Raw genomic sequence first — 288,358 nt, forward strand, 5'->3', positions numbered from 1 at the left:
ACTGGACATCATGGGCTATGCAAGGGACTTTCAAGGGACTTTTACAACTTTTCTTTTAAAAATACCTTCTCACTGGGGCCGACCCAGAGGTACAGCTGTTAAGTTCACATGCACGACTTCAGCTGCCCGGGGTTCACATGTCCATTGGATCTTGGGGGTGGATCTACACACCACTCATCAAGCCATGCTGTGGTGGCACCTCACATACAAAGCAGAGGAAGATTGACACAGGTGTTAGCTCAGGGACAATTTTCCTCAAGCAAAAAAAAGAGAAAGATTGGCAACAGATGTTAGCTCAGGGCCAATCTTCCTAACAACAACAACAAAACAAGAAACCTTCTTACTATCCCCAGCTCCCACCACCACAAAATATTTAAGCAGTCATTGCTATAAAGAAACAAACACAAAACCAACCAAACAAAAATACCCTAAATAATGAAAATGTTTTTCCAGAAGAACTTAATTTGGAAATTCAATTTCTGTTAGAGCTACAACTAAGATTCTAGCCATGAAAACTGTGTTAGTCATACATTTCTTCAACTCATTGGCTCATGATTGTGAAATAAAGAGCTAAGACCTCTTGAGACCATTTTTGGGATGTCTCCTTCTAGTGCAAAGTTGACTAGAGAATGAGGAAATTATGTGACCTATGAGGTTATTTAAGAGTAAAACCTTAAGCACTCTCAATCTACAGAATTAAAAAAGAGAGTTTACAAAGTCCTTTGAAGAAAGTTTTATAATAAAGAAATTAATCTAAGTGAGTTAAAAGTAATATGTCTTTGCTGTTTCTCACAAAATTCACTCTTTCAGAAGTGTGAGCATCTTTGTCTTTGGTGGTCATATAACAGCTCTGGGTTCTGCATTCCTGGCTGAAATATTGTAGATCATCTTGATATAATTTATCAACCAAAAGCATTCTCTCCATGAACCTTAACAAGTTACCAATGAATTTCTGTGGTGAAAAGGGCTTTTTTCCTCCTTTTGTACATTTTGATTTAGAACATGCCCTTTGCTGGAGCCATGTTTCTAAGAGAACAGTGATTTGCACTAATGGTTACATGCAGCCTGTCTTCCTTGCATCATGAATTCAAATACCCAACAAAATATCCTATTACCAATAAATTTTTTTAAAAATTTTTTTGGTGAGGAATATTGGCCCTGAGCTAACTAACATCCATTGCCAATCTTCCTTTTTTTGCTTGAGGAAGATTGTCCCTGAGCTGACATCTGTGCCAAACTTCCTCTATTTTATATGTGGGATGCCACCACAGTGTTGCTTGATGAATGGTGTGTAGGTCCATGCCCAGGATCTGAAACCATGAACCCTGGGCCGCCGAAGCAAAACATGCAAAATTAACCACTACACCACTGGACCGGCTCCATCAATAAATTTATTTTTTGTATGACACGTTAGTAGTTAACCTTGCAAATCCGCTCTTTCAAAAAAAAAACCACATTTGTTGCACAATAGATTGAACCAATAGTTTCCAAACTTTGTGATTTCACAGACTAGGAAAATTACCAAAATTTTGGAGGGAACTGACATAGAATTGTTAAACATTTTCCTTTGCCAAATAAAGACACTACATGGGAAAAAACATCCCCTAGAATCTAATATCAGATCATTTCACAAAAGAATACTTTTTGTAGTTAATATGTAAGTTAATCAATATAATTTACTGATTTATGTGTCTTATTCTTCTGCTTACGTCCTACTTTTTCTGTCCATGTTCAGTATCAATCTTTTGATAGTAATTTCAGTGAAGGTCTGTGAGTAACAAACTGTTACTATGAGTGATTGAAACCATGGAATCTGGGGCAGAATGCCTATGCTGTAATCCTGATTTGGCCGCTTACTAGCTGTGTGACCTTGGGCAAGTTACTTAACCTCCCTGTATCTTAGTTTCAGCATCTCTAATATGGTAATATTAATAGTATCTATCTCAGAGGGTTGTTGTGGGGATTCCTGAATCAAAATATATAATGCACTTAGAACAGTACCTTGTAAAATTGTATTATATAGCACTTGCTGTTATTATTAATCTGTGTATGTCTGAAAACATGCCTATTTGCCCTCCTTGAACTATAGTTTAGGTAAAGCATGGAACTCTATGTTGACCATTATTGCGTTCAGCATTTTCAAGATATCACTTCACTACTTCTTGCATCTGTTGTTTCGGATGAGAAGTCTGTCGTCATTATGATCGCCTTTCCTTTACAGATAAGAATCTCTTTTCCCTCCGATTTGCTTTTCAGGTTTTTCTCTTTACATTTGATGTTGTGTGGTTTCACTATTATGTGTTCATGTGTGGATTTAATTTCATTTTTCTAGCTCAAAGTTCAATTTGCTCTTTCAAATTGAAGACACACCTTTAATCTTAGAAAATTCTCAATCATTGTGTAATTTAGGATTAGGTTCTGCTGCAAGTGATTAAAAACAACTCCACATCAGAGTGGTTTGTACAAGGTAGACATTTACTTCTTTCTTACATAAATTGGGCCATCCAGGTGGTGTCTGATAATGTCATGGGCTCAGGGGCCCTTCTATTGTATTATTCTACCATTTTCAGCAAGTGGATTCTCTATTCAGACTTAAACCATAACATCTGCTTTCCAGTTACTAGGAAGGAAAAAGCACAGAGAAGGGCCTACCTCCTGCTTTTGAGGATGTTTCTAGAAGTTGTACATGCTGTTTTGGTTACATCCCAGAATATAGTCATATGGTCAGTCCATATACAAGGGAATCTGGGAAATTTTGTCTTTATTCTGGGCAGCCAAATTTCCAGCTAAAAATGGACAATTCTGTGAATAAGGCAGAGGGGGGGATTTGCTATTGGGAACAAGCAGTAATCTCTATCATAGCCCTTTTTTATTGTAAATTTCTCTCCTGTTCCCTCAATTATGTCCTTCTGTAATGCTCATTAATATTCTATTCTCTGTGCTTCTTTCTTTTTAATATTTCTTTTTATCTTTTTTGTGTTGCATTCTGTGAAATTTCTTCAACTCTATCTTCCAATTTACTGATTTCCTCTTAAGCTATGTTTAGTCTACTAAGTTTTTTTTTAAAGATTTATTTTGGGGCCAGCACGGTGGTGTGGTGGTGAAGTTCACACGCTCTGCTTCAGTGGTCCAGAGTTCACAGGTTTGGATCCCGAGGGCCAACCTGCACACTGCTCATCAAGCCATGCTGTGGTGGCATCCCACATACAAAAAAGAGGAAAATTGGCACAGACATTAGCTCAGCGATAATCTTCCTCACCAAAAAAGATTTATTTATTTATTTATTTATTTTTTAAGATTTTATTTTTTTCTTTTTTCTCCCCAAAGCCCCCCGTACATAGTTGTATATTCTTTGTTGTGGGTCCTTCTAGTTGTGGCATGTGGGACGCTGCCTCAGCGTGGTCTGATGAGCAGTGCCATGTCCGCGCCCAGGATTCGAACCAACGAAACACTGGGCCGCCTGCAGCGGAGCGCGCGAACTTAACCACTCGGCCACGGGGCCAGCCCCCAAAAAAGATTTATTTTTTATCTTTAGAATGTCTATAGATTTTTCCCAAAATATGTTTATTATTTTTTATGCTGTTCTGGTTTTTCTGTATAGCTTTTATTCTTTTATGTCTTGAAACATTTAAGCATACTTACTTTATAGTCTCTTTGCTCTATTGTCTGTAATTCTTGGGTTATGAATTCTGCTAACTTCCTCCCCTGGAAGATAGACAGATAGATAGATAGATAGATAGATAGATAGATAGATTTTTTTTTTTTCCCCATGTCATCCTGGGTATTTCTTTTCATGGTGTCTCATGTATCCAGGATTGTAAACTGTTACTATGGGACACTTTTGTATTTGTCCTTCAGGTTTCCATGGTTCAAGCCAGTTTTTCTGTGCTACCTTGGTTTGGGTTTCCCACACTATTCATGAATGCCCATTTGGCCCACTCTCCTATGTGCAGCTCAGTTTGGGAGCTATGTCATCTGGGTGGTAATCAGTCTGCTTTCTCCCCTAATTCTCAGGCTAATGGGAGGAGATATTCTAGAATCTAGATTTTCACAGCAGCAAAGGTCTTCTAGGATCCCGGCTCTATGCTCAGCTCCAACTCGACTGAGGCACATGGGGTCTCAGCTCCCATTCCAGCTCCCATGCCTAAGTCCAATTTCTGATTCTACTTCTCCAGTTGCCTATTTAGCCTCACCTCTTGCTCACCACGTTTTAGTGTTCTCTTCATTTCTGGCACCTGAGGATTTCAATTTCTTTAGTGCTTAGTTGTATATTTCAAATGTTTTTGTTGTATTTTATGGAACATTTATCTGTGTTAGGAATGATGGGTGCTTCCCATATCAACTTAGTCCATCACAGTGATAAGAAGTCTAACAAAGAGCATTTTAAATCCCAAAAAGCAGTAAAATTACAATCTCAATAAAGGTGTTGAAATTACGGGGCCAGCCCCGTGGCGGAGTGGTTAAGTTTGCGCGCTCCTCTTTGGCAGCCCAGGCTTTCACTGGTTCAGATCCTGGGTGTGGATGTGGCACTGTTCATCAGGCCATGCTGAGGTGGCGTCCCACATGGCACAACCAGAGGCGCTCACAAATACAATATGCAACTATGTACTGGGGGGATTTGGGGATAAGAAAAAACAAGTGTTGAAATTATTTGCTTTGATACTACTTACATGATCCTTGTTTTTAATTTGTAATGGGTGAGCATTGCCTTGTGGGTGGACATTTGGGAATTAATGGGCAGAGCATTGAGAAACTTAGGTTCTGTTCCTGGCTTTGTGCTGGCTAATTGCAAACTTGGGGAAATTACATAAGTTCTCTGAGCCTATTATTAGCTGTAAAATTGGCATATTATTATTTGCCCTGCTTCATAGGATTATTGCAAGGATCAAATGAGATAACGGATTTGAAAGTGCTTTAAAGCTTAAAACACATCATACAAATTTATGGTATTATTAACAGCAATGTTAAGGGTTGAGAACTGTTAGCACATTCATTAAGATATTTTTAAAATATTAAATTATATGAAGGATCATGTTTTTTTAGTTTGGTTTGGTTTGGTAACCTGAAAAAGAATCTTGTATCCTTGTAAGGGCTCTCATTCTATAAAAATACCTAACAAGGGAATTTGGGGATAACCACTCCGCCACTTGGAAACATTCAAATATTCTTGTGAAATTTAAGAGCACTATTTTTACTGACAGGCAGTCATAACTTCAATAGACTATGGAATTCGTTGTGGAGAGACACACCCGTAGCAGTTAAAAAACAGAGAACTAAACCTGGAAATCACCACTGCATTTTGTTATTATGCATTTTCTCAAGCAAGGGATTCTGAAAGTTCAATTACTGTTTTTTGAGGAACCATAAACTTCTATTAGTGCAGAAAAGATGTCCCCATAGTTGAAAACATTGAGAAGCACGAACCCAGCCTGTGGTAGTAGTCCATTAACTGGGCTATTTGGCTCCAAACCCTCCATCTCTCACTAAAACGTATTCTCTAAGACAGAAGGACTGTGTCGATCCTTAATGATGTTTGTCAGTCAACTGTGAAGTCTATAGAAGAGAATTTGCGATTTACTAATAAAGTATTAAGTTTGCAAATGATTTACTTTAAAGAAAATTAGAGCCTGACTCAAGATGGCAGACTGATCATACACATCTACTGCTTATTGATCACTAAATTTCATAAAAATATGTGTAAATAGAAATAGATAATAAAACACAGTTTATTAGCATTGGAAAAAGGAAAACTTACTATCAGAAGAAATACATTTTTTTTTATTTTCTCAACATTCTTTTTTTAAATTTTTTAATTTTTATTTTTTTAGTTTTTTATTAAGGTTATGAAAGTTAACATCCTTGTGAAATTACAGTTGTACATCATTATTAGTCATGTTGTAGGTACACCACTTCACCCCTAGTGCCCTCCCCCCACCCCTCTTTCCCCTGGCAACCACCAATCAGTTCTCTTTGTCCATATGTTAACTACCACCTATGAGTGGAGTCATACAGAGTTCGTCTTTCTCTGTCTGGCTTATTTCACTCAACATAATACCCTCAAGGTCTATCCATGTTGTTGTGAATAGGACGACTTTGTCCTTTTTTATGGCTGAGTAGTATTCCATTGTATATATATACCACATCTTCTTTATCCAATCATCTGTTGCTGGGCACTTAGGTTAGTTCCATTACTTGGCTATTGTGAATAATGCTGCGATGAACATAGGGGTGCATGGAACTTTTGGAATTGCTGATTTCAGGTTCTTAGGATAGATACCCAGTAGTGGGATGGCTGGGTCATAAGGTATTTCTATTCTTAACTTTTTGAGGAATCTCCATACTGTTTTCCACAGTGGCTGCACCAGTTTGCATTCCCACCAACAGTGTATGAGGGTTCCCTTTTCTCCACAGCCTCTCCAACATTTGTCACTATTGGTTTGGATATTTTTGCTGTTCTAACAGGTGTAAGGTGATATCTTAGTGTAGTTTTGATTTGCATTTCCCTGATGATTAGTGATGATGAGCATCTTTTCGTGTGTCTATTGGCCATCTGTATATCTTCTTTGGAGAAATGTCTGTTCATGTCCCCTGCCCATTTTGTAATTGGGTTGTTTGATTTTTTATTGTTGAGTTGTGTGATTTCTTTGTAAATTATGGAGATTAACCCTTTGTTGGATAAATAACTTGTGAATATTTTTTCCCAATTGGTGGGCTGTTTTTTTGTTTCAATCCTGTTTTCATTTGCCTTGAAGAAGCTCTTTAGTCTGATGAAGTCCCATTTGTTTATTCTTTCCATTGTTTCCCTCATGTGAGCGGTTATGGTGTCCGAAAAGATTCTTTTGAAGCTGATGTCAAAGAGTGTACTGCTGATATTCTCTTCTGGAAGACTTATTGTTTCAGGCCTAATCTTTAGGTCTTTGATTCATTTTGAGTTTATTTTAGTAAATGGTGAAAAAGAATGGTTGATTTTCATTCTTTTACATGTGGCTTTCCACTTTTCCCAGCACCATTTGTTGAAGAGACTTTCTTTCCTCCATTGTAGGCCCTCAGTTCCTTTGTCAAAGATTAGCTGTCCATAGATGTGTGGTTTTATTTCTGGGCTTTCAATTCTGTTCCATTGATCTGTGCATCTGTTTTTGTACCAATACCATGCTGTTTTGATTACTGTAGCTTTGTAGTGTGTTTTGAAGTCAGGGATTGTGATGCCTCCAGCTTTGTTCTTTTTTCTCAGGATTGCTTTAGCAATTCGGGGTCTTTTGTTGCCCCATATGAATTTTAGGATTCTTTGTTCAATTTCTGTAAAGAATGACATTGGAATTCTGATTGGGATAGCGTTGAATCTATAAATTGCTTTAGGTAGAACGGACATTTTAACTATGTTTATTCTTCCAATCCATGTGCATGGAATGTCTTTCCACCTCTTTATGTCATCATTGATTTCTTTCAAGAAGGTCTTGTAGTTTTTGTTGTATAGATCTTTCACTTCCTTGGTTAAATTTATCCCAAGGTATTTTATTCTTTTTGTTGCAATCGTGAATGGGATTGAGTTCTTGAGATCTTTTTCTGTTAGTTCATTGTTAGCATATAGAAATGCTGCTGATTTATGTATGTTGATTTTATATCCTGCAACTTTGCTGTAGTTGTTGATTGTTTCTAATAGTTTTTCTATGGATTCTTTGGGGGTTTCTATATAGAAGATCATGTCATCTGCAAACAGCGAGAGTTTTACTTCTTCATTGCCTATTTGGATTCCTTTTATTTCTTTTTCCTGCCAAATTGCTCTGGCTAAAACCTCCAGTACTATGTTGAATAAGAGTGGTGAAAGTGGGCACGCTTGTCTTGTTCCTGTTCTGAGAGGGATGGGTTTCAGTTTTTGTCCGTTGAGTATGATGTTGGCTGTGGGTTTGTCATATATGGTCTTTATTATGTTGAGGTACTTTCCTTCTATAGCTATTTTATTGAGGGTTTTTATCATAAATGGCTGTTGGATCTTGTCGAATGCTTTCTCTGCATCTATTGAGATGATCATGTGGTTTTTGTTTCTCATTTTATTAATGTAGTGAATCACGTTGATTGACTTGCAGATGTTGAACCATCCCTGTGTCCCTGGTATAAATCCCACTTGATCATGGTGTATAATCCTTTTGATATATTGCTGTATTCGGTTTGCCAAAATTTTGTTGAGGATTTTTGCATCTATGTTCATCAGTGATATTGCCCTGTAGTTTTCCTTCTTTGTGTTGTCCTTGTCAGGTTTGGGGATCAGGGTGATGTTGGCTTCATAGAATGTATTAGGGAGTGCTCCATCTTCCTCTATTTTCTGGAATAGTTTGAGAAGGATAGGTATTAAATCTTCTTTGAATGTTTGGTAGAATTCTCCAGAGAAGCCATCTGGTCCTGGACTCTTATTTTGGGGGAGGTTTTTGATTACTGTTTCTATTTCTTTACTTGTGATTGGTCTATTCAGATTCTCTATTTCTTCCTGATTCAGTTTGGGTAGGTTGTATGAGTCTAGGAATTTATCCATTTCTTCTAGGTTGTTCAATTTGTTGGCATATAGTTTTACATAGTATTCTCTTATGATCCTTTGTATTTCTTTGGTATCTGTTGTGATTTCTCCTCTCTCGTTTCTAATTTTATTTATTTGAGACTTCTCTCTTTTTTTTTTTAGTGAGTCTGGCTAAGGGTTTGTCGATTTTGTTAATTTTTTCAAAGAACCAACTCTTTGTTTCATTGCTCATTTCTACTGTCTTTTTTGTTTCAATATCATTTATTTCTGCTCTAATTTTTATTATTTCCCTCCTTCTACTGACTTTCGGCTTTGTTTGTTCTTCTTTTTCTAATTCCGTTAGGTGTCGTTTGAGGTTGTTTATGTAAGATTTTTCTTGCCTGTATTGCAATGAATTTCCCTCTTAGGACTGCCTTTGCTGCGTCCCAAATTGTTTCATAAGGTGTGTTTTCATTTTCATTTGTCTCCAGATAATATTTGATTTCTTCTTTAATTTCTTCAATAATCCATTGTTTGTTCAGTAGCATGTTGTTTACTCTCCACATTTTTGGCCCTCTCCAAGCTTTATTCTTGTAGTTGATTTCTAGTTTCATAGCATTATGATCAGAAAAGATGCTTGATATTATTTCAACCCTCTTGAACTTATTGATGCTTGCTTTGTTTCCCAAGATATGGTCTATCCTTGAGAATGTTCCATGCGAGCTTGAGAAGAATGTGTAACCTGCCGTTTTTGGATGAAGTGTCCTATATATATCTATTAGGTCCATCTGATCTAATTTTTCATTTAATTCTATAATTTCCTTGTTGATTCTCTGTCTGGATGATCTGTCCATTGGTGTTAATGGGGTGTTGAGGTCCCCTACTATTATTGTATTGCTGTTGATGTCTCCTTTTAGTTTTGTTAATAGTTTCTTTACGAATTTTGGTGCTCCTGTGTTAGGTGCGTATATATTTATAAGCGTTATGTCATCTTGGTGGAGCGTCCCTTTTATCATTATATACTGCCCCTCTTTGTCTTTCTTTATCTGTTTTGCTTTGAAATCTACTTTGTCTGATATAAGTATGGCAACACCTGCTTTCTTTTGTTCATTATTAGCTTGGAGTATTGTCTTCCATCCCTTCACTTTGAGTCTGTGTTTGTCTTTGGGGCTGAGGTGTGTTTCCTGAAGGCAGCATATTTTTGGATCTTGTTCTTTGATCGATCCTGCCACTCTGTGCCTTTTGATTGGAGAGTTCAATCCATTCACATTTAGAGTGATTATTGAAACATGGGGGCCTACTGTTGCCATTTTATCACTTGTTTTCTGGTTCTTTTGCATTTTGTCCTGATGGAGAGCTGTTACTTTGTGTTATTGTCCTTCTGCTTATCTCTTTTGTTCTGGATTTTGTAACCCCTTTCCTTTTTTTGATTTTTCAGGAATGAGGTTCTTCCTGAGCATTTCTTGAAGAGGAGGTTTTGTGGCAATGAACTCCCTTAACTTTTGTTTATCTGGGAAAGTTTTTATTTCTCCATCGTATTTGAAGGATATTTTCGCTGGGTAGAGTATTCTTGGCTGCAGGTTTTTGTCCTTCAGAGTTTTGAATATTTCATTCCAATCTCTTCTAGCCTGTAAGGTCTCTCCTGAGAAATCTGCTGATAGCCTTATGGGGTTTCCTTTGTAAGTTATTTTCTTCTGCCTGGCTGCCCTTAGTATTTTCTCTTTGTCATTGACTTTTGCTAGTTTCACTACTATATGCCTTGGGGTTGGTCTTCTTGTGTTAATAAAGTCTGGAGATTTATTGGCTTCTGTCACATGAAGTTCCATCTCTCTTCCCAGTTTGGAAAGTTCTCAGCTATTATTTCTTTGAACAGGCCATCTGCCCCCTTCTCCTTCTCTTCTTCCTCTGGTATACCTATAATCCTTATGTTGCATCTCCTAATTGAGTCGGATAATTCTCGGAGAGTTTCTTCATTTCTTTTTAGTCTTAGTTCTCTCTCCTCCTCTGTCTGCAGCATTTCTATATTCCTATCCTCCAAATTGCTAATTCTGTCCTCCGTATTATTGACCCTACTGTTCAGACAGTCCAGATTTTTCTTAATCTCCTCCATTGTGTTCTTCATCTCCAGTATTTCTAATTGGTTCTTCTTTATAGTGTCAAGCTCTTTTGTGACATAGCTCCTGAACTCATTGAAAAATATGGAATGCTTCACGAATTTGTGTGTCATCCTTGTGCAGGGGCCATGATAATCTTCTCTGTATCGTTCCAATTTTAGTATATGTGCTGCCGAAGCGAGCACAAGAAATACATTTTTTAAAAATTCTGAAAGATAATCCAGAAAACAAATGTTTGGAGGAGCAAAACTAAATGAAACAAAAGCTGCACATATATAGAGATGACTGCTGTGGAGGTGAGTCTGGTAGAACTACAAGCATAGAAGCAATGGATATTAAGAGGTGGAAGGAGCCCTGGGGCATTTGTCAGTTTGAAAGACTAGGGAACTGTGTGTGGAGCAGCAAATCAGTCATCTCCTACCTGCTCTGCTTGTGCCAAGCAATGGGCAGCTGTGGTATGAATGAATCATACACCAGGGCTGGAAACGCAGGGCAGCGCCTGAGTAGCTCGTGACCCCCAGGAGGATCAAAGAGCCCATCAGACAACTCATCTTCAGATCCCATCTGACTACATAGCCCAATCTTGTCCTGAAGTCAGTTTCTAATAGACAGAAACAGCTTATATTGATAGGGATCTGGAAACTCATAATTGAAGAAGAGTATACGACCAAGAATCACCGAACATTTGAGAAAAAAGTATGATACCAAGAAAATGAGGCATCACACTCACTTTCAGAATTAAACACACAAAAAGTAACAGAATTAAACATACAAAAATTAACAAGAGCAAACAAAAGACAGTAAGCATAATTACAATATCCTAAGACGGATAAGAGAGGCTATCATGTCCATAATATAGGAAGAGTCTCATGTATTAAGGAAGCATGAATAGATCTTGGGAATTAAAAATACTAAAAAAAATTTAATTTCAATAGATGGCTGGCATAACAATGGACATGGCTGAAAAGCAAATTAGTTAGTAGAAAGCTAATGTTAAGAGATTCTTGCATTACTTAGTGATAAAAGTACCATGAGAAGAATAATTAGAGAACAGTTAAGAGACAGAAGACAAATTCAAGTGTTCCATCACTCAGCTAGTAGCTGTTCCAGAAGGAGAGAAGCGGGAGAGTGGAGGGGCACGGAAATAACAGAAAAGACTTCAGAATAGAATTTTCCAGAGTCGAAAAAGACAAGAATCTTGACATTGAAAGTGTTTTAATTCTATTATCTCAGTTCTGAAGTTTTAGTTATTCTCTGTTGTACTGCAGACTCTTGCTCAGTTTGCTTTTCTTCTTTGTGTGATTTGTAATTTTTGTTTGTGACCTTAACTTTATTAGGAACTGTTTTTTTCTGTGGATTATGAAAATGTCTTTCCAGGGGAGTTTGGCATTTGCTTTTGTCAGGTAACTCAGTAGTAACGAGCAGCATTAATTTTTATGTTAATTTTGTGTCCTATGAGATGTCCTGCATTTAAATTCATATTCCAAACAGGAATGTGGCAGAAGCTTGAGGTTTCAGTTTCTCACAAAGATTTTATTCACTATCTATAGCTATTCACTATTTATATCTATAAAGAGGCAAATTTTCTTGCTGTCTGCCTGGTTACATGAGTGGAGTTCTTCTAGTCCATCTTGTACCAATAGGCCAACTATTTGAGGGATCTAGCTTTATGCAGGGTTCAATTCCAACTCTCTACTTTAGAGGCCATAACGTTCCATCTCTGTTCCGATGTGGATTAAAATTCAAGTCCCTAGCCTTTAAGTCCTCTCTCCAAGTCAGCTAACAACCCCCAACTTCTTCTCCCTCACACCCCAAAGCTTGCATCCTTATTGCTCCAACTATATAGTGTATCTATACTATGGAAGATTATGTGGCTATTTAAATAATGAGGTAGTCTACGTGTGTTGACAAGGAAAGATCTTCAAGATACATATTGATACACAAATAAACGAGTTCTCTATTTTGGAAAATGAAAGTCTCTCTGTTCCGTGAGCTTGACTATGTATTTGTTGTTTTGTTGTTCCACTTTGTTCAGCATTTCAAGGTGTTTGGAGTGAAAGGAGTTCACTATCAGCTTTAATCTGCCATGTTGTAAGAACTGGAAGACCCAAGTACACATATATGTAGTAATGGCATTCATTCGTTTGCAGTCTATTAAAATTTCTTTAGTGGAGGAGAAAGCGGTAAAGATGCGCCTCTAGTCTCATCAGTACTGCAGATAACAGTTTGCAATTGATACATACCCATGGAAATTTTTTTGGCAAGTAACTACTCTTTTGGCAGCAGAGGGATACCATACCTGCTTCTGCTAGGATGCAACACAACATAGCTTCTAGTGGACACATTCTGGCACACTGAGTGTACAAATGGAATAGCTGGTGGAATTAACCATACTACACCCATCCAAAAAGCAAAGGTTGAGTTAGTGCTAGAAATGATCTAAGTAAAATAAAAAACAATTTAGAAAATATTTTGATATTCTATGTATCCGTATGTCTTTGAATTAAGTGTGTGTGTGTGTATGTGTATGTATCTTGTACCAGGAGAAACATTTTTAGATTTTCACACTCTTAATTGTATATAGAGGGGTTCAAAGTTTTAGAATAAGGAGGAAAATTTAAGTTTATAGGAGAACATTATCCTTAAATTGAAATTTTAATTATAGTGATAGTGTTGATACGATTATATTGATCACTGATTGATCAATGTGCATAATCTCATGCTCAATAACCTTATGAAGTCACTGTTATTCTAATTTTACAGATGAAACTGAAGTCTAGAGATGTTAAGTAATTTACCCAAGGTTGCACAGCTCACACATATTGTGGAGCCAAAATTCCAGTCCCAGTTTGTTTGATTCCAGAGCCGTAACTAATGACTATTTATTAGGCCTCTCCTCTAAAAGTTTTACAACATTCATTAATTACATTTACTTCTGTGCAAAACAAAGTTGTTTTGTTTATAAATAATATGACATAGAAATATGTCTCACAATCCATCACTCATTGGAGCCCACTCTTAAAATTTTGCTATAGTTTAATTGTCTTCTTTTCATTTTTCCATTTGTGTAAATTGTATGTTCTGAGGTTCTTGACAACAGAAAAAGCAAATGCAAGGGCCTGTATGATTCTGAAATTTCTCTACATTCCAAGGATTCTGTTTGAATCTCTAGAAGGTAATTTATCCTGATTTATCCTGACTTTTTACTGGTGGATTTAAAGGATTGCGCCTGGTGAGCAGAGCATCTGCTGCAGCCATTTGAAGGATGTCTGCAGTCTTCTCCCTTCTCTCAGGACTGCTGGGGCAGGCCTTGGCTGCCTCTCTGACGTCTGTTTCTGATAAGTGAGTTTTAGTCTCTAACAGCTCTTGGGAATTTTGTCGGCAGAGACCGGGTGAGATCATTTTGCTTTCCGCTGAGTTTCCTTTCTCTGTTTTTTTGGACTGTTCTGACGAGCATGGCCGTGGAGCATTCAGTAATACCTCTGTTCCCTTAGGAACTATTGGCCTACTCCCTGGTTTTATCTCTGTCTGTACAAAAACTCCATGTCGCTGGAAAGGAAAACAAAGTTGACGTTAACCAGGGAACACAAGTTGCCAGAAGATGCAGCTGTAAACTGAGTTCGTGTGTTAGATGGAGTCCTGGTGAGACAGGCACTTGTTTGTCTGCCTCTTTGTTGGCTGTCACCTTAGTCCAAAACTAAAGACATCAGCATAATAATTACTGGTGAAACTTTTAAACAGATTATAAATAGGGTGCACCAGAAAATGAACAGGAAGGGAAAAGCAAAAAGCCAAAGAAGCAGCATCCATCTCAGTATCTCCTGTTTTAAACTTTTCTATCATTTGGATTGCGTAAGACTATTCACATCAAATTTCCTTTGTTGCTTTATTGGTTGCTATGGATACAACAGAAACTATGTTCATAGACAAAAGGATTTATGATTGTATCCCAAATGTCTATTAGTTCCAACAAAAGACTTAGTTATACTGAAATATGAAAACAAGCATCTGTAGTTGGAAAAAAACCCAGCAATTGACTATTACATTTCTGTTTTGCTTTATAAAACTTATATGCATCCCCCTACCACACCCACATGTAAACATATCAAAAAGTTTATCAAACTGCTTTGATATTACCTTAAGTGAATGATTTTGATAATTTAAACCAAATTCCAAAGACTGTGATCCAGAATTGTCATCATTCCTTATTTTGACTATAACATGTAGTTGAGCTTTTATCCTCCTAATAGCCATGTTAGTTTGTTTAAATAGATTTTGAGAAAGATGATTATGACTTGAAAAGTCTTAAAGTTCCACCATAAATCGATCCCATCCTAAAGTATTAAACAATTGATTCTAAACACAGTCTCACCTTTCCCCGAATGGGCTCACCGGGAGTTTTCCTGGCATCAAATTGATGGATAAAGGAGATGCGTTCTATAAAATTCTTTTGAAGTTCTGCTGATGCATCAGGAGAGGCAAGTGGAACTAAGGAGAAAAAGAGACATTGTGAAGTCAGGACAAAAATTAGATTTGTATATGGAAGATTTGCATAATCAGTATTCATAATATTCATACTTTATCAAAAATGCTAATGAAACTAAGTTCTTTTAAGTATTCAAGGTTACTTACACACATCTCAACAATAAATATAATGGATTCATCATTCTTTGTCTATGAAAAGAACCAAATAAAAACAATCAAATTAGCCCCACATGAGGAATTACTAGTAATTTTTAAAACTAATATTAATGTAATAATGGCTTTAAAAATCTACTGTTACCACATATTCAATCGTGAAAAGCTGAAAGCTTTCCCTCTAAGATCAGGAATAAGACAAAGATTCCCACTCTCACCACTTTTATTCGACATAGTATTGGAAGTCCCAGCCAGAGCAATTAGAAAATAAAAGAAATAAAAAGCATCTAAATTGGAAAGGAAGAAATAAAACTGTCTCTATTTGCAGACGACATGATATTATCTATAAAGAACCCTAAAGACTCCACCAAAAAACTGTTAGAACTAATAAATGAATTCAGTAAAGTTTCAGGATACAAAATCAATATACAGATATCTGTTGCATTTCCATACACTAATAATGAACTATCAGAAAGAGATATTAAGAAAACAATCCCAATTATGATTGCATCAAAAAGAATAAAATACCTAGGAGTAAACTTAACCAAGGAGGTGAAAGGCCTGTACACTGAAAACTATAAGACATTGATGAAAGAAATTGAAGAATACACAAATTAATGAAAAGATATTCCATGTTCATGGATTGGAAGAATTAATATTGCTAAAATGTCCATGCTACCCAAAGCAATCTATAGATTCAATGCAATCCCTGACAAAATTCCAATGACATTTTTCATAGAGATAGAGCAAATAATCCTAAAATTTATATGGAACCACAGAAGACTCCAAATAGCCAAAGCAATCTTGAGAAAGAAGAACAAAGCTGGAAGCACCACAGTCCTTGATTTCAAACTATATTGCCAAACTATCCTTGTCAAAACAGTATGATATTGGCATAAAAATAGACACATAGATCAAAGGAACAGAATAGAGCCCAGAAATATACAATACAAAGGAGCCAAGAATATAGAATGGGGAAGGGACAGTCTCTTCAACAAATGGTGTTGGGAAAACTGGACAGCCACATGCAAAAGAATGAAATTGGACCACTTTCTTATACTACATACAAATATTAACTCAAAATGGATTAAAGACTTGAATGTAAGACCTGAAACCATAAAACCCCTGGAAGAAAACATAGGCAGTAAGCTCCCTGACATCAGTCCTGGTGATGATTTTTTGTGTTTGATACCAAAAGCAGAGGCAACAAAAGCAAAAATCAACAAGTGAGACAACATCAAACTAAAGAGCTTCTGCACAGCAAAGAAAACATCAACAAAATGAAGAGGCAATCTACTGCATGGCAGAAAATATTTGCAACTCATATATCATATAAGGGGTTAATATCCAAAATACATAAAGAGCTCATATAACTCAATTGCAAAGAAAACAAAAACAAAAACCCCAAACAATTCAATTAAAAAATGAGTAGAGAATCTGAACAGACATTTTTCCAAAGAAAACATACAGAAGGCCAACAGGTACATGAAAAGATGCTCATCACTAATTGTCAGGGAAAAGCAAATTGAAACTACAATGAGATATCATCTCACATCTGTTAGAACGGCCATTATCAAAAAGACAAGAAATAACAAGTGTTGGCAAGGATGTGGAGAAAAGGGAACCCTTGTGTACTGTTGGTAGGAATGTAAATCAGTGCAGCCACCATGAAAAACAGTATGGAGGTTCCTCAAAAAATTAAAAATAGAACTACCATATGATCCGGCTATTCCACTTCTTGGCATTTATCCCAAGAAAATGAAAATATTAATTAAAAAAGATATACGTGCCTCATGTTCATTGCAGCATTATTTACAATAGCCAAGATGTGTAAACAGCCTGTGTCTATTGACAGATGAATGGATAAAGAAAATGTTGTATTTATATATACAATAGAATATATTCAGCCATAAAAAAGAATGAAATCTTGAATTTGTAACAACATGGATAGACCCCGAGGGCATTATGCTAAAATAAGTCAGACAGAGAAAGACTAATACCATATGATCTCACTTTTACATGTGGAAACTAAAAAACCCACTAGGGTCATAGATACAGAAAACTGACTGGTAGTTGCCAGAGGCAGGAGTGGGAGGTGGGCAAAATGGATGAAGGAGTCAAAAGGTAAATACTTCCAATTATAAAACAAGTAAGTCATAGGGATGTAATGTACAGCATGGCAATTATAGTTAATAATAGTGTATTGCATATTTGAAAGTTGCTGAGAGAGTAGATCTTAAAAGTTCTCAACACACACAAAAATTTTGTAACTACGTATGATGGTGAAGCTTAACTAGACTTATCGTGGTGATTATTTTGCAATACATACAAAATCTATATGCAAAATATATGAAAAATATTGAATCATTATGTTGTACACTTGAAACTAACATGTTCTATGTCAATTATACCTCAATAAAAAAATGTAAAAGAAACGAAAAACAATCTATTGTTAGACACGCTTCTTGCACAGATACCAACCAAAGTTTTAGGAAAAGCATAAGCACAATTTATTTTTCAACCTATTTTTTACTACTAGAAAGTCTATGAGCAATTTATGCATTAGTTGCTCCCAACTAGCTCTAGCAGAATGAACTAGAAAATTCTGGGGCTGCTGCAGTTGTCATTGAATACGTAATTCTTTTCATTTCCCATTGGCAGAGGTTCTGAAAATTTGCAAGAGTATTAAACCCTCTAAAAGTCACTGTTAAATAATCTTTCAATCTGAGTGATGGGTAAATAAGGGTTCATTATATTGGTCTCTCTATGTTTAATATTTTTAATGATTTTTAAAACACTTTATTTTTGCTTGCAGCACATCAGTTTATGTAAGGAGTCAGAGTAACTCCCAGGTTAGTGATATAAAATTCTGTCAAGGAAAAAATAAAAAATGTCTCCCTTTTATAATAAAAAATACATATATTAGAGGTTATGTACACCTACAATATCTATGGGATGATACACAAGAAACTGAGAACAGTGCTTGCTGCAGGGGAGAGAATTAGGTGACTGGAGGATGGAGGTGGAGAGAGGTGGATTCATTTCCACTGTACACTCTTTTGTACCATTTGAATTTTGTACTGTATGCATGTATTAACTATTAAAAAATAAAATTTAATTTTTAAATATCATGCCTTTAAAATTAGAGAGGATATATAAGGAGAAATATGTTAGTAAATTCACATTTATTAAGCATTCATGAATTCAATATTCAGAAATTGATATAAACTAATTTTACTAGCAGGAATGATGAGTATTCAAATATTTCTATATTACATGATATGAAATAGCAATCTTTTCTGAGTTAGCAGGAAAAAAATACTGACAACATTTTCTTGATTTCTAATTGAGATCAGATACTCAAAACATTTTCTACTTAATTATTACCTTTCTTTTAGGATTTGATAGCATACAAAAGAACAGTAATGCCAAAGATTTAATAAAAATTTGTGGACAACAACTATCACATTGAGAAAATTCTAACTATAACTTACATTTTTTCCCACCAAGTGGGAAAAGACTATTAATTTGGGGAAGAATGCCATAGTCCAGCTCACAGAAGATTAGTGTTTTCAGAAACATAATTTATTAACTTCTTGAATAAAATGAAGCAGCTCTAAATTTGGGCATTAATCAGGTTGAGTTAATGGAGTATCCAAAGTGTGGGCTTGTTTTCAAATTCCAGTTCTGCCACATTTCCGAGCTGTGTGACTTTGGACAAATCACTTGACGTCATTGAGATTCAATGGAGAATCCTCTCTCTAAAATGGGGATGATAATAATTTGCTTTTAGAGTTATGAGGATTAAAGACAACGTTTATAAAGTCTCTAGGATGCTGGGATCAAATTAGAGAGGGTCTTGAAAGTTAGGCAAGAGACTAGCTCTTTTGTATCATGACAAAATGAGAACCCATGGAAAGGAGAAGAAGCTTGAATCTGATGAACTATCAAAAAACTGTGAGAAAACCAAAGGCTTTAGTAAACTGGTATGAAGGGTTGGTGGCAGATTGGGCTGAAGGGTAGGGATGTCAGATGTGGCCAAGAGAGAATAGGTTGGGGAGAGCTTTTAAGATCTGCTCTTGACTTGCCCCTACATTGCCTTGGGAAGATCAATGCTTGTCTTAGGGTCACAGAAACTGGCAGCAACTGCCTGACCATCTGTTGTCAACTTAGTAACATCAGAACAGCACAGAAGTCCCTCTAGGGTAAGGAGCTGATGAAAATGGTTGCATGCTGCCCCCTTGGGCATTTCCTTCTCCACCATTTCCCCAGCAACCGTCAGTGATGGAGGATTAAAAACTTCAAGAGATGGCTTCTCTCAGTAATGTCTCTTTTTAAAAGCTTAAAGTGGAGAAGGGATGGAGTCCTGAATAGAGGACTGGTCTAGAACAGTGACAACAAATAGAGATGGTTAAAATTGGTTTTGTAGGGCCTGACGCTCTCCAGCCTGACTCTCATTTTCTTTTCTTAAATTCCCCGGGAGGCACACAAGCCAGAACCTACTCTTTAGCCTTTGCCCACACAGGGCTGCTGATCCCCTCAGGGAACATGACCTAAGATAAACTAGTCAGACACTGTAAGAAAAAGACAGCAAAATTTAAAACATATACTATGTGAAGCAGAATTATTAGAACCTATGCACCAAGAATTTAAAATAAGCATAACAAATATCCTCAAATACATATAATATATTATTAACATGAAGCAAGAATAAGAGGTCATAAAAAAGAGTCATGTAAAATTTTAGAAATGAAAAAATATAATAGTTGAAACAAAAAAGAAAAAATGAGATAAATAACAATATTCATGAACTAGAAAATCAGACTGAGAAGCTCTCCAGAAGGCAGCAGGAAAGAGAAATAAATAAAAATATAAAAGAAAAGCTAAGACGGGCTGGCCCTGTGGCAGAGTGGTTAAGTTCATGCGCTCTGCTTCTGCAGCCTGGAGTTTCGCCGGTTCGGATCCTGGACGTGGACATGGCACCACTCATCAGGCCATGCTGAGGTGGCACCCCATATAGCACAACCAGAAGGACCTACAACTAGAATACACAACTATGTCCTGGGGGGCTTTGGGGAGAAGAAGAAGAAGGAGGAGGAGGAAGAGGGGAGGAGGAGGAGATTAGCAACAGATGTTAGCTCAGTTGCCAATCTTTAAGGAAAAAAAAAAAGAAAAGCTAAGAGACATGGACAGTAGCAGTACCAACACCAGAATTCAGGAGACATAGAAGAAGAAATAGAAGGAAATATTTGAAGAAATAATGATGACAAAAATCCAAGAATTAAAGAAACATCAAAGACCTCAGGTTGAAAGAGCTCACAGATTACCAAATGGGTAATAGGTGCAGGAGTAAGATGAGCCAAGTGAGTCCCATGGGGTGCAAAATTTAAGAAGGCACTTGCATGGTCCTGGGAATAAATGCCTCCTTAAATTTTGCACCCTAGGCCTCTCACTTGCCTCACTCTCCTCCCATCCTGCAGGGTAGATAAAGAAAAACTCACATCTAAGACACTTTATAAAGAAATTTAAGGTTATCTGAGACAAAGAAAAAATTCTAAATACTTTCAAAGAGGAGAGGTAGATTACCTAAAAAGGAGTAAGATGCAGATTTATATCAAATTTCACATCATTGGACACAACGATAACTGATTCATATTTTTAAAATATTGAAGGGGAAAGAACTTTAAGCCTAGAATTTTTATATCTAACCAAACTGTCATTTAACTATGAAGTCAAAGTAAAAAATACTGGAAGGCAAAGATGGCCTCAAAATATTTCCCCATAAAACAGGCCTACTTTGAAAAATTCCTGGAGGAAGAACTTAAATAAGAATAGGAATAAATTCAAAGAGGGTGCCTAAGGTATATAGAAGAAAATAAAATTTTTTGTTTCCTTAAAAAGACAAAGACTAAAGAACAGCAAAATAAGTATTATACCCATAACAACTCAGAACTAAAATTCTACTGTTTAACATATTAATGAAGATTCTGATGTAGGGGAGGAAGACATTTCCTCTACCCACCCTGGGTCCTTCTGGCTGGAGAACAAATTAAATTCACATGAGACAGAATAATAGGAGAAAATTAAACAAAGCTTTATAACATGTATACATGGGAGAGGCTCAGGCAAACTGAGCAACTCGCCAAAATGGTGGACCTTTTCCCCTTAAATACCACCCTCAGGTAAAGATAAAGGAGGATGTTGGGGATGGGGGTATCAATCATGGGAGGTTACCAAAAAGTACAGTAAACAAGGGTAAGGTTATTATACAGATTTAAGTCCTTGCCTTCCGCATTGATAAGAGTTTCTAGAAATAAAGTCATCCCCCCTTCTTTCTGGTACAGAGAGGGAGACACCTTTATAGATGGAGGTTTCCTTTACAAATGTAAATGTCTCTTAACAAAGGGTAAGTAAATTCTACTTTTCAGAGTTTCTTTCCTGTCTGCAGTTTTTAAAAATAATCAGCCCAAAATAATCCTCATGCCAAAGAGGCATATCTTGGGGTGGCCAATTCCAGTCCCCCACACTGGTGAATATTATAAAGAAAGAAAAAAGTAGTATAATAATTGCAAAGGCAAAGAAAAAACTGTCATTATTTGTAGGTAATATAATTAGCTGAATAGAAAAACTGCTAGAATTAATAAATTACGAGAATAAAGGTGTAGCAAGGTAAGAAGTTAAGTGTATAAAAATCAAAAGCACTTTGCTATAATAACGATAATCTATTAGAAAAAAAGAAAAATAAGATACATTCTCTGTGGGAACAAAACCTATATAGTAAAAAGCTTCTATAAATTAACAAAAAATTCACAAGACTTTTATATTTTCTTAAAGACAAAAGTAGAGCTGAATAGATTTTCCATACTCTTAGATAGGATGGAATGGCATGTTACTATAAAGGTGACAAATTTTCCTAATTTAATCTATTATGACAACACAACTCAATCAAAATTCTAGCTGGATATTTTGAGGAATGTCATAAATTCCAAAATTTAAATGGAAAAATAAAAGTCCATAAATAGAGACATCAACTCTGAAAAAGAAGAACAAAGAATGGGGACTTTCTCTGTCAGATATTAAGACAAGCTAAAAAAGTCATATAATTAAAACATTTTAGTACTGATCCAAGAACTAAAAATTAACCTAAGGAACATAACAGAGAGCTCCGAGACAGACGCATTTATTTAGGAACCCTAACATACAATTAAGGAGGTCCCACAAGTCAACAAGGAAAGTGTGGATTGTCTAGCAGATGGAATCCAGAAAACTTCACTCCATGGAGAATAATGGAGTAGGTTCCCCACTTAACACTGCACATAAAGGTGGACTCTAGAATTACAGACATAATTATGGAAGGTAAAATTATGAATCAAGAGAAGAAAATCTAGGGGAATATTTTTGTGACCTAAGGGTAGGAAAACTCAAACACCCAATGCACAAGCCACAGACAAAAACTTGGTAAACTTGATTACATCAAAATTTAGGATTGCTGTCCAGTGAACACCACCATGGGCAAAGCCAATAGAGAGATGGTAGATTGGAAGAAATATTTGTAACACGAAAACTAAAAGGGATAGGACTTCAGTGGGAATGGCAGAGTAAGAACCTCTGAAAAACTGCTCCTCCAAAAAAGCAATGAGAACACTGGCGAAAATAATCAAAATCAACTTTTTCAGAACTATGGAAATTAGCCAAAGGCTTGCAACAATCCAAGGATCATTTATTCAAGAAAAATGGCTTAATCCCTGTAATTAAAGCAAGGTTTGTGGCATTTTAACTTGCCCAGTTTTCATGCCCCTCTCCCCAGCTCTGCAGAAGCCTTGAAAACCAAAAGCCCCCAAATTATGGTGAAAACCAGCAGCCTAGCAGCCACTGGAAGGAGCCACTGGGTTTAGAGCTTCCCACAAATACCAACTCAAGAGAACTGTCATTATTTAAACTGGCAGGGAGTTCTCTAGAAACTTCATTCACAGGGTTCATCTTTATCAACATGACTCAAACCTCTCTCAGTGTCAATAGCCTTTTCCCCAGTGGCATTTGTCAAAAACAATCAAAGGCAATTGTTTAACATCTCAGCTGGCTAAGATGGTGATAACAGTCGGGGCAAACAAGCAGCTGCCCCAAACTGGAAACTTAGATGCTTCCCAGCTGGCTTAAAATCCAATTCCAGCAATTTTCCACATGAAAAATACTCAGATAACACAGTTTGCATCCACCTACTATAAGGAAAACTTTAAGTATGATGAATTTAAGTTACCACATTGATATTTTAGTAAGAGAAATGCATAGAACAAAATGTCTATCATCATTAAAAGCTTTCCGAATGTTCACAATGATACTTTGCCATGAACCAGATTTAATACAAATAGCATATTGCATAATTTTTCTTGAAGGGTAACAAATAAAGATTGGTCACAGGATAGCTGTTTTAAAAATAAATATTTTAATACTTTACTAAAATTCAAAACTAACAGTCTACTAACCAACACACTACTTCCAAAATAAATGTTTGGTAAGTCTTTTCAATTCTGAGAAGATTTGGGATTAAATATAGAGATGAAAAAGCAAATGAAATTAAATCTATAAATTGTTATTTAATATATCAGAAGGAAACTTGATCTAATAGTTTGCTAGTGTTGTGCTGACAGTTTTAGGGAAATATAATTAAGTATATAAACAGTGTTAAAATGTTTGACATATCTGGATTTACTATATTTATAGGTTTAATTTGTTAGATTTACAAGATTTTTAAAAGTGTTTGGGAAGGTTTTGATAGTTATGGATTTAAATTTTCCTTCTTGGGTATTTAAAGTGTTTAAGAGGAAAATAGAATATAATTAAATCAACAAACTTGCAGTTTAAAATGTTAATGGAATTTGATTATGTTTGTAAATGAGTCATTGTTAAGGGATATTTCATTTGTTCAAATTGAGTTAAACATCAAAGAACAAGTGAAAGTTACTATTCTTATATAATATTTAAAAATCAAAGGCTTAAAGAAAGAAATATTTTAAAATTTGTAATGTTAAATTGGAATATTAATTTAAATCATCAGTAACTATAAATAACTTTCTATATAAAAAGGCTCCTTTGAACACTAAAAATTTTATACTGAAACTTATTACCCTCAAAGAACTAAGAATTGGACTTCCTGCAGACTTGACATAACAATGGCATCTAGAAGACAATGGAATAGTATCTTCCAAGTAAAAAAGGTAAGTAGCTAAGAACTCAGAAGTTTTTTTTTTTAATTGGCACCTGGGCTAACATCTGTTGCCAATCTTCTTTTTTCTTCTTCTTCTTCTCCCCAAAGCCCCCCAGTACATAGTTATATATTCTAGTTGTAGGTCCTTCTGGCTCTGCTATATGGGATGCTACCTCAGCATGGCTTGATGAGTGGTGCCATGTCTGTGCCCAGGATCCGAAATGGCAAAACCCTGGGCTGCCCAAGCAGAGTGCATGAAGTTAACTACTCAGCCATGGGGCTGGTCCCTGAACTCAGAATTCTATACCCAGGTATACTTTCACTCATTAAAGTGTGAGGGCAATTCAAAGACATTTTCAAAGAAAGGCAAAGAGTTGGCTATTCCTAAACGTGCACGGAAAGAACTATTTAGGGACATTGTAGTAGTCTGTTATGTTGGTGGCCCCAATGAATCAGGTCTTCCAGTATTCACATCCCTGTACAATCACCTCCTTGTGAATGTGGGCTGGCCTTGTGATTAACGTTAACCAGTAGGATGTGGCAGGAGTAACTTTGTGCCAGTTCTGGGCATAAACCTTAAGAAAACCTTGCCGCTTCTGCTTTTGCATTCGTGGGAGCCCTGAGCTGGCATGTAACAGGTCCAGCTACTCTGCTGGAGAAACCACATGGAGAGACCACATGAAGAAGGAGAAGCCTGGTCACTCCAGCATCCTAGCTGAGTCCAGTCCTCAGCTGATCTGCCAACTGAATGCAGCCACGCACGTGATCACCAGCAAGACCAGCCAAAGAACTGCCCGGCTGAGCCCAGCCCGACTGCAGAAGCATAAGCAGATAAAATGATTGTTGTTTTAAGCAACTAAATTTTGGAGTGGCTTGTTACACAGATCAACAAAAATACTTCAGAAAAAAGTCAATTAAAATGAATCATCTTTTATATAGCGATCTAGAAACTCCCAGAATCTCAAAAACAATAACTTAAAAAAATTTCTTCATGGAGACTAATAAAGGGAGAGGAAAGGTAATCTAAACTATTGTAGAAATTTCTTACCCAGATATTATACCTATTAAAATTGGATATAAATACTATGTTTATTTATGCAAATATATGAGACTTTTAAAGAAGCCCACAATAGTGAAGAACATCTAAGTGGGAAAACATCAAAGAAGATATTCGAGTTCTTAGTGGTTACTCAAGAATTCAAATTAGAATCAAAGTAATTACTTAAAAGAAGCCTTGTTAGATGAGGCTTACAAAAAATAAGGCAAAGTTCATGAAGAGTGTTTGAACTCCATTCTCAGTTTTTTGGAAACTTTGTCTAATTAAAATGAGAATTTTCTAAACAAGCATACGCCAAGCAAGTTGGGGTCTAGCCATCTATATTTTATCAACAAAGCCAGGATCTATTCAAACAACTTGATCCTCATATTGGTGGAAACTTAGCAGCTTTTACTTTGACAAATTTTCTTAATTTTTTGTTTGTGTCTACTTAAAAAACATTTGTCAGTAAATTTTCCTGTTAGAAACCCCATTCTTCTAAATAGTATTTTGATCTTATATAAAAAGATTATTAATGAAAAGACGATTGTACAGATTTTCAAAATACAATGAAAAAAGGAAACTTCCACATAACTATAGCAAGAAATTATGTTACACCTTGGTGCAAAACAAGCCGCACAAACTAAAACCTATTTTAGAAAATTATTTTTACCACAGTATCTGAAGTTTCAGTTCAAAAGAATGTTAAAATACCAAGTAGTTGATCAACAGCCAAAGTTTCATTTAAGTATGAAATACCTCCCTCAGAAATTAGATCAGCCTTTCCAATTTATAGAGTTTTGTTATATAAAACCAAAAGTGAACACTTATTCTTATGGGAACTCGGATATGATGGAGCATGGGCATTTGTTAAACTGACCATGGATGGCAGCCAGGAAATTGTGTGGTAGTACAAGACATAAAGGGCACTTTCATTGTCAGCACAAGATGACATTGCTGAAATGCCAAATACCAGGCGTAATTAAGTGGGCTGATGGAACAGAACAACTATGAGCTGACTTTTAATTGGTATTAATGCATGTTTGTATACACATTTTCTATGTCTCTATATATATAAAATCTGGCATATACAGACTCATTTATATACATATTCTAAAATGTTACACTGAAATATTTTCTTTTTAAAATCATTTTTATCTAATATCCAAACACCATCTAAAATATAAAGTGCAGGCCTATATTGTGGTGTGTATGTTGGTTTAAATTATATTATGACTTTAACTTAAATAATCTGTTGAGTAATACATAATTATCATTAAACTAATTAATAAATATTGGTTGTGTCTGGGCATTGTACTAGGACCTGGGATACAATAACAAGTTTGGCAATGAGAAATACCAATAAAAGGACGGAGAGAGGGAGGAAGAAGGGGAGCAGGAGGAAGAAAGAGAGACCTCCATGCCAGGTTTCCAAAGCTAGATCCCAGCTTACCACCCAACTTTGTACAATGCAATAATTAATAATAGAAATAGATACCATTTGTTGTCTACTATGTACCAAGTGCTGTGATAGGCACTTTACATTTTATTTCATTTATTTCTCATAACAATCCTGCAAAGTAGGGATTATTATTCCCAATTCATAAATTGAGTAAAACAAAATGGTGAAATTTAAGTGATGGGCTTGGGATCAAACAACTGTAAGTGCTGCATCAATATTAAATCCCAAAGTGCGTAAGTGTTGTTAGTGACAAGGTTACCGTGATTTCCAGTTAAAGATGGCAAATTCAACACGTGCATTTCCCCCTCTTCCCTCCCCAAAACCCAGTACAATGACAGTAAAGAAATTAAAGGGCTTAAATCCTTAAGAAAAAAGAGAACTAGATGGGAGCAAAGATATTAATGAATTTGGAAGCTGGAAGCAGATGGATAAGTGCCAACTGACTTGAGTAGACCACGGAAAACCGGAAGCTAAGTGCTTGTGGGGATGGGGTGGGGCGAAAATCAAGCCAATCCATGGCATGGTGTTCTAGTAAGGCTCAGAAATTGGAGGCGTCAGCCGCCTCTGAGGCAGGGAGCTTGGGACATGGTACAAGGTGAAGTTGCAAACAGAGGATTGTTTGAGAAATTCTCGGATTTTGCTGTCTGCCACTCCAGGCAGAAGTTTGGAGGATTCCTTGCTGGGAAAATTGATTAGCTCAACAGAACAGACTGACAGACACTGATTTGGGTAGGGGGGTCCCTTATGAAATGGCTGGGCCCCGCCTGATCGTCCTAGAACTAAGCCTATCACTCTGGTTTCATCTTCTACCGCTTCCCTTAAGGAACTAGAGTAGAAACGCTGCTCCTTAGGAGAAAGGACTGGGACCTGACTAGTTAGTTAATCAAAAAAAGTCAGTTAAAGCAAAGAATCATAGAAAATGATATCTATCTTACTTAGATATTTTATTTTAACCAGTTCATTCACCAGATTTTTATTGGAGTACCAAGGCATTTTCTCTGAAGAAGTACCCAATGATTGGAATTCCACTTTGTTTCCTGCACAAACCACACCTCTAATGCATCCTCTCTAGTTTGTTTCTTTGACACGCAATGAAAACTTAAAGACACATTTGAAGCAAAATGAGTGCAGAATCCTTCAAGAGTTAAAAAACTTGCTCCAGCTCTTTTATAGTTATTTTGCCCACACCCCAATTAGCATTTTTTAAAGTTAGTGATTGACCTTTTAGCAAGTCTTTCCAAAGCATTCAACTTTCAATATTTTATGGAAACAAGTGTCTTCTTTTCATATTCATTTTAATTGATCAGAATGATGAATAAATGAAAAACAGTAGGATATATTGGAGTATATGAGGAAGCCATTTGGTTTAAAACTAATCAGCCTGTCCTTGTTTTTCCAGAAAGACCTGATGTGGCCTACTGAGTATGCATTGTATGTCTGCTTTAAACAATTACAATGTCCCAAAGCCAAGAATGATGCCCTTAAAGATGGAGGTGTTGCCTCCCCCATGTCAGCATTTCTTTAAAGATAGTCATGTCTTCCCAGAAACGAAGGATTAATTACTGAGCTGCTTTAACTCATCTTGTGGCCACTGACCTGCTGTGCTAGCCAAGTATCTCGTGACAGTAGTAAAAGAGATACTCCTGTCATATGTGATGTTTTGCTCTTTGTTCCAAGACAGTGTATAACCACTCTGTACACCCCACTTCTTGAGAGAGCTTCCTTCCTTGGTGGCAAAGTTCTCCTGGGCTATAGTCTTCAAATTGGCCTATAATAAACGCCAATTTTGATTTATAGATTGATTATGGATTATTTGCATCAATAGGAATACATAATTAAGTTATGGAAATACAATAACAAGCACACAGGCATAAATCAGTTTGAAAAGAAGCATGACTTTCAGAGAGCATTCTCTGTCTCCTTGGTCTGAGTTTGATGCTCCTTCTCTACATCCTTATATCATGATAGCATGAGCAATGGGAGATAAAGTAGGTAGATTCAGTAGACCAAATAGGGCTTTGCAGGCTATGGTGAGGAACTTGAAATTTATTCTATGAACAGTGAGAAGTAACTGGAGGATCTAAAGGAGGCAAGCGATGATGTCATTTGTGTTTGTAAAAGATCCTTCTGACGATGGTGTGGAAACATATTCTGGAGGAGAAAGAAAGGAAGCAGGATAATAGTGGCTGCTATACATTGGTATGAAGATTTGTGATATATTCTGGAGATAGAGATGTCAAGACTTTCTGATGGATTGGATGTAGAGGGTAGGGAGTTTTGGAATGACTTCTAGGTTATCAAAACCTGAGCACCTGGAAGAAAAGAAGTGGCATTTATTGAGATGCGGAAGACTGATGTGGGATAGATTTGGATGGGGGAAATGAAATGTTCTATTCTAGTCATGTTAAGTTTGAAAAAGAAAAGAAGAGATGTTAAGTAGGTGGTTGAATACATGAGCTTGAAGTTCAGTGAAAGGGCCAGGGCTGGAGAGAGAAATTGGTTCTTATGTTAGTTCCTTTGACTTCAGCCTTAAATTTCTACTCCTTGTCTCATCTACTCTGGGCGGTATCTCTTGAGTACTCTATGTTAAATAATGATATTAGCACCCTTCTCTTCTGCTTCCATCTTCTCTCAGTTGTATATTTAATTTTCTTGTTAAGGCTGACAACATAATTCTGTTCTGTAACAATACTAAAATTTTCCATATTATGTCTATAGATTGATAGTGAAAGTTGAAAACTACTAGAATAGCATTTATAATATAATTAATGAATTTTGTTCACTTAAGGGCCAAATATTATGCTAGGACTACATTTCCTTCTCAGTGAGTCCAATGCCAAGTGCGAGTTGGAAAAAAAAATATTCTAGTGTCCATGTCAAATAAATCCTGTTTTCTGGGTTAAAAATTATTTCCCCTGAGGGGCAGGCCCAGTGGTGCAGGGGTTAAGTTCACACATTCTGCTTCAGTGGCCCGGGGTTCACTGGTTGGGATCCCAGGTGTGTACCTACAAGCACGTTGTAGGTCCTTGACAAGGACCTTGACAGGCACCGCTTGTCAAGCCATGCTATGGCAGGTGTCCCACACATAAAGTAGAGGAAAAAGGGCATAGATGTTAGCTCAGGGCCAGTCTTCCTTAGCAAAAAGAGGATTGGCAGCAGATGTTAACTCAGGGCTAATCTTCCACACACACAAAAAAATTTATTTCCCCTGACAACTTTGAAGACAGTAACACCACTGTGCTCTTGCATCAGTGCTGCTTGATTCCATATTGATTCTTATTCCTCAGACAGTAACTTATTTTTCTTTCTCTTTATGGAAACTTTTAGAATCTTCTCTTTGTAATTGTTGTTTTGCAATTTCACAATGATGTATAGACATCTATTTTCCCTTCATACTTGGAAGCACTCAGTAGACCCTTTCAATCTCTCTCTTTTATATTGGGAAACTTTCTTCTCATTATTGTTCTAGAGGCTATGTAGAGTACTGGTTATTATTAGAGGTACTGGAGTCAGATTATCTGAGTTTAAATACCAATTATTTGCTGTGTAGCCTTGAGCAAGCTATTTAAACTGTGCTTGCCTTCTTATCTGAAACACTTATCTGAGTATTAATAGTATTACTTTACTATTATATTGCATAGGGTTGGTGCGAGAATTAAATGAGTATATATTTAGAAAGTTCCATAAACAGCCTGGCAGATAGTATGTGCTCAATAAATGTTATGTTTTGATAATTATCTTGCCTTCTTTTTTACTCTTCTCTTTTCTGGAGCTCCAGAAAAGCTGGACTTCCCAGACTGATTCTCCATTCTGCTTTTATTCTCTCATATTTTCTAGGTTTTCTTTTAGACATTATTCTGGATGCTACTTTCAGAGTGTGTTTTTTTTTTTTTTTGAAGAGTGGCACCTGAGCTAACAATTTTTGCCAATCTTCTTCTCCCCAAGGGCCGCCAGTACATAGCTGTATATCCTAGCTGTGAGTGCCTCTGGTTGTGCTATGTGGGACCCCACCTCAGCATGGCCTGACGAGTGGTGCCATGTCGGTGCCCAGGATCCGAACCAGCGAAACCCCAGGCCGCTGAAGCAGAGGACGCGAACTTAACCACTTGGCCACAGGCTGGCCCCTCTAGGTTTTTGTTCTGTTATTTTATGCTCTGCGATATTTCCTTGACTTTTATCTTCCAAACCTTAAAAAAAAATTTTGGCATAACTCTTATCTTTGGGTGTTCGTTCATAAATTAAGACTAAGATAGGAGACCAGCTTGAATTACTACAGTACGTGGTGTGGTAGCTGAATTCTGGCTAAGACACTGGGCTCTAGTAGTCTTAATGCGGGGATGTGGTGGAGTGCTCATGACCGGAGCAGTTAAGAGACGAACTTTCAAGTACCCTGCTGATTCTGTGCTCCCCCCTTTCCATTCTTGCCTTTTGTGTGCCTGCTGATGGAGCCTGCAGCTACTTTGGGGTTTTGTCAAGAAGATTGGCTCTTCTTTGCTACCTCTCCTTCTAGGTATTCTAGGCTATTTGCCTCTTTGCTCTTTTTTATCCAGTAAGGGTCTTCCATTTCTTCCCACATTCCAAAAAGTTCTTCCTTCCATTCTCTTCCCCTTTAAATGACAGCAAAACAATCGACCCATAAAGGGTCTCTCATTTAATAGGGTCTTGGGAGACAGGGGATTTAGATGATTCTGCTCAGTCTACCATTCTCAATCAGAAGTGGAAACTTTATAAACTTTCTAAATGGGCCATTGCTACAGATTACCTAACAGCTAGCCCTCTCCATTAACTACCACCCTTGAGGTGGAAATCATGCTGAATATGACCACTTTGTAACGTGCTGGCCTTCAATCTAAAGGTCAGGCTTCAAGGTTAAAATGAAGTGAAGGACTGTTGAACTCTAAAAGTAATCTTTGTTGTCTGCTGTCGTGTTCAGAAAATTATTTGAAGTTTAGCTTATGATCTTTTGCATCATAAGCTAAAGCTAAGGAGTGAGGACAAGAGTGGGTACTCCAGAAATATATTTTTGTTTTGACTTGATCCTGAACTTCTTTAAGACTTGCTAAATCCTACTCCAGAAGTAGAGATGACTAGGACATCGGTGAAGAAACAGATACAACTTGAATAAACATGAAAGTCTTAGTTTATTAAAAAGGCATTGTCAGGTAAAATAAATTTTAGATCTGAAAATATTTTAATAGTCTTCGTAACAGTGTTTCCTAAGTTATGTTTTGTGGGATACTAATATGAGATGATCTCCTGAAAAAGGGTAAGGTGGTCAGTAAGTGGGGGAAACAGCATTCTTTATTCCCCTTCTTGGAAATTCATTTTGCTTATGCTCAGAATAAGGGTTTTAAGAGTTCTGTAGGAAAAAAAAATCTGTTTAACTTTATAAATTCAGTTTTTGCAAAACTTATTTGACCACTTCCCCTATTTTTTTGAGCAGTATCTATAAACATCATAAAAAACTAGTGTTGGGGCTGGCCTGGTGGTGTAGCAGTTGAGTTCGCACATTCCACTTTGGTGGCCCAGGGTTCACCAGTTTGGGTCCCGGGCGTGCACCTGTGCACCATTTATCAAGCCATGCTGTGGCAGGCATCCCACATATACAGAACGGGAAGATGGGCACAGGTGGTAGCGCAGGACCAATCTTCCTCAGCAAAAAGAGGAGGACTGGCAGCAGATGTTAGCTCAGGGCTAATCTTCCTCAAAAAAAAACCAACAAAAAAACTAGTGTCCCTCAGAGGGCACTTTGAGTAATACTGCCATGTAGTGTTGCCCACTATTTGTGTGTGTGTGTGTGTGAGGAAGATTGGCCCTGAGCTAACATCTGTTGCCAATCTTTCTCTTTTTGCTTGAGGAAGATTGTTGCTGAGCTAACATCTGTGCCCATCTTCCTCTATTTTACGTGGGATGCTGCCACAGCATGGCTTGATGAGCAGTGCTAGGTCTGTGCCTGGGATCTGAACATGCAAACCCCAGGCCACTGAAGCAGAGCATGCGAACTTAATCACTACGCCACTGGGCTGGCCCCAAGTGTTGCCTACTATTTTAATAGTTCTAATTTTTAAAATTTGGTGGCAACAATAACGAGGAGAACACTACTAAGTTTCTGACTTGGAGGCTGGTGTTATCAATGATCAGTACAATTTTTATTATGTTACATTAAATGTATTTGGAGATAAGCTGTCCACCAGGAATGGATAAAGAACAAACTTGTCAAGGGCTGCACTTGCTGTATGTCTATTTTCAACTCTTGTAAAGTAGTGCCAGCACATCTAATACATCTTAACTTGACAGCAGTAACCTGAGAAAATGGAGAAGAGGTTTTACCACTGCTAACCTTACCTATTCCACAAGAAGGTTTTTGCAACTTGCTGTGTTTCACTGGCAAAACCGGTGGACATGATGGTTTTTGAAAGTCACTCCTCTGGGTGCTCTTAGTGTCATAAGGTGGTTGCAAGGGATGTTCCAGTCCTTTACCATGTGACCACCAGTCACCCTTTATGGAAAAAAATTGGAAACTTGAAATTGGATGCTGTAGGACATTTTCACGTGCTGTTTGATATCTATGAATGTTCGGTAATTTGATTCAACAAATTATTGGATATTCTAGTACTAAAACAGAGTTCTGAGATCTAGGAATAAATATACTTTCACAAAGACTGAATTTCTTAAAAGGCACCTAAAAATGAATTATCATGTATTTTTAGCTAAAATATTGCTGCTAAGTTCTTAAACTACCTTCTATCAACAGATGGAGTGGTAAAAATAAACAAAATAGTTATATTTCTATGTTTTGTACTATAATTTTATATACGTACACATGTATATGTATATATTAAATATGATTTAATTTTTAAAAATCTTCTACACTTTTCATTGTGGTAATACAAATAATGTGTTATCATATGAGACGGCGGTTTTTGAAAGTTTTTAGTCCATGAACCACACCATAAAAGACATTTTATGTCATGCAAGAGCACACAATGCATGCACATACATGAAACTAAAAATTTCACAAAACAATACCTATTCTTACTACAAGCAGTGCACTCAGCTATTTTTTCTTTTTTTTTTTTTTGCTTTTCTCTTCAATTTCATTTCACAATGCTGGCTGCAACCCACATTGATTTATAACTCACTAATGACTGAGTTTGCAAAACTTTTTTGTTCTAAGAGGAAATATCTCCAAAGTTATTGAATTTTCGATTGTAAAACCTCACCTAGGTATGCATAAAAGGGAGAACTGATAAATTCTTCATTAGAATATATGACAATTTGATGTCTTAGAAATTGAGAAAACAGTGCGGAGAATTATTACTTGATGTAATTTTAACCAAAATTTTTTAAAAATCTGGTTTATAGGTAGAAGTAAGAGAATCTTGGGAGAAGACAACTGTGCCACCTAGGAGCTCTTGGACATTATTAGAGAATGAACGTTACCTACCTTGGGCTTTAAAGAAAAAGATTAGTCTTTTAAAAAATCAACTATGATTCCATAGTCAGAGACTTTAAAAATATGATTCATGGGGGATGAGTATGAGATTCTAATAAGTAAAATTCTGACAATGCAATTAAACCTACATTGATATAAAAAGTTAGAGGCATCTAAAGAACCCTATGTGGCTGCATAGGGAGTCAGCTCTCAAACAAAATCAATTTCTGGGGCCAGCCTGGTGGCACAGTGGTTAAGTTCGCGTGTTCTGCTTCAGTGGCCCGGGGTTCGCCAGTTTGGATCCCGGGTGCAGACATGGCACTGCTTGGCAAGCTATGCTGTGGTAGGCATCCCACATACAAAGTAGAGGAAGATGGGCATGGATGTGTTAGCTCAGGGCCAGTCTTCCTCAGCAAAAAGAGGAGGATTGGCAGCAGATATTAGCTCAGGGCTAATCTTCCTCAAAAAAAAAAAGAAAGTTTCTAAAAAGACAGGCAGGTACATACAAAAGAGAGGTGCACAATATCAAATTCAAAAGAAAATTTAATAGAATCAACTTGTCAGGAGATTGTCAAGAATCTTAGATAGGACAAATTCATGAAATATTGCCAAAGGCAGCAAAAATAAGGTTTTCTGGGGGAAAATTTTTTTTGCAGCAAGAAATCAAGTAAAGGCTAAGAATTTGGAGGAGAGTCCACTGTTCAGAGCTGAAAGTCAGAACTACTCAACTTTAGGTTATTTCTTAAAGGAAATTATCTTCAAACTGAAAAAGATAGGATGAAAAAGGAAAGGGAACTAAACTGAACAGTTGAAAAAAGAGACTTCACTTTGCAACTTTAAATGAGTGTGAGCTTTTAGGCCAATGACAAATTATAACCATGGGTAATGAATGTTTGCAGAGATCAAAGAAATTAGGGAATTCTGGAGAATAGGAGAGATCCATTAATGCCTCATTTTTCAGAATGGAGTAAAAGGTGAACCACAAAAATTAAGACTACTTGATGTAGATCCTAGGAATTCTGGAACAGATTACTAAACAGATGGTGTCTTCTCACTATTTGGCTCAAAATAGTCACATCTTACTGTTGTCACAGTGCCTGCTTCTTGCAGCTCTCCTCTACTCCACAATTATGACAGTGTGTATTATGGCCCAAAGTCTAGGATTTGTAGACCTTGTCTGACATTCTCACCACAATTCTACGAGGTAGGTAGATCCGCTTTACAGATGAGAAAACTGCTGGGAGATTAAGTAACTTCCCCAAGGGATATCACCAGAGGCAGCAGAGCTGCCACAATTCAAACCCCCACCTATCTGTGCACGCCTCTGATTTCTAGGCTGCATTGCAACATCAAATCTGCTGTGGAATGCAAAGCCAGATAAGCACAAACTTATTTGAATTATTTCAAAAGTAAAAATAAAGAGGCTCTGAGAAAATATCCTGAGAAAGATCTTCTCTGATAAAGTTTTAAGGATTGCACTTCATTTTATCTCCTTTTGTTGATCAGAAACTTACCTTGCTAACACCTAAATTACTGGAAAAGTGCCTCTGGAATAAGCGAACTACTAGGAAAAGCCTGGCAGGCTTTGATTTTTTCTTAAATGACAGTTTAATGCAAAAGCTATCCTTAAAGCAGAGTTATCAATTCACCTTTCAAGAAGACGACTTTTTTTTTTCCCCCTGCTATATCTCCCCAAATCCCCCCTGGTACATAGTTGTATATCTTAGTTGCAGGTCCTTCTAGTTGTGGCATGTGAGACGCCGCCTCAACGTGGCCTGACGAGGAGTGCCACATCCCTGCCCAGGATCTGAATCAGCGAAACCCTGGGCCGCTGCAGCAGAGCGCACAAACTTAAACACTCGGCCACGGGGCCAGCCCCAAGAAGACTTCTTTTGAATTTAGAATTTTACCAAAATGGTCTGTTTGGTTCACAAGTATAAAGGAAATAATGAACATTTTTTCCTAAAGTGTGATTGATGACTTTAAGACCCCAGAGTTGGTCAAAGTGTTCTGATTAGTGTTGTAAATTGCATGATTCTTCACTTCCGTAGAATAAAATCCTACAGTTCAAAAAATGTTTTTATCTTTTCCATTTCTAGATAATTTGCCCTATGCCTGGAAAGTCTTGTTTATTCCTGGAAGAGAGAGTGTGCGCAGGCCCATGCACACGTGCATGACTTTTTGGTCCAAGCATTTACTCATCAGAGATTATAAGATTAAAGATATAGATGGAGACTCGTTCTTTCCTTTATCTCACGCTGAAGAGAAAGACTGAGAATAAAAACCTACTGCTCTGTGTGCCATCACTTACATTGGATTGTGAGGGGCTGACATGGAGTTATTTATGATGAAACAGGTCACACTGGGAAAAGTCCTCTAGTGTGATTGCTTTGTCTAGGCTTTGGGGGTCAGACTGCATCTTGCAGATTATGGAGGGGATTTTGACAAAGGAGATAGTTGTTCCCAGTACAAAAGTTTGGACCCATAAAGTAGAGGAAGTCTTCCCTTCCAGCCCAAGTCCTGTCTCCTCTCCTGCCCCAGGATAACATTCCCTGGGGCTCCGTGGTAGGAGATGCTTGGAAATTCCTGCTGACGGGGCTCCCACAAACCCCCGGCCCCTGGAAGGCCTGACGGACTTGCACTAGGAGCCCCTCAGCCACATGTGGAAACCTCTGTGAGGCAGTTTATGTTACACTCTGTTATCCCTAAGCCTTCAGAAATGTGTTAGCAAACATTACTTATCTTTCATTCTTTGGGAAATCAAGGGAGAATCCTCTGGGGACGTAGTAAAAGCAATCAGGGCATCCTGGAGAAACCAGTTAGGAGAATGCAAGCGGTGGTGAGCCGAGCTCCACAGCAGCAGCCTGGCCATGATGGCTGGTGGTGGTGGTGATCTGTGCCACATAAAATCATACTTTAGGGACTCCTAGGGCAATATGGACTTTGACCATCACCTTACACACGGACAATCACATTTTATTAGCAGAGGTTGGAGACTTTAAAAAACTGAAGTGCTAACTACAGTTACATTGTATTTCAATTCTCTCTTTTGCTGTGAATACCAGGAGTACTGAAAATATACCTCTTTTTAAGCAATTCATAATGTCCCCAATAACAGTTATTCCTAAACTGTGTTCTGTGGAACACTAGTTCTGCAGCATATTAATAGGTGTTACATAAAAGAGGTTTCCATAGTTAGGTAAATTTGGGAAATATTGAGATAAGCAAGTTAAACAAGGTTATTACAGGATTTCTCAGAACCTTTATATACGAACATGAATTGTGAAGCTCTGAGAAGGGTACTAGATAAAAATACAGCTTTTCCAAAATATATTTGACTCTGGAACTTTACTTCATTGAGCACACAGGCAAGGGCTAGTGCTCTAACAAATATATTTTGGAAAATATTGACCTAGTATAATTTCTTTTAAAATACAAATATTTAAAAATATAAGGCAACCAAACTAGTTTTCATTGGAAACGACTGAGCTTAAAGCTCCTTTTTCACTTTTTTTAGCACTCCCAATTTTATGTCCCTAGGAAGAACTGTATAAGTGATTATTTCATTTAAATATCTTGTAAATAACTAAAATTAACCAATCTGGTATTAGGTCTAAAGAGATTATCTTGACAAAATACATAAGACATGGGGCTGGCCCCGTGGCTGAGTGGTTAAGTTCGCGCACTCCGCTGCAGGCAGCCCAGTGTTTCGTTGGTTTGAATCCTGGGCGCGGACAAGGCACTGCTCATGGAACCACGCTGAGGCAGTGTCCCACATGCCACAACTAGAAGGACCCACAACTAAGAATATACAACTATGTACCAGGGGGTTTTGGGGAGAAAAAGGAAAAAAATAAAATCTTTAAAAAAGAAATACATAAGACAATAGATATGTCCATTTAAATATTTAGGCAAATTTATTTTCTTTACTCTTATTTTAAAGCCAGCATTACTATAAACAGCTTAATTTTTTTAACCAAGCTAAACTTTAAAAAGAAACTGGTCATCCTAAACAAAAGAACAAAGTTTACAAATATGTGAAATGAGCATTCTTTATTACTCCTTGGGTACTTGGAAATGAGTACATTTAAGGTTTTTTGTTGTTTGTTTTTGTTTTTTAAATATGAACACCCCCCTCAGTCCACACCCAAATCAAGCATGCTTTTAACTTCTGATGCCTCTTCGTCTTTGTAACTCCTCATTCACATCCACTGTCACCCTCTCTTACCTACCCTCTGACTTCATCTCAAACTCACTTTCACCATCTCTTAAAGGTCCCTGACTCATTTAGCTTTTAGCACTAATAAACAAAGATTCTACCGCTCCTCTGTCACCCAGTTTTGCTGATAACATCTCTTAACACTTTGTTCATTTATTTTTTCAAGACACCTACAAACCAGGAGTAAGAGAAAATCAGTTGGATTAAATTTTGCAATTTTCACATTTCTTATTTGTATTCTCGAACGAGCTTCTTTTCCTTCGTGTCACCGAGGGAAGGATGGGTTCAGTTAACGGTCCGATTTAAATTCATTCCCAAACTAGAGCTCAGGAGAGTCGTTCATTAACTTTTGTAAGAAATATGAGAACTTCACTAACCTGGGTTTCTGTACCAGATTTATTCTCCAGTGTAGGCCTGGTCTATCAATTTATTTTAAATCCCAAATAATTGTTTGTTTAAAAATAAAACAACCTTAAAACTGCCCTTGTAAGGGTTTGCTACATGATATTAAAGCATATTTGACTACAAGAATCCCTGCCCCAAGAAGATCTCACATTCCTACACAGTACCATGGTGTGCTATCTGTTTTACGACAAGAACAGTTGATGTGATCAGTATAGAGAGCTCACTCACTTAAATGTTAAGTTAAATCACAACTACACATAACTCACCACTACACCTAACCTTACATGGCAAAACGGGTTTAGCAGCTGTGATTAGACTAAGGATCCTGAGAAGGGGAGGTTATCCCAGATTATCTGGGTGGGCCCAGTGTAATCACAATGTAATCAGAAGAGAGAGGCAGGAAAATCAGTCAGAGAGACATTTGAAGATGCTATGCTGCTGGCTTTGAAGAGAAAGGGGCCAAGAGCCAAGGAATGCAGGCAGCCTCTAGAGCTGGAAAGGCAAGGAAACAGATTCTCCCCTAGAGCCTCCAGAAGGAACCAGCCCTGCCAACAGCCAATCAGACTGTTTTGTTTTGTTTTGTTTTGTTTTGTTTTGTTTTGAGGAAGATTAGCCCTGAGCTAACATCTGCCACCAATTCTCCTCTTTTTTGCTTAGGAAGACTGGCCCTGAGCTAATATTTGTGCCCATCTTCCTCTATTTTATATGTGGGACGCCTGCCACAGCATGACTTGACAAGCAGTGCTAGGTCAGCACCCGGGATCCAAACCGGCAGACCCCAGGCCACTGAAGCAGAACGTGTGAACTTACTGCTGTGCCACTGGGCTGGCCCCATTAAGACTGATTTTGGACTGGTGAACTCCAGAACCGTAAGAGAATAAACTTGTGTTGCTTTAAACCACAGTTTGTTTGTGGTAATTTGTAATGGCAGCAATAGGAAATTAATACAATAAATTATACCTTAACAAACCTGACTTGAAAGACAAAAAAATAATGGAATATATTTAGTATGATAGTGAATGAAAGTGTGGTTTGGCTAAACAAATAGTCCTGGGTCAGAAACCTGACTGTGACATTTGCTTGCTATGTAATTCCCAGATACGTTAATTTACTTCTTTTGAGTATGTTATCATCTGTAAAATATTTCCAATAATATCTCCTAGAAACTGTTGCACAGATTAATGGATATAACTTATATAAAGGATCAACTCATTCCTAGCACTTCATACACTTTCAATAAGCAGTAGCTATTATTTTATAGAAAGTATCTGAATTACTGAGTATCATGGGAAATTTTTATATTAGACTACGTGTCACAAATACAGTATTATAGAAGAGATTTCTTCAGTAACCCCCAAGCACTACTGAGTGGTTATAATCTGACCCAACTAGAAAAACAATTATTTGGATTCCTTCTATATATAGATTGCTTCCATATATATATATAGTACGCAAAAGTTATCTGCAAGAATAGTTCCAGGTTATGCTTTTAACTACTGGATTATTGAAAAAAGTGTTAGTCTGAGATATGTCATATCATCTAAGTAGTCTGCGACCAAAGTATCCTGTAAAACAGCTTCTGAATCTAAATCTGTATTTGTACGTAACAAACATCTGTCCAACCTGCTCTTCTGGCCCTTTTTTGGGATCTATGTAGGGAACTGGCTCATTGCACGTTCTTGCATTTGTGTTAATGAATTTCGCATAATATATACGTCCTCTCCTGACACATGGATTTGAATGCTGTATACTTTTTCCAGGTTTTTTTCCACGTTTGATTTCTTCTTTTTTTTCAGTTACATACACTATACCAGCATCTTCTATTTTATGCTGTCTGAAAAATAGAATTAAATAGCAAATCATTATCCCAATGAACATTATAGTACTGAGAGTCATAATTACATAAAATAAGACTTAAAAATATTTCAAGTATCAGTCAAGACAATTTAGGCTTTATTAAATTATAAGGGGCTTGTGCTATTAAAATTTTGAGAGGATATCTTCTCATTCTAAATCATGTAAGAGATAAAGAGATTTGTGTTAATAACAATTATTCGTGACAATATACCAGTACAGTGTACAGACTCTCATCTGCTTGAAGTCAAGAAAGAGTAGTGATTTGATCATGCCTACAAATCAGGTTTGTAGTATTTATTCACGTGGCTAAGTTACATGCTAAACTTAACCCATCTTTTTAAAAAGTTAGTTACCAAGTAAATTCAGCCATCTGGACAAGGATAACTATTTAATTTTAAAAGCTCACCTGGCAAACTTGTAAAAGCTACTAAATGATTACTGCTATTTATCTTTTCAAGAAAAGACGTGTGCAGGCATCAGAACAATTAACTCAATTTCTTATCACTTTTTACTTCTAATAACTATGCTGGTAGAAAAATGAAAATTATTGAATTTTTTTAAATGTTAAAGAAATGTTTAGAAAGAAAGAATTTACAGAATTTTTCTCCTTTTAAACAAGGAGTAATAGGGGCCAGCCCCGTTGCATAGTGGTTAAGTTCAGTATGCTCCACTTCGGCGGCCCAGGTTTGCGAGTTCAGATCCCAGGCACGGACCTATACCACTGGGCAGGCAACCCAAAAACAAAAGCGGAGGAAGACTGGCACAGATGTTAGCTCGGGGCTAATCTTCCTCAGCATAAATAAATAAATAAATAAATATGGAGTAATAGTCATTATAAAAGGTAGTATTTCAAAATTTCACATACTTGAAAAACGAAGGTAAGAACGAAATATAAAAAAATTTGAATACTTTTTTACATAGAAGGTTTTAAAATCAAAGCCCTGGCCCATGGAAGGTGAGTGAATATGACTCCAGATTTACAGAGGAAGTGAGCAGCTCTGTCTGGCCTTATACACGGCCTTTAAAATATAAGCCCTACCTTACTTCAAACCAAAGCCAGGTCCATCTCCTCCATCATGTCATTTTTCAATTAGAACCCTCAAATGGCTTTCCACGGCATTTACAGTAAACACTGCCTCCTTATTGTATGTAGCTCGAAGGCCCTGTGTGACCCGGCTCCAGCTAATCTCTTCAACTGCACTCAAGCCTCTCTCCCCTCACGGGCTCCAGCCCGCAGTTCCTGGAACACACTCGTCTTTTTTCCCCTCAGGGCATTTGCATTTGCACGTGCCTTCCCCCTGCCTGGACTGGCTCTTCCCCAACTCCATGCACAGCTGGCTCATTATCATTTAGGTCTCAGTCATCTCTTCAGAAGCTTTTCCAAGATTTCCCCTTCCTCACTCCACCTCTATTTTCATACTTTGTTAATTTCTTTCATAACACTTACCACAATTTAAAATTTATGTACCTAGCTTTTTACTTGTTTTTGGTATGCACTACAAATACTCTTTATTAGTCAATAAGTTCCATGAAAGTGAAGATTGTGTTTCATTCCTCATTATGTACCCACTATCCAGACAAACGCCCCATTTGTTGTGGATAAATGGATTGCCGTTATAACGTTTACATGTTTCTGGTGAATCTGCTGGAATTGTTTTTCTCTCTGGCTCTGTTTCAGCTGTACACTCCCAACCCTCACTCCAATACACATACAAACAACATTCAGTACCTTTGGATGCTCATTCCCTGCATTCTAACACAAATTACCCTCTGTAAGGGATTGGGAAAAACTGATTACTGGTAAAGTGTAAATAACTTCAAAGGCTTTTTCTACTACCTTTCCAGAGATTTGAGTATTTATTTAAAGGTCGTGATTGATTTATCACTGTAGACTTCTGACATCTGCTGCTTCCATCTGCTTTTCAGCGTTGTAACCCAGCAACATACTTGTACTGGAATCAGGTCCATGGAGGAACAGACTGCAGCTATTTGCTTACATACTGATGCATTCATTCGATTAAGTACTTGTGGTGTGAGTGGCTATAGACTGATACATAAATGTGAAATATGTGATTCTATAGTAATCTCTTACTAGAAGGAAAACACAGTTAAAAACACTAATGGGCTCTAAAGGAAGTCAGGCCTCGGTTGGAATCCCAGCTCTGCCATTTTCTACCTGAGCCTTGGTTTCCTCAGTTGCATGATGAGAACAGTAACACCTATTGTGAGAGATGTGAGAATAACATTGAATAATTCATTCTTTCAACAAATATTGAGTTATGTGCCTGGTGCTGTTGGAGGCACTCAGGATATACATACAGGAGTGAAAAAACAAAAATTCCTGCCCTCATAGAGCTCACATTCTAGTGGGGAAGGCAGATGAGAAATAAAATAATAAGTAAAATATACAGTCTGTTAGATTGTGTTAAGTGCTAAGGACAACAACAAAGCAGGAATGGGGAAAAGGCGTGCACGTATATGGGAGATAGGTTGCATTTTTAGATAGAGTGGAGGCTGCATTATGAAGATGACAATGGAAAAAGGCAGGAACCAGGGGAGAGAGCAAAGTGGACATCTGAGGGAGAAACATTCCAGAGTGAACTGTAACTGCCAAAGCTCGGCAGCACAAGTGTACCTGTCCTTAGCATGGTGCTTCTCAAAGTGTGGTCCCTGGAGGAGCAGCATCAGCATCAATCGCCAGCTTGTTAGCAATTCAAATTCACAGGCCTCATCCCAACATACTGAATCATAATCTCTGGGGCAGGTTTCCAGAAATTGTTTTAACCAGTTCTCTAAGTGATTCTGATATATGCTAAAGTCTGAGAACCATGTTGTGACAAAAATACAGGCTTTGGAAGCAGATATCCCCTGGCTCCACCTCATAACGAGCTGTAATACCTTGATTCAATAGTACTCAAAATTTAGAGGACATCAGAATCGCCTTGTTAAAACCCAATTATTGTGCCCTACTCCCAGAGCTTCTGATCCAGCATGTCTGTGGTGGGAACCCAGAAGAATCTGCATTTCCAGTAAGTTAAGTTCCCAGGTGATGCTGACACTGGTCTGGGGACCACAGTCTGAGGGTCACTGCTGAGGATTGCAAGGAGGCCTGTGTGCTGGAGCAGAGTCGCATCAGAGGGCAAGCAGCAGATAAGGCCAAGTAAGCGAAAAGGGGCATGTTGTGTAGGCCCCACAGGGCATTATAGGAGCCTTAGCTTTTGCTTTGCAACGGCCAACGGAGAACAGTGATCTAACTTACGTTGTAAAACATCCCTCTGACTGCTGTGTTGAGGAGGCTGCAGAGGGGCGGAGGGAGCAGCAAAGACTATTGCAGTATCCAAGTAAGAGACGCTGGTACTTGGGCCAGAGTGGGGATGATAGTGAAAGTGATAAATAGTGGGCGATGCTGGATATATTTTAAAGGTACAGCCTACAGAATTTGCTAATAAATTAGATGTTGGGGGAGATGGTGAGAAGGAATGGATGATTCAACGTGAGTTCAAGAATTTTAAGCCAAGCAATGCATGTAAATTGCTTGACACACGGCATGTGCCCAGTAAACGGCGTGTTTTAAAAAGTATTATTTTAAGCTCTCAACCACTAGAAATGAGAGGTAGGAAGAAGACTGGAAGAGAAAATGCCCAGAAGGCCTGAGGACCCGCCCCTTGGTCTCACTTAACTCATGCCCTGAAAGAGGAAAATATTTTTCGGAAGTGGAATTAGGAAACCAAACCCCAGCACTTACTGCTGCTTATCCTCCTCTCCCTCCATGGGCTCCTACGGCCTGACACGCGGCAGCAAGGAGCCTCACGGGAGGATCAGGGACTGAGCCCGGCCCGGAAAAGGGCATGCGCAGAGCTGCGACTGTGACTCGCGCGTTGCTAAGCAACGGCGGCCGCCGGGCGCGCAGCCTCGGAAAGCGGCCTGGGGGCGGGACCCAGAGCGCGCAGGCGCAGTAACTCGGGTCGGCTCAGCAGCTGGGCGCGGCGCGCTAGCCGAGTGTCTCGGCGTCTTTCCCAGACCCGCCTCAGGCTGGACCCGGTGCGTTTGAACTTGGCCTTCCCGCTCTCCGGCCGGGCGGGGTATTTTTCAGGCCCGCCGGATCTTGGGATCAGCGAGGGGCGGTTCCCGGAGCCTCCCGCGCGGCCCTCGGCCCTCGGCCTTCGGCCCTCGTCCCCGCCGACCCGCGCAGGACGCCGCCCCGGCGCTGCCCGCAGCTGCCTGAGCTGGTTCCAAAAGTGCGCGCAGGCTGGAGAGAAACTTGTTTTCTGGTGAACCATTAAATACTGTGCAAGTCATGATCGCTGCTCCGGGGCTGCCTAATCTTTGCAAGAGAAAGTTTGGCTGTCTCTCTTCTCCCTGATTTCTGACAAATCCTCTTTCCCCGGCCTGGCGGCAAGCATTAAAATAGAGCAAGGGAACACTCGTCTCCTGCAAATGAGCTTCCCCGCTGTGTGTTCATCTGCTTCAGCCTGAGCGGGGTTCAGCAACGGGCGGAGGGGACTGTAGGCTATGGCAGCGGGTTGGGGCTTGTACGTGTAGCACTTATCCGAAAAGAGCAAACTCTTGGGAAAAGCAGTTCATGACTTGCATCCACCTTCTGGCCCTGGAATATGTTACTTACCTCATTTCACCACTGCCTCCCAAATTCCACTCCCAGAGCCAGATGTCTGGCATCTTGTCATGGTAACTCATGCATTTCCCTGGATAACGGGAAAAGAGAAATCCTTATTGAGTTGAATTCTGCTATGTATGGGCTCTGCATGTCCATATGTTTTGTAACCCAGTCAGTATTAGTACGTGTTTACATTTACCTGGAGAAATGTGGGAGAGTGGATGCTGGTCCTGAGACTCATTGTACATACATGAGCTTAAGTCCTATGAGGAAGGAGAGTATATGAATAGAAGTTGGATACCTAATTACCTAGACACCTGAGTGTGGACTTTGTTGGTAAAAACAAAAAACAAAAAACAAAAAAAAACTGGAGTGTGTGTGAATGTGTGGTTATGTGTATGTGTGTTTAGGGAGTAAGGAGTGGATGGATAAATGTGGAGAGAGTGGATTGGAAACCTGAAAACGGGGGAACTAACATTGATGGAGCTCCTGCTTGGGAGCCAGGCACGTTAGGCACTGTGTTAAACAGCACATACTTTCCTGGTTTTATCCTAACCATTAAACTGTGTTTAGGAGCATAGGCCTCGAGGACTGTCAGTGTTTGAATCCTGGCTGCACAACTTAGGAGCTGGTTCACTTGGGCAAATGATCTAACCTCTCTGAGCCTCAATTTCTTTGTCTACAAAATGAGAAAAATACCTAGGGTTGTTGTGAGCTGTAGATTTATTTAATACAAGCAGAGTACTAAGAGGAGTGCCAGACACTAGCAAGTCCTTGGTCATGTCAGCCATTATTTTTATTGAGCAATTTTATCTGCATGTGCTACCACATGTCTTAAGGCTTAGTCAACTCTCTTGTCATTCCCTCTCATTTCTATCCCAACCTTCACCGATCTCTAAGCTCCTAGAACCACTTACCCTCAGGGACAATCCCGATGGCTTGATAAGAAGAAATGAGGAATTTGCTCAACTTTCTTCCTCTCAAAACAACAAATTCACCTGCATCCATATGGGATGACAGTTGTTTGGTTCTATTTTGAGTCATGTAGTATTAGTCTAAAATATAAACACATTTATGTCAATCAATCTCCAACTGTTAAGCAATTTGTATATATGTAGATTTATTAAGGGACACAAGAAACAAATGTTAAATTTTAGTCCCGAGATAACACAGTACTATAAAGATGTGCCAATTATTTATTATTGACACATCCTCTGCAGGACACTGCAAAATAATGTGAATTATATCATAATTATTGACTTTTTTATATAGAAAAAGAATTGGACAGCTATTAGTGTTTTTTACTACTAACTAGCTAATCTGACCTAAGAGAGACATTTAAACCTCTCTGCTGTGGCTTCTCACTTGTTAAAAGCAGTAGCCCAATTAGATAATCTTTATGATGACTTCTAGCCATAAAATAATGATTCTGTTGGAAAATTTATGTCTGAAAATCAATTAAAACACCAGCCTAAATAATACACATGTAATTTTCTCATTGGTGTTAGGTAGTTTGGATACTTGTCGGTGAAGAATAATTCAAAGTAGTGTGCTAACGTTGTGCAGGTTAAAAATACCAGTGCTATTTGAGCTAGAACACCATATGTGAGGAAACACAATAGGATGGAAATTGCTCATCCAAAATGTTATAGATGCAGAAAATTGTCAACACTTTTTTTCTAGCCATAGGAAAATGCCAAAAATAATGAACAGCACAGTTGTATAACCTGATAAGAAAACTGCGGCTCAGGAAGATCCAGCTTCCTCTCAGTTCTTTCTTCAGTGATGTACTTGTGAAACAGGTGAGGATCTCAAGAATATGGCATAAACCAAAGCTATCTTTAATTCTTTTTTTTTTTAAGATAGTTTGCCTTATATACATGTGTTGTAGGGTTAAATGAGAAAATACTTGAGGAAAATTCATCCTGACACATAGTAAGCACTCATTAAAAGTTGTCTGTTAGTATTCTTCCTATTATAATTAGCATGGTGGAAAGTTCAAGTCCATGCATTGCATTGTCTTTATTTCATTACCTTAGACTATCAGAATTTTGTCAAACCAAAATTTACATTGATTTGGGGGCAATGGGAGTAAGAAATGTCAGTGTTAGATATGCCTGTCTTTGAAAATGGATAGGTTCAAATGAATTACAGATATGAAAGGGACCCTGAGTTTTCCCTTTTTCTAAGTTCAAAGCTAATTGATTTATATCACACTTTTTTTTAAAAAGATTGGAACCTGAGCTAACATCTGTTGCCAATCTTTTTTTCTGCTTCTCCTCCCCAAAGCCCCCCAGTACATAGTTGTGTGTGTATTCTAGTTGTAGGCCCTTCTTGTTGTGCTATGTGGGACGCCGCCTCAGCATGGCTTGCTTAGCAGTGCCATGGCTGCACCCGGGATCCGAACAAGTGAAACCCTGGGCTGCTGAAGCAGAGTGCATGAACTTAACCACCTGGCCACAGGGCTGGCCCCATATATTGAACTTTTAAGAGAGAGAGATTACAAAACAAGTAGGCGGTATTACATCTCCTGAAAAGTAAAAATCTCTAGTTTAAATCGTATAGATCACTCTAAGTGATCCTGGATGTATGCATAGGTATGTTTACCTTTATTCATATAGATATTACAAGTAAAAACCTTAAAAATTTAATGAAATCTCTTGAAATAACCAAAACAATTACAGACAGCCTGGATTACTCCAAAATCATTGTTAGAAATCACTAGTTTGGAAATTCACCTGATTGAAGGAAGAAGCCTGCATGTTATGAATTTGAAGGATTCTAGCCACCTCTGTAATTTCATGAAAAAATCCAACTATGGTCACCCATATAGAAGCTGGATAACCAAAGGATGAATGGAAAGTTGGCCTTAGGTGGTGAAAACAGTAAAGGGTGATTTTAGTCCTATAGTGGTCTCTTAAATAGAGTGATCATGTGGTAAAGATTTGTTGAATGAATAGCTATGGACATATAATTTCTTGAGGAAGGAACAATGCAAAATTAAACATGGTTGGAGTGTTACCATTCTCAAAAAGTTAGGAATCACTAGTCTAAACTGTCTAGTATGGATGGTTTTGTATGTCTTCTAGCTTCTTTTTTAGGCTATTTTTCTTCTTCTATTTGAAGAATCCCAGAGATGTGATTATCTTCCTTGCAGGTCATTACCACATCTTATTGTCTAATTATTGAGCAATCTCCGTCATATATCGAGCACCTTGTGTGTTCTGGCCTATTCTTACTGGACCATCAGCTTTTAGTTTATTCATTTGAGATTCTCAGCCCTGGAAAAGTACCTTGCAAACAATAGGTCCTGTGAATGAGACTGGCCCAGAAAAATTCTTCCTTATATCCTACAATATATATATTACTTTGAATTTTTAAGTACTTTTTATGGACACAAATAATAATTGTTCAGCAAATTCCTTAGAGACTCTCCACATTTTAAAAATGGTGATTAAAACTTCCTTTTAAGCTAAGCAACTTAAGTTCTCGAACTTCTGCCCATAAAATCTACTTCTGATCCCTTTTGGCGATACACATTGCTATTCTCTGTACTTTCCCTAGAGGCAGAGAACTAATACTTACTGAACTTCACAGTTAGACCTGAATTTAAATCCTAGCTCTGTTATTAAAGCTCTGTGACTCCGGGCAATTTATTTAAAATCTTTGAGCTTTAGATTTTGAATATGTCTCTAATTAATCTTTGAAAAATAAATTAATAAGAAAAGATCCTAAAAGAGTAGGGATAAAAGAACTTATCTTGCAGGTTTGTTGTATTAAACAAGGTATGTGTAAGGCACCTGGCACAAAATGGGACTCCATTGTTATTCTTTTCCACCCCCTCTCCTAGCCTTACCCTTTGTCAAAGGTCACATAGCCAGAAAGTGATAGTCAGGATTTATTTTTAGATCAGTCTCTCTTTTTCTGTACCTCATTGCCTCTATGTCTAATTTCTCTACCTCTTGCTTTAAACCATAGCAATAAAAATTGAACATAAAATTCTAAATAGGGTCTTCCTAATGTCTCTATGGTAGGAGAGTGGGTAAAAATAACTAGAAAGTGTGCCTGGAGTCCATGTGAGTGGAAGCCTTCGAGACAGGAAGGCTGTGAGAGAGCAGGAGAACATGATAACCATTCAGTGATGGGGGAGGGTGATGAAGAGTGGAAATCTGCACCATCTTCTTGTAAAATGTCACCATGCACAATGCGTTCTGACAAACATGCAGCAGTTAGAGCTGACGTTTGGGTTCCATGGTAGGTACAACAGAAATGATAACAATCCAAGAATTAAGTACACAAACACAACTCCAACTCATGACTATGTGGTGCCACAATCTGAGACTATGCCAATGAACTGGTAAACAACGGTAATTAGTGTGATATGGATGGGCAGACCTACGATAAATTTAAAAATGCTTCCCTCTGTAGCAAAAGTGAAGAGTTAGGACACAACTTAAGATTCCATTTAAAGAAAAATGAGGGTTTTGACCTAAAAGTTAATATACATAAAAAAAAATCACAGTTGAGGTTTTAAACAGAAAAGTGCAACACTTTTAATTAATAAGGGCTAGTTTAGTTTACCTCAAATACCTCCTGGACGTATGCCGTTCTTTTCCAAATGGTATGGCAAATGAACATTTCACAAGTCATCACTTTTAAACTATTATTCTAACCTATCCTTTTTCCATTATGTAATTATAAGGGCATTATGTGCTTCAAGTTATAGTTCATTATTTCTGTACTTATAAGCTTTTGAAAAGTTTGGAAACTTAGCCATGTTTTTTTATCCTCTTAGAGTAAGCCTGGGAGCAAAGTATTTACCTGATTTAACTTTCCTTTTTTTTTTTTCTTTCTCTGCCAATCTCTAAGTTGTTAGCAGTAGGTTGTAAGATTCAGAAAAAGAAATATTATAGGATTTTCCTATATTTTAAGAAAAGGTAGGCAGCATTAGAAAGAATCTGGCTTTTGTGCAGTTTTTTGCCATGTAGAGAATAGATATGGGAAATGTCACAGCCCTTACTTTATCTGGATCTGGCTCATCACCCTCGTGGGGGCTGCAGGGGAGCCTGGGAGCCACTACTGTTGAAGGTAAAGTGCTACCACCATGAACTAGGGCCTGGGCTCTCCTGTTGCAAACCCAGATTGGGCAAGTCTGACCTCTCTGAGCCTCCGTGCCTTTGTCTGCAGCCTGGGATACTGACATCTACCCTCCCTGCCTCAGCAAGGTTAAAGGAGCATCATACACAAAAGAACTTTGTTAAACAGCCCTTGCTTGACAAGCAGGAGGCATCAACTTTCTTAAATGCATCAGCTGGGCTATGCTGGTGTCCTAACCTCACCCTCCTGGGGCTAGTTTCACAGGAAAGGCAACTCCCTGTGTGTTAAGTACAGTTTGTGTCAGCATGCACTTGTGTAACAGCCTGTCCTGCAAAACCTGTATTTCCTTTTGCTTTTTATTTAACTTTTGTTTATATGTTTGTTGGGCCTGCAATTAGTCTTCATTTTAAGTCATATTTCATTTATGTAAGAATATTAGGCTCAGAAGCTCATCCACAATATAAGCTGCTCCAAAGTCATGTTTCTCTTGCTAAAGATGGGCCTGAATGGTGCAGAAGATAGGACCAAATAATTGACTTTAGACTTTTGCTTTCATTGGAATATGGTTTGATTAGATTGGATGAGAACAGAAAGCCCCAATAATAGGAAAATGTAATGATTTTAAGTATGTTATTTTCCTTATGAATGCTTGAGTTTACATAAAATAAAATATATAGAAACTATATAATTTCATCTTGGGCATACTTCTTGGGGTTGTAGCCTAAACTTATTATTTTCTATCATTTTCCATTCATATATAGTAATGTGAGACTTCTGAGATTTTCTTATGATTTAAACTTTTTATTTTTACCTTCTTTAAGAAAAATTTTTACACTTTTTTTTACTTGGATCCATTGCAGCCTTTTTCTCTGAACTGAATATAGATAGAACTGAAATTCTACTACCTATTTTTAATATTCTCTTTACTTCTCATTCAGTATTTGAAGAATATCACATAATGATTACAAACTGTGCCCTGGAGTTGAAACCACTTCTTAGCAACATGACTTTGAGCAAGTTTTATCTTTCTGAACCTTAATTTCCTCATCGTAAAGTGGTGATAATTATCATACCTGCCTTCCTCGTAGTGTTTTTGTGAGACTAAAATAAGATGGTCCGAAGTGTACTGTCTGGCATATGGTAGGTGCTCAGTCACTTGTTATCTGTCAGTATTACCATCAGAATCTAAACGTCTTAAAAGTTGAAATTGTCTCGCACTCCTGTCTGTGTGCCCAGACCCAGGCACAGGGCTTGGCATCTGGCAGATTCTCAGTAGATGTTCCCTGAATAAATGGTAAAAACATCCAGTAAGTTTTATGTAGTCCCTGCTCTTTCTCTGCCAGCCTCTAGTTTCTCCCTGTCTCTCGAATTTTTCAGTGAGAGTTATGGGTACGAGAGACTGGGCTCCTGGAGTGTCCTGAGACCTCGCTGTTTAGGCAAGAAGGATTTTATCTTTTTTTTTTTTTTTTCAAGATTTTATTTTTTCCTTTTTCTCCCCAAAGCCCCCCAGTACATAGTTGTATATTCTTTGTTGTGGGTCCTTCTAGTTGTGGCATGTGGGATGCTGCCTCAGCGTGGTTTGATGAGCACTGCCATGTCCGCGCCCAGGATTCGAACCAACGAAACACTGGGCCACCTGCAGCGGAGCGCGCGAACTTAACCACTCGGCCACGGGGCCAGCCCCAGGATTTTATCTTTTTAATCAGACTGTGTAGATTTTCTTGGGTATTCTTTTTAAGCCCTTTTTTTGATTTTGGACTCCACACTCTCAAAAGGCTTGCATCTCTGTCTTAACACTGGTCCCTTCGGTCTCACAGCAACACAATTTGGATCCTCTGGCTTAAACAGTCTCTTCTTTTACCACAAACCATTCTCATTTCTGCTTTATTCTCTTTGCAGAGATAATTATTCTTGTCTGGACTGCTTTCGCTCCTATTTGGGGGAAGGAACTTATTTTTGCCTTAGTTCGTGGATTAGAAGAAAACCATTGCTCCATTTCTGACATCCTTCTCTCCACCTGCTTCCATTGCACTGGAGAACAAACTTGCTCAGCAGACTGTCAGAATTGGACATCGATTGGGGCCATTTCACTAGATGGGGGGGGGGGTCATTGTATTAAAGGTCAGTGCTCAGAGATGGTGCACACTCTGGCCCTCTCTTGTACTTCCTATCGCCAGGAATTGGACAAACCAGACAGGGTCTGTCTCCGGTGGTCTGGCCATCTCAAAGCTCTCTATTCTACCTGAAGCTGGATGGAACTGATGGACCAGTCATCCATCATCATGCAGCTATTTGGGGAGGGTACAGCGTTCAAGGGAGAGGGTATAAGAAATAAGAGAGTTCACATTGGCCTCCACCCTAAATCAGTTTCTGTAATCTAGCTTTCACTTGAATTCTCCATTGTAGAATTAGGTCCTTGTGCAGGCAATGAAATCAGAACTTTGCCATTTGGCTATCATTTCTTGTCTCTCTCTCTCTCTCTCTCTCTCTCTCTCTCTCTCTATATTCCTTAAGCAGAGAATTCCAGAAGTAAGACCAAAGCCACATGCAAAACTGAGGCCTTAACACCGTTCTCCATCCAGACCAACCTACTTCATAAAACCTTGTTAGACAGCCACAAGAAGGATCTTTTTTAAAAAACTGGACCTTTTACAGTATTAAGAGATTCTAATCGCCCATTCTAATCACTTCCTATTCACCCCATCAATGAGGAAGGGATTCCTGCCCTGGGGTTATGGAGATGGTGGAACACACGACATCCAACACTGGACAGATGGGATTGGTGGCAGTTTATTAGTCCCATATTAGTCCCACTCACAGCCCGGGGGAGGAGGACACCATGCCAAGCAGAGGCACACGGGGTTTGCACTCGAGAACAGACTGAACACCCAGAGGTTGTGGGAGGCAGGCTGTGGAGTGTCAAGAAGATGAAGTCACCCCTAGTTTCTACTGGAGGATGTGATTGGCCTGTTTGAATAATTTTGCAGGCTGGCAGGGAACTGAAACTTGCTACTCAGGGATAAGCAGGAAGTGCATCTGGTCCCTTGTAAGGAGGGTCATTTGGCTGGGACCTTTCCATGGGAGCAGAGTAGATAAGAGAAACTCCAGTTAGGACATTTGAGGTCCTCTCTATTTCAACAGATGTCAAGGCAGCGCATAATATCGGGCCTTAATTTTAAGACATACCACATGAGTATAGTACCATAACATCATTTGGCTATTACCTTGGAATTTTACTCTAAAGATGTGTTTGTGAATGTCTCATTTCCTAGTCAAATTGTGGGCTACTCATGGATAGCCAGCACTTAAAAAACGATGCACATTATGATTTGGAAAAACATGATTTGCATTATAATGATCTGTTCTGTCATGTCTCAAAGTGATATTTTCAAATTTAATCATATGGATACCATTTAATACACCCAAGTTTTGTCTTTGGACATGGTTGAGTTTTTTAAATGTAGCAAAGCTTTTAGTACTAAAGGATGTGCTAGGGAGAGTTTAAACTTATGTTAGCAAAGAGTCTGAGCTCATGGCTGGCAGCGATGCCCGCGTGTACACACACTGCTGAATTAAAGCCCTGTGATGGGCTGCGGATTGACAGCTCTGACCATTCAGGGTTATCCACACTTGCTGACATTTGACAATAGCTAATGTGTTTTTTTCCTACTCTGTTTTCAAACAGTGGGTGAGACAATAAAATGAATAGGACATTGGCATTCTTTTTAAAATCAGAGTTAAGCTACAGCCTAAATACGAGAATGCTGATGTCTCAGATGTATTATTCAGATTGCATATTGTAGGCACTAATGGGCCCCATTAAGAGATTTTGTTGCTAAATTCAAGCAAATTGGTATGAAAGAGAGATGGTAAGGAGGTCATAGACAGATTAAAAGAATTTACAGTACATCTCAATTTTCTGAAAATCTAATATTAAATCTTCTATTCATTTCAATTTAGGTCCATTAAACTAATTTTGTCTTCTACTTTATTAAAATGTTTGTTAAATTGTATGCAACTATAAGTGCAAAGCTCTTTCCCTTTTCAAATTATGGTATACAATTAGATAAATGAAAGTTTAAACATTTAACAGATTTTTGTATTTTCAGAGTAATCAGTTATGTCTCTGAGACAGAATGGATTTAATTTTTTAAATGTAGCAAAACTTTTAGTACTAAAGGACGTGCTAGGGAGAATGTATTTGTATTCCTTACAAATAATCCTGTTTAGCTCCATCACAGTGCAGACAAAATATTATTGTTGTAAAGTAATTACTGATTTCACTTTAATGTGAAAACTTAAAACTGATTTCCTTAAATTAAAAGGAGGTTTCCACTGCTAAACTCTCTGTTGGAAGAGAAATTTCTATCCAGAGATAAACACTGCTTTTAAGGACAAAGTGCTAATTCAGTTTCTATACTATTAGTGTTTAATTCTAAAAATTTTCTGGTGAAATCACCACTTAATCATTCCAAATTAGGTATTAGGAATTTAATGTGTAAGTTTTTTTCCTATAAAAAAGTAACCCATTGAATAGTAGTTGGATGGTGATAAGCACCATGGGGAAAGTAAAGAAGTAGATAGGAAGTTTGGGAAGTGCGTGTTTGATGGTTTAAATAGGGTGATTAGGGGGCCGGCCAATAGCACAGTGGTTAAGTTTGCACTGTCTGCTTTGGCAGCCTGGGGTTCGCCAGGTCAGATCCTGGGTGCGGATCTATGTACCGCTTGGCAAGCCATGCTGTGGCAGGTGTCCCACACAGAAAGCAGAGGAAGATGGGCACAGATGTTAGCTCAGGGCCAGTCTTCCTCAGCAAAAAATAGGAGGATTGGCAGCAGATGTTAGCTCAGGGCTAATCTTCCTCAAATAAATAAATAAGGTGATCAGGGAAGGACTCATTGATAAAGTGGTATTTGCCCAAAGACCAGAAGGAAGTGAGGGAGTGATGCGTGGACATCTGGGAGAAGAGCACATAAGTCAGAGAAGATGTAAGTGGAAAGGCCAGCGTGCAGAGGATGCCTGAGACATTCAAGGAACAGCAAGGAATTCCACGTGGCTGGAGCAGGGTGACCAAGGGGACAGTAATAGGAGATGAGGTCAAAGACATAGGGGAGGCCAGATTGTATAGGGCCCATGAGGCCACTGTCATTCTGGCTTTTACTTAGAGTAAAATAGATCACAGTAGGAAGCTTTTGAGCTGAGGAGTGACGTGATCCGATTTGTTTTAACAGTATCGCTCGGTGCTGTGTTGAGGACAGACTGAAGAACGACAAAGGCGGAAGCAGGGAGTTTAGTCAGGGGGCTATTATAGAAACGTGGTGGTGACTGGGATCAGGGGTTCTCCTTAGAGTTAGTGAGAAGCGGTGGGATTCAAGCATATATTTTTAAAACTTTTATTATGGAAAATATAACCAAAGGGTAGGGAATGGCCTAATGAACCCCTGTGTACCCACTTTAGTAGTTGTCAACTCATGCTTAATCTTGTTTTATCTATACCTCCATCCACTTGGTGCCCCTCCCTTCCTCCCACTGGATTATTTTTAAGCAAACCCTGGACATTTGAAGATAGAGACAACAGGGCATGAACGTGAGAGAAAAGTCAAAGATAACTTTCTTGTTGTTGTTCTGAGTGTCTCAAAATGTGATGTTGCCATCAGTGGAGGTGGAGAAATCTGTAGGAGGAGCCATCAGCTGAGGTGCGGGAAGCCTGAGGGAGGGGTAAGTTTGGACCCAGGCAGCACAGAAACTTAGTTTGGGACATGAAAATTTGAGAGGTTTAATAAAAGTACAATTGGAAATGTTGACTAGGCTGTTGGTTATATGAATCTGCAGTTTGAGGGAATAAGCCTGGGTGGGAAGTGTAAATTTTGGAGTTGTGAACATGTATATGATATTTAAAGTTATGAGACTGAATAATATTGACAAAAGGATGAGTATAGATTAAGAAAAGAAGATGTTCAGGGCCTGAGCTGGGGGACCCTCCAATCTTCCACAGTTGGAGAGATGAAGAGGGGAGAAAGAATCCCCAAAGAAGACTGCAAAGGTGTGAATAATGAGGTAAGAGGAAAATCAAGAGTGTGATATGCAGGAAGCCAGGAGGAAAAAGTGCTATCAGTTTAAGTAAGAGAAAGACAGAGAATTGACCAATTGACCAGTGGAGTTAGCAACAATGGAATGGAATCATTGGAGATAATATGAGGAGTGTTGGCAGAAGGGTGGGGGACCGAAAGCATGATGGAAACAGGTTCATGAAGAATGGAGGGATTGGTTTACAGCAAGTGTAGACAACTTTTTTGGAGAAGTTTATCTGTAAAAGGAAGAGATATGTGGCAGTAGCTGGAGGGGTCAAGAGAGGAAGAAATAATAGCATGTTTGCAGACTGATGGGAGAGAGTCATTCAATAGGAAACAAAAATGGATAATGCAGAAGTGAGAACTGCAGAAGCAGTATCCTTGAGGGTATGGGATCCAGGCATGGCTTCATTTGGGAGCATGTATGGTTCATCTCTGGTAACAAGCAGGACAGGAGAGGAAGTACTTGGGCACACATGTGGGTGGGTGGGTAGGAGCTTGTGGAAGTTCTCTTCTGCTGGAAATAGGAAGCAGAGCCATGACTGAATGAGGAGTTAGTATGAAATAGTTGTCTAGGAGGGTGGGACAGTAAATGGATTAGAGAAACAGAGCGGTTACTGGGCAGCAGTTAGGTTCTTCTTGAGGTGAATGCTAGAGGATTTTGTTTATCTTAACAATTAATTTTTTAGTCAGGCTTTTTTTTTTTTTTTTTTTGAGGAAGATTAGCCCTGAGCTAACTGCTGCCAATCCTCCTCTTTTTGCTGAGGAGGACTGGCCCTGAGCTAACATCCGTGCCCATCTTCCTCTACTTTATATGTGGGATGCCTACCACAGCATGGCCTGCCAAGCAGTGCCATGTCCGCGCCCGGGATTCGAACCGGTGAACCCTGGGCTGCAGAAGCGGAACTTGCACACTTAACTGCTGCACCACTGGGCCGGCCCCAAGCCAGGCTTAATGTATGGGCCTCCTTTCAGAAGTTTTTGCTTAAAATGTAAGTCCTTCCTAGCTGTATAACTTTACACTGTACATACTTAGAGCTATATTTGTTTATAGCTACATACTTTTACTCAAGAAAGTTTTCTTCTATCCTAACTGATTTTTCCTTCTGTTTCAATATTCTGGCTTGTTCCCCCACAAACTTCTATCATTGATTTGTTGATGGGTTAGATATGTGCTGTCTTTCTTCCAAATTAATCATTCTCTGTCTCTCACATTTTCCTTTCTTTGTTCTTTCTTCTACTTTCCTGATGAACTTTTCAGATTTATTCTCTACACTGGTGTTTCCTAAACCTGCCAAATTGTCAAAATCACCTGCGAATATTTTTAAACATGTAAATTCAGGGACAAAACCCATGGAAGATCCTGATTCATTAGGTCTGGGGTGGGGCCCAGTAATAAGTCTACTTTAGACAAGCTCCCTGGGTAATTCTGATGATCAGCTGGGTTTGGCAACCAGAGCTCTACATCACTAGTGAAATTTGCCAATTACTAATTCCAGAATGGATTGCAATTCTCCTGTTCCCTTTGAAGATTCCTATAATCCGTCCAGCTTAAGTGTGTAGGTATAGGGGTGTGTTGCCTGCTCTTCAGAATATGATTTTTATATCTCAGCTAATTTTCCTTAATCCATATATTTTATTTTAACCTGCACATATTCTCCCCAAAAGCTCCCTGCTTTTTTTTCAAAGATCAACTTCCATTACCTACTGTTGAGGACATAAGCAGATGTTTCCTGGAATTTTGTTTTTTCCTATAATATATAACTTTTAGAGATAGGTACTTCCCCTGATTCTAAAGGATAATGTTCCACTTACCTTGGCTGTAGTGCTTTTTTGAATTTTAAGGCTGATTTTTGTTTCCTATGTATTCGTCTTTTATTGAGGAGAATTTGGTTCTATACTGGTATTTGCCAACAGACAGAGGGGATCGTTATCATATCTAAAGCCTTGGAATGGTTGATGTGCCCTAATCCAGTATTTTATTATTGTTTTGCTATGAGATTTCTAGGAACCTTAAAATTTTTTAAAATTATGAAATACATCATACCTATGAAAAGATGTATAAAATAATTCATGAAGAATAATTATAAAACGAACACTTAGGAAGCTACCTTGCCTCGACTTCCAAGCTTTAAGTGAAGGGACTGCCCAATATGCCACTCCCTGTGTCCTTCTCTTCCCGGCCTGCTGTGATTGAGGAGTTATGTTATCCCAATCAGTGGAGAAAGAATGGTAGCTGGAATCAGAGAGAGGAAGGTTGATTCTTCTTTGCTACCTCAGAAGATAGTACCTGAGGAGTAGAAGGATTTCTGCTCCATTTTTCTGGTTGTTGTAGATAGTGCGTCTCAAAAATAATGGTACATAGTGTCCACCAACTTTACGCCAATTTCCTGGGTAAGCATTGCAAGTGTGTTCTCAATCTTGCTGTAGATAGTGCGTCGCAAAAATAATGATACATAGTGTCCACCAACTTTACACCAATTTCCTGGGTAAGCATTGCAAGAGTGTTCTCAATCCGGATTAACCTACACTGAATTTGATAGAAATTCTGCCTTGATGCTTGCAAATGACTGACTGTAATCCTTGCTTTGTAGAATTGTTTTGAAATGGAAACTCCATTTCCAATACAATGAATTTCCCGCATCTTCTCTTTCTCTATGTGTCTTCTAGTATTTGTAAAAAGTTAGAAGAAAAAAAAGAAGCCACATTAGAGGTTTGCATCCACTGCTACTTGCAGAGTCCACTGTGCCAACATGAAAAATAAAACTAATAAAACAAAAATGTAGTTTGAAGATGAAAGTATCTTGGACATCCAACCAAGAATGTATACTGACCTTCCAGCAGAGGAGAAATAAAAACCATGCTCTTTAGAGGGGGAAACCCCCACTTTTTATAGAAAAGACTGCTAATGAGATCATGCAGTAACTAGACTTTTAAATTCTAATATTTAAAATTTTTATCAGACTTTGGCTTTATTCAAAACCATTTGAACCAGTTAAGAAAAGGAAAATTAGCTTTTACGCCTAATTCTAAATGTCAGGTTAACATCTCCAAGACATGCTTATAAAACACATTTTAATTAAGCCAGTAATTATATATATTTGTATCCTCTTGCGTATATATTTTTTGGTAACGTAAAAATAGAAACAAAAGAAAACAGAAAATCAATTTCTGAAATATTTTAGCTACCAGGGACCTTTATGGAAACCACTATGAAAAATAAGAATTTATTTCCAAGAGTACTTTTCACAAATTATGCCTATTTCAATGAAAATGATTAAAGGTAAAGTATACATACCACACTGGCTTGACAGAAGTCGTCAAGAGACTAGGAAATGCATTTGAGTTTAGCATTTAGAGAAATTTAGAAAAGAAGAACCCAGATACTAAACTCATCATCTTGGTTGTTGTTGCTTTTTGTTTTTCTTCATTTGAGGCAGAATTCTTCTCGAAGACATCTTATGGAGAATCCTACTACACGAAAGAGGTAGAGCACGGCTGCTCTGATCGGAGGCCCGGGCTGAGCTCAAGCTGCTCATCCTTCTCGCTGTTCTTCTGTAGCTCTCCCGCTGCCAGCTCCTGGGAGGCCTCTGCTTTACTGGAATCCTGTGAAAAGTCCTGATTTAGCCCAGCTTTTTGACTTTGCAGTTGTGGACACCTAGGCACACAGCTAATTAATGGATGGGCTGGGCCCAGATTGCAGGTCTTCCAATTCCTAAACCAGATTATTCTCTACCATATCATGCTGCCTGTTTTTAGTTCCTGAAATTAGTTCCAGACATGAAAATCTTTTCCTTTTAACCAAGTAGTGAACATTCTTTGACATCTATATTAACGGAGGCCAGGGAGACCTCCTGTATGAAATACATCTGTGGACTACATAGTTCCAAATACAAACTAATTTTAGGAAGTGGATTATTATGTTTTCCTGTTGTCTCTAATTATGAGTTTAGAGATATGTGGTTCTGAAAAATTCCTTCAGTAGACAAGGTTGAAAATATTTAGTTGTAAAAATGGTGACCAGCTTCCAGCAAAGTCAAACTAGTGGGTGTTGTTGCCAGAACCCTGCCCCCCACAACCCCCCACCGGTGAGCTCCCTCCCTCAGTGCTTCTCTGCCCTTTGTTCATGGGAACACCTACTCTTGAAGCACCAGCATTCTTCAGGCTGCAAGGTGTTCTCCTGTACTGAGAGATTCCCAGTCTCACATGAAACTTGGATTGCTTCTGCTCAAGCTTAGAAGCCCATACCCTACCTAATAGAAAAATCTCACGTCTCTCCCACACCCCTGTTGTTTCTATGTGCCCTACCTGGTAAAGAGTCTGTCTTTTGCATATTCCCTCCAGCCAAGAAGATTCTATTGAGCTTTACTTCTTGGGTTAGGTTTTTGAAAAGATATGCATACTTTATATAAATATGAAAAATAATAGTTCATATGTTTTTACAAATCATATCCCCTAATTCTGATTTGTTGCTTCCTGAGGAGAGTGTGGGCATGTGGACTCCTCACTGATGGTCACTGAAGTAGATACTCATGTTTTAATTTTTTTTCTTGGTTTTCAAAATGTCTCATTCTGACAAAACAAAACCTATCAAGATTTGTTATTAGCTAAAATATGATATGCAAATTAAAAATTCACTCTGTCAGTTCCAAATGAAATTTGACATATTAAGTTTACTGTTAAGATGTGTTACCTGGGCTCAGTAACACATTTTTTAAATTGCTTTACCTTTTTCTTTTCTTGCTTTCTACCCATTCATGAACATCTATATTTAATCATTATCTACATTTTTCATCCAGCAGTAGAATTTAGTTATGGATTAATTGTTAAGCAACCTTGACTAACGTGATTCACTTTGTGCTGTGAGAAGGCTGTGCCAGCAAAAGTGTGATTTTCTTATCAAGAGAGCTGGGAAGGGAGCTACCAGAGGCTATCAGGGTAATAAAAAGTGACATATTGGTGTCACTTATGAGATCATATTTTTCCAAAATCATTTAGCCTTTCTATGTGTAAAGAGATACAGATTTTGTTTCCAAATTGAGTGTGCAAGAAATGTCTATTTTATTTTCTCTAAATCAAATTGAGCCTGCTTCACACCCCATCGGGTCTGGGAGATGGAAGTTAAATTTTAGTCATCCCTGGTGCTTTGCACCCTCTCTCAGAAGGACCATGTAAAGGGTCTTATGCAGAGAGAATTTCTCTGGTCTCCAGTGCAGATGGGTTACCATGACTACTATCCAAGCCAGCACGGCCCCTTATGGTCAGGATGCTTTGCAGCACTTCTGGGGACAGGAATCTTGCTAAGGCTGGGAGCCCTAGGCCTGGGATCCAACCTCCCTGGGTGCACCACAGCTGCTCCCTTCTCAGGTTTAGCCATCCCCTAGAGGTGCTGCTGGGGAGAAAGGTGCAGTCTCCATCTCCTGGGAAATCCACAGCCTTTGGTCTCTTTCCAAAGTCTTGGATAATCTCCTTGTCTTCTTGGCTCTTGCCATTTCTGCTTCTTTTACTCGTTAGAAGGCCTAGTGTTTGTCTTTCTCCTCGACTCACAGCATAACGCCTTCTTTAAAATGAAACCTTGGAAGAAAAGTTGTCTTCAGGGGATCTGGCATCAAAACCCTCCCTGAGGTAAGGGAACACAAAGACTTGTCTACTTTTCCTGAACCAGGAGTGGGGAAGTACAAGCAGAGCAAAACTCAAATGAATATCACAATAGATTCTCCTGTATAATATCTGACACATAAAACACTTAACATGATGATGGGATTAATAGTGAAGTTCTTTATTCTAAGTATATTTGGAAAGTTAAAAAAAAGTCTTTGTCATTCCCTAATGTATTATCTTATATGTATTTGATATCAATATTATCATCATCTATACAATGAACCTTTCAAGTGAACAAAGTCAGTCCACCCTAATCTCCTTCTCTCAGTTCTAATCCTGCAGCAGGTAGAGGAGCGGGGCCTGAATTCCTTCTCCATGCCATGGAGGGTAGCGATGGAGATTTGTTCCATAGACAGAACGGTGGTTTCTAACCTCTATTCCCAAGGGATTTGAAATTGTCCAAGGAGGACAAGATGCAGGAGGGAAATTGACACCAAGTGTGCAGGACTCCAGGGACCCCCATCCCTATGTCAGTCATACCAGTTGCGCTTTTTCACTTGCTTTATGTATTAATTCTATGTAAAATTTTGTTTTAATGAAGGATTCCGTTATAAAAATTTGAAAATCATTGAAAGATATATGCAAGTATATACCTACAACATTTGAAATTCTCCAGTATTTTGTGTTAAAGGTCTTCTTTTTTCAAAGTAGAATTCTATGATACAGAAATGAACCTTCCCCTTAAATACTCTGTTGATTAATTATCATTTACATGTGAAAATTCCCAAATGATAGGTGAAGTTTGGGGGTAGATGATTTATTTAGACTCTGAATTCCTTTTCTGGTTAATAGGACATCCATCATGCATGGTTGTTGATCAAACACTTGCTGCTTGCTATCCTGAAATTGTGGGTTCTTATCAGTTGCCATCACTCATCTGTTCACTATGCAGAATAATATAGTTCATAGAAAGCATGAAGTAGCTCCAATCTAAGTATGGAATCATGTTCTCATTTAACCAGAATTTTAAAAATTAACTCTTTATTGATATTATTTTATGATTATACTGATATCATATACATTTATATCTAACTACTGGTTCTTTTTGTTGTTGTTATTAAACAAATTACTCAACTTTAATAAATTATCATTCAGAAAGTTTTATTTATTTATTTATTTATTTATTGAGGAAGATTAGCCCTGAGCTAACATCTGCCACCAATCCTCCTCTTTTTTGCTGAAGAAGACTGGGCCTGAGCTAACATCCATGCCCATCTTCCTCTACTTTATATGTGGGGCGCCTGCCACAGCATGGCTTGACAAGCAGTGAGTAGGTCTGCACCTGGGATCCAAACTGGTGAACCCTGGGCCACCGAAGCGGAATGTGAGAACTTAACTGCTGTGCCACTGGGCCAGCCCCCAGAAGGCTTTAGAATTCAATTCAGACAACAGTACCTAAAAATAATGTTTAAATGGTTAACTTTATTATTTTATGTCTAGCCAAATAACATGTATGCTATAATATTCATTACAATTAAAGATTCCATGAGACAAGTTTAAATATTTGTATTAAATATTTTGTAATGACATTTTTTATTTTAGAATACTAAATTTTTGATTGTTAGAAACATAGTTGAGCTAAAGTATTTCAGTGTAAGACATTTTTAGTAACATATACAATGTTGTAGCTTTCATAACAGAAATTTCCTTTTTTCACCCTACTCTGCTACTATTATTCTAGTATCTAGAGTTAAGAGTATATAATGTCTATTATGCATTATAAGCAGTACAATTTTTATTTCTCTTTTATTAGTATCGAACACTAAAATTAGAGTATTCAAGTTTAGAAATGGTTTTTTCATTAGAAAAGTTCGTGCGGTCAATGCGAGAACTAGGACTTCCAACCTTGCTCAGCCAGGACTTCCTACAAAAATAAAGAAATAAATAAAAATTAGCATATAAAGTATATATGGACTAGCTAAAATGATCCCACAATAGGTAACAATGCAAGTTTATTTTTACTAAGTAACTTTTGCATATAATGTGAAATATAAATTTTTACATTGTATGTATCACATATATATCAGAATACCACAGAATTTAATATATAATTAAATATGGACAAATAAAAGATAATATCAAATTAAGCACAGTCAACGCTTAATAATTTCACATTGGGGTTATTCCCCACCCCCCTTAAAACATTCAAGGTCATTATTACCTAGCTCTTGTATGCAAAAGGTTAAAAGTACTTTTACAAAGAGCTAAGTAATAAAAGCACTTCACCATTGCTTTTTCTCATTACCCAGCACATGGTAGATGTTTTACATATATATATATATATATATATGCAGAATGAGAGAGAGAAAGAATGAGAGTAAATAAAGAATAATTTGATTTTCCATAAACATTAAAATGAAATTAAGTGAACAGTTTTTCTTATCTATTCAAAAAACATTTCTTAACACATATATTAGCAATGTGACTGCATTAAAGGGACAAGTTAAATGTTCTGAAACCACTTTTCTGGTTACATGGTGCAACGGTTTTTCTTAATCTATTAGCAATATCCATGTAGCTAATCTATGCATTTGGGCACTTACCTGAGATGCTTCCTGTCTAATTCAGGTTTATTGTAATATTGCTGACACCTCATATAATACTGTTAAGGATTTTCCAGCACCTTTCTACCTATTAATAATTAGTCGAGATGACAGATTAAGTGCAACTACAGGTTAATAACATGAGGCCGTTTTATACAAGTGATGGTTGTTCCGCACGCTGTCGCTGTAGAAACACCCTAAGAGTTTCCGCATAGCCTCAAAGTTCTTTCAGGTTGTGAAGCTAGTGCTGTAGACAGCTGTGCAATATCACATGTAATAATCCCATATAACCTTGAATTAAAAATATTTTCTAGGCTACAGTCTTCTAAATAGCTGAAAATTACTCTTAATCAAGCTAGAGAAGAATTCCAATGATTCAAATTGTCATTGTGTTAATCAAAGCTTTCTTTGTCATATTTGTGACAGTTTTACTGGGTAAGGTGAATTTTCACTTTTCTGCTTTTTCAGAAGCTAAGCCATGAGTACAGTAACATGTTTTATTTTCTTCAACCCATTTAGTTGAAATCTTAAAAATGGAAATTGCATGTGTTGAAGAACAAAATTCAGTTATTATGAAAAGGAGCTGATGGCTTCAATTTTACTAGTCAAATCTCCTTGAAACCTTCTAGAAAACAAAGGCCAGAAATAATAAAAACTAACATTTATTGAGCACCAACTATTTGCTCAGCACTGTGCTTCGTTCTTTACATAGACTATTTTCTTTAATCCACACATTAACCCTGTAAGTTATAGTCAGTTATTACTCCTAAGTCACTGATGAGGAAGGAGAGAACAGAAGAGTTAGGTAACTTGCCCAGTGTAGAAGCAGTGGTGGTGGTGACAAGTGATCAGATTCTGGATATATTTTGAAGGTATAGTCACTAGATTTGCTGACAGATTGGATGTGGGTGTGAGAAAAAGAGAAGACTGAAGGATGACTCCAGGGTTTTTCGTTTGAAAAACTACTTGGACATGGTTTTCATTTACTGAAACGGAGAGACTGTGAGAAGAGCAGATTTGGGGGAAAGATCAGAAGTTCAATTTTGGAATGTTATGTTTGAGATGTCTATTAGACATCTAAATGAGGTGTTGAGTAGGCAGTTGGATCTATGAATCTGGCTGGAAGAGATAAAATTTGAAATTTGCTTGCAGATAGACAGTATTGAAAGCCATGAGATTAGATGGGATCACCAAGAAAGTGAATATAGATAGAAAAGGAAAGAGGTCTAAGGACGGTGCCTTATGGCACCACAATATTAAGAGCTCAGGAAGCAGAGGAAGAACCAGCAAAGGAGGAGAAGAAAGCATCCAGTGAGGCAGGAGAAAAACTGGAAGAACATTATGTCCTGGGAGTCAAATGAAGCCCTCTGGGAGCGGGAAGGGATCAGCCTGGTCACTACTGCTGGCAGGTCAAGTAACGTGAGAACTGAGAAATGACCATTGTGTTTAGCAACACAGAGGTCACCGATGACCTTGACAAGAGGAGTTTTGGTGGAATGAAAGCCATATTTGAATGGGCTCAAGAGAGAACGAGAAGAGAGGAATTGGAACCAGTGAATCCAGAACTAGGACTAGTGGGCATAGGAGCTGCAATGACTAATCCAACTGAGCCGATAACTCAGTATATTTAACTAGTTGAGAGCCTGACTACTTACCTGTAGCTGGTTTCAACATTATCAAGAACTTCTTCACCAGCCGTGGCAAAGGAGGACTCTATGCCATTGGTAGGGGTAGAATGGTCATGCTGTTAGATGATTCAGCTCTGTTTACAGAGTTTCTGTGTGTGTGTGTGTCTGAGAGGGAGGGCGACTTTGTGCTATGGCTCCACACACGCCATCTGGTTGCTAGGAACCATATTGCCTGACCTGTCTACTTACCTAGGATGTTCTGGTCACCTGTCACTTGGCAAGCCCTAAGACCTCACTCTTCATGTGCTGCTTTTGCAGTCAGCCCTTGATAGGTGTGGCTCAGGTCTGGAGATGGTAGAACCAAGAGTTCTCTTAGCCACAAAATAATGATCACAAATTTATAGCTTATTAGCGAGGATGCGATTGGGATGGGATATGGATAGATAGTAGATAGATAGATAGATAGATAGATAGATATAAATATATATTATCACTCACCCTTAGTGTGGAAGAGAACCACAAAATCCAACAGTACCAGTTAAGATACTGGAGTGCATATATAGATACTTAAAATAGGGTTCCTTCCTTGAGTAACTTAAAATCTAATAGAAGAGTTTAGAGAATATTAAAAATATCTATAATATAAGGCAGAATGTGATGTGCAATGTGATTTATATAAAGAGAGAGAGGAATTAGGGGGATAACTCCTGGTCAAGGTACTCAGCGACATCTTTGTGAGAGCAATGGCATTTGAGCTAAGTTTTACAGAAAATACTATTGAATTTTTCAAATCTTAGAATGGGGAATGCTAGTTTAAGTATGACTGGAAATCAAGAAGCATAGGAAAATATTGATAACATTAACTGAAAAAAAAAACGTAAAACTTTTGAATGGTCAAATAAACGTCTTAAGCAAAGCCAAAACAAACAGCAAACTGGAAAACTTATTTGCAATTTTCTTACTATACAAAGAGCACTTAAAAATCAATATATAAAAGATGGCCATCCAATAGGAAAATAGACAAAGAACATAAGCAGATGAAAGGGAAAGAAATAAAAATGGCCAACAAATATGTGAAAATATTCTCACTCTTACTCATAATTTTAAAAACACAAATAAAGCAAGAATGAGACACTAGCTGTTACTTATGAAATGGCAAAGATTTGAAAGTTTGATAATATCTAGTATTGGCAGTTAGGGTGTGGGGAAAAAAGGTACTTTTCTACCTTATTGTTGGAAATGCAAATTTGTACAGCTTTTTTGAAGGGCAGCTTGGTACTACCTATCAAATTGTTAAACGTCCATAACTTACAGACATACTGTCATAGAGAGGGTACCCTGGGATACAGACTCTGAGATGGAGATTAGTACCTAGGGATTCTCTTAGGTTTAACAACTACGTGAAGCAAGGAAAGGAGAGAAGATTGAACAGAAGGAGAAGTTGGATAGAGATGTAGTCTCAGGGAAGACCTCAGCCAACACACGAGGAGCTCTGACGCTGGGAAGGCCCTTCAGAGTTGTCCCCAGTTGAGGTGAGAGGGCTGGGTCCTTGTAGCCCCCACATGAAGTCATTCGAGAAGAGCTGCCCCGAGAAGGAGGTGTGACCTTTAGTGAGGTCATTTTCTTCTGCTGAGGCGATTCCTGAAGCGGGGTGATGGCTGAGGGCAGCCTTCCAGGAGCACTCCCAGCATCCAGGGAATAAGTCCTTCAGTCCTGAAAGGGCTTCTGAGTGGCACATCACAGTGTCCACTAGACAGATTCACACAAGTGGGCAAAGGGAATGAATTGAAGATGCAAGACAAAGGAATGAGAATTGGTGGGACAAGGCCCCAGGGCAGGTTGGAAGAAACAAGATCATGAGATAGGTAGACTCATTAGGTTTAGAAAACAAAGAGGACACACCTTCTCTGTACAGAGGAGAAGATAATGGGTCAAAAAAATTGGAGAGCAATTTGGATATGAAGAGGCATTCACATGAGAAAGCCTTCATTTTCTCAATAAAATAAGAGGTAAGGTAGAGTTGAGGGATTAAAGTGAAAAGTGTGCTAATTATTGCTATTGGAGTTAACAAATGTTGACTGAAATGAAAGAACTGCTAAAGAGCAATGAGGGCCCTTGAGATTAGACTAGATGGCCAGGGGCTGCAAACATGTCTGCTTGCATTGCAATGTGCTTCCTTAGCCATCTGTCTTGCAAGCATGCTCAGAACCAGTGGGGCCAGGGATCAATGCCTGGTGCAAAGGCTTCTCAAGAGGGACCAATCCATCCAAGGGGCAGGCGGAACAATTCAATCAGGTGTTTCCTGGGGTGAGTGATAGAACGTGGGATTCCCCATCCCCCCGTCTGGAATGGACTTTTCTTTGGCCAGCTGCAGAGCTGGTCTTAGGTTTACTAGAGTGAACTGAATGAACTATTTCATTGGGGAGCCTCTGATTTGGGGATCTTTATATCGCTTCTCTGGGACTTGTCAGATCCTCCAGGGAAGACACATCTAGCATCCTGCCTAGAGTGTATAAATCTGGCTGTGTGTGTCTTCTGAAACTCTGGGAAGAAGATTAAGCCCTTGATGTCCAGTGTGTAACTTACACTCAATCCCTCCGATTTCAGCACTGTATCTTTTTTCAACTGTGCCTATAAGACCCTCTCCAGAGCATGAGATTCTGGCTTCTGCTGGGTGGGCAGGGCAGCTGCTTCCCAGTGTGGGGTGGGGGATAACTGTTCATTAAACAGAGTGTGAATCAGTCCTCCTATTTTTTATCCCCACCTTTCTACCCACTTCCATCGGGCCTGAGCCTTGGGGGGTTTCCACTGTGTTTGGGCCATTTCTCTGCCTGCCCCACTGCAGACTTAGAGATCAGGTCTGCATTACCACCAGCTCATCTGCTTTCTAATCTCCCAAGTTATGTTGCTGTGACTTACTCTCCCATTCTTTCTTCTTGTGGGCATTTAAACCTTTTAAGAAATCCATTTTATTCCTGCTTAAGTGGGGTCTAGAAGGGAACAGAGCTAAATGCATATATTAAAAATGTAGCATCTTTAACTGAAAGTATGGCTTTATCCTTTATATTTAAATGTTTAATTCATCTGGAATTATGTGGTTGCATTATATGAAAAATATGTCTCAATTTTGAGTGCTTAGACATTTTCCCCAGCACAACTATTATCGTATACTAAATCAGTGCACAGTCATGCACCACATAATGACATTTCAGTCAATAACGGCCTGCATATATGACAGTGGTCCCATAAGATTGGTACCATATGGCCTAGGTGGGTAGTAGGCTATCCCATCTAGGTGTGTGTGAGTATACTCTGTGATGTTCACACAAAGACAAAATCGCCCTACGATGCATTTCTCAGAACATATCCCTGTTGTTAAGCAACGCATGACTGTACATGCCTGAATCTTTTTCTAGACATTCTCTTTGGCTCCACTGATATCTTTGGTTAATCCCTAACACGTACCAAACTATTTTAATTATTATAGCCTTAGAATATATTTCAATGTCCAGTAGTCCCTCTACTCCCCCCCAACCTCATTATTTTTATTTCTAAATGTGCTTGTTTGTCTCAAATAGTCTACTAGATTTTAGCAAAATTTCGTCCAATCCCTTCGAATCCTGTTTTAAATCTTAAAATAATTAAAAGAGAATGGACATTCTGACAGCATTTAATCCTGTCATCAAGAGTAACAATCTTCCCTACTTTTGTTCGAGTCTTTATGTTCCTCATTAAAATTTTATAGTTTGCTTAATTCAGGTCTTGCATATTTCCTGATAAGTTTATATTTAGATATGTTCTATTTTTCTCGCTATTTTGAACAAGGAGCCTTTTAATACTCATGTTTCTAAACTGACATATAGAGAACCTAGTGATCTCTTATGTTGTAATCGGATGCCTTACTGAACTTCCTCAGCAGTATAATTATTTTTCTTTTCTTTTGGGTTCCTAAGTAAACCACCCCATGTATTTTTCCAGAATTTATTCTGTTGGTCAATTTTTATCACATTGGCTGGATAGTTTCAAATTGCTCCTTACTTTAGGCTATCTAGCCACATTTTGGCTACTTACATGCCTTGCAGAGAATTGCTACAGTCACTATGCAGAGAAAGAATTACGAACAGTGTTCGCCCAGCCAGGGGGCCAGCACTATCATAATACACGGCTCTAGCTCTAGCATGTTTTACCTATTAGTTGAGTAGACTCAGTAAATATTGAAGGGATGGTTGGATGGATGGGTAAATTATATTTTCTTGAAAGAGACTGAAGTCTAATATTCCTGCTGTAAATCTGAATCTGCTTTGTGTGTGTATACCTTTCTCATATTTTTATTTAAGAAACGTGATCCACTGATCGGTTTTAAAAAACAAAAAATAAGGGGCCAGCCCAGTGGCATACTGGTTGGGTTCATGTGCTCCACTTTGGTGGCCCAGGGTTCACAGGTTTGGTTCCTGGGTGCAGACTTATGCACCGCTCATCAAGCCATGCTGTGGGAGCATCCCACATACAAAATGAGGAAGATGGGCACAGACGTTAGCTCGGGACCAATCTTCCTCACCAAAAATAAATAAATAAATAAGAAGGTTCAACTAGTAAAAAGGAAAGAGCAAGAATGTAAATTGGAAAATTCTATCTATAGAGGTCATGTTACTTGATAACTGTGTTCTCCCTTCACTCTAGTATATTTTAAATGCCTTATTGTAGAGATTTTGAAAATGAAACTGATTTTTGTAAAATTTAATTCTTTTACCAAAATCATGTTGCCTTTAACAATTATAAACTAATAATATAAGAAGGAATTACATTATAGATGCATTTCTTACGTGTTTGATGAGGATTATATACAGTTGTGAAAATAATTTTTTAGAGAATGGCCAAGGACAGTGATCTTGCATGTTTTATTTTTAAGTATTCTTCAGGTCATCTATGCATTAAAAAATGAATAAAACCTAGTGCCAATAAATGTTAAATGACCAAGGAAAAATACATTCATTTAATAAATTATCTGTGCTGTTTTTCAGTCCTATTCAGGCAGTCACCAACTGTAGGTCCCCTCAGGGTTCCCATAGGATTCTCTCTAATTCTTGGGTGCAGATGGCACACATTTAGCTATCAAATACAATAAGTGCCACACATTTATGGCCGTGGCAGCCAGCAAAGAGGCCAGCTGTGGCCTTCTAAAATGCACTTGAGTTTTGCCCTGCCAGAGACCCTTCTTCGACTGCCTCTGTCTAAATAGGGCCCCGCCCCCACCCTATGGGTGCATCATGGGAATTATCACATTCTATAATTGCTCTGTTTATGTAATTGTTTGTGTATTCACTACATGCCTCCTCCAGATTAGAATGCAAATTCTAAGAAGGCAGGGTCAGAACCTTTCTCATTATTGTATCCCCAACATCTAGCATGATGCCCGGAGATAGCAGGCACTCAATAAATATACGCTGAATGAATAGTCTTTGCCACCTGCCTGCCTTCTGCAGGTCTACAGCTTCCACACATGACAGGAGCAGGCGTTTCTAGGGTCCTACATGGTCCACACATAGAAAGGAACTCTGAGCATGACCTATTAACTCTGCGTTTATCTCACAGGGAAAAAAACCCTTTTATTTTTTTACACTCTTTGAAAGGTAAAGAAATAGTTGCTCTTATTACGGAAAATGATAAAATATTTTACTCATGGCAGTCTCTTATGAAATAACACAAGTAATCTTTTTAAAGGAACTTGGAGACCTATGGATCTGACCTAATAACCTGAATATAAGCATGTGAACCAAGTTTATTCATGGAATTGAATTATTTTTGCTAGCCCCCAAATTTTACCGCATTTCTTGTGATTGTGAGTTTACTCGTTATATCAATAAGCATGGTAACTGCTTCATCCAGAGTTCAGGGTAACGATTACTACACCACAGGAGGGCCAAGTTCCTCCTGCGAAACCAGTCACCAGACAGGCCGTGTCTCAGTGAAGTTCAGTGCACGGTTGATTGTACATGCTCAGAGATATTGTGATTATCGAATAAAAACCTTTAGACATTTTTCGTAGCATCCCAAAGATGTAGAAACAACTACAACTATATTTGTTGAATTATTTCAGGATTTTTAAGCTTTTTAAAGAGAAGAATCCTTTCTTCCAACATTAATCTTGCACGAAAGTTTAATGCTTATGACAGAAGTGAAGTGCTTCTCTGAAGCAAGGGAATGGTTGGGGGGCGGGGTGCAGAACCTCCCCCTCAGGCCTTTCTCCCCTACAGCTGCACCTTGAGCATCTCTGGGGACTCTCAAGGGCTCTGTAGAACTCAGTTTGAAAACTCCCCTATTAACCTATCAGTGAGCAAGGACATAGGGGAGTGGAATGTATGGAGAATCCATCATATGCAGGAGTAGAAATCAACACAGGATGGTCTTTTCTATAACTTAAGTCAGTTAGTGTTTCCTACAAAATGTAGTACGAGCCTGGGCTGATAAAAAATTCCATTTAACTAATATCCGTCTCTGAAACAAAGAGATGAAATTAAAGCACTAGAAAGCCAATACTATTAATAATTCATATCAGTTCTATTTCCTGGGACTAAAGTGGGGCGGCATAATCCTTTCGGATATCTTTGCAGTACCAGTATAAAATGTAGACCATAGCGAGAAAGCAGACAGGAGGGAAAGACAGCTAATGAATTAAAAGCTAACGTTGTGCACACTGGAAAATATTGAGTTGCCTGCCCATTTCAAGCTTTCAAAGTAGCATTAATAATGGAAGGATACTACATAATATTTTTGCTATTCTCCTTTCTTTAGCAAGTTTCGTTATTCAGTTACACGTGGACAAATAATATGATATACTTTATTATCAATACAAGTATTTAAATGGTATTTTGATATAATGTCTAAAATTTCTGTCAGATATGTAGCCCATGATCAGTGAAGAGTTCAGTGATAATCAAGGGAATCCCCAGACATCCATAATTAACCTGAGACCAGATTCCTCATCTTTAAAATGGGGATAATAATGCTCACCTCACGGAGTTATTGAAAGGATCAAAGTGAATGCAAGTAAATTTCCTAATGCAACATCGGACACACAGTAGGCCCTGAATGGCAGTATTACAGCGTAATTCTTCTCTGCCTTTGCCAAAGATGGTAGACAGCCTGTTTAGCAAGCTCTGTGAGCCTCAAGCTCACACACTTCCAGTGCAATTCCACCCGTAAAACCCCTTGGTCTTGGGAGTACTGCTTCTCAGGCTGCAGTGGGAAATGGCACGCCATTCAACCTCCTCAGGTGGGAGAGAATCTGGAAGAGCTACCCAGGCATGAGCTATGCCCAGGATCCTGAGAACCAGCCAAATGAATCAAAGGGCCTGGGGGCAGAGAAGGCAGAAGAGGTGAAGGCAGGACTGAAACCTCTAGCTGCTCTGCCACACCACAGTTTCCAGCTCAACAAAGTCACAGATACCTCTTCTTTCTGTTTCATTTAGTGGACAGAAAATAGATGCTGGCACAGTGGTCACAGAAGTGGACTTTGGGATCATTCTGCTTGGATGTGAATCCAGCCACCACTTCCTAACCGGTCATCTTGGGCACATTTCTTAAACTCTCAGTGCCTCATCTGTAAAATGGAGAGTATGTTGCCTACCTCATAGAGCTGTTATGAAGATTAAATGGGATAATCTTTGTAAAGTGTTTAACACAGTATCTAGAAAATAGTAAACACTCAATAATTTTTAGCTATTGTATCAGTCAGGGTGCAGGAGCAGGGCATGAAAACCACCTTAGCTATTTTAGAATGGAATTTCATGTAGGGAATTAGGTCTTGACAAAATCGCTGGAAGGGCTGGAAGAACAGATTTAGATTGGGCCTGTTGAGCAACTCTGTAGAATTGGCTGCTAAAGTATAAAATGTTAAAAGTGTGACTCCCATGCAAATGTAAAATGACGTGTCAAAGATTTCTACTTAATGCATTAATTAATGAGGGAACTTGGAAGATGTTATGTCTGGTTCAAAGGGGAATTTAGACGTGTGTGTGTGTGTGTGTGTGAATACACACATACAATCAGGAATGCTGAACTCACCTTGCCAATAGATGCAAACCTGGTTAAAATTCTATACAGCAGCAGTGTCCAACAGTACTGCAATGTGAATCTATGTGTAACTTAAAGTTTTCTAGGAGCCACATTTAAAAAAGTAAAACTAAATAGGTGAAATTAATTTTAATAATATATTTTATTTAGTCCAATATATCCAAAATATTACTTCAAGATATAATCTACATAAACAATAAATAAAATTAATGAGATACTTTATGTACATTTTTATATTGAATCTTTGGAATCTGGTGTGTATTTTATACTTACAACATATCTCAATTCAAAATTGGCACATTACGTGTGCTCAATAACCACATGTGGCTAGTAGTCCCATATTAATGTAGCTTTAGGGCAATAAAAAAGTAATGTTTGGGGTTAGCTTTTCTTAAGGGCAAAAGTCAATTTTATATCTACCAGAAAACAATTAATTTGCTTTCCTATGGACAAGAAGTATTTGCATTTCTATAGTGTGCTATAAGTAAATTTCTATCTTACCGAGCTGTAAAACAGCCTAGTCAATAGACAATTGATCAAAGGCGCACATCCGTATGGAATCAAAACATTCCTGGAAGTTCCACGAGACAATACCCAGAGCTTCCCTGAAAGATACCCTCTAATCCCCATTTCTGAGCCCTGGACAAATTTTTTTCTGATAAGCCCATTAGGGGAACTGCTGGCAATCAGGAAGCTGCCACCAAAATCACTGCACTTATGAACACACTATCCCAACTGCAGTCTGGGCACCAGGAAGCCCCCGCCAGAACTGTTGGCTCCAGAGCCACGCGACGTGTGCTAGATCCTCACAGCAGCTAAATGGATGACTGAGGCACTGCTGCTTCTCTCCCTAACTCAGTTCCAACCTCAAAGTGCACATGAGGACTTCCAATTGATGAAACCTAAATCACACTCGAAACTCTAGTGGCAAGGGAGTCAGGGAAACATAGCTCCTAGCTCTCCAGAGTCTGCAGTAAAGGAAAGGCACAAGAAGGAGCTTGGAATAGAGGTAGAGCAAGGCAATACGCCATGCCGACTACTGCTGGTATTCAGTTAACAAGAACTTCATGACATTCTTGTATGGGATGGGATACAGATTATATGGGATACAGATTATAAATACTTTTTGCTAGTCTGTATGATAGCGATAGTTTTGTGGACTCTCTCAGATCTAGAGTTCTTCTCAGCACTAGAACAGAATCCCAAGGAACAGCAGCATTGAAGGGTCAGCTGGAAAGGGAGAAGCAGACAGAGGACAGGTAGAAGGAATGACCAGAGAAGAGGGAAATAACCATGAAGTGTGGTGTTAGGAAAACGACAGCCACGGCATGTTTCAAGGAGACAAAGTCAAATGCCAAATGCTGCTGAGACCCAAATAAAATATGAACTGAAAAGTGCTTTGGGGATCTTAGCAGGATCAGCTTCAGTGAAGAGGTGGGGGTGGAAGCCAGATTGGAATGGTTTTAGGAGTGAGGGGGAAGTGAGGAAATGGAGACAGCAAGAATAGATCAATCTTTGCACTGTCTGACTCTAAAAGGGAGGAGAGAGACAGCAGTTTTATACATCTTTAAGGTTCTGTTCTTGGCAAGCCAAGCCTGCCTCAATTCTGAAGTCAATGCCTTCCAATATTTACGAGCGCCTTGTCTCAGAAGAACAATATTTGAGGAAGGCTGCTTTAAGGACTCACAATCTAGGACATTTGCTATTCCAGATATGTTAAAATCTACTCCTACACAAAGCCAAATGAAAAGTGAGTTGGCCAGTATATTCACCCTGTATTTTCACCCCCCACCCTGACCTCTCCACCTCCCTCCAAAATGCTCATAAGCAAATTGAGTTTTTGGGGTGATGCCCTTAGCTGATAGAAGGCTACAAGAGCCAAACTGTGACCCACCCAAGAGCAGAGGCCATTATTTCAGACATTTTTTTAAGCCTTGTTCCTGGCTCTATTTTATGTCCCCACCCTTGTTTTTCATCCTTTTTTACTTTTAAACATACGCTTTCTTGTTATAGCTTTACATATTCTTACAAATCACTTTAAATCATGTTGACAACAAAGTGATATATAAACACATAAAGCTGTGAGGTTTTTTTCTTCTTGCTGATACATTTTCTTTGATTTTAAAATGGAAATTATTGGGGGTAGTTAGAGATTTATTTATGGAGTTTTGCTTTACAACTGACTTTGTTAGATATCTTTTGTGCTAAAGGGAGGCAGGCAACATTCCGAGGTCATAGAAACGTATCTTTAGGGCAGCGGTCTCCTTTGTGACCATCCTGTCAGTGACCTTGAACTCTTGAACTTTGGGACTGAGAGCTCTCATGTGCACCTGGGCAAGGGCAGCTCCAGGTTGGAGGGTTGGATCCTTGTTTGAGTGGTGGGCGGCAGGCTCCGACCTGCTCAGTGCTTTCCTACAGCTGCTGGTGGAGAAGGCGCATGGGCTCTCCCAGGCCAGGCCAGTCTAGGGAAAGCCTGGGAGAGAGGTGCAAGCACAGGCTAGAAAGACAAATTCATGATGTGTTTCCCTGACAATCACTTTAAAATAATTGGTGTGGAATTGAATCAAAATAATAGTTTGAAGGCAGAATGCAGAGGCAGCTAATGACACAAGAACCACTGGAAAAGCAAGAGATTCAATAGGTGAGAAACCAGAAACAAAAATTTAATTTTAGTGGAAAGACGACTGTTGGGCTGTGTTTTAAAGGGATTGTCTGTGACAGAGTATATTGCACTACTTTGTTAACCCTGCAGACAGGGGCTTTCAGAATGCCTTTAAATATCTGATGAGAAATCAAAATAGTGAATCTCTTCCTTATGAGTATATCACATAGTTAGGGAAATGGCTTATCTTTTGAACTTCCCAGGGTTTAAAAAAATTGTTATTCTTTTTGGATTCTCATTTTCCCTTAGGAGAATGCTTTATCTTTAAATTCAAGTATGTGACTCAGTTCATAGGGAGGCTCATGATAGGAGATGAGAATGCCATTGTAATGTTTCCATTCATAAGTGGCCACCTGCAAATGGTACTTGAATATTATACTCTGAATATTTTTCCAGCACTCATGTGTTAAACGATCATAAATTTCAGTCTGTGATATAGTGATTCAGAAAACAGCCATTACCTATCAAAATATTCTCCTTTCTATAATCACGAAAATATATGCTAGCTTACTTCCTTCTTTTACAAAAATAAAGAACAAAGTAGAAGGTAGAGAAAAAAATATGTATCTTTGTAACATTAATAATTTTTTGCAGGTGGTAAAAAAAAAGTCATTGCTGGAGGCCAGCCCCATGGCCTAGTGGTTAAGTTTGGCATGCTCTGCTGCAATGGACAGTTTCAGTTCCTGGGTGCAGACCTACACCACTCATCAGTAGCCATGCTGTGGCGGTGACCCACATACAAAATGGAGGAAGAAGATTGGCACAGATGTTAGCTCAGGGCAAATCTTCCTCAGCAAAAAAACAAAAAAACACCTCATCTCTAAATCCCAATAAATGTTTTTCTGCCTAAGCTTTGAAAACTAAAATCAAGTGTAGTGTTATCATCCTAATAACAAAACATTTAAGTAATGTGCTCTTGTTGAATGACTTACAACTGTTGTATTTTTCCTAAAGAAGTCTAATTTATTAACAGCTTAATGAATCTTAGACAAATAAAAGGACATCATCAATATATTCAAGTTGCCTATCTAGTGGGAGGTGACAAAGTGAAAGAAGGATTAGAGCATGAAGGGAGAAGAGAGAAAAAGATTTAATGGAAGAGGTTGAGAGATGCTTAATGATCCCCCTTTTAAGGTAAAATTCTACATAATTTTAATATTGCATTCTAAGATATGTTCAACTTCTCTGACACTATTAATGAAATGATCAAAGAATGTCTAGTCACCAGAATAAAAATGCAATTAATTATATTACACATCCCTCTTTTGAATTGAAAGCTACTTAGATACTAGATGGCTGTCATATTTAGTTTTCCAAATGACTTTTAGATGAGACTGCTCAAACGAGGCATATAAACCGAAACTCACCAAGAGTGATATGTTTGCATTTAAACAGAATTAAAAGTCTGAGGCCTCAGAAGTTACAGCCATGAAGCTAAAGCCAGAAGATGGGTCCTACTGTGAAAGAAACTAGACTCCCTGACATCGGGTCTAGAAAGCACTGTTTGGTCCTGTCAATCATCCAGATGAGGACTAGTGTTTGGAAGCCTCTTCTAATTACACACTGTTTCCTGCTATAGCTAAACTTGCATCAAAGAAAGAAACTAGCAGCTTCCTGTAGAATCCTATGAGGCATCATTACATCTGTGGGGACGCCAGTGGTCTTCAGTGGTCTAGGAAATTGATCTTAAAAGCTTTCTCTGAAATGATCAATTTATACAATAGAACACCATGTATTCACTTATATTGGGCACCGTATTTGTCAAATATATCATCCATTTAAGCAAGAATTTTCCAATTGAGGAAGAGTGCTCATGAGATGGAATTAGATTGCTCTTTCTTCAGTCTAGGCATATTTCAGCCTAGAGACTATACAACGATAGTACCTTCTTCCCTAGAAAACATTGAAGTGGTAATACGGATGGCCTTTTTACAAACTCTACACTACCCACTGATTTTCACTTATACGTCATTGCCTAGGACAGGTTAACGAGGCTATGGTTTTCTTTACAGTTAGTTTCTTCCTGTCCTGAGGATAACCTGGATTATACTGAAACACATTCCAGTCTCTTCTTGTTTCTAGATCAGAGACAAGGAAAAACCTATCACTTATTGTAGTATATTTGCAAACCATATCTTAAGGCAGTTTGTTTTGAAAGAGGTGATTTTATTTGCTTTGATTTTGGAAGGCAACATTTCTGATATATCCCCCAGATTCAGGAAAGGTGAAGGAAGTGAAGCCCTTTCTAACTAACGGCCAGAGCATAGTAGGTGACTGCGAGAATGCCCCCTTGCCACAGAGAGAGTTATCCAGAAAGGGGATGCGCTGAAGGGTCATAATGTTCTCCACAGCAATCAAGCAATAATATTCTCACGGCAACATATGGAGTCAACATGCTAATAGAAAATGTTCCCATTACTATGGTTGCTGTTCAAACTACCCTCAAACCTAGAGGCTTAAAACAATATTTATCCTGCTTACAAGTCTAAATTTGGTCAGAGCTTGGCAGGGAGATCTCATCTCTGTCACACTCCACATAGAAGGTAGCTCCAAGGCTGTGGACTGGAACAACTGGACGGCTCTGTCACAGGTGTGGCAGGTGATCCTGAGAAAACTCAGTCAGCTGGGGTCTGGAACAGCTGGGGCTTCACAGGCATCTCTCTCCATGCCATCTTGGCCTGTCCAGCATGGCGGCTGCAGAGTAGCTGGACTTCTCACATGTGTGTCGGCTCAGGGATCCAAAGGTACGTGAAGGAGAGGGAGAGAGCCAGGCAGAAGCTGCATTGTCTATTCTAACCTAGTCTTGGAAGACACTCAGTGTCACCTCCACTGCATTCTATCCTTAGAAGCCAGTCACAAAGTCTGGCCCATATTCAGGGGAGGGGAATTAGAGCCCACTTTTAGTGAGAGGAGTGTCAAGTGAACTCATTTAAAAATCACCACAGTAACTTTATATAGTTGAAGAATTATAGGGGAATACGCCATTTCTTTGTTTACTCATTCATTCATTCAGCAAATGCTTATTGAGCTTTTACCATAAACTAAGTAGACATTGCTTTTTGACCTTTTTATTTTATTTTAGATTCCACATATTCTAGCCTGAGACAACTCACATTTGGACATGATTTTATGCATTGAGAAGGTTGTATTTTATTTCAGGCCTGTCATACATGAAAGTGCTCAAACCAGCACAAAATATCAGATGATGACAAATCATCCATTTGGAGAGGAGTATAATCTTGGTAGCATAAATGGGTTTTTATTAGAACTCATTAAAAACCTGAGAAAATGGAAGTAACCATAAATCTTCATTCGATACAAATATATTCTAGAAAATTTATTTGTTGAACAAATTTGTGTAAAAGCGGATCACGTTTTCTACCAGCTTTATACATTTAGTGAATGATGTACAAGAAAAGTTTTCCTTTACTTCCAAAATATTTCAAACTGCAGAGCATGTGAAAGGAGGATTGTTTTCTAATAGATAAAAGACAAATTATGAAAGACATAGATAAACGCATTGGTTAGGGTTATATTCAGCTGCAGGACATAGTGATAGCGGCCAGAACAAAGCAGAGGTTTACTTGTCTATCATGTAAAGGAAGCCTGCAGGAGGGGAGTCTAGGACTGGTGTGGCTACTCCATGACTCTCAGAGACCTTTCCAGCTCACCGCTACATCTGGGATGTTATCTTATTCCTCATCACCCAAAATGGACACCAGAGCTCCCCCCATCACACCTGTAGTCTAGGCTGCAGGATGGAGGAAAGGCAAAGGAAGGAAAAAGAATGTGTGTCTAGTATTTTAAGAAGGTTTTCCAGAAGCTGCCACACAATACTTCTGATTACATCTCACTAGCCAGAAGTCAGCTACAAAAAAGGTTGAGAAATATAGGCAATATCGGCTCTATTCTGAGTGGCTATGCATCCAGTAAAAATCCCTCGTATTACAGTAGAAGGGGAGAATGGTTACTGAGGGCAGTTAGCAGTCCCAGCCACAGGGTGGAAATAAGTGTTCTGTTTTGGACATGTTAAGCATGAGGCATCTTTTAGATACCCAAGTGAACAACAGGATATATGAGTCTGGAATTTAGGAAGAGATTGAACTTGGGGTTATAAATTGGGAACTCACTGGCCCATAGATGATGTTAATACTATGGGGCTAGACGGCAACACATGGGGAATGAATGGAGACAGAGAAGACAAGTGGACAGAAAGAGAAGCGGCCAGCAGAATAGAGAAGACAGCAGAGGGGCAGGAAGAAGACCAGGAGATGATGGTGTCGTAGAAACCCAGTGAAGAAAGCGTTTCAAGAAAACAGGAGTCTCAACAGTCTCACAGGCTGCTGAGGGTTTGACTAACATGAGGCCTGAGAACTGATCCCTGGATTGGTAAGAGGGAGAGCAAGGAGGCCTGGTGGAGCCAGGTTATAGGGAAGGGTGGAGAGCAGAGCCTGCCGGGAGGGGGCGAAGAGGAAATAGGAGGGTTCAGTATCGACAGCTTTATCCAGGAGATGTGTATAAAGGGCAGGAGCTGGAGAGGAATGTGGGGTCTAGAGAAAACCTTTTAAAAAACGATCGTAGATATTAGAACAGATTTGTATGCTTAGGGAAGTGAGCTCACAGAAAAGAAAAAGGTTATTTTATAGAAAAAAAGTGATAATTGCAGTAGAAAACCAGGATCCAGTGTACAAGCGGAGGACAGGAAGAATGTACAAAAAGGATAGACAGACACAGAGTTTAGACAAGAGAAAGAGTTGAGAGAGAAGGATGGGAACGATCAAGGAAAAATACTTGATGAATAGATTCAGGCAGTGGAATCAACGATAGCAAATAGTCAAAGGACAAAGAGGATTCACTCGAGGGCCACCTGGGATTGACCGGTAGTGGCTGCCTGGGGCTCTGTGTGGAGCAGACAGGGAGGCCTTACCCAGCTCAGCGGGGGAGAGCACAGTGATCAGTGATTGCTCCCCAATATTCTGACCCGAACTGCTTAGTAGCCTACTTTAGACCTGCATGCTTTTTATGAGTCCAGCTTTGGATTTTAATTATATAGTTTTAAACAAACTTTAATCACACTATCAGTACTGTTATAATCTTTTCTGCTCAATAATATGAAGAGAATTTGCTTTTATGTCAATAGATCTGTATCTACATCATCATCTAAAATGTCCCTCACGTCTGGCATTGTATGGGTAGAATCTATCGCACTTAATCAACATCCTATTGTTAGAAATTCAGGTTGTGCCAATATTGAAAATATAGTTAAATATTTACATGTAAAACTCCTCCTACTAGATTACACTGACCTTATCATCTGGAAGGCACTATGAAGTCATGGTTTCAAAGCATGGGCTGTTGAATCAGAGCCTGAGCCAGCCCTCTGGTATTCAAATGACTGCTACCTTAGTCCCTAGCTGTGCAGCCTTGGGCAAGTTACTTAATCTCTGTGTGTCTCAGTGTCTTCATTTGTAAAATGGGGTTAATGATATATCTACTATATAGGGATGTTACAAAGATGAAAGAAGTTATAATACATATAAAGCACCAAACACAGGGCCTAGGGCATGGAAAGCAGGCAATAAAGACTAGCTTGTGCACCTGAAGGAGGCTCATGTCTGCGCACCTCTAACCTTAGCGCCTAGCCCGAGGCTGACAAGGAGAAGGAGCTCAGTAGGCTTGTTGAGTGAGTGATTGGTATAAGATCTTCAGTAACAATATTAAAGGGTTATCATCCTAGTCACAGAAACTGGACTAAATTGTAAGTGTTTAATCAGAATCTTGAGCTAAGATAAACAAACTTAGAGGATTTGTATACAAGAATCATTTGGATAAATGTTTTCTTTTTGTTTATTTTCAATCGCTTATTCAGTAGGACAAAACCCAAAACGTATCGTAAATCATTCCATTGAAAACAACACTGTGAAAAATATAAAAAAAGAATTCAAATCAGTGGGGGTGCTATTGCTTATTAGAAATAATCATATTTTTATTCCTTAAATTATTAACTAAAACAGTAATACCTGCCCATTGTAGAAATTCGCATTTTTACAGGATGTAAGTATAGGAAGCAGAGAGTGAAAGCTCCCCTTCACCCCCTCCAGCCCACTCTTAGATGGTGCCGCCCTTGGAGGTGTGTTCTTCCACCCCTTTCCTGTGCACACTGCAAACGGGAGTATACAGATAACTGCGTGCGTATACCCACACAGAGATCATCATCCGCCAATTATGTCACAAAATGCTGCTCTACTTTCATATTAAAAACAAAACCAACTTTAAAGCGATTTTCATCAGAAAAGATCGTCACCGGTCTGGTGTTCTCACCCATCAAATGCTCATTTCCAGTGCTATCACTGGGAGTGACTGGCTCTATGTAGTTGGTTAATCACTTGAAAGCAAATCAAATGTTTCCTTTTTTTTTTTGAGGCAGATTAGCCCTGAGCTAACTACTGCCAGTCTTCCTCTTTTTTGCTGAGGAAGCCTGGCCCTGAGCTAACATGCATGCCCATCTTCCTCTACTTTATATGTGGGACACCTGCCACAGCATGGCTTGCCAAGTGGTGCAATGTCTGCACCCAGGATCCGAACCGGCGAACCCCGGGCCGCCAAGAAGCAGAATGTGCGAACTTAACCGCTGCCCCACCGGGCCGGCCCCCAAATGTTTTTACTGTTAATAAGGAAGTAAGTATTTATTTTGTGCTTTTTCTTAAACATTCGTAGGTGTATATGGGGGGAAACACGTGACCTGAACTAAGATCAGATCAGGCAGAATTGTGTTCCAGCTCAGAGTTAATTTCCAGGAGCTTGAAAGCTGACCGCAAACAGGGTGATCTGCTTACAGCAGAGCAAAATACAGGCTGGAGCAGACAGAGGACACAAAGAAGGATTGAGAGAGGAGGTGGGAATTGTCTGAAAACACTTTGATTTTCAGTTTCTCATTGTCCCTGACGGTGGGATTTGCTGGTCATTTATTGTTTTAGTTGTTTTATTTAAAGCCCCAGATCCCCACCCCCAACAGACATGAGAGTGTGACTCATCCTGGGATTTAGAGTTGTATTCTATGAAGGATTTGTAGAACTTGGATATTCCCCTGTTGTTCTTTCATAAGAGATTTTGATCTACTATTTAAGTCAAATTTTTGAGGCAAAAATACTCAACATAAATTTGATTACCAAGGAACTGAGGTCTCCTGGGTAATGAATTATGAATAAAACCACACAAAATGAATAGCAACAGTCACTTCAGCTCCTTTGTGGTAGGAGATAGGATATAAGTAAGTAAATGTATAAATGAAAAAATGAAAATTAACAGTAATGAAGCCTGCTAATTGTGTTGCTTGCTTCTGTTATAACTTATTCATTCTAAAGAAGAAAATAATTATGGTAGGGCATAATTACTATTTTTATAACTCTTTCTTGTTCAAACAGATTTAATTGAATTTGTGTAATGGGAAAAAAATTGAACTTGGTAAAGCATTTTCTATAATCATCTAGGTTCTATGTTGCTTCAATCTATATTTAAGTCCTTAGAAAATGGTCCCACAATCAAGATTTCCTTCCTGGCTCTCTCACCAGGAGTTACAGCACTCTCATTTTAAGAATATTGTTTTGATTTTGGCTTTTTAATTTTACTTCATAACACCAGAGCTAAGAATTAACTTCCACCTCACAAAAAATTGAGCACAAGACCTTCACCAAACTCCAGCTCTGGTGATTTCTGTCACAGGACATCTTTGCTACTCTAGATTCAAGAAGATGGAGAATCTTAACCAACAGATGTTTGGTCTGGCCTCCAATATCAGCCAATCCTTACCTGTCCTGGGCATCATTAGGCTAATAACTTGCACCTCTCAGCCTATTGATTGAGACATTGGTATCCACATAACATCTGTTGACAGTGCCCTTGTACATGTGTACTGTGGTAGCACTCTTGATTTACTTTGCACATGGTAGTTAATTTGATAAACTGAATCAAATAAGTAATCTGGATATGATCCAGCACTCCTATTTCTGGGTATTTCTCCAAAACAGCTGAAATTAAGATTTCAGAGATATTAGTATTCCTACGTTCCTTACAGCACTATTGATGGTAGACAAGATAGGGAAACAACCTAAATGTCTGTTGATGGATAAATGGATAAAGAAAATGTGATGTATACACACAATGGAATATTATTTGGTCTTACAAAGAAGGAAATTCTGCCATATGTAGCAACATGGAGGAAACTTGAGGACATTATGCTAAGTAAATATGCCAGTCATAGAGAGACTAATGCTGCATGATTCCACTTATCTGAGGTATCTAAAATATTGTCAAACTCATAGACTCAAAGAGTGGAATGGTAGTTGTCAGAAGCTGGAGGGAGGAGGAAATGGAGAGTTACCAATCAACTGGCATAAAGTTTCAGTTAAGCAAGATGAATACGTTCTAAAGATCTGCTGAACAACATTGTCCCTAGAGTCAACAATACTGTATTGTACACTTACAAATTTAAGAGGGTAGATCTCAGGTTAAGTGTTCTTACAACAATAAAGAAAAAAGTTATCTGGCATCCAAAGCATTAAAATATATCCAACTGTCAGGAAAAGGGACTTGGGTCCTGATTTCTGAGCTGCAATGGCAAGGTTAATTCTAACTAGATTCTAATACTAAGTCACCAAGACAGACTAATCAGGTATTGAGTCAAGGTAATAAACTGGAGGTGATAATACAGAGAGTAATCTGCTTTCAAATAGTGTTTTGCTACTTTCAAAACATTTTTTTTTTTAAGATTTTATTTTTTTCCTTTTTCTCCCCAAAACCCCCCGGTGCATAGTTGTATATTCTTGGTTGTGGGTCCTTCTAGTTGTGGCATGTGGGACGCTGCCTCAGCGTGGTTTGATGAGCGGTGCCATGTCCACGCCCAGGATTTGAACCAACAAAACACTGGGCCACTTGCAGCAGAGCGTGCGAACTTAACCACTCAGCCATGGGGCCAGCCCCTCCAAACATTTTTAATTATGTTATTTCATTTAAACCTCCAACATCTCCCTGAGGAAGGTATTATTATTTCCATCTACAAATGAAGAGACCTAGGCTCGCAGAGAGAAATTCCTCTCCCTCTTGTTGCTGCCTCCTTTTCCAGTTGACTTTTATACACTTTCCCTCTATAATCCTGACACCTGGTAGATTCCCTTCAGATAATTAATAATCAATGACGCTAACCATTCAATGGAATATAAACCTACTTTCCAGTTACCATCTCATTTCTCTTTCTTTCTCTCAATTTAAGCTTCTTAAGAGTAAAATGTTCTCAATGCCTCTTCTCTACCTCTCCTTAACTCTTTGACTCATTGTATCAGGCTTCCAATCCCACTCCTGCACTAAAACTGCTCTCAGGAATGTTTCAGAGATCTCCAAATCACTAGATCCAAAGCATCATACATTTTTTGCCCTCCTCTTACTTGACATTTCTCCTTTCTTCCCTAGGTTTCTGGGACACCACACTTTCGTCTTTCTCCCACATCTCCAGATGATCCTTCTCAGTGGGAGTTCCTCTTATTTTGTTCAGTCTGTACTTTTGGTGATCTCTAGGTTTCTTCTCTTAATCCTTTGCTTTCTTAATCTCTATCAATCTTTGAATGACTTCATCTAAACCCAGATTTGGCACAAAAGCTCCAGATTCATATACTCCAACGCCTACTGAGGCTCCCCATTTGATTGTACCATATCCACCTCCACCCACCCCTTCTGCCTTCTGTCCACCCATACCGCCCTCATCCAATGTGCTCTTCCTCCTGCATTCTGAAATTTGACAGAATCTGGGGAGTCACAGACTCTCAACATCCCTGCACAGTTAATTAGCCATGATATCCTGTTGATTCTAACAATCTTTCATCTCTTCTCCATCCTTATTACTCTTGACTTACATTAGGCTCTTGTTTGTTTGCCAGGAATACAGGTCAAGATTGGCTCTGAGGTTTGGCGCCATTACTTAGCAGATTCAGTGAAAAGATTTGAGATTTGTTACCTTTCTATCACAGTGTTTGGCTCTGGACATCTCCTATTGCTGCGTCTCAGTGGGGGATCTTGGTCAGGAGTGGAAAATTATAAACTACAACATTTGCATTTTATCTTTACAATAGTTGAAGTTTATCTTAAAATAGCCACAGAAGATGAGGTGGCAAATGCAAACCATTGAACAAATAGTTATTAGAGATCTATTCTATAATCTGTGCTAGACATCTGGGCTACAAAGACAAATATGGCATGGTCCCTGTCCCCAACGAACTCACAGTCTAGTGGGAAAAGCAAATGATCACAATTCAGCATGATAAATGGAGTGAAGAAGGAATGCATGAAGCATTGTGTGAGCACAGGAGAGAGTTTTGATTCCGTCCTCATTGCAGTCAGCACATAAAGTGGTGGAGGGGAGAATGACGCCCTGCCTGAGAAGGTAGCACAGGACTTCTAGAAGATGTGAAAATCCTCTCTATCTTGTAGAAAACTTATGGGACTGTAGCTCTGGGTCCTGATATTGGAGATTTGGGGAATTCTACCAGCTGTTTTCTCAAGTTACATGACTTATGTGATTCCCAATCTCCACATCTCTAAAATAAAAAAGTTTAAATCAGGGTTTGGCAACCTATTTCTATAAAGGGCCAGACAGTAAATGTTTTAGGCTTTGTGGTCCATACAGTCTGTCACAAGTTCTCAACTCTGCTGATGTGCAAAAGCAGCCGTAAGACAATACGTAAACAGATGGACCTGGCTGTATTCCAGCACAACTTTACTAACAAACACAGGCAGTGGTTGGATTCGGCTCATGCATCATAGTTTGCCGACCCCTGGTCTAAATGCCCTCCAAGATGCCTTCTGGATTTACTATTGCATTGGTTCATGAAACAGCAGTTCTTAAATACCTTATGTACTTTCTGTCGGTTTTTAAACATCCTTTTCTTATGGCAGGTTACCTCAGTAAGTTTAAATGTGACATTAAAAATGATAAGATGTATGGTTTGATTTATTGTGAGTCAGTTAGCTTCTCTCTGTTCCGTGATCACAAACCACATTACTGACTTCAGCAAATTCATGGTCCTGCATGGAGTGAGGTAGGGCTCTGTGACTGGGCAAATGATATCCGTTCCTGCTTCTAAGAACACAACTGACACACATGCTCCCCTAATGATGGTGTGGCAGCATTCTCTTTACATATGTACTGACATTTTTTAGTTCATTTCAAAAGAGCAAATTATTTTCCAGAAAAGTTCAGTATAATAGCAGGTATTGGGAATCTATAGGTAAATAGAAATGTCTTATCACCTTTTAACAAACCAAATTGGTTTTTAAGGCTACTAAGCAAAAGAATGGTACAAAAGCATACTGTTATATATATAAGCTAAAGCAGAATCAGCAAACTAAATGGCATGGATGCCAACAATCCTCCCTCCTTTTCCTATGGTAGACATTGCTAATCAATCCTAGCAGTTTTCCCCAGCGTCCGCATGTGTTCTCATAGTTTTCCTAACACACTGAACCAGGAAGCTACACCAAGTTGGTAGGCATTACCGTGCTAGATTAAAGCTACTGTCATGTTGCAACAAAAGTTACTGCGCCTTATTTTTTCTATCATTTTCCCTTACTATCACCAATATATGTATAATATGGGATGCAGAAGCTATAAAATTTAACAATATAAAAATGAAGATAGTGTAAAACTCATACATAGCAGGTAGGAGTATAAATCAATAAAAATTTTCTTTTTTTTAAAAGATTGGCACCTCAGCTAACAGCTGTTGCCAATCTTTTTTTCCTTCTTCTTCTTGTTCTCCCCAAAGCTCCCCAGTACATAGCTGTGTATTCTAGTTGTAGGTCCTTCTGGTTGTGCTGTGTGGGATGCTGCCTCAGCATGGCTTGATGAGTGGTGCCATGTCTGTGGCCAGGATCCAAACCAGTGAAACCCTGGGCCACCAAAGCAGAGGGTGTGTACTTAATCACTCGGCCATGGAGCTGGCCCCTCATTAAAAACATTTTCTTTTCTTAAATGACTCTTTTTTTTTTTTCTAGGAAAGCATCTGTTGTAAATCTTCCTCTCTCTCTCTCTCTCTTTTTTTTCTCCCCAAAGCCCCGGTACATAGCTGTAGTTTTTAGTTGTAAGTTCTTCTAGTTTCTATGTGAGCTGCTGCCACAGCATGGCTACTGACAGATGAGTGGTGTGGTTCTGTGCCCAGGAACCAAACCTGGGCCACCAAAGCAGAGCGTGCTGAACTTAACTACTAGGCCACCGGGGCTGGCTCAATAAAACTTTTTATAGAGAAAAATTTGGCATTGTTTATAAAAAGCCTTAAAATGTGCATATCAGTTGGGTACTTAGGGCTTCATTATACTATAATAGTCCCCCCTTATCCATGGGGCATACATTCCAAGACTCCCAGTGGCTGTCTGAAACCACGGATAGTACCAAACTCTATATATACTATGCTTTTTTTTCTATACATACTTATTTGAGGTAGGATAGCAAAACTAGTACAAATTTCTTTTTCTTTCTTCACAATTTCACAGATAGAAAATTCATTCTTACCATAGATCTAAGCAACCTTAGTATATGAATTTTTTCTTTATTAAGTCAACAGCTTTCACCTTTTCGCTTAAAGGGAGCACTTTACGGCTTCTCTTTGGCATATCCGAATTGCCAGCATCACTATGCTTGCGCTTTGGGGCCATTACTAAGTAAAATGAGGGTTATTGAACACAGACACTGTGATACTGCAGCAGTCAATCTGATAACCGAAAAGGCTACTAAGTGACTAACAGGCGGTAGTGTATACAGCATGGATATGCTAGACAAAAGGCTGATTCATGACCCGAGTGGGAAGAGTAGGAGGCATGAGATTTTGCCCTGCTACTCAGAACTGGTGCCCAATTTAAAACTTATGAATTCTTTCTGGAATTTTCCATCTAATATTTTCGGACCACAGATGAATGGTGGTAACTGAAACTACAGAAAGCAAAACTGTGGATAAGGGGGGACTACAGTATTCTCGCTACTTTTGGGTGTGTTTCAAACTTTTCTCTAATTGAAAGTTTTTAAAGTGTCCAATGAAGTCAAAATATCATGGTAGTTAATTAGTGATGTACTATTACATAAAAGTAAAATCTAAATTAAGTAAAAATATAGAATGAAAAAATTCAATGTTCCCTTATTGGAAAAGGTTCTGTGACTGTGATTATCTAGCATATGAAACTATAAAGCAAATTTCATGAAACCATTTTACTAATTTCTTAATATGCATACTAAAAGATTTATATGTATACGCTTATGAAAGCATGAAATATTTCTGAAAAAATAAATGTAAACTACTAAAAGTAGCTGCCTCCCAGGAGGGAGAATGGATATTTGGAGGAAAGGACAGGAGGGAGACTTACTTTTCACTGAATACCCTACTGTTCCTTTTGGATTTTTGTACCTCTTGCATGTATCGCCTAATTAAATAGATAAATAAATATAACGTGATTCAGTGATTCTGCTCCTAATAATTTATCCTAAGGTAATAGTTGAGGATGTAGGTGAAGATTTTGCCTCAAGGATGTTCATTGATGTAGCAGGAAAACGTTTCAAGCAATTTAAATGTCCAATAATTAGGAATTGATTAAATAAGTTATAGTATTTGCATATAAAGGAATAGTAGCTTTTAAATTATGGAGATGAATTTATACTAATATGTGAAGATGTTTGTAATATGGTATTAAGTTTTTTAAGGCAAGTTATAAAGCAAAATGTATAGTATGAACGCCACTTTTGTAAGAAAATATATATGGACAGAAAAGTATTTGAAAGATGTGCGTCAAAGTGACAATACTACTTATCTCCTGAAATATGAGTAGTTGCTTTCTTTCCTTTTTTCTTTGCTTATTTTCAAATTTCTCCAATAAATATGTATCAATTTTAAATTAGTGAAAGTGTTTGAGAAAATGCCTAAGAGAATAAAAGCATTTTCTTCTTTTTTTCCTGTGTGCAAGAATAATCTGAACATAAAGTAATACAAAATTTGGTTTTCATGATCAAAGTCAAAATTATTACAATGAACACTGAAATTTTATAGACAATGTCTCTTGCTGGGAGCTAGTGACATCTGGAGTTAAATACTATCTAATATTTCACCAATGGTATCAAATCTTTTCAATGGGTTTAGTAACTCCATCATGGAGTGATTGTTTCCCCCATGTGTAAATAAGTTCTATAATATTGAAAACTGTTAGACTAAATATTCATGATGTGTAATTAACAACGGAGAATGGTAGCTGAAATACCTGAATTAACAACATGGAGACACCAGATGTTTTGAGTGGGAGACTCTTATGGATTAAAATAGGTTATTGAGGACTTGGCTGGATGGTGAAGGGTCTTCAACAGCTTGCTAAGGATTTGGACTTTTTCTGTAAAGACGTGAACAGAGTTGTATTTCAGAATGAAAACTCCAGGTGTCCATAGAGGATAGATTAGAGGGGGTAAAAACTAAACGCAGAGCATATACCAGGGGCATTTATAATTGCAATTTCTTTAAAGGAATTTCTCCTAACAAGGATAGAAAGGGCAAACATGTAAGCTATTTAAGTTTCAGCTTAAATGTTTTTTCCAGAAAAAGATGTATGATATATAAATACAAAGCCAATAGCAATTGCTATGTAAACTACTATATTATATATAGTTAGGGATGTGCTTAATATCGCATTTTATTGTTTGACTAAATATTAACATATGAAATTATATTAAATTGGGACTTATTTTGTCCTTATCAAATACTTTATTAGGCAAATCAAGCAGAGCTTGGATGTTCATTATAAAACAATACAGGCTGACATTCCAAATTCACCTAAATAGAATTCACTTAACATATTAGATTCTATAAATCTGCTTAATCATTTCTTGGAGCTTGGTATTCTTTAGAAAGGGGACTGTTAAATATAAAGCCAATCCACACGCTGAGAACCATCAGTTTTTCTCGGGAAGCAGGAAGCACACCCCAGGGGTTGCTGAAAGAAAGTAGTAGAAGGTTTCCCCATTCCTATCTTTTGCCAAGATTTTGGGGAAAAGGTCAAAACATGATTTTCTTTCCTGATCTAATACCAGAAGGGAGAAATAGTCAAGCAGTACTAGTTCCCTTTCAAAATTAAAAACTGTTGAAAATGTATTTATGAGATTTTCACCTGTCAAATAGTGCCACAGAGCTATTCCTCAGTTTCCCGCGCTTGGGAGGGACACAGTGAGATACACAGCAGATACTGAGATCCAAGTAGTCAGATGTTACCGGAAAACTGTTCTGGGATCACATTGGTCTGCCTGTCTTTTAGAGAATATAGTTGAACTCATACAATTTAAGGGCTTATATGAAATTTAACTTGAATAAATACAGAAGAAATATAGAAGAACAGCCCCATTATAGCCATCCAGTACAGCTGGATCATTTTAACTCAAGGTCAAAATAAACTATTGGAGCATTTATTAAGATCAAGGTTATTTAGGTGAGGTTATTTTCGTCGTCTTCTTTCATATCTTACTTTGCACAGAACTTTACAATAATATTAGGAAGCCTGAAACGCAGTCTAGAGAATTCAGGACCATCTCAGTTCAGGTTGCCATGGCATTTTCTATAACTGAGCTCTGTCCCTTCTCTTGCAAACTAAAATAACATTGTGAATGTAAAAATTATCCACACTATGAATAAGTTATTGCCAAAATTTAATTAACATGATGTTTTCCTTTTCCTGTTCCAGGACAATAATGCTAAACACTATTACAAAGTGTTAAAAAAATTTTTGAAAGTAATGACATTTGTGACTTTATTGCCTGTTTTTCAGGTTGCAACTGAGTGCAGCTATTTCGGTTTAGTTAAAGGATATGAAAAACACCACTGATGATCTTTACTGTGGCAGCAAAACCTGCTGCCGTTACATCATTTTCCTTTGTATCCATGTTAGAGAAACTGTTCTTGGTTTATGTAATGTTTTCTTTTCCTGCAAATACTGTGGCTGTTAGAAAAAAGTTTGACCTTATGACTTTCCCCCCATGCTTCCTCTTATATAAAAACTTAGTAAAAAAAAAAAAAAATTGACATTCTAAGTAACTTTCAACAGAAAAGATTTCAGTTCCCCAGATTTTTCCTTTAGTTTCAAAGAACAATCATTTTAAAGTCTAAATATGATGCTAGTCTTTGTGAAGCTCAAGAGACAAAACCAGACACTTGTGCCTGCTGCAAATTCCTGTTTTTATTCCAAAAATAACCTTTGTAACTATTGGCAGCGCAGGTCTTCCCTCCCTCCCCACTTTTGCTGGGGATGGTGGGGCGGGCAGGGAGGTTGTTGGGATATCTGCTCAGAAGCTTTCACACGTAAAGGTTTAGAAATGTTAACTAATGACTTCAATGAGATTTTAAGTTTAAAATCAGTAATTACAAAATCCACAGATTCTCTGCCTCTCAAGGGCTGTGTGCCTTCCTTTGGATTTTTTTTTTTTTGGAACAAAAAGAGAAGATTCTATTAAATAATGTACAAGCAATTGTATTATATTTTCTAAGGGTGCATTTAAAACATCATGTGTTTAAAGTAGAGACAGGAACGTAAGATTCAGTAATTCTCTATTGCATGCCCAAACAGAGATGTTAAGGCATGCTCCCCACAGTTTGTCATTTATTCAAAATTGGGTTTGGACAGGCTCTAGTTTTATTAAACTTGAATAGTCACAGTTTTGTCATTTTGTTGCTATAACAGCAGCACAAAGATAAAAATAGCCCAAACAGCTTTGTTAGAGAAATGTCTACCTGCCACAGCTCCCACACCTTGATCCTTTCTGGGCTTCCTGCTTTTCTAAACTCAATTCTTTGTTCTTTTCAGATGAAAACAAGCTGACCCTTGTTAAGCATCTTCTTGTGAAAAGCCTCATGACAAATGCAGTCTTTTTAAAAGATTCCACATTTGAAATCTGAACCAATGAGATGTTAGGTGCCCCCACAGGACCTTGTCTTCTAGAATTGAAAATCTCTTGTGAGAAAAGCATGAAGACTATGTTGTTTCATTCATTAATTCATTCATTCTGCATGAACAAATATTCATTGAGCACTTGTTACGTGCAAAGTAATATGAGTGATTCAAGGATGTGGAAGGTATAGTCTCTGAGGAATTTGCAATCTTGAAGAAGAGAAGTGTGAAATGTGTATTCAACAACAGAGTCAGCCTGTCAAAGCTGGATTATTTATCTGACTCTTTCATTGTACAGATGAGGGAATTACAGCACAGAGAGGTGAGATGACCTACCCGAACCACATCGCTGGTGTAAACGTTACTGGGAGAATGGAAAGACCACTGGCTATCAAGCAAGCCACTTCATCACTCACTAGTTACGTGATCTTGGACAAATTACTTCACCTACTGAGCTAAGCCAGACCTCACAGGGCTAATCTGGGTTGAAAGGCTGGTGAGAATGAGAACAGACTGTCTCCAGCACTGCTTTCACTTAGATTTACCGTGACCCAGAAGCAGGAAGCGCAAAGCATAGGTAAAAGACAAGGATGAAAGAGAGCTGATGCAGCTTCTCAATGCCTCCCTAGTTCCTCACAGACCCTTGGCCAAAGTCAGTGGTCAATGCAGCCCCCAGGGAGTGATAAACCTGCCAGGTCAAGGACTCCAGAGCCACAGGCCCACGGCCTTTGAAACACAGATTGCCACAGTTAGGCACTTCGGTGTTCCATTTCTTATTGCTTCTTTGGGCCTAGCATGGGCCTGCATTGGCCTACTACTATAGCTACTACACTTCAGTTTCCTCACCTGTGATATTTAATAATACATATACTCTGTAGGCTTATTCTAAATCTTAGACAGGAGGGCCTACGTAAAGTGCTTAACATGGTGCCAGAGGTGTTTCATAGGCGGCTTTCTTAGTTTTGAGGAACTGAAAGAAGGATTCAAGCTTCCTGACTCCCTAGCCTAATGTTCTTATCAATACACAAATAACGGCAACTGCCATTTAGTGGGTATTCACTTTCTGCCAAGGGAATGATATAGTAAATGGTGAGATAAAACTGCGATTACTTGCAGAAAACATTGCATGTCTAGAAATCCTAAGAAATCTGTTTAAATGTATTAGCCTATATGAGTTTATCAAATTGACCAGGTTTATAAGGAATTTACCATAATTATGGGCTTTCTTTATCATGTTAACCACTAGTTTAATAATGTAATAAAAAGGGAAGAAATTCCATTCAAAATAGCAAGTAAAACAAAAAAGTGGGGGAGGAATACACTTAACAGAGTTGTCTGTAACATTTATAAAGAAAATTATAAAGAACTTATGAGCCATATGTAAAGAAAACTACAAAACTGTATTGGAATATATAAAACAAAATGAACAAATTAAGATCTATACCATGTTATTATAAAGGAAAACAAATTTCACCAAGTAAAGTTATTTACTATTTGTTAAATATTAAAAGTCCACACTAACAAAGAAAACATGAGTTATGATGCTGATCTAGTTCCAAGGAAATCTTAAAACATAAAGTCTATTAATTATTAAAATAAATAATTAGAAGTGTGGGACATACGGAAATAAACTTAATGTATAAGTATCATAAAGTTAGGGCGAATAATAATTATTTAATAATTGCCAGGATAACTGGCTAACAATTAAACACAAAACCAAACAAAAAGTGCCTTAGATCAGCTCTTATACCACATACCAGAGTAAGCCCCTAGTGGATTAAAGAGTTAAATATTTGCTGTAATTCTTTGCAAAGCTAGGAGAAAAAGAATCAAATATTTATGAAATCTTTAGAGGGATAGTGCCTTTGAAAATCTTACGGCAATAATGGAAATCACAAAGGAAAAAATAAATAGCTCAAAAACGTCAAGAAAAAAATGATTGTAACATAAAAACTAACAAAATTCAAAGAAGAGAAACACGACTGGGAAACATTTGTATTGACTATGATAAAAAAAAGTTAGTATATGTAATACAGAAAGAATGTATTCAAATCTTCAAAAATATTAAAACCTCAAGAGGCAAATGGTCAAAGGACATAAACATACAATTCACATTTGAAAAAGTGCAAGTAAATTATACACATTAATAAGTTCTTGGAAAGATATTTATAATAGCAAAAAACTGGAAACAAACAAAATGTCCAATATAAATTACACTGTATCAACTCAATAGACTATTATATAGCAAGTAAAATTATAATTATGAAAACTGGAAAAAAATATTATTTAATGGTAGAGGGGAGCCAAATAATAATTCCGCTTATTGTGCACATCAGAAAAGACAAAAATGAAAATCACTACTGATATAGAATAGTGGAATCATGGATAACATTTTTTTCTGTAAATAAAATCGGGACAGAAGAAGGAAACAGCTGTAGTAATTGTTGAACATTACAGATTCTAACAACTATTGTATTTTTCAACCTATAGATGAAAGAAAAAACTTAGAAGAAACCAGGAATGTTAGTGTCAAATGGTAAGTTATTAGGTCTGCTAGAGTAAAGATCTTTCACTGTGCCAGAACCGTACAGAGAGCACTCATGTTTCTCAAAGGAGCTGGAGAATGCAACGAACACAGAATCATCAAGTGTATGACAATTTTGCCACATATTTATCTATAGGGCCTTGTCCTGGGCTGTCGGTATCATCAGTTTACCTTCCTCCTTCCTGATGCTTTATTTTTACCACAATACTTGTTTTAAAAGTTTGCCTAGATTTTTCCGGTAGCATAGCAGTTAAGTTCACATGCTCCTCTTCGGCGGCCGGGGTTCGCCGGTTTGGATCCCAGGCACGGACCTATATACCCCTTAACAAGCCATGCTCTTGCAGGCGTGCCACATATAAAGTAGAGGAAAATGGCATGGATGTTAGCTCAGGGCTAATCTTCCTCAAAAAAAAAAAAGTTTGCCTAGATTTAGACAAATGTCTTCATCTTTTACATGTGAATTTTTTCTTGTAATTCCTAATATATTTTGATTTCTTTTCAAGGACCTTTATTTTTTCCTTCACTACTTCCCATACAAAAGGTATGGTGTAGATTAGGAGTTAATAACTCAGAATAACAGACATGGGTTCAAATCCTGACTCAGTTGTGTGACTTCGGACAAATTACTTATTTGTAAGCCTCAGATACCTTTATCTATAAGGCGGAAATAATAATGCTTCATAGCATAGGGTAATTATGAGGTTTAAACCAGAGGGGATAATTCACGCAATGCATTTGGTGTGGTGCCTACTCGTAACGTTGTAAACTCCCAGGTAATGACGTACAAATATGGTACTTGAAACTCTATTCAAAATTTTAACTAGTAAGAAAAAAAGAAAAACTCACAATGTTAAAATGGTTCTTCTCTTTCTTTCAACACATTTGATAGATCAAATTTCTTTATAAGAGAGTCATTGCTTAACTGAAAAAGAGAAGTTCCCTTATTCTTCTGTGCTGTGTTTGCCTTTTTAAAGATGCCTTGACTCCTTTATAGAATGGAATTGTGTATAAATAAATATATATACTAAGTTTCCTTAATCACAGAACCTAAATGAATATTTTCATTTACTAATTGGAGAAAAGACAGAGAGAAAGACGCATTTACTTAATCCTGGCTTTATGACTTGAATAGTCCAACAACCTCATTTCAACTACTGAAGGCTGCAGAATGATCAAAAATCAAAATACACAACTATTTGATATAGTTCATATTTAAACTTTGAAAATGAAACTGAATCTCAGTTGAAAAGTTCAGGTAGGAAGGAAGGGGTATTTTGAAGGAATTAGATGTTGTTGCTTAGGCTCAAAGTAACTCTGGTTGGCAGATCATCAAGGCTTTCCCTATCGTGTCTCAGGCAGTGTCAGTGACTGGCATGTAGGCTTTCTGTATGTGTGTTTTTTAAACACTCCTTGAAATCGGTTAAGTGTAATATGAGCATTACTTGGAATTTATTTGAATTTATTTGAATTTCAACAGCTACCAACAGATGTTCTTAGAATGAAAAGGCCCCAATTCCCAAATAGCACAGTATTTCAACTCTATTTTAGACTCTGAAATGAGAGCCGATTCCAGGAAGACAGCTCTGAACCTTTTTCCCAGCTGCAGAAATAACTCCTTTTGTTGCTCCTCTGACCTACACCAAGGGAAGCTGCTTGAAAAGATGTTCTTCTGCCAACAATCATTTTACCATTGTAATGCACAAATGGAAAAATAAACTGTTACCTCCTCTTCAGAAAACCTGTTCTCACATCCCCAGAAATAGGTAGATAAATAAAGAAAACCAGAGAGTGCTTTTAATTCCATTCTCATCTTCCAGAATGATCTTAATATTTTTGTTACCTCAGCAAGCTTATAAAATGGGCATATCTACTAACAATTAAGTCACTATTAACCTTCTCCAAAATGAGTTAATTCATCCAAGGTTCTAGGACCGCCCCTCTCCCAATTCCTTGGGACTTTGCTCCATCGGCTAATTCTCACTTGCCTAAACCAATTCGCTCTGCCTCCCACTGGTTCTCATCCCCCACTTTAGGATGTACAAGCCCCTCTCATTGGAAAGTGAAAACCTCTAACCTGAATTCTCCTCTAGCTATTGCCCTATCTTATTTCTTCCCTTCACACCCAAGCTTCTGAAGCTGACAAATCCCTATTAAGTCAAATGGAAACTCTGACTTTGCTTTCAGACCCAAGAACAACAATTTTATTGGGTGCCTCTCTGTGCCAGGCACTCTTATAGGCCTTAAAAATTTTTTTTTCTTGATTAAATAATAAATGAATATTTCACGTTCATTATAACAAATCAAACAATACAGAAACAGACAAAGACAGCATCAATGCCTCCCTTGCCCAAGCTCCATATCTTAATTATCACAACCACCACAAGAGATAAGAATTATCAACCCTATTTTATAGATGAGAAAATTGAGGCTGAGAAAAGCTCAGAGTGTACCCTACAGTGTTTAAGAGGAAGACCTTTGGGGCCTGATTGCCTGAATTCACTTCTTGACTTTGCCATTTACTATGTGTCCATGAGCAAATTACTTATTATTTCTATACCTCAGTTTTCATATCTGTAAAATGGGGTTAATGAGAGTACCTAGTTCATAGGGTGTAGTGAGGATGTAATGCACCAAAACATAAAAAATATTGCTGTTTCTAAAGAAAAAAACAAGAAGAGAGATGATTTTAAAATGATAGCTGAGAAGAAAATACGAGGAATTAGAGCAAAACTCTTCACTATTTTGCCACTAGTGTCGAGTCAGAAAGAGCTTTTAAAGCAGCTGAAGAAATTTGCTCAAAAAATATGCTCTTATTGCAATGATGGCACCATCAACACACTTTGTTTAAGATCGCACTGTATTTTAAAAGATCCAATAATATTTCAATTTTTTATGATTAAATTTTATTCATTTGATATAGTATCAATTTCATTATTTTCAGTAATTTAATCTCAGGCTAGAATGCTTATTATGTTTAACATTTAGATATTATGAACATATTTTACATGTTTTATACTATATTTTTAAGTTTCTGGGATGGTTTTGTGCACCCCTGGCTGATTTGGGTCACCCCTGCCACCTGGCTCTACCACCCTGGGATCAGTCTGCCAGGTCAGTACCATACACAGCCTTTGGCCTCTTGTAGTTTCATCAGGCACCATAATGTATATTTGCTTTTTATGAGCATCATATGAGTAGAAAATGATTAAATCATAACTATTAACTTTCCTAGGGTAAATCATTACCCACGCCCTGGTAACGCAAATATTTTCTCCCCACTTCTGTACATTTATATGCTATTTCTAAGAGGCAGTAGAGACGATTTTACAGAGCAGCTGTAAAGCTACTTGGTTAATCACTCAAAGCCTCTTTTTTACTATTCCTTTTGCAAACACAGCTTAATGGACTTTCTATGGGAAACAGAGGAAATTAACAAAGTATACATCTCTTTCTCTTGTCTACCAACATTCCTTTGAGTCTTAAGAAAGTAACGTATTGTATTAAGGCCCTCAACTTTCTACACTGGGTGGTCTAGTCCAAAGAAAAATAGTTCTATATGTTAAATCACTATACAAACACAGTTGTCTCAAGAATTTACGTCAAGATTGGTAGGGCTTGGGTCATTTGCGCATGCCTGAATTAACCCCCGGGGCCAAGAGGATGGGGCATTCTGATCTGAAGTTGTGGGTCCCATAGTCCACCCAAGTACAGGGAGAGCTTGTTTGCTAGTTTAGGGAAGGCTGAAAAAAGTGATGCAGAGGGATGTTAGATGGGGAGACAAACGGAGGAGTGAGGGAAAGAGGCGCAAAAGCAACTTTTTGTGTTGTTTAATTTCAAAATTACAGAAATATATAAGGTAAAAAGTAAAAGTTATTCATCATCACCCTCAAGGCCTACCATCATTGACAGTTTGGTATATGTTCTTTTCATGCACAATAAATATAAGAGTTTGTGTGTTCATGTCTATATAATTATATGTATATGATATTTTTAACAAAAAAAATATGAAATCCACTTCATATGCTGTTCTAAAATTAGACATCCTTCTACACTACATATAGAGCCATCTCTTAAATACCCCATCATAGATATTTGTATTTTCTCCATTTTCATAGTTATAAACAACACTATAGTGAACTTATCTTTGAACATGTTGCACAGTTTTGCCAACAATTCTATAGGATAAGTTGCAGAAATGAAATTGCTGAGACAAAGGGTAAACATATCACTATAAATTCTGAAATGGAAAATTGCCCTCTAGAAAGAAGTGCCAATTACACTCTCATCAATAATGCAAGAAAGCATTAAAATAATGCTACTCGATAAGCCTCTTTAAAACTTTTTAAGGTTTCCATATTAAAAGGGTTTTTGTAATTGTAAAATTCATGGAGATAACTACATAAGTTGGATTATATAGGAAAACTCTTAAAAAGAATAATAAAGGGGGACTAGATGTACCAGCTGTCAAAGTGTTTTATAAAGCTAAAAAAAGTCCAAATATTATCATATTGGAGTATGGCTAGACAAAGCATGAAAGAGAACGGAGAGTCCAGAGATAGACCCAAGTAAAAATGACAATTTATTGTATGATAAAGATGACATTTCAAACCAGTGAAATTAAAAAATAGATTGTTTAATAAATGATTTTCAGAGAACTGGCTGGCTACCTGGGGGGTAGAAAGTGCATCCATACCTAACACTGTTTACTAAATAAATTCTAGGCATATTAGATATTTAAATGGAAAAAATGAAACCACAAAATACTAGAGGAAACCATGGTTTAATTTGGTTTAGTTTTCTTGTAATTTCAAAGTGAAGCTGGCCTTTCTAAGTATAACATAGAAGTCAGAGCCATGAGTAAAAGGACTGGTCATTTCAATCATGTAAAAATCAACCTTATTTCATGAAAAAAATCACCATAAGTAAAGTCAAAACATGAACAAAAAACTGAGGAAAAAGATATTTTCAAATCACATCAGTGAAAAAGAGCTAATTTTCTAAATGTATAAAATCAATAAGAGAAAGATTAACAACTCAGTACAAACATGGGCAAAGGAAATACAAATGACTTGAACATATGAAGAGATGCTCAGTTTCACTCATAAGAGAGAGATGCAAATTTAAAATACACAGAGATACCATTTTTCACCTATCAGATTGACAAAAATCAAAAACTGTAACAACACTGTTGGCAACGCTTCACGAAAATAGTCTCATACAATGTTGGGGACAGGCGGGGCTGGCCTAGGTGGAGGGCAGTTTGACAATATCTATAACAATTACAAATCTATCTACCTTTTGAGTCATTGATAACACTTCTGGGAATTTATTATACAAATATACTCCCACACATGGGAAACAGCATAATTACAAGTTAAACATTACAATGTTGCTTGTCGTTAACAAAAGATTACAAACAATCTAGATTTTACCAATAGAAAACTAGATTAAATCTGATTTCCATACACTAGAATACTATGCAGCCTTAAAAGAGAATAAGGAGCATTCTGGGTGTTAAAGTGGAACAATCACCAAAATCTATCGACAAAAGAATAGAGCAAGTTTCAGAACAGAGTGGATTTTATATTAGCATACCTATAAAAATAAAGGTGAAAAGTGACAACGAAAGAAAAAAAACTGGCAACATTAGTTGCCTCTGGAAAGGGGAAGTGGGTAACTGGGGGACAGGAATGGAAGGGAGATTTTTGAAATTTAAAATTTTGAACCATGTAAATATTTCCTATTCAAAAATAAATAAAGTTAAACATTTTTTAAAAAGAATTTAAGAGGGATCTCTTTCAAAACAAGTAAGAATTTAACAACAATATTTGAAGAGTCAAAGGAAAATAAGAGAATATAATTCACAGGCTCTCTTCATCCATCTTATATTAAATTTATGTTTTAAAACATTATGGCTTTTCTGTTTCCCAGAGTATTTAAACACTTCACAATCCTATGATGTGCAGATTTGCGGCTAAATTCTAGCCTCCCCAAGTAAGCCATCCTTTTTTCTTTACTCATTTTTCTTTTTTTCTCTTTCCTTTTTTTTTCCTCTCTCTTTCTCTCCCTCCCTCTTCCCTCTTTCTCTCCTTTCTTTTCTCTGTTTCTGCTTCTGGTTGACTAGAAATTTCAGACTTTGTATTAGCTCTCTTTATTCTCCCTTTTAAAAAAAAAATTATGGCCAGAATGTTTCAAGCCGCAAGCTGAAACTGTATTTTGTTCTTTTCAATAGTTTCTAGTCCAGTCTTTAAGACACAAGCAGAATGGAAGACCTCAAAGGAAAATAACATTTCACACTGAACCCAAAGAATATTATCACGACTCACTTTCCAATTTTAAAAAACATATACATTCCCTATTTTTGATCAGGCTAATATATGTGTAACTTTCTTCTAGGCACTTAGAGAAAGAGAAAATAGTATAATAGAGGGTCTGTGACATTAAGTAATATGAAATTACTAAGAAGTCTGCCTTCCCACTGATTTTAGCTGGGGGTGGTGTTGCCATATAGTTAAGCTTGGCCCTAGAATACAGACTCATAATTATGAAACTTCTGTCATGAGTTTAGATCACCTATCGCCCTGCATTCTTGCTACACTCATGTCATTCCCCCTCGTTTCTCAAGGATTTTAGCTCTAGATTTTAGCTCCTAGCTCATTTTCACTTGTCTCTGGTCTTATCTTTCAGTGATGTCAATATACACATAGGTGATCCTTCCCATCCTGGTCTGTTGGTTCATTGACCTCTTCCCCTGCGATAACCTCGTTCTCAATCTGCCTCGTTAGAGCCCAACTTGGATGGATAAGTAGGATTCTATCTAAACCCCTGCAGGTAACCCTTAGACCACTGTCTCTCATCCTTCTCACTCACTCTTGTACTTGACCTCAGTGATCCTTCAAGTCCCTGGGTCTTCCAACCCACTGATCAGACCACCCATTCACTGCCCCTCATCCCTATACATCCTCTATTCCTCCAGCTTAAATTCTAAGATCAATTATTGTCATCACTCTTGCCCTTCTTGTTTCAGCTCTGCCTAAATCCTACTCTGCTTACTCATGCTGCACCTGTTAACTGAATGTAGCTGAAGAAAAATTCACAACCATGCTGATGTGCCTCACTTCAAATTCATGATCTTCATGCTGTTTGACAATCAGACCATATGTCATAGTCCAGTCACTCTTCTACTCTCTAGACAACTATTTCATACCTTCTTCTCTCTCCTCAGAATCCCACTGCTTCTTGCCTCATCCTCACTCTCACTTAATGATCTCGCTTTCTACTTTACTGAGAACACTGAAGCAATCAGAAGAGAATTTCAGAGAGCCCACCATCACTTCTACCACTGACCAGCATATACACGCTAATAGTTTGTCTTCTTGCTGGTTCCCATAGGTGAACTTGTCATGCTCCTACCTAAACCCAACTCCTCCTCCTCCACTTAGGCACTAGATGTCATCTTCTCTCACCTATTCGAGGACATCCCTCTGATCATTCTCCTTTCTCTCTCCTACATCATTAATTTTTGTTCCCTACTGAATCATTCACATCAGCAAGCAGACATACTTCTTTTTCTCCCGTTTTATTTATTTATTTATTTAACTACTTTCTTCTCCGCAAAGCCCCCAGTACAGAGTTGTATACTCTAGTTGCAGGTCCTTCTAGTTCTGCTATGTGGGACACCGCCTCAGCTTGGCTTGATGAGTGGTGCTAGGCCCGTGCCCAGGATCCGAACCAGCGAAACCCCGGGCCACTGAAGTGGAGAACACGAACAATTACTCGGCTGCCCCCTTTCTCCCATTTTAAAAACATTTTCTTTGACCTAATTTTTCCACCAGCAATCATCCCATTTCTTTGGAGCAAAACTCCTCAAGAGTCATGTATACTTACTCTTCTCACTTTCTCCCTTCCCGTTTTCTCTTAAACCCATTACAACCAAGGGGGTGACCCTACCACTCCGCCAAAACCGTTCTTGTCAAGTGATAGCCCCATTCCCTTATATCTCTTTAGAGCAAATTCCTCAAAAGAACTGTCAGTATTCACTGTCTCCAATTCCCTTTAAAATCAATTCCAACCCCCGCCACTCCACTGAGAGTGCCCTTAATTGAGTCACTAGTCGCTTTTCTGTTGTAAAATCCAATGGTCAATTCTCAGACCACATCTTTCTTGACCTATCAGCACTGTGTCACACAGTGGAACACTTTCCTTTAACACTTGGCTTCCAGCACATTGTACTCTCTCAGATTCCTTTCTACCTCACTGGTCTGTCCTCAGTTTCCTTTGCAGGTTCTTCCTCTTCTCCCTGACCTCGCAATTTTGGAGGCCCCAGGGCTCAGTCTATCGATACTCACACCCATGGTGATTTCATCCAGACCTCTGGCTTTAAATACCATGTATGCCAATTAGTCTCAAACATGTATCCCCATCTCAAACCTCTCCTGAGCTCCAACTCATAATGCCTAATTGGTATCACAACTCTGTTGTCCAACAGTCATCTCAAACTTAACATATCCAAAAGCAAACCTCTGATTTTCCTGCAAAGCTCTGCTCCATCACAACCTTCCCCATCTCTGCTTCTGGCAACTCCACCCTACTAGTTGCTCAGGTCAAAATCCATGGAGTCATCCTTGACTTCTCACTTTCTCTTATACCCCCTATCCAGTTCATCATGCTGGCTCTACCATCATACCATATCAACCATCCACCTTCATTCCTACCACCTGGTCTGAGAAAAATCTTTCACCTGGATTACTTTGACAGCCTCCTACATCTACCTTATATCTCTCTCTTATATCTACCATTGCCCCCACACAGTCTATTCTTCACACAGGAGCCAGAGAGATCTATGCAAAATACAAGTTATATTTTGAGTCCTCTGCTCAAAATTCCGTAGTGGTTTCCCATTTCACTTATAAATGGGAATAAATAAAACTTACAAAGCATAAAGAATATAAAGAATAAAAGCCAAATTTCTTACAGTACCATATAAGACCCTATAGGTCCTTCTATATTGATCTGGCTTCCCTCATTCATTCTTCTCCAGTCATACTGATCTCCTTGTCATTCCTTGAACACCCTAGACATGCTCCTGTGTTAGGGCCTCTGCTTAGCTCTTCATTCCTCGAACGCTCTTCTCCAAAATATTCACTTAGCTAACTCCCTCATCTTCTTGGAATCTTCGCCAAAATTTTACCTTTTCAAGGAGGCTTCCTCTGACTACCCTATTTAAAAATACAACCTGCTCTCCACTCCCTACCCCTAGAACTCTCAATCCCCTTATACTCTACTCCACCTATCATTTTTTTCATAGCACTTATCACTTTCTAATACATGTTATTGTTTACTTGTTACTGTTATTATTTGTTGTCTTTCTCCTCTGCTAGAAAGTCCAAGAGGGGATAAATCTTTGTTCTGTTCACCAATATATCCTAGGGCCTACAACAGTGTCAAGCACAATACAGGTAAACAATAAATAATTGTTGAATGTTTAATAAATATAAGGAATAAATTATGTGTTCCTTGAAGGTATGGTAGTATTTGTCTCAAAACCAATTGAAACTCATACTATTTTTGTGGAAAGACTTTTATTTCACACTCTTGATTCATTTATTGTTTCTATGTCTAGTTAGGTTTTCTACTGCATTTCAGTCAGTGTTGATAAGTTACAGATTTCCATGAAGTCATACACTTCATCTAAGTTTGAAAACGTTTTGGCATAAAGCTGTCCAACATGTTCTCTTATATTTCTTTAAATCACTACTGTGATGGTATTTTTCATTCCAGATATTGTTTACTTATTCTCCCTCTCCTTTTATTATTAGTCTTTGGTTAATACTCTCTATTGTTTTCATTCATTTCTCCTCTTATATTTATCATTACTTTTTCTCTACTTTCCTTGGCCTGACTCTGCTGGGCTTTTACACATTACTCAAGTTATACTCTGTGATCAGTGATACAGCGCTCATCACTATTTCCAGTTTCCTTCTCCTTCCAGGATCAGGAGAGGATGACAGTTCCTTGACCCCTTGAAGCTAGACAAGGCCATCTGACTAGTTCTGGCCAATGACATATGTAACTTTTGATGGAAACAAAAACCCATCTATGGGAAGAGGATGATCTTTTCAATAAACAGTGCTTGATCAATTAGATATTCATATGGAAAAAAACAATCTTGACTCCATCACACCATTCACAAAAACCAATTCCAGATGGACTGCAGATATAAACGTAAAAGATATCAGAGAGGCAAGATTTCTTAAACGGGGCACAAAAGTACCAATTTAAAGGGGAAGATGATAAATTGGAATATATTAAGATTAAAAACTTGTGTTCATCAAAAGGCATCATTAGGATAGGGAAAAAGCAACTCACAGAAGGAGAAGATATTTGCAGTTCACATATATGAAAAAGGACTTGTATCTAGCATGTATAAGGGATTCCTAAAAGTCAACATGAACAAGATAGAATACCGAATAGAAAAAAGGGAAGACTCGGACACTTCACAAAAAGACGATATCCAGATGGCCAAAAACATGTGAAAAGGTTCTCAATTCGTGAGACATTAGGAAAATGCAAATTAAAACCACCATGTGATAACACCACACATCCGCCAGAACCGCAAAAATAGAAAAGCACAGGCCACAGAAATAGATTCTCGTGAAACTGATGGGTGGGTGTCAATACTGAAGGGTGAGTATCGCGAGACTGAAGGGTGGGTGTTGCGAGACTGAGGCGGCACTAGCGGCTGGTTTGCATGAGTGCATCTTCTATGAGGAAAGCAGACTTGAACGGCCCACTAGTCGGGCTGCTACCAACATGAGCATCTTGGGTGGGGTCTAATGGATCCGTCTCCCCCAAAACCACAACCTCCCTACTCCCACCCATACGCGGGGAGACCAGGACCTAGACCAGTGCCAGCAGCTCTGAGAGGAAACCCAGGCGACACAGGTGATGGCAGAGACAGGTGAGGGCAGCTTGGAGATCCCTGCACTCCTACCGCCGCAGCTTCTAGAGGAAGGAGGTGCGGAGGTGTTAAAGTACATAACCAGTTTGGAGGTGAAGGAGCTCAGACACCCTAGCACGGACTGCAAGTTCTTCTTCTTTCGAAGAAATCCATGCTTCCGAAACAAGCTGATTGTCAAGGAATATGAGGTCAGATCCTCCGGCCAGGTGGTGTCTCTTTCCACTCCAATCATAGGGCACCCGGGCCAAGAACCCCGGTCCTTTATTCATAGGAACCAAGATGACATCTGCAGCTTCTTCACCTGGTTTTCAGACCACAGCCTTCCAGAATCTGACAGGATTGCTGAGATTATCAGAGAGGACCTCTCGTCAAATCCACTGCAATACTATCTATTGCGTGAAGGGGCCCATAGAGCTAGACTTCACCAGATAAGGGAGCCAGTGGAGATCCCCAGGCCCTTTGGGTTCCAATCTGGTTAACCTTTGCCCTTGGGAATACTCCCACACAAGGTCCCCAGCCACCTCTGCTGGACCTGTTGCTTTGGCAACAGCATTGGGTATGCCTTTCACTTTTTTTCTGCTGAGATTTCTGCACCCTCCCTCCTCTGGACATTCAGTTCTCTCAACTTCAAGATTGAGACCTTCATGGCCATGCTACTCCACTTCCACATGGTCATCATGCTGCTCTGCCATTAACATCACCTGCTGCATGGCCATGGTTCACACTCTTCTAAACCAAACAGATGATGCTGTAGATTGCACTGCCTTTATCTGCACTGTTTGGACCCTATTGGTTCCCAGGGCCTCTGGTCTGGGAACTACCACCTGGATTTCTAGCTATGTTTGGGAGCCTGTTTTACTCACTCTGCTCTGCACATGGCCTGTGGACAATTGCTGGGCATTAATGAAGTCAAGGGGCAGCAGCAGTGGGTCACTTGATCGATGTGATTTATGCAACTCCATTGTTCTTCCTGCTCCTCTAGTCACCTGTTGCTGCCTGCTACTGGCTATGCCCATCTGCTTCGGCTGTTGTCTCCTGGGTGAACATTTTCCAGACCACTGTCAGCTCCAGTCTCTGGATTTTGGTAAAAAAGGATCTCCAGAACTGGAAATGGACCCAGGTTTCCTGTCACCACATAAAAGACCTTTCTCTTCCTCCCTTAAAAGACTTCAATTCGTTACTACCACCATCGCTCAGGAACCCTACTGACTGTCAGGCAAATGGTTGAGGTGACAAATTAGACCCTGTCTGCATGGCAAGGATAATAGTGGTGTCCTTACCAAGTACCAGGCTTTCTCAGCCTCAACCAGTGGATTCAAATGCAATTTAGGTACTTTTGTTTGCCTCCCTTCTTCATCCCGAACATGATGAGGCCACGAGTGCCAGGGTGGGGTATACTTTTTCTTCTCTTCTGTCTCTATCTCTCTTCTTCTCTGTCTGTCTCATATCTCTCATTTCTCCTCTCTCTCAAATTTCTTTTTTTAAAAAAAGTGGTAGCTCAGACACATCTGCAAAAGCAGACTTTTTAGTTTAACATGGCTTTCTTTATCACTTCCAGAGGCAGAGAGGTTGTCCTGTAAGGAAGACTACCAGAGTTCTTATTGCCCCCTCTGCTCTCTTCCCAGCCCCTCACCCCGCTTTAGCAACACCTAGAGGGTTTAAAGGAAGACAGAGATAGATGAAGTAAAAGGTGTTTTTTAGGTCAGAACGGATGGAAGAACTGAAGAGATTGTGGTGGGTGCCCTGAGTAGGGAAAACTGAACAAAAGGCCAGAGGTGGAAATGAGCCAGGGAAAAACTGGGCCTAGAACTAAGAGTGGGTTGACCAAGAGTTTACGAGGAAGGGATACTCACTCTGCCAGCGGTTAAGGGAGGAGAAGTACTTTTCTCAGGACTGGGGTGGGAGAATTGAAGGGGGTTGAAGTGTTAACTATGAGAAAGTTCTTTAAACAAACACAAGGAATGCAACTTTGGGTGTTTTCCCTCTTGTTTTCATGTGACCTTATTTATGTGGAATATTAACACTGTGCCCTTAGTTTTACTAGTATTTAGTAAAATCTAATTTCTCTCTGCTGACTGGGAAGATTCAGCTGTATAGATTTTCTTTTGCTTTCAACTGGGAACATTTGGAAGAATATCAATCTCATTCCTGTACAATATAGAGACTTATGCACATATTCATAACAGTTTTCAACTTGTTTCTGTTAAAACTATATCTTTAGAAATATAATTTGACTAACTTGTTCTTGTTAGACTCTGAAGGCTTTTGAAATTGTTGTCTCCATGGAAAAATAACGTACAAAAAATTTGTGGCTCTGATTGTCTTGACAATTTACCCGGGTAACAACTTAGTAATTGACATATCTCTTTTCCTAAACAGCAAAAATACTTGTGAGATTGCTCTGTAAAATTGGAAATGTACCACTGTAATATTTATATTTCTTTATATGCATGGTGGTAAAATAAAAGCATGTCACTCTGAAAAAACAAAATTAAAAAGATGGAAAATAACAAGGGTAGAAAAGTACACAGAAAAACCAGAATGCTCATATACTACCGGTGGAGAATAGCTTGGTACAAATGCTTTAGAAATTGTTTGGCAGTATCTATGCATACCCTCTGATCCATCTCTGGGAATATACCCAACAGAAATGCATACATATATTCACAAAGACATGCATAAAAGTTTTTATAACAGCACAATTCTAATAGTTAACACTGGGAACTGTCCCAATATCCATCACTAGTAGAAAAAAATAAGTTTTTAAATATACACACAATGGAATACTATGAAAAATAAAGAACTATGCCTATAAGCAATAATATGAATGAATCGCACAAACTTGATGTTGGATAAAAAGAAGCCAAACATGAGTATATGCTATATAGTTCCATTTATATATGAAGTTTAAGAATAGATAAAACTAATCTATGGTGGTAGAAGTCAGAATGGTGATTACTACCAAGGAGAGTGAAGGGTCTGAGATGTTACCCTACTTACAAACTAACAAGTTAGCCTACCTAGTTAATGGGTACTGAGTCGGAAACAAAGGATCTTACAAAGGACAACTCAATAGCCAGTGTCAGTATTTGCACCAGCTTCTTGAGACCTAATTTCTAATTCCACAATATGAAGAAAGCCAGATGACAGCTGCACACATAGTGGGTTGCATTACAAGAGAGGAATTCTAAGGTTAGGGAACTTCAGTCTTTTATAATGGGAAGTAATAAGCATGCCCGCCCTTTGCTTTGAAGGGCGACATTATTATACTCAACAGTAAGTAAACCTGTTCTTTGCTCCCTAAGAGACACAGTCTCTACTTTTTCAAGGCTATAAGCAAACCTGACCTTTGCTCTGGAGGGAAGTACTATCTCTGTCTTCCAAGCCTTTTCACAGATATCCTTGAAAACATAATCTGAACAAAGACAGTGTCTCTGCTCACAAGATGTGCAGAAACATCAGAGACCCATGAGAATTGTCTCCCAATGGTTGAGGGTGGGGAGCGGGGTGGGGAGCTATTGACTGGAAGGGAGTCTGAGGGTGGATTTTGGAGGGCTGGTGATGTTCTGTGTCTTGATGTGGGTGCTGGATACATGAGTGTATTTGTGAAACTTCATTGAGTCGTACACTTGTAAAACACACTTTTCTATACGTATATTATACTTTAATAAAATATGCTTGCTTAAGAAAAAAAATTAAAAAGAAACCCAAAGTAAGCAAAGAAAAATAAAGCAACAAAAGTAAACAAAACTTTGCTATGTTTCTGAACCTCTAGGCTGGAAAATGATTAGCCAATTTAAAAGTATGTTTCAGATCTTTTTGAATAGGCTGTGAGTCCATACATGAGAATTCTAATAGGATCATTTACTATGCCGCATTCAAATGATAAAATCCATTCTCTAAGAATAAAAATGTTCAATTATCTTGGTATGGGCCATCAACTTTTAGTATTTATAGTGCTCCTGCTCATTTTATCAACTGACCTTTATCAGAGTTTTTCAGCCGTAAACATTTCATTAATCATGGCTTGTGATGGTTCATTTTCAAAGCTCAGTTCTTTCAGCCAAATAAATGTTAAGATCCACATATTACTTAGTGCTGTTGTTCAGCAAGGATGATGCTATTCTGAAGATTGGCTCCATCATATCCTTGCTTTTTATGATGATCTATATCAAAGTTTCATATGCTTTTTTTCCAGGCCTCCCTCTTTGAAGTGTAAATATTTCACTTGATAATTAAGAGTTAAAAACTGAATTTTAAACCACACCTTTGGCACACAGAAGACTGCAGTATTAATAGGAACAAAACCTTCTGTTAAACTGTAATGAAATAATTTGGTTTGGCTTATTTGAGCAAAATCTTTCCACTTCTGTATATAACAAGGTCTTTGGGGATAATAAGGATAATCCAGTGTTGAAAATGCAGCAGGTTTGTTTTTTTACATAAAGGATATAAAAACAGTTAACAACGTATAAGATTAATTTATCGCCTCTGAAATATAAGGTAGATTTAATTAGGCTTTTACAATTCCTACTATCAATTCATATTGCACATTATAATTTTAAAAGACATCCATGCTGATGGCTTGCCCTGTATTTTCCAATGGCAAAATTTTTTCTTTGCTGTTGGTAGCTAGAAGCATAAGAGATGTAGCATACTTGGCTCTATGTAAGGGGATCCAAAATTCAAGTTTAGTCTGGCTTACCAGGATAGATGAGGATGGGAAAGGTGGTAGGTGGGATTTTCGAATTCACCATTAAACTAGAGTCTAGAGCACTAAACTAACAGTGCACTGAGTCACATGTTGGGGCCCCTGGGTTCCAGGGGACTCTGCCGTAAACTGTGGGCAAACCACTTAATTCCAGAGACAAAGTTTGCCTTATAACTTTAATAATAGATTTGAAACATTTCTTCTAAATCTGAAATTTCACTACCCCTTAAATATAAGCTTTCCACAAGGTTCTGTGGCCTCCCCCTGGCTTCCTTTCTCTATACTCTTCCCAGGAGAGCTTAGCCACCGCCAGAGCGTCTGCCATCATCTTTGAGATAAGGTCTCTTAAACTGGAGTCTCCAACCCTTACTCCAGATCAGGGTCTGACATGTCCATTTGCACAATATTTCCAGAATTGTTCTCTTCCTTTCCATATCTATTTTCACGTCAACATCTCTTGTTTACGGGAAATCTCCAGACTGCCCTTCCTGAATCTGCTCTTTCTCTTCCCATAATTCACATTGTTGACAAAGAGATCAAATCCCTTTTGCAAATGCCATATTTATCCTTGTCAACACACCACTGTCTGCAGAAGCAAGTCCAAACACCCTACTAGCGCATTTGGGGTCAGCTACAACCAAGCCCCTGCCTAACATTCTTGCTGGAGTGCACTCACATGGGACTCCTTGCTTTCCTTAAGCAACCTGTTCATTGTCCTGCATCTCTGCCTTTCTTTGCTCATGAGGTTCCCTCATCTTGGATTCTCTTCTCCATCTCCTTACCTATGGAAATCCTATCCTTCCTTCTAAATTCAATTCAAATGCCAACTCCTCTAAGTTACCTCCAAAACCCCCTACCTCCTATAGCATACACTTTGTAGCATTTATTCCATACAAATTTACGTTGAAGTTAGTTCTTTATGTATATTAGTAGTTTATATATGCCTTTGTCACTAAATTTTAAGTAATTCAAGGGCTGAGATCAAGTTTTAGTTATCTTTTCGTTCTGTGATGAATAGGAAACAGGTCCTGTCCTCAAGTAGCCTAGAGTCTAACGTAAGAAACACTGGGCAGTGTGAGAAATGCTGAACTAAGTGCAAGGACAGTGCACTACGGGACCACATAAGAGGAACATTTCCCCCAGCTGAGGGTTGGGGGTATCAGGGAGGGCTTATATTATTATAAGAGGAGGCTTTTAAGCTCCTTTCTAGACACCATACTAGATTGTAAGTTTCTTCAGAGTAGGGGTCTAGCTTTTCATCTTTGTATCCCAAGGGCATAGTATTGTGTCTAGTACAAAAACAGGCGCTCCAAAATTACTTAATGAATTTGTAAATAAAAGATGCCCAAGTCCTTTATAGCTCTGTGTACTGTATGAATCATATTAGTATTTTGTAGTACTTTTTTATTCTACTTATCACATGATCAATAAATAATAATTGGCTAATGAAAACCTAATTAAAAAGTTAATTTATTTTTAGGCTTGAGGTTTTAGATAAATGTTCATTGGCATGGCTGCCCAAATAATTCCTAAGAAAGAAGAACCAGGGCAGAGACCTCAGTCAAGTCCCTATAAGTATCTCAGTTCTAGTTCTCAGGAAGGAGGATAGGTGGATAAATGAGCTGTTTGCAATTATAGATCCAAATTGAATCAAAACTGTGATATTTGCTTCTTAATCTCTAAATTCATATAAGTCAAAACCAACAGGCTTTATTATAGCCCTTAACCATAGGCTGTACTAATAATAGCTCTCATTAACTAAGGCACTACATCATGGTACTTGGTGCTAAGCACTTTATGTGTATTATTCTTTTAATTCTCACACAACTCTACAAGGGATTCCTGTCCCCATTTTGCAGATGAAAGTGAAACTCAGTTGAAATTATGTTGCTTATGTCCAGTCACTCAGTCAGGCAGCGGTAAAGCCAAGATTCAAACCCAAGGCTGACTCCAGAGTCTGACAACTATATATGGACAGAAACACTATCTTTTGCTTTGCAGTAGAAAATTATTAATTAAAATAATTTGCCAAATGGTTTAGATTTTTCCCATTTGTATACAGATTCTCTTGGCATATAAAACATTTACTAATTTTGATGTTTATTAATGAACATTATGACCCAAAAGATAAGTGTAAAATCATCAGTAATAATAATATGCAATTATTTTTTCCTTTAAAGATTGTAAACATATTATAACCTAATTTCTTTTGAGATCTGAATACCACTCACAAATGAATATAAGATACAGTGGTATTTATGACACATCTACTATTGGTTCAAGTCACTTTGCTAAAGGTACCATCACAGCTGAAGCATGTTTTCAGGTGCTCACTGGTTCCAACAAGCTTTCTGCTTTAATTCCAGAGGTAACCAGCAGCATTTGGAAGACAATGCACTTTATCCAGAAAGACCAAATAGCAGAGGTCTTTTGGGGTGGGAAAAAGATTATGTCACTGTCTAGAAATCTTTGATAAACTTGGCTCCTCAGCAGTGGCAGGCTGGGGGAAGAATGCACAGCCAAGCAGCACACGTGAGGTACCAGAAATGTGATGGAAGGAGAAGGATAAAATGGAAAAATCTCAAGGAGAAAGCACAGTGGAAGAGAAAAATAGACATAAGAGAAATTTTCAATGAGAGTTTTTTTATATACCCAAAAGATCATTGGTGTGAGACCTAAGAGATAGTGATTTTTAGTTCCAGCTTGTTTTCTAATCTAATTTTGGGACTTCTGGAGGGGATTGCAATCTCCCCGTGGTTGGAATTTATTATTCATATGGGAGAGAAGTGGACTAGAAAGTCTTAAGTTTCCTTTTAGAGCTTTGATCATACCATGCTAGGGAGGCTGCAGATATATGCCCTTGGGGCTTTACTGTCATTTAGAAATATGGTTAAACTCAATAAAGTAGAAATATATAGATACCTTCTTAACTTGATAAAATATAGCTTGGTCCCAAAGTGACCATTGTGCTTACTGAGGCAACAGTAGAAGCATTCCCAGTAAAGTCAGGAACAAAGGAGGATGCTTACTTGTCACCAATGGTACTTAACAGTCCTGGATGTTAGACAATACAATTAATAAGAGAAAGAAACTAGAGGTACCAAAATTTAGAGAAGGAAATAAAACTATCACAATTTGTTATGGAAAACCTGAGATATTCAACTGAAAAAGTACTGTAAGCAAAAAGAAAATCTAGTAAGAATTACTATATAGATATCAATAAATTTCAGATGAAAAAACATAGCAAGTTAGAAGATGAAATGGGAGAAGACTCCATTTACAACAGTTAAAGATGAAATATCTAAGACAGAAAAAAATATTAGAAATGTATGAGATTTATGAATACAATTTCAAAGCATTCCTGAAGGACACAAATAAAGACTTGTAGAAAGGGGATGGCATACCAAGTTCTTAGATAAGAAGTCTCAACCTCCAGGTTGTCAGTTCTTCCTAAGCTAATTTAGAAATTTATTGTAGTTATAATAACAAGTCCAAAAATTGAGGAGTGGAGGAGAGAATTAGACAAGCAAATTCTATTACATATTAAAGAATAAACAGAACAAGAATTACAAGGAAACCTCCAAAAAAAAAGAAAGAAAGAAAGAAAGAAAGAAAGAAATGAGGGGGACCACTCCTAACACTTATTATAGAATAGTCTAAACCTATAATAATTAAAAGTGTAGTCCTGACACAAGAATAGACAGGTGAATCAATGGAATGGAACAGGAATTCTACATCTAGACCCCCAATGCATGCAGAACTTGATGTATGATAAACACGGCATCTGAAATAAGCGAGGAAAAGATGGACAACTCAAAAAACTGTCTTTACACAACTGGAGAGATATTCTTAATAAAATTAAGTTGGATTCATGCCTCATGCCGTACCCCAGAAAAATTCCAAAGGAGCAAAGATTTAAATTAAAAAAATGAAATCATAAAAATACTACAAGAATACAAGGGAGAATATTAACTTGGAGTGAGAAGGCCTTTCTGTTATTTAAAATCTGGGGGCATAAAGGAAAAGATGGATAAATACAACTACATGAAATTTTTAAAAAATCTACATGGTAAAAAAAATTCCCTAAGAAAATCAAAAGAAAAATGCCAAACTCGGAAAATATAAATTCATATCAAGCAAATCCTCAGAATGGTAAGAAAAGAGGTATACCAAAAGAGTTGCAATCATTGATCCAGGGATTTGCCAAAGAAGGACGCTAACTTCAGATTATATATTCACTTTACCTAAAGTGCCAAGTATATGTTTATTCTGTCAAATATAATCCTATTTTCCATTTTAATGGAGGAAATCAATAACCACAACACCACTAGGGCAAAATGAGTAAGACAAGCCTGCAATTGTCTCACAGGACATCAGTGACGGGCAAGGTCACCTCAGGATTACTAAATTCTGGGAGGATATTCTATTTACCATATCATTTCTACCTTGCTTGATGCTGTGTTGTAATTGCTGCAAACGGTAGTGACTACACTATGAAAGTCATTTCTATAGTGGTGTGCGTGGGTTTGCACAGATTAACTCAACTGTTAAGCATATGGCAAACTTGCTGTTACTTTTACGAAGCATGAAATGTAGTCATGGTGTCTGCACTTATATTAGGCCTGTTATAAATACATAGCTAACTTCTCCCATATACTATTATTTCATCTGAAATATTTTCATATTCTTAACAGCAAGACATTTGATGGATAAATCTGTTACTATTAGAATATGGTTTTTCTCTTAAACAAAAACTTCATTTGATCATTCAAGAGAAGAATATGATTACCTCTGCTTCTCCTGACATACATAAATCTCTATCTCATAGAGGAAAAGAAAATAAAACCATAAAACATCTTTACAATCTCTTCCACCCTTTACTTCAGATAGAAACAACACAACAATATCAGAGGTTTCAATTAAAAGAAGTCTGAGGGAAGGCCCAGGGTTATTTCACCTTGAGTCTTTTCAGTGAATTTTTTCAAGTTAAGCCCACCTCCTGAGCTCCTGAGTACATACTTCAAAATACATGTTGTTAGTAGAAGCTTTCTTTTTTAGGTTCAATATCACACAAAGCAGCTGGAAATTTTAGAACAGTCCAAGAACATACTGTGTAATAAGATTGCTATTTCCATGGAAATTTGGATAACGGTCAGCTGGCATATATTATAGTTTCCCAAGACATGCCTAAATTAGAGATTAATTCAGTTTATAATAATTGAATTGACTTAATTAAAAAATGTTTTTCATTACTTGTCATTCACAGGCATTTGGGGAGGAGATGGGGTGCTCCACCCTGGTACTCCTTGCTGTAAAGGTGAAAATAATATACTCTTTGGACCATGTCAATGACATTTCTCTCCAGCTAGCCAGAGGAATAGAAAAGAACACAAATAAAGGCTGCCAGATTAAAAATGAAGACTTTCCCAAGAAAAAAATGGTACAAAACCTCTTTACCTCAATGAGAACAGAGATTCATCCCTTTAGCCTAAACACTTTCTTGCTAGAATTACTAAAATAAAATAAAGATCTGAGTTACATGTCAAAGGTGAAATGGACCTCGTTTTGCAGCTTAAGCCACTGAAGCCAGAAAAACATACTCCAGGTCAGGCTGTTAGATAACAGAAGCCCTAGGTCCAGCCCCAGGTCTTCTGACTCCCACATCACTGTGTTCCTCACCCCATCTGGTGAAGAGCTGCTCATCTCATCAGAGAGTTGCTGGTCTCACTTGGACCCTTTGTGACATAAGCCTCAGTCTTGGAAATTTTAACTTGTCACAGGTATGATAATCGGCAAGGGATGCTGCAATGACACAGTTCTGAGGACCAATAAAAATGGGAAAACTAAAAGTTGGAGAATGAGAGCGTCATTCACGTCTTTACGTATGATTCAGGAGCGCTGATTAGAAATAACCTTTTCAAGTTATTAGTCAGAAAAAGAAACATCTCTAGAGTGGAGAAGAAGAATGAGTTCTCTAGTCACATAAGTTTGGAGTGTTTCATTTGGAAAAAGGCAATTTTCTTATTTGATTCTCTGCTTGCCAAGAAGGTTTCAGTACACATGCAGACTGATTCCTGAATGAGGTGTGTTTTCCGCTATAAATTAATAAGCTGACATCTAGTTTATTCATCATTCTCTTCTGAGTTAAGGGATTCTGACTTCATTCCTCACCTAAAATCTAGTTCCTAAAATGCAACACTGAGATCGTGGTGACGTTCCCTCCTCTATCCCCAGCACCCTGGGGGCACTGTCAGTTCTACCCACCTTCATTACAGTAACCCAGATCCCTCTCAATCACATACTTGGTCCAGTGGGAGGAACATGCCTTTCATTTCATTCTGAGAAGAAATTCCCACCTCAAATTACGGAACTCTCAGCCTCTGGACCACAGGAGTTACACCTCCTTCTAGGGAACACTCTTAATTTTTAATTGGTGACTATATGTATGATTTTTTTCATAAATACTTTAAATTTAAGGATTATTTTTAAAGAACTTAGGTTTCGCAAGAGAAGAATTCTATAATTCTATAAATAAAGAAATTCATATGTAAATATATGACATTTAGAAATATTTATCGATTTCTTCTTCCCTTTTCCACCATGAAAATAGCAAGCTTGGCTTTTTGGTGAACCATGACTGAGCCTCTCTATTTAGAGTTTGTCTGCCATACTGCCTTCCTAGGTCACCATGCGTGGTAAAGTAGATTTAGATTAAATTTTAGTTCAGCTGCAATAATGCTGTGTCCTTTATAACCTTGGTGGCTTAGACAACCCCTGGAGTTTCTTAGTCATTATGAGCTCAGTACTTCTAACAGGGACATATGGCACAGCCTCAAATACTCCCCTAATTCATATCAGATGCGAACAACCCCATCTCAGGGGTGAGGAATGGGGCACTGGATGCTTTCCTCCTTCACCTTTCCAGGAAGCATTTCTCAACACTGTTAGCTTCATTCCAGTCTAAGAATGTATATGGGCAATGAAGGGAGGCTTTGAGTTGCTGACTTTGTGACTTCCAGTTTTGTTTTGAAGCTAGCTCAGTTTGTTTTAAGCTGACTAAAAGGGCAAGACAGAGGCCATTCTTGCTCTCCTTATAAGCAGTGAATGTCACAGTATGGCATCTTTCTTTCAGGATTCCTTCGAGACATTCCTAGAAAAGCAACCCAGTCCATGAAGATCAGGAAAGCATGCTGACCTCAGGCAAACTAGCAAAATACTGTGGGTGCCAGTGAGGTAAAAACCTTACTATTAGGGAGGCCAAGTCTCTCCAGCCAAGTAGCTTTGACCTACACCATAGATTCTTTCTGAGTAGCTATAATGACAGCCAATTGTACGTAGGTCTAGGCATTATAGGTGGATTTATGATTTATTTAGGGAAAGAAATTTACAAAAGACATTTAGAAGGTCAGAATTAGGTTTTCTTGCCCACAAAAAATGATGTATTCATCTGAGTCCCCAAATAACTACACAATAAATAGATATCCCTACAAACTGTGAAAGAAATAGGGCAAGTGGTACCCAGGCATGGGCCAATTTAGCCTTTGTACTTATAAGGATTCACAATTTTTTTAAAAAGTAATTTAATAAATTTTTATGTGCAATCACAATATTTTCACACTATGAAAAACACTTGCATCGTGAATGTACATATTCATTAATTTACTGGAAAATAATGCACCTTATTTCATAGGTGCTTATTTGGTAGAGCTGAATTGTGTACCCCCAAAATTCATATGGTAAAGCCCTAACTCCAGTGTGATGGTATTTGGAGATGGGGCCTTTAGGAGATAACTGAGTTTAGTTGAGGTCATGAGCATGGAGCCCTCATGATGGGATTAGTGCCCTTATCAGAAGAGGAAAGAGACACCAGAGCTCTCTCTCTGTCATGAGCAGATGCAGCAAGAAGGCAGCCATCTGCAAGCCAGGAGGAGGGCCCTCACTGGAACCTCACCATGCTGGCATCCAGATCTCAGATTTCTAGCCTCCAGACCTGTAAGAAAATAAATCTCAGGCTGGCTCCATGGCAGGGTGGTTAAGCTCAGCATGCTCCTCTTCAACGGCCCAAGTTCCTAGGTTCGGATCCCAGGTGCAGACCTACACCACTTGTCAGCCATGCTGTGACAGTGACCAACATACAAATCAGAGGAAGATTGGTACAGATGTTAGCTCAGCAATAATCTACCTCAAGCACAAAAAAAAAAAGAGGAAGATTGACAACAGATGTTAGCTCAGGGCTAATCTTCCTCAGCAAAAAAGAAGAAAAGAAAAGAAAAGAAATCTTTGTTGTTTAAGCCACCCAGTCAATGGTATTTTGTTATGGCAGTCCAAGCTGACTAACACAGTAGGTTTAATTTTTTATCTTTTTTTTTTTTATTAAGGTTATGAAAGTTAACATCCTTGTGAAATTGCAGTTGTACATCATTATTAGTCATGTTGTAGGTACACCACTTCACCCCTAGTGCCCTCCCCCCACCCCCCTTTCCCCTGGCAACCACCGATCAGTTCTCTTTGTCCATATGTTAACTACCACCTATGAGTGGAGTCATACAGAGTTCATCTTTCTCTGTCTGGCTTATTTCTAGGTTTAATGTTTTAAAAATTAAAATTAAATGTCTTAAAAAATTTGTGGAGCTCATGTCTAAACTAAATGATGAAATGCCAGTTAATTTAATAAAAGCAGTATTTTTGAACATATTAACATTTCATTTAGCTATTTCAGTAACAATGATGGATAGAACTATGATCAATGATGCTATCTTTACATACAAAAGACAAAATATAAATAAAAATTAAAAGCCTTGCTTAGCTTATTTCTCTCTGTCTGCTTTCTTCACTTTCTATAGAGAACTCTATCTTCTTAGATGCATTATCTATTAATCATTCTCCCCATAAATATTTATTGAGCACCTACTCTGCTTCGGGCATTATTCCAGGGGTTGGGATATAGTTGTCAGCAAAAAAAAGTCTCTTCTCTCATGGAGCTTATACTCTAATGGAGGGAGACAGAGAATAAGTAAATAAATATTAAATATATAATGTGTCATATTGTAATAAGTGTTATGAAGAAACATAAACCAGGTAAGGAGTCAAAGTACACTGTGGGGAGGAGGGGCCTGGGTGATCATTTTGATCATGGGAAGCCTCTATGATTAAACCACATTTGAGCAGAGACCTGAATCGTGCAAGGGAACGAATCTTGGACATATGTGGAAAACTGTGTTCCAGGTTAATGAAACGATATTTTCAAAAGCCCTGAGGCAGGAGCATGCTTGGCTTGTTAGAAAACCAGCAAGGTAGTTAGACACAAGTAAGTGAACAAGACAGAGTGTGGCAGGGGATGGGGTCAAATAACTTGCCAGAAGTCAATTCACGTATACCCAGAAACAGTGAGAAGGTACCCAGAAGGGAGGCAAGAGAGAATGACAAAGGAGCAATATTGGAGAAGATAACAGCTGAGACTTTCCCCACAAATCAACAAAAGCCACCTAAAAGAAGATAAAGGAAAGCACACCCTGGCACGTCATAGTAGAAATGTTGAAAATCACAGTTAAAGAGAAGATATGAAAAGAAAACTGAAAAAAAGATGAACTTTAAAGGAACAAATATTTGTTAGAAGACAGAAGCCAGCTGACTTCTCAAAACAATCAAGAAAAAACAGAAGAAAATGGAATGGTACCTTCAAAATGCTGACAATATAATGGTAAACCTAGAATTCCGTACCAGTGAAATTAGCCCTCAGTAATGAAGAGAAAAACATAGATTTTTCAGGGGGTAAATGTAGAGAATTTTTCACTAACAGTTTAAAGAAAATAATAAAGGGTGTATTCAGCTCCCAAATGCAAGCTCAAAGAGGCAGGAAAAATAAAGAACAATGAAAAGGAGAAACGTGGATAAATCCAAATGAATTTTAACTGAATATAGCAACAGATATAATAATATATTAGGGGATTTTAAGTATATATAAAATGAAAATACATGGCAACAATAGCATATCAACTATATTTGTTTCAGACAAAGGAGACTTTAAGGCAACAACCATTACTACAAATAGGCATACTTCAAAATGATAAAAGTTTAAGTTCTTTAGTAAAAGATAACAATTCTACATGTTATGCACCTAATAACTTAGCACGAGATTATATATTATAAGAAATATTGACAAAATAGAGAAATCAAAAAATCATAGATTTTAACATACCTCTCTCAGGTACAGCAGACAAATTAATTTATAAGGATATACAACATTTAAACAACACAATTTACATATTTGACCTAATAGTTACACATACCACACTGTACCCCCAAACTGTAGAATACACATTGCTTTCAAATTTGCATGGATCATTATAAAAATCAACCACATGTGAAAGCAAATTCCAACAAAGTGAATTCGTACAAAGTAAATTTTTTGACCACAAAGGAGTTAGACTAGAAATCAATGACAGGGGCCAGCCCAGTGGCCGAGTGGTTAAGTTCACGTACTCCGCTGCAGCAGCCCAGGGTTTTGCCGGTTTGGGTCCTGGGCACTGACATGGCACCGCACATCAGGCCACACTGAGGCGGTGCCCCACATAGGACAAGCAGAGCCACACACAGCTAGGACATACAACTAAGTGCTAAGGGGCTTTGGGGAGAAGAGGAAGGAAAGAAAAACAAAGATTGGCAACAGATGTTAGCTCAGTTGCCAATCTTCAAAAATAAAAAAAATCAATAACAAAAATAAGCTTAGAAAATCCATACAGCTTGTAAACTAAGAAATATAATTCCCAATAAGCCATGGGTCAAAGAAGAAATTGCAATAGAAAGTAAAACGTATTTTGAAGTGAATGTTCATGAAAATTTATGATGCATTAAATCTATTTTAAGAGGAAAATTTATGTCCCCAAACACATGTATAAGAGAAGAAGAAAAGCTGAAAGGCAATGAGCTAAACATCCATAACAAACAAGTCATATAAAGAACAACTTAAATCTAAAAATAAAAAGATGGAAATAAAAAGTAAGAACCGCAACAAGCAAAATAGGAAAACATACAACAGAAGATCAGCAAAGATAAAAGTTGATTCTTTAAAAAGACAAATAAGTTTTAACTCCTCCTCCCCCAGTGGAGAATAATGAAGAAATACAGAGAGCAAACTTACATAACCAATATCAGAAATAAAAGAGGAGATATCCTTACAGATCCCACAGATATTTAAAACTAAGAGAATATTATGAACAACTTTACATCGATACATTGTGCATTTATAAAAAAAATCACCAAGCTTCATGCCTATTATGCACATTACTGGGTGGCTGTTATAGTCAATTAAAAAAAGTCAAGAAAACATACATCTTACAAAAACTGACAGCACAAGAAGAAACAAAATGTGAACAATTCTGTATCTATTTTAAAATCAAATCAATAATTAAAAATTTTCCCACAAAGAAAACTCTAGGTCCATTTGGTTTCACTGGTTGATTCAAACCGAATACTTAAGGAAAATATAACATCTATCTTACACAAATTCTCCCAGAGGATAGAAAAGAAGAGAATAGAAAACACCCTGCAGATCATTGATGAGGCCAGCATAACCTTGATACCAAAGTATGACAAGGGCATTAGTAGAAAGAAAAATTATAGCCCAACTGCATTTACAAATATAGATGCAAAAATCCTAAGCAGAATCTTAGATTAAATGAATACAGAAATATGTAAGAAAGAGAGCTAATACGTTATGACTAAGTTGGGTTTATTTCAGAAATGGACAGTTATTTTAACATTCAAAAATTCAATCAGTAATGCAACTAATCTATAGTGACAGAAAACAGATCAGTGATTGCCTGGGGGCCTGTGTGGAGGGGTGGGTGTGAGGGAAGGGACAGAGAGGAGCAGGCGGAAACTTTTGAAGGACAGTGGTAAATATGTTCATTATTTTGATTTCAGTAATGGTTTCACAGGTATATAAATACATGAAAAATGATCAAACTATATACTACAAATATGTGCAGTTTATTGTATGCTATTATACCTCATTAAAGTTGTTTTAAAAATTGATTAGTATAATTTATCACATTAATAAAGAAAGAATCCACATGATCATCTCAACAGATTTAGAAAAGACTCTTGATAAAAGTCAACTTCCATTCACGATTTTAAATATCTTAGCCAACTATGAAGGTAATTTCCTTAAACTGATAAAGAATATGTTTAAAAAAAAAAACCTATAGCAAAACATCATAATTCAAGGTAAAACGTTGAAAGCTTTCCATGTGAGACTGGGAACAAGACAAAGATGTCTTCCCAGTACCACTTCACCTCCTGCTCCACTATGCCTCTCTATGATTTGGGTGACATTGACCAAAGCTCAGGTCTTGGTTTGAACTAAGCAGTTTAACACCATTCCTCTTGTCCAGTGATTGGTTAATGGAAGGGCAGGGATAAGCTAGTCAATGCACTCCGGCCCCCTGTTCCCAGTGATTGTGTCAAAGGCAACACAAAAGATCTAAGTTAGACTAGTCAAAACAAGCCAAGGGTTTTGTCTGGAAGAATAGAAGCTCTCTATTCCTATGGAGAGTGTAATGTAAAGATGTCATCTCAGGAACTGCTACAGCCATTTCTAATCAATGAGGGCAGCCATGGAGGAAGACAGAGTGACAAGAATCACTGAGAAATAAATCCCAGTGAAGAATTATTCAATTGTATGTGTGAAAAAAATTCTCTTTATTTTTTGAGCCAGATCAGTTCTGGTTCTCTGTTATTTGCATCCCAAAGCCTTCTAACTAATATAGTTTGGTGCATAAAGTACCATAATTAGTTCAAAGCAGTAGACAGAATAAAAGCAGACAAAAGCCCAAAGAATACATATTCTAAAAGACGGTACACACAGTTCAAAGTTACGGTAGAAAGTCAGAGAGAAAATCTCGACAGGACTGCTGTTACGATCAAACAGAATAATGTATGTACATCACTTAGCACAGTGCTAGATGCCCACCAAGCCGTCATCAACTGCAGACAGCAACAGCTAACGGCGCGGCGGGCTGTGTGGCATGCCCAGGGAGGCAGGAAACAGGCTTTTTTTAATATCAAAAGCAGTTTCTCATCATTTGAAAGGATACAACTCTCTTGAGTGGATAGTCTTAAAGTTTAGGTACCAGCAAGTGATAACAGTTAGCTTTTACTGAAAATCTACAAAATTTTATATAGATTTGTTTTTTCATAAGGACCCTGCAAGATAGGTATTATTCCCAACTGACACATCAGGAAGCAAACTCAGAGAGGTGAACAGACTTAGCAGTTTGTTCGGTGGTAATTCCTGCTCTTACCACAGGTCCCACCTCAAGATCATGCTCATTCTCCTTCTCAGGCCAACTCCCTAATGTGAGATAAGACTGAAGACGCACATGAATTACATTTGTTTAGAGAATTTATGTAACAGAAAGTAATTGCATTTCCTGGATGCATTCTATATCTTAGTATTTTTTCTTTTGTACATCTCAGAACCATTTCATAATAACAAAGCTATTTACTGGACAAAATATAACAAATGCACAGATTAAGCAAGAGAAATATTTTTGGATAGAAACAATTGTATATTACGTCAGTCATCTGGAAAACATCTTCCTAGCACAAATGAAACTAAACTGGGTTTTTGAGCACATTTTTGGGAGATTTTTAATAGTACTTACAACTAGCTTTAGGAAACCATGAGCTTTAGAAAGAACAGATAATTGTGTAGTCTTTAGAGCTGTTGTAAGATAAACTATAGAAGCAATTGGATAAACACTACATAAAAGAAAAAATAAACTTTTTTTTCTTGCACAAAATCAAGGACAGGACTAGCAAAGGAAAAGTATTTAAATGACTCTCCTAAGTACTGCTATCTTGAATGTTTACTCTACCTTTTAAGGACACAAAACAAGAGCTCCCCAAATCATATATATTCTGCAAAAGTTATTATAAGACAGAATAAACAAGTGATATGAATAATTAAATAACAATTTCATGTCTAATTATTCTTCCTAATCACCTCCCAAATGGCTTAGTGAACTCTACAATCAATGTATTACATAACATACTATGTTCTTTTAGAAAAATAATGAGAATAACAACTTCGATTGAGCTGTAAGTTATATGTGAAAGGAAGTTATTAAATTTTATAATTATGGTATGAAGATTCATCTCTCTGCTCCACAGTTTTTGGATATTTAATGTCACTGCTACATGATCTCCCACCACCTCCCGTAGAAGCAGGGGCGGCCATGGTGGAGAAATAATGTTAGTAAGATGAGCCTTTTGCCTGGAACTCTAACCTAGCTGGGTTAATTTGTAATGGCCTACCTGGCTATGTGCCCTTGCTTCTCTTTCCCTCTGAGCTGAATCTATTAAATTAGCCTGACTTAAGCTATGCATCTGACTCTGGAGCCAACTCCAGCCCTCAGCAGGGGAGATAACATATGAAATCATCTGTCAAGATCTTCCTGCCTCTGCCCTGAATTATTGTTAATCTGATTTTGCTCTGATTTTACTCCAGTCCACTGTGACTGGGTTCCTTGCCTTCTACCCCAGTTTCCCACGGCTGGGTTTCTTATTATGAAGTCTCAATTTCTTTGTTGTGAGTCCCTAATACTTAATGGGATACTCCCACAATACCCAATACCCAATGCCTGTTGAATGGACCTTTCTTTTTTTTCAGGATTAACTTGGTATTTGCGCCATTTTCTAAATAATTCAGAACATGACCTCTGTTAGAATTATATTCCACCAGTTCACACTATCCCCTCCCCCATTAACATGAATTGGTGGACTATGAATCTACTCTTCAGATTCATGGAAAGTAGTATAGCACACTCATTTAGAGTGCAGTTTCCGCACCCAGGTTCCCTGGGTCCAAAATCTAGCACAGCTGTGTATGACTTTGAGTAAGATTCTTAATCTTTGCATATCTATATTTCTTCATCTCCAAAATGAGATAAAGATAGCAACTGCTTCACACACGAATAATCTATAGATAATATATACTATCGTGTCTAATAAATAATGAGAACTCCATAAATGTTAGCTGTTGCTGTTACTATTATGGTTCCTATCTACCCATCTATAGAATTATAGGCTGCATTACTATCTTTAGACCTTGCTGACTGCTAAAGATCTGCCTGATACCGTATGTCTACTCATTTCTGATCTCCTTCCATACTTGTATGTAAATTCCTCCTTTTAGATTTATAGTAAATGTGATCAATTTCCCAAAAGAAAGTAATAAGGGATTAAAATTCATTACTTACATCTATCTTCCTTTCCTTTCAAAGAGGAAGGGGCTATTGTTCAACCAGCCTGAACCTGTCCATACTTCTCTACATCTATGAGATGCTACTTTTATAGCCACTCTGCCATCATGGCTTATCTGGAACTGCAGCTGGGGTTTAGCTTTCTGAGCAGATGATTTGGAAGTTTTGCAAAATCAAGCCAAAATGATGGTGGCTTTGAGTACTGGCCTGGTCCATTCCTACAAGGCCATTTAGATTCTCAACCCTGGAATTTTTAATCTGTGACCTGAGAAGTGAAATCCGAAAATAGACATTTATGGACCTTTGCATCTCATTTCATAGATCCAAATACTTGTGGAATTTTTATAAAATATGAATAAAATATTTATTAAATATGAATAAGAACAAAGATAAAATGATGTAGCATTCACTTACATGAGTTTGTTCTCATTCTATGCAATGTTAGTACTACTATACATACAAGTAATAATACCTTGGGTTGATAAAGTCTTAAAATATCACCACTTACTTCTGATATTTTAAGGTTTTATCACAAAGAGTATTACATGCATGACCTTCAGAAATAGGGGAGCCAGGATTAGTGTGCATATTTTATAAGTCAAGTAAAAGAGATGAGAGAGAAGAAAAGTAAGTGATTTGCTCCAAACACTTATAAAGAAGAGTTGAGGGGCCGGCCCGGTGGCGCAGCAGTTAAGTTCGCATGTTCCGCTTCTTGGCGGCCCGGGTTCGCTGGTTCGGATCCCGGGTGTGGACACGGCACTACTTGGCAAAAGCCATGCTGTGGTAGGCGTCCCACATATAAAGTAGAGGAAGATGGACATGGATGTTAGCTCAGGGCCAGTCTTTCTCAGCCAAAAGGGGAGGATTGGCAGAAGTTAGCTCAGGGCTAATCTTCCTAAACTTAATTAATTAATTAATTAATCAACATTAAAAAAAAAAGAAGAGTTGAACAAGAACACCAATCCCTAAACCTCTAATACTTAGCTAAACTGCCTTTAGGAAAAGAAAAATTTGTTACTCATTCTTTGAAAAAAGATACTCTAAACACACACAGTTATTAAGGCTGGATTTAAAACTGAACATATCCTAACACTATGGTCCAATTTGGAACCCTAAAGTCAATTTCCTAATTCAACTCACATTCAGTATTTGCACCAGACAACTTCAGAATACACGTACCTTCACCAAAGTAAGAAGCACTTACCCAATTTCGCAGACTTGGGCAACTTTTCATTATTCCAGTCAAATGCATTGATAAAAATTCTAAATTAGTTTAGAAAAATTATGGTTCTTTAAGCATCAAAATGAGTGTGCTACTAACAGTTAGCCTGGGCAGTAGGAATGCTGCATAGTTTTCAATGTCATTTCTGAAACTCTAATTGAGCAGTAATTTTTATACTGTGCTTTCACAGTTACTGTTAAGTGTTGATTCACTGGAAGGGAGTGGTGAGGCTTAAAGCGGCAGCTGCCAAACCTAAACCCAGGGCAAGAACCTCAAATGGTGAAAGACTCTGTGTTCCACTCTGAGGCTGAACTCTGTCACCTCTTGCAGTATTTACTTCTCTCATTGGTTTCACTCAGGGATTGATTATTCAAACTCATCTTGTGACCCACGGCCGATGAATTACCCTGCTGTGACTTTCCAGGAGCAGATCACGGATAGTACATTCGCAGCTGTTTAAAATTAACATTTCTTTCTTATCAGAAATGGCTCAACTCTTTTCCTGACATCAACACATTATTGAAAGTTCTGTAAATTCTTTGTCCTTCTTGACCCTGCCCTTTATGACTGCCTACAGCCAGTAATAACAACGGATTGTCTGTCAGAGGAAACTGTGGCCTCACGAATGCACATAAAAATTCCAGAAGCTCAACATCTTTAAAAGATGAGTCCAGCTTATCCAGGAGAATCAGTTTTTACTGACTTGGGTATTTAAATATTTTTTGCCTTGAATTTTGAATGTGGGGTTGGCTACCAGCTCCCCAAGCACCCAGGACATCATGTGGATTTATGGTAAGGAGCATGCTAAGGCTGCACTGGGGCCATTTCTGCAGTAAATACAAACCACTAAGACCAACATGTTTATACAAGACTTCATTTTCTCACAAACTCTTCCACATTTCCTCTAAATATTTAAGTTAAAGTAGGCACCAAACTAGCAATTCTCCTGGAATAAAACATTAGTTGGATACAGTAGAGAATTTAATTCAACACCAGATAGACCCTCACCCCGTGGATTTTCTGCAGTGAGTTTTTAATCTTAGGTAAGCTTCCTTATATAACTTGCCATCTTCTGGAATGTCTCCTCTCCCTGTTGTATACTCAGAAAGTGAATGCTTACTTTATTATTGGTCTGAGAAAGAAATAAGGAGGAAAGAAATCCTTAAGGCATTCCAGAGCCAAAAATGATTACCACTAATTAGGGGTAATCTTTGTCATTGAGTCCGCCCATTAGTATGAATAATGTATTATTCACTTATTCTTTTAAAAACTCTCAAAGATAAAGATCATTAGTAATTTAACTTTGAATGCAAAAGATGAAGCCAAAAATGATGCCAGAAGAGTTAGTGTCCCATAACAAGAACGCAAACAAGCAAAAGTAGGACCTCATTGTGATAGTAATGTCCCTGAAACCTAAAAAGAGCATATAGAAAAACTGAAACATGACAAAACTGTAAAGAAGATGCTAGTCCTGTCATTCCTCATCCATTCAAAGAAAAAAAAGTGTTATTACAGAATTTTGTTTTCAGCAACCTTCTAAAATACCCTTAATAGTTTTCTTTTCTGTGTGATTTAAATAGTGAAAAACATGGTGGATTATTTTTAAATCACTCTATTTAATGACGGAAAAAACATGCAGGACCTGGTCACAATAACCAGCTTCTTTTCTGCCCCAATCACACTCTGCTCAGCACTCCTCCTGACTCTTTTGTGCTAGAGATGCACAGCTGTATTGTCCACAGCTGGACTGGGAGCTGCTGGAGGGCAAGGACTGTACCTTGTCATCGTGTGTATCCCCAGCACACTGTAGACATTCAAAATTACCTGAAATGATCAGAATCGACATTGACTAGGGCCAGTTAAAGGGCCCTGCCATTGCTGTACCCCCAGGCTGGTAGTCCCTTCCCTCGCCATCTTTCAACTGTTTAGGATTTGAGGACTAACCATTTTCAATCACACTGCAGGAATCAATTTAAGAGTAATCTTTCTTCTCCTCCTCCATCCTTCCTGTTTTTCACCCCACAAACATAATCACTAATGTCTGTCAGTACTGTACAATACAAAGTACTTTCACATTTATTGTTTTTCTCTGACCCTTATAACAACATTTTGAGGTAGGTAAGGCAGACATAATCCCCATTTAACACATGTGGAGTGAGAGGTTTAGGAAGGTTAAAGAATTTGGTCAAGGTCACTCAAAGACAAGATGCTCTTTTTGCAAGCTTAGCATTAAGACAAGACTGACAGTAACAGAATCTTAACATGAATGTTGCAACATGGAATCTTGAGATATCCCACTTCCAAAAGCATCTCACATTCAGGGTCTGCCCCGTCTTTCCCTCACTCTCCTTTGTTATTGCTTACATGTTTGAAATACGCTCCAATGCAATGGTTTGTTTAATAAAGAAAACAAAGTTTCTTAAATAAAAAACAACATCACTATGGGGCCAGCCCGGTGATATGGTGGTTAAATTTGTGTGCTCTGCTTCGGTGGCCTGGGGTTCGGGGTTTCAGATCCCAGGCACAGACCTACATACCACTCATCAAGTCATGCTGTGGTGGTGTCCCACACACAAAATAGAGGAAGATTGGCATAGATGTTAGCTCAGTGACAATCTTCCTCAAGCAGAAAGAGGAAGTCTGGCAACAGATGTTAATTCAGAGCCAATCCTCCTCACTAACTGCACCCCCCCCCAAAAAAAATAGTACCACTATAATCATGGAATATAAGAAAACATGAATTCCTCAAAAACTATTAAGGCAATATCTTTGGTAAGGTTTTCTTGAAAGGAACTCATGTCTGACAAATTACTAGAAAATTGCTTCCTAAATTAAAGATGAACCAATTAAAATTATATTAGAATTGAATGAGAACTAAAGTTCTTTTGGTCAACTGGTTTTCAGTTTTCTGCCATTAAAAATATTTCTGACAGGAATTAAAATTTTAGTGGCAAATTCTGCAAAAGAATACAGTAGTCTGGGCTTATCCAGAAGCCGAAAGCAGTTTTTCAACCAGTTCTAACACAGAGTTGTAGAAGCAACTGCTTCAGACTCTTTAAATTTATACCAGTTTCTAAATTCTGGGCTCATAAACCAACCAAGCTCTCAAACTCCCGAAATTTTCTCTGAATAGCTAATAGGAAAGTGGTCTGGAAAAAAGGACAAAAAAACTTACACCCAGATTTATTCTGCAATTTTTGTAAATTGCATTTTTAGAAAGAGGTAGGAAGTAAGTAAAATTCTAAAGATAGGATTTTTCTTAGTTATGTAAAGTTAAGTATGTTATTTCTACTCTAAGAAGAAAAGAGTAGCTCTTTCTTTTATTAGATGTTTTCAGTTCTCACCATTTAAGGTTAGCTGAACAAAATTGTTGACGTTCAATGAAATTCAATTTAAAAAATTAAAACTGAGCTAAGTGGGGGCTATCAGACTGATGGGACTAAGTCCAATTTTTGCTGTTTTCCCAAGAGAATCTTATTATTTCTGCTTTTAATGAGATAGAAACAGGAGGCCGCACACTGATACTCCAGCTTGGGAATGAGATGTAACTCCCAAAGTTGTGGTGTCTGGGCTATCAAGGCTTCAAAAGCTATTCTGAAAAACAGGAGGAGAAATTGGGGAGGGGCAGGGCATTGCAATAGTCAAGGCTGAGAGAGAAAGAATGGTGAAGACCTTGTATTTTACCAGGGGATCCTCACAAAAATTCATAAAATCCTTGGTGAAGGTGTGCGCTGTAGAAACCGGAAAGGGTGGAGCTTTACACCCAGATTGATGTGGCAAATCCAGATGGCCTCCAGAGACACAGGAGGAAGGCCACAAGAGTGGAAGACCTTGGAATCAGAAATTGTGGGGAGAGCTTCAAACTTTCAACAAGCTATAAAACCACTGGGGTCCAAGCTAATTATATGTAGATTTCTGAATGCTGAGGCAATTCCAGGTAAAATCTGGATTACATAGCAAATGATTATTAGGGATAGCACACCAACAAATATTAGGTAAATCAGTTTGTAAATTCTATCTTTTCTCCTACTTCCACCCTTCCAAACATGAAAACACCATACAACGATAACAGTATGATCTTTGGAGCCAGACAGACCTCAAGTCAAATCCTAGCTCTGCCCTTTCCAAGTTGTGAGACTCGAACTAGTCACTTAACTTTTCTGAGCCTCAGTTTCTTCATTCAACAAAAATGGGATAATACACACCTTGCAATACCTGGCATACAGTAAATGTTCAATAAATATGTGTTGACTGACTGACAGGTTTGCCATGAGAAGAAAATGTGATATGAATGCCAAGCACATGTGTGGCCAGGTCCTCAACAAATATTACCCATGGCTCCTATGTCATTCCATTTTGTGATTACTTAAAGAACCAGCCAGATTTATTTTTGAAAAGCACTTCAACAACTTATTCCTCAAGTTCCACATCAGGCATTTTACTCAATAAAACTTGCAATGGCCACTAGCCAAAAGAAACTCTCAATTAGTGTTACATGCTATTACTTTTCATCTAATAAGGCAGGGAGCTGATAGTTTAGCCACGTATAATTATGGTTTTTCTTAATGAAAACATAGACACCTGTTTTTTAGACTGCATTAGTCAGCTATTGCCACAATAATCCTACAGAACGAAGCATCCCAACTTATTGATTTATAACAAGCATTTGTTCTCATGCTCATGGGTCTGTATGTTAACGGAAACTTGGCTGGTCTAGATAGGGCTTGATTGAGTGGCTCTGCTTCACACTGTGGTTTGGGCTCAGGTTCACTCCACCTGTGTTCATGCTAGGTCCCAAGCTGAAGGGGCAGCAGCTGCCCAGGGAAAGCTCTTCTCATGGCAAATCACCCGTATGCAAAACTAAAGGCAAACCACGCAAGCATATTTAAGGCTTAATGTCACATCCACTAACATTCCACTGCCCACAGCAATCTCATGGCCAAACCCAACATCAGTGGGATGGGAGTTAAACAATAACCAAAAAGTATCCAACAGTGAATACTAAAATTTTAACTAGTTGGGCGTAATTGCATTATATGTTAGTTATTTCTACATGGAGTTAAATTCATATTGATGAGACTCTGAAAGAAAAAATCTTATGGTAATTAAAGAGGAGATTCTGGAGAGGTGAGGCACTATTGGAGATGAAGATTTCTGATATTCCAATTACTAAATAAATGAGGTAACTCAGCCTTCAGATGTTCACTTATAATTACAAAGGAAACAATTTCAAGCATGTTTTTTATGTGTTTCAGTTGAGTAAGACTGTCTCTTTACTCAAATTGCTACGTCAACCCATCAAAAGTAATTGATACGATTACTAAAATAGAAAATAACATATCTTACTATTTTGTGAGATTTACAGTTAAATAAATATCTGTCATTTAAAAGAATTCATAAGAATATCTGGATAAAGCTCTAACACACCTTACTTATTTAAAAGAAACTTTGCAAAATGTATTAAGATTGATTTAAAAAGGAAAATAAAATAAAACATTAGGTCAAGGTAAGTGCTTTGAAGTTTAAGCATTTTCAACAACATTTAAATTCTAGGTTGAGAAAATAACAGACGACAAAAGTACATTTAGTCAAAAGAACACCAATCTGTTTTCAATCACCATTTTATAAATTATTCAGTGCAAGCTTTGAGACATGATTTTAATTAAGAAAGATTACACTTGGGTATTAATATGATAAAATATGCTGACATAATATTTAAAATCTATGTGGTGATGATAACAGAAACAAAGAATTCCTTGGCAATATAAAAAAATAAGTTTAACAGAAAATTTGATTTCTGGAGCTCCATTGTTCTATTACTCAGGGCTTCAAATACAACAATATCAAATATTTATTAGGTATTGGAGACCCCTTAGGACCAACTGCTTTGGTCAAAAGTGTTATGAACTATCTTAACTACTGGGTAGGGTGTACAGGATTAGATATTAATTAATTCTAATGAACTAATCTGTGAAATATTCTTTTAAACTCTAACATGTTATCATTTCTATTCTACTTCCTCATAGTATTCCTCTTTTCAGAAACCTCCAATAGATCTGCTCCTCTGAATAAGTCTCAGATCCAAAATCCTTGTGGTAGCATTCAAAACCCTCCATTGTGTTGTCCCAACTTACCTTCTATTGCCCCATAATATGAGTGCATTACTCTTGCGAAGCTGCTCCAGAGATTCAAAAACATGTCTTAAGTGTGTTGTTCCTCACTTGCAAAACAGGTATCTAGTGCCTCTGTATAATATTTGATCCATCTTTTACGGCTCTGCTCAAGTCCCACCTCTCATATTGAACATGTCGGAATCTATTCCATCTTCCAGAGAGCTCTTCTACCTCTAATCTTTCACAGCATTTATTATCTGTGTATATGGAATTTATTACATAACTGTCTTGGATTGTTGAACTTTTCACTTGTACCTTATCATCCCCTTGTAGATTCTAACAGCTTTAAGTGTAAATTCCACATCCAGGGGCCGGCCCCGTGGCAGAGCGGTTAAGTTTGCGTGCTCCGCTGCTGCAGCCCAGCGTTTCGCCAGTTCGGATCTTGGGCGCGGACATGGCACTGCTCGTCAGGCCACGTTGAGGCAGCGTCCCACATGCCACAAGTAGAAGGATCTGCAACTAAGATATACAACTATGTATGGGGGGGAATTGGGGGAGAAAAACCAAAAAAAAAAAAAAATCCATATCCAAGATACATACCCCAGGTTGCCCACCCAAGATTCATTCTCCTTTTCTTCCTTATGAAGAGAATTCAAATTTTGCTTGGAGGGCAATGTGCGCAGTTAAAAATATTCACCTTCAAAAATTCCCTGGCTGACAGAAATGCCCATGTGACCCTAGTTCTGACTAAAGAGATAAGATCAGAAGTCTATTTGCAGATATCTCCAGAAAACCTACTGTTTTCCTGATGGAAAGGGACAGAAACATGAATATGATGCTTGGAGGCAGAAAAGCCTCATACGATTACAAGGACAAAAGCTATACATTAAGGATAGAAAAAACCTGAGACATTAATGACATTATGACACCACTGTACCAGCCCTGGACTATCTTCCTCCAGACTTTTTGTCATTTGATAAAAATAACTCCTGTTTGGTTAAGCTATTTTAATTGGATTTCCATTACATACAGCAAAATGGCAATCATAACTGATATGTCTTAACACTATTTTTATGAATAAAATTTTAAAAATAATTACCAATTGTTGAATGCTTAGCATTGTGCTAGTATGCAAAAAATACAAAAATAAATACATGTGATCCCTGATTTCCAAATTTGTCAATTGAATAAAAGATATACAAAATATAAACTATTAATACAAGTTGGATTGTGATATATTTAATAAATTTAACATTTATATATTTAATAATATATTTAATACTTAATTTATATATTTAATATTTAATAAATATATAAATTTAATATATTTAATAAATATTTATATTTAATGAATTTAATATATTTAATAAATATTTACTGAGCACATGTATATATATGCAGCACACCAGCAGAGACACCCTGCAGGATAGAAAGGTAAATCAGTCAAGGATTATTTCCTCAAAGAGCTTACAAAAGATATGTATATCTGTTGTAATATTTACAAATCTATTGTAAAACCTATCTACACAATAGATATAGATATGTATCTGATAGAGACGTTTATAAATAGCTCTAGGACAATGTACAGGACTAAGTGTTATAAAAGGAAAGCATAAATTAAAAACTAGTTTCAACAAAGACAAAATTAATTTTAATTGATGAGATCAAAAAAGAATTCTTTCGGGGCCAGCCCGTGGCAGAGTGGTTAAGTTCGCACACTCCACTTCCACGGCCCAGGGTTTCGCTGGTTCAGATCCTGGTCACGGACATGGCACTACTCATCAGGCCATGCTGAGGCAGCATCCCACACAGCACAACCAGAAGGACCTACAACTAGAATATACAACTATGTACTGTGGGGTTTTGGGGAGAAGAAGAAGGAGGAAAAAAAAAGAAGATTGGCAACAGATGTTAGCTCAGGTGCCAATCTTAAAAAAAAAGAAACTTGGGGAAAAAGGGTTCTTTCATACAGAAGGTACACTTGTAAAGGACCTTGAAGAATGGGTAAAATATAGGGTTGTGGAAATGGGGGTGAGTGAAGAAATGTTTGGGTATTAGGGGACATGGAAAAGAGAAAACTAAAATAAGTGATAGTTTTGGGCTAGGATAATGGTAGCTATTTAACAGAAATAAGGAAGATAGAAGAAAGCATATATCTGGGAGGCTAAATAAAAGGTTGGATTTGGGACCATATTTAGTCTTAACAACAAAACAAACACATGAAAATAAGCTATCTTTCAACCCTCATCTCACTCCAGTTATTCTATTCTATATTTCCTTTCACATCCTGTACTTGACAATTATCTACATGATAATCTCACTTTTCCCCCATCATCTTTACTCTAAGCTGGCTGTAACATGTTAAAGATCGATCTGAAGTAAATACTCAACATAACAAACAATAAAAACCTAGAGTTGTGCAGTCTAATAGAGCAGCCTCTAACCTGAAGGCTGTTTGAATTTAAATTAGTTAAAATCAAATAAAATTAAATTCAATTTTTCAATCTCATTAGCCACATTTTAAGAGCTCAGTGGCTATATGCATTGGACAATGAGAGAATACTCCCATAACTGAAGAAAGTTCTATTGGACAGTGATGACCTAGAGTCTTTCTCTTTGAAGGTCAGGGATGAGGCAAAGAAGCCCTGTTATCATCACAATTTTCAACACTTTCCTAGACTAGGTTTGAACCTATACAATGGGTCAAGAAAGAGAAATGAGATCTAAATAAAGTAAAGAAAGGATTGTCTCTACAGAAAACTCAAAAAAAAATCTATTAGAACAAAAACATGATTAAAAATTAAGATGCAAAACAAATATAATCAAATTCATATATATTTACACTAGCAATAATGAGAAAATATGAGAAAAAGCCCCAATTCACATTAGCAACAAAGGATCAAATATTTTGAAATCAACTTAAGAATGTGCAATAGCCATATGAATAAAACTAAAAAATGTCAGTAAGAGGTAAAAAAAAGACAAAGATATATATAAAGCTTTGAAGATATATACATGCGTAATTTTTTTGGTGAGGAAGACTGGCCCTGAGCTAACATCCGTGCCCATCTTCTTCTATTTTCTACGTGGGACGCTACCACAGCATGGCTTGATGAGTGGTGTGTAGGTTCACACCTGGGATCTGAACCTGCGAACCCTGGGCTGCCAAAGCAGAGCACACACACTTAACCACTTTGCCACTGGACCAGCCCTGAGAGATATATTTTATATTATGCTTTTGCCCGTATTTATTGAGAAACAAATAACATATAATATTGTGTAAGTTTAAGGTGTACAAAGCAATGATTTGATATATGTATACATTGTGAAATGATTACCACAATTAGGTTAACACATCCATTACCTCACATAGTTACCTTGTGTGTCATGAGAACATTCAAGATCTACTCTCTTAGCAACTTTCAAGTATACAATACAGTATTGTTAACTATAGTCACTATATTTTATATTATTTGATGGAAATATTTTATAAACATGTTAATCTCCCCAAACTAATCTTTACATTTAACATAATTCCAATAAAAAATTTAAGCTGTAAAAAATTTTTGCAACTTGACACATTATTCTCAAATTTATTTGGAAAATGACCAGCTGTTAAGACTAGCCAAAAAACTTTAAGAGGTTTTGCTCAACCAGACATCAATTGAAGCATATTATAAACACTCAATAATTAAAACAGTATGAATCTTGCACAAGAATAAATCAATGAAACAAAATGCAAAAGTCTAGGAATGGATCCAATTATTTATATGGATTACTGTTTATGACAAAACTGGCATTTCAAATTAGTGGACAGATGAATTATTTAACAAAGGGTTTTAGGAAAAAATAAAGTTAGATTCCTGTCTCATAATATGTAAGATAAATTCTGTATTGGTTAAAGTTTTCAGTGGTAAAATAGAAACCACCAAAGTACTAGAAGAAAACAGAGCTGAATAATTTTAAAATATTAGTGTTGGGGAGGAATTCCTAAACATGATCCCAAAGGCAGAAACCATAACAAGACTGACAGATTGGACTCATAATAATGTAAAACTTATGTATGGTACAAACCCCATAATAAACAATTATAAAAGAATTTTTTAAATAACCTAATTTTCATCATCACAAGCTTTCTTAAATAAATTTATTTACTTTATACATCAATACAATGGAATGTCACATAGTTATTAGTAATCACCATGGGGATACATAGTTACTGACATGGAAAGATACTCATAAAAAAGATTATACCTAAGTATGTATACCTATGTATTATACCTAAGTATATATAAAGCGCTTCAAGTCTTATAAAAAATTACATACCTAGTCATAACTTTACATAATTTATTGTGCAATTAAAGGCCTGGAAAAATGTATACCAAAATCTTAATATCAGCTATCTCTAGAAGGTATTGTAATGGGTATTTTTCTTTTTATTTAATGTCTATCTTCTAATTTTTCTAGAAGTAAATATATTACCTGGTTAATAAACAAGAAGTATATTTAAGTTCTTGTGGTAAAAACAGTTGACTTTAAAATAAAAAAGTGAAAGCTAGCTTCTATTAAAATGTGGTTATTTCCAAGTGGTAGGTTTACAGGAGATTTAAATTTTCTTCTTTACATAAACTTTTTGAATATTTTTATATAGGAATATATTTACTCTTTTAGTCAAAATGCAATAAACTTGATTTATCAAGAGCATCTGGCTACTGTGCAGCTACAAAGTACACAACTACTTTACAAAAGGGTGAACTGACTGCTGAGGAACGCTCATGGGCTCCTCTGTTTCACGCTCTTATTGTCTGAGTCACATGTAACAAGCTACACGTGCAATGTCAGGAATAAAGCCATTTTCTTTGTATTCTTTTAGTGTTTTCACTCCTATTTTGATGCTGGGAGCATGGAAGCAGATGATAAAGGCCTACAGTAGGACAGACCACTACTGCTATGATCCTAACTGGGTTGTTATTCCAGCCCCAGTAAAGCACAGGGAAACGCATTCCCACCCAGCAGTGCAGGGAAAGCTGACTACACATGAGGTTCCACGATGACAGGTGAAAGGTGAGCTCAAACTAAAAGTAAAAAGCAAAGCAAAGTAGAAATTCTGTGTGCAATTTGATGTATGATCTGTGACAACTGTTTCCTGCAGTGTGAAAGGCAAGCTACCCGCTTGGCTATCCAAAGACCATGCTCGTCCTAAGTGTATCAGCCAGAGGAATTAACAAATTTTCCAAAAGACTCCTGCATCTCCAAAAAAAAATAAAAGCTCAGGCAGTACGAAGATCAGTAAGACAGTCTCCAGCCTCAAGTAGAAAACAATGTAAAATGTGCTTCTGCTAGAAAACTAACATGGCCGCTGCACCAAATTCATTCGCTCATTTATTCCTTCATTCACCTACAATGAATACCTACTATGTGCGAACCACTATGGCAGGTGGTGGGTGGAGCTTACAATCAGCCCCTTATCAAACGTAAACATGTTATGCCCCTGATTGAAATCCTGCCAGACATAAAACGGCTAAAAATAAATTAGAAAAAAAAAAAAGGAATAAAGCAGAGTTCCTGGCCTCACGAAGGATATAGGTTTGTTGTGTTTGAATTTTCAAGCACTGATTATGTCCTAGCCTTCTGGTCAATTAAGAGATAGAAATAATGAGTCTTAAAAGTGTAGAAGAAAGAAGGCACTGTAATGCAATACATAGAGAAATGGTACATTCATTTAGATATCTGAAACACAGAAAGGGGAGGGGAAAAATTGCTAAGACTAGAGTTAAATTTATTCTTTGGTAAACAAATCACTTCTAATACTTAGAAATTAAATGTAACCAGTAATACATGAAAATTTGGACATCATAATTCTTAAAGTAAAATAAAAAATATATACTCAAACATAGAAGCAGGGGCCAGGCTGGTGGCTTAGTGGTTAAGTTCACACGTTCTGCTTCAGCGGCCCAGGGTTCGCCGGTTCGGCTCCCGGGTGTGGACATGGCACCACTTGTCAAGCCATGCTGTGGCAGGTGTCCCACATATAAGGTAGATGAAGATGGGCACAGATGTTAGCTCAGGGCCAGTCTTCCTCAGCAAAAAGAGAAGGATTGGCGGCAGATGTAAGCTCAGGGCTAATCTTCCTCAAAAAAAAAAAAAAAAAATAGAACTAACAACACTGCCCATAGCTGGGACTGGATATAGAAGACACCAAAGCTGGACTTCATGGTCAGTCATTCAGCCCAGCTAAGCAGATGAGGATGCTCATAGCCTGCAGAGCCAGGGCCAACAGCAACCAGGTTCATTCTGAAAACTTACGACGTTATCTAAATTCTTTATAATACAAATTTCAAGTCAGGTCCTGGACATCAGATTTAAATATCATTGTAATGTTATACTTTAACAGTGGATCTAGAATTGAGAAACTATTTACAAATTTATTTAAATAGAAATTTGGATTGGGAGCCCAAAGTCTTTTTTTTCACCATCAGGAACCGGTTGAGTACTTTATCGTAGCATTTCTCAAACTAAGATCTACAGATATATTATTAAAGGTCTTCAAATTCTTGGTGATGTTTTAAAAAATATTTTTGTTTTAATTTTTATGATAACCCTTTAAAAAGGAATTTAAAGATGGTCTGCATCTTTTGGATGACCCCACGCAACCGGGTACCACCACAAGACTTTCATGCAGTATGTACAACTGAGCTTATGTCAATTGACATCAGGAAAGGCTGCATGTTTGGAAGGCCTTGTGGTCCAAATAAGCAGAGTGGTGGGAGAGCCTAGTATCATTGTGCCAACTTGCATCAATTTATTGGAAATAAGTATGGTCATAAGTATGCAAAAAAGAATTTTTCTATTCCTGATCTTAGCAATAATTGCATCAGATACCTACTTAATGAAGATGTCAGCTGGGCTAACTTTATCTTCGAGTGATGAAGCTTAACAGAGTTGTCAAGTGATACATCTCTGATGCACTGTTCCAAGACTACTCGCTGGCAGAGTTTTATTAAAGACGAGGCTTGATTAGCCTAGCTTCCAGTTAGAGGCTTGAAGGTATTAATAATGTTTTGAATAACATACTTATGTAAATAGGCATTTCTTCAGTAAGTATTATCAAAATCCAAATACAGAAACAGATGAGCCACAGAACTAGACTTGTGGTGACATCTTTCTACTATAATTCCCCAAATCAACAGCTATTGCAGCAAAGCAGTGTCACTCACCCTATTAAATCCATGTTGATTTAAATTGAACTGTAATGGTTTTGCAGTCCTATTTATATTTAATTTGTTAATTTGTTTTGGTTTTACTTAGTGCAAGAGTTATAAGCATAAAATAGTATATGTAGTTTTATGTTTGTGCATATTAAGTAACATAAAAAGCAATATACGAAAAATAAGTAATTCAAGTAATATAACAATTTCAGTCAACACTGGAAGTCCAGAAGGATCTTATTTTTCTTCAAGAGGTTGGGATACATCCCTCAGCCTGAGGAACTCCGCTACAAGGCATATGTTAGTTTTATCTAGGATTCAAGAGAAAAGGAGAACAGTACCATGGTTCTCCACTGGCAGCTTAAATTTTACTTCTTGATTTCAAAGTAAGTTTCTCTACATCCTTGCTTCTGCTTTACTCCCTGACTTCAAAGCTTAAAGTAGCAGGCCATCTGGACACAGCCAGAAATGGCAGGACACAATCAGGAAAAGGAACTCCTTTTGTAACGGTCACTACACCGAGTTGCAATTGCTTCCATTTTTGTCTCGCACTGAAGTCTCAGTTTCTGAAGAGACAGGACTGCGTCCTTGCCTGTCACAACTGGAAGGGTTAATAAATGTTTACCAGATGAAGGAAGGAACCGTTCCAGGTCATTTTCTCAACTCATCTTACTCCAGTCTGGCCCAAAGAAATGTGTCAGAACTATGTCTTAATACAGTTATTTTAACCATGTAAGAAAGACTCTACAAGAAGTGTACTTGCTGTTGACTGATCAAATACTGACCACATAGATTAGTCAGTATCAATATCCTTGATAGACTAACCTCAGCAGGAGATTCTCTGGTTGATAAACAATTCTAAGATGACATGAACAGTATATTAGAATTTTCCAGAAAAAATAAAACATGAGCAACGTTTACTTCCTTTCCTTAAAAATCGTTAACTATGAAATAATGAATACATCAACCCAAAACAAAAGTCAAAAAGCTAATATGGAATTAAAATAAGCACTATATTAAAAAGCAGTATTAAAATGCATTAAGTATATTTTTTAAATCTACTAGTTCACAAAAATGAAAAGAGTCCTTACCTCCCCCTAGATATCATATTTTAAGAAAACAGATTTAAAAAAAATTTCTGGGTGGTGCTAACCTAGAAGCCAGCAAACATTCCTAGCTTCATTCTTAAGAACTGATGAAATACATCTGGAAAAATAAACAGCTTGAAAAGCTGAGCTTGCCAAAACAAATAATAAAAGCAAAACTTGTTTTTGTCATTTCCCTAATACTTTTCTTTAATGAGAAAGAAATCAAAGTAAAAGCTAATAAAGTTTCTATTAGGGATCGCCTCAGTGCACATATATGCCCCTGCCACACACACACACAATCATATAACAGGATGTGAGGACACAATCTGACAAATGACTAAGCCTAAAAAATTTGATTTATGACACAGACTATTGCTCAATACTATAAGCAAGGAACAGTTTTTCTTCTCATTTTTCTCTATGACTGGGACCTATACCAAGCCCTGAAAAAAAACTCCTTTTCCTTATGAATCTAAACATAATTTCCTATCACCAGGCTGTCTAACGAGTTAGGTCAATCACCGAGCCGCTATTTGAATTTGTCCTTCTGCAGCAAAGAGGTTTTGAAGCTAAGAAAATCATTTCTGTTATATCCTGCTAGTCTGGAAAAAAACTAATTTCCTGCCTAACCCTGGGGTCACATGATGCAAAGCTAATGGAAAGTCACGCAGAGATCAAGCTCCAATAATTAAAAAGACACACACACCACACATACACATGTACACACTCTAAACTTCCATTCACCATTCTAGGATTTAACAAGTAAGCTCTCTATATTCTTTATTAGGTAAAAATATAGACGAAGACTTTCATGTAAGTTGAATATAAGAAATCCAAGGTTAAGGACAGTATATTATTAACGCCAGGATCAGAACTAAACTAGAGAAACAGAGAAGAGAGGAAAGAAAGAGAGAGGGAGAACCTCTTTAGGACTGTAGGCAGAAAGATAACAAAGTTTTTTTTAACGTAAATTGAACTGCAGAAGGCAAATAAAAGCTCAGAGACAAAAAAAAAAAATTGAGAGTGAGTGTAGCTAGAAGACCTCCAACTGCATCATGTGAGGTCAAGGAAAAGCAAGTTTGACATCTCCTTGAGCTGGAGGGATACACAAACCACATGAGGAACATACCCCAGAAGACGCATTTTATGGATCTGTGTGAGGTCCTGGAAAATTCTGTGTTGTAACAATTTTAGGATTTCAGAAATTCCACAGGATAGCAAGTTGATTAGCTTCTCTCCCTAATCCACATTTTGGCCTCTATTCTAATTATCTGTTCAAGATTGCCCAATATTGAAAGCACACAAAGAATGTGAAAGCTAAGTTCCAAAGAACAAACTGGAATAATACTATTATAGAAGGTTGACCAAAGAAATATTATGGATAAAGCAAACTGATAAGAAGTATGGTTTATGGCTTGTGTTTCATGTCCCACCCACTTGATTTTAGAGTACTAAGGCATAAATTGGTATCTTTATTACTGAAGAGTTGTACTAAATATTGAATCCAAGTTACCAAAAAATCTAGTTACCGCTATCTTTAATTTTGGTTCATGCCTACGTTGACAAAAACGTACGCAAGATGCCAGTGATGATTAATTTTATGTGTCAACTTGGCTAGACTATGGTGCTCAGTTGTTCAGTTAAACGCTAGTCTAGATGTTGCTGTAACGGTATTTTTAAGATTAACATTTACTTAACCTTAAGTAAAGCAGATTACCCTCCATAATATGCGTGGGGCTCATCCAATCAGTTGAAGACCTTAAGAGCAAAGACTGAGGTTTCCAAGAAAAGAACGAATTCTCTTTCTAGACTGCAACTTAGAAATTCTGCCTGAGTTTTCAGCCTTCTGACTCAAGACTGCGACATCAACTCTTACCTAAATTTCCAGCCTGCCAGCCCGGCCTAGGCTGCCCAGGATTTCAGACTTGCCAGCTCCCACAACAACAAATCTCTTTCTCCCTCTGTGTATATACAGTATCTATATAAAGATAGTTTGTGTATATACATACATTGTGTGTATATGTATATATATTTGTATACTATATTTACATACCGTTGGTTCTGCTTCTCTGGAGAACCCGGATTAATACAATGCCCAAAACTATAACAAAAAATAAATTTATTGGGGGCCGGCCCAGTGGCACAGTGGTTAAGCTCACATGTTCCACTTTGGTGGCCTGGGGTTCACCGGTTTGGATCCTGGGTGTGGACCAACACACCACTTGCCAAGCATGCTCTGGCAGGCATCCCACATATAAAGTAAAGGAAGATGGTCACAGATGTTAGCTCAGGGCCAGTCTTCCCCAGCAAAAAAGAGGAGGATTAGCAGCAGATGTTAGCTCAGGGCTAATCTTCCTCAAAAATAAATAAATAAACAATGCATTTATTCTAACATTATTCAAATTTTTTAACTTGAGGAAAATATTGGCTATCAAGTTTACAAGGTTTTCAAATCACTGAAAGAACCTGTGTTAATACAGAGACAGACTACGAATGTTCAGTCTATGGCTTATAGGTCTTATTATGCATATTAAGAGTTTAAAACAGATTGCACCCCCTACAGGGGAACATTGAGTTTGCATTTCTAAATTATATTTTGGAGCAAGTAAGTGAATTTCATTTACTCTACAATTATGGAAAAGATTCCACAGAGGATTTGATTGAACTAAAGTGAAGTGGTTGGTACACCTGTTTCAGGGAAACAAAGAAGAGACACCAATATCACAGAGAATTTATATAATGCTAATAAGCACCTGGTATAAATAAAGGATGTCGTTTGTGAAAACTATAAGAGTCTTAGGTCTGTCAAAGCATAGAGGACAGATTATCTCATTTTCAAAGTGCCTTTTAGTACATTCGTTTTGAATCAAACACAATAGAGATCCCACCTACTAATTATACCTGTGGAAAGTGAGAGGCAATCTAATTAAATGAAAACATATAATAACATGTTTTGGATAGAAACATTTTAGAAGCATCACAGGGCTTGAAAAAAACTTTTTAATTGGATAGGAAAACAATTCAAAGTTGTTCTCTTACACACAGCCAGCAATGACAGTAAATAACAGCTCTAAATTGCAATTCATGGCATGTGCCTCTAATTCACAATATCACTCATTATAATTATTTAAGAAAACTATTTTCAAGCAAATAAATGACAATGACATCTTGAGCTCAAGATCCCAAACTTAAAATCCAATGCCTTCAAGTATAGAAAAGTTAATAAAAATTGGGAAGTGTCAGGTATAAGAGAGGGGCGGCGAGGCAGGTCATGCATGCCCCATCAAAGGTAAGCTCCCATGAAAACGACACAACAGCAACTTGATTCCATCCCAGCAGACTGCATCAGCCCCAGGTAGAATTCGACAAACAACTGCCAGTTTGTGATTTTTGAACTAGAGCACAGAAGTAAATTAGAACAGTGAATATATGAATTGGTAAAAGAGAATATAGCCATAAATATCTAGAAAATATATATACTCTAAAAAGTTTGTGGGATAAATACATTACTCATAATTATTGATATATATTTAACCCTAAAGCAAAGCCTGTATCACATGAAAAGTGCAAAATGAGCTGCAGACAAGTATTCTTGATCCAATTATGAGAGACACTTTGGTAAATCTGTGCAGATTAAGGGCTCTAAGTGGAGAGGTTTCCCAGCTTCTTACCAACCTAGGGAGTGGGGAGAGGGAAATAATTCTGAGATGCATTTTTCATGGCTCTTCAGAGGGCCCTCAGAGGTACACTGCCTGGGTGGCCCTGTGGTAGCCGGATCCCAACTTAACATCAACCCCTTCATTGGCTCTTCTTCCTTCCCTGTTTCACTCTCTGTTCTCCATCACCCTGCCTCCTGGGATCACCTCCCAAATAAACCACCCACACCCAAGCCTGAGTCTCAGGCTCTGCTCTCAGGAGTATCCAAGCTAAAATAACCTCTAAGTCTCATTTTCCTCATCTGCAACATGGGGGTGATAACACCACCTAACACCATTAGTGCCTTCTACTAACACAGTGCTGCCATGAGGATTAAATCACGTAATATACATAAAGGTCTCCTCATGGTGCCTGGCACACAGTAAGAAATTCAGCAAATACTGCTTTGTTCATAACACCAACACTGAGTGACACTTAAAGTAACACAATCTTCAGTGATATACTTTTACAGGAAACCAAACAGGCAATTCAAATAAATGTGGGGTTATCTTCCTGCATAGTGGTTCCCGATGGGGGTGATTTTGCTCCCCAGATGACATGTGGCAATGTGTGGAAACAATTCTGGCTGTCACAACTGGGAGTTGCTACTGGCATCTAGTGGATAGAGGCCAGGATCCTGCTACACATCCTACAGTGCACAGGACAGCCCCCCACAATGAAGAATGACCAGCCCCAAATGCCAATAGCACCTGGCTGAGAAACCCTCTCTAGCACAACATCCTGATTACAATAGGAGCTTAATAAATGTTTAATGTAATTTGTCAAATCTTAAAAAAAAAACTTTTGAAATAAGCACATCAGAAGAAGAAAATTAAGTCTTGACAAAATGTCTTTATGTTGACCGTAGAAATAGAACTATATAAAACATATCTCCATGGCTCACTTGGAAAAAAAGGACAAATCCCAAAAATAAAGTGGGTTAAATATCAAGATGTGGTAGAATTTTCTAGATGCCCATATAAAACACATTTAGCGCAATTTCCTTAGTAATAGACCCCGAATTTTAACTGACATGGCAATGTGCCCTGCTAACAGAATTTATTTACCATCATTTATTGTGACTAACGAAGCACAAGTCACAGAATGGGGCTCCTAAGAAAATGCTTTAAAGGCAGTTGACCCAGCCAGGAAGCATGCCCTTTTGCCTTTGCCCCTTTGCCCTTCTTGCTGCCTGGGCTGTGGATGTTATAGCTGGAGCTGTGGAGGCCATCTTGCAACTGTGAGGAGAAATTGAGGATGGAGTCTGGGATCCTTGTGACCAGGGAACTACCATGCAAGCCTTGAACTGCATATCTCCAGTTGAAAAACAAACTCCATTTTGTCTCAGCCAATATTACTTGGGTTTCCTCCGACATGCAGCTAAACCTATTCCTAACACCTACTCAAGAGATTAAATTCATAAATCAAAGTCACAAAAGATGGCTGAATGTCAAAGACATATCTAAAATATCATCTCTCAGTTAATTATGTCAGACAAAGAAGTCTAAGAATCTGAGGTCTGCTGAGGTACATGAGGCTGACTGAATTGGCCTGTGGCTGGCACTGCCCTCCATGATGGAAGCACTACAGAAATCTAACACTCCACCTCTGACAACAGCAACGTCCCCGAAGGAGCTAATAAGGCTAATCGAAGAGAAACACCAACCTGTAGGCAGATGCCCACAATGTTCTGTGAAGATCAAAATCTGCCACTGAAAATTTAACCAAAAAAAGAGTGATGCAGTTGAGCTACTGCGTTTTTAGGTCTCCATTCTGACTTAGTTTGGGGAGGTCTCAAAACAAGCAAATGCATATGGTTCTCTTTTCCTACTTCCACTTGAATATTCATCATCAGAAAACCAAACATCTTAAAATAGCTCTTAGAGTTTTCACCAGTCATGCTAACTCTGAATATGTACACTTGAAGTAATACCACAGTCAAGGGGCCATCCACCATGTAGAGAGCATTTTAATAAGGGGTAAATGTTAATGAAAGAAGATAATTCATTCCTAATCTAAACAGTTTTCATATCTAGGTGAGATACTACACATTATGCTTACAAAGAAATTGATTATAACATTACAAAGCAACAGGAAAAGAAGAAAAACTGTTAGCAGAAATTGTAAATAGATTAAATACAGAAAGAAAAGAAATAACAAAATTAACGTTGAGAAAGTAAGAGTTTGAAGTTGATGGTACTTACCACTCTATAGATATGATTTGTACTATATGTTCATATAATATTATATTATAATAATATGGAATTCCTCACAAAAGAAAAAAATCAGTCAATAAGTACATTTAAGATTTTAATAACATGCCTCACAGATGAAAAACTGGGCTGAACAAAAACTGTAACTCAATAAAAGTGTGTAGTTAATTTTTCATGTCAATTATTGATGTCTTCCTGTTGAATTGACTAAAACTCATTACACAGTGTTCCCAAAAGAAAATGCTGATGAGGTGAAAGATGATCAGTCTTGAGGTTTCACATATCATGCCTATTTAAAACTCTGGTTTCTAATCTTTTTGAACATAGTACAAATAAAATCAAATAAATGGAATATTTTACTCTATAATATAATTTTAAAGCAAAATTTAAATGAATCATAAATGGGAATGTTTCTGTTTTCTCCCAATTCATAATGTCAACTACTTTCTAATATATTACTACTTATCACTTGCAGATATAAAGACAACAATAACATCCTAATTACAAAACACACAAATTGCTACCATTATTCCACTGGAGTGTGCTATTTGTATAATAGTTGTCAACCATTCTAGGCTACATTTCAGCCTATATTATAGGCTAAAAAATATGAGGCTGATTTTTATCATTAGTGTAAATTCACATCATTCTTATTAAACGAAAATTTGGCCTTTTGAACAAAACAAGAACACACTTGAAAGAAAACAAAGTTTCAGGTTTTTGATACATTTTATCTTTGAGCTTTTATCATGATTAAGTGTATGGCAGTTCAGGAATTATGTACATGATTCAGACCCATGATGGAGTCAGTCCTGGGGGCTCATCCCAGCCCTGTCATCTGTAAATGGTGTCTGGTTGAATGAGTTCCTTTACCCTCCCTAAACTTCCCTTTCATCAACCGTTAAAAAAGTTTAAAATCAATTACCATTCTGTAGAGCTACTCTTAAAATTAAATGAGATAATAAATGTATTAATCTGATGACAGATACATAAGCATTCAGCAAATGCTACCTATTGTCATTTCTACATTGCCATTATCCTCTACGCTGTTATAATAAAGCTTAAGAGTACATCATTTGATAAACAGGGACTATAAACCTCTTTTCCTTTTTAAAGGACAGCTAAGACCTCAATAGGTCTTAAAACAATCTAAACCAAGTCCTTCGACTTGAAACCAAGTGTAGATTTTGGGAAAGGCTTTGATCAGTTCTGTTTTCACATTTAAATCACATTTGTAATATTTTTCAAAGTAAGGATTACTAATTGACACCCAGATTTCTTCTTCTATTTTAAAAATATTCCAATCCTCCATTATTTTTATAAGAGGCAAAATACAGCGAATAAAGTGGCACCAAGGTTTCTTGACTTATAACCCAACTTCCCAGGTTTTTGCCAGAGTCAGAAACTTACATCAATAAAACTGGATATCTTACCTACATGTGTAGTTTGAGCAGAGTTCAAACTTTTGGATTTCACAGACCAGTAATTTTTTTTTATTATTTTGAAAAACATCATAAGCTTGACAACGTTTTATATTTCAATCTTTTAAACAATCAAAAATATAGATTATAAGGATATTTTTAAATAGAGTAATAAAAATAGAGATACTAGGAAAATGTTTTAAACTATCATCTACTATCTAAGGCATATAATTATTTTTTTATTGAGATATAATTGACATATAACATTGTATTAGTGTCAGGTGTACAACACACTGATTCGATGTTTGTATATATTGCAAAATGAGTACCACAATAAGTCTGGTTAACAACCATCACAACACATAGTTACAAACTTTTTTTCTTGTGATGAGAACTTTTAAGATCTACTCTCTTAGCAACTTTCAAATATACAATCCAGTATTATTAACTATTGTCACCACACTGTACCGTATATATCCACGACTTATTTATTTTATAACTGGACGTTTGTTGTTCTTGACTCCCTTCACAAATTTTGCCCACCCCTCTCCCCCTACCTCTGGCAACCACCAATTTGTTCTCTATACCTATGAACTTGGATTTTTTTTTTAAGATTCCACATATAAGTGAGATCATACAGTATTTTTCTTTCTATGTCTGATTTATTTCACTTAGCATAATGCCCTCAGAGTCCATCCATGTTGTCACAAATGGAAAAATTTCCTTCTTTTTTATGGCTGAATAATATTCCATTGTATGAATGTATGTGTATCTATACCTACACATTTTAAAAGCATTTAATTAAAGAAAGGATATTTTGACAGTAAAAGAGGAAGGACATATTTTCAGATTAAGGAAAAAAAGTTCCTTCCCAAGGAAGAATAGCTGGCCTCCCTATACTGATGTATATATGCTCTGTGTGTGTATCCTAATTTTTCTCATTTCTCCATGAATTAGTTCTTGGATTTAAATTGGGGAATCTTCAAGTACAAACAAGATATGACAGATTTCAGATTTTATATGATTAATTATATATACCAGACACTAGCAACACAAACAAGACCCTGTCTCATCGGAACCCATATTCCAGTGGTTAAAGACTGGTAAACAAATTAACAAACGTGTTCAGGTATTCATCAGTGCTAAGAAAAATGAAGCAGGTTAAGAAGACAGAGAGTGATGGAGTGGGAGGGAGGGTGCTCAGAGTCTTCAACCAGGGGACATTTGCCAGAGATCTGAATAAAATGAGGGAGGGAGTCATTTGGATACCATTGGGAATAACAATGGTTAATAGTTACAAAGCATTTACTCCTGCGCCAGTCACTATTCCAACTGCTTCACACAGGTAAATTTGTCTAATTTTCTTAACAACTGTATGTAGGTACTATTATTAGCCCCATTTTACAGATGAAGAAACTGAGGCTCAGAGAGGTTAAGTAACTTGTGCAAGACACACAGCTAGTAAATAGCAGAGCTGAATTGAGAACCCAGAGAATTTGGCTCCAAAGAGTCTTGCTCTTAACCACTATCACTAGGCTCCATTGCCAATCGGGGGAACAGCAAGTACAAAGACCCTAAGATGGTCATGTGCTTGCTTGGCTTGCTCAAGAAATAGCAAGGAGGAGCCAGCGTGGCTGGAGAGGAAGGAGTGAGGGGGATGGGACAGAAGATTAGCTCAGAGAGATGATGATGCAGTGGAGAGCAGAGGGCAGTTTACCACGGGGCCTGGAACAACATGGTAAGGACTTTAGGTTTTATTCTGAGTGAGATGGGCAGCCACTGAACTATTTTGAGCAGAAGAGAGTCAAGATCCAATTTATGTCTTAATAGAATCACTCTGGCTGCTATGCAGAGAATAGACTACTTGGGGCACGGATGAAAGCAGGAGCCGAGTCTAACATATAATGCAATAGCCCCAGAAGAGAGATGACGATGGTTTGCACTGAGGTGATCACTGAGGTGGGGGGATGAGAAGTGCTCAGATTCTGGGTATATCTTTAAAGTAGAGGAGAATTTTGTGATGAATGGGAGATGGGAAGTGAGAGAAACAAAGGAGTCATGGATGACCTCAAGGTTGGAATCTGGGCAACTGTAAGAAAGGAGCTGGCATGGCTCGCATAGGGAAAACTGGGTAAGGAACAGGTTGGGGGAGGAAATTAGGAGTTCAGTTTTGGACACACTAAGTTTAATATGCCTGTTAGACACCCAGGTGAAGCAGCTGGGCACGTGTGTCTGGAGTTCAGGTCTAGATCCACACACTTGGAATGTATCGTTTATAGATGAGACTAAAGCCATGGGACTGCAGATGAAGAAGAGGGTGCTCCAACCTGTCAAGATAGAAGAAATGAGGAGAAACGAAGCAAGAAAGGAGACTGAAAAGGCCGTTGGTAAGGCAAGAGGAAAACCACGAGAGTAGGTGTCCTAGAAGCCAAGGAACGAAGAGTGTTTCAAGAAGTCAGGCATCAATGGTGCAAATGTTGCTGAGTGGTAGAGTGAGGGGTGAGGACAGAGAACTGGCCATTGGACCTAACACCTGGAGGTCAGCAGTGACCTCAGCAAGAGCAGTTTCAGTGGGTGAGTGGAGAGAGAGGGAAGAGAGAACGTGGAGATGGTGAGCAATAGACAAGTCCTTCTGATTTTCCTGCAGATGTTATAAAAAAAGCAGAAAAAATGAGGCAACATCTATACGGAGATACCAGGTCTACAAAGTGTTTGGGGGTTTTTTGTTTGGTTTTTTAAAACATGAGAGCTATCACAGCATGCTTGTTTGCTGATGAGAATGATCCAGGAGGAGAGAGAGGAGATAACTGCAGGAGGACAGTCCTTGAGGAGGCAGATGGATTAGGATCCAGAGCACAGGTAGTGGGGCTGCTCTTGAGATGAGCACAGGCTGTCCACCAGAACAGGAGAACGAAGAGTGTTGAGGTATGGACACCGGTGGGCTCGCAGCGGGAGTATGAAGTCTACACTGGTGCTGCTGGTGTGCACATAGCACCTGGGGATCTTGTTAAAATGAAGATGCTGATTCAGGAGTCTGTGAGGGGCCTGAGAATCTGCATTTCTAACATGTTCCCAGGTAATGATGACGCTGCTGGTCCCCAGACCACACCTGGGAGTGGCAAGGCCCTAGACTTCGTTTTTCAATTTTTTTCTGATTATAAAAAGAAATATATGTTCATTTTATTAATATGAAAAAGACCACACAAAAAAATTCTCCAGAAACATTCACTGTTAATATTTAGATGTATATCTTTACAGACTTTTTAATGTGTTTACATTTTATGTGTTTAATAATAATTACTATTATTTTAGAAAATTAGAATCCCATTGCATCTACTGCTCGCTTTTTTAACAATATAATGAGCATCTTTGAATTTCCTTAAACATTTTAAAGATAATTTCAATGAGATCATAATACACAAACCAATATGGAAAAAAATATATAACTTTATTGAGTTTCTCTACCAAACCACATCTTGCTCTACAGCTCCCATCCCCAGTGATGGCAGGGGAAGATGTTTCTTTTTAAAATGACTTACATGCTACCCTCTATCAGGACTGTATTTTTTTCCTTCCAAAAATCTCCCTTCCCACACCTTTTGCCCCCAAGATGGCATCTGGGTGCAAGGGAGAGCTTGGCCTGGTGACAGGAGTGGAAGGCCTCTTCTCCCAGTCCAGCCTCTGGGTCCTCGCTGGCCTCCATTGAGAGGCGGTGTCCCTCCTGCTCACCAGGCACCATGCAGTGCTGCCTGCTGTGAAGCAGCTGATTCCAGGTCTCGGTGGGCACATGCCAGCCCTGATATATGTCCTTGGACTTTGCTATTTGCTTCTCATCTCCCCATCCTTCCCCAGGTCTCTTTCTGTTGCTTGTTCTCTCAGCTCTTTATACGCAGCCCTTGGTGGTATGTCGCCAGGCTGTGGGCCCCTGGAGGCACTGTCTCAGGCTGAACACCTAGACATCTGCCCTGCCACTCCCAAGCCCTGAGGACTGTGCCAGGAAAGTAGAGTACTAGTCCTATGTTCTCCAATTCCCCAGGACTTTGAGGTTTTTAACCCCAGGGGGCAATAGGGACGCAGTCCAATCTGAACTTCTGATGCTCTCTGTACCCAGAGAAAGCTACAAGCCTTCCTTCCTTCCTTTGGAAGGGGAGGGGTCCTCCATCAGAGCACATGTCCCCCACCTTCTGGCTTACAGCGAAAGCATACACTCAGACTGCCAAATTTTCCTCCTAACATGGAAAGAGGAGCTTTTGGAATTTAGAAACAAAGCCTGGCTTTTAAGACTATTGTTTCCCCATGGATTAAAAAGAAAAAATCTAATTTGAAATTTAAAGCAGGACAATGTCCCTTTGTCCTCCTCCCATGGTGCAGTATCTCAAAAATATTACTTGGCTATGTGATTTTTAGTGAATGAACAATATTTCATTATGTGGATATATTACAATTTATTTAAACAATTCTCTATGATTGAACACTGTAATTGCAATTTTCTCCATTATAAATAACTGTACTTGTACATAAATCTATGCACATCTAATTACTTCCTAGGTCTATATTCCTGTAAGTGGAATTACAGAGCGAAAGGAAAGGGCATAGACATTTTCAAGGTTTGGGCTACATGCTGCTAGTTTGTCTTCCAGAAAATTTCATACCAGTTTCAATACAAACTGAGTGACTGAGAGTGGCTATTTCTCCATACACTTCCCACACCGGGTATTATTCTTTTTTTCCCCTCTTTTTAAAAAATTGAGATGAATTTCACATAACGTAAAATCAACCACTTTAAAGTGAACAATTCTGTGTTGTTTAGTACATTCACAATGTCGTGCTGGTTTTTTTTTAATCTCTGCCATTTGATGGTTGAAAAAATTTCTCTCATTAAAATTGAATTTCCTTAACTACTGGGGATAGTAAACATTTTTCATATACTTGCTGATCAAAGGTTTTTCTTTTGTGAACTACTTGGCCATGTTTTTCTATTTGGATTCTTTTGGCAGTGTTTTATTCAAATATTTAATATTATTTTATACTGACAACACATATAATTCAACTATGTATTCTGACAATTTACCTTTTGACCATAAATTCTGTTTATGGTATCCCTTGATGTATAAAGTTTTAAATACTTCAAGACTCTCCTACATTTCCTTCACATTTTATTTGACTTTCAGCTTATAAGACACCCACTAACTCCAAGATTTGATATCTATATATTTTTCCAGTTCTCTAATGGTTTAATCTTTTACATTTAACTCTCAACCTAGATAGATTTATTTGGTAGGAGAGAGGAAACTACCTCATTATTTTTCCAAATAGTTACCAACGGTCTCAGCATTGTTTATTAAATGGTCCCTATCAAATAGTAAGGGCAAGTATTCGGGTCTGCTTCTGAAATTTCTATTCTGTTTCATTGACCTAACTGGCCTATATTTGTATTAGTATTACACTGCTAAAATTACTGTAGCAGTTTAAATTTCCATTTTTCTAGAGAAGTTTTTAAATCATTTTGTTCTTTCTTTTAAAAAAAATCCCTGGGAGATAACGATTACCGTATTAGTTAAGATGCTCCAGGTTGCAAAAAATGGAAAGCCCAATTCAAAGAGGCTTAAACAATAAAGGAACTAATTGGTTCTCATAACTGAGTCCAAAGGTAGATAAAATTTCAGGGTTGCTTGAAACAATGGCCCATCGATGTCATTAATAACCCATGTATTTCCATCTCCCATCTTCCAGCTCTGCTATCCATTATGTCAAGTTCACCCTAAAGGCAGGTCTCCTCACGGGTGTAGGATGGCTGCCAGAAGCAACCTGGACCATTATATCCTCACTCACATCTAGCAGAAGACTAGAAGCCACGAGCAAATTGTTTTTTGTGTGTCATTAGCCTGAATCCTATCACCTACCCATTCTTTTATCAATCACAACTAAAAAGGATAGGATCAAAATTATTTGCTTGGATTAACCAGGGGTACCCACAGACCTGGCATGGAATGGATGCTGGGAGACAATCACAATTTTCACTACAATTAGAATTGCTTTAAATGCATTAATTTGAAACGAATTGATTATCTTTATAATATTGAGTCTTTTTATCCAAAGGCATAGCACCTCTCCCCATTTATTCAAGTTTTCTGCTTTTCTAACACGTATTTTAGTAAGGACTTATAGTTTTCTTCACATATATTCTGCACATGCATCTATTTATTCCATAAGTCTGTTTAATTCTAGCTAATTTTTATTTAGGGTTCTATAATAAATGGGATCTTATTTTCTTTTGTATTCTCTACCCAGTTGTATGATTCAGGATTTTTTTTTTTTAAGTTTAAACTAACTTAAGCAAGCAAGAAAGTTTATTGATTTACATAACTGGAAGTCAGAGGCAGTACCTCCCTCAGACCTAGCAGGAGGCCCCCTGTCCTGGGCCCACACTCTATAGGGTCTCCATATAAAAAGACACAAATAAATAAATTTATTAAAGAATGCATGAGCACCTCTGTTACTCAGGATGTGGCACTTAGAACTGACAAATGTAACCTGTAATGCTGAACATCCACTCTCCCAACTAAAGCTGTTCAGGCCTCTGGAAAATGTTTCTCCACATTTCTTGCCCTGTGTCATCAAAATAAAAACTACTAGGGCCAGCCCGGTGGCACAGCAGGTAAGTTCGTGTGCTATGCTTTGGTGGCCTGAAGTTCACAGGTTCGGATTCTGGGCACAGACATACATACCACTCATCTAGCCATGCTGTGGCAGCATCCCACATACAAAAAAGAGGAAGATTGGCACAGATGTTAGCTCAGGGACAATCTTCCTCACCAAAAAACACCCAAAAAACTACTGCTTATAAATGTTGTACTACTGTGACCTTGGAGACATACTCTGCTTCCAGCTGCTGGGAGTGTCTAAGTGGTGGAAACGCTTAGGTAGAAGAAATGACAAATTAATTACCTTGTCAAATCCTTCCTCCTAGGTAGAATGATGCAATAAATTCTTGCATAATTAAGCATCTTTCTGAAGGTGTTGAGCATCTAACATCTTGCCTCTCTTTGATTTCCACTTTGTGGTTCTAGAGAAATAACTCATATTACTCTTAAATTTGTCAATATGTAGGTATAAATGTCACATACTCAAAGTTCTTTACATTGACAACTAGATCATTTAGGGTTAAAATTAAGAATAACTTTATTTTCAATTATAATAAGATTAAATTTTCAGAAAATTTTAAATCTTCGAATTTATTTAAATAATTTTATTAAAACTTTTGATATTCATTAATTATAATTTTTAGTTCATCTTTGAACATTAATATATAATTTTTATTTTATTTTTGAGGAAGATTAGCCCTGACCTGACATCTGCTGCCAATCCTCCTCTTTTTGCTAAGGAAGACTGGCCCTGAGCTGACCTGCATGCCCATCTTCCTCTACTTTATATTTGGGGACACCTGCCACAGCATAGCTTGACAAGGGGTGCATAGATCCACACCCGGGATCTGAACTAACGAACCCCACTGGGCCACCAAAGCAGAGCATGAGAACTTAACCGCTGTGCCACGGGGCCGGCCCCAATTTTCAATATTTTAAAGGGTAAATAACATTTTTAGAAAATATATTAGAACATTTAATCTCTCAATTTTTGCAATTGTGTGAATTTACATTTCTGATTAAGTATATTCAAATTAGATATATTTTTAAATATTTTAGATCATTACTGTGAATAGAACAAAAATTAAGTGAATATCTTTATAATAATAGTGATTTTGGTGAAACTAAAGCAAGGAAAATAAGTTTTATAGAATAAATTATAATTCATGTATTATTTTATATTACTGCCCATCCTAAAATTCTGGTCCATCATCAGAACATCCAGGTTTGCATGATAATTATTTAATGAAATCATTTTTATGTTTTGCCAACTTATAGTCACATAGACACCATAGCCTTACAATTTTGATTTACATTTTTTATTTTGTTGTACTGGAAGGTTTATTTATCAATGTGGGGGATAGAACAGACTTTATTTAATAGGTTAATTTAAAACTCGACATGAAAACATATGGTTTGTGGGCCTCCATTCTTACTCTTTCCCAACCCTGCAACGATTAGGGGAATTACCTGGTCTTGAGTCTTACGTGGCCTTCACAGCCAGATCCAGGGATCAAAGGATGTTGTTATGGTAGGAGGCTGCTGACAGTCCAGTCATATCCCAGCCCAGCAACCCTAGTAGAAAGTGGACTTCTATCTCTCAGTGTTTCTTACTAGTCCTGCTTGGATCACATGCTCATCTCCCAGATGAATCATGGTACCCAGGGAGTGTGGGGCCATGACCAGACCAGCAGCATCTCATGCCCTCCCCTGTATCTGGGAGCTGGTAGGGGTACATGGAGTGGAGAAGGGGTGGTTCCTTAAAGAAAAGATGCTGGCGGGGCTGGCCCCGTGGCCGAGTGGTTGAGTTCGCGTGCTCCGCTACAGGCGGCCCAGTGTTTCGTCGGTTCGAATCCTGGGCGCGGACATGGCACTGTCAGACCACGCTGAGGCAGCGTCCCACATGCCACAACTAGAGGAACCCACAACGAAGAACAGACAACTATGTACCGGGGGGCTTTGGGGAGAAAAAGGAAAAAATAAAATCTTTAAAAAAAAAAAAAAGAAAAGATGCTGGCAGTTAACAAAATTAAGTCCATTACATTGGAACCTATAATAGGTACTTAATTTTGCAAATTCATTTTACATCTTCCCTCTTATTGAACTCTCTTATTAATGCTAGCTGTTTTTTGTGGGTTTTCTAAGTAGACAATGCTATAAAATGCAAATAATGATAATCCTGTCTCCTGCTTTACAAATTTATTTATTATTATTCCTTTTGCTTTTCTTATTGTATTGACTCAAACTCTCAAAGCAGAGTTCAGTGGTGGTGATGGCAGATATCCTTATCTTGTTCCTAGCTTGACCCGGATTTGCCTTTAGCATTTCATCCTTAAATGTCTTTTTGATGTTGGCTTAATATAGATATTCTTTGCCCTTTCCATGTGAGGTCTTTCCAGAACGATATGGCCAGTTCTCCCTGGCAAGTTTTGGGGAACATGGGTCTGCACCATCGCGGCCAATGCCACTGTACACAAATAAGCCAAGAAAAGAAAACAACTGGATAAACAAATTGCTCGAACTTCAGAGTCACTGCTAATCGTGTGACTTTGCGTGACTGAATCCCTGCTATACTCCTGCAAGCCCGAGACAATCCAGGAGTGAGGCTGTCCAGACACCAGATGCTGGTCATAAATTTCATCTTCTATTTGTCTGTTCCTTTGTTATTTTTAGTGGGGAATAGTAGAAACTTATAGCAGGTACATAAATAAGGATTTAGGCTTTTGTGAGAGAGGGCTCATTAGATTTTAAGATTTATGGCCAATGTTTTATGCACTCTTTGTTTATTTCATAACAACAAAAGAAATTTAACATACAATGGTGCTTACCAACGAGGTAAAAAGCTGTTACTACTAGTCAGGAGAACCGGTGGCCAGAAATGGCTTTGTGAGTCACAGCCAAATAAGGTCATTAAATGAATTCTGACCAGGCAGGGACGGTGTCTATTTCATTCACCATTGTAACATCACCACGGACTGGTACATAGTAAGCTCAGTAAACATCCGATAAATTAAATTGATTCAAAGATGTATAGAACAGTTTCCTGAAGTTAGGTTTTTGGAAAACAGGTATTGCAGAATTCGGATTATATATAATTTTAAGAGGTTAACATAAAATTAATATTTATCTGTGGCCTGGCAGAAAGTAATGCTTACAGTGCTAGGAATTTTCTGATTTAAATCTGCGACTGCTGTAAGTAGTAGGTATTATCATCTATGTTCAGCCTATCCAGGTGTTCAGAGAGGTTAAGGAACTTGCACAAGGTCACAAAGCCGCACTTCAAATCTACTCCCTCACTCCACTCTAGCATGCTACATGCTACCTTCCCTAACACATAAAACGAGGCTTGTATTTCTCCCTGACCACCCAATCTAAAGCGCCCTGCCTCACTTCCTCTCTTTCATCATCCTATTTATTTCCTTCTAGGACTTGTCAGTATTCACGATTATCTTGTTTATTTGTTTACTTGTTAATTATCTTACTCCCTTGAGAGACGTTAGTGCTATGAGAGTAGGTAATTTATCCAACTTGTTCACAGACATATCCTGGTGCCTAGAACATAAAAGGTGCTCAATAAATATTTATTCAACACAGTGAATGAATGAACTGACTCAAGTACTTTTTGTAATGCTAGAGGAAGGTTAACCTAAGTAAAGAGAACTTATACAGGGTCACCAAGTAATGAAGAGAACTAGCAGCCCAGAATTTAAGAGCTCATGCTTACTTTGTTCCAATCTCATACTCCTTGATTAAAATCCTACTCTTACTGTTTTCAATTATGGGGCTATTCTTATGCAAGTTACATCATGATCAAACTACATTCTCTTTCAAATCCTTTCCATTAAATGCTTTTTATTTTTTCCAGAATTACAAGCACACAAGGAATACAAGAGGATCCGTCACCCTGTCCATTATCAGCATCCAAGCAAAGCCCGGCCCAGAAAACACAAAACATCTCAGATGCATGTAAAAGTGTTGTTTCCAACAGTTAGTTCAACTGTTTTAAGTGCCCAGAGCTAAGGACCTTGAAGTTGCGGGTTTGGGCCACAGCCTTGTTTCATTCTGTAGGAGCAACAGAGTACAGCCAGCCAACCATCTTGAAAATACATTTCCTTTGTCATTATAAACACTACATGAAATAAATCAGATGGATTAGAAAAAAACCTCTTGTTACTATTGAATAAACAACTCAAGGTACATGTTCTACCCATAATATAGCAATCATTTAAAAAAGTGTTTATTGGGAGTTTTCAATGGCAGAATAAATGCTTTGGTTTGTCATGATAAAAAGACATATAATAACTGTATATCCACTCCAACAATAGGAAATTAGTTTTTTTTTTAAAAAAAAACATAATGGAGTTTTACATGACCAATAAAAATCCTGTTTTAGAAGAATACTTAAGAAGTGGGAAATGTTTTCAGTTTATCTTTGTATCAGTCATCCTGCCAGGAAATAGATGGCACATTCAAATGGGGTAATTGAGAAGAGTGACTATTTACAAAGGATTGGGCGGGGATAACGGAAACCAAGAGAGATGGTGAAGCACCCCAGGGCTAGCAGGGAGAGAGCAATTACCTGAGCAAATCACAGTAACACCTGTAGCTGTAGAGGAAGGCCTCAGGACAGGAGCCATGGTCTCAGGGAGAAGAATGATGCCTCTTCCAACCCACAGCCTGGCAAGGAGGGATCTGGGGAATAAATACCCAAGGCTTTCTATGCTCCCACCGTCTCATCTCCTATCAGTGGCTTCCATTGGCAGAACCCAACTGGAAGGCAAAGGGCAAGGGCGCCCATTGATGGAGTCCACAGAGGTGAGCCTCGCAGAACAGAGCTGGGTGGAGGAGGGTGGAGTGTGGATCTGGAGGGATGAATGGAGAATATCTAGCACAATATTTAGTGAAGAATCAGCTTGCAACACAGTATTACAATATAATTCCAAAGTTAACTATATACATATATGTCACAGGTCAGGTTCCCTGGCAAACAGACTGAGATTTGCATGCAGGAAGTTTGTTGTGGGGTGCTCTTGGGAACCGGGCCTGTGAATAGGGAGGGAAGTAGGAGAGGCTGAACTATGATACAGTTACAACAGAAGACTTGGCCATTCCTACATGGAGCTCTGGAGTTGGGATGGCCCTTCAGAGCTGTCTCAATTGGGGCAAGAAGGCCAGGCTTTGGTATCCCCTCAACAACCAATTATTGGATGTAGGCTGCACCATGAGGCCAAGGGCAATGACTAGATAGAGCCAATAGCTAATACTCCTGGCACTGAGTGACTGAGTGAATTATCATGAAGAGGTTTCAGGACGGGGGGCACACCACAACGTCCACCAAGATGTCAGTTAACAATGTCTGACTCTAGGCAATAGAATTATGATTTTTTCCTGCTTTGTTTTTTTTATAGACTTTTCTGTTGTTCCAAATGTCTAAAATGAGTATTATATTAATTAGGATACAGAGCAATTTGGATGCTGTGACAGAGAGACTTAAATAGTGGCTTAAAAGAGTTACAGTTTATTTGTCTGTCCTGCAAAGTCTAGACAAGCAATGCTCAGCTGGTATGACCACTCAACAACCATCAGAAACACTTGGTCCTTCTAACTGGTTGCTCTGCTACCCTCAATATATGGCTTCCATCTCATGGTCCAAGATGGCTGCTCCAGCTCCTATCTTCACATTCACATTCCAGCAGGGAGAGGGAAAGAAGGCAGTGGAGGGCACGCTCCTTCCCTTTAGGAGCACAACCCAGACATTGTGCACTTTCATTCACATCCCTTTGGCCAGATTTATTTCTATGGCCACATTAACTTCAAACAGGCTGAGAAATATGGTCTTTATGCTAGGGGGCCATGTGTACAGTTTAAATTCAGGACTTCTATTACTAAAGAAAGAAGGAAACAGCTGGATATTAGGAGACAACTGGGAGTCTCTATCACAATATGTATTTGTTTGATAAACAGTAAATTTACAATAAAAAAAATAATAGTTGTTTGGTAATTTGCATACTCCTAGAAGAATTAGCACAAATATTTTTCTTCCCTTGTAATTCCCACTGGGATGCAGATACATGTGAGAGAAGATCGGCACCCCTGGCTATACATTCTATAGGATGGTATAAGGACTGAATTCATAGGCTACTGTTACAACATCTGTTAATACTTCAGTACAGTCAGTGTGATATTAAAGGTGCCAGTTAGTTTAACTTTTAATGCTGGAAGTGGTCAGGTAACTTGCTGTCAAGAATCACAGTCCAGGGGCCAGCCCCGTCACCAAATAGTTAAGTTCATGCACTCCGCTTCGGCAGCCCAGGGTTTCGCTGGTTTGGATCCTGGGTGCAGACATGGCATCACTCACCAGGCCATGTTGAGGCGGTGTCCCACATGCCACAACTAGAAGGACCCACAACTAAAATATACAACTATGTACTGGGGGGATTTAGGGAGGAAAAAGCAGAAAGGAAAAAAAAGAGAGAGAGAAGACTGGCAACAGTTGTTAGCTCAGGTACCAATCTTTAAAAAAAAAAAAAGAATCACAGTCCAGAGCAGTCAGTTGGCATTACCTAAAAAAGGCAACATTCCGGAGGCAGCTTCTACAAATCCTTCTGACATTCGGATCAATAAATGACACTTTGCTAACTAGTATGCTACTTTATCAAAAATAGGTTTTCAGTGGCAAATTAGTGACTTATTAATTGGCATGGTAAATATTCAAATTAGACTACCACTGTTGAAATTAACAGTATTCAAAATATGTGGATTGGCTCAAATAATTTAGAAACATTCCTCAATCCTTGTGCAAACATAGTATAAGGATCCAGCAAATTGTAACATGTAATCTCAGGGATGACATTAGGGGTTTGATTTTCTAGTTGGTTCCACATCTAGATACAGGTTTCAGAAGTGTTCTGACTGTGTGATTTTTCTCGCCCCAAAAATGTCATGAGTGTCTGCAATGAATTTTGCATACAAGATGAAGTCGAAGCACTTAAAAGATCACAGCAGTGGGATTCCACTGGGCTTACAGAAAGTTTGAGCCAACTGCTTTGGGCCACTTACAAATGAGTGCTTGATTAATAAATGCCTATATGTGTGCCTAAATTTTGCCTGAAATCTCTTTTATTATTACCTGGTAGCAGTTTTGTGAGAGAGCAGCTAACGATACCTCATCTTTGATAGCTATTATTACTCACCAAAAAGAACCTATGAATCATGCACATCTAAATTGGCGTAGGTTCAATTTGCAACCTGCATCAAAAGAGAGGATATTATTCTTATCCTTCCAGGACAATCAGTTTATTCAGAATTGATTTACAGGAATATTTTCTCATTCTATTTCTAGGAGTAAATATATCAATTTTTTCATGGAAAAATTCCTCCCTTTCACTCTACTTTATTAATTCATTCATTATAATAAACTTGTAGTGTCAGCCAATCAATGTTCTTCATCAAGTGTCAGCAAACTATAGCCCACAGGCAAAAATCTGGCCTGCCATCTGTTTTTGTACAGCCCATGAGCTAAGAATGGTCTCTACGTATTAAAATGGTTAGGAAAAATGAAAAGAATAATGTTCATGATACATGAAAATTATAGGAAATTTAGATTTCAGTGTCTGTAAATAAGTTTTATTGGAACAAAGCTTTGTTCATTTGCTTACACATTGTCTATGGTTGCATTTGTGCTACGACAGCAGAGTTGAATAGTTGTGACAGAGACTATTTGGCCTATGAACTCTAAAGTATTTGCTATATGGTCCTTTACAGAAAAGAAATTCGCTGAACCCCTTCTCTTGATGACGGGGATACCACTGAACAAGTCAGGATATAGGTTCGATTCTCATGGAGCTTAGACTCTGGAGAAAGATTGAGAATAAACAAATAAACACAAAAATATCCAATGGCAATAAGTGCTAGGGTGAAAGCAAGGGGGATGTGATAGGGAGTCACACCAGGCCTACTTAGATGGAGGCTCCACAAAGTCTTCACTGAGGAAGTGAGATTTGAGTGGAGAACTGAATGACAAGGAGACAGCTGTGTGAAGATGGGGACTCCCCAAGCTTGGAGTATTAGGGGAGTAAAAAGATAGAGCAGGCACATGGCCAATAGAAGAAGAATGATAGAAAAATATATATACTCCTCATGCCCCTACAGATTGTCAGGGACAACAAGACTCTCCCTGGAACTTCGTGACAGCAGCTGAAGAGTCATTAATAACCACTTGGTTAATGTAAAAGAAACAGCGTCAAAGGACAGACAGGCTGAGAGACTGCACCATTTCCCTTGGTTCACATCCCCAGAAGAGGCAGCAACTAATCTACAAAATTCCCTCTCTCCTCCTACTTTTCATCTCTAAAGTATCTGAGAAAAGATGTGAGTAACTGAATAGAAATCAGTCAAGGTAACATGTAAACCTCGCAATATGCAAGGTCCACAAGCTACAAACTGTAGACATAGGACCTTGAGAGATGACCTCAGTTCAATTTCCCCCACCTCCCCTCCCCTCTCCACTCATCCTCATACTGCTCCTACTCCAAGTGTGGAAGCTAACTTTGTCTCCACGTCCATTCACTGTCATGCGTTCTACGTCCCGTTGTGTGGTTGATGATTTAGGGAGACGAAGGAAATTCAACCCAGGCCATCACACCAGTCGCTACAAATGTGTTCACATAAAGGCACGTGATCACACTGTTAAACAACTTCAATTTCAAAAGCTTTGCCCAAAGCACCTGACTTTGTGTTACCCATTGCAAGTATTTATATATATTTTTAATGACTACTGTTAGAGGGAACATGAATTTTTAAAACCAATATTTCAATTAGTGCAGGCAAAGAACTCAGCACCTTTGAAAGAAAAACAAGCCTCTTAGAAGAGGAGAAAGACATGTAATTAGAAATGTATTAAGGTCTAAAAAGCTGTTTTTAACTTGTTTCCTAAGAAACCAAAAATAGAACTGACAAGTACAACTTCCAAAGAAGCTTAGATCTACTTACTCTATTATTAAATTTTCCAGTTCAAAATTTTTAGAATCACTAATTTAAGGGGTGAAAAAAGCTCTTACAAGAAATAAAATGAAGTTCCCCAATTAATTTTGTTTGTAATTCTTCTACTAGTGAAAACCGGCCTTCGTGAACAAAGAAACTGCCAAGGTTGCTCTCAGCCAGGTTAATAATGTGTTCAGCAACAAACACCACATTGTAATTCTTATATAACCACAAATGAGAACAAGATAGTCTGCTAAATTTGTGCAAATCATAACTTTCTGGCAACTGAATTTATTTAATAAAAAATATGTAGTCATTCAGTCGTCAGGAATTAAAACTCTTAGTAGAAAAACAACAGTTAACTCATTCCTCTATAACCTTCCCTTATTCCACTCGATATCTTCAGTATGTGAGGAAATCTGAGACTGAAAACTGAGCTCATGCATTTATTTTTAAAGCCCTTCTAAGTAGTTTTATGAGGTTGAAAGGGTCCATATTTGGAACTGAACTGAGCAGAAGTGAAGGAAGTCCAGCAGGAAACTTTGGGAATATGCAATCAACTCAAAAGCCAGCATGTGCAGCCTCGCATACTCCCACCATTCCCCCCACTGATAGGTTATAGGAAGTGCAGTAAAAGGTTAGCCATGAGAGAGAACCCTCCTCCCATCTTTGACTGCGTAAATACGTTCCATTCCAGGAGACCCAGGGCTTCAGAGAAAAAGGTCAAGAGACCAAGAGTATAAAGCGTATCCTCCTTCCTTTTGCCTAACCAAATCATAGCCTGTCCTCCTCAAGTTCTGTATTCTTTATGAAGCCATATTCATAATCCCTGCCCTCAAGACTTTTCACAGTCTAGCCAGAGATGTGAACATGCTTCCAACCATCTAAAAGATTATGTCTACTCTGTGATTAAAAAAAAAAGTTTCAATAAAGCATAACAGGATTTGGGTGTAAAAGTTGTCCTATTACCTAGAATTGACAACCAAATATCATTAAGTATCATCAAATTCTAAAAGGAGGAATGAACAATTGGAGCCAGATTCCTCCTTGGGGCTTCTTAGGAGGAGGATGAGCAGTGGCACCCCCACCCCACCCCACCCCAGCTTTAAAAGAATATGAGAAGGGGAGGCAAGTCATAGGCCACTGCAAGGGCAGCCTCATAAGTGCCGTGTTCTTGGGGAATATAGACTACCTTGCTTAGCAATGAACAAACACTTCTAAGAATATAAAAACCGATTGCTGATTCAGAAGTCAGATATAACTATACTGGGGAAAAGAGGGAAGGAGAGTGTGGTACAAGTAGTATAAGAGAGTTCCATCTTTATCTGTCACACGTAAAGTCAATAAATTCATCTATCATAATAGAAAGTCAATAGAGAATATCTAAAAATAATGATATATAAAATACTTGTTTAAGTATATTATTTTGAAATTGGGAGGAATGCACAAAGAAATCGCTAAAACAATTGTTTGATGGGCTGGAGAGGGGAGGCTGCTGTTTGACTTTTTAGCAGCATTTGACTTTTTAAACACATACAGGTATTATTTTCTTAGAAAACAAAATCAACTTATAAAAATAGAAGGCGATGTTTTTCTTTAGGAAAAAAAAACTAATAATTTTTGTGGACCTTTCCTGTGTGCTATTTGTCAAAAGTGTCTACAGTAACATGAACATAGCTAGTAGATCATAGCTAGTCTAAAACCAAATTCCTACATGTTGAAGATTGTTTCTTGAGGATTCTGATATGGAAACCAAATAAAGGTGAGTATATGCGTACGTAGGTCAGAAATGTCCATAGATTGGAAATTGAAGTGGGTGGGGGGAGGGGAAGGCTCTCATGGGCATGCCCCAAAAGTTACCGAAACAAATAAAAACCAGGCAGATCCAACAAAGTAGAGAAGAATAACATACAGGGACACAAGAACTCAAGAACACAGTGGCCATGTGTTGTTGGCACAAATGGTGTTACACATGTTAATTGGCCCTGAAAGATTCATTGCTGAAATTATAGACTAGAGTTGTCAAGAAAAGGGTAACCTCTGCTAAATAGCTTCCAATGTGGGGGAAAAAGTAAGGGATGAGTGTAATATACTTTAGAAAGAATATCATCTAAAATGATTTTTAGGGACCAATCCCATGGTGTGGTGGTTAAGTTTGGCATGCTGCACTTCAGTGGCCTGGGTTCACAGGTTCGTCAGCCATGCTGTGGTGGCGACCCACATATAAAGTGGAGGGAGATTGGCACATATGTTAGCTCAGAGCTAATCTTCTTCAACAAAAAAAATAAATAAATAAAAAATAAAATGATTTAGGTAAAAAATATTCTTCTGTAACATTCCTAGTTGGTTCTTGAGGCAGGAAAATCAAGTTTTACAAATCCCAATAAGTTTAAAGGAAAAGAAATTGGTGCCAAAAACAAGGCTTTGGCTCTTCTGACCAGTGTTTCACCTTGGTTGCCCATTTTATATGCCATTTAAATGAGTGCATGCAACACAAATTTTGCCTTTGTCATCCTGAGCTATCAAGAAAATGGCAATACTTAAAATTTTATTTCTAATAGTTATAGACACAGCCAGACTACAATTAATGTAATATCTATAATAATCATCCTCCACATTACTAGTGTCTTATCCATTTTACATTTTCCCAAGAGATACTTTATATTCATTTTCACAGATCCTCCTCTTTATTAAACTCACTGAGTTTCTTAGTTTAATTCAATGATTACCATATATGTATTTTAAAATAACTCAGCACATATATAAATATAATTGACTCTACTACACTTGTCTAAATATTACCCTAGTAATGTCTAAAATTATATTAATAATGCTTCCCTTGGTAATATCCAATTACTTTTTATGGTCCCTAATTCAACATTCATGTTGCTTTCTTCCTTTATTGGACAATTTTATTTCCTTTATTGGATATTGCTTTATTTTTCCTTTATTTATTCCTTTATTCTGATGTAGCAGATTTGACAGTGGTTTTGTCTGGGGCATTTTGTAATGGAGCCAATGGCAAAGTAGACATTTTGACAGAAGAGTTTTGAGAATTCTACATCAAATAGAAACAATTTTTATTATAAATTACAGTAATACTATGGGTGAAGAAATGGAATAGAGTGAGGCTCTGGGATGGCATGGGGCCCAGGAACAGGATGAAGATTTCTTTTTTGCACATTTTATAGTAATTTTTTAAAGTTGGCTTGCTATGTAGATCTTATCAAAATATTCCAGACTCAAAACAATTACATCAGAAAATACTGATAAAAGGCCAGTTAGCCATTACTCTGACTTTCTTTAGGTATCTCCTGTCCAACTCTCTTCCCACTGTATTCTTCATGACAATCTGAAGTATTGTAAATAAAATTATGGACATCACGATATTTTACCAAAATACTCCAGAAAATAAATACATTTTCTTACATAACCATGATGCTACTATCACACCTAACAAATTTAGCACTAATTCCTTAATGTTCTTTAATACCCAGGCCAACAGTCCCCCAAATGTCTTTTACATCTGGTTTGTCCAAATCAGGTAAAAAAAATCAGTCAGGGTCTATATTTATGACAGAACTATAAAAAATATTACAACTGTGAAATCTAGATGTAGGTGTTCATTATGCTATTCCCTCACTTTTCTATACACTTGAAAATTGGTATAATACAATGTCCAAAAGAATTACATCATTCTATCTTTGTAAATATGTCTATGTATGCGAAAGAAGAGGGAAGTTCCCAAATCAAGCTACTGAGCTCTGTCCTGTTCAATGTTGTCATCAATTATTTGGACAATAATATATAAAAGATGTTTATCACATTTCTCAATTGATGAGCTGGGAGAAATAATGAATATGTTAGATAAGTGAATCAAGATCCAAAAATGTTTGACAAACCAAATAGAATAAGACCTGGTAAAGAAATGAGTAGTGGTACATTGGATGTATTTTTGTGTTCAACAAGAACTGGAAGCAGAAGGTCACAGGTCAATATACGTAGTAACGAAGAAGGGACCTAAGGAATTACTATCCAGCTTTTGTGATGACTAGAATGAATGGAATTGTCAGAAGCATTAAAAAAAAAATAGGGTTCCTTAATAAGAGGGGTTGCTGCCTTCCCTGCCTGTGAGCTGCATCTGTCAGCTTTGGCAGACGTGCATTATCATGGGCACTGGGATGGTAAATGTGAAACTAGGAAAAGAGAGGGGGTGGTATAGAAGTTAGGGGTACAAAAGGCAAATTGCTGTAAAATCTTGATTTAAGTTTCCAATGTTATGGAACACAGAGACGATATTACTCATCTTTGTATCTACAGTTCCCAATACTCTGCCAGACACACAGTAGATATTTCACAATGGAATGAATGAATGTTTGCCTACAGGATACAGGCAATAATCAATGCATCAGCTCATGTATCAAAGACTTTACACAGCCCTTTGGATGCTCTAAGGCAATAACGTGGCCACATGGAGTATACACATCTTGATCTCCTTGGCTGGCCAATCAGACAGCATGATGTCAATAACTAAAGCTGCATCCAGATAAGAACAATAACAATGAGGCACCACTGGACCAACGGATCAAGTTCTAATTTTTCTGGACAACTGTCTAAACTGGAATATAAAGCTGAAAACTTCTCAGAACAGAGGGTCATATGAGCCTCTTTTGGTGTAGTAAGGCATTGTGTTTTCTGCTACAACTTAGGCTGGGTGGTTCTAACTCAATATCCTTATGTGGGTTCCAAGGATTTTTGGAGAGATAATCCGCAAAATGGCCAGTAATTGTCAATAAAGAGCAACCTGGGTTTCCGGCCAGAAGATTCCTTCATCCAGGGGTCAAGGTGCATTAGCTTTCCCTTGCGGTCGGGGAGGGAAGAAGACTCTTTGGAAGACTGGTTCAGAGAGCTCTCCTGGTCTTAAGCCTCCTTTCCAGCCTGAGGCACCAGTGATCAGATCTGACACAGCTCTGTGAACCATCTTATCATGGACGGGGCATGGTGATACCTGGCATTGCCTTCAAGCATAGTTTCCTTCTGCCTCAAGTCCTAGAGGACTTTTGCTGTCTCTAAAGTTTAAGAGTGTGTGTGTGTGATGACTTCTCAAGTCCTTCCTAGATCTAAAATTTTAAGACGATTGTTTTGAAAGTACTAACTAACAATGGATTTCCAGCTTTGGAATTTGTGACTAGCAGTATTCCAAACATATTCGCAATTGCAGAAAATAAGGCAGAGGACTGTAAAGGGAGATGCAAAACCAAAAAGATAAATGTGAGTGAAATAAATATATAAATTTCAAACCACTAAAGGCAATATTATTTAACCTGCCTAGTCTATAAAGTGTCTCCAAGACAGCTAGTTGGAAAGTGAAGCTGTTTGCCAGGAGGGGGAATCTCAAAAGGACAGACATAGGGTCCCAAATGCCCCTAGTTTCCATTTATATTGATTAATTTATCTTAACTTCTCTTTAATCCATTTATATTTTCAGTTTATATTATCCCTTTGCCAAATCTCTTTTTTATTATATTTTCTGCAGTCTTCACGAGTGCCTACTGCCAATGCCACCCATTGCAAAGGCCTTCCAACAAGTGTTTCTGCCTCCGGTCTTTGTCATTTCAATTAACCCTGCACATTCTATTAATGACTCTCCCTAAATCATCATTATGATTGGGTCCTTAGCCCCCCAGCTCAAAGCCTTCTTCAACAGCTCCTTGAATTCCTTGGTACACAAGGAATTAAGTCAAAACAAAAGCCTGGCAGTTAAATCCTTACCAATCTCGCTGTGGCTCATTTTCATAATCCCTCCTACATGAGAAGTCTCAATGCTACACAGTCCGAACTATTCCCCTGTTCCCACGTGCTCTGTGGTCCACTTCTGGCAGCTGCACCTTGGCCTACGCCACCATGTCTTTTATGGAGCCCCCTCCTTCACTCTCCTCTGAATATCCAAATTCTCTCCACCCCTAAAACCCAAGCCAGGCTCTATGGTTTTAACTTCTTCAGCCAATAGCTATCCTGTGGTCTTTTGAGGTTCCACCACACTTCTTTACCATTTGACAGAATACTCCCTATACTGGTAATTAACTTTCACAGGCATAGGTTTTACCGCCTCAGGTAGATTGCAGTCTCCTCAAGGTCAAGGGCTTTATTCTATTTTTTTTTTTTTTAATTTCCCAAAGTCTCTAGAACAGCGCATCACGTGGCAGATGCTCAACAAATATGGAACACTCAATAAATGATTCCAAACATATGTGAACCACTGCTTTTTGTCTGTAATTATTTTGTCTGAAAACACCATCAAACTTCAGGATTTTCCCTCTAGCTTCATCATGCCATGAATGTTAGTTTCTCAATTAAAAAAAATAATGCAATCCTCAAGTGTGCCCGCTGCTGATCAATAGAGGGTCTCAGAGACAGAACCTGGTAAACAATACCCTCCTGTAGCATTTAATAAGGGTGAGACACTTTAAACTAGACAAGAAAGCATTACATCTCAAAAATTGTCTCCTCCCACTGTGACTGAAAAGGAAACACTCATTGACTTTAGACATAGTAAACCAAAAGCACATACTCATAAATCATAGGTAATTCTCATATATGGGCATGACTAGTCTCAACATGTTATTTGGCTGGTCAATATCATCCCTACTCAAAATGTGATCCATGGACAAGCAAATCCACATTGCTTGTTAGCTTGTTAGAAATCTAGGGGTCAGCCTGGTGGCGCAGTGGTTAAGTGTGCAAGTCCTGATTTAGCGGCCTGGGGTTCGATGGTTCGGATCCCTGGTGCGGACACAGCACTTCTTGGCAAGCCATGCTGTGGCAGGCGTCCCACATATAAAGTAGAGGAAGATGGGCACAGATGTTAGCTCAGGGCCAGTCTTCCTCAGCAAAAAGAGGGGGATTGGCAGCAGATGGTAGCTCAGGGCTAATTTTCTTCAAAAAAAAAAAAAAGTAAAGTATTGGGCTCCACCTCAAACTTACTGAACGAGGATTCTGCCCTTTAACAAAATCCCTAAGTGACCTAAAGAGCACTGGACAACCTCAAAATGCGCATAGCTGATTGCACAGGAGTTTTTTTAATGTAGGTGCCAGTGAGTATAGGATTTTTACCCTTTCAAAATAGCCTACACTTAAAAATAGTTCAACACTTGCTGGCCCCCATCCCCAGGGTTTCTGATTCAATAGGTCTGGGGTGGGACCTGAGAATGTGCATTTCTGACAAACTTCCAGGTGATGCCAATGGTGATGCCAATGGTGATGCTGCTGGTCCAGGAACCACAACCACTGGCTTATACCATTACACATGCTGCATATTCTGGGAATTTTGTTCAAGTGCACCCCCAGCAGAAAGGAGAATACTGAGCTAGTAAAGAGGGAAGACAAAAAGAACTGGCATGAAAATGTTTCATTTGTGTTACAGGAAGATAGCTGTTAACACTCCTTTGTACATGATGGGATAAAAATAGCTGAAGAAATTACTATAGCAACAGCTATGTTATCCTCAAGGTCTTTCTCTACTTACATTCTTCACAAAAGGAAACCCATCTTACAGAAATTCTATTTCCACATTGAGACTCAGCAGAAACAAAAACCACGGGAAACACATCCCATTCATTAGACACTATGAGATAACAACACAGATTTAAGATGGATTTGAAAAGAGTCTCTGAAGCCTAGATCTGGATTATTTGGTCAAGCATTGCAACAAAAATAAGAGTTTTTATCTATATGGCTCTATAACAAGAAGAAAAGGAGAGATGAGAAATGTTGAGAATACTTATTATAAATTTTTAAATTTTTTAAAAATCCCGAAAAGCTCCTTTTTTAAAATAAAGACTCTCAAAATTATAAATAAAATATATATATAAACCAAAGAGCTCCACCTAGAGTTTGAAAAAAGGGTTCTACACACACACATAAATACAAATAACAAAGCACTATTTACCCATACCTTACCTATACTCCTGTTGATGTTGAAAATACATATTTTTACAAAATCTTCATAAAAAGGATAACTTTCTAAAGTGCGAAATACCGTTAATTAAAGGAGAGCTGTTTTCATAATGCTGTTTGTAACCTATTTTGCTTCTAAAAATTTGGCAATTATATTTGTCACTGAAGGATTTAGAAACCATTATTTTAATTACTAAAATTATTAAAAAGTTGGGATAATGTTTAAAGCATCTTGGAGAAAAGAGGTTAAAAACTGATTATTTCCTGAACTTGCTGTAAGACCTTGAGCAACTCATCTTCCAGCCCTGAGTTTTCTCATCAATAGGGGCTGGACAAGATCAGTGGTTCTCAGCCCTGGCTGCACAGTGGAACCACGAGGAGTAACAGAAATAAATTGATGCCTGGATGCCATCCCCCAGAGGTTCTGATTTACTTGTTCCGCTGTGGGCCCCAACCTAGTTGCCATGAAAAAGCTCCCCTAGTGAGTCTAATATGCAGATTGGCTGCCTCGGATCAGATGATCTCCAAGCTCGCTTCCACCCTCATGTCCATTGCTCTAATTAGCGGTTCTCAAGCTTTAAGTACTTCAGAGTCACCTGGAAGGCTTGTTAAAACAGATTGCTGGACCCATCGCCAGGGCTTCAGATTCAGTTGGGGCTCAAGAATTTGCATTTCCAACAAGTTACCAGATAATGCTGATGTTACTGGTCCAGGGTCAGACTTTGAGAATCACTGTTCTACATGATGACCTCAAAATGACAGTTTCCAAATTCCCCAAATTATTCGTACTCTACTTTATCAGGCCACAGTATGATATTGTTAATTAGCCTCCCTGATTCTAATCTCTCTTCCTCCAGTTCTTAGCCCATACTACCAACACAGTTAATATCCTAACCCACAAATCCTGTGTCACTCCCTGGCCTGAAACTTTTCAATGACTCCCCAGTGCTGACAGAATAAGAGACAAACTAACATAACGTGCAAGGCTTTCAAATTTGACCCCAAACTACCTTTCCAGCCTCAATTTCCAATAGCCCCTGTCATTTGCCTATGCTCCAGTCACTTGTCCCCAAACACATAACAGAGGCTCTTTCAGCTCAGTGCCTTTGTACCTGATATTGTCTTCTCCTGGAACATCCTTATCCTGTCTTCTCTTTCTGACATACATTCACCATTCATTCTGTTTGTCAGGTTCAGTGCTAGGCTTTGGGACTTCAAGGAAGAACAGGACAGACAATCCCCTCCCTTAAGGTGTCTTCAGAGGTGTGGTAGACATTGTTGAGCAATGCACCCAACATCAGTCTTAATTATCTCCTTCTCCTTCACTTTATTGTATATATTTTTCATTTTCTGTATATAGTCATGCACTGCATAATGATGTCTTGATCAACAATGGATCACATATGTGACAGTGATCCCATAAGATTAGTACCATATAACCTAGGTGTGTAGTAGGCTATGCCAACTAGGTTTGCCTAAGTACACTCTATGATGATTCCACAAGAATGAAATCGCCTAACAATGCATTTCTCAGAACATATCCCCCTTGTTAAGTGATATATGATTGTATTATTATTATCATGGATTTTTTTTTAAAGAATGGCACCTGAGCTAACATCTGTTGCCAGTCTTTTTTTTTTCCTCTTTCCCCCCAAAGCCCCCCAAAACATAGTTGTATATTCTAGTTATAGGTCCTTCTAGTTGTGGCATGTGGAACGCTGCCTCAGCATGGCCTAATGAGCAGTGCCATGTCCCCGTCCAGGATGCGAACCGGAGAAACCCTGGGCCTGAAGCGGAGAGCAGGAACTTAACCACTCAACCATGGCCACGGGCCAGCCCCATATTATGATGTTTTGATATCTTAAAGAATCTTTCTGGGTGGGGAGAGACTGCCCCTCCTGGGGGCTAGCCAATTCTTAGAGATAGCAAAGAGCTCAGCCCTGAGCCTGCCTTTAATATGCAAACTAACCAATCCAGAGCCCTACTTCCTCGATGGGGCCAGACCGTGCATCCCAGGAGGCAATATACCACTCCCTTAAACATCCCAGGGTCAGATAGCAGGCAACAAGGGAGCACCCCTTAAGCCCAAAGCCCTCCAGAATTATTCAAACTAGCCAGTCCTAAACTGTTCACCCTGCCCTGCCTCGCCTTTCCCATGAGCACTCCAACAAAGGCTCTGGCCTAAACCCTGCCCTCCCTCCCTCCTAACTACCCTGATGTTTTCCCCTGTGACTCTGCATGGCATCATTGTGCCCTAAACTCGTTTTTCCTGAGCCTCTCTATCTCTTCTTGTGACTGCACCTGACTGACCATCTCATAAATGAACACAAAACACTCACCTTCCTTACCAGTGGCTGGAAAAGATGATTACAGCTAGAGACGGCCCATGGCACATACATGGCGGTGTGCTGGAGGTTTCTGGGAAAGTTTGCTTTCCAGATAAGAGGGAAAAGACCTGGAGCCATTCCTTCCTCCGGCCTTGAGTACAGGCATGATGCTGGAAGCCAGGGTAGTCATTTTATAACATGAGGGAAAGGACAAGAGAATCCTACAGACTAACATCCTGAGGTTGATGATCAGCTGACCAAGCACAATGTCCACTGATCTCCGGCCCCTTTATGTCTGAGAAGACTAAAGCCCCGTTTGATTGAGCCACTTGCTTTATACTATTACTTATAGCATCTCTTGGGATGGAGTTAGGGGTATTAAGCAAATAATTCTTCATTACAGCTGTGCTAAGTGATGTGAAGAAGCAGAGCACGTGGTGAGAGGGTGCAGCAGGGTGAGTGGGGAACTGAAAGAGTGGGGGATAATCAGCGAGGCTTGGAGATGACAGGCACCCCTTCCAGGCAGAGGGAGGAGCTAAGGGAGGAAGAGCATGTTGTAGCAGAGGGACTGAAAGGCCCTGAAAGAGAGGGAAAGTGGCAGAAGAGGCCCGAAAGAGGCCCTGCTCCCCAGGGTAGGAGGGAGCACCCTTCCACCATGCATCCCCGGCGCTCCATCCCAGCTTCCATCCTGTACTTTCCATCCGGCACTGAATTCACCTGTTTACTTCTTTCCTCCAGTTAGACTGTGTGGACTTTTCACAATACCTTTAATCATCTTTTTACCCCTGTGCCTAGCAGAAGGACATGGAAAGATACATACTAAATACTTGCTGAATGAAAAAATTATCAAGATAGAATATTTTAACCAGTAAAAATTATCCCCAAAGTCATAATCCAGTAAGAGGGCTGATTTATGACTACTTTTGACATCCAGTTCTGCAACTGGTTCCCGCCACCACCCAGGTATGCCATCTTTACCTGATTGAATGAGGTTCCCGTTCCAATAAAACCTTATTAGGGTTAAAATACTAGCTAACCTTTGATGAGCCTGTCAGCTCTACAATTTCCTCATTTGAATACTTTTTAAAATCACAAGGAGCTTGACTTTAGCACCCCAGCAAAAGAGAGAGAAAGAGAAATAGAAAGTTCTATTATGCATCAAAATATTATGTAATTGTAAAAAAAAAAAACTATCATATGTATTAGTTTTTAAACAGCAGATCTGGGGTGATTTTACTTAATTTTCATTTCTTAATTTTTTATAATTGGCTTGATTCACTTAAATTTCCTAAATCCCTACAATTGTTTACTTACAAAAGTACATAGGAGAGGGGTTGGCCCAGTGGCGCAGCAGTTAAGTGTGCACGCTCCGCTTCAGTGGCAGCCTGGGGTTCACCAGTTCTGATCCTGGGTGCAGACCTGGCACCACTTGGCAAGTCATGCTGTGGTAGACGTCCCACATATGAAGTAGAGGAAGATGGGCGTGGATGTTAGATCAGGGCCAGTCTTCCTCAGCAAAAAGAGGAGGATTGGCAATAGTTAGCTGAGGGCTAATCTTCCTCAAAAAAAAAAAAAAAAGAGTACATAGGAGAACAAAACTTCCTCATCCAGGAGTCCTCAGCTTATTCAGTATTTATTTGAAAAATACTTCATAATTTTTATAATTAAAAGTGAATCACCAAGTTTAAATTTAAAATGCACACAGCCTTTGACTCATGTGCAAGAATCAACCTTCAAAAATATTAGGAAAAGCACACAATTACTGTGAACGTTGTGACAGGGGAGGGCAGCAGGGAGCAGCATTTTGTGGGTTAGAATTGCTGGCACACAGCAGTAATAAAGAGTAGACCAATTTTAGCTGGTTTTCTTGTTGTTTGCAGGTTCCTGCACACATGCACCCTTATTGCCTGCACTGGGCAGATGCTCCCACCACCCAGACTCAAAGCACTGGCAGACTCCTCTTCACCACGCAGCTCTCAGCTCAGATGTCACCTCCCTGGAAAGCCCTTCCCTGACCATCCTGTCTAAAGCAGGAAAACCACCACTCCCTTTACAGAACTTACCTATCTGAAATATCCAGTTTATTTATTGTTTGTTGTGGGTCTCCCCACACGAGAAACTGAAGCTTATCTCGGCTCTTTGCTGAATCCCAGCACCTGGAACTATGCCTGGCACGCATAATAGGTATCAAATAAATAATTGTGGAATAAATGAAAAAGATACACACACACACACACACAAAGGATGCTCATTGAAACAAGATTCATAATAGCAAAGAACTGTAACAACCTGAATATCCAGTAATAGAATGAATGATTAAATAAACTATGGTTTATCCATACAATGGAATACTCAGCAGTGATTTAAAATAACATTTAGTACCACGAAAAGATATCTACAACATGGGGCCGGCCCGGTAGCAGAGTGGTTCAGTTCACGTGCTCTCCTTCAGTGGCCCATGGTTCGGCAGTTCAGATCCTGGGCGTGGGCCTACACACTGCTCATCAAGCCACGCTGTGGTGGCATCCCACATACAAGAACTAGAAGGGCTTACAACTATATACTGAGGCTTTGGGGAGAAGAAAGAAAAAGAGGAAGATTGGGAACAGACGTTAGCTCAGGGCCAATCTTCCATCTTCCTCACCAAAGAAAGCATACATAAAAAAAAAAAGAGTGGGATTTATCTCTGTTTGATTTAAAAAAGAAAAAAAAGATATCCACAGTATACAGGACTGTGAAATTTTTTAAAGTTGCAGAACAATATGTGTAGCATGATCTTATCTTTGTAAATAATAAAGAGAGAAATGTAACTATATGGGTATTTATAGTTTTTTAAAAAAAATGACAAGTTATACTTTAAGCATTTTTAACATATATACATGTTTTTACACAGATAGGAAAAAATATGTAGGACTATGGTATTAGGAGGACAGGCAGGGCTTCTATCTTTTACTCTATATACTTCTATATGATTTGAATTTTTAGAACAATCATGTAAAACTTTTGCAAATTAAAAAAAGTTACCACTTTAGTGGGTAGACTGAAACAGATTTCAAGCTTTTGGAAAATTGAGATATCTCTTTAAAAAATATTTTATGCTCACATTTTTATATGTAGGTTAACTTTAAAATTTATAAAAGTAAATACTAAAAAGTATATTTTGTTTACAGTATCAATTTTTTCAAAAGTAATTAGTCTCATAACTGCCAAAACTTGGAAACAGCCAAATGTCTTTCAATAGGTGAACTGACTAACTGCAGTACATTGATACAGTAGAATATTATTCAGCAATAAAAAGAAATAAGACAAATCTATAGAATGTACGACACCAAGAGTGAACCCTAAGGTAAATTACAGCCTTTGGGTGATTATAACGTGTCAATACAGGTTCATCCTTGGTAAAAACTGTACCATTCTGATGAGTGATGTTGGTAACAGGGGAGGCTCTGCATAGGTAGGGGCAGGGGGTATATGGGAAATCTAAACCTTCTTCTGAATTTTACTGTAAACCTAAAACTGCTCTAACAAAGCAAAGTCTTAAAAATATGTTTAAAAAAATGTTCCTGTAACTTTTTAAAACTCGGCTTTACAATTATCATTTAACTGAAATCTGTTTTCTAAAATAAATTCCCAACCCACCACATACACATACAAAAAGAAACCAAATATCAAGTCATCAAAAGGCATAGAGAAATCTTAAAGGCATATTTCTAAGTGAAAGAAGCCCATACGAAAGGCTACATACTGTGTGATTCCAACTATATGACATTGTGGAAAAGGCAAGACTATGGAGACAGTAAAAACATCAGTGGTTGCCGGGAGTTCGCAGAGAAGGAGGCAGGGATGAACAGGTGGAGCACAGGAGATTTTTAGGGCAATGGAACTACTCTGCGTGATACTGCTGGTGGATACACGTCATTATACATTTGTCAAAACCCACAGAATATACAACACAAAGAATGAACCCTAATGTGAACTATGGGCTTTAGTTAATAATAGTGCATCATTATTGGTTCATCAATTGTAACAAATGTACCACACTAATGCAAGATTTTAACAATAGAGAAAACGGGTGGGAAGCAGGGGATATATGGGAACTCTTTGTACTCTGGACTGAATTTTTCTATAAACCTAAAACTGCTCTAAAAAATAAAGTCTATTAAATTTTTAAAAATTAACTAGTGCTGCTTTATGCATTTCTTTTATTAAATATGATTATCTTACTAAATTCACATATTTAAAATATAAACTTTAAAGCAATAACCATGCACTTAAGTAATTTTAATAAAGATGTTATGTTCCCAAGGAAAATAAATGACTGTTAGCACTTAGTGTTGGAGGTCTAAAACTTGATGTTAGAACTCCAACTCTACTGTAGATATTTTTCATATTGCTAGTTTCCCATTAGAATAACTTATATCAATTAGGTTATACTAAACTTTTTCTTCAAAATTACAACTTCTCAATGAATTTTCATTCTCCTGAAAAATGTCTAAGTCTTGTATATTTCAGTAGAACATCCAACAGAAAACACATATATACACACAAATAGAACATCCAATGAAACCTTCTTAATAACCCCATCTATTCAAGTAAGAAGGACCTTGATGAATAAGGTATAAAAACATTAGCAAAGTGCTTCGAGATTCTCAGACCAAAAAGTTAGGAAAAACTAGCAACTCTGGTTACATAGAAATTCATGCCACTAACGGTCTGCCAGAGAAAAGTTACTTTTGAAAATATTAAATAACTTGGAATCTGGCACTACTAATTGTTCACAAAATCCATTGCTTCATTCCAATCCACTACTGTAACAGCTAGAAATTCAAAATAAAGGCATTTCATAAAGCAGAATGCTATTAAAATGTCACATTTCATACAAATGCTAAATATCTGTGGAAGAAATAAATACAACTATATTGGTGAATATGTCTATTCTACTTCTAACTCTTAAACTGTGAGCACATTTTAAGTACCTATTGTCAACTCTGTATAGACCACAGGGTCTTAGTTGGACAGGACCTTAGAGGTCACCTCTTACCGTCCAATAAGTTAGATCTTTTACGACCCTCAACTGTCTGATATGTACCCCAGGAGTCAGAAAACTTTTTCTGTATGGGGCCAGATAGTACATATTTTAGGCTTTGTGGCCATCTAGTCTCTGTTGCAACTACTCAACTCTGCCATTGTAGTACAAAAGCAACAACAGACAAAACACGAATGAATGGGCATGGCTGTGCTCCAATAAGCCTTTATTTACAAAACAGGCAGTAGGCCAGATCTGGCCTGAAGGCCTTAGGGTGCCAACCCTTGATATAGATTACTCTTAGTTATTAATAAAATCCCATTATATACATTAGATGTCTTTATAGGAAAATTCTTTGTCAGAGCGAACTGAAAAAAGCAAATTCACCCATTGCTATAACCAATATTATTGCTTCTGGAACAATGGAGGACATCTATCCTTTCCCGTGTAATAGCCCTTCAAACTCTTGAAATAAACTATCGTGATTCCCTCAAGAATTCTTTTCTCTAGTCTAAATATCCCCAATGCCTTCAAGCATCCCTTGTATTATGACATAGTTTTCCAGACCACGTAACCATTTGATCATCCTCTTGTATACACATGCCAGTCCATTAACAATCCTTTGAAGTGCAGAGTACAGATACATGACATATGGTTTTAAAAATATGTAGCAATCAAGATGCAATTTTAATTTTAGAAATTGGCTCACTGTCTTCAAATACAAATGTTTTTAGTTTTGGGGTTTTTTTTAAAACAAAATTACCATTTAGTCTTTAAGAAAAATCTATTTTGTGTAGATTTGGTCAAAGGTTTATGCCCCGTGTCATAACTCTATACATTAATTTAAAATGATTACCAAGAAAATAGAAAACACTTTTTAATTTTGAAAAAAAAAAGTAGGTTTAATAAAACAATAGATTCCAACTGGTTTCTATACATCAAAAAATGTTGGCAGAACTTACCTCTACAATTGGAATCATATAGTGCAATTTGCGAAAGAAAGCCATCAGTCATTCTTTTTGAGGAAATGAAAGACAGAAGGGGAAGAAAACACACACACACATCTGCAGCATGTCCCTGGATCCTGCTGGCTCCTTAGCAAGAACAGAGCAGGGCTGCCACAATCGCCGCCAGGCCACCTCTAAATGATGGTCCCTGGTGCATTCCACATTTCAATAACTTGCGAAGAAACCACACCCATGTTTTTAAAGACAGTATAACTCTGGTTTCCATGGCTTACTGTCATAACACTCTTTAAAAAAAAGGTTTTTTCCAATAACTAGAAGAAAATAAGGCAATATTCATACAGCTACAAATGCACCACATTTAGCCCAAATTTACAACTTACTTCTGTAACTGTTTAATTTTTTGATAATTCAGTACCTTAAACAATATTTTGCTAGAGAGTAAATGCTAGAGGAATAAATTCATTCTTTAAAATCTAAATATTTTTATTTGTAATGACATCACAATTTATAATGTTTGTTAAGCTTAATTTACATTCTCTGGGTCTGCTTCCTGCTTGCTTGTCATCACACAAATTCTCTCTGAATAATCCCATCCATGTACGTGGCTTCAAACACTATCCACACACTGATGACAACCAAATTCATTTCTCTAGCGCAGTTTCTCCGCAGCGAAAACCCATATATCTCAGAGCCTAGTGGCATTTCCGCCTGGGCCATCCAGCTGCCACTGAAACAACATGCGCAAAGACGAAGCACCATGGGTCACATAATGAGAGCAAATATTTATTGATTATTTATTATGTGCCCAGCATTGTGCTAAGTGCTTTATGTGGATTTTCTCACTTAATCTTTGCAATGCAATTAAACATGGAATGTTTATCTACTTTTACCTAGCCTCTTATTAAAATGATAGCATCAAAATATGAAAGATGTAACAGACATTGTTCATTGCCCACCTAGTACCCATTCCCCTCCCTTTCTTCCTGGCCAAGAGAACATCAATTTTGTTCAGGGCATGAATATGCCAAAGCAGTTTCCCAGTCTTCTTTGTAGCAAAGAAAAACCATATGACCCTATACAAGCCAATGAAACACATGTAGATGTCTGTTTTGGGAAGTTCAGAAAAAGCAACACAATCCTTATCCTTTCCTACCTTCTTCCTGTCTTAATGATGGATATTATACGCAGCTACACTTTTCCTTTTCTGATCATGAGGGAAAGGCTGAGAGAATCACAGAGACATTGGCCCTGATATCACTGAGCTACTGAACCAAGGCCAATAACTATCTCTCTCCAGACTTCTTGTTACTGAGAAAAATGAACCCCTATTTATTTTATCAACTTTAAGTCTGGTTTCCTATTAGCTTGCAGCTGATATTATTCCTAGCTGATACAAAACTATAAACCTGAACAAGAGATTTCAACAAATTAGAAGAGACGCAGATGGAGGAGCAACCACACAGAAAACAAAGGATGCTACAGCCCAAGTGCCTGCAGAAGCAAAAACAATGAGAAACAGGTCAGCTCACCTTGCAGAACCCACAGAAGACTCAGGGTTTGGAGGCACCCGGGACTGCAGAAGACAAGACCTACAGATTTCACATTTGGAGGTTCCCCAACAAAAAGGCCAGCTCTCCACCAGTCACCACCATTCCTCAAGCCAACAAGTCTATAATTACATGTTGGAAAATTCCCTTAAAAGTCTGTTTATTCTTGGCTGTCTGTTCATATTTATGAGTAAGCTACTGAAAATATGATTGTAAGGAAAGCCTGTGGTATGAAAGAGCAAAGCAAAACAAACAGAAACAAAAAAAGAAGGGCAAGGAGGTGTGAAAGAAAAGCGACTTAGAAGAAACAGAAACAATGCAAAAAGCAGAAGAAAACAAAAAGAAAAACAATATCCTCAGAAAGACATGAAAAAAACAAGAACAAGGTGCTACAAAGTAGAAACAATTAAAAGGTAGTGGCAGAAAAAAATTTAAAAAATAAAAGGAAGGCTGGAAGACAAATTTGAGACAATTTCCCAGATAAAGTTTAGAAACTAGGCAAGAAAAGTTGGAAATTAGAGGATCAGGTCCACATAGAGGTTTCGAAAGAGGAGAACCAAGAGGAGAGAGGGAAAGAAATTGTCAAAGAAAGAATTCTCCTCCTCCAAGAGACCAGCATTTAAAAAGAAATTAAAACATGCACGAAGGCAGATAATTCTGAAAATGCAGACAAACAGGGATAAATTGAACATCTAAAAAGCTTTCTGAGAGGAATAAACAATCCTTTGTATGAGAATGACATCAAGTCTCTCAAGGGCAACACAAGAAGTCATGGAACTATGCCTTCAAAATTTTGAGTGGGAGGGGCCAGCCTGGTGGCTAGTGGTTAAGTTCGCAGGCTCCACTTCAGGGGCCTGAGGTTTGCCAGTTCGGATCCTGGGTGCAGACCTACACACCACTCATCAAGCCATGCTGTGGCAGACGTCCCACATATAAAGTAGAGGAAGATGGGCATGGCTGTTAGCTCACAGCCAACCTTCCTCAGCAAAAAGAGGAGGATTGGCAGCAGATGTTAGCTCAGGGCTAATCTTCCTCAAAAAAAAAAAAAAAAAATCCTGAGTGGGAGATGATTTTTGGTGTCGAATTTTATAACTCAAACAATCAATCAAGTCTGAGGGCAAATGAAGGCAGGCAAGGATACAAACTGTCTCTCTCGTACCTTTCCTTGGGAAGCTTATGGAAAATTTTGTTTCAACAAAGCAAGGGAATAAATCAAGGAAATGAAAACATGTGATTGAGGAAAGAGGAACTGCTCCAGGAAAAGGAGCAAACAAAAGCACTGGAATGACAGCTGTGCAGCAAGCCTAGAGCCAGACTGGGAGGAAGACAAGCTTCCAGGGAGAGCGCAACTGACAGGTTATGGGATGCACTCGACATTTAGAGGTAGATCTGCTGTGGGGTTTTGAAAAAGATATTGTTAGGTCTATAGAGTTTCTGTTAGAGAAAAATAGTAGTATTAGATTAAACAATATGAAATTGCTGTTTTGTATGTCAAAATTTTGTCGAATATAGGCAGTTTCATATTGTTCAAGCTAGCTTACAGGTGAATAATATAATGCGAGAAATTCACTTTAAATACTCAAACAATAACAAAAACAAAAGAAAAGCTGGAGGAATATGTGAAACAAGAATGCCAGAAATTGTTACTGAAACTGGATAATAGACACATGGGGGTCATTGTCGCATTCTTTCTATTCATGTGTATGTTTGAAAATCCCACAATAAAAAAATGTAAAAAGAGACAATCATGACAACACCAAAATGTAGAAAATTTCAATAATCTTTCAGACACCAGGAAGAATTTCCCCTTAGCAACGCTCAGATGAAGTCCAGTTATAGAGCCACCAGAAACAGGAAAAAAAAAAAAAAGTCAGTGAAAGAGCCCACCTATACTAGACCTACACTCACAAAGGGGCAGAAACACGAGGATCTCCCACAGCCCCCATCCCATCCCTTCCTTTCTGCGTTGACTCCACTGATCCTAGGACTGCGTTGTGCAACAAAACAGTCCTCTTAGAAGCTGTTACGATTCTTTAGATCCAAAATCCAATAAAACAACCGTTTCTCACTGCCTATCAACTCCTCCCAGCTCATTTCTTTTCTTGTCCAAACTAGATTCCAGGATCCATCATTCTATTCACACCCTTGTGAATACCCTCTAGTCCCTGCTCTCTCACTTCTCAGTGTAGCTGGCAACAAGCAGCCCTGGATGAACCCTCCTTCAACTCTTCTCTGCATCTGTATCCAGAGAACTAAATATTACTGGAGAAAAGCACCTAAACCAACTGACTGGCTAAATGTTAAATTTATCATTGCAGATTGTAAACTGGCAATTTTACTCTTATTGTCATCTTATATGCAGCTAAATTACTTTAAAGAAGCAATGTGTAAAACTGACAGCTGACTTCATAACACAACAACAGGAGCCAGAACATTGCAATGGCATCCACAGGCTGCTGGAAGAACATAACTGCCATGTTAGAATTCTACACACAGCAAAGATATTTTTCAAGAATAAAGGTAAAATAAAAATACATAGAGATAAACAAAAACTGAAGTAAATCACCAGCAGGCCCAAATTAAAGAAGACACTAAAGAACATTCGTCTGGCAGAATAGAAATATTCCTATACAGAAGCCCAGAGAATTGGGAAGGGGGGGGAAGCAACAAAAATGGTAAATATATGGGAAAAAAAAACCCAAATTTGACTTAAAAAAATAATATGTCTTGTGAGGTTTAAAATAGATAAATAAAATACACAATAGCATCTAAATAAATAGGGAGATGAAGAGACATGAAGGGTGCTATAGATCATGCATTGTTAGAAAAGAGAGTAAAGCCATAAATTAATAAGAAACTTACAGTTATGATTGTATGTTGCATCTCTAGGGAAAACACTAGTAAAAGAAATAAAAGAAGACACAACTTCTAAACTAATAGAGGGGAAAGTGTAATAATAAAAAATAGTCAATCCAAATGAAGGCTAGAAAGGAGAATAAAAGTAACATGGAACTAATAAGTGGAAAGAACATAGCAAAATGTAAAATTCATTCCAAATATATCAGTAATTCCATTAAGCTCAAATGGACTAAATAATCTAATTTAAAAACAAAGCTTATATGGTTGCATAAAGAAACAAAACTCAACTATATGCTGTTTACAAGGGACACATATAAAACACGATGAGAAAGAAACATTGAAAATAAAAGATATTCTATGAAAACACATACAGAAATAAAACTTGTATGACCTATTAATATCAGACAAAGTAAGTTTAAGGCAAAAAGCATTATTAAAGATAGAGAGGGACACTTCATAATGATAAAAGGCTTAAGTCACCAGGAGACTACAATAGGTCTAAATTTGCATGCACCAGATAACATGGACTCAAAATATATAAAGTAAAAATTGACAAATCTGCCAGAAGAAAGAAGCAAGTCCACAATGATAATTGGACAAGCAGTCAAAATAAATCAATAAAGGTTTTGAACAATACGGTTCAGCAAATTTGATCTAATGGACATACAAAACACTATATCCAATGATTACAGGACATACATTCTTTGCAACACATAGACGACTTTTATAAAAATGATTGTATACTGGGCCACAAAAACAGTCTTGACAAACTTCAAAAGACTGAAATCATATATAGAATATTCTCTGACTATAGGGCAAAATCAATAACAAAAGAATACCTAGAGAATCTGGATATACTTAGAAACTAATAAATATATTGCTAAATAATTCATGGATCAAAGAGAAAATTACCCTAAAATTACCCTAATGGTATATAAAAACAGCTAAAACAGTGCATAGAGATAAAATTATAGACTTTTCAAATATATATTAGAAAAAAGAAAAGCATAAAAATCAATGTACTAAGCATCCCTCTCAAGAAGTTATAAAAAGAGCAGCAAACTAAATACAAAGAAAACAGAAGAAAATAATTGCAGCAAAATTGTAACAGCAAAATTAATGAAATAAGAAATAATCATATATAGAAAGAATCAACAAAGGCAGAAGTTAGTTCTTTGAGAAGACTAATAATACCAATCAAAGCTTAGAGAGAAAAAGAGTAAAAAACAGTACAGACAACTGATGGAATTAAAGGGGAAAAAATGCTATATATACTACAATATTAAAAAGATAATAATGTTTTATGCCAATAAATTGAAAATTTTTAAAAACATGAACGAATTTTTTAAAATACAACTTACAAAAATTGACAAAAGGAGAAGAAAATTTGAATAGTCCTAAAACTATAAAAAGGCATTGAATCTGTAATTAAAAACATTTTCACAAAGAAAACTCTCAGCCCAGAAGGACTAGCTGATGAATTCTACTATTTAAAGAATAACGCCAATAGTATATAAATTTGAGACCTGCATAACTTTGACATTATAAGAAAGGAAGATTACAGACCACTCTCTCACGTGAATATAAGTGCAAAAATATTAAACAAACCAGGAGCAACAATATCTAGCAATATATAAAAAGAAAAATCAACTATAACTAACGAGTTTATTGTAATGTTATCATTACAATATCGATCAATATAATTTGTCTCAATAACAGAATAAAGGAGGAAAATCATATCATCATCTCAATAGACATAGAAAAAGTATTTGATAGGATTCAGCACCAATTAATGATTTTAAAAATAGAAGGGAATTTTAATCTGATAAATAGTATCTACAAAAAAACTTATAATCAAGTATACTATTTAATAGTAAAATGTTGAAAGTTTGAGATCAGTAACAAGACATGGATGCCTATTATCACTGCTACTTTTATTCAGTATTGTACTTGAAGTCCTAACCAGTATAATGAGGCAAGAAAAAGAAATAAGAAGGTAAAGAATAAGAAAAAACTAAAACTTTCATTATTCTTGGATGATATATAGAATCATGTACACAGAAAATTCAAAAGAATCTATATGCAAATTATTAGAGTCAACAAATAAGTTTAGCAAAATCACTGGATATAAGGCAATTTACAAAACTGAATTGAATTGGATTTCTACATATTAGCAATAAACAGAAAAAAATGCTTAAAAAGCACTTATAACAGCATCAAAACTTCAAATACCTGGGGAAAAATATCCAAGACCTTTATGCAGAAAATTATAATATATTATTGAGAGAATTAGAGAAGAACAAAATACATGAGAGATTTATCACATTTGAGACATAAATTCTCCCTAAATTTATCTATACACTCAATGCAATTCCAGTCAAAATTCAACAGGTTGTTTTGTGAAACTTGACAACTTGATCTAAAACTTAAATGGTAATGCAAAGGTATAACCAACACAATCTTGATGAAGAGTAAGTTGGAACAACTTGTCTACCACATGCCAGCCCTTATGGAGGAGAAAGAAAGGAGTAGCAGCATAGAAAGTGAATTTAAAAGCATTAAATTAAAATGTATGAAGACAGACTACATAATAAAAAAAGGCACTGTTTATGAAGACGACACATCATAAACCTGTATGCATCAAACAACACAACAGCAAGAAATGTAAAGAAAAATTAAATTGCAAGGATAACTTGATAAAAATATACAGAAAGGCTTTAATGCACCTCTTTCACAAGTAAGTGGATTCAGTTGTCAAAAAATAGTGGAATTGAATAATATAATCAACACATTCAAACATGTATACATGAAATCTCATATGCCTCAGAAAGAGAATATACCTTCTTTTCAGCTCTCTTTTACAGTCAACATTGTTGGGTATCCCCCCAACAGCCATTCTCCCCTCTCTTCTTTCTTGATGCCAAATGCCATCTGCTAAGAGGAAATCTAAAAATGCCAGAACCCCCAAATATCACTTGAAGCCAGAGCACAGGCCTGAGACTGAGTTCTGCCCAGCAGAACCTGTAGAAAATCTGCTGGGGTCTTTTAAGAATTTCCTCTCTGAGAAGAAAGAGTCGTGTGATGAAAAAGCCTCGCCTTCTTCCTGCCTTTGAACCAATTCTGTGAGGCTATGCAGGACTTGCAGGTGAGCAGAAGGGAAAAAAGCCAAGATGGTTCCAGAGAAACTGACCCCAGAACCCTAACATAAGGAGCCACCGAACCAACCTGGAACCACCTGCCTCAATCTTTTTGGAAAGTGAGAAAAATCAGTCCTTTCATTAAGTCACTTTTAATCGGATATTCTGTTACTTACAGCCTACGGCATCCTAATTAATCTATCCAAATAAATCATGTCACCAGAAGGACCTAACAAATTTTTAAAAGTAGAGATCTTCTAGGCCCCATTCTCAGATCATAATCAAATAAAAATAGAAATAAATAATGAAAGGTGACCAAAAATATCATAAGCACTGGAAATTTAAAAAATACATACCCAGAATACCACTGGTTATTAGCTCAAAGAGGAAATAAAAAATGAAATTACAAACTATCCAGAAAAGCAATGAAAAGAACACTTTTACCAAACCTTTGGAACAAAGCAAAAGCTATATTCAGGGGAAATGTCTAATCATTAACTTAAAAAGACTTAAAACTAAAGGCAACTACATGTTGAACACTTAAAGAAAGAGCAACAAGAAAATAAAGAGGAATTAATAAAGATGAAAGCTGAAATTAATGAAACGAAAAAGCAAAAAATAGTAGAAATGATCGATAAATCCAAAAGCTGTTTTTTAAAATATATCAATAAAATAAATAAATTCCTTCTGAACCTGATTACGGAAGAAGGAGGAGAGAATAAAATTATACAAGATTAGGAATTTTCAAAGGAGATATAAACACAGATACAAAGAGAGTTTTTAAATTATAAAATCGACATCAACAAATTTGAAACCCTAGAACAATTGGATAATTTCCTAGCAAAATATAAATGAATCTGGGAACAAGTAGCAAACTCAAATACACCAATTACAATAGACCAGATGGCAAAGGTGGTTAAAGGCCAACCATTGAGAAGGGACCAGGACCAAGTGATTTCATAACTTGTTTCAGGCAAACCTAAGAACAGTAGTTCCAACATTATTTAAATTATTCCAGAATGAAGGAAAGGATGGAAAACTTCCTAATACATTTTATGAAGCCAGCAACACCTTAACATCAAAACCTGATATAGTACCAAAAAAAGGGAAACCATAATCTTACTTATGTATATAGATGCAAAAACTCTATATAAAATATTGGTAGCAATATTAAGCAATGATTCAAAACAATAATACACTATGACCAATCAGAGCTTAAATCAAGGAATGCAAGAGTGAAATTCAATGTGATGAGGTATATTTACCAAAAATCAACAGCAAACATCATTCTACTTGGTGAAACAATAAAACTATTTCAAATAAAACCAGAAACCAGACAGGGATGTCCACTATTGCTACTATCATTCAACATTGGTTTGATGCATCTAGCAAATGACATAAACACTGAAAAAATGATACACTATTTTTGCTGATTACATAATTGTATATTTAGAAACTCCAATGACTATTTACAAAAAAAAAAAAAAAAACCTAGTAGATCTAATGAGAATATTTGATAAGATAACTCTATGATATAAAATAAATATATAAAAGTTATTAGGTTTTCCCTATTCTAGCATTAGTACCCAGAAACGGAAATAAGAAAAATATTCCATACACAACAGTGAAAAAGGCAATAAAATATTGTTATGGACTGAATATGCCCCAGTCAAAATTCACATGTTGATGTCTAACCCCCAATGTCTTGGTATTTAGCGTTGGGGCCTCTGGGAGGTAATTAGGTCATGAAGGTGAAACTCTCATGAATGGGATTAGTGTCCTTATAAGCTGAGGCCAGAATTCTAGCTAGCTCTTTCCACCACGTGAGGATACAGTGAGAAGTCAGTAGTCTGCAACCCAGAAGAGGGCTGTCACCAGAACCCGGCCTTGCCGGCACTCTGATCTGGGACTTCCAGCCTCTTGCACTTTAAGAAATAAATTTCTGCTGTTTATAAGCCACCAGTCTGTGGTACTTTGTTAGAGCAGCTCAAACTGATGAAGACAAATACTTAGGAATAAACTTAGCAAGAAAAGCATATAACCTATATGATGATAATCATAAAATCATATTGAAGGATAAATTTTAAAATCTGAGCAAATGAAAAGATATCCCTATTCTTAGATGACAAGACTTAACATCAATTCTCTTGAAAATATAAAAATGTACCATTAAAAAGCAAGTAAAACAATGGGTTCCTAGAAGAGAAAAAGGACATTAGGCAAAAACTGAGAAAACCTGAATAAAATATAGACTTTAATGTATTAATATTGATTCATTAATTATAACGTATGTACTATCTTCAGAACTTTTCTGTAAATCTAAAACTGTTCTAAAAAATAAAGTTTATTTTAGATGGCATATCTGTAAGATAATCAGAGAAATTTTTTTTAGAAAACAAATATAATTCCAATTAAATGGATAAAAGTATCTCAAAGTTTAGAGAGAAAATAAAAGCCCAAGAAAGCAAATGAATGAATGAAGAAGAATGGTGAAAGGAAATATACTATAAAGCCACTGTAATTAAATCAATATGGAGTATTGTATAGGAATCCAGAAATAAAATCCAGTTTATATGAGATTTTAGTACATGACAAAAAATGTATTTCAATTCAAGGGAAAAGAGTGATTATTTAATAAATGGTTACGGCACAACTGGCTATCCATCTGGTAGAAAATAGTCCCCAATCTCATATTATAAATAAAAAACAAATTCCAGATGGAGTAAATGCTTAATTTACTTAATTTAATGTAATAAATAAAGCATCAAACATTAGAAGGAAACCAAGGAAACAACACAATCTGTTTCTTAACCAGAAAGAAAAGATAACCATAGTTGAGTTTATAAAAATTAAAAACAATTTTTGTTTAAAAAGCTATCATAAACAAAACTAACAAGCAAATGAGAGATTTGGGAAAATACTTGCAAAAGAGATAACAGATAATGAGTTAGTAATCATCACCAATATACAAAGAGCTCTTAAAAACTGGCTAGAGACAGGAATTCAATGCAAAATGGGTAAAGGATGTGAAAAGGGAGTTCACAAGAAAACACTACATGGTCCTGAGCATGAAAAAGCTCAAAGTAACTAGTAATTAGAGAAATGCAAATTATAGTAAAAAATAATGTCACTCTACACCCAATCAGATAAAAGAAAAATTAGAGAGCAATAAAACAAATTGCACACAGGATGAAGAGAAAAAAATGTAAATAGTTAACAGCTGTTTTGAAAAGTGGTCTGACAAATATTTTTAAATTAAAAATACACAGACGGGGCTGGCCCCGTGGCCGAGTGGTTAAGTTCGCGCGCTCCGCTGCAAGCAGCCAGTGTTTCGTTGGTTCGAATCCTGGGCGCGGACATGGCACTGCTCATCAAACCACGCTGAGGCAGCGTCCCACATGCCACAACTAGAAGGACCCACAACGAAGAATATACAACTATGTACCGGGGGGCTTTGGGGAGAAAAAGGAAAAAATAAAATCTTTAAAAAAAAAAAAAAAAAATACACAGACACTCCAACCAACAAATCACACTCTTGGGACTCTCCCCCATAAAAATAAAATCCCCATGAAATGTTTATTATAGCATTGCTCTCATTGAAAAAGTAAATGAGAAACAAAATGAGTTCCCACCAATAAGGTAATAAATAATGGGACATTTATACTGTAGAATATGAAGCAGCTATTCAAAAGAATGGATTAGAGCTATAACATCTGACTTGGAGGGATTTTGAATTGAATGGCAACAGTGAGATGCAGAGAAGTGCATACACCATGATCCCATATTTGAAAAGCAAACACTGATCACCACCCAAAAATACATGTGGACCCCAGTGTGTGTATATGAGAAGTTGAACATGGAGACAAACACAGAAGGAAACACACAGGTTGCTGACATAGATTACTGGTGGTGTGCAGGGGAGGAGAGGTATGCAGTAGCTGGAAAGAAAAAATGGGCAGAACATATAATATGATTACAGTGATGTTGAGGAAATTAATCAAAAACCTGCTACAAAATGGATTACAATACAGCATGATTGGCATGAGCATCCATCCTCCACATAGTCCCCATTCTCAAACTACCTCATAGACATTCAGCATTCTCTCATCCATTGAACTATTAGTTGTGTACCGCATAAGACTCACAACCTTGTCTTTTGTGCATTCTGTGACAATCCTACTGAAAAATACTGTTTTCCAATAACTGTTACCCCACATTTTATGAAATTACATTTTTAGACCTTACTTTTCAAGTGAGATGTGGTTTTACACACAAATAAAAGTATGTACCTATACATAAAGAAATTAGAAAAAATAAGAAGTTGGTAGTTATATATTTACGGATGTTGAATGTCCATGAAATGAAAAAGCTAGTTACAGAAAAATATGCATAAAGTATACTATTTCAGTAAAAACAAGCAAAATTCTAATTATTAATGTATGCTTGAATATTTTTAAGTGAAAGACAAAGCTCTGGAAAGTAGTCATGAGGCCACTGGCACAGGTTACGTAAAGGGGAGGGAAGCTGAGGGGAAGGTGCAGATTACTAGCCTTGTTCTTATGCCTCCCTGCATTTTGTTCCTTCACTTAGTACAATAAGCAAAAAAGTATTGCCTTTTAAATCTGAAAACATTAAGTAATGAAAACAAAGATAAACTACAAACCATAAAATAAAATAAATTGGGTATAATTAATACTACCTACCTCATAGGATCTGTTATGAAGATTAAATGAAATAATCTGTGTAAAGTGTTTAGCACACTGCCTAACATGTTGCAAATGCTCAATAAATGTTAGTGATATTTTATTAAAAAAAAAAAGATGGTAGAGCGACATCAGCATCATGGCCGAGTGAGATCTCTGGTGATCTCTTCCATCCACCATACAATGAAAAAGACATTGATACTCCAACAGAGGACATCCACACAACACAAAAGACATCTGAGAGACCCATGCAGCCATATGTCGGACAGTGGAGAAGCTGGAGCCCCCCTCGGAGGAAATGGAATGAGGTTAATAGAAAACTTCACTCCCTCCCCAAAAGACTGCCATCCAGGACTGCGCATGGCTTCAGCGAGGGAAGGAAGGGAGGAGGGGATGTTCATTCGCAGGACCATCAAAGATCCCAGAGGTCCTTCCCAGCCTAGTGGAAAGCCCATACTGAGGTGAAAGCTAATGCAGGGGTGACCTCATCAAGCCAAACCCCAGGAGAGCAGATAGCAACAGCAGAGTGATAAAACCCCTGAGAGCACACAGAAAAAGAGCCCCTCCCTCCCACCTGCCCAGAACCAGCTCCAGTGCCTAAGATCCCAGCTGATTGCAGATGGCTCAGAATACGTGGCTCTTGACCCCCATCCAGTGGCAATAGGTGGTAACTGCAACCAAATAATACCAGGATGCAAAAGAACCAAGGCAGACCATCTAGCAGTATCAAAAATTGTGTTGGGGCTGGCCCCGTGGCCGAGTGGTTAAGCTCGCACACTCCGCTGCAGGTGGCCCAGTGTTTCGTTGGTTTGAATCCTGGGCGCGGACATGGCACTGCTCATCAAACCACGCTGAGGCAGCGTCCCACATGCCACAACTAGAAGGACCCACAATGAAGAATATACAACTATGTACCGGGGGGCTTTGGGGAGAAAGAGGAAAAAATAAATTCTTAAAAAAAAAAAAATTAAAAAAAAAATTGTGTTAAATCCTCAGACCAGAGAGAAAATGACAAGTATCCAGAAATCAGTCCTGAAGACACAGAAATATATAATCGAAATGACAGAGAATTCAAAATAGCTATTATCAAAAAACTCAATGAGTTAAAAGAGAATGTAGAGAAACAATTCAACAAGTTCAGAAGCTACTTCACAAAAGAGATTGAAACTATAAAGAAGAGTCAATCAGAAATAATGGAGATGAAAGACACAATCAATGGGACAAAACACAATATGGATTCCCTGAATGCTCGATCGGACACCATAGAGGAGCAAACCAGCATAATGGAGGATAGACATATTGAAAAATTCCAGATAGAGGAGGAGAGAAAACTAAGACTAAAAACAAATGAAGAAAGTCTCCAAGAAATATCTGACTCAATTAGGAAATGCAACATAACAATTACAGGTATTCAAGAGGGAGGAGAGAAGGAGAATGGAGCAGAAAGCTTGTTCAAAGAAATAATGGCAGAGAACGTCCTAAACCTGGGGAAGGAGATGGAAATCCATGTGGAAAGGCTATCAGATCTCCTAAATGTGTCAATGTAAAAAGACATACAGCAAGGCATATAGTAGTGAAACTGGCAAAAGTAAATGAGAAATGAAAAATACTAAGGGCAGCAAGGCAGAAGAAAATAACCTACAAAGGAACTACTATCAGGTTTTCAGTGGATTTCTCTGCAGAAACCTTACAGGCTAGGAGAGAACTGAAATGACATATTTAAATCTTTGAAGGACAAAAACTTCCAGCGAAAATACTCTATCCAGTGAAAATATCCTTCAGATATGATGGAGAAATAAAAACTTTCCCAGACAAACAAAAGCTAAGGGAGTTCATAGCCACAAGACCCCCACACACACACTTACAAGAAATTCTCAAGAAGACCCTCCTACCTGAAAAATAAAAGGGGGGGAGAAAGGGGTTACAAACCATGGAATAAGGAGATAAATAGGTAGACAAAAGCAGAAAATTGTAGCTATACATCAGAACAGATTAGCAAATACTCAAGTATAACATTAAAGATACAGGGAAGGAAAACACCAAAAAGAAAGGTAATCTTGTCATTTTAACCACAAACTCACAACACAAGATGGAATAAGACTTGAGAAAAACAACTTAGGAGAGGAAGAGGAAAGGGACTGAATCGGTTTAGTCTAAGGAAGTAAGAGGCCATCAGAAAATGGACTACCTTATCTACAAGATTTTGAATACAAACCTCATGGTAACCACTAAACAAAAAAGCAGAACAGAGACACAAATAATACATAAGGAGAAAACAAAGAAACACAACATAAAAAACTACACAACTCAATTGGTAGACCGAAACACATGGGATGAGAAACAAAGGCAATGCAGGAGAACTGGAAAATGAGTGATAAAATGGCTGCATTAAGCCCTCATATATCAATAATCACCCTAAATGTAAATGGATTGAATTCTCCAATAAAAAAACATAGAGTGGCGAGATGGATTAAAGAACAAGACCCAACAATATGCTGCCTCCAGGAAACACACCTCAGCTCCAATGACAAACACAGGCTCAGAGTGAAGGGATGGAAGACGATACTCCAAGCTAATGGCAAACAAAAGAAAGCAGATGTCGCAATACTTATCTCAGACAAAGTAGACTTTAAGACAAGACAGGTAAAGAGAGACAAAGAGGGGCAGTATATAATGATCAAAGGGACACTCCACCAAGATGACATAACACATAAATATCTATGCACCCAACACAGGAGCACCAAAATACTAGCAACTATTAACAAACCTAAAAGGAGATATTAATAACAACACAATAATAGTAGGGGACCTCAACACTCCACTCATATCAATGGATAGATCCTCTAGAAAGAAAATCAACAAGGAAACAGTGGAATTAAGGAAAAACTAGATCAGTTGGACTTAATAGACATATATAGAACACTCCATCCAAAAACAGCAGAATGCACATTCTTCTCAAGTGTGCATGGAACGTTCTCAAAGATACACCATATGCTGGGAAACAAGGCAAGCCTCAACAAATTTAAGAAGATTGAAATAATAACAAGCATCTTTTCCAATCACAATGCTATGAAGCTAAAAGTTAATTAAAAGAAAAAAGCTGAGAAAGGGACAAAGATGTGGAGACTAAGCAACAGGTTATTGAACAACCAATGGATCATTGAAGAAATTAAAGGAAAAATAAAAAAAATCTAGAGACAAATGAAAATGAAAACATACCATATCAACTCATACAAGATGCAGCAAAAGCAGTACTAAGAGGGAAACTCATCGCAATACAGGCTCACCTTAGCAAACAAGAAAAATGCCAAATAAGCTAACCTAACTGAATTTGAAAAAGAAGAATAAACAAAGCCCAAAGTCAGCAGAAGGAGAGAAATAATAAAAATCAGTGCAGAAATAAATGCAACTGAAACAAAAAATGCAGCAGAAAGGATCAATGAAACAAAGAGCTGTTCTTTGGGAAGATAAGTAAAATTGACAAACCCCTAGTCAGACCTACAAAGAAAAAGAGAGAGAAAGCTCAGATAAATAAAATTAGAAATGAAAGAAAAAAAATAACAATGGATACCACAGAAATACAAAAGATTATAAGAGAATACTACAAAAAGCTGTATGCCAACAAAATGGATAGTGTAGAAGAAATGGATAAATTCTTAGACTCTCACAACCTCCTAAAGCTGAATCAAGAAGAAATAGATAATCTGAGTAGGCCAATCCAAGTAAGAAGATTGAAACAGTAATCAAAAACATCCCAAAAAATAAAAGCCCAGGACCAGACGCCTTCCCCGGAAAATTCCACCAAACTTTCAAAGAGGATTTAATACCTATCCTTTTCAAGCTATTCCAAAAAATTAGGGAAGATGGAAGGCTTCCTAACAAATTCTACGAGACCAACATCACTCTGATACCAAAGCCTGACAAGGACAACACAAAAAAGGAAAACTACAGGCCAGTATCGCTGATGAACATAGATGCAAAAATCCTCAACAATATATTGGCAACCTGAATACAGCAATACATCAAAAAGATCATACATTATGATCAAATGGGATTTATACCAGGGACACAGGGATGGTTCAACATCCACAAATCAATCAATGTGATACTGCACATTAACAAAATGAAGAATAAAAACTGCATGATCATCTCAATAGATGCAGAAAAAGCATTTGACAGGACCCAACATCCATTTATGATAAAAACTCTTAATAAAATGGGGATAGAAGGTAATTACCTCAACATAATAAAGGTCATATATGACAAACCCATAGCCAACATCATACTCAATGGGGAAAAAACTGAATGCCATCCCTCTGAGAACAGGAACAAGACAAGCATGCCCACTATCACCACTCTTATTCAACATAGTACTGGAGGTTGTTTTTTTTAACTTTTTATTAAGATTATGATAGTTTACAATCTTGCGAAATTTCAGTTGTACATTATTGTTAGTCATGTTGTAGGTGAGTACTGGAGGTTTTGGCTGGAGCAATTAGGCAAGAGAAAGGAATAAAAGGAATCCAAATAGGGAGTGAAGAAGTGAAACTCTTGCCATTTGCAGACAACATGATCTTATATATAGAAAACCCTGAAGAGTCCATCAGAAAACTATTAGAAATAATCAACAACTACACTAGAGTTGCAGGGTACAAAATCAACTAACAAAAATCACATGCATTTCTATACTCTAATAACGAACTTACAGAAAGAGAACTAAAGAATACAATTCCATTTACAATCCCAACAAAAAGAATAAAATATCTACGAATAAATTTGACCAAGGAGGTGAAGGACTTATACAATGAAAACTATAAGACATTATTGAAGGAAATAGATGATGACATAAAGAGATGGAAAGAGATTCCATGCACATGGATTAGAAGAATAAACATAGTTAAAATGTCCATACTACTGAAAGCTATCTCCAGATTCAATGCAATCCCAATCAGAATCCCATTGACATTCTTCACGGAAATAGAACAAAGAATCCTAAAATTCATATGGGGCAACCAAAGACCCTGAATTGCTAAAGCAATCCTGAGAAAAAAGAACAAAGTGGGAGGCATCACAATCCCTGACTTCAAAATGTACTACAAAGCCATTATCAAAACAGCATGGTACTGGTACAAAAACGGGCACGCTGATCAATGGAGCAGAACTGAAAGCCGAGAAATAAAACCGCACATCTACGGACAGCTTATCTTTGACAAAGGTGCCAAGAACATAGAATGAAGAAAAAATAGTCTCTTCAATAAATGGTGTTGGGAAAAACGGACCGCAAAAAGAATGAAAGCAGATCATTGTCTCACACCACCACAAAAATAAACTCAAAATGGATCAAAGACTTGAAGATAAGTCCTGAAATCATAAAACTCCTGGAAGATAATATAGGTGTACAGTCTTTGACATCGAACTTAAAAGGATCTTTTCAAATACCACGTCTTCTCAGACAAGGGAAACAAATGAAAAATAAACAAGTGGGACTTCATCAGACTAAAGAGCTTCTGCAAGGCAAAAGAAGCTAGGATCAAAACAAAAAGACAACCCACAAATTGGGAGAAAATATTTGCAAATCATATATCCAACAAGGGGTTAATCTCTGTAGTATATAAGGAACTCACACAACTGAACAACCAAAAAACAAACAGTCCAATCAAAAAATGGGCAGAGGATATGAACAGACATTTTTCCAAAGAAGATATACAGATGGCCAATAAACACATGAAAAGATGTTCAACATCGCTAATCATCAGGTAAATGCAAACCAAAACTACACTAAGATACCACTTTACACCTCTTAAAATGGCTATAATCACTAAGACTAAAACTAACAAATGTTGGAGAAGGTGCGGAGAAAAGGGAACCCTCATACCCTGCTGGTGGGAATGCAAACTGGTGCAGCCACCTTGGAAAACAGTAGAGAGATTCCTCAAAAAACTAAAAATAGAAATACCATATGACCCAGCTATCCCACTACTGGGTATCGACCCAAACAATTTGAAATCAACAATCCAAAGTAACATATGCACCCCTATGTTCATCACAGCACTATTCACAATAGCTAAGACATGGAAACAATCCAAGTGCCCACTGACTGATGATTGGATAAAGAAGATGTGGTGTACATATATACAATGGAATACTACTCTGGCATAAAAAAAGAAAAAATCATCCCATTTGCAACAACACGTATGGACCTGGAGGGTATTATGCTAAGCAAAATAAGCCAGAGTGAAAAAGACAAACACCATATGATTTCACTCATATGTGGAATATAAACAAACACATGGACAAAGAAAACAGTTCAGTGGTTACCATAGGGACGGGGGTGGGGGGTGAAGGGGAGCACTTACGTGGTGAGAGACAAGAAATAATGTACAACTGAAATTTCACAATGATGTAAACTATTATGAACTCAATAATAATAATAAAAAAAGAGAGAACAGTGGAAATTGTGAAGCTGAAAAGCCTTTGGAAATCACACTGTGCACACAGGGCACTTTTGTCTATATTACTGAATCTGCTCTCCTTTGGACTGCAAGGACTCAGATTATGGTAACCATACACCTCATTAAACACACTTTCATTGACAGTAAAAATAAAATTACAAATAGATAAATAAGATACTTAAACAATGAAAAGGAGATGGCAATCTTTTTGCCTTGAAGACTACTTTAAGAACTTTAAGAACCATCCTAAGGCACTGTGCTTCTTCACAACCACTTCAGATGAGAAACACTTGGGCCCTGGATGTTGCCCCCATATTAGTGGAGACTTCACAGAGCACATTTCACGTAGACTGGAGAGAGATGCTGTTGCTCTCTTTAGGGGCCTGCCCAAGTGGGAAATCCATTCTTAAATGTAGAAATCCTACTCTCAACTCTATTTCTTTGCTGGTCTGCCTAAAGCCTGTTAGTTTAGTTGTAATCTACAAACTAAATTTGGCTCATCAATACGATTCTTATTGTCCAGTGAAACATTAAGGTAATTTCATAAATTGCATGAGTGTGCTCTTAGTCTTATTACTTACATGGAATTGACTTTCTCTTCAGGGCCTTGCACTTGGCCTGTCACAGTGCCTTTGCTGGTATTCTTCACCCAGCCAACCACTCCTATTTTCCTAGCCTCATCTTCTGCGTACTGGTTTCAGGGGAAAACAAGAGAGACGAAGTCCAGCATCAAAAGTCTGAATTCACAACATACTTTATCCTAACACTCAAAAAATGCAAAGCTGACAGTAACTTTTTTTTCCAAAATATAGTCTACACCAAAAATTGTGCAGCTGACCTATGGTTAATACCTTTATTTACAAGAACCTTCACTTCAATGCTATTTTTTGTTAAATTCCACTTTCAGTAAAGACAGCACATTATGACACAATAAACTGATAGTGGGAATTACTTCAGAAACAGTTTCTATGATGTGTTTTGGGATCCATAAGATTCAGCTGCATTGCTCCCCTGTCTGCTAACACTAAATTACATTGTTAATCTGCATTCCAAATGATGGTCACTCCAAGAATCGCAATCACTGAGGAAAGATAACCAGTTATGGTCAATATAAAGTATTCGATTAAAAGATTCTGATGTTTTCTGTTGGCTCTGGACTTGCCGCATGTTATATAATTGTCTTTGGGTAAATTTATGTCTCCTATTATTCTTAATTTTTTTTAATTCCTTTTCCTGGTTCCAAATTCAGTTATGCTACTGACAAACGAAAAACTAGCAACATTTTAATTTTGAATTATTTCAACTATATCATACTAAAGTTCTTGTGGATTCAATCTACTAGAACTTTTTAAAAACATGCTCTTCCCTGTTTGGAGTCCAGGGTGACCAAGATCTCTACCCTGCACATGCTCAACAAAAATGAAGCAACACAAACCGAGTTGGTTACAGCTAGGAGTGATGTAGAAGCTGGTTCTGAAAATAAGTCAAGCTCTCACAGGTAATAATGAAAAGGAAGATAATTTGAACTGTAGGGGATGGAACTACCTCAAAATGCGGAGACTTTACTGGTGGGAATATGTTAAAACTCTCAGAGGTTAAGAACAGAGACCTAGTGACTGCCAACTCAGATAACAGGTGAAAATAAATGCCACATTTAACTTTTAGGAAAGGTATATATACCAAAAACTAAAAGTTTAGGGGCTGGCCTGGTGGCATAGTGGTTAAGTTCAGGTACTCCACTTCAGCAGCCTGGGGTTTGCAGGTTCGGATCTGGGCGCAGACCTGGCACTACTGGTCAAGCCACGCTGTGGCGGCACCCCACATCAAATGGAGGAAGACTGGCACAGATGTTAGCCCAGGGCTAAGTTTCCTCACAAAAAAAATTTTTTTAAATAAAAATTTAAAAGGCAACAAGGAGTTTAAACTTCTAAAAATCTGGGAATCGCTTCCCTATGCAACATGAGCATTTTTCATCTTGCAATTTCTGTATTCCCTTGCCTGGAAGGATTGTTTCATTCATAACAAGTGGAAGATCTCATACTTTATATTCAATATGCCTAATTAAATGTTTAATTCAATCATCCTAAGAGAAGTACTTTTGAAATTCATAGAAAACATTAACTAAAAACTGGGAGGCTGTAAAGTTTTTAATAGGCTACCTTTTTTTCACCATACAAAGTTATTACTATATTATTGACTATATTCCCTCTGCTGTACATTACATACCTGTGACTTTATTTTATAACTGGAAGTCTGTACCTCTTAATCCCTTTCACCTATTCCGCCCACCCTCAACCCCTCCCCTCTGGTAACCAACAGTTTGTTTCCTGTACCTATGAGTCTGTTTCTGTTTTGTTTTGTTTGTTCATTTGTTTTGTTTTTTAGATTCCACATATAAGTGAAATTACATGGTATTTGTCTTTCTCTGTCTGATTTATTTCACTTAGCATATTACCTTCTAGGTCCATCCATGTTGTCACAAATGGCAAGATTTCATTCTTTTTTATGGCTGAGTAATATTCCAGAGTGTGTGTGTGCATATACATATATATATATATGTATGTGGTATATGTATATATATACCACTTCTTCTTTACCCATTCATCTATTGCCGAATACTTAGATTGCTTCCATATCTTGGCTATTATAAATAATGCAATGAACATGGGGTGCATTTATCTCTTTGAACTAGCACTTTCATTTTCTTCAGATACTCAGAATTGGAATTGCTGGATCGTATGGTAGTCCTATTTTTAATTTTTTGAGGAGGTTCCATACTGTTTTCCATAGTAGCTGCACCAATTTACATTCCCATCAATAGTGTATGAGGGTTCCCTTTTCTCCACGTCCTCTCCAACACTTGTTATTTTCAGTCTTTTTGATGATAGCTATGCTGACAGGTGTGAGGTGGCACTCATTGTGGTTTTGATTTGCATTTCCCTGATGATTAGTGATGTTGAGCATCTTTTCATGTGTCTGTTGGTTGTCTGTGTGTCTTCTTTGGGAAAAGGTCTATTCAAGTCCTCTGCCCATTTTTTAATAAGGTTGTTTTTTTTTTGATATTAAGTTGCATGAGTTCTTTATATATTTTGAATATTAACTACTTTCTAAAGATGGCTTTAATAAAAATCTTAATCAGTAATTTTGAAGAAATGCAAATATTTCTTCTTCATTTGCTGTCAAGGACAGAATATGCAATACACTAGCACTAAGTAGAAAACTGCTCACTCTCTGTGATTAGAAATAACAGTGAAAAAAATGACAAAAATAAATAAATAAACAGATTGTATTGACTTACCATTCTGAAGCAGACACCTGTATAAAAGAAAGACAAAAAGAAATGTCAGCTTGTCTACCTTTAAAAAAATTGTATATGTCCTAACTTAACTTTCATATATTTTATTACTTAGCAAGCAAGCAAAATGAACAAACTTTTAACATCTGAATGTATTCAAAAGTGTTTTTAAGAGAAAGGGAAGATTATTTTTGGAGAAAAATAGTAATATTCTAAAACTAAAGTATAATGAAACTCTGAACTGTGCATTCATTCTATTTTAAAATGCTAAATAAAACAAAATACTTATTACAAGGACAGTTGAGTATATTTGGCATAAAATTTACCTATTCTCAGCTTTTAGAATTTCTTCTTTGTATTTGTTAGTGCCATGGAGTTGATTCTAACCCCTAGCACCCCGTGTACAGCAGAGTGGAACCCTGCCTGGTCTTTTTGCATCATCCTCTCGCCTTCCACTGCTATATTAGACAATGCTCCACTGCTATTTATAGGGTTTTCATAGCCAATTTTTTCCGAAGTGGGTAACCAAGTCCTTTTTCCTAGGCTGTCGAGGCTGGAAGTTCCACTGAAACTTGTCCACTTTGTGTGACCCAGCTGGTATGTGAAATACTGGTGGCATAGCTTTCAGCATCACAGCAACATGCAGCCACTAGAGTATGACAACTGCCAGATGGGTGGTATGCTTCCCTGACCAGAAAATGAAGCCGGGCCACCACGGCAAGAGTGCCAAATCTTACCCCTACACCATTACTTCTTTAAATACAAGGACTAAGTTCAAGTTTAAACGTAATAAAACATTTCCACTTTTATTTTAACTCCACATTCTGGAAAAGCCAAAACTACAGGAACAGGAAACTGATCAGTGGTTGCCAAAGGCTGAGAGTCGGGGGAGAGGACTGTTGCAAAGGGGCACGAGGGAACTTCCGGGGTGATGGGACAGTTCTGTTTCCTTCATGGTGGTAGTTACGAGACTGTATGCAGTTGCCAAAACTCATTGAACTCTACACTAAAGAGGGTGAATGTTACCGAATTTAAATTATACCTCAATTGAAAAAAAATTTAGGAAAAAATGCACTGGGAAATCGCAGGGGATAGATTAAACCAATCTCTAGAGAAGTCAAAAGATACTGCTTCTACATACGGCATTCGAGCTGGTTAAGAAGATACAGAAGGGATCAGTGGCTTAGGAAATTTTATGTAATTTTCTAAGTGGATTTATAATACTAAGGGGTACCATTTATTTCCTGTTGATAGTGTACTGTAGTACCAAAGGAAAATGAAGAAAAAGAGTAGTACAGCAATAAAGACAGGATAATATCACAAATGGAATTTTAGTAGGGCTATAAAAATATCTTAAGAGATACATATAAAATGTGGAGGAATGCTGAGTGGGAAGTATTGACCTGAAAGGGAATCAGAAAGGCAATCTGTTATACAGATGGAGGGAAAGATATTAGCTGGTAGATACAAAAGGTATTAGCAAAATATTCAAGAGAAACTTCAGGTCAACCAGATCTTGCAGAAGAGACAAAACAGGAGAGAAAATAGGTAGAACTATTGAAAAGTGTGCAGCCGTTTTATCCTGAGAGTGAGGGAGTCCCAGAAGATGCTGAACAAGCGGAGTTGAAGGTTTCGGTCAAGCCTGTATTGTGCTTATTCTCCTCTGAGTTCGTCAACCATGAACAGCCCCTCTGATGTTAGCATTATGAAAAGAAAGCACATGCAACTGAAGTAAACAGAAATTGGAAACATATGGCCCAGCTCTTCCCTAGTCAAAGAGTGGTCCAAGAACCAGCAGCACCAGCAGCACCTGAGAGTTTTGTAGAAAATCAAATCCTCGGCCCCTTCCCCAGACCTACAAAAATGGAAACTCTGCAGGTGGAGTTGAGGAATCTGTTTTTATCATGCTCTCCAGGCAATTCTTATGCCCACCAAAGTTTAGAACCAATGGATGGGTTCACCTTAAAGAAAAGTCTGGGAAAGATTTGAAAAGAATTTCTATTTCAAGTCAAGAATTGCATCACAAAGGGGAAAACCCAAATCTTGCAGGGTACTGCAGATCTGATGCATTTCCCACTGATGCTGTTCAAGTTCGAGTTGGTAATAAATCAGGTACTTGCATATCAATGCTGCCTCATCTATTTTACAAGTCAGCAGCATTACATGAAAGAACCTATGGACAATAAAAAGGCAAAAGCCCCTTCTCCTGCGCCCTAATTGGACCTGCAGCTGGAGCAGCCCAGGTAGCCTGTCCCTTAGATTGCTCTGTCCACCCTTACTACTGATGGCCAGAAATAATGGAGCTGCCCAGAGAGGGAGGTTGACAACATGTGTGCTAGTGAAGAGCAAGGTCCTTTAAACATTTATGAATCCCAAGCAGTCCTCCCACCTTCTATTTACTGATGACAAAAAGGCCACTTGCTTAAGGTGATGGACTTTACAAATATTTATGCGTTATCTAATTTAGACAACGCATAAATATTTGTTAAGTGACTGATCAGAATGTTGAATTGTGTGCTTATTAAATATATCTGAGTTACCTAATTCTTAGGTTATGCCTGTGTGAAAAGAATATTTCATCAGTAGACTGGAGTAGATAATTTTCTTAACTCTGAAACATATGGAATATCTGTGTGGGATACCTCTTTTAAAAACTCCTCAAAGCCCATCACCTTAAACAAATCTTAAAACAATAGAACTAAAGGATTGTCATTTAAGTTTAAGAGACAATTTTACTCCAAGTTCATACTGCTTGACAAATTGGGTAGATAACACGAACAGTACCCATTACTTCAGACAGTGATAGATGGAAAAAAAAATAAGACTGAGACAAATCATACATGAAAGATTCAATATGTACTTAACAGAAATTTAGGTTGTCTTGGTCGTAGACCTAATGTTTTGAGGTTGAGACCATGGAGATCAAAGTCTTTCTGTAATGTGTCCATTTATGTCACTACTTGGGAAAGAATACTGAATATAAAAATTATGTTGTTAAATTTATTTAATATATGAATGTCTGTAGCAGACACTGCTAGCTGCCTACACAAAATCCAGTTTTCCCTTCTTCCTTTCCAATAGAACTCTGACTTTACTTGAGGCAGCAACATGCCCTTCGACATTTCCGAGAGGAGTGACCCAAGAGATGTAAGCCAAGCCTTTGGTTGAGGCTTTCAAGAGAGCTCTTTGACAGGGCTGACTCAGCCAGGGGTTCTGCCCTTGCCTCTCCCTCTTCCTGATTGTAGAGTGAATACAATGACCGCAGCCATCTTGAAACCATGACTGAAAGGCCTAGGAAGTCAGGGAGGCCTTGGCTGTGACTTCTCTGAGGGACTGGAGAAGTGGGGAATGGGGAATGACTGCTAAAGGGAACTGTGGTGGAGGAGATTCTTTTAGGGGTGATGGAAATGTTCTGGAATTACAGGCATACCTCATTTTATTGCACTTCGCAGATATTGCATTTTTTATACAAATGAAAGTTTGTGGCAATCCTGCGTCAAGCAAGTGCCATTTTTCCCACATTTGTTCCTTTCATGTCTCTGTGTCACATTTTGGTAATTCTCACAATATTTAAAACTTTTTCATTGTTATTATATTTGTTATGGTGATCTGTGATCAGTGATCTTTGATGTTACTACTGTTATTGTTTTGGGTCGCCACAAACCGCGCCCAAATAAGACAAGAAACTTACCTGACAAATGTTGTGTGTGTTCTGACTACTCCACCAACCGGCCATTACCCCATCTCTCTCCCTCTCCTCAGGCCTCTCTATTCCCTGAGACATAACAATAGTGAAACTAGACCAATAAATCCTACAATGGCCTCTTAAATGTTCAAGTGAAAGGAAGAGTTGCATGTCTCTCACTTTAAATCAAAAACTAGAAATGATTAGGGGCCAGCCCTGTGGCCAAGTGGTTGTGTTCACACCCTCTGCTTCAGCAGCCCAGGATTTCACCGGTTCAGGTTCTAGGCATGGACAGGGCACCACTCATCAAGCCATGCTGAGGCAGCCTCCCGCATGGCACAACCAGAAGGACCTACAACTAGAATATACAACTATGTACTGGGGGCTTTGGGAGAAGAAGGGAAAAAAAAAGATTGGCAAAAGATGTTAGCTCAGGTGCCAATCTTTAAAAAAAAAAAAGCTAGAAATGATTAAACTTAGTGAGGAAGGCACGTCGAAAGCTGAGATAGGCCAAAAGCTAGGCCTCTTGTGCCATACAGGTAGCCAAGTTGTGAATGCAAAAGAAAAGTTCTTCACAGAAATTAAAAGTGCTACTCCAGTGAACACACAAATGATAAGAAAGTAAAACAGCCTTATTGCTGATATGGAAAAAGATGTAGTGGTTTGGATAGAAGATCAAGCCAGCCACAAAATTCCCTTAAGCCAAAGCCTAATCTAGAACAATGCCCTAACTTTTCTCAATTCTATGAAGGCTGAGAAAAGTAAAGAAGCAGCAGAAGAAAAATTTCAATCTAGCAGAGGTTGGTTCATGAAGTTTAAGGAAAGATGCCATCTCCACAATATAAAGGTGCAAGGTGAAGAAGCAAGTGCTAATATAGAAGCTACAGCAAGTTATCCAGAAGATATAGCTAAGATAATTAATGAAAGTGGCTACACTAAACAACAGATTTACAATGTAGGCAAAACAGCCTTATATTGGAAGAAGATGCCATCTAGGACTTTCATAGGTAGAGAGGTAAAGTCAGTGCCTGGCTTCAAAGCTTCAAGGGACAGGCTGATGCTAGTTAGGGCCTAATGCAGCTGGTAACTTTAAGCTGACACCAATGCTTATGTAATATTCTGAAAATCCTAGGGCCCTTAAGAACGATGCTAAATCTACTCTGCCTGTGCTCCATAAATGGAACAACACAACCTGGAAGACAGCACATCTGTCTGCAACATGGTTTATTGAATATTTTAATCCCACTGTTGTGACCTACTGCTTAGAAAAAGATTCCTTTCAAAATATTAATGTTCATTGATATTGACAATGCACCTGGTCACCCAAGAGCTCTGATGAAGATGTACAATGAGATGAATGTTGTTGTTTTCATGCCTGCTAACACAACATCCATTCTGCAGCCCATGAATCAACGAGTAATTTCAACTTTCAAATCTTTTTTTTTTAAAGATTTTATTTTTCCTTTTTTTCCCAAAACCCCGCCCCCGTCCCCCCCCACATAGTTGTATATCTTAGTTGTGGGTCCCTCTAGTTGCGGCATATGGAACGCCACCTCAGCATGGCCTGATGAGTGGTGCCAGTCCACACCCAGGATCTGAACCAGTGAAACCCTGGGCCCCCGAAGCAGAGCGCATGAACATAACCACTCGGCCACGGGGCCAGCCCCTCAACTTTCAAATCTTATTATTTAAGAAATACATGTCATGGGCTGGCCCCATGGCTGAGTGGTTACATGCACGCGCTCCACTTCGGCGGCCCAGGGTTTCGCCAGTTCGGATCCTGGGCATGAACGTGGCACCGCTCATCAGGCCATGCTGAGGTGGCATCCCACATGCCACAACTAGAGGGACCCACAACTAAGATATACAACCATGTACTGAGGGGATCTGGGGAGAAAAAGCAGAAGAAAAAAAAAAGAACATTGGCAACAGTTGTTAGCTCAGGTGCCAATCTTTAAAAAAAAATAAAAGACAGAAAGAAATACATGTCATAAGGCTATAGCTGCCATAGATCATGATTCCTCTGATGGATCTGGGCAATGCCAATTGAAAACCTTCTGGAAAGGATTCACCATTCTATACACCATTAAAAACACTTGTGATTCATGGGAAGAGGTCAAAATATCAACCTTAACAGGCGTTTGGAAGAAGCTGATTCCAACCCTCATGGATGACTTTAAGGGGTTCAAGGCTTCAGTGGAGGAAGTGGCTATAGATGTGGTAGAAACAGCAAGAGAACTAGAATTAGAAGTGGAGCCTGAAGATGTGACTGATTTGATGCAATCGCATAATACAACTTTAACGAATGAGGAGTTACTTCTCATAGACGAGCAAAGAAAGTGGTTTGTTGAGATGGAATCAACTCCCAGAGAAGATGCTGTAAAGATTGTTGAAATTACAACAAAGGATTTAGAACATTACATAAACTTAGTTGATAAAGCAGAAGCAGAGCTTGAGAGGACTGACTCCAATTTGGAAAGAATTTCTACTGTGGGTAAAATATCATCAAATAGCATCACATGCTACAGAGAAATTGTTCATGAAACTAAGTCAATCAATGCAGCAAACTTCATTGTTGCCTTATTTTAAGAAATTGCCACAGCCACTCTGACCTTCAGGAACCCTGATCAGCCAGCAGCCTCAACATCAAGGCAAGACCCTCCTTTGATTATGACTCACTGAAGACTCAGATGATAGTTAGCATTTTTTAGCAATAAAGTATTTTTAATTAAGGTATGTACACTATCCTTTTAGACATAATGCTACTGCACACTTAGCAGACTACAGTACAGTGTAAACATAACTTTAATATGCACTGGACAACCAAAAAATTCACGTGAGTTACTTTATTGCAGTGGTCTGGAACCGACCCTGCCACATGTCTGAGGTATGCCTGTAGACAGCAGTGATGGTTGCAAAATATTGTGAACATACTAAAAACCACTGTATATTTCGTATGCTTTGAATGCTTTAAAAGGGTAGATTTAATGTCATGTTAATTATATCTCAATTTTTTTAAATGTCACCCAAAAAAAGGAGAGCATAAAACAGGACCGTGATGTAGTTCTTCCTACTTCCTTCTCTGTAGAAGAAGGGCAGTCATTCTTCAATTTTGCTCACCATACAACCTCCCTGACTTTTCCTATCACTCCATACCAGAAAACTCGGCAGGGAAGAGCATCTTGAAATACTGCCACCAGAGCTAGATAGCTGAGCTCCCTCTAGATAGTACAACTTATTTCCGGAGAAGAAGGCTTCTTCACCCTCATGCTAGTTCCCTTCAGTGAGGAGGAATATTCATCAGGGTGACACTCCTGGCCACTCTCTACCCTGTCCCTGACTCCCCCTCAGGGACATGCTGACTTATCTAACAGGTAAGATGGGAAGGAGAAAGCGCATAGCCCAGGTGCTTCCTCTCCATCCTTCTCCTGGGAGCGAGTTACCCACAGGGATCATACCTTCTGCTCTGCCCATCAGGGAGCCTGCCCTAGTACAGCCCTGCCTGTGCCCGGGTGGGTGTGTTTAATTCTGCAGTACAGATTATTATAAAGTCCACTTGCTTGAAGATATACACCACATCCCCAAAACGCTGCTTTATTTTGTCTTACTTGTCAATAACTCACATAATGAGGAAGGGTGCTATTTATTGGGCCCCTCAACCAAAATCCTTATTTTAAAGCCTTAGAAGGAAGGTGCATCAAGAGGTGTCAGGACCTCCAGCCCATTAATTTTGGGAAGCAGTAAACCATGCAGGAATTAACCGCTGAAAGCCCCATAATCCACTTAGAATTTTCTCAGACTCTTTCTGAGTCCTGATCCCTAGTTTGAAGCATACTGTGCAACAGAGGGAGGGCCATAGAGAAAGAAAAAGTGAATGTGGAGACATCTCCTGCAGTTTATCAGCACTGGCTGAAACAGAGCACTCCCAGGACAGGGCTTGTATTGGAGAAGTGCTTCTACGGGCTTTCATGGCCTCCCCACACTGCTTCCACCTCACTTGCTAAAGAGAAGGGAAGCTGATATGACACATGCAGGTTTTTTAGAGACACACTGCTCTGGAAACTGGGACAGACAGCAGCGCCTTCAGTTACGAAAGACTCAAGCACAATATGCTTCTCAGTCAAGGCTCCATCAGCGGCCACTGCACCTCATTTTGTGGAAAGACGTGTCAGTGAGAAACTCTGCGGTGAATATTTGCAAAGCAAGTCGTACTTTAAAATCTACAAAGAAACACTGATATTTAAAGAAACCATATGATGAATTTTAAATGTCAGCATCCTTTCATGCAGAACCACATTTTCATATCATAATGTACCTATTCATCCTGGGATCTGACAGCATGTGTCAATTTTGAATGCAAGAAGTCACCCAGTCACTACCTTACAAGCCTTAATGATTTTCAACATCTTTAATTGTTAGAAAGGGTTTCTTTATATGCAATAAAATTCTGCCTCACTTTAATCTTTCACCATTAGTCCAGGGTCTGTCCCCTGGAGCCACACACCATGGCATCTTTCAAAGAGTCAAAACAGCCATCACACTACTGTTTCTTCTCCAAGCCAACTATCCCTAAGCACTTCAATTTAATTCAAGACACTTTTGAAGTCCCCACCAGAAGCATAATCTGTAGAGGATATAGAAACAAGCCACCAGCTTGACCTTCAAAATGCTATCCTTATTGTTTAGTGAGAGACACACATAAGTGTACATAAATAACTGTAGTTGACAGCAGAATGGATTAAAGAGAAGCAAAAACAAGTAGAACAGAACTGTAAATGAAATGCTACAGGAACAAAGATGAGAGAGGGAATCAGAGTTAACCGTATTTACGTTTCTTGCCTTCAACACACTAAAATTTTCACCCTCTAAAATATAGCTTTTCCATTACCTGTCTACATAAGGAAAAATGTGTCCACCTAAATCACGTGGTGTCTGACAAAGCTATTTAATAATTCATCCCAATTTTCATTTTAAGCAATCTTAAAGACAATTGCTATTTATTGCTGTAGTCCAATAAGCTATTCCTATTCCAAATCTGAGCTAATACTGTCAAAACAAACTGTTAAATTTCTAAAGCATAGGTAAACCAACAGACTGCCACAATCCATTTCTACGAGTGTCGTTAGTATTCACCTGAGAACTGGTAGAGAACCTCTACACGGCTCAGTCCATTTCCCTTTCAAATTTTCAGATTATATTATTCCAGATGTAACTGTAATTAAACATTTATAGAAACATTATTGCTCATTTTATATTAAAATTAAAAATGTTCTTTTTCTTAAGATTTTATTTTTCCTTTTTCTCCCCAAAGCACCCCAGTACATAGTTGTATATTTTTAGTTGTGGGTCTTTCTGGTTGTGGCATGTGGGATGCCACCTCAGCATGGCCTGATGAATGGCACCATGTCTGTACCCAGGATCAGAACTGGCGAAACCCTGGACTGCCGAAGTGGAGTGCACGAGCTTAACCACTTGGCCACAGGGCCGGCCCCTAAAATTAGAATTTTTATTTTTTATTATTGTCAATTTCTCCATAATCATTATGACTCCAATAAAAGGCTAATGGTTTATTAGCCTTAGGTAATCCACAAGAAAATTGTGAGCAGTTTTGTGAGGCACATACTGATATACAGAAATATGGCACTGTATATGGCATATACACTATATATACAGAAATATGGCACATCAAGCAACAGACAGAGAGTCAGAGGCTGTAGTTTGTGAGTGTGCCAACTGCTTATTGACCAGATCAAACTTCCTTGGAGTGAAAAGGATCACAAAAACATCCTCAGGGTCATCTGGAATGGTCCAAACGGCTGGGTCCAAATGTTCTGCATCACTGTATATGTGTTCAGTGCACAGGTTAGAAGGAAAGAAAAATAAAGGTGGAAAGAGTACTGAGAGGAGAATCAATAGGTTATTGTGATTAAGAGCATAGGCTCTCGTATCAGACTGTCAAGGTTCAAATCCCAGTGCCACCACTTAACTCTCTGTGTAACCTGGGAAAGTTACTTCTCTATGCCTGTTTCTCCATCTGTTAAGGGAGGAAAATGGCTGAGGTCACAGGGTTGAGGATTAAATAAGACAACGCGTGTAAAATATTGAGTACCGAGCTTGGCACATCCTGAGTTCTCAGCAAATGTCAGTGTATATATGTGCAAATATGTGACTGTGAATTTGTCCCACATACTCTATCTTAATAAGTCAATAGTATGCATGTACTCTTTGCCATTTAACAAAATGCAAACTATAGGAGTTATTGCCCTAAAGCTGATGTTTTTAAACCCCACTGTTTATGTATAGTACATTTCTCTTTTCTATAATTGCACTGTTGTCCAAAATCAATCTTCATATACCATTTGACCATCATATGCACAAAAGTGCAATTATATAGTTAAAATCAATAGAAATACATTATGAATTAACAAAAAACATTGTATAATAGAAAAGTGCAGGTTTCAGAGTTAGAGAGATGCAGGGTCAAATCCTATATGTCGATAAGGGCTTGTCCAAGTCACTGAACCTCTCTCTACCTTGTTTTCTCACTACTAAAATAAGAATAAGACATATATCTCACAAAATTGTGATGAGAATTAGGCAAATAATAGTAAGATGCTAAGCATACAGGACACCCTCAGTAAACGTCACACATGTGCGTACACACACACACATTCCTTAACTACTGCCATCTCTGTCCAATAGACCAAATATTTTGCTAGGTGATCTTTGCCATCATTTTCATACTTTAGGTAATGTGTTTCAATGACTTATTGTGGCAGTTTTCAATCCAGAGTACCATGCCTTGGGTATACCCAAGACTTTCTAAAGGGTACAAAGCCTCGGATAACTTTAAGGGAATCAGTTTCCAGACCTTCAACTTCCATATGTATTCTTCCCTAAAACTGACCTGTCTGAGAAGGCACCTGTGGTCTGCTGAGGTTCTCCTTCCTACACCCCTTTTCACAATCACCCTTTGAAAAAAAGGCCCATCTCTTTACAAAAGGCATACTCTCACTCACCCCTAACCTTACCCTGGTACATCTCCCCACAGTGTAAAAACCTCTAGAGTACCAAAACAACAGGATAATTCAACCTTTCCTTTAATCAAGGTTCCATAAATACCCCCAGCTTTCTCCTTAAGAAATAAACTTCCAATACAAATTCACTTTTTATATTTAATAATATTTATCATACTTTTAAATGTATTTGTATTATTTTCATCAACTGTGCTCTAATAATCACAATAGTAACTCAAGCCAGAAGAAAAAAAAATTAATAGAGCTTTTAGCCAAAGGAAATTAAGAAAATATATTTATATGTGTATGTATATACACATATTATAAATACATATTGCAGAAAAGTTTGAGAGGGTGATCAATAAAACTCTCAAGTATGGGATAAAATTCTGAGGAGAGGGGCAGCCTGCTGGCTAGCGGTTAAGTTTGCTCACTTCCGCAGCCCATGGTTTGCAGGTTCGCATCCTGGGTGCAGACCTAGCATCTCTCTGTCAAGCCACTCTGTGGCAGCGTCCCACATAAAATAGAGAAAGATTGGCACAGATGTTAGCTCAGGGCCAATCTTCCTCTCACACACACAGAATTCTGAGAAGGGGAATAGAAATCAAATTCAAAAAAGGAAAATGTACGAGGTAAAATTTCCCACTGTTAAAAGGCTTCATTTTAAGTGAATGATGGTCAATATTAAATCACTACCCTATTTATAGTCCACTGGATAAATTTCAGAGTGACTCAACATTTTAATTTAGAAATAAGGATAGTTACAATAAGCCAGACATTACATCCTTTAGAACTATTTAAACTTACGGTGAAATAAAAATTACATAACAATTTAGTAATTCTCTTAAGTGCTACACAGAAAAAAAAAAAAGTATAATCTCCGACAAAGTGCAGCCTCAGATATCATCTAGGCGTCCTTCCTGGAACTCGAGTCAAGCCCAGCAGTTTGAGTGGCATGTGACGTGGACCACTAGCTCAAGGGCCTCTCTTCTTTCCTAGCCAGCTTCGTTCTCTCCATCTCCGTCCCTCCTGTCTCCCTCTCCTCGGCCTCTCCTCCCGCCTCCCTCCCCTCTGCCCTTGTCCCCTGCGTCCTCCGCTCTCCTCCCCCGCCAACCCCAGCTCTCCGGCGCAGGCGCGCTGCGCCCCCTTCCCCCGCGGCTGCTGAGTCATGGCCCAGCGGAAGTCCCGGCCAACACGGGGAAGTGGCCTCCCAAGATGGGGAGCGCTTCTCGCAGCCTCTCCCTTCCTCCCCTAAGAGCTCTTTGAGCACCCACTGTAGGGGGGCGTCCCCTACCCTGCACTCTCCCGAACACCTCGTAGTCCACGGATTTGAGGGGCCTGGCTGTAGACATGGCGGCGGCGAGCCCTCTGCCGAGGAGCCGGAGCTGGCTTCGGGGCCCGGCGACTGCGGCGGCCGCGAGAGGGAGGGGGCACATGGAGCCGCTGGGCGCACCCCGCGCCTGTCACCGGCCCGGGACGCGAGCGCGCCGGAGTCACGCGTCGGAAGGCGGCAAATGAGATGGCGGGGCCCGGGAGCTAGGGCAGCTGGGGACGCCTGGCGGGAAGAGGCCGCGCGGCCCGGTGCCCGAGGCCTCCGTCCCCTCCGCCTCCTTCTGGGCGAACCCGACCGGCTTCCTTGCGAGGGAGGCGCCGCCAGCGCTTCTTGCGATTGATGAACCCTGGTGGTCGTTTCTCAGTGTCTATAAATAAAAGCCGGATGCTGTGCCCAGATGTCAGTAGTTTGGTACCCCAAAATGATTGTCTTTGAAATGAAAGACCTGCCAGCTTGCTGGTTGAGGGTATTTGGTTGGTGAGTTAGTTTCTATTAAATGTTTAGGCGACTGCCAACCTATCTGGGGATTTTGTGCTAATTCTGAAGGTGATGCCCGCATCCTCTTCATCTCTTCTACTGAGTAAGAAAGGCTTTGGGTCTAAATCCATATTCTAAATGGATTGTGATATTTTGGGGGGCAAGAAACTTTAAAAGTCTAACCTCTTATGCTAGTGGAAACAAACCATAGTCATCTTGGCTGCTGGTCAATCATACAGCTTTCTTAGAGTCTTGATCATTGTTCAGCAACATCCCAGTTGCCGAAAGGTTATACTTAGAGGATTTTACTTCCTGGGGAGCTATTATGAAATCTTAATTTAAAGCAACCCACAAGAATCTGGATACAGCTATTGATAATCTGCTGCCTTCTAGAATTCCAAATCTTTTTACTTGTGAGAATTTGCATTTCTCAACATGTTTGTTGGCTTCAGTACCTTTACATCTTTCTCTGCATCTGGCCACAGAGTTAAAATAATCCTCTCCAATCTGATTCAATATTGTGTGCCAATTCTATTAGGGAACACCAAAAATCATCTAAAACTTGGTTAGAGTGTGGTTAAGTCATTTAAAGTAAACTGTATTCTGGAAATGCTAATCCAGATAATTTTATGTAATGAAGATCTTGGTTGATAGCAGAGACCTCACAACTTATATCTTCATTTCCCTTCCAGTTCATTCCATGAAGACTCTGGAAACAACATAGATCTTATGTCATTCTTTTCACGGCATATCTTCAGAGTCTCTACACTGCATTCGGAGTAAAACCAAAGGTCTTCAGCCTCCACTGCTATTCCCATACTATAGTTTATAGGTAACTTAGGACACTTTGGATCATTGTGCTCTCTGAACATACCCTGACGTTTTTTTAAAAAAATCTTTGCTCTTGGATCTACTTTATCCGGACTACCTCTTCCTATTCCCAAATCTTCCCTTATCCTGTTCAGCTGCCTGTGCAAGTAAATAATTTCATCCTAATTATTTAGTGTCTTCCTGAGTAGTACTGTGCCTTCCAAAAAGTAAAGTCTCGAACTGGGTTGAGGGCCTGTTGCTGACTGGGAAAGCTATTTTCCTTTTCTTTTTTTTAATTTTTAAATTAATTAATTTATTTATTTATTTTTGAGGAAGATTAGCCCTGAGCTGACATCTGCCACCAATCCTCCTCTTTTTGCTGAGGAAGACTGGCCCTGAGCTAACATCCATGCCTATCTTCCTCCACTTTATATGTTGGACACCTACCATAGCATGGCTTGCCAAGTGGTGCCATGTCCACACCTGGGATCTGAACCAGTGGACCCCGGGCCACCAAAGCAGAACGTGTGCTCTTAACCACTGCGCCACCAGGCCAGCCCCATCCTATTCTTAATCAATCTTTGACTTTTCTCTACATTTACCCAAGAGTGCCTTTGCCAATTATTATGTAGCTTTATTGTAATTTTAGAGGTGCTACAGCAACAATTGACAGTTGCTTAGCTAAAAACTTTACTGTCTGCAGAAGAACATTAGCAAACGGAAATTTTTATGTACCGTTTCAGCATGGATTGCCAATAATATGTGATTCTAAGACTTTAGAAATTTTAAGCAGATGTTGCTAATATTAAACTAATTTTAAATAACAGAAAGATCTATGCATAATTAGAGAAATTTTTGAAAGTAGAATGAAAAAAATCATTTGTAACCTTAACATAAACTTTATCATTTTTGTGTATTCACTTATATGTATACATTTTGTAAGTAAAAATCATGGTATAAATTCAACTTTTATTCTCTTTTTCCACGTGATAGTCTTTCCAATGAATAGTTTAGTAATGTCATGATGTTCTTTGAAGTGGATATAACTAAATTTACCTCCTAATTCCCTGTTATTACAAACTCGGGTTCTAATTTTTCTCTATCATAAAAAATATTGTGAAGGAAATATTCATATGTGTGGCTTCCATCCCATATTTTTAAATTACTTAGGATAGAAGTTAGAATACCAAATCAAAGGGTGTAAGCGTGCATTGTCATTGATACATGCCGCCAAATCGTTTTTCAAAGGGCTGTACCAGTTTAAATATAGCACTGCCACCACTGTATGAGTGTATGATTATTTGGCTTCTGATGCAAACAAATGCAAGCAGGCTCTTCACATACAATACATGATTAGATTAGATGAACATTTTTCATTTTGTAACCTAAGCAATAGCTTTGGAATGACTAGGCTTTCTGTTACTGCTGGTTGAAATTAAAACCTAGTCAAATCATGCCTTGAACCCTTTAAAACAATTTGTGTGTGACGTAGGATCATGTTTAAGGTAATACATGGAAAAGGAAAACCCTGCCTATATGATACGGGCATAAAAAATGACCAGGCCCCAGAACCTGTGAAAGAGGGGCAGACAATACAGTCTCTGTGTCCAAATGACATTGGAATTGACAAAGTACCACCTATAAATCTCTAATTTATCACCACAAAAGATCAATTGAGAGTGATTTCTCAGAAATTTGATATCAGGTATAATTGATTTCAGGGACAACCAAAATTACCTTATCCGTCAACATATCTCTACCCCTGAAATATTTTTGTAATCATTGTGTTGAAAGAGCAGGACTTAACAGAATACAGATTGTCAACTGCCACAATTGAAGAGGCCTAAACAAACCAATTTAATGATTCCTTCGTGGAAGGAATACTTTATAGGTAAAGCAATGGTTAGATAATTGTTGCTAAACTTGATTCACAATCGTTAGACACCAGTCTGTTAGCTGAGGAAGTAGCTGGCTTCCCAGAAGAGGCTTTCATCTCATTACAATTTATCTGAAAATTGCTTAAGCATTTTATCAGGAAAGCATATTTCTCCCCAGAAGGAAATTCTGTGCCAGGTTTGAAATCATTTTTCTTTATCTCAGTTCAATTTGATATTCAAAATTCAGAAGTGCACTTAAATTACAGCTGCTTCCTGTCCCAGCTTGGTACTACGTAGGCTGGCGGGGAGGGGGCATGGTTGATCCCTCCCCTTGCCTTAGTTTCCCCCTTCGCAGGTGAGAATTGGAAGGAATAGGTACTTTTGGAGTCCAGGTTGGGCTGTCAGGATTGGTAGACATTCACAGCTGATTAGTTGTTTTTCAGGATCCTTTCTGGGGGGACTCAGAGCTTTTCCCCACCAGGAATTCCCGGCTTTTGCTCCCTTTATAGCCAATGCCTGTACTTTGGCTGTGCACTCACACCCCCATCACAGCTTCCATACTGAATGCTACACCTCCAACCTCTTTCTGCTGAGAGAGACTAGCCCCCAGCAAGAAGACTGCGTGGGTGGGATCCCTTTTAAAATGACCACTGGAGCAGATCTGATTGTGGGGACTCATATCTGTGCCCTCCCACTGATAGAAGTGCAGTTTGCTCTAAATTCAACCACCTGCTTTTGCTCTGCTTGGCAGGTGTTTTATTCAGCCTTTCCCCTTTACTTTCCTCAGGTATGGGTCAAATACCAGTCCCTTCTAGCTCCAGGGACTAAATGCCAAGCTCTCAAAGTGGCTCTTTTAAAGACCCTCTCTGGGCATGTGGTGAAGGGCAAACCACCCCCAGCCTCCCCACCCCCATTTCTCTCTCCCATGGCAGGAGAGGGCAGAAGAGGGAGAAGCCACTGCTCTCCCAAATCTTTCCTCAAAGAAATCCTCTCAAGCCTGAGATGAGTGTGGGGCTAAGGATCTTAAAACCGGTTTTAACAGCCCTTTTGCACCACATAGGTAGTATAGCGCCTCACCTTGAAGTGTAGGTGTAACTGTTGTTTTCTTTTCAGTCTCCGGTCCCAGCTAATACTGAGACAAAAGTCCCATTTTTCAAATAAACAAAATTTCAATATATAAACCTCGTTTGGATCCTGATTTGAATACATAAATTCAACAAGACATTTCTGGGACCCTTGGGGAAATTTGAACACAGGTCAACTATTAAATATTACAGAATTATCTTTAACTTTGTTACGCGTGATCATGACATTGTGAGTGTGTTTTTTTTTAATGACTTACCTGTTAGAGGTATAAACTGAAGCATATATAGATGAAATATTTGGGATTTGCTTTAAAATCTTTGGGGGTTGGGAGTCAGACAGTTTAGATAGAATAAACTTAGTAAATTAGTGATAGTTATTGAAGCTGTGTCCTGGGTACATGGGGATTCATTATACTATTCTCTAATTTTGTGTATGTTTAAAATTTTTATGTAAAGGTTTAAAATAAAATTTAAAAGAATCCATTTTCATTCTACAAATATGTGACCAATAATCCTCAAAACCATCAAGGTCATGAAAAACAAAGAAAGCCTGAGAAACCACCAAGAGGAGCTGAAGGAGACACAATGACTAAATGTAATGTGTATTCTGGATGGGATTCTGGAACAGAAAAAGGACTTTAGGTGAAAACTGAGGAAATCTGAGTAAAGTACGGACTTCAGTTGATAGTAAGGTATCAATGTTAATTCATTAACTGTGACACATGTACCACACTAATGTAGGACATTAACAATAAGGGAAACTGGGTGTAGGGTATAGGAGAACTCTTTGTACTGTCTTCATTATAATTTTATAAATCTAAAACTGTTCTAAAATAAGTTTATTTTTCAAAAGCATTTTAATATCCTATTATATATTTTCATAATAACATTTCAAAATAATTTCTCACTGTAGTGCATGAACACCATTATTAGTTTAAAAAATCTTGTTAAACTCTTTCAGTATATGGGCACATGATTTAAATTTTTAGTAAACTTTAGCTCAGGCTAAGATAGGACTGAACGGTTGACTTTCAAAGCACTAAAGCAGATCTCAACTGGTTTAAAGAAGCACAAAGAGATAAAATGTAATAATACCTCAATTAGTGAAAAGAATGTGTTACAGAAACAGTTCATTTCTAGAAGAAAGAACATAAAATGCATAAGAATATGTCTAGAAGTGAGGAAACAGGATGGAAAAATATCATTATGCTTAGCACTGAGTGCTTTATAAAACATGAAATATGCATCTGTAGGTCTTGAGAAAGGGACGGATCAAGTTAAGATTAGATGAAGAGGGGACTAATCACAGATAATCCTGCTTGGACATATCACAGAGGCAACAAATGGCAAAGCCAGGCTTTGAACAAAGCACGCCAGGCTCTGAGCTATAGCACCAAGATAGGGAGGGGGAGGAAGGGACAGACACTCAGAACAAAGTAGGCAACACAGACCCTTCCCTTCCTAATACCTCCAAGCACAGACTTCAGCTAGTCTCGGGTCTGCTTTTCCTATGGAAGCACAGAGCCTATCTGAGGAAAAGTCTTCTGATTCCTCCTTAGTGCACACACACACACACACACACACTCATGCTTATTCCCTGAAAGGTATGAATCACATTTAACCCTCAGATCTGAGCTAGTGTGACATCAAAGGTTCTGTCTCTAAAACAAATCTGTTCGTGATGGCTTGGGTGGATCACTGGATTGGTGTACAACATCCATTCCAATCTCTTTCTCACTTACTTTCCTGTTCTGTAGAGCTGGAAATTTAAAGCTACATACCGCAGCCATTCTTGCCTTTAGGGTTCCTTATGTAAGAGAGGATCCACCATCAGACGTACCAGGCTAGATGTGGAGCGAGGGCACGAGTGAGGTGGAGGCCATCTGCTGCTGGTTCTGAGATAAGCACAATCATGGAGGAGCTCGTTTTTCTGTAGCATTGTTAACTGAGGTCTCCGTGACTGTAGCTTCTGGAGCATCAAGAGGCAGAGTGCAGGACATCAATATTACTAGTTAAGATCCTAGCAAGTATGGCGGGTTCTGGAATGGCAGCTTCCTGGATGTGGCAGTTCCCAGAACATGGCAACTTCCTGATGGTGGCAGAGGAGACAAGGTTATAAAGCCCCAGCTTCCCAGTTCAGCACATAGTTTCCTGATTTTAAAAGAATCAGTAACTCCCTTGGTGGCCCAGTTCTGCAATGAGAGTCGATCCTGAAACCTCAGCCTCGAAGTGGCTCTCAAGCCTGGCTGCACATGAGACTATTCGTTATCCACATATGCATGCCCAAAGGTTTTGATTCAATAGTCTCCAATGGATTCCAGAATCCATGTTCTTAAAAGCAACCCAGATGCTTGGGATACAAAGCTAAGGTTGAGAACCACTGACCTAGAGACTCTTTCATTAGCCCTCCCAACAACTCCATAAGCCATTTAATACCCAAGGTTAAATCCGTTTCTGTTTAAATTGTCTAGAATGGATTATTTTTTCTGTAACTGAACCTTGACCAATGCAATGCCCGGAGGCAGAATCTTCACCATAGGAATAGATCAAAGTTTAAGCAGAATGAAAGTTCAAATATGCCATCCCCCTCCTCTCAATAAAGAAGCATTAGAATTGCCAGAGCTCACAAAGAGAAGAAATAAAGATTGTAAGAAAAAATAAGCCAAGAATGGTAACAAAACTAAGCCTAGAGTTTTGAAAAATAAATTGCTGTTGAGAGATTAGAGTATAGCATAAAGGATTAGGTAATTTATACTCTGCAAATTAATTACATCCTGCTTATTTATTTTTATTGTCTACTTGCTTTGCAACTGTACTGTTTTATTTTGAAAAAATAAAAATAAAGACATTATAACATTAAAAAGAACCCTTCTAATGCCCTGATTGTTTAAACGAACTATCATTTCTGGTCTGTTGCTGCCACCTACCAACCATCCAAGGCGAAGCAGTTCGGGTAGATATGATTGCTAGTCCAGTCTTTCAGGAATGTCAGTACCACCCGAGTTCTCTCTCATTTCAGTGCCACATTCTAAAACACTTTTAGATTAGGTGCATGCTAACCCTTAAATGATAAGCAGTTTAAGCGTTGTTAAGGCTCTTCACTCAACAGTTCACTCAAATGTGAAAGTATCTTGACCATGAATTACTATGAGATATGGATGTCATAGGAAAAGCAAAACGTACAAGAAAATTCCTTCAGCACATGTTGGTTGAACTTCTACAATATACTAGGTGTTATGGTTTCCAGTATACTCATCTACTGCATCCTTTAAAATTAGCCTTCTGTAGAGCCAGCCCTGATGGCCTAGTGGTTGAAGTTCAACATTCACTGCTTTGGCAGCCCAGTTCCACTTCCTGGTCTTGGAACTAAACCACCCGTCTGTCAGTTGCCATGCTGTGCCAGCAGCTCACACAGAAGAGCTAGAAGGACTTACAACTAGGATATACAACCATGCACTGGGGCTTTGGGGAGATGAAAAGAAAAAAAGAGGAAGATTCACAACAGATGTTAGCTCAGGGCGAATCTTTCCCTGCGAAAAAAAAAAAAATTAGCCTTCTGTAAAGATCAGGTGTTTCAGAGATATCTTGTTATGTAAATAAGATGGTGATTATCTGGGCAAAAAGGTGATTATCTTTTTGCAAAATGGAAACATTTCCTCTAGAATTATATACTTTTCACTACCATTTATAAACTCTTGCTTTAAAAAGTTGATAATGGATGCAGTAAAATAATAATTCAGCACTTAAAACATATTTTGCTAATTGAATATACGTGATTTCCTTTTGAGTTAGTGAATGGTGCACCAACTTACATTTCCAGTAGCATTTTACAATTATTAAGATACTTTTATATACATTCCAGCTCCCGTTTGATATTTACACCAACCCTGTGAACTAAGTAGGGCAGGTACTATTTTTATTGTAGAGACAAGGAAATAGCCTCAGAACATCTAACGGATTGCCTAAGATCACCCAGGAATAGAACTCCACCTAGAATCTGGCCTTCTGAGGTAAAACTCAGGGTTCTTTCAACTATGCCATGCCAGCTTTAAGCAGTCTTCCATTCACTTGTTCCGTGAATATGTACTGAGTGCTTACTGTGTGCTATGTGTAGGTGCTGGAGAGAAGTAGTGTCTAATTTAGAGACAGGGCTGGGGTAGGGCATAGATTGTCATGGAAGGTCTCTGAAGCTTCTGAAGGAAGTATAGGAATGAGCCAGGAAGAAGGGTGGGAGAACTTAATCCAGGCAGAGGAGACAGCATGGAGAAAACCTGAGCTTCCTAAGTAGGAGGCATTGACAGAAGGCCAGTGTGGCTGAAGCACTATTAAAAGGGAGAAGGTGGAATTAAATACGGCTGTCAGTCTAGGCAAGGAGAAACTACACATGCCAGCTTACGTAGGCCATCGTAAGGAGTCTGGTCTCTATTCCAAGACTAGTGGGAAGCCAGTGAGGGGTGCTCAGGCTCTAAGCCCCATGTCACAAGTCAGAAGACTCTCTGAGGTGCAGAAAAACAGCATAAACTGTCCTGGATGCTTTAGTTCCTTTCCAATGCCTTCAAATATCTGGAGTTTTATTCTGTTTCATTTTTTTAATCAGTTTTGAAAGTTGTCCTCAGCTGGTGATTGATCCGATACAAGCCAATCTGAAGCGGAAGTCTTCTTTCACCTCTCTGAAGATTACTTCATTACTCTTCAATCACCTCAACTCACCTCCTTTTTTGTCGTTTATTCTCTCAACTGATGACCTTGCCTAACCCCTCAAGGAGAAAATAAAATCCACAAAACCTACTGCTAACTTGTAGGAGACGTGGCAGAGCAGAGCTCTCAGCAGTCCCTGGATTCAGGCGAACAAAAATTGAAGCTCAGGAAAACATACGCAGCCAGGACTTGAGAAGTGAGCCCCACATTTGATGTGGCTTTTGCCCTGACATTTACCAGATCTTAAGCTGTGCAATGATGAGAAGGCAAGAAACCAGGCAGAAATCATCTGGTAAAATGATAAGCAGAGCTTTGGGCAATTTCATGCTACTGGGTAGAGCAAAGTTCTAGTTCAGGGCCCACCAAGGACGAAGGGCACTGATAAACTCCCCAGCCTTCTATTGGCTCTCCTCAAGACACTCTAGGAATAAGGGCAAATGGAAATAGATCAACTTTCACACAGCCCGTAACAGCCTAAGATGATCTCAATCCCTGGTAGCATCTATGTGATCTGGCCCCACTCTAACTGCTGACAAAAAGAAAGTTCAATTTTTAGAGGAAAATAACATCAGCCATTTCATTTTTCTGGAGTTAAAAATAACATCAGGCATGCCAGGAAATAGGACTGAAAGGCAGAAGAGCAGAAGAAAAACACGCAATAGAAACAGACCCACAAGTAATGCAGGTATTGCAGGTATCAGACATGGATTTTTTAAACATTGGGAGCATGAGTTTACAAGAAAAACATTGTGGGAAAACACACCAGCTACATTCAGTGTTGAGGTTGAAAATCATGAGTCTATATGGACACCAATCTGCAAAGTTGTGTGATTTTTTTTCCCCCAGCAACGCTGTCCTCTCCCCTGGACTTTCAATGTGCTTTAACCCACTTCTAAGTCAGAACCTCCAGCCCTGTGCTTAAGAATTCTTTATTCCAGAATTGTCAAAAGCCAGACTGCTTGGACTCACAACAGGCCCAAAGCACTTCAAATAATGGTTCCCAGGAAATGATGTATAAAAGCCAACGTAGGACAATTCTGAGGTATGTGTTTTGTGCTGTTTCCCAGAGTCTCCTCATAGAAACTACTTGTGGAGTGGCTTAACAGTACATTCTCTACTGGACGTGTCCCGTCCTTTATTACCTCTCCGTTTCTCTACAGTGTATTTATACTTCCCATGTAGACTCCTTACACAAATCCTTGTTTCAATGTCTGCTTCTAGGGGAAATCAAAACTTAGACACTTAGGCATACAGCTGCAGGCATGGAGAAATATGTCCAGAGTTGGGGTTTTGCCAATTAAGTACAAGAGAGAGGGAGCGGCAAAGGAGCGTTGTTATAAATTTAACACAGCCAAACTTTGGGGGGAAAGAAAAAAAAAAAACGTTTAAAATCTTCATTGGAGATATCCAATTCCATATGAATTCCCCCCGTTTACAAAATGCCCTCTCTTCACCCTCATTACCAGTTTAGATCACTTCAACACTTGCAAAATATCTGAATAGTTTTTTTAAATAACATTTTAAAAATCTGAATAATAACAAAATTATTCCAGAAACAACTAGTTAATATGCCCCAAATTTTGTGGATTTGGAAGGGAATCCTTGAATGATGCACCATGCCTGAGCTTGGCACATTACGTCGTGTTTGCCAATATTCTCTAAGACCTGACTTTAGATCTCCCTTTTTATACAATGCCCTGGCAGCCCTTTTTATCTAGCTGCACCTTATAATCACTTGGGGAACATTTTTCCTACCTCCAGAGATTTTAATTTAATTAATATGGAGTTGGGCCAGACATCAGCATTTTCTTAAAAACCCCTCAGGTGGTTCTAATGTTTAGCCAGGGCTGTGAGCCACTGATATAAGGGATTGTGATGAATTTTATATAATGCTTTCTCCTTTTCAAAATGGTTTTTATAAAGTGCAGCATACCCAAACTAAAATAAGCCTAAACAGTGGTCTGCAAGGAGAACTGAACTATTTATCTGATTTGCCATTCAGGTCCCAGAATCTTGCATCTAATAATCTGGCAGAACCTAACCACTTCAGACAATATATGGAAAAGTTCTTTACAAAGATGACAAAAGGACTTGTGGAGCATGACTAAGCTCACCCTTTTGTGGTATATACATTTTACTACACATTAATTTAAAAATAAATATATGTGATAAACTATCAAAGGAACATAGTGGGGGGCTCTGGTAATAATTTCCAGTTCTTTCTTGTGAAGGAATTTATGAAAACTCTTGGTCATTGTAATCAAAGGAATAGTGTCTTTCCTCATCGCATCTTGATTCTGTTCTCTGAGACTCTTCTGATCTTGTCCCACAGCGGACTGCATGAGGATACATCTCGTATCAGAATCCTAATTCTACTTGCAGAGAGTTCTCAATCTATACGTTTGGAACTGCTTAAAGTTCATTTTAAGTACCAAGTCTTTATTACCAATGTGCCTGCAGTTACACCCAGGAAAATACTGGCTGCCTGCTTTCTCGATCAACCCGGGCTGGCTTTGGTCCATTTAGCCCTGGAGCCTTGAAGCGCTCTCTTTAACCTGCAAGCTCTGGCATCTGTGTTCTCTGTAGCTGCAAGCATTTCCTCTGCCTGCTGCATGCCCTGCATGGTTAGGGCAAGGGAGGAGGGGTTTATTCTGCTCTATTTGGCAAGAAGAGTAACTTCAAGCTGTAAATGGATCACTGTGGTACTTCCTATGGAATACCGTTAAATATCCTCTGGCAGCATTGACTCAGAGTATTACTCTCCAACATTTCGTATCTACTATCTTGAGGTCTACTCTTTGAAATAAATTAATGTTATTTGATAGTCATAACAATGTTATAGGTATATAAAGAAGAGTTATTGCCCATTGCAGATAAGGAAACTAGGCCACAGAAGCTAAATCAGAGTAGGTCATAGAACTCTTTAGTGCCAGAATTAGGATGAATAAAAGCAAAATAACCACTGCATAAATCTATATGCAATTTAAATTTGTATTCTTGTGTAAGTAGGTACATAACAGAATTAAGAAACTAATGATGAACTGGAAAAAAATATTCACAGCATATATAATTGAAAAGGGTTAACATCAATATCTTGCAAATCAATAAGATGAAAGTATTGCCCTAATAGCAAAATGGACAGGTAACTCATAGAAAAACAAATGGCCAAGAAATATATGAATTAATGTTTATTAGTGAAGGTAGATTAAAACAATGATTTGGTGGGCATTTGCTGCTTTTATCCATGCACTATTCCTTTCCCCTTCTTTTGATATGAAACATCTTTCTCCCAAATTCCAACTATATGGTTCTGGGAGGGCTGATGATACTTGTAATAGATGTGTTTTGGGTTTTTTTGGCACAGTATGCACTCTCCCTTTTTCTCTTTCACAAACCCTCTTCCTCCCCTATCACACCTTGTGGTTTGGTGGATCTAATACCTTCCCCAACCCTTGTGCTGGGTGGCACATGACCTAATCCTAACTAATCAGATTATCTAATCCCCCTGCCTCATATCCAAACTAGGCCAACCAAAGTCTTCCTTCGAATCTTTGCTGGAACCGTCATCAGAAATTAGGTACTCCCTTTGAGACTCATGAGATTTCTGAGTCATTTTAGTCTGGAGTTGCCAGGAACCAATTTGCCAACAGGCAGAGAAAGCTTGCCTAAGGATGAAGACAACAAAGAAGATAGAGACCCGCCCGGTGGCGCAGCAGTTAAGTTCGCACATTCTGCTTCTCAGCAGCCCGGGGTTCACTGGTTCGGATCTGGGTACAGACATGGCACCACTTGGCAAAAGCCATGCTGTGGTAGGCATCCTACGTATAAAGTAAAGGAAGATGGGCATGGATGTTAGCTCAGGGCCAATCTTCCTCAGCAAAAAGAGGAAGATTGGCAGTAGTTAGCTCAGGGCTAATCTTCCTCAAAAAAAAAAAGAAAGAAAAAGAGAAACAAAGAGGATAAGAAGTCCTGATGACAATGTTTGAGCTCCTGGATCTAGCTGTTCCTAAAAGCACCACTCTTTCCTAGACTTTTCAATTATATGAGCCAATATATTCGAATGTTTTGCTTAAATCAACTTAAATTGGGTTTCCTTCAAGGCAAGCAAATGAGCCCTGAGTAATGTAGGATTAAATCAAAGAGAGCAAAGATTTCTCTTTCCCCTAGACCTCCTGGGCTGAAATGATATAAGCTTACAGCCACCTGTAACTATATCTCCCTCCTTTGCAAAAGCCTGTCTGCAATAGAAGAGGAATGAGGACAGCACACTCTCTAACATCAGTTGGGTTCCTGAATCAAGTAAACCCTGAGGCCAGGATCCAGATGAACGAGGCAATAAATCCCATATTTTGCTTAAGCTGGCTTGTGTAAATCTCTGTCATTGTAACAAAGAGTCCTAACACAATGATATCTTATTTGTATTTGTTCTAGTATAAATGAGATATCAATTTCTCTAAAATCAAAAATAATGATACCCAGTATTATTGATGATGTGCCAAAATAGGGACTCACATACTGCTCAATGGGCACAAACATTTTTAGAGTAATTTAACTACAGACCCCAAAAGCCTTAAAAATTACACATACTTGAAGGAGGGAGAAAGGGATGAATAGATAGAACACAAGGGATTTTTAGGTCAGTGGAACTATTCTGTATGATACTGTACGGTGAATACATGACGTAAGTTTGTCGAAACCCATAGATCTGTACAATACAAAGAGTGAAACCTGATGTAAACTATGGACTTTAGTTAATAGTAATGTATCAATATTCATTCATCTATTATAAGCACAAATGTACCACACTAATGTAAGATGTTAATAATAGGGGCAACTGTGTGGGAGTGGGGGTTTATATGGGAGCTCTTTATACTTTTTGCTCAGTTTTTTTGTTGACCTAAAACTGCTCTAAGAAATAAAGTGGGGGCTGGCCCCGTGGCCAAGTGGTTAAGATCACATGCTCCGCTGCAGGTGGCCCAGTGTTTCGTTGGTTCGAATCCTGGTCGCGGACATGGCACTGCTCATCAAACCAGCTGAGGCAGCATCCCACATGCCACAACTAGAAGGACCCACAACGAAGAATATACAACTGTGTACCCGGGGGATTTGGGGAGAAAAAGGAAAAAAATAAAATCTTTAAAAAAAAAAAAAAGAAAGAAAGTGTATTGGGGCTGGCCCCGTGGCTGAGTGGTTAAGTTCACGCACTCCGCTTCTGTGGCCCAGGGTTTTGCTGGTTCGGATCCTGGGCACAGACCTGGCACCACTCAGCAGGCCATACTGAAGCGGCATCCCACATGCCACAACTAGAAGGACCCATAACTGAAATATACAACTATGTACTGGGGGGATTTGGGGAGAAAAAGCAGAAAAAATAAAATAAGAAATTTGGCAACAGTTGTTAGTTCAGGTGCCAATCTTTAAAAAAAAAAGGAAAATCTATTAATACAAAAAGAAAGAAAGAAAAAAAGTTTACGTGTGCTTTACATAGGAGTTCTGCTGTGATAAATTTCTCCCAAACAAAAAAAATTGGACAAGGATACAGAGATAAAAATAAAACAATAGTCACTGTGAAGTTGTTTGTCATAGTAAAAATTGGAATTGGAATCTACTCACACATCCATCAGTTTAAAAAAAGTTAAATAGGGGCTGGCCTGGTGGCACACTGGTTAAGTGCACACATTCCGCTTCCGTGGCCCAGGGTTCTATGGTTCAGATCCCAGGTGCAGACATGGCACCGCTTGGCACGCCATGCTGTGGTAGGCATCCCACATATAAAATAGAAGAAGATGAGCACAGATGTTAGCTCAGGGCCAGGCTTCCTCAGCAAAAAGAGGAGGATTGGCAGATGTTAGCGCAGGGCTAATCTTCCTCAAAAATAAATAAATAAATAAAGTTAAATAAATGATGATTCATATGCATTCTTAGAGAACGGTGATGTTGATCAGAGCTTCTTACCAAGGTCAAGGGATGAGCTCCAGGGGTTCAAATGCTGGCTCTCTCTTGGAGCCATTTGTGGGTTCCTTCGGGCCCCTGTGGGGCCATCTGACTGCATAGCTCTCTGACGTGGTAAGCAGTGTTGGGGCAACCAGTGGTACTCCCCACAAGCACTAAATTGTGGAGTTTCTTGCCCAGGTATGTCACCCTCTTTGGAAGATTTACTCCAAGAAGTCTTAACCCAAGTACCTTGTGCTTTTTAAAAACCCTAAAGAGCCTCCTAGGACCCAGATTCCAGACTTTTTGGCCTGGTATTCAAGACTTTACATTGTGTGGTTTGAGCTGACTGTTTCAGCCTTATTTCCCATTCATAGGGGGCTATTTTTTATTTTTTTTAAATACTAGGTACTTTCCTCTCTCGTTGTTCAAAAAATAGTCCCTTATGAATAGGCTGATGATAGAATGGTCAATTCAAACCATAGTTTCAAATATCATTCCTGGCATAGACCAAATATAAATCAGGTTAAAATGTGGCATGATTTTGTACAATTGGTGGAGCATAAAAAATGAGAATCTACTTTCTTTTTTTGAGGAAGACTGGCCCCGAGCTAACATCCATGCCCATCTTCCTCTATTTCATATGTAGGACGCCTACCACAGCACAGTGTGCCAAGTGGTGCCACGTCCACACCCGGGATCCAAAGCAGCAAGTCTCAGGCCGCAGAAGCAGAACATGTGAACTTAACCGCTGCGCCACTGGGCCAGCCCTGAGAGAATCCATTTTAATGTAACACTAGAGACATTCTTCTCTGACTAGCACAGGGGTTCTAACATTGACCCCATAAAGAGGAGACCAAAGGGTATTTTTTGGCTCTCTAGTGAACTAAATCTGAAAAGCCATAATAACATAAATGTTCATTTTTATTTCTTACAATTTTAGAATAAACTCATAGATAAACCACGGAAGACTAAATTCTGATTACAGAAAAGAATACATTATCCGTGTGGAAAACTTAGAACTAAATTTTCAGCTGACAGAGGTTGGGGAGTCAAAGGGAAGAAGAGCAGGTGAAGGGGGCCATCGGAGCACTCGTGTCCTCGACAAGACACGCTCTCTTGGTTGATGGCACGGCAGACAGAGGTTCAAGCATATTGTCTGAAATCAGAGGTGACTGAAGGAGGAAGCAGAGATTAGCGACAAAATTGTGTTGGGAGGAGGGAGGCAGGGCTAGTGAGCTAAACTCTTACCCATCATGATATCCAATCAAGAAAATGCATTTAGAGATATCAAGGTAATCACAAAAAGAACTAAAGACAGAAACTGGTGAAAGTAGTTACCTCTGGAGAACACGTTAAAAGGACACCATGAGGAAGCAATCAGTCAAACCCAGAATATGGGACAATCCACCAGACAACTGACCTAGTTTCTCTAACAAATCAATGGCATGGGGGAAAAATTGAGTTACAGAATAAACGACACTTAGGAGACAAAACAATCAAATGCAATATGGAGAGCTCATTTGGGATCCTTATTAGAACAATTTTGAAACAATCAGGAAAATTTGATTCTGAACTGGCTATAAGGTGACGATATAAGCAATTGTTAATTTTGTTAGGTATAATAATGGCATGGAAGTTAGATTTTAAAATATTTTTTGTAGAGGCATAGTGAAATATTTCTAGGTAGAATAACATGATGTTTGGGATTTACTTTTAAAATACTCCAGTGCCAACCCTTCCTACCCCCAAAATATAGGGGACGAGAGAAACAAGACTGGCCAGATGCCAATCATTGTGGAAGCTGGGTTCATGGGGTTCACTGTATCATTCTCTCTGCTTTTACGTATGTTTGGAAATTTCCAGAATAATGTACTGTTTTGTTTTGGTTTTATTTATTTTTTAAAAAGCAGGCGCCTCTGAGGAGTGGATGGGGTTTGGGGAGCAATAGTGCTGGCAAGACTGCTTTATATTTTTCATTTACTTGGTGAATATTTATTGAGTCCCTACAATGTGTGAGGCACTGTTTAGTCACTTTTGGGATAGGAACAGAACAGATCTAAAATCCTGTTCTAGTGGAATTCGTATTCCAGTCAGGGGAAAGAGACAATAATCCACAGATACAATAAATAAGTTTTAATACGTTAGAAGTGGATAAGTGGTACGAGGAAAGAACAAAGCAGGGATCAGGAGCGGGGCCAAGGTTGCAGTTCTAAATAACGCGGTCAGGGAAGGGCTCATTGAAAAATTTGACATTTGAACAAAGACTTGAAGGAGGTGAATTGTTGCTTTTTAACTATGTCCACTGGGGCTGGCCTGTGGCCAGCAGTTAAGTGCGCACCTTCCGTTTCGGGGTCCCGGGGTTCGCTGGTTCCGATCCCGGGTGCAGACATGGCACCACTTGGCAAAAAGCCATGCTGTGGCAGGCGTACCACGTATAAAGCAGAGGCAGATGGGCACAGATGACAGCTCAGGGCCAGTCTTCCTCAGCGAAAGAGGACGATTGGCAGCAGATGTTAGCTCAGGGCTAATCTTCCTCAAAAAACAAACTATGTCCACCTTTTACTTTGAATAAAAAGAACTGAAAAAGATTACTTTAAAAAATAAAATGAAGTCTCCCTCCTCCTCACTCCTCCTTCTCTGCTCACCGAAATCTTCCTTTGTTCAGGCAAACTTCAAGAGATCAGCTTTCACGAGGTCTTTTCATCCACAGCCAGAAGTAACTGCTCTTTTGTGTTCTCTTGTACACCGCTGGTGTCTCTAACAGGTACTTCATTCCCCCACATAATGCGGCTCTTTATAGCTTCAATCAGCGTTTTCACTATCATTATTTTATTTATATCTCACAATAATTTTGAGTGGTTTTTATTTTAACATCATTATTATTCCCTCCTGTCAGATGAGAAAACTAAGGGCCTGACCCACATGGGATTAACCAGACACAGAGACCGAGTCTGAATGCTAGATCATATCCTCTGAACACGAACATTATTATTTCGCTACCTCCCTCCACTACTTCTCCATAATTAATTGTTTCGAAGGGTCTTTTTTTATGTTCAAATTGGATTTGAATTAAAGTACTATTTGCGTATATTATATCAGGTGGTTGAGAAAATCTTGAGAGGAAACGCAAGTCTCACCTAACCAATCCCTAGTCACTCAACAAAGACGACGTTTTTTCACCATTTCTATTTTTAGTTCTTCACATGGCTGTCTGTGTAACTCCAGATGACATGCTTACACCTTTATATATCGATCTTATTCACTTTTAGATATTATCTGCGGACTTCCTCCCATAAAAGGGGAGGATTTAGCTTACTTGAATTGCCCTACTGTCTTAGGTCAGGTCTCCCAGGACACTGCCTCTGAGGCAGAGATTTGCCTGCAGGAGGCTTTGGGAACAACCCTGGAGGAGTGAAGGCAGCAGGACTGAGCAGCGGGACGAGTTGACCTGCAGTGCAGTCGCGACAGAAGCCACAGCCCATCCCGGGAGCTCTGGGCTGAGATAGCGCTTCACACCTGTCCTGAATTGAGACAAGGGGGCTGGGCCTTTGACCCCCCACAATCAACCAGTCATTAGATGTAACGTGGGGGGCACTGAGGGCACACACCTCCTGTCTTCCTGCAGATGGATCTCACAGAATAAAAGCTGATTTCTGCCCCCAAAGGCTAATGCCATAATTAATTGCACATCAAGCAGAGAACCCCAATTTTGTGCAGTAACACTGTTGACTTCTTTCAATTTTAGAAATTATATATTCAGGGACCGGCCCCATGGCCAAGTGGTTAAGTTCGCATGCTCCGCTTCTGCATCCCAGGGTTTCTCCAATTGGAATCCTGGGCAGGACATAGCGCCGCTCATCAGGCCATGCTGAGGCAGCATCCCACATGCCACAACTAGAAGGACTTACAACTAAAAAAAAAAAAATGCAGCTATGTACCAGCGGGCTTTAGGAAGAAAAAGGAAAAATAAAATCTTTGAAAAAAAAAAGAAATTGTATATTCACTTCCTTCTACTATGGAAGATGAAGATTTAGCTTTCTTTCTGTTCCCCCCATGATAATATACACATTCTTTCCCCCATTCTCCAATATAGTTTTATTAAAAATGTACTAAATCAATATTCAGTGTTTGCTTTATTCGTTTATTCACCCAATAAATACTCCTTTGAATTTCTTTGAATATTTCAGTCAGGGTATATAATAACACATACTTTCAATCATTCCAGGCTGCCTCTTCTGAGTGTCATCTTTTGAGAAACATTAGCGCAATTTCTCTGCTTATGTTAAAATACAAATGTCAATTTTAAATCAATCAACAAATTATGTCAGTGCTCATTACGTCCAAGGCAAGGTAAGGAAAATCAAGATGTCTAGAACAGAATGTTTACCCTCAAAACACCAAAATCTCGACGATGAAATCATGCAAATACACACAAAGAGTTAACAAGATAATGCCTCCTGAGTGGTGTAGCCTGGTAGATTCCACAAGAGTCAGAGGAAAGAGTACCTGTATATAGGGCTGGCCCAGGACATCATTGTAGAGGAGGTGAGACAGGGTTGTGAGGGATCCATTAAGATGCAATGGTAGGTGGGGCAAAGGGCAAAGAAGAGGAAGGATGCTCCAGGCAGGAGGAAATCGCATTAGCAAAGGCATGAAAGGAGGAAACACTGTTTGTAGGAATGCCGAGTAACCCAGGTTGACTGCAAAAGAGGTTCCTTGAGAAGAACAGCAGGAGATCAGGGGCAAGGCAGGGTGAGAGCAGAGTATAAACAGACTTGAATGCCAAGAAGAGAATTCCTGACATTTTCCCATCATGTGGTTCTATTCAAGGTTATCAAGCAATGATGCAGGAATGTACAAACTTTTTATAGTTACAATTCAGTGGGGAAAAAAACCCTGAATTATTAGGTGATTTGATGAACATATTAAAGTGATACTACTAGTAAAATTAAATTCTTACTTTGAAAAACAGTAATAAACTCAATAGTGTTAGTATTACCTTGACAAGACATTTTCACATATTGAGGTATATAAGGTAACTATTCAAGTTCAAAACTGATTCTCTGGCTTGAACTAAAAAGCCTGACTTATGGCCTACCAAACATACCTTGTACATCTGCTTAACCATCAAAGTAAACAATGTGCTCCCTTTTTTTTTGAGGAAGATTTTGCCCTGAGCTAACATCTGTTGCCAATCTTCTTTTCACTTGAGGAAGATTGTCCTTGAGCTAACAGCTGTGCCAGTCTGCCTCTATTTTATGTGGGATGCCTCCACAGCATGGCTTGACGAGTGGAGCAAGGTCCACACCTGGGATCCAAACCTGCAAAGCTTGGACCACCAAAGCAGAGCACATGAACTTAACCACTACTCCATGGGGCTGGCCCCCAAGGATGCACTCTCTTTTTTTTTTTTTTTTTGAGAAAGATCATCCCTGAGCTAACATCTGCTGCCAATCCTCCTCTTTTTGCTGAGGAAGACTGGCCCTGAGCTAACGTCCGTGCCCATCTTCCTCTATTTTATATGCAGGACGCCTACCACAGCATGGCTTGATAAGCGGTGCCATGTCCTCACCCAGGATCTGAACCTGCCGTTGAAGCTGAATGTGCGCACTTAACCGCTGCGCCACACCACCAAGCCAGCCCCAGGATGCACTCTCAAGATAAAAATGCATACTTCACCTCCTACACTATTGGTAACACCCTATTGGTAGCACCCTATTGGTAATGCCAGGATTAGTCCCTTTCCTGATGTCAGGGTCATGTTGAGCTGCTAATTTGCATCTGAATACTTCTTTGAAATTTTGATGAAAATGTATCCTGGGTGTGTTTAATGTATGTTCTTTGTTCTAAAAAGATATAAAGCTGTACTGAAAACCATGCCTCTCCAGAACGCCTTCTAAGTCCTTCCCAGGTTATAATCCTCACTCTGGCTCATAATAAACTCACCCCAATTTTGATTTATAGGTTCATTATGGATTATTTGCATCAACAACCTAAATATATAATTAATAAACCAACAATACTGATTTGACTAGTAACTGTTATTCAAGGTACATTAATGATTTAGAGTAGTTTATTAGCCTATCTGTATTTTGGCCACTGAACTAAATACTGGGAAGTACAGATGAATAAGAACTAGTCCTTTGCTGCAAGGAGTTCATAGTCTAATGATATTACAAACATTTTCAATTCCATTTTGCATCATTCCAGGGTATCTCTAGTTTTTTCAAGAAATATCTAAACTGAGTAGAAGTTAGAATAGATATCTAAGTTAGAGTAGAAGTTCTAATTCCCTTTATCAATCAATCTTTCTTACCATCTTATCTTTCTTACTTTCTTATCTATCAATCTTATCTAACACTCTAAGTTACTTGCATGTACAACTTGTGGGATGCAGGGCCTCAGAATAAAGCCACTCCAGGCAGAATGGAATGTTGAATTGAGACCATTGAAGCTGAGCAATAGGGATGTGTGTGATCAAACATAACTATATTTTTGCCCTCCATGTACTATTTATGATGTATTAAGTGGGGACAACCTTTCCCCTGATCCGAAATGAAAACACTGGCAGACTCCATAATTTTTCAGCTCAATCTTAATTAACAGACCATTCTTGGTCACTTTAGGTCACAGTTTCAACTCAATAATTAGAATGTCCAGCTGAAGATGTTAAACAGAATTCTGGCCTTGATTTAAAGGCAGTTCTTCTGTGAAAGACGACATGAGTGGAGCCATAATAAAATAGAGCCAGAACAGCTATTTCAAAGGAATTGCCTTGCACGTCTTGCTTTCTTTATGTTCCAAACTGAACCAAACTGCCAACTTTCCAAGAAGTCAGTAAGGACATGAATATCCTGTTCATAAGGACTGATGAAATTGGACTTTGCTGATGACCGAATGGCTAACCAATCAGTGAAGTACAAGTCTAGCCTTTTGCCTGATGACTGAATCTCAAGCCAACCTATGAAGTACAAACCTAGCCTTACCTCATGTAGCACCAATGAACTCTTCTTTAACACAACTTTCCTCATTTCCCTCCCTTTTTCCTGTAAAAACCCTGAGCTCCTCTCCTGTAATCAGGACACTTTAGGTTTCTACCTGAGTCTGTACTCCCCAAATTGCAATTCTTTGATCCCAGATAGACACTTCACCTGTTAATCAAGTTTCTGTTTTTGTAGGCTGACACTTCTCTCTGCCCAGCTTGGCCCTGTTACAGACTGGAAGCCAGCAGTGAGAAAAGGGGCTGTGGTTGACTTCTCTCCCTCCCCCTTCACCCCAACCTCAGTTTGCTGGCCAGTCTGTGACCTCTCCAAAGGAGTAGGGAAGGTAGAGGAAGAGGGGAGGCCACGTGCTCTCAGGCCCTGGCAGACATCTAAGTTGACTCCCTAGTGGGCCACTTTCTTGGGCTCCTCAGAGAGCCCCTGAAGGTTCCCTCCCATCATGACAGGGGCAGACAGTGGCTTCTGACTCATTCCACAGTAATCCACTTTGCCTCCTGCTTTTTGAAGGTGAGGGCCCTCCACTCCTCTATATAATCCTATTGGACATGACCCAAGATGACTCCATGTTGGCTTTCTCTCCTTTTTGAGCTCCTCTGATCCATGGTGAAATACATGCACCCTTTGCCCTGACAATTTCTGAAGTAGAGTCTGGTTCTAAGCTAGCAGTACTCTTCTGGTTCCACCAAAACAGTTAGCTAGTCTCTTCTTGCATTCCCAGAGAGAAGTTAGACCCCAGTCCACAATGACTCCCAACTGTAGGAGTCACATATTAAGCTCTCCAAGGAATTTAATGGAAGCACTCCTTACTGTGGATCTGTCTCACAATACAGCCTTCTCCAAAGACCGCCTGCTCCAAAAAGTTCTCCCACATTTCTACATTCATTTTTGGTTTTTTTTTTTGAGGAAGATTAGCCCTGAGCTAACTACTGCCAATCCTCCTCTTTTTGCTGAGGAAGACTGGCCCTGAGCTAACATCCATGCCCATCTTCCTTTACTTTATATGTGGGATGCCTACCACAGCATGGCTTGCCAAGCAGTGCCATGTCGGCACCCGGGATCTGAACCGGCAAATCCCAGGCCACCAAAGCTGAACGTGTTCACTTAACCACAGCACCACCGGGCTGGCCCCTATATTTCCACATTCTGACCACTTTTTTTCCCACCACTTGTTTTATCCTTGATTTGTCTAGGAGTCTTGAAAAAATTTCCTTTGTAAATTCTACATATGGGAACCTCTCTGGCATTTCACATCTTTTATCCTGGTGTCCTAGTTGAAACTTCAGTTTCAGTGTCCTGCTACCTCTCCATCCATCTGTCCACCCATTTATCCACCTATTCACTCATCCATTTGTGTTAGGCAACACTTTTAAGGAAGAGTTGGGGGCAATAAGGAAGTGGGAGAAAATAGTAGAAAGAAAGTATTAAAGAATGAAATTAGCATGTGAACACCAATAAAATTAGGAATATTTCACATCAGAAAATAACAGAAGTATACTTTGATTTCTAAAATTTGTGTGTCTTAAAACAAGTACCAATGTGTTTTCTTCAGTTGGACTTTCCCATGAATTAATACTATAATTTTTAAATGCCTCCTTTTCATTGAAGATTTATATTCATGCCACGTTGCCTCCCAGAACTCTAATTGGCCATTCCTGCTTGTACCTTACATATCATAGTGTGTACAGAGCCTGCTTTTGAGAAAATAATTATTTCTAGATTGTCATTTAATAGCAATAGAATTTGGTAGAAAACATTACTGTATGATTGTTTTAAATAGCTCTTTTGGTTGCATTTGGACCTGGTGTCCTATGGCATAATTTCTATAGGTATCCTAGTAAGTTTGGAAAATCCTGTGTTAAATTGTTTAGATGTGCTTCTTTTTTGAGGGACTTCTCAGAAGTTTTAATAAACTAATGTGCTTTGAATGTGAAGAAGATAATATAATATGCAGTGTTTCCAAACTTACCTGACTGCAAAATAGTTTTTTTTAAAAAATGGGAACGCAGTTTAGGAAACACTGATTTTATCCATTCCCCTGTGGCAGTCTGCACTTGCTTCAGATGTCTGTGCAAACGTGCCTGTGTGCACACACATACACACACACGCACAGCTTGTCTCTCCCATCAGAAACTCCTGTGATGGCACTTCCTGTTCTTTGATGTAACAGGTTGCTCATTGAAACCAAGGAAACAGATCTGGTTCATAGATTAAAGTGATAACAAATGTTGTAGCAAGATACAGAAAAGAGGGGCCGGCCCCATGGCCCAGTGGTTAAGTTCTCGCGCTCTGCTTCGGCGGCCCAGGGTTTTGCTGGTTCAGATCCAGGGTGCGGACATGGCACCACTCATCAAGCCACGGTGAGGCGGCGTCCCACACGCCACAACTAGAAGGACCCACAACTAAAATATACAACTATGTACTGGGGGGATTAGGGGGAGAAAAAAAGGAGAAAAAAAAAAAAAGATTGGCAACAGTTGTTAGCTCAGGTGCCGAACTTTAAAAAAAAATAAAATAAAAAATAAAAATCTGGAAAAGAGAACTATGTCAATCTCCTAAACACCTTATGCTCTTTGGATAGCGCTTTGTGCCTAACCACCCTGCTCCCACATCCGCTTGCGAGACCAGTGAGCCAGTGAGACAGCCACCCCAGGCTCTCCCTCTGCTGCCTGAAGTCCTGCCCATAGCTGACTCTCCTGCCTCCTTACTGTCTAGTTTTTAGAGGAACTATGTCTAACTAATGAGTGCCTGGACCATCAGATGCCTGGTGTGGAGGGCTTGATGATAGTCAGCCTTCCAGTTCTGCAGAAAATATAAAAGTGATTCAAAGAAACTACTAGAGTCGCTAGACGTCAGATACTACATATCCCTTTTGCATACTTTTTATCAACATTTTCTTTTGAAAATTTTCAAACCTCCTCAAAAGGGGAAAGAATGGTACAGTTAACGCCCATACTTTCTTCACTGAGATCAAATAATTAACTTTTGCTACAGTTGCTTGTCTCCCACCACCACCCACCTCTCTCTTTTTTTCCTCCATATACGTTTTTTTTAAAGTAAGTTGCAGATTTCAGAAAATTCCACCCCTAAATATTCCACATATCTCATCTAAGAATAAGAACATTCACCTCGGGCCGGACCGGTGGCACAGCTGTTAAGTGCGCACGCTCCACTTCGGTGGCCCCAAGTTCGCAGATTCGGGTCCCGGATGCGGACATGGCACCGCTTGGCACACCGTGCTGTGGTAGGTGTCCCACATATAAAGTAGAGGAAGATGGGCATGGATGTTAGCTCAGGGCCAGTCTTCCTCAGCAAAAAAGAGGAGGATTGGCAGCAGTTAGCTCAGGGCTAATCTTCCTTAAAAAAAAAAAAAAGAACATTCACCTACATAGTCACAATACCATTATCACATCTAAGAAAGCTGACATAAATTTAATAAATTTAGTAGTGTCATCTAATATACAGCCCATATTTCAATTTTCCCAATGAGAGATTCTCTGAGCGCTAGCCTCCAGGGTTCTTTCTTGTTCAGGCTGGACACGGATGGCAGGAAGAGGGCAGTGCCAGGCAAGCAACTGACTGTGATGAAGCCCCTGGAAGCTGGAGCCCATCTTTGTTGACTCTTACACTATTCTTTCCCTAATAAGTAAGACTGTGAAATGGTTAAGAGTAATCAACCTTCTTGCTCAAATGAGTTTGAGTGCTACTTGTACTTTCAGCAAACCCATGCAAAGAAAATCAAATCTGCATTATTTATAAATTAAGATATAAACCAAATATTAAGATTTGGATCTAATCCTTGGACGGTCTGTCCTTAAATGGACATGCTCTCCAGGCTCTTAAGGATGCTGGCACAGAAATCATTCTTATATTTCTGCAGTAGAGGAGCCTTATTCATCAGGTCCACCTTTGACCTAGAATGTAGAATTTGGCTTTTGTTTTTGTTTTTTTAAAGACGTTTTCTCCCAGGATCTAGGAGGGTGTGCGAGCATGTTCTATCCAGATTGTGCCCTGTTGTGGGTGTGTGTGTGGCTGGGAGTGCGGGAGCCTACAATTATCAGCAGAACCCTGGAGCTTTGTGTCAGCTTCTTCACAGCAGGCCAGACTTTCCTACCATGCTTGTGTAGAAAGTCATTCTCCAGGATGGTCTTTGGTTCTTTTCATCCTCCCAGATTCATGATTCTTTCCTACCACTCTGTTTACTGCTGACCACTCCACCAATGGCTGTTCTTTGTAAACTTAGCACTTTGATTTCTCTTGAACCCACTGAAACTTGTCCCACTCGAACGTTCTGGGTCAGCTGTGGGATTTAAAATCTTTATGGCTGACAAATAAACGTAACTGAACAAAAAAAAGCACATGTGTTGCCATCAGAGATTCAAATATAATGGGAAATTATGACACTGCATCAGCTTCACACGCCTTGCCATTGCTGTGGTCTTTGTCTGGGAAGCTAATGTACTTATTGATTCATCCAAAAGCGAGACATCTTCTCAAACTGACCCCTGGCTTGTGGTGGTAGACTAACGTTTGTGGTAGCTTCAATAACCGTATTAACAGATCCTGTTGCTGGGAAGACATGGGCAGCTGTTGCCTTGACAACACAGCATGCAAGTCTCTAGTTCCCTCGTCGTTTCCCTGAAAAGATGGTGATTACTTATCAGTCCTACCTATGAACTTGGGTTTTGTCTACAATATGAGAATTTTAACCCATAACTCAATTACTGAAAGTTTGTCAGTACCAGAAAATCTTGTCTAGATTCAGGTTGCAAACAGTATAAAACAAGCTTAAAGATATGAAAGGCAATGATCATGTAGAACGTTAGGTTTAAAACTTCATTATTGGGGGAAAAGCATCCTATTTTAGTAAGAAAGTACTTCCACTATAAAAGAATTGTAAATGTGTACAAATTATGTATTCTGATGTAAAACAAGAATAATGAAAACTGATCTATGTTTTTAAATTCAACTCCATCATCAGAGATCTTTTAAGGTGAGATGCCTGCACCTCGCTACTGTGATGCACCCATTGGATCAGGTCAGGACTCAGGGAGAACAGCTTCGGGCCGGGGCAGGGCCGGGTTTGAGTGCTGTGAAGGGTTAGTGAGGCTCTCGTGGTCCCATCTGTGAAGTGAGCAGAAACTTGAAAGGTGTTTGTGCATTAGGGCTTGCTCTCTCTTACGGTTGTTGGAACTGTGATTCCCCATGAAGAAGCCCAAGCGAGCTTCCTGGAAGATGAGGGACATGTGGCCTAATCTTCCCTATTGCCTCAGCTGACGGCCAGGCAAGCACCAGTCGTCCCAATAAGGCCATCCCAGATCATCCAGTGGCCAGTCGACCTGCCAGTTGACTGCACATGAGTGAGCGAAATCAGCTGAGCTGACTCACGACAGAGGAACCACGTCCCTCATCAGATCACCAGATGTGTGACAGTGTAAGCAGATACCTGGTCAAAACAGAAATTCTCTCCTGTCAGGTATATACTCAGTGATGCAGCATATAGAACTCAAAATGCACCAGGCTTTTTTTTCTTTTTTGATAGAAATCATTTGAGATAAAATTTATCAGAATTCCTGTGCTTACAGGCACAAACTATAGCAGTACAAGGAACGGAAGTGAGGGAAGCCACATGCATGCAGTCCCCCCAAGATACTGATATCAATGAGGATAACATAAAATTCATAATCTGCCACTACAAAGTGGACATTTATAACTACAGTCATGCATCACTTAATGATAAGGATACGTTCTGAGAAACGTATCAATAGGTGATTTCATTGTTGTGCAAACACCATAGAGCGTACTTACCCAAACCTAGACGGAATAGCCTACCACACACTGAGGCTATATGGCATAGCCTATTGCTCTGAAGCTACAAACCTGTGCAGCATATTACTGCACTGAATACCATAGGCAGTGGTAACACAATGGTATTTGTGTATCTAAACAAATATAAACATAGAAAAATACATACAGTAAAATACCTGCAGTAAAAATATAATATAACAGATTAAAAATGGCACATCTCTATGGAGCACTTACCGTAAATGGAGCTTGCACGACTGGGTTGCTCTGGGTGAGTCAGTGAGTGAGTGGTGAGTGAACGTGCAGGCCTAGGACATCCCTGTATGCTACTGTAGACTTTATGGGCACCGTACACTTAGGCTACACTAAATTTATAAAACATGTTTTCCTTTCTTCAGTAATGAATTAACCTGAGCTTACTGTAACTTTTTTACTTTATAAACTTTTTCATTTTTTTAAACTTTTTGACCCTTTTGTAATAACTTAGCTTAAAACACAAACACATTGTACAGCTGTACAAAATATTTTTTCTTTATATCCTTATTCCATAAGCGTTTCTCTGTTTTTAAAATTTTTAATTTTTTTAAAGTTTTTTGTTAAAAACCAAGACACACACACATTAGCCTAGGCCAACACAGGGTCAGGATCATCAATATCACTGTCTTGCACCTCCACGTCTTGTCCCACTGGAAGGTCTTTGGGGACAGTAACATGCATGGACCCACCATCTCCTATGACAACACTGCATTCTTCTCGAACACCTCCTGCAGGACCTGCCTGAGGCTCTTAAAGAGGTGTTACTCTTTTCAGAAATATTTTCATGGTAGTTTGCTTGGTTTGATTCTTTTTTTCATCATAGATTTGCTCGTAAACAGATAATGCACCATGAACATTTCTGTCTATTAATGAAAGCTTTCAGCGTTGGGGTCCATGTTTCCAAACTTTTTAAGGAGCTTGTTGAGGTCTGCAAAAGCTTCTGCTAACCCCTTCACTGTGAATTTTCTTGGAGGTTCTTCTTTTTCTTCTTCTGCAGTTTCCTTTTCTCTTTTCTGTTCTTCGGCTATGCAGTCCTGTTCCAGTTCCAACAGCTCCTTCCCAGTCAATTCCTCAGGAACCACCACTAGGCGCTCCTCGATGTCACCATCATCCACACTCAGGTTAAGGGTGTTTGCCGTCTCAGCCACAGCCTTGTTGATTTTGCAACCTCCTCATCCTTGGATAACGCTTTGCAGTCATGGATGAACCTCTTGAGTGTCTTACTCCAGATGCACTTGGCGACAGGAATTTTTCAGCCCCATTACAATCTTATGGGACCACCGTTGCATGTGTGGGCCGTCATCAACGGGAACATTGTTAGGCAACACATGACTGTACATGTTATCAACTCAAACTGTGTTAAGTTTTACACTTTGAGATTTAAGATTTCATAGTATCATTGCTCAAGAAAATTTGAAATGTCCCGAAATCTTATAAATCACGGATAAAATGTGATAGAGAGTTTTGCAAATTTGACAAACCTAGACAAGTTGCACAGCAATACGAAAATGCTGTAAAACTGAAATAAATTTTTTTAAGTTATTGAAACAAAACATAAATTTTGATCAAATGGAAGAAGAAGCATCAAATTTTCTCCAAGATTCAAAATTTCTCTAATGCTATTGTCTTATAAAGAGCACATTATCTTATGAAAAGAACATCAAAGAAAACGCATCCCGGAAAGTAGGAGGAAAAGTACCATAAAAATGTGTCAGGCAGGTAATAAAACAAAAATAATGTTGATTTGGAGGTATTCATGACATTTACCAGATTTTCAAGATTCATGGTTTAGTGCGATTTCTTTTCTCATTCTAATTAAATATTAACATTTGTACTTAATTTTGCATATGTAATCTTGTAGTCTTTTTCTTAAAGAGAACTCTCAAAAATGTATAAGCTTCAAACCACTCCAGACTTGGATCTGCCGCTGGTCAGATTTCAAGGTCAGTTCAATGGGAATCACTTGACATAGACTCAGAAATGTCATCAAAGATTTCTTTTCTTTTCATCTCTCTGCTTTGACATCTACGGTGTCAGCATCATCCTAATGCCAGCTTCCTTCATGGTGACAAAATGACTGCAGTAGTTCCAACCTTTTATCTGGTATTCTACTCCACCCAGAAGGAGAGTGACAGCTGGCTTTGCATTGTTCTCTCACAAGAATGAGAAACCTTCTTAAACAGAAGACCCTACTTATTAGCCTGAATTGGATTTCCGGATTACCTGAACAACTCATTGGATCAAAGTGGATGGAATTACTGGAGGGGAGTCAATCCCCTCCCCAAACCTCCGGCTGGTACTTGGTGAAGGTGAAAAGGATGCTGGGAGACGACGACAGTGTTCAATAACTATCTCCCTACAACCCCCGTGGACTCAATTCTATGTCGTGTCAGGGAGTTCTTATTCTGAGATGAATCAGATCTAGATGCTTCCCAGCTCTTCCTAGTTGGGGCAGGCTCTTCATTTTAAAAGACCATTTGGGGTCTGGGATATTTGATTCTAATACTACTACAAAATGAATTTAGAAATTACAATAAATTCCACTTGTAAGTCTCCATTTATTCAATAAACAAACAAGTAACACATGCCTACTGCATGCTCATCACAGAGTGGGATGCAAAATGCAGTTTATGACATTTTGAGTTAAAAAGCTTGTTGAAATGAATTAAACAAGTGAAAATTTTAAAATGCCAAAATGTGTAAATAGCTAAAATAAATAAACATCTGTTCAATATGGCAAGAGAAGAGATGAGTCAAGATAGTACAAGAATAGCTTCTGATGAGTTGTACAGATAGTAAAGCTATAAGAATTTTATAAAAAATCATATATACATGTATTACTTCTTACTGAGAAAGTAGATGACTGGCATTGGCCTAAAGTATATAAGTGAACTTTCACTTTCAACCAGGGTTTGTTATCACTGATTACTTCCAATCTGGGTGATGAATAGGAAGCAGATACCAGTACGCACTTTGACCTGCAGTATTACTCTCAGTACTCAGTTCTGTTGAACGACAGACTTCCCTGCGTCAGAGATGAGACAGAAAGCACAGTAGTTACTACCTCAGTAAGCTGAGGGGGTTTGAGTAGAACTGTCCTACTTTTAGCATCTCATGACTTTGTCTCTTAGTTTCTAAAGAAGGCAAAGGGGTACATGGAAAGAATATTTATCTGGGGGCCAGAAGACTTGGTTTCTACTCCCAACCCTGCTAATTTACCTGGCACTTTGGGAAAGTCACAACCTTTCCGAGCCTTAATTTTCTCAGGGCATAGACCAATCCTCTATTCAGATCACTCCCCTGTTCTATACCTGCTAGGCTCCTTGAAGGGTTGCTTACGTTGCAGGGCCATTTTGCTGGACACTCTGACAGTCCTTCTAGCTTCACAAGCCATTTCTCTGTGTCGTTACCACTTCCTCTGCTCAGAGCCTCTCTTCCTTGTACCGGCTGGTTGTGCCCTTGTCCAGAGCTATTTGCCCACCTCCAGTAGCCATGCTGCAACATCTCATGCACTGAGAATGTTTTAACCTCCATTATTAGCATTTTTTTTTAAGATTTTATTTTTTTCCTTTTTCTCCCCAAAGCCCCCCGGTACACAGTTGTATATTCTTAGTTGTGGGTCCTTCTAGTTGTGGTATATGGGACGCCACTTCAGCATGGTCTGATGAGTGGTGCCATGTCTGTGCCCAGGATTCGAACCGGTGAAACCCTGGGCTGCCCCCGCCGCAGCAGAGCGCGTGAACTTAACCACTCAGCCACGGGGCCGGCCCCTGCATTAGAAGCTTTGCCTTTAGCGTTCAGATTTATTCACTGCCCAAATATTTATTGAGCACCTGTTATGTGCCAGGCATGGAGTAGGGAATAAGATGTTGAACAAAAAAGATGTTTGCCCTCATGGAGCAAACAGTGGATGGATATATCAAGGAGCTTATAGAGGTAGAGAGGAGTCATAAACTCAGGTCTTTTGTGCTTTAAATTCTTTAGGTGAGCTAAGTTAGCTTAAGTAAATCTAGGGCTTCCTCTAACTCTAAAAATCTCTAATTCTGCTTTGACTGTTCTATTTTGTGAAAACGTACCTTAAATTTTGACAGGAAAGAAAACGAAGATACAGAATGTAAGTGTATTGAAAAGTAACTCAGGGGCTGGCCCGGTGGCGCAGCAGTTAAGTTCACACGTTCTGCTTTGGCGGCCTGGGGTTCCCCAGTTGGGATCCCGGGTGCGGACACGGCACCGCTTGGCACGCTCTGCTGTGGTCGGCATCCCACATATAAAGTAGAGGAAGATGGGCATGGATGTTAGCTCACAGACAACCTTCCTCAGCAAAAAGAGGAGGATCGCCAGCAGATGTTAGCTCAGGGCTAATCTTCCTCAAAAAAAAAAAAATCTACTAAACTTCTAGACTAGTTAATATCTTCTTATTCGATATACGCAAAAAAGCCATTTTTTAATCTTTTTGGTACATTACTGGCTGGGTAGATTATTTTGATCGAGCATCAGACAGGGTAACAGGAGACTTGGCTTCTAGTCCTGTCTCTACTACTAACTAGCAGTGTGACCTTCCTTGAGCCTCTCAACCTCTCTAAACCACCATTCTGCAATTTGCAAAATAAGAGAATCATAGCAGATATGTTATTTTTTTCATTGTTAATTATACAACTGATATTATGCATTTATTCTCCATATCAATTTTTAATATAATATGGCTAAGTTTGAAGTCCACTTCAGACTTCTCCTACCATCCTCTCAATCCCAGTCGGCTTTTCAGCTCCCCATTATTATCACTTTGGTGTATCTTCCTTCAGAACTCTTTCCTTGCATTTACATAAGCTCCCTACCAGATTTAATATTTTGCATATAAAAGAGTAAGCAGCCTTTGTGCAAAGAAATAAGAGTTTAACTTGTGTTCAAATGTATGATTTTCCAGATGGGAACATTTTCATAGTGAATGTTTAAGCAGCAATGTTAAATCTAAAACGAAAACACTTGTTAAAATGCAAAGCCCACAATATCTGCTACAAGAAACTCACAGAATATAGCTGTTAATAAAAAGGAGAAATGTCTACACGAATGACATATTTTAAAACCTTTAGTTGTGGAAAAAGTTTATGCAAAAGGAAACTTCTGGAGGTGGATACTATGTCATTTTATTCTTAGGAATTATTTTTATCGCTCCCATTATTAACTCTATTAATAGCCTAATTAGTCTGTCAGGCACACACTGTCCATTGAACTTTTATTGTGCACAGCATGCTATATCTAGAATTGCTTTTTAGGCAAATTAACAATGCCGTTTCCTAGCATTATGCAATCTCTGGGACCAATGAGAAATTGGGAAGAATAAGCCTTTGCGAGGCCTTTATGCATCAACTTAACTGGGTCATAGTGCCCAGATATGCAGTCAAACTTTATTCTGGATATTTCTGTGAGGGTGTTTTTGGATGAGATTAAGATTTAAATTGGTAGACTTTGAATAAAGTAGATTACCCTCCATAATGTGGTGGGCCTCATCCAATCAGTTGAAGGCCTGTATAGAACAAAAGACCGACCTCTCTGAGTAAGAAAGAGGGAATTATGCAGTAGAATGCCTTCGGACTTTAACTGCAATGTTTCCTCATCCCTGGGTCTCCAGCCTGCTGGCCCACCCTGCAGACTTTGGACTTGCCAGCCTCCATAATCACATGAGCCACTTCTTTGGAGAACCTTGACTAATACAGATATATAAACCATTTACATCAGCACCAACAATATATGACGGTTCTGATTTCTCCACATCCACACCAACACTTGTTATTGTCCATCATTTTGATTATAGCCCTCCTAGCGAGTGTGAAGTGGTATCCCTATAGTTTTGATTTTCATTTTCCTGATGACTAATGACATGGAGCATATTTCCATGCGTTTATTGGCTATCTGTATATCTTCTTTGAAGAAATGTCTATTCAGATCTTTTGGCCACTTTTTAATGGGGTTGTCTTTTTACTATGGAGTTGTAGTTCTTTACATATTCTAGATACAAATTCCTTACTAGATATAAGATTTGCAAAACTTTTCTCCCATTCCATAAATTCTTTTCACTTTTTTGGTGGTGTCCTTTGAAGCACAAATATTTTTATTTTTATTTTAAATTTTTTTATTTTTATCTTTTTGAGGAAGCTTAGCCCCGAGCTAACATCTGCCACCAATCCTCCTCTCTCTTGCTGAGGAAGACTGGCCCTGAACTAACATCCGTGCCCATCTTCCTCTACTTTAAGTGTGGGACGCCTACCACAGCATGGCTTGATGAGTAGTGCTTAGGTCCACACCGGGGATCCAAACTGGTCAACCCCGGGCCACTGAAGTGGAATGTGCGAACTTAACTGCTGTGTCACCAGACCAGCCCCAAACATTTTTAATTTTCATGAAATCCAATGTATTTATTTTTTTCTTTTTTTGCTTGTGCTTCTGGTCTCATATCTAAGAAACCACTGCTTATTCCAAGGTCATGAAGAGTTACACCTATGTTTTTGTCTAAGAGTTTTATATTTTTAGCTGTGATAGTTATGTCTTTGATTCATTTTGAATTAATTTTTTTTTCTGCTTTATTTCCCAAACCCCCCAGTACATAGTTGTATATCTTAGTTGCAGGTCCTTCTAGTTGTGGGATGTGGGACGCTGCCTCAACGTGGCCTGACGAGTGGTGCCATGTCCGCGCCCAGGATCCAAACCCTGGGCTGCCGCAGCAGAGCGTGCAAACTTAACCACTCGGCCACGGAGCTGGCCCCTGAATTAATTTTTGTATATGGGTGTGAGATAAGCCTCCAACCTCATCCTTTTGCATGTGAATATTCAGTTGTCCCAGCACCATTTGTTGAAAGGACTATTCTTTCCACATTGAATTGTCTTGGGACCCTTGTCAGTAATCAATTGACTATATATGTAAGAGTTTATTTATGAAATCTCAATTCTACTTCATTGATCTATATATCTAGGCTTTTGCCCGTACCACACTGTCTTGATTACGGTAGCTTTGTAGTAAGCCTTGAAATCAAGAACTGTGAATCCTTCAACTATGTTCTTTTTCAAGATTGTTTGGGTATCTTTTATTTCATTATGAATTTTAGGTTCAGCTTCAATTTTCTTTTTTTATTTAAAGATTTTTTTATTTTTCCTTTTTCTCCCCAAAGCCCCCCGGTACATGGTTTGTGTATTTTTACTTGTGGGTCCTTCTAGTTGTTGTATGTGGGATGCCGCCTCAGCGTGGCCTGATGAGTGGTGCCGTGTCCGCACCCAGGATCCGAACTGGTGAAACCCTGGGCTGCCGAAGTGGAACGTGCAAACTTAACCATTCAGCAACCAAGCAGGCCCTTCAATTTTCATTTTAAAACAAGACAGCTGAGATTTTGATATTTTAATTTACAGATTGCATTGAATCTGTAAATCAATTAGGAAATTATTGCCATCTTAACAATATTAAGTCTTCTGATCCATGAACATGGGATGTCTTTCCCTCTATTTAAATCTTCTTGAATTTCTTTCAACAATGTTTTGTAGTTTTCAAAGTGTACATTTTGCAATTTTTTTGTTAAATTTATTCCTAAGTATTTTATTCTTTTTAATTCTATTGTAAATGGAATTATTTTCTTAATAACATTTTTCGATTGTTTATTGCTAGTGTATAGAAATACAAGTGATTTTCACATATTGATCTTGTATCCTACAAACTTGCTGAACTTGTTTATTAGCTCTAAGAGTTTTTTTGTAGATTCTTTTTTTTTTTCCTTTTTCTTCCCAAAGCCCCTGGTACATAGTTGTATATTCTATGTATGCTGTGGGTCCTTCTAGTTGTGGCATGTGGGACGCTGCCTCAGCATGGTTTGATGAGCAGTGCCATGTCCTCACCCAGGATTCGAACCAACGAAACACTGGGCCGCCTGCAGCAGGGCACACGAACTTAACCACTTGGCCACGGGGCCAGCCCCATGTAGATTCTTTTGAATTTTCTACATACAAGATTATGTCATCTGTAATTGGAGGTAGTTTTACTTCTTTCTTTCCAGTCTGGATGTCTCTTGTTTCTTTCTCTTGCCTAATCATCCTGGTTAGAACCTCCCATACAACATTGAATCAAAGTATTGAGAGCAGACATCCTTGTTTTGTTCCGAATCTTAGGGTAAAGCTTTCATGCTTTCACCATTAAGTATGACATTAGCTGTGGGTTTTTTGTAGATGTCTTTTATTAGGTTGAGGAAATTCTCTTCCAGTTCTAGTTTGTTGAGTGTTTTTATCATGAAAGGGTGTTGGATTGTCAAGTAAAGGATAATTTTTGAAGGTAACTTGAATTATATTTTATTTTCACTTAGATATCACTTAAAATTAAAGTATAGTTTGTAAAGTAAACTAGAGTTATAAAGAAGGGTTTCTCTGGGACTCAGAGGGCTTAGCCAGTGTAATCTTCACCAATGCTGGAACAGTATATGCTAAATCATGCTGAGATCTTTTTTTTTTTTTTTGAGGAAGATTGACCCTGAGCTAACATCCGTGTCCATCTTGCTCCACTTTCTATGTGGGGGGCCTGCCACAGCATGGTTTGCCAAGGGGTGCCATGTCCAAACCCGGGATCTGAACCAGCAAATCCCCTGGCCACTGAAGCGGAACGTGTGCACTTAACCACTGTGCCACCAGCAGGCCGCCATGCTGAGATCTTACATAAAAGAGCTAAGTAAGTGGAGAAAGATCCTGACTTCTAGAAGCACAATATGTAATGCAGAGGAGAGGCAGCTAGTGCTCTGATTCAGTCTAAGATTCATTCTCATGAAACCACTCAACTCATGTTCAACTCCAATTTAAATCACTGCAATGATTTAACTCTAATTAGGATTTCAGAATCCTCGTTACAAGACATTTTGTCAATTAAGACTGAACACTTGCAGAGCAGATTCCCAATGTGTTTTTGTCCTAAGAAGTAAAATATCTTGAGCTTTAACTTACCCTATAGAAGTATTCTAAATTAATTATTCCCAGCACAATCTGCTCCTTCTCTTTTAAAATCTGCATATTTTAGAGACTGATGTTTTTAAACACAAAAAACTTACTAACTACAATTATGTCAGTCACATAGTTAGATTCAAAAACTTTCTGGCCCACTAGCATATTCATCACCTGGGCACCCTTATGGTGCCTCTAAATACGATGGAAACGTATGTCTTTCCATTCATCCCATATTTTGCTTGGTTTGGGCAGTGCGAGATGTTTATGCAAGTTCTTGGGAAAAGAAGAGGAGGTAGAGAATGTCAGGCAAATTATCCCCGTATGTAACAAAACTGACTCACATTATCTCTTGGTTTCATTATATAAATACCTCATCCCTCTGATTTCCGTCATCAGGCATATTTTCATGCTGACCGTTTAGCATCATGGATTCTGTAGGCCGGCAATGGCAAATACAGCTGAATGCAATCCCAAATCAGAATTTAGCTGATTTCCAATTTCATGAGTTCCACGTGACTCTGAGGCAGAGACCACATCCTAGAGATCCCTACACTCTCTGGACAAATATAACTCATGTTAACGAATGAAGAGACAATGGGCACCTATTTGTTTATAGCGCAAAATAAGTTATCAACTCAATAAGAATTGCCAGTTTGCATAATTCCATAGCTAATAAGAAAAAGGACTATTAAATACCACATTTATTTCCTTATTTTAAGAATCTCATAGATGTTTCTGACACAGTTGAATAGATTACTCCTGATCAGAGTACCATCTATCAATAGTTGGTGAACTGTTTTCACTAATTCAATTATTTCCTTCCACAAATCAATAACAAAAACCTCTCTCATTAGAAATATATTCCTACTTACTAAAACTGGCCAAGGTTGCTTAAAGATGCCCCATCCACATGGCCATATTTTATGCTCTCTTTACACATTTTAATTTTTTGTAAATTAAAGCAAACAAAGATATTTAAAACAAAATTTCATTACACCATTTAAAATGGCAATACCAATAAACACATGTACCAGCAGTCTTCTTCTCAAACAGCCTGTGTAAGATTATTTATTTTATTAACCATAACTAAATAATGTGTTAGTTAAGATACTCTGGACACATGTAACAGAAAACAACTAGTGATATCTCTAGCAAAGGCAAAAAGAGTATTTACTATAAGGACATAGGTATCCCATAGAACCCAATGTCAGGAATTCAACCAGATCTCAGAAAAGAACTGGAAGTAAGAACTAAAAGGCAATCAGAACCCAGGGACTTCTCTTCTTTGGACCTTGTTTCGCTTTCTCTTTCTGCAGGATAGCTTTCTCTTCTTGATTCACGTAGGAGGGAAGCAATGGCCATGCCCAAACTCCCAAGTTTACATATGTATCATGGCCAGACCAACTCTATTCAAATCACTAGAGAGAAAATCTCATTGGCCCAAAATGGCCCATCTCCACCTGCGACTGGAGGTCACTTCCTGCTGCCTGCAACTCATCCTTGGGAGCAAGGAAGTATTCAAGGGGTTCTTTGTAAACTAGGAAGACATACCAAATAGTGTCTACTGCAAATGGATAGGCCTATGCAACCCCAGCTCCTCTCTCCAATTCAACAAAACAATAAGTCATCCCGCCTCTCCTGGAATGAACTGACTAAAGGGCCAGAGAAAAGCCCAAGAGTGTTAAAGAAATTAATGTCCCTCCACACAGAAACATCAGTTACAGTGTAAGAACAAGCTAAGCCAGCTTATCAGTGACACGTTCAACTGACAACCTCTGTGCCAAAATACACCTGTAAAATGAAATGTCGCACTAAACAATGTACGTTCACTCTCCGCAATGTTTTACTTAAATCTTATGAATTATATAAACAGAGCTAAAAATATTTCATGCTTAAGATAACCAAAGCATTTAGGCTGATAATAAAACACTCTGTGCTTACAGCCTCTATTTGGAAAAGGCCAACAATTTAAATGTTAAAGAGTTACTGAACTGATAATAATCTACTGTTTTGTTAAATTTTACTTTCCCATGAGGGTTTGCTAGCCCACTGTATGGACATATCAGTAAGTATGGGACATGGTGCTTAGGAAAAAAATCACTTTCAGATATAAATTCAAAGTTGAGATGTTTAAAAACGAATTTTAGGTACAGTTATCGCAGACTTTCCCCCTTAGGGATGAAAGATTTGCTAGCCTGAGCTCTAGGAATACCTGAAGCCCAATTTTTTTCCTAGCAGATAACAATTCATGTTAAGTAGGCACTCTCTCTAAATATATTCTCCTAGTCTCATCTTTCAACATTATCTGCTAAATTTAACCAGAGATGCTTGTTACATTTTTTCCCCATAAATGGTATTAAACAAAGGTATTGTAAAGAGAGGAGGAGCACAGTACAAGGTAGAATTAAATCCTGATTTTTTTTCTGATGCTCTCTGCAGCCCTGGAGAACATCTTATTTCAGCTTCTTCTTCTGTAAATTTTATACAACAGCAGTGCCTCACAGTGTCGTTGTAAGAAGAAAATAAAATGTGAAAATTGAGTAAATATAAAAATTGCCTGATGCGCTGAGGCAGCGTCCCACATGCCACAACTAGAAGGACCCACAACGAAGAATATACAACTATGTACCTGGGGAGTTTTGGGAAGAAAAAGGAAAAAATAAAATCTTTAAAAAAAAAATTGCCTGCTTGGTTGGTATTGCTGTTAGTAAGTTTGCCCTGCTTACAGGAACACAGACATCATTTGCTCTAGACTTGACTTCCAGATATTCAAAAGTTAGGTCCTCAAGGATGTTAGCATTAAGGTCTGCATTTGTATAACGCTCTATAGTTTATAAATAATTTCTGTAAATGTTACTCACTTAAGCCTCACAAATGTTACATAACAAAGGTGTTACCACCCAATGAGACAGAGGCTTCGACATGTTGAGCAGTTTGCCCAAGTTCACACAACTGGTAGTAAATCTAGGACTCAAAGCTGGGGTTTGAACTGTGTCTTTTGACTCCAGGGCCAGTGTTTTCCCTTTATTGTAGTAAAACTTGTCTAATGTTTAAAAAAGCGTCTGATCCTATTTCTCATCCTAACTTATAGGAGTCATGTGGAGGAATCCATTGAAAAGTGTTCAACCACCCTTCCTGGATTGATCAGAGATCCTAATGATCTCTTTTAACCTCTTAAATTTTCAATTCCTTTACCTACTTCTTTAACTCCTACCTTACTTATTCATTAATTTGTCTATGCTTTTATCTCTGTAAGAATGTACAACATGATGTCTTCAATTTCAAAACAATATAATATATTCCGGATTGATCCCATTTGAGGGAACGCAGAATAAAGGAGAGGAAGAAATGATAAGTCAGATGATTTTGTGGCATGGTGGTTTGGTATGCGCCCAGTAACACATATCTGGCTTCAGATTAGGATTTCTAAATGTGGGGCTCAATTCTCTTATGTGTAAAGTAGGGTCAACAATATCTATTTCACATGGTCAGAGTGTGAATTAAATAAACATATGGTGTGCATGAAGGTGTATAAATATATATTTATTAGTGGTTGGCAGAATAATCGGTGCAAAATAAGTGCCCAATACATAGAAATTTATGTCTTTGGTTGAGAAAGTTGTAAATAAATCCAAGTTTGGAAGAGGTATTAAACATGGCTTGATTCACAATTAGTTTCACGATTTCCATATGTTAGGTCATGCTGTAAGTGCTGGTGACAGTGGACTTCGGGCAAGAACTCATTCAACTGAGGATGCATAAACAAGCCCAGAAGGACATTGAAACAAAGTCCTCAAACAGAAAACAACATTGAGAGTTTTCTCCTGAATGGAGATGCTGCATATCACTTTCTAGCCACCGCCTGTTAAATGTTTTATTCACCAGTTATGTGTAAGAAGCAGAGCCATGCACCACAGATGGCGGCCCAATTCTGGTTTTTCTAAAATGGTTTTCCTCACACTCTAAAGAGCCCAAGGATGTGTTGATGCAAGAATTGCAGATGATTCCTCAGCACTGAATACTACTTCGCAGAGTGACTCAGACCAACTGCGTTTCTCCTCATCTGTGATAGCCAGGCATTAAAACATGATCTGAATTCAGAGTCTGGATCTGAAGACAATTTGTGTCCAATTTGTCATCCAACTCCAACAATTGTATGCATGTATATAAAGTATAGAAGGATGGAAAAATCATTTTGATCAGCCGTTAAGTCCTCAGTAGCAATCAAGGCTTTAAACAAAGTAGTTAAATTCATGTAGTCAACACCAGCTCAGGAAGCAGAAAACTGAGCACTAACCTTGATGCCTCTCTTTTCTTTAACACCCTCCACATCCAATCCTAGCAAGTTCACCTGCTAAACAACCCTTACACCCATGCCCTCTCCCTGTCTCCACTGAACCCCCTTAGTCTAAGCCAGCATCACCTATTTCTGGGTCTCCCTACATTTAATCTTGACCCTTTTTGATGCAGTCTGAGAGATTTCTCCAAATGCAAACTTGATCCTGTCACTGCCACCCCTCTACTCCTCCTGCTTAAGAGCCTTAAATGGCTTCCTTTTGTTCCTATGATAAAGGTCAAAACACTTGGTATGGTCATTAAGGCACAATGTTCTTGGTTACCACAGTGTATTTAGTTATCAGAGTTCTTAGTTACCAACAACAGAAACTGACTCTGGCTGATTTAAATAGCTAAGAAACTTATTAAAAGGATATTGCCACTACGAAGAAATTGACTCTGGCCCATTCAGACAAGAAAGAAATTTATAAAAGATGTGAGCCACCCAGAAGACTGGAAGCCAAGCTGAGGAAATGGATGCCACAGCTTGCACTGCCAACACCTTGGAAACCACCGCTGGAGCCACTGCCTCACCTGCCGAGACAGGAAGAAAATTCTTCACTGTTCGGCTTTTGGCTCCAGATCCAAATACTGGGTGGGTGCACTTGACTGGCTGAGGCTGGTTCATGTGACCACACCTAGCCACCTGGAGCTGAGCTTCTATAATGGGAGGCTGGTGACCTTCCACCAACACTCCTAAAGTGGGGAATTCTCCAAGCACAAGTAGGAGTTTCAAATGCTGAGTGGCCAAAATAAAGAAAAACATCCACTACATCTATGATCCATAATTTGGCCCTTGTCTCCCCCTCCAGCATCATCTTTTTATGTTTATGTTCCAGCTATACTGTCCTTCCTTCAAACATTTCTGCTGTAGGGCTCTTCCTTCTGCCTAGAATGCTCCCTTCTCCACCAGCAGCCCCACTCGGCTCTGGTTTATGCTAGTGTCTAAGTCCAGGTACTGTTATGAAAAGAATGGCGCGCTCATAGGTGAGTTCAATGAGGAGGCCATTTACAAAGATATGGGCCCCATTAAAGGAAGCCAACCAGCTGTACTGAAGCATCCTGAGCTAGCAACAGCAGGAAGCCCTTATCACCCCTCACCTAAAGGGGTAAGGGATGGGGGGTTGGAACTCAGGGAAAATAGCTCTGGTCTTCAGCAAAGAAAATAAGTCAATCCATACTAGCAGGGAAGGAGAGCAAACAGCCGGATTTCACCCTGCTTCCACCCTCTAACCTCCTGCTGATGCCTCGTATTGACCAAACCTAACCTGAGGCCAGAGGGACAAGTTGCCAGTTGATGGAGGCCACCAAGTAGTCACCTCCTGGAGCACAAAGCAGGGTCAGAAAGATGGAGGATGGATCTGGAAAGGCTAATGGAAAAAATCCAGAGTAGTCAGTGTCCTTTGTTTTAGGTTCCTTTCCTTAACAGTACTTATCTCTATTTGTAGCTATATAATCATAAGTTTTAAAAAATTATTATGAATAAACATTAATAATAATTTTAAATTCCTTGAGGTCAGAGATTGTGCTGGTCTTTGCTCACCATTGTTCCCCCAGGAACTAGCATAGTACCCGACACACAGAAGGGCCTCAATAAGTCTTTCTTGAGTTAATGAAAGCATCTTCAATACAGGATATTGTACTGTAAATAGTCTAATTCTTGAGCCTTTAATAATAGAGTAGGGAAATCATGCTTTCCTTCTTCCTGTCAGCCAGACTCTCTCCCAGTTTCTTCTTTGTCCACGTAGCAAAATGGCATGTAATCTCAAAATCTCTGAGGTCCTGCCTAGACTGAGCTAAAATTCTAACATTTTTATTTTGCCCAAAGTTTCTCCTGCTCAGTTATTTTTCCTGGGTAATTTATTAAGAGCTCATTCTACGGCATATGTGTAGACAGCTAACTTACTCAGACTTCATGATAAACAGAGAGTTTAAACCACAATACAGAGCAAACACTCTGGTTTAAACTTTTTTGCCTTTGTGCTATATTAAAATATGCTTTGAAACGGGCATAATGCCATATGGTGATAACATATGGTACATGACAGCCCCTATTTCAGATGGAAAATATGCTAATGAGATCCTGTACAGGAAGTAAAAGTGGAACCAGATTTATTTTTTCTATATAGGTTTATCTGGATTCAGTATCTAAAAATACTGATTTCCAATGTCATGGAGGGAACGATCCGGAGGCTGAACAGAGATGGCTGGTGGGCAAGGTCAGTTACAAAATAATCCACTGGAGAAAGACAGGAGAATCTATGATCTGGCTGGTCAAGGTCAAGGTAATGTTGAGGGCTAACAAGAGATGTTTAAAGAAACCCCTGAGCATTATCAAGAGAGTCCTTCAAGGCTCGGCTCTCCCCCAGGCCCAAAGAACTCATAGCTTCTTGCAGGAAACAGGCCCAGCATCCCCCACACACTTCCACTAGTGGATTGTACTTATTTTTATTGGTTAGAGCTCTATCAGACCCAGTGCCCACTTTTTATAACAAACATTTTATAATGCCTCCTTCTGCTATCCTAAAATGGAATTCATAGACAATATAATTTACACAAAACATTTTTTAAACCAGTGTAATGATCTAACTATAAAATAAAGGATAGGGCCATCTCTGGTGGCCTAGTGTCTGAGTTTCACATGCTCTGCTCCAGTGGCCTGGGTTTGGATCCCAGGTACTGATCTATACCACTGGTCTGCTAGCAGCCATGCTGTGGCGGCGGCTCACATAAAAAAGAAAAAAAGAGGAAGATTGACGAGGGATGTTAGCTCACGGTGAATCTTCCTCAGCACAAATAAATAAATAATAAAGGATAAGTAAAATACACTTATAATAAGGTAATATATATCTCAGAAGGTAAACTCTTAGGCACTCACAGCTTACACCTACAGGTAGAATCATTGTGAATGCAACAACCAGGAATGCATATCATGTTTCACTGGAGACTCAAACACCACTGCTAGCATTGTTGTCAGGGACATGCATTTTCAAAATAGTGAATGCCTCTTCCCAAATTTCCCCAGCAAACAACGTATAATCTTCTCTTGGCTTACAGAGTAGTTATATCCCTGGAAAGTTGAGTGATCTTAAAAATACATAAAAACTGCTTAGAACTTGATACATAATGGAGTTGGGTTCTAGGCACAGATCATTGCAAATAAGTTTTATACCTACATGAAAGTCCTATAGCATGTTCAAAAGTCTCATTCAACTTGCAGAACAATTTTTTGATGTATGGGTTTGTCTTGTACATTGCAGAACATGAGTGGCCACAGCCCACTGAATGGCAGTGCATCCTCCAATCATTTTAACAAGGCAAAATGGGTCTACAGGTTTCCAAAATGTCCCAAGTGTATATAGTATCTCCTCTGTTGAGAACTGCTGTGATGCTATCAGTATGTGACATTCTAAACTTTCGTTTAGCTGGTACAATTCTTTTCAACAGGCCCAGAAACAAAATCCTTCTAACTTAGGGGGAGAAAAGTTTAGGAGGATAATACTGGAGCAGCTCATCCAATTGAAGGAAGAGCTGAACAAGAAAGCCTTACTGAAGGGCTGGCCCAGTGGCACAGCAGTTAAGTTCGCACCTTCTGCTTCGGCGGCCCGGAGTTCACCAGTTCGGATCCCGGGTGCAGACATGGCACCACTTGGCAAGCCATGCTGTGGCAGGCATTCCACATATAAAGCAGAGGAAGATGGGCACAGACGTCAGCTCAGGGCCAATCTTCCTGAGCAAAAAGAGGAGGATTGGCAGCAGATGTTAGCTCAGGGCTAATCTTCCACAAAAAAAAAAAAAAGAAAGAAAGAAAGCCTTACTGTATCATTTAGGATTAAGTTCCAGTAAACATGATAGAAAATCCAAAATAACAGTGGGTTAAACAAGACAGAATTTTAATTCTCTCTCACATAAACTGAGCCAGAAGGCAAAAAGTCCAGAGTTGGCATAGCAGTTCTGCTCCTTGAAGTTCCCTGGGACCCAGGTTCATTCTACTCACTCTCCACTGTCCTTAGGTGTGGCCCTGGTCCTCATAGTCTAAGATGGCAGCAGAATGCAAGAAAGGATGAAGAACCAGGCAAATCCCAGCTATCTTCTAAGGAAGGTTCTCAGAAGCTGTCACCAGACAATTCCAATTAAATCTCATTGTCCAAAACTTAGTCAGATGGCCATGCGTAGCTGCAGGAAGGCTGGGAAAGTGTTTATTTTGGGTGGTCATGTGACAGACAATAATTCTATTACTAAAGAGAACGAATTGGATGACAAACGAATAATGAGTGCCCCACTTGGGGAGAGGAGTAATCAAGGCAGCTCTGGGGTGTCAACTGACCGCATTGTTTGTGCATATTCAATGTTGGTAGCAGTGGGGGTTTATGACTACACTGTGCTATAATCCAGCTGTGTTTCTTGGTGTGGTGGGCTGAAGAATGGCTCCCCAAAGATGTCTATGACCTAGTCCCTGGAACCTGTGAATATGTCACCTTACATGGTAAAAGGAATTTGAAGATGGATCAAATTAAGGCCCTTGAGATGGGAAGATTACCAAGGATTATCCAGATGGGCCTAATGTAATCACAAGAGCCCTCACAAAAGAGAGGTGTGAGATCAGAAAAAGAGATGTGTCGATGAAAGCAGGACGTTGGAGGGATCTGAGGAAGGGTCAGCCTCTGAAAGCTGAAAAAATCAAAGAAACAGATTCTTCCCTGAAGCCTCCACAAGGAACAGACCTTGATTTTACACTTCTGACATCCAGAACTATGAGAAAAGAAATGTGTTGTTTTGGACCACTACATTTGTGGTAATTTATTACAGCATCAGTAGGAAACTAATGGACTTGGTAACTGATTATTTTCTGAGCCTGATTCTAAAACCTTAAAACCTTCTCCTAAATTTCATGAACTACCCAATATGATCCCATGAAATCCCTTTCCTGCTGAAGCTAACCAGAGCTGGTTTCTGTCGTGTCCAACAAAGGACCCAGGCTAGTACAAGCATAGACCATCCCTCTAGGAGTTACCCATATGAAAACTCAGGGGCCTGCCCGGTGGCACAGTGTTTAAGTTCGCACGTTTCCCTTCGGCGGCCTGGGATTCGCCGGTTTGGATCCCGGGTGCGGACATGGCACTGATTGGCACACCATGCTGTGGCAGGTGTCCCACATATAAAGTAGAGGAAGATGGGCATGGATGTTAGCTGGGGGCCAGTCTTCCTCAGCAAAAAAAGGAGGATTGGAAGCAGTTAGCTCGGGGCTAATCCTCCTCAAAAAAAAAAAAGAAAGAAAGAAAATTCAGCACTATCAGCACCCTTGGTCTCCATTTGTCTCTGCTCAGGAGTCATATTCCGATGAGAGCAAGACTAGTTTTCCAGATTAGATCACCTGCCCACCCCTGTGGTCAGGACGTTGAGGTCTTGTGATCGGCAGCCCCACATGGATTGAGGAAGGGGCAGTTCGTTCAAAGTAATGAGGCAAGTGCTTTTACAAGAGGAAGGAGGAAGATAAGGCTGGCCAGCCAAAACCAACATATTTTTATTAATTTAATATTTTAGAGACATAGAAGACATCTTCATACCCGTGAGCCAGATTGCCAAAATCAAAAACCAATAAGGGACTTCCAGTTAAAGATGGCAGATAAGCTAGATGTGTTTGTCTCCTCTTTTTTTAGTAAAAACCTTAAGGGCAGATAGGAAACAAACATCATCAGACAAAAAACAACACATTTTTGAAAGCTCAGAAACAGATGGAAGAATGGTAACAGATATTGCTGAGCAAAAGAAGCTGAAACCTAAGTAATCCAAAGAGGTGGATACCAAGAAGCAGGCAGCCGACCTACCCTGCAGACATTTCAAAAAGCTTGAGGACTTAGAAGCATGAGTACTTCCGGCGCAGAAAAAGAAGCATTTCGTGTCTCATTATTAAATGTGAGTGGATAAAGAATTTGATAAAATTCTGTCTTGTAAATATAAAATATATTTAAACAAATAAATTACTACACCTTACTCACCTCTGGAGAAAATTGTTAGATTATTAAAAATCTAAATAGATAACCAATGACTACAAGATATTTGAGGAAAACCTCCAACATCAACAATGAATCCCAGAGGAAACAAAGATCATGAAAGAAACAGAACAAAACTTTATTAAAAACTGTAATTGATATCAGAGAGATAAAACTATTATAGTCACGAAACAAGAGGAGGATGGTTGTTTTAAAAAAACAAATAATCAGGGGCTGGCCTCATGGCCAAGTGGTAAAGTTCGCGTGCTCCTCTTCAGTGGCCCAGGATTTTGCTGGTTCAGATCCTGGGCACGGACATGGCGCTGCTTCTCAGGCCATGCTGAGGCAGCGTCCCACATGCCACAACTAGCAGGACCCACAACTAAAATATACAACTATGTACTGGGGGGACTTGGGGAGAAAAAGCAGGAAAAAAAAAAAGATTGGCAACAGCTGTTAGCTCAGGTGCCGATCTTTAAGAATAAAATAAAATAAAAAAGGAATAATCAGAACAGGAAAAAGTTCATGGAAATTAAAAATATGGTCTTGAAACAAACAAAAACATTCAATAAAAGGGCTAGAAGATAAAAGCAGGGAAATCTTCCAGAAAGTAAAATGAAAAGATAAAAACAGATGGACAATAAGAGGGGAAAAATAAGATACTCAAAGGATCATTCCAGAATGTCTAATATCTGACTGAAAGGATTTCCAGAAGGAGAAAACAAGAAGAAAAAAAAAAATTGATAGGAAGAAATCATGAAATAAATCAAACAGGAAAATATCCCAGAGCTGAAAAACATGCAATTTAAACATGCAATTTCAGATCAAAAGGGCCCACTAAATGCCCAGCCTGATGAATAAAAAGATTTACACCAAGTCGCAGAATGAAATTTCAGGATACTGAGAATAAACTTAAAATGTCTAGGGGACTAGGGGAGGGGGTAATCACATAAAAATGATCAGGAATCAGAATAGGTATCAAATTTCTCGACAGCAATGGAATTCAGAAAACAAGGAAGCAATGCCTTTCCAGTTCTGAGGGGAAGCTATTTTCATCCTAGAATTCTATTTCTATCCTTAAGTAACAATCAACTACGAAGGTAAATATGCAAAGATGCACAGGTGTTCTTTCTCAGGAAGCTACTGAAGGACGGGTCCCACCAAAATGAGGGATCTAACCAAAAAGAAGAAAACGTGGGAGCTGGAAAACAGGGACTGTCACGCATAGACCTAATAAAGAGACAGGCAGTCTCAGGATGACAATCCAGGCAGCAACCAGTCCAGACAGGAGCAGGAGGACAGAGGTAATCAATGGACTATCTGAAATGTTAAATGTGGTATTGATAAGCATCTGAAAATCTAATGAAACATTCGGTTAGATTGACAGAAAACTGATAAGATGAAAAGCTAGGCAATTCTTAACTCCAAAGAAAACAAAAAGTTGTACAAGGAAGGAAAAGTAGTCAAACGAAACTTACTTGGCTTACCAATGACCAACACTTACATAATGTAAATGCTAAATATTGAATTAACTAGAAATTAGTTAGAATTATATTACAAGGATGGGGAAGGGAAGTATATGTGTGTGGAGTTAATAGACAAAGTCTAAAATTTATAAATCAAGAAATAGCATATAGCTACAGGCATAATATATCAGGAAAAACTACCAAAGATTTAAAAGTCTCAGCTGAGGGGAGGGAGAAAGCACTGCTTTTTTTTTTTTTTTTTTTAAATATACACTTTGTAGTATTATTTAATATTTTGTATAACTTTTTTTTTTTTAAGATTTTTTTATTTTTCTTCTTCTCCCCAAAGCCCCCGGTACATAGTTGTATATTTTTAGTTGTGGATACTTCCAGTTGTGGCATGTGGGATGCCACCTCAGCATGGCCTGATGAGCAGTGCCATGTCCTCGCCCAGGATCCAAGCCAGTGAAACCCCGGGCCGCAGAAGCAGAGTGCGCAAACTTAACCACTTGGCCAAGGGGCTGACCCCTGTGTAATTTTGATTTAAAAAATTTATACCGTTCCTCCCAAGAAAAAAAACAATGAGAATAAATCCAGAGATTATTCACGTTTTAGCTTGTATCATGTATTAATGCCAACACTCTATTTAGTTCAAATTCTCTTCAGAGATCCAACATTTGCTGAAGTTAGGAAAACCTCATTGCTCCATGATGCGGGCTTGGCCAGCCGAGGACTCGAAAGAAAGATTTCTTGGACTTTCAAGGTCTGGTAGGAGTGCTCCTTTATTCAGAGAATAGCATGGGGACAGGACCCATGGGCAGAGAAGAGCTGCAAACATGGGTTGAGTGTAGGGCTAAATTTATAAGGCATAGGTATGCGAGTTATCTCTTTACAAGACAAAGGAAAGATTATGTAAAAAATTCGTTGAAATGGTCTCAGTGTAGGTGGGGTCTGGTTATTGGGTGGTCCCATAACTTTAGATTAGAATCAGATCGGATCAGGTCAGGACGTCCTGTGCTTCGAGGAGGATGATATAGATCAGTATGTAGGCCAGGACGCCTGGGGCTTTTCTCTCTGGGGCAGCCTTGATCCTCACCTCTTCATATGCCCTGTCTACCTCAGCGACCAATATTTGAATTTTCAAAGAATTACTCACAATGGGAAAAACATTGTCTCCTATTTCCTGTGTGTGATTAGTGAATATCCCAAAGCTTGAAATACCATTTTAAAATATTTGTTTTCTGAATGTTCGTTTACACTCCACATTTACTACACCACCTCTGTTTGGCATTTGATAACCAAACAAGAAGCTCGCCTTGCTCTGCTCTGTGGTGTGGTTCTCCCTCAGTCCCTTATAAGGTCCCTTATAAGGTCACGACTCATTACATCATTCGGGGCCTTTTCTGCTCTAACTCCTCTTTATGTGAGTAATCCCCATGTTTCACCTTATAAATTGCCAAATACTCAGTATTCTATAAACAACAGTATTGTACATATTTTTGCTAACAACAAATATATATTTTATAGTGAAGAAGTTTATAAATTTAGAATTTATTAAGAATCTAGAGTAAATACACTTTTAGCATAATAAAATGTACTTTTCTGATAGACGGAACAAAGTCTGTCAGTGACTATGTGACAGTAAACAACTGTCTTAGAAGTGAATTAATCAAACTGACTCAATATTCATTTCTTTTTTTTATGTTCATTTCTTTCCATGGGCATTTTCTCTTCAAAATGTCTCTAACTGATAAATTCTACCATACTGAGGATAATTTTATATACCAAAGCCTTCTGAGGAACTGTAAAGGGGACATATTCATTACAATTCGGTATTTATGTTGAAGACCCACTTTCACAAATTGCTCATTTTAAGGAAGCAGTTGAAGAGCAAATAAAATGTTCTCCATCCATGGTTCTTCACTCAAGATTATGACTTGGTCAAAAACAAACCAGTACTTGTATAGATTTATGGCTGGAAAACAAAATGTGACAACAGTAAGAAAAATCACTGGGAAACTGCAAGAGGCAGGTTACACAGTTATCTCACGAAATCAATTAATGGAGACAGTGTAGTTTATGGTTCAAGTCAAAATTCATATGCCTCCCCTGCCAACCCATATACTTGGGGGTGAAAAACACACTAGAAAACTATTTAACATGAATAATTTGGATAATAGCTATAATTTCCATTCAATTTTGCAAATGGGATTAATTTTTCAGTATAAGGAAGGTTTTGTTAAATTATTTGTCCTACACTGTTCCCTTGTATTCTTAATGTAGGAATCAACAGGTAATACAGTAGAAAATTGTTAAAGTATAGGTGACAGATGGTAACTAACATGCCTTTAGACACAACATGAAATACACTTACTATTTTCTGAATAAAAAATTTAGACCCAGGGGCCAGCCCGGTGGCACAGTGGTTAAGTTCGAATGTTCCACTTCCATGGCCCGGAGTTCACCAGTTTGGATCCTGGGTGCAGACCTACCCACTGCTTGTCAAGCTGTGTTGTGACAGGCGTCCCACATAGAAAGCAGAGGAAGATGGGCACAGATGTTAGCTCAGGGCTAATCTTCCTCAAAAAAAAAAAAATTTAGACCCAGATAAGCAGAAATGCTTTTTGGGGAAAATAATCACTAACTTGAAATCAGACCTGTCCCAGAAAATTCAGGATGCTTCATCGAAAATATACATCATTATAAACACAGGGAGAAACAGTACTCAGTCAAGGAATAAGATGAGGTTCCATTTTATGCTTATTTAACCAGCTAGCATTCAACTACATATTCTCAGCAAAAAACATTTTTTAAGAGAAATAGGGGCCGGCCTGGTGGCGAAGCAGCTAAGTTCGCACATTCCGCTTCTCCACGGCCCGGGGTTTGCCGGATAGGATCCCGGGTGTGGACATGGCACCACTTGGCACGCCATGCTATGGTAGGCGTCCCACATATAAAGTAGAGGAAGATGGGCACGGATGTTAGCTCAGGGCCAGGCTCCCTCAGCAAAAAGAAGAGGACTGGCAGTAGTTAGCTAAGGGCTAATCTTCCTCAAAAAAAAAAAAAAAAAAAGAGAGAAATAGAAATGGAAGTAGAGTAGGCAATTATGCTTCTGTTAAACCCAATGAACAAGTGCCCTTGATAATGGATATGATCAAACTTAAATTAGTCTATTGATGTTGACAAATTTGTGGAAAGAATATATGATTTTATTTGAATTGTATCCTTGACCATGGGCAAAGAAGTCAGATCATTGCTCATGTCACCAGGCCATGAATGGTGATGTCTTCTTTGCTGCCTATCAGATCAACAAATGACTAGTTCCACCAGTGCCTTGCCTGGTTCCCCTCTCTAATAGCACTCTAATCCTTTTCAAAGCAGGGCCTCCAATCTACGGTCAAGCTGGTAGAAGAGGGCCAGCTCTTTTTCCCTGTTTCCTGAAGAAACTTCCCAAGTGGAATCTCTCTTGAAGTCAATTACATTAATCCAGAAAGAGCACATACTTTGGGATCAGAGGGATTTAGATTTAGATAATTTACTTAACTTCCCTGAACTTCAGTTTCTATGTCTATGAAGTGAAGGAAGTAATAATATCTATGCTAGATATATGGAGGTACTATATCCGAGGGTGCTATGTCTACATTATAAGCCGGTGTGTTTATCAGAATACACATTATAGAATACATATTTAATGTCAGTTTGTGTCCACTCTTTCCTGACTTGACTTCAGAATCAGACTCATATCTGGAACACTTGGAAGCTTTGTTCTGTCTACCAGATTAGACGTCTGGGTGCATATAATTTGTTGAACAACAGATGTGCTTAATATGGCTTTGGTTATTATGTAATATGTGGAGGAGAGAATGGTTAGGAGAACAGGTTTTGGAGTCAGATAGATCTGAGCTCACATTCAACCTCTACCGCATATTAATCACATTCTAACTGTATGTCCTTGGGAAAGTCAGTTAACCTCTCTGAGCCTCTATTTTTCATTTGTAAATAGAATAGTCCTTTTCCCACCTACCTAGCAAGGATTTTTGTGGGGTTGAGATTGGATAATATACATAAGAATGCTTTATAAACAATAGAATGCTATGCAAATATTGCTTTGTTATCATTATGATTATTATAAAAAATACTTAATTTTTATTTTTCCTGACAGATGATTTAGGAAAAAAAAGAAATTATCTCATTCAAGAAAAACTGGGGCCGGCCCTGTGGTGCAACGGTTAAGTGCACACGTTCTGCTTCAGCAGCCCAGGGTTCGCCAGTTCAGATCCCAGGTGCAGACATGGTACCGCTTGGCACACCATGCTGTGGTAAGCCTCAAAAAGAGGAGGATTGGCTACAGATGTTAGCTCAGGGCTAATCTTCCTCAAAAAAAAAAAAAAAGAAAGGCTATTTATTGCATAGCCAACTCTTTCTTACACTGAAGAAACGATAAACTCAATAAATATTTAAGTAAAGATTACTAGCCAGGGGCTGGCCCCATGGCCAAGTGGTTAAGTTTGCCAGCTCCACTTCGGCAGCCGAGGGTTTGCTGGTTTGGATCCTGGGTGCGGACATGGCACCACTCATCAGGCCATGCTGAGGTGGCATCCCACATAGCACAACCAGAGGCACTCACAACTAGAATGTACAAATATATACCGGGGGGCTTTGGGGAGAAGAAGAAAAAAAAAGATTACTAGCCAGAAAATTAAAATACAACTTCTAGTCTGAGTGCTAACACTAACAATTTCTTGGACAAAAAATCTCCCTAAATTATTTAGCTTGGTTTTCTTGTCTCTAAAGTAATTCCTACCTCACTTGATTACTAAGAGGACAGATGTAGAAAAACAATGGGAGAGATATCAAATCCTTTAAACAAAAGGCTTCTGTATTCACATGAGTTGTTTCTTCCATCCTTCTTTAGGTATGTGGTAGTGAGCAATCATCTCACCTTGTTTATACACCTTGTGTTATCACAAGACTGCTACAGATACAATCATCCGAGATTTACAGATGTGGCAGAGTTAACCAAAGAAATCTTTAAGGAACATTGGAGGACCTCAGCTTTATTCACTTTACTCGTTAGTTAGAGCATGGTTAACAAGCAGTACTGTTAAGAAAACTATTCAAACCACAACCAGGTAAAACCCAGAAACTAAAATGTTCCATTCTCTACAGAATAAGAGAAACAAAACATTCAAGAAATTTACAGTAAAACCAGTCTGTCAGCAGAATCTCATAAGAACTTCAAACTTCCTTTTCTGACCCAGGAAATATTCTTTAAAAGAGAAACAGAAATGCATTGTTGGCAGGAATTAGAAAGAAGGAAAGGAAGTTTTTTTTTATTATCATTAAAACGTGCCTAATCTGGAAACTATCTGGCTATTATGCCATTTTCAGGTGTCCAGCTCAATGAAAAGAAGCTGAATTTTACTTCTCAGTATCAGTAATACTGTTCAAGGAGCAACTCATTTTATTCCACTCTAGGCAGAAGTCTACCAAACGCTTTGAACCCGTGCCAGCTCCAGGGTATGAGGTGTGCTCAGCCGCTGTCCCTTCGTCATGCAGGATGCTCCCTGTCTCAGAACTCTACCTTGTCTACAAGCCAGGATCTGGGGTCGGGGGCCTGAGTTACTCATTAGGGTTTCTATGTTGACTCAATCCTCTACCCAGAGAGCCCGGGCCAGTATCATGATCAAGTTTCCTGACAAGAAATCACACTCTTCTCTGTTTTGAAATGAGATTTAACAGAAGAGCAAGAACACCTGTGCATTCTCCCAGTGAGAGTAGACTTTAATTAGCCACAGTTGAATCAAGAGCAGAAACCACAGAGTAATTTAAACTGGGGAAGCTTAATAAAAAGAAGTATTGAGCAATGAGAGGAGGATAACTATAAAGATGGAATGAGAGCTCTAAAAGTTGCTGAAGAACTGAGGGGAAAAAACAAAAAAAGACAAAGGTGGAGGAGGTCAAGCTTCAAAGCTCATTGAAGAAGATGTTGTCACAGGCTACTTGATGGTAGAGAAGTTGCCTAGGTCAGACATGGCCCAGAGTTGCCAGGAAAGCAGAAACAACCCTCTGGGCACAGACCAGCCAGAGCTGATGGGCAGGTTGGGCGTGCAGAGGGAAACAGGTGCAGAGAGTCAGGGGGCAGATGGAGTTAGAGGGCCACTGCAGGCATGAGGCCTGGAATGCACGGTGTCCATGTCAGGACAGCCATGGGAAACAATTCTATGGGACACAGGTGAGATGAAGCTAATGGGTGAGTACACAGAAGAAGCTGGGCTGTGGCTGTGGGCACTGCTGGGACTGGGGCCTGGAGAGGCCTCCCTCTGTGGGAACCTAGTGCACCTCTGCATATGGCTTGCACCAGAGCAGCTCTGGGCCACTGAATAAGACAAAGCTTGAGCATCCAGCTCACTAGACAGTCAGCCCAATGGGGGGCCCTTGCATGCCCATGCAGAGCAGCAACCTGGGCTAGGGCGAAGGCTGTGCTGTCTGGGGCTCCCAGCTGAAGAAAGCACACAGCAAAACTACAGCCTACAGTCACTTAGCACTGGGCTGAGCAATGGAAAAGAAAGCATGTTCTAGGGGGTCTGGCTAACAAGCCATCAGAACCAAGAAGGAAAATCCCTTTCTCCTTCAGTGTCTCTCTCCAGTGTCTTCTACTGACAAAACATTGTGTCAACTGCCAAAGGAAAAATACTTAAAGGGCCCAGACCCATTTTAAAAGATTAGTCAACGAAGGGAGCTGAGAAGCAATAAATTAACCAGCACAGCCTCTCTCTGGCTGAAGTCCTCCACACAATCAGACCTCCCCGATTAATTGCTCTCTCTGCTGTCCCCTAGAATTTATCTTGTCCCCATGTGCCACCAGCTTCCATCAACTCCCCAATAACTGTGATCCACCAGCCCCTCTAGCCATTTACAGTTGGCTGTCTCAGAAATCTCTGTACTGCCTCTTTTGAGGGAGGCTCATAACTGTGAGCCAGTGGAGCCCTCTGGTGGGAGACACAGTAGTGCACAGCTGTTTAAAAGAATTTGATAGCGCGAAGTTGAATTAGAGATTACGGAATTTTTAGAGTGATGGGATTGTTCTGTATGGCACTGGAGTGGTGTATACATGGCTCCCATGCGCTTTTCAAAGCTCATAGAACTGTCCATTATAAATAGTGAACTTTGATGTATGCAAATTTTTTAAAAGTCACAGCAGTTAAGTTCGCATATTCCACTTTTGCGGTCGGGGCTTTGCCGGTTTGCATTCTGTGTGTGGACCTACGTACTGCTTGTCAAGCTATACTGTGGCAGGCGTCCCACATGTAAACTAGAGAAAGATGGGCAAGGATGTTAGCTCAGGTCCAGTCTTCCTCAGCAAAAAGAGGATTGGTAACAGATGTTAGCTTGGAGCTAATCTTCCCGCCCCCCCCAAAAAAATAAAGGATTAAAAAAAATCAACTAGAATGATAGAGGATCCCAGAATAGAATGCAGACTGGGAGAGATGAATCTAACTGTATTACAAATGCATGGCATAACCTTTTTGAAAGGGGTGGGGAAGGAGCTGATCTAAAGTAGATCTGGAAAATGATACCTTGGCTGGAAACCATACAGCTAAAGATGAAAAAAAGTACCCATAAGCACTGTACTCTAGTCTGTAAATTAATCTCTTATAGGAATACAGGTTAAGAATTCTAAAAGTACTTTATAGCTATACTAGGGTTGAACAAGTGATAAGTAATAGATAACAGGAGCCAGGTTCCTCACAGGGGAAGAAGTTACAAATAAACAAGGGGAGAGGCTAGAATAAACCCTGTGATACTAAGTTAGAGTTGGGGACATCAGGATGAACTCATGTTTAATTTAATATACATGGAATAGGTAGATAGATGATGAGATACATACGTACACATGGGAATATGTGCTTCTATTTCCTAGCTCTGTCCACTGAGAGAGTCCGGAAGCAGTGCCCCCTTGCCCCAGCCCCCATGGCAACGAGCACACCTGTCCTCAGATCTTGGTTTCTAAAAACCATTCTCCAATAGAAGGAAGCAGAGCTCCTTGGAGGAATGGCTCCTTGTAGGGAAAATGCAAGAAGAGCCTGGAGAAAAGTAAGTGTACTGTGACAGAAAGTAAGGAAGTGCTCAGACAACAAAAGGGACGTGAGCCAATCTGAAAGAGCTCCCAATGGCCAAAGGTGGGAAAATTTGAACCAGAATGTTATTCTGAGATGTGGAGATTAATTTTTTAAAGATTTTATTTTTTTCCTTTTTCTCCGCAAAACCCCCCGGTTCATACTTGTATATTCTTGGTTGTGGGTCCTTCTAGTTGTGGCATGTGGGACACTGCCTCAGCGTGGTTTGATGAGCAGTGCCATGTCCGCGCCCAGGATTCGAACCAACGAAACACTGGGCCGCCTGCAGCGGAGCGCGCGAACTTAACCTCTCGGCCACGGCGCCAGCCCCTTATTTTTTAAGGATATAACATTAAAAGAGTGGAAAGTGGTTGTTTCTGGGGAGAAGAAGCAGCAGGGGGGCAGAGACTGTCGTTTGCTGTGAAATGCCTTGGAAAATAATTTGACACCTTAAACCATTCCCGTGTTGGCTTACCTAGGTTTGAAAGAAAAAAAAAACATTAAAAAGAAGAAACAAAAAAAAGAAGAATGTGGGGCTAACAAGGGAGGACTTTTTGAGGAGAGAGGGTTTTGTTTGGTTGGTTTCTTTGTCTTATTAAAACGGTTTACATGTAGACAGGATGTCAATAGAGGGAAAGGATAAAACTCAGGGAAGAAAAAGAAACAATTGATAGCAGCAAGTGTCTGAGGTGGTTAGGCAATCTTATAGTTTGTTGGGAGGATTTACGAAGGCCCTAGTCAGTTCACTATCTCTAACCTATACCAGGACAGAGATCAACACACGCAGAATCTCAGAAAACCTCAGTTCTAGTCCCCTCTCGCTTCCCGCTGAGCCCTGAGGTGCAGCCACCCTTGCCTGGTGCGCGGTGCTCTCTCACAAAGCGCAAAGCTGCACTCCCTGGGGATTTTAGAGGCAAGTCTGTCACTTCCTTTTGTCAGCGTCGAAACTAATTATCTATAAAGATTTGGCAAAAACTGCAGATTTAGGCACTGAAGGCCTCTTAAAAAAGGCAAGATATGTGAATGTACTTAATGCCACTGAACCGTACACTTAAAAATGGTTGTAATGGTAAATTTTATATTATGTAGATTTTACCACAATAAAAAAAAAAGAGGTTTTTTAAAAGAAGATATGAAATTAGAGTCATTCCTAAATCCGTAACATCACATTTATCAGATTATCTTTAACTACCTAAGTGATGGAGTGAAGCTCAAGGTTAAAATGTTTAGAAAGGGGGTTGGCCCGGTGGGTGGCGCAGCAGTTAAGTTCCCATGTTCCGCGCGGCCGGGGTTTGCGGATTCAGATCCCAGGCGCGGACATGGCACTGCTTGGCAAAAGCCATGCTGTGGTAGGCGTTCCACATATAAAGTAGAAGAAGATGGGCATAGATGTTAGCTCAGGGCCAGTCTTCCTCAGCAAAAAGAGGAGGATTGGCAGTAGTTAGCTCAGGGTTAATCTTCCTCAAAAAAAAAAAAAAGTTTAGAAAGAGGTAGAAGATCAACTTTCCCTTCACATGGGACTGTGGAACTAGGCTTGGTTGAGAGAAAGAACTCACTTCCCACATCTCAGGGGCAATTTTGTCTTCCTAGCAATTGAAGACTTTTCTTCCAGAACTGTGACTCCATTTTTTGGGGGGGAGTTCCTTATCACAGTATGGTAGCTGAGGTATTTCCACTAAGTAGAATGGTCATAACACATTTAATATATTAGAACTTTAAGAAAAAAATCCATTTCACGTTCTAAAAAGTTGTTCTCAACTTCAGCAATAATTTTAAAAGTACAAGTACTTCCAAAGACTACTTTTAATTATAGTAATAAGCAAGGAATTAATAGGGGGTATTCAGTCAAAATGGAAGAAAATGCTTCCAACTCGGCCTTACTTCCACATTTCATTCCCACTTCACCCAAACCATACTCTAATACAATACAATCAATTTATTCAGGACAAGGTGATAATTAGGATGTAGTCCTAGCAAAAGGGGTCTGGTGATTTTTTTTGACTTGTACCTTCTTTGGTTGGGAATATTGCATTAAAGAACCGTATGGCAGATAAAATGACTCGGCAGGCCCACGCAGCAAAGGAAGTATTTTCAATAGCAAGTTGCCTTTATATGGGCATATTTCTACATTCTAAAATAATGTCTCCATTATCTTGGTTAGTGTTCAAATCTTTGAAATCTATAAGAAATATGTGATGCATGAGTGTGTGTGATGATTCACAGATCTGAAATAACACCTACTCTCCTTCGGTTCTGGCACAAAATGTGTCAGTGAAGCCTGCAATTAAGAAAATTATCTTGGCCTGTCTTGCCACAAGGATGGTGACGTCAATATACATATCCAGAGCAGAAATGTGTTAGCAAAAATGAATTTAGAAAACAGTTCTACTCCAGCACTGGCTGGTGCCTTGTTGCCTTTGCCATGTCATCTAGATCTTTGTCATTGATGATGACACTAATAATATCTACTAACAACCGCTATATTGTTTCTTTTAGTCTTCACAATAGTCCTATGAGATAAGTACTGTTATGGTTCCTATTTTACAGATGAAGAGAGGTAAACACATTGCCTAAGATCATATGGCTGGCCAGTGGTAGAGCTTGGATTTGAACCCAGGTCTCTAAGACTCAGATGTTCGCTCTTTTGACTAGGACTGGCTACATAATTTGAAGAGCCCAGTGTAAAAGGAAAATGTGGGGGCCTGTGTTCAAAAATGATTAATAATTTCAAGACAGTGACAGCAGGGCATTAAACCAAGGCAGGGCTCTTCTAAGGACAGTGCCCTATGCAGTTGCACAGGTTGTACACCCATGAAGCTGGCCCCGCTCTTAACCATATCACTTCCCTCCATTGTGTCCTTCATCCCCGTGCCTCAACCTAATTCAAATATTTCGTCCAAGCCACAACTCCACTGTACAAGGTCCAGCATGGATTCATGAGAGACACACGTTCAGTCTGGAGACAAACGACATTTATTTTTATTAATCCTTTCACTTGCCAAGATTTCGCATTATGCTCAACAGCAGAAACTATCCCATAATTTTATGAGTTTGAATATCAAGCTTTCTCTTTGGTTGGTCCCTGAGACCTCTCTTTTAATTAGTCTATTTATCTCTTAAAAAAAATAAAATAACTTTAACCATCTTCCGCTGCATTTTAAGCATGCAACATCATGGTGTCTTGAACTGCTCCTTCCTGCTGTCATCATTTGCAGCTGCTTCACCCCAAAGATGGGAAAACGCCTCAGAGCCTTGTAATTGTAGGGTCCTGAGTAAAGAACTCCTTGCCTCACTGGATCTTCTTTTGAAGATCTTTCCAAACCCTTCACTTGGCACCTTCACTCAACTGGGATGTCTGGAGCTTGGTGGACAGCATGTTTCAGTATAAGCCCTTTACCGTCCAACACATATCCTGCGCACAAAGGAAGTCTGTTTGCAGTGTGTACAGAGTCATTGGGACATGCAGTTTACATTTCTAGAGACGGGAAGGGGTTGTGTGTATATATCTGTGATGGGGACGAGTTTGGAGGTGGAGGACTAGAAGACAGAGGAGGCATGATCTCTGCCCCTGGTGGGGATTCTCACCTAATTTGATGCCTAACCCCAGACTCTCCCATTCTCATGTATCTTTTTTTTTTTTTTTTTTGAGGAAGATTAGCACTGAGCTAACATCTTCTGCCAATCCTCCTTTTTTTGCTGAGGAAGACTGGCCCTGAGCTAACAGCCGTGCCCATCTTCCTCTACTTTATACGTGGAACGCCTGCCACAGCATGGTTTTTTGTCAAGCAGTGCCATGTCTGCACCCGGGATCCATACTGGCGAATCCCAGGCCGCTGAAGCGGAACATGCACACAACCGCTGCGCCACCGGGCCGGCCCCGCTCATGTATCTTTTTACTGTGATTTCCTTTTCCACAAGAAATTTTGGCTGTTCCTGTCTTTAATTTCTTCCTAACATGAGGTAAGGAGGGAAGAATTGCAGGCAGCCCCTCAGCTGAGACTCTTCATGCTTTAGGACTTCGGTGTGGACTCCTGGAATCAATAACTCCTTACCTCGTATGGATATGGTTGGATGGGATTGTAGACAATCTGTAAACTTACCGTGAAAAGGATAAGGCACGAGCAAGTATCTAGCACAGTAGTTCTCAAACGTATCAGACCCACTATCTCCTTTCTATAATGAAACATTCCCTTCACTGCCCTGAAATGAAATTCATATATATTACCTACCCACATACACACAAAAATTTTTTAATTGACATACTGCTCTAAGTGCAATATAAAGGAGAAATAAAATTAGAGTTATGGTTTATTTTCAAGTAATTATAGATTTTTCACCCCCATTCGTGCCCTGAAGGACATTTGAAAGTTGGGCAGGACAACGTCTTTGTTCTAGGGAACTATTCCACACATCTGTCAATCCTGGCCCCCAGCCACCACATACCAGTTAGCATGCCTTCAATTATTGTGGTAACCAAAAAGGCACCCACAATTCCCAGAACACACCCTAAAAGTTGGTATAGCCCCTGTTGAGAGCCACTGGTCTAGGTAAGAGTGTCTGTGTGTTAGATTCCTTTTGATTTTTGTTGGTTAGGATTTCCAGGTAACAGGACAAGATACACTTGCCAGACTCCCCGCCTAAGAGTTCCAGGGCCTGGCAAGCCTGAACTCAACAAGCAGGCATTTTCTATTTGTACACAACTATTTTTAGGACACTAGTTTTAAAATAGTACACACACGCGCACACACACACACCCTATATTCACCAAAGGTCCGTGACCACATAGAGAGAGAGGCTTCAGTCAGGGAGTGGCCATGCTCTGCGTGGACTGATGGTTATGTAGGGTGAAGCAGAAAGAGCATTTATTTTGTGCCATATTTAAAATTTAGGGAGGTGGAAATGATGGGTGTGTCAATGTGGTGGGTTGCTAAGAAAGGCTGGTTGCCTTTGCACTTTGTTTCTTGGTCCTCTCTGATCTTCAGCTTGAATTAAAGGACACTCTGCATTGTAAACATCTTCTCCCTGGCCAGGCACAGGTATTAATATTTGCCTTTGTTTCTATCTGCTGAATACAAAATTGAAGCCAAATAGGCACCCAAAGAGGATAAGAGTCCCCTCACTATCATGCCCCTTGACACAGGCCCTAATTAGGATCAATCCAAATATTTACCAGATACTAATTAACATATTGAATTCTGGCCAAAAAGAAAAAGGAAAAAACAAAGTTGTATGTGTGTGGAAACTTCTGTGGGTCATCCTCTAGCACCTACCAGAGGTCAGTGATTTGCTGCCAGAATAAGCTTATATTTGAATGGAAGGTGAGTTCTAAACAATCTAAGGGAAAACTTAAACAGCAAAATCGCTCTACACCATGACATATGATATGACGTTTGCCTCTCTTAAATTATCCTCATCCAAGAGCACGTTTACCAGCTTAACCCCAAGCTCGGTTCCTGGGCAGTACAGTTCCTATGAGGGCCATTGCGAATCAAGTGGGTTTGAACCAATGGATGGGAAAGAAAAAAATGTATTCTCAATGGGGAAACCATTCATTCATTTATGTATGCATTCATTCGCTTCCTTGCTCAGCTTAAATTCACTTAGATTACATTGCCTGTGCCCTCAGCTCCATTGACTCCTCTGACACATGGAGATACTCACTTGATTAAAAATGATCTTTTTTAAAGGAAACGTTCCCCATAGTCCATGCCTACACTTGTGCAGCTAAATGTGGCTGGCAGAGAACAAAACCACGCTGAGAGACTCCACTTTAAATCACGATCATAAACTTCGAATGGGCCCTTAGTGCTGCCAGCAATCCTACTATATTTCCCCAGCTCTTTCATTGTCCCACTCTCCCAGGTGATATTTCATACCTTCTCTGTCCACAAACCTCAAACACCTACTCAACACCCATTTTCATTCTCTGTTGACAGCCTTGCTTTCTATTTCACTGATGAAATCGAGTGAATCAGAAGAGAGTTCATATAAACACCTACTACCTGCATCAGTGCTCACGTCCTGAGCTTCTTTCCCACAGCTGTAGATGAATACTCTGTTCCCCCAGAAAAGGCCACTTGCTCTTCTTGTAGACCAGACACCACTGACTCTCACCTACTCAGGGACACCACTCCAGTAATTCTCCTCTCAATTCTTCCGTTACATTCTATTTTTTTTTTTTTAGGAAGATTAGCCCTGAGCTAACTACTGCCAATCCTCCTCTTTTTGCTGAGGAAGACTGGCCCTGAGCTAACATCCATGCTCATCTTCCTCTACTTTATACGTGGGACGCCTCCCACAGCATGGCGTTTGCCAAGTGGTTCCATGTCCGCACCCGGGATCTGAACCAGCGAACCCTGGGCCGCCAAAGTGAAACATGAGAACTTAATCACTGCACCACCAGGCCAGCCCCCATTCTTTTTTTTTTTTTTTGTAAAGATTTTATACTTCCTTTTTCTTCCCAGAGCCCCCCAGTACAGAGTTGTGTATTTTTAGTTGTGGGTCTTTCCAGTTGTGGCATGAGGGATGCCACCTCAGCGTGGCCTGATAAGCGGTGCCATGTCCGTGCCCAGGACCCTAACCAGCAAAACCCTGGGTCCCCAAAGCAGAGCGTGCGAATTTAACCACTCGGTCCTGGGGCCGGCCCCTGGTCTTCCATTACATTCTTTCCATCAATCTACAGACATTATTTTTCCCACCTTTGAAAAGCCCTTGACCCCACTTCCTCTCCCATTTCTTTCTTTTCTACAGGTTGTGTATATTCACCATCTCCAATATGTCCCTTCCCATTCTGTCTTAAACCTAATAGAATCAGATATTTATCCAATCCACTCCAATTAAATTGCCCTTATCAAAGTCACCTTGACTTCCCTGTTGCTATATCCAACGACCCAGTGACCAAGTCTCAATCTTCACCTGACTTGGTCAGTTAGTAGAATATGATCACTCTCTCCTCATTGAATCACTTTTCCACCTGGCTTTTAGAAGCAGACTTACCCGGTCTTCCTCCTACCTCTGTGGCTGCTCCTTCTGAATCTTCTTTGTTGACTTCTCCTCATCTCTCCAACCTCCAAAACTTGGCGTATTCCAAGATTCAGTCCTTGGACCTCTTCTCTTTTTTATCTTCACTCATTTATTGGGTGAGCTCATCTAGTCTCCTGGCTTTAAATACCGTCTAATCTAGGCTGTGTCCAGCCTGCATTTCTCTGCTGAACTCCAGACTCATATATCCAGCCGCCTCCTTAATATCTCCACTTGGATAACTTAATGCACAGCTCAAATTTAACAAGTCCAAAACTGAACTCCTAATCTCCTCTTGCCGCCACTCTACCACCAAACCCTGTTTATCTTCTGCTCTTCCCCAGCTGCTCAGGCCAAAACCTTGAAGTCATCCTTGACGCCTCTCTTTTTCTCACATCCCAGATCTGATGTCAGCTTGACCTTCAACGTATGTTTGGAATGTAACCACTGCTCACTCCTTCCACTACTACTACTGCGATCTCTCACCTCAATTAGTGCACGAGCCTCTCAGCTAGTCTTCCAGCGTCCATCTTTGACACCATTCAGACTCTTCTCAGCACAGAAGCCAGATTGATACTGACAAAGCACAAATCAGAGAGGGTCGCTCCTCTGCTCGAAAACCCTCCAAGCATATTTTTAGTAAAAGTCCAACTCCTAGAATTCCTATAAAGCCCTACTTGCTCTGCTCCCTGCCCATTCCCTCCCCAACTTCATCCCTTGCTTCTTTCCACCTTGTCCGTGCCATTCAAGCAACACTCTCCCCACTCTTGCTATACCTTGAAACTTCCCGGCGCCTCCAGGCCTTAGTAGTCACTGCTTCTGGGATGTTCTTCCCCCAGACATGACTCATTCACCTCCTTCCCTCAGATGCCACCTTCTCAGTGAGCCCTTCCCTGTTTACCCACCTGCGATTGCTCATTTTATGTATCAACTTGACTGGGCCATGGGGGGGCCCAGACATTTGGTCAAACATTATTCTGGGTGTGTCTGTGAGGGTGTTTCTGGGTGAGATGAACATCTGAATCAGTGGACTGAGTAAAGCAGATTGGCCTCCCAAATGTGGGCGGGCCTCATCCTAGCCATGAAAGACTTGAACAGAACAAAAAGGCTGGAGTTAGAGGAAATTTTGCCCACCTGCCTCGGAGATGGAGCATCTGTCTTCTCCTGCACTCAGACTGGAATTTACATCATCAGCTCTCTTGGCTCTCAGGCCTTCAGGCTCAGACTGGAACTACACTACTGGCTCTGCTGGATCTCCACTTAGCCAGCCACAGATCTCAGGACTTCTCAGCCTCCATAACCACATGACCAAATTCCTTATGATTTTATATATATATATAAATATAATATATATATATATATATGGCCTGTTGGTTCTATTTCTCTGGAAAACTCTTACTAATACACCAAAATTGCAACTCCCACGTAGCCTCACTTTCCCTTCCCTGCTTTATTTTTTCTATGGGATTTATTGCTATCTATCAGAACAGGGATTTATTTTACTTATCTTTTTTTTTTTTTTTTTTGCCTATATTTGCCAACTGTGGGGGACTGGAATTGACCACCCCAAGATATGTCTCTTTGGCATGAGGATTGTTTTGGGCTGGTTACTTTTAAAAATTGCAGACAGGAAAGAAACTCTGAAAAGTAGAATTTGCTTACCTTTTGTTAAGAGACACTTACATTTGTAAAGGAAATCTCCATCTGTAAAGGTGTCTCCCTCTCTGTACTGGGAAGAAGGGTGGATGACCTTATCTCTAGAAGCTCTTATCAATGTGGAAAGCAAGGACTTAAATCTGCACAATAACCTTACCCTTGTTTACTGTGCTTTTCCGGTAATCTCCCATAACTGACTCTACCCACCCTGAACATCCTCCTTTGTCTTTAGCTGAGGGTGGTATTTAAGGGGAGAGCTTCCAGGGCTGGCCCGGTGGTGCAGCGGTTAAGTGCCCATGTTCCACTTTGGTGGCCTGGGGTTTACCAGTTTGGATCCTGGGTGCAGACATGACACTACTTGGCACACCATGCTGTGGCAGGCATCCCACGTATAAAGTAGAGGAAGATGGGCATGGATGTCAGCTAAGGGCCAGTCTTCCTCAGCAAAAAGAGGAGGATTGGCAGCAAATGTTAGCTCAAAGCTAATCTTCCTCAAAAAAAAGGTGAGGGCTTCCACTGTTTTGGCGAGTTGCTCAGTTTGCCCGAGGCTCTCCCATGTATACATGTTATAAAGCTTTGTTTAATTTTCTCCTGTTATTCTGTCTCGTGTGAATTTAATTCATTGTCCAGCCAGAAGGACCCAGAGTGGGTAGAGGAAATGTCTTCCTCCCCTCCACAACCAAAATGTGAACTCCACAAGGGAAAGCTTTTTGTCAGCTTTATTCATTGCTGTATCCTAGCACCTAGAAGAGTACCTCACTTGTGTGAAGTATTACATAAATAGTTATTGAGTGAATGAATGCCAACTGTGTACAAAAGCATCAGCTTTAGGTGCTAGTGAAACAGAGATGAATAAAGCTAAGTTATTTAACACTCTGTACTTCAGGTTCCTCATCTATAAAATGGGGGTAATGGCACTGTTATGTGGATTAAATGAACATTTACACAGTGCTTAGAATAATGCCTAGTATAGTGCTATAATAAGTGCTATAGTAAGTAAACTAAATATATATCTCTGCCCTCAAGAAGCTCACATATGGGGCCATCCCAGTGGCACAGCGGTTAAGTGCACATATTCCCGCTTCAGTGGCCCGGGGTTCTCCAGTTCGGATCCTGGGTGTGGACATGGCACCGATTGGCAAAAGCCATGCTGTGGCAGGTGTCCCACATATCAAGTAGAGGAAGATGGGCATGGATGTTAGGTCAGGGTCAGTCTTCCTCAGCAAAAAGAGGAGGCTTGGCAGTAGTTAGCTCAGGGCTAATCTTACTCAAAAAAAAAAACAAACAAAAAAAGAAGCTCACATATGGTGGAGAGGAAAATGTGTCCGCAAAAAGTACAGAGTTTGCAGTGGGAGCACAGAAGATGGGAAGGGTTAATTTCTCCGTAGGGTCAAGGAAGCCTTCACAGAGAAGGTGATATTTAATGTGAATCTTGGAGAATGAAGTGGTGTTTACTAGGCCAAAAAGAAGGGCATTCCAGGGTCTGACCCCATGACCGAGTGGTTAAGTTTGAGAGCTCTGCTGCAGAGGCCCAGGGTTTTGCCGGTTCGGATTCTGGGCGTGGACATGGCACCACTCATCAAGCCATGCTGAAGTGGAGTCCCATATGCCACAATTAGAAGGACCTACAACTAAGAATATACAACTATGTACTGGGGGGCTTTGGGGAGAAAAAAAAGAAAAAAAGAAAATCTTTAAAAAAAAAAAAAAAAGACGGGCATTCCAGGCTGAGGACAAAGAACAAATATTTGAATCAGGAGGCTCCGAGGTAAGAATAAATCTGTCCTCCCACCTTCCAGGAAGTGATGATCCAGAGTTGTCTCAATAAATCCAGCTTGTTTTTCCCACTTTACACTTTAATTTCTTTATTATGTAAGGGAAGGCGCTGGTAACACTGAATGTTAAATTGTAGTCATTTCATTGTGTAGGAGAGAAAGTTTCGGAGATTGTTACACCCCAGGGAGATGTTTATCCCCATCTGTTTGACGCCCTTGGTGAAAAGAATATGCCAGCTCTAAGTCACCTTAATGTTCTTGAAAGAATCTTCAAATTTTCTATACTTAATTGATGTTTCCAATATCTGCTGATATGATCATTGATAACCATTTTGCTTAAAAGTGTTACATTAGCATTCATTTGTTTAAAAAGCACTCTGATTTCAATTTTACCACATGCTTTAATCATTTATTTCATTAGTGATTAAATACTAATGAACTATAACTAAACTAAAAACTAATTAAATAGTGAAATAAATTACTATTTATTTCATTAATAGTAAAAAAATAAAATATTTTTATTTATTGTTACATTGTCAGAAATATTATCAGTAATTATTTTAAAAATAAAACAACCCTAATGTCCCTTTAAATATTTTCCAAGAGGCTTTTTTTTTTTACCTTTTATTAAGATTATGATAGTTTACAACCTTGTGAAATTTCAGTTGTACATTATTGTCAGTCGTGTTGTAGGTGCACCACTTCACCCTTTGTGCCCACCCCCCACTTTCCCTTTCCCCCAGTAGCCACTAATCTATTCTCTTTGTCTACATGTTTAACTTCCACCTATGAGTGGAATCATACAGAGTTTGTCTTTATCTGGCTTATTTCACTTAACATAATACCCTCAAGGTCCATCCATGTTGTTGTGAATGGGACGATTTTATCCTTTTTTATGACTGAGTAGTATTCCATTGTATATACATATATATATATACTGTATCTTCTTTATCCAATCATCTGTTGATGGGCTCTTAGGTTGCTTCCATGTTTTGGCTATTGTAAATAATTCTGCAATGAACATAGGGGTGCATGGCACTTTTGGAATTGCTGATTTCAAGTTCTTTGGATAGATACCCAGTAATGGGATGGCTGGGTCATAAGCTATTTCTATTTTTAATTTTTTGAGAAATCTTCATACTGTTTTCCATAGTGGCTGCACCAGTTTGCATTCCCACCAACAGTGTATGAGGGTTCCTTTTTCTCCACAACCTCTCCAACATTTGTCACTTTTTGTTTTGGTTATTTTTGTCATTCTAACAGGTGTAAAGTGATATCTTAGTGTAGTTTTGATTTGCATTTTCCTGATGATTAGTGATGATGAGCATCTTTTCATGTGCCTATTGGCCATCCATATATCTTCTTTGGAGAAATGTCTGTTCATATCCCCTGCCCATTTTTTGATTGGGTTGTTTGACTTTTTGTTGTTGAGCTGTGTGAGTTCTTTATATATTATAGAGGTTAACCCTTTGTCAGATGTATAACTTGTAAATATTTTTTCCCAATTAGTGTGTTGTTTTTCTGTTTCAATCCTCTTATTCCTTGCTTTGAAGAAGCTCCTTAGTCTGATGAAGTCCCATTTGTTTATTCTTTCTATTGGTTCCCTTGTCTGAGAAGACATGGTGTCTGAAAAGATCCGTTTGATACTGATGTCAGAGTGTACTGCCTATATTTTCTTCTAGAAGCCTTATGGTTTCAGGTCTAATCTTTAGGTCTTTCATCCATTTTGAGTTTATTTTTGTGAATGGTGAATTTTCATTCTGTTACATGTGGCTGTCCAATTTTCCCAGGACCATTTGTTGAAGAGACTTTCTTTTCTCCATGGTATGCCCACAGCTCCTTCGTCGAAGATTAGCTGTCCAAGAGGCTTTTTCTTCTACATTAAAAAATATTATAGGGGCCAGCCCCGTGGCCAAGTGGTTAAGTTCATGGGCTCCACTTCAGCAGCCTGGGGTTCACTGGTTTGGATCCTGAGGGTGGACCTACGCACTGCTCATCAGGCCATGCTGTGGCAGCATCCCACACAGTAGAACTAGAATGACTTGCAACTAGGCTATACAACTATGTATTGGGGCTTTAGAGAGAAAAAAAAAAGAGGGAGATCGGCAACAGATGTTAGCTCAGGGTCAATCTTTCTCACACACACACAAAATGTGTATATATATGTATTTTATAGGGACAACATTACTTCACACACCTTTGACTAAGTCCTTTTAAGTGAATGATCTAGAAATCAGTGAAGAGGGACCTCACAGGGAAGTAGTCAAGGGGTCATCCAGGGAAGGCAGCAGGAGCTGGACAGGATACATCAGAGCACCACAATTAGTTCTGGCCAGTTTTCAGTATCTGGCTTAGAAATTCACTCCTGCCAGTGTCCTGGGTGCAAGCCTCGAGAGATTGACTCATGCATGAGAGACAGCAGTAGACACCCAAACGCCACTTTATTCATTAACAATGAGAAACTAAACTCTCATATGGACCAGAGTGCTCTTATTGGCATAATTACTGTATTTTCTCCTCAACGTCAAGGAGAAAGTCAAATTTATACTCAGAAGGCATTTTCTAATTTACCATGAGGAATCTCTGTCATGGGAACACATTTCTCTATGATCCCTGCATTTTCTCCCTAGAGACAGCCTAAATGGGAAGCAAATCAGAATCAGAATATTGCTCAGTAACAGGAATAAAGATAGATAATCATACATATGGACTAAAAGACCCTGTGGCAGACAGAATAACGGCCCCCAAAGATATCCATGTCCTAATACTCAGAACCTGTGAATATGTTACCTTTGCAAGTGTGATTACATTAAAGATCTTGAGATGGGAGGATTATCAAGGTGGGCCCAACATAATCACAAGCATCCCTATAAGAGGAAGACAAGAAGGTCAAAGGCGGGAGGAGGGGGTGTGATGGGAGAAGCAAGAGATTGGAGTGATACTAGAAGGGGGCTATGAGCCAAAGAATGCAGGCAGCCTCTAGAAGCTGAAAAAAAGCAAAGAAATGTATTTCCCTCTGGAGTCTCCAGAAGGAATGCAGCACTGCTGACACCTTGTTTTTAGCTCAGTAAGACTCCTGACCCCCAAAACTGTAATCAAATAAATTTGTATTATTTTAAGCCATTAGTTTGTGGTAATTCATCACAGCATCAAAGGGAAATGAATACTGACTTTGAGGTATCTGTATTAGCTGGGAATAGATTCAGCTGTGAGTGGTAGAATTCCCCAAGCATCAGTAGCTTGGGCTGGCCTGGTGGCGCAGCAGTTAAGTGCGCACGTTCTGCTTCGGCAGCCAGGGGTTCGCTGGTTCAGATCCCAGGTGCAGAGATGGCACCGCTTGGCAAGCCATTCTGTGGTAGGCATCCCACATGTAAAGTGGAGGAAGGGAGGAAGATGGGCATGGATGTTAGCTCAGGGCTGGTCCTCCTCAGCCAAAAGAGGAGGATTGGCAGCAGTTAGCTCAGGGCTAATCTTGCTCAAAAAAAAAAAAAAAGTCTAGATTAAACAATCCAAGGCTGATAAACCAGATCCACCATTACCAGATACTCAGGCCCCCTCCACCTTGTCACTCTGCCATCCTCAACACACGGTTTCAACACTATGGTTCAAGATAGCTGCTTAATCTCCAGCCATCACAAACACATTCTAACAAGCAGGAAGAAGGAAAAGGTAAAGGAAAGCATGCTCTTTCCTTATAAGGAAATTTACTGAAAGTTGCACACACAATGTCAGCTTGCATCCCATAAACAAACACTTGGTCATGTAGCCACACCTAGTTTCAAAGGAAGCTGGGAAGTATAGTCCTTATTCTGGGTGACTGCACCAGTGAAAAATAAAGGATCCTATTCCCAAGGAAAAAGAAGAGAAAAAATAATAAGGACTATTTATAATACCTGCCACAGCATCAGTCTCAGTTGAGATCATATTACAAAAAGAATCAAGTCTTCAATAATCCATTAGCTGTCAGCCCTGCATCCATCTCCATCACAACCAGAAACACGCAAGCTAAGACTTCCTTTCCTTTATTCTAAGCTTGGATGGGTTTTGCCTATGTGTTTCTTTATCTAAGACTTGAAGGCTAATCAATCCTTTTTTTTTTTTTTTTTAAAAGATTTTATTTTTTCCTTTTTCTCCCCAAAGCCCCCCGGTACATAGTTGTGTATTCTTCGTTGTGGGTCTTCTAGTTGTGGCATGTGGGACGCTGCCTCAACGTGGTCTGATGAGCAGTGCCATGTCTGCGCCCAGGATTCGAACTAACGAAACACTGGGCCGCCTGCAGCGGAGCGCGCGAACTTAACCACTCGGCCACGGGGCCAGCCCCCTAATCAATCCTTTTTTGACTAATATCTTTAGATATATTAATATATCTTCAATCAGGTTATTGACATTTTAGCTGGCCTGAGTTAATCTGTCTCTTTCAGGTAGTTAAATGTTTTTCTACCACGATTCTACAGTAATTCTTAGAGGGCAATCTTATTTCCTCATTCACAAGTCCTTGGAAGATACTTCTCCATGGCCCTAAAGGATGATAACAAATTAGAAACGCGAAACATCTGCCTTTGGGTTAAAGCTCGGTACCAACAGATAAGTTTCACTCTCTTCTAGGGCCTCTAATCATAACCAGCCATTCCGATTTTAGAATTGCCTGAAATTTGTCCCAAATGGAGCAAAACATGATTATGTAGATTGTTGAGTATAAATCCAAAACCACTACTTGAAAGATAACTGTTCAAGTTGCTTTTGAAATTCTTTTTAGCTACAGTCAGGGCTGGTCTA

At 38.7% G+C, this 288,358-nt stretch overlaps 2 protein-coding genes and 1 non-coding gene across 5 annotated transcripts; all 3 read right to left on the minus strand.

Moving 5' to 3' along the window:
- Positions 1-10,680: 10,680 nt before the first annotated feature.
- LOC123286768 (U6 spliceosomal RNA) lies at positions 10,681-10,787 on the minus strand. The gene has a single exon (XR_006529571.2). It is a non-coding gene; the product is annotated as a U6 spliceosomal RNA (small nuclear RNA).
- A 2,833-nt stretch (positions 10,788-13,620) lies between these two features.
- On the minus strand, positions 13,621-44,706 carry CIMIP6 (ciliary microtubule inner protein 6). The gene is made up of 5 exons (XM_014842994.3): positions 44,605-44,706; positions 40,626-40,836; positions 33,289-33,442; positions 14,975-15,090; positions 13,621-14,151 (listed from the first exon to the last, which is right to left on the minus strand). The coding sequence occupies exons 1-5, from the start codon at positions 44,628-44,630 to the stop codon at positions 13,783-13,785; spliced, it is 876 nt and encodes a 291-aa protein (XP_014698480.2). The 5' UTR covers positions 44,631-44,706; the 3' UTR covers positions 13,621-13,782.
- Positions 44,707-63,703: 18,997 nt separating this feature from the next.
- Positions 63,704-216,802, minus strand: ACYP2 (acylphosphatase 2). Of its 3 annotated transcripts, none has more exons than XM_014842993.3 (4): positions 216,492-216,783; positions 204,500-204,516; positions 201,783-201,892; positions 63,704-64,165 (listed from the first exon to the last, which is right to left on the minus strand). In XM_014842993.3, exons 1-4 carry the CDS (start codon positions 216,631-216,633, stop codon positions 64,051-64,053), a joined length of 384 nt encoding a protein of 127 aa, XP_014698479.1. In that variant the 5' UTR covers positions 216,634-216,783; the 3' UTR covers positions 63,704-64,050. The 3 variants fall into 3 exon arrangements, with proteins under 3 accessions (XP_014698479.1, XP_070368203.1, XP_070368202.1); XM_070512102.1 differs by lacking the exon at positions 63,704-64,165 and adding an exon at positions 135,295-135,493 and having other exon boundaries at positions 216,492-216,800; XM_070512101.1 differs by lacking the exon at positions 63,704-64,165 and adding an exon at positions 140,867-141,105 and having other exon boundaries at positions 216,492-216,802.
- Positions 216,803-288,358: the final 71,556 nt, after the last annotated feature.

The sequence above is a fragment of the Equus asinus genome, chromosome 6, assembly GCF_041296235.1.
Source record: "Equus asinus isolate D_3611 breed Donkey chromosome 6, EquAss-T2T_v2, whole genome shotgun sequence".
NCBI classification, from domain to species: Eukaryota; Metazoa; Chordata; class Mammalia; order Perissodactyla; family Equidae; genus Equus; species Equus asinus.

Coding starts and splice junctions, on each gene's coding strand:
- CIMIP6 (XM_014842994.3), bottom strand. CDS start 44,630: ATGGAGGGAGAGGAGGATAAGCAGCA. Junction 40,837..44,604: donor GGAGAGGAGGATAAGCAGCA/GTAAGTGCTGGG, acceptor TCTATTTTTCAG/ACAGCATAAAATAGAAGATG. Junction 14,152..14,974: donor GTGAGCCCATTCGGGGAAAG/GTGAGACTGTGT, acceptor TTTCCTTTCCAG/CGACATGGAGTTTTTGTACA.
- ACYP2 (XM_014842993.3), bottom strand. CDS start 216,633: ATGTGCCCCCTCCCTCTCGCGGCCGCCGCAGTCGCCGGGCCCCGAAGC. Junction 64,166..201,782: donor GAAGAGAAAGTCAATTCCAT/GTAAGTAATAAG, acceptor TTATTTTTGTAG/GAAGTCCTGGCTGAGCAAGG.